At 47.9% G+C, this 235,756-nt stretch overlaps 12 protein-coding genes across 23 annotated transcripts; 6 read left to right on the forward strand and 6 right to left on the reverse strand.

Moving 5' to 3' along the window:
* Positions 1 to 3,469: 3,469 nt before the first annotated feature.
* anapc2 (anaphase promoting complex subunit 2) lies at positions 3,470 to 29,819 on the reverse strand. Of its 3 annotated transcripts, none has more exons than XM_055660429.1 (14): positions 29,608 to 29,819; positions 25,966 to 26,561; positions 24,545 to 24,677; positions 23,965 to 24,142; positions 23,388 to 23,507; positions 22,193 to 22,310; positions 19,860 to 20,041; positions 19,105 to 19,246; positions 17,092 to 17,167; positions 15,781 to 15,966; positions 14,170 to 14,299; positions 12,707 to 12,942; positions 11,552 to 11,790; positions 3,470 to 4,126 (listed from the first exon to the last, which is right to left on the reverse strand). In XM_055660429.1, the coding sequence occupies exons 1-13, from the start codon at positions 29,701 to 29,703 to the stop codon at positions 11,578 to 11,580; spliced, it is 2,406 nt and encodes an 801-aa protein (XP_055516404.1). In that variant the 5' UTR covers positions 29,704 to 29,819; the 3' UTR covers positions 3,470 to 4,126; positions 11,552 to 11,577. The 3 variants fall into 3 exon arrangements, with proteins under 3 accessions (XP_055516404.1, XP_055516403.1, XP_055516402.1); XM_055660428.1 differs by lacking the exon at positions 3,470 to 4,126 and adding an exon at positions 9,508 to 10,078; XM_055660427.1 differs by lacking the exon at positions 3,470 to 4,126 and adding an exon at positions 9,508 to 10,081.
* A 449-nt stretch (positions 29,820 to 30,268) lies between these two features.
* On the forward strand, positions 30,269 to 34,572 carry ssna1 (Sjogren syndrome nuclear autoantigen 1). Its single transcript, XM_055660430.1, has 3 exons — positions 30,269 to 30,411; positions 32,395 to 32,594; positions 34,319 to 34,572. Exons 1-3 carry the CDS (start codon positions 30,360 to 30,362, stop codon positions 34,397 to 34,399), a joined length of 333 nt encoding a protein of 110 aa, XP_055516405.1. The 5' UTR covers positions 30,269 to 30,359; the 3' UTR covers positions 34,400 to 34,572.
* A 2,914-nt stretch (positions 34,573 to 37,486) lies between these two features.
* tprn (taperin) lies at positions 37,487 to 87,368 on the reverse strand. Its single transcript, XM_055660431.1, has 4 exons — positions 81,884 to 87,368; positions 43,405 to 43,606; positions 41,106 to 41,233; positions 37,487 to 40,400 (listed from the first exon to the last, which is right to left on the reverse strand). The coding sequence occupies exons 1-4, from the start codon at positions 84,272 to 84,274 to the stop codon at positions 40,338 to 40,340; spliced, it is 2,784 nt and encodes a 927-aa protein (XP_055516406.1). The 5' UTR covers positions 84,275 to 87,368; the 3' UTR covers positions 37,487 to 40,337.
* A 7,475-nt stretch (positions 87,369 to 94,843) lies between these two features.
* Positions 94,844 to 99,076, reverse strand: tmem203 (transmembrane protein 203). Of its 2 annotated transcripts, XM_055660433.1 has the most exons (3): positions 98,950 to 99,070; positions 97,920 to 98,021; positions 94,844 to 96,096 (listed from the first exon to the last, which is right to left on the reverse strand). In XM_055660433.1, the coding sequence occupies exon 3, from the start codon at positions 95,972 to 95,974 to the stop codon at positions 95,564 to 95,566; it is 411 nt and encodes a 136-aa protein (XP_055516408.1). In that variant the 5' UTR covers positions 95,975 to 96,096; positions 97,920 to 98,021; positions 98,950 to 99,070; the 3' UTR covers positions 94,844 to 95,563. The 2 variants fall into 2 exon arrangements, with proteins under 2 accessions (XP_055516408.1, XP_055516407.1); XM_055660432.1 differs by lacking the exon at positions 97,920 to 98,021 and having other exon boundaries at positions 98,950 to 99,076.
* Positions 99,077 to 99,207: 131 nt separating this feature from the next.
* On the forward strand, positions 99,208 to 120,932 carry ndor1 (NADPH dependent diflavin oxidoreductase 1). Of its 8 annotated transcripts, none has more exons than XM_055660437.1 (15): positions 99,208 to 99,330; positions 99,675 to 99,809; positions 101,571 to 101,648; positions 102,559 to 102,656; positions 104,817 to 104,915; positions 106,482 to 106,583; positions 107,840 to 108,049; positions 108,193 to 108,314; positions 111,084 to 111,304; positions 111,931 to 112,038; positions 112,837 to 112,951; positions 117,002 to 117,148; positions 118,621 to 118,739; positions 119,151 to 119,245; positions 120,458 to 120,932. In XM_055660437.1, the coding sequence occupies exons 1-15, from the start codon at positions 99,304 to 99,306 to the stop codon at positions 120,600 to 120,602; spliced, it is 1,821 nt and encodes a 606-aa protein (XP_055516412.1). In that variant the 5' UTR covers positions 99,208 to 99,303; the 3' UTR covers positions 120,603 to 120,932. The 8 variants fall into 8 exon arrangements, 4 of the variants coding, with proteins under 4 accessions (XP_055516412.1, XP_055516411.1, XP_055516413.1 ...); XM_055660436.1 differs by having other exon boundaries at positions 99,219 to 99,344; positions 99,674 to 99,809; XR_008726001.1 differs by having other exon boundaries at positions 99,239 to 99,337; positions 119,131 to 119,245; positions 120,458 to 120,595.
* Positions 120,933 to 126,182: 5,250 nt separating this feature from the next.
* Positions 126,183 to 135,383, forward strand: alad (aminolevulinate dehydratase). Its single transcript, XM_055660439.1, has 12 exons — positions 126,183 to 126,333; positions 127,157 to 127,294; positions 127,685 to 127,735; positions 128,728 to 128,824; positions 129,526 to 129,661; positions 130,123 to 130,206; positions 131,391 to 131,479; positions 132,536 to 132,591; positions 132,699 to 132,786; positions 133,296 to 133,382; positions 134,377 to 134,508; positions 134,828 to 135,383. Exons 2-11 carry the CDS (start codon positions 127,182 to 127,184, stop codon positions 134,476 to 134,478), a joined length of 903 nt encoding a protein of 300 aa, XP_055516414.1. The 5' UTR covers positions 126,183 to 126,333; positions 127,157 to 127,181; the 3' UTR covers positions 134,479 to 134,508; positions 134,828 to 135,383.
* A 6,392-nt stretch (positions 135,384 to 141,775) lies between these two features.
* LOC129712181 (tubulin beta chain-like) lies at positions 141,776 to 171,105 on the forward strand. The gene is made up of 4 exons (XM_055660443.1): positions 141,776 to 142,033; positions 151,357 to 151,465; positions 160,805 to 160,915; positions 169,932 to 171,105. Exons 1-4 carry the CDS (start codon positions 141,977 to 141,979, stop codon positions 170,987 to 170,989), a joined length of 1,335 nt encoding a protein of 444 aa, XP_055516418.1. The 5' UTR covers positions 141,776 to 141,976; the 3' UTR covers positions 170,990 to 171,105.
* A 3,209-nt stretch (positions 171,106 to 174,314) lies between these two features.
* On the forward strand, positions 174,315 to 179,522 carry LOC129712180 (tubulin beta-4B chain-like). 2 transcript variants are annotated; one of them, XM_055660440.1, is made up of 4 exons: positions 174,315 to 174,440; positions 175,754 to 175,862; positions 175,935 to 176,045; positions 178,281 to 179,521. In XM_055660440.1, the coding sequence occupies exons 1-4, from the start codon at positions 174,384 to 174,386 to the stop codon at positions 179,339 to 179,341; spliced, it is 1,338 nt and encodes a 445-aa protein (XP_055516415.1). In that variant the 5' UTR covers positions 174,315 to 174,383; the 3' UTR covers positions 179,342 to 179,521. The 2 variants fall into 2 exon arrangements, with proteins under 2 accessions (XP_055516415.1, XP_055516416.1); XM_055660441.1 differs by lacking the exon at positions 175,935 to 176,045 and having other exon boundaries at positions 178,281 to 179,522.
* An 839-nt stretch (positions 179,523 to 180,361) lies between these two features.
* On the reverse strand, positions 180,362 to 192,954 carry LOC129712182 (protein FAM166A-like). The gene is made up of 7 exons (XM_055660444.1): positions 192,896 to 192,954; positions 187,487 to 187,707; positions 186,432 to 186,580; positions 184,877 to 185,012; positions 183,626 to 183,720; positions 182,523 to 182,631; positions 180,362 to 180,922 (listed from the first exon to the last, which is right to left on the reverse strand). Exons 1-7 carry the CDS (start codon positions 192,946 to 192,948, stop codon positions 180,849 to 180,851), a joined length of 837 nt encoding a protein of 278 aa, XP_055516419.1. The 5' UTR covers positions 192,949 to 192,954; the 3' UTR covers positions 180,362 to 180,848.
* Positions 192,955 to 201,493: 8,539 nt separating this feature from the next.
* edf1 (endothelial differentiation-related factor 1) lies at positions 201,494 to 210,979 on the reverse strand. Its single transcript, XM_055660445.1, has 5 exons — positions 210,839 to 210,979; positions 206,547 to 206,598; positions 203,641 to 203,801; positions 203,103 to 203,196; positions 201,494 to 201,891 (listed from the first exon to the last, which is right to left on the reverse strand). The coding sequence occupies exons 1-5, from the start codon at positions 210,914 to 210,916 to the stop codon at positions 201,830 to 201,832; spliced, it is 447 nt and encodes a 148-aa protein (XP_055516420.1). The 5' UTR covers positions 210,917 to 210,979; the 3' UTR covers positions 201,494 to 201,829.
* A 1,414-nt stretch (positions 210,980 to 212,393) lies between these two features.
* Positions 212,394 to 219,987, reverse strand: LOC129712184 (UDP-N-acetylhexosamine pyrophosphorylase-like protein 1). The gene is given in 11 exon segments (XM_055660446.1): positions 212,394 to 212,900; positions 213,181 to 213,247; positions 213,450 to 213,638; positions 213,881 to 214,021; positions 215,812 to 215,912; positions 215,915 to 215,953; positions 215,955 to 216,014; positions 216,777 to 216,949; positions 217,036 to 217,211; positions 218,835 to 219,039; positions 219,629 to 219,987. Coding segments are annotated over 11 exon segments (1,503 nt in total). The 5' UTR covers positions 219,921 to 219,987; the 3' UTR covers positions 212,394 to 212,840.
* A 1,814-nt stretch (positions 219,988 to 221,801) lies between these two features.
* LOC129712185 (suppressor APC domain-containing protein 2-like) lies at positions 221,802 to 230,453 on the forward strand. The gene is given in 9 exon segments (XM_055660447.1): positions 221,802 to 222,202; positions 222,205 to 222,589; positions 225,422 to 225,742; positions 227,499 to 227,617; positions 228,377 to 228,412; positions 228,414 to 228,500; positions 228,842 to 228,943; positions 229,611 to 229,736; positions 230,100 to 230,453. Coding segments are annotated over 9 exon segments (1,620 nt in total). The 5' UTR covers positions 221,802 to 221,887; the 3' UTR covers positions 230,229 to 230,453.
* Positions 230,454 to 235,756: the final 5,303 nt, after the last annotated feature.

The following is a 235,756-nucleotide window of genomic DNA, read 5'->3' on the forward strand; positions in this document are numbered from 1 at the left end:
AGCTGGAGGCCTCCTCGGACTGACTTTGAGCCCCACCGTGGGGCGTGGACTTAACAGCGGAGTCGATCCCTCCAACCGCGGCCTGTGGGCTTTACCAGTGCGAGCTTGCAGTCTCGGGAGATGCCCAGTCGGGATGAAAACTACGCAGAGGTTCGACCAGCCGCGACCCGGGGAGCCGATCGCCAGCGCAGAGGAGCTGACATCCCCCCCTATGCAGGAGCTGATCGCCCCGACGCGAAGGGCCCCAACGCCGCCGGCTACGGGAGTCAAGATCGTCCCGTCAACGGAGGGCTCAAGGCTCCCGACCGCCGGAGAACAAAGGGAAGAGATTGACTTTTTTTGCCTTCCATCACTGTGAGGAATGTGGAGGAGTCACTGTGGTGGATGTTTATGTTAAAATGTATTGTGTGTACTTTGTTGGCTCCTGTGCTTCAAGACATCCTGGGACTGTGAAAAATGATGCACATCTATCTTGCAGTGGCTAATGAAAATTAATGCTGCAGGACTCTGCAAGTGATGAAGGGGGGTAGTAGCTGTTGCCACCCCAGCCCTACCCACACTTGCCAGTGCTGTCATACAGATAACATGAAAGGCCGTGCTGTTACAAACTTTGGACTTTCTACACAGTTACAATGATTAAGACACTTAAACCCCTTTTTCACGGGGCGACTTGACGCAAGAGTTAACCATAGTTGAACATCGTGGGAACCTCGTGCGATAACCGTACGGCATTCGTGGACCACCGTGGCGCTAACGGCAGGTACTCGTGTAACTTGGTGACTCGGGAGAAAATTCAAACAAGCTTGAATTTTTCCAAGAGTGACTTGTACACTTGTGGTTGAACATTGCAACATTATATGCACGTAGTGGCCAGTGCAATATCCGTACTGACTCTTGCGTGTACCGTGGGAACTCCTGCGAACGGTGAACCCGGAAGCTGGACAGAGGGGACAGAAGGTGAGTAAAAATTGTTTTCTGTGGGAATGAATTTAAAAAATAAAGATTTGCATCCACATATGGACATCAACTTATTCATGAGTTATGTTAATGAGATTCAAGAAAATAACTATAATCTTTAAAAGGGACTTTACTGAAAGGTCCCGCATTTTTATGGTCCGTGAGAAATCTTTCACGTGTACTTCTTTGAGAGATACAGCTCGGAGTCCTCGCCGACCAGCGATCGATGCCTTTCCGAAGCAGGGTCCGGAACGCTACCAATCAATGTTCTCCAGAGACCCGTGTAAAGGAGTGAACTGCACATGCTGGTTTAAAACGAAGACAGACACAAAAAGCTGGAGTAACTCAGCGAGTCAAGCAGCATCTCTGGAGAAAAATAGGTGGTGTTTCGGGACGAGACACATCTTCAGACTCAATTCCGATTAGGATGTCTGAAGAAGGGTTCCGATTCGAATCGCCACCTATTCTTTTTCTCCAGAGAAGCTGCCTGACCCGCTGACTTACTCCAGCTTTTTATGTTTTTCTTCCCAGATCTGACTTACCTGCTGAGTTACACCAACATTTTGTGTCCTTTTGTGCGTATTAACCAGCATCTGCAGTTCCTTTAGACATTACCTAACTTCAGATTTTAGAGATATAGCGCGGAAACAGGCCCTTCGGCCCACCGAGTCCGCACCGACCACCTATTCTTATACACTCCAGGGACAATTTTACAATGTTACCGAAGCCGATTAACTTACAAACCTGTAATTTCTGGAGTGTGAAAGGAAACCGGTGCACTCATGATCGAACCCCGGTCTCTGGGGCTGTGAGGCAGCAACTCTACCACTGTGCCGCATGTAGTCAGATTTAATAAATTGCTAATAGAGTCAATTATTAGTCAATTAATAATAGAATCAATTATTGTTGGTGACATTTCACCTACAAATATCAGACTATTTTCGCAGAGGTAAGGGCCAATTAGGCATAGCAAAAGGTATGAACGCTTTTAAACATTTTTTTCGGACTATTTTGTCAAATGCAAATACAGGGAGAATGATCAAAGTGCTCACATGGCTCACTCTGTTAGAAGCGTTCTGAGTTTAAATGTTCCGTGTATTCCTTCTTAAAGTATAAATGTTTGTGTGGCCAGGGGTGCGATTGAGAACAGCTGGGAAAGGGCGGAGGGGGCGTCACGAATAACAGCGTTTCCCAGGCCATATTATGGCCCATTCCCCAACCGTAACATTAATCAAGCTCTGTCTAACTCCGCCTTCACACCATCCCCCTGTGACATGGGTTAGTCATCGCTGGGCGGGCTGTGGGCCGAATGACCTGCCAACGGGAGTCAGAGACTTGACACTGAGATCCATTGTGCAGGAAGGAACTGCGGATGCTGGTTTTTACCGAAGATAGACACAAACGCCACCTGTTCATTTTCTCCAGAGATGTTGCCTGACCCATTGAGTTACTCCAACATTTTGTGTGTGTGTTCACAATGAACATTGAATTATTTAATTTTAGGTAACTTACACTCTCTCTCTCTCCCCCGCCCACCCCCTCCTGCCCCCCCCCCCCCCTTCAGTAATTGTCGGTTAACCAGTCCAAGGTTTGCAACGCTGGTTCCCTCTTGGGATCACACTATCCCTAGCCAACAATTGGCCTATCAGGGAACCAAATATAGACATAAAGTGCTGGAGTGACTCAGTGGGTCAGGCAGCATCTCTGGAGGAAAGGGTTAGGCGACATTTCGGGTCGGGACCCCTCTTCAAAATACCCTGCTGAGGTCATCTGTTGTTGGCCCTGATTTGTCCCGGTCTTTTCTTGCTTCCAGTTCCCCCCTACAATCATCCCGAAGAAGGGTCCCGACCAAAAATGGAATCTATTCCTTTTCTCCAGAGATGCTGCTTGGCCCGCTGAGTTACTCCAGCATTTTGTGTCTAACTTGCTGATTCAGACAGTTTTTGATTTACTCTGAAACACACGTTGGAAATTTAAACTTGGGCGCAACTAACATCGTCTTACTACCGTGGGAACTCTTTAACTCAGCGGGCAGGCAGCAGTTAATTGTTGCTCCCTTCAGTTTCCCAGGGGGTCGGGACGGGACTGGAGTTGGGAGGGAAAGGTGGGGGAGTCGAGGGAGAGGAGGGGGAGACAGATGGGGGTGTCTTCATTTACTGGCGGCGGGTGTCTGTCACTGAAACAGGCAGGTGAGATTTCACATCCACCTTGTATGTGCCTCTCTCTCTCTCCCTCCCTCCCTCTCACACAGGCTGAGAGACTCTGCCTCTGTGAGTGTACGTCTCTTTCTCCCCCTCTCCCACACACAGTAAAGACCGAGTAACTGTGCTCACTCCATCTGTGTCTCCCACATACACAGTAAAACTCTGCTTTGTGTGTGTATATACCAATTCAACCAAGGGAGGATATTTATAGTGTGTGAAAAAAAAAGTGACATCATTTGTGCCACGTGATGATTTAATTACACTTGACAGTTTACAATGGTCATTCAAGATTTTACAGGAAAGCTCGGGAGACGGACAAGTCACTCGCACAAATAACAGAAATGCCGAGTACCGTGGGAACTCTTTGTCTACCCCCCCGTTATATCGTGTGGTATCGTGCTAGACCACGACCACTTCACTCTGGTCACATCTTGCATCAAGTCGCCCCGTGAAAAAGGCCTATTAACATGCAAAGTCTTGAATCCACATCCCAGCTTGTTCCAGCTGGCAGTTTAGTTACATTTTTGGAATGACATTAACCATTAGTTGTCACATAAATGCTGAACAACAGTGCAGTAATAATTCCAGAACAACAGAATAAGGCCCAGTATGAGAAACAACAGAACAGAGAGAATAACCACCACGTTGCAGTGGCCCATGCCCCATAGAGGAGCCTTGCAACATCCAGAGGCATACTTTGTCACTGGTTTAATTCCTGCAGATGAGATCTGGCCAAAGAGCTGTGTAATCCTAGATGGAGAGGGCATACTCCAGGGTTGGTTAAACTGACCCAAGCCACTTGTTTCTGCTTCAAAATCAGACCCAGTGCCTGTGAAATTCTGTGGAGGTTCCATACAGACAGCTAGGTGTGATGTTCCACAGCAGTTGCAGGGATAAATACAAAGGTCTTGTTTCAGGTGGGCAGACTGCCTTCAGTGGGCTGGCACTGGTCCAACCGGGAGAGTCTATCCAGGATAGAAACAAAAGGAACAGAGGTAAAGAAATAAACCAGAACAGTTTCTCTAAATTTCAAACGTTCAGTTTGACAATGCTCCTTATGAAAATGTATTGTCCATATTGGCACCCTTTTGACTGCTCACTTGGCCTGTCCATACCAATTCACTCATTGTCTCCATCTCCGCACCTATCTTTGGTCAGCCGTAAAGTTGGATAAATTACAACTTTTCAATGATCAATAACTGAGGCATCCCGCTAACATTTCATAAATTTTTATTCTGCGTATCCATCGTCTACATTTTCATCTGAACTGTGGAAGGTGGTCAGCCAACTCTGAGTTAACAGAGGATCCTAGTCCCAAGACTCACAACCAAAGATAGGGCAGAGTAATTGTGGAGAGGGCAGGAAGGAGAACCATTCTCTTTGGCAAGTATATTAAAACAAACAGAATTCATTTTGTGTAATAAACTTTTGTGGGGCATCTAATTGAATTTCAATGTAAAAACCAGAAACATTGCAACCACTGTTGTACCATAGTAACATCAAAAATCTCTTGAAGAGATTACTGGCCAGTGTGTGGCCAATGAGCCAGGCCAGTCCAGTTTCTGTCGCTCACTAAAGTTCTCCATTCCATTCAATCTTTTATGTGGGAAGGAACTGCAGATGCTGGTTTACACCGAAGGTAGACACAAAATGTTGGAGTAACTCTTGATGGAATGTTGGAATTAAGGGACAGAAGTTTAGGGGTAATATGAGGGGGAACTTCTTTACGCAGAGAGTGGTGGCGGTGTGGAATGAGCTCCCAGTGGAAGTGGTGGAGGCAGGTTCATTGGTATCATTTAAAAATAAATTGGATAGGCATATGGATGAGAAGGGAATGGAGGGTTATGGTACGAGTGCAGGCAGGTGGGACTAAGGGGAAAAAGATTTGTTCGGCATGGACTTGTAGGGCCGAGATGGCCTGTTTCCGTGCTGTAATTGTTATATGGTTATATGGTTAACTCAGCGGGTCAGGCAGAATCTTTGGAGAGAAGGAATGGGTGACGTTTCCAGTTGAAACCTTCGTCAGAGATGCTGCTTGACCTGCTGAACTCCTCCAGCATTTTGTGTCTATCCATTCAATATCTTGATGGACTTCCTCTGCACTCTCTCCAACACTACTATTCCCATAGTGCAGTCTAACCAGTATTATGTAATGCAACCTAACATCTCAAATTTTATATTTCATACCTACATTCTATACCTTTTATATGAAGGCAAGCATTTGCCGTCTTCATCACATATCTACTTGAGTTGCTGCTTTCAGGGAACCATGGACATGCATCCCAAGTCAATCTGATCAACATTCCATAGTGCCCTACCATATACTGTAAATGTCCTACTGCTATTTGACTTCCAAAATACATCCCAGACACTTGTTGGTTTTAAGTTCCTTGTGCCATCACTCTGCCCACGTTTGCATTTGATCTATATCCTGCTGCAAGAATCAACAAACTTCCTTGCTGTTCATAATGCCAGCAATTTCCATGTCAACTGCGAACTTCTGAAACATTTCTCCAACATTGGTATTCACGTCGTTAATGTGTAACACAAACAGCAAAGGTCCCAGCATCAATCCCTGATGATATCACCCTCTGCTCTCCAATATGTAAGCCAACTATTCAGTAAATTTCATTTATGTGTCCCCTCATCCTTCTAAACTCCAGCGAGTACAGGCCCAGTGCCATCAAATGCTCATCATATGTTAATCCACTCATTCCTGGGATCATTCTTGTAAACCTCCTCTGGACCCTCTCCAACGCCAGCACATTCTTCCTCAGATATGGTGCTCAAAACTGTTCACAACACGTGAGCAATCACACTCGGAAATTAATTATTCCAGTTGCTCTTGTCAAACCCTCTCCCATTCGCTGTCACATTGTGTGATACGGCATAGAAACGCCCTTCGGCCCAATTTGCCCACACCGCCCAACATGCCCCGTCAACACTAGGTCCACCTGCCTGCCCTATCCACGTTGAGTACAAATGTCTTTTCAATGTTTTTACAGTTCCTGCCTCAACTACCTCCTCTATGCATGATCTATACATCCCCCACCCTCTGTGTGGAAAAAGTTGCCCTTCGGGTTTTTTCCCCTCACTTTATGTCCCTCTAAACCCTCTAGTAGATTAAACCCTCTACTGTCACACTCGGATTATTTCGGGCTGAAACACTCGTGTCACATCTTTTTATGAAGGCGGGGCTTTACCTGGTTTTACACGTATTCCGCAGCCCTGTGGTGTGAATGTTTCCGCCGTGTCCAGATCCTTGTTGCTGCTTGTTGCAGCTGCTGCCGTCCCTGAACTCAGAGGCAGGCTCTGACCAAAGGCTCCGACTAGTTTTTCTCCTCGGCAGCTGGCACAGAGCTCTCAATACCACTGCCGTTCCCTGCCTTGGCTTCACTCCCACCGACCCACCACAGCCTCGTGTCCTCGTTGAAGTGCCAGTTTGATCCGCTTGATAAATGGAGATTGTGACATTACACCTCACACCATCCACCCACCCACCCCGCCACATATGGAAGGATTATTTAAAAAAAACTAAGCGCTGGAGGAAGACAGCGTCTGGGGAGGGAATGGACAGGTGATGGTTCCAATCGAGATTCTCCAAAGGATTTTAAAAGTTAGGTTGCTATTTTGTGAAAGGGTAAGGATTTAATAGGAAACTGAATGGTGACTTTTCCATACAGAGGGTGGGGAGTACAGGGAACCAGGGGAAGTAGTTGAGGCAAGTACTGCAACATGTAAAATACATTTTGACAGGTACATGGATAGGACAGATTGAGAGCTATAGGGCAAACACAGGCAGATGGGACTAGTGTAGATGGGGCATGTTGGTCGGTGTGGAGAAGTTTATGACTAAGCCAGCCAATGTTTTCATCACATAATAACTGCTCGAGACTGAGAGTCACACGACTCTGTGCGGTTTGTTCCTGCCACATGCACCTGATGTCCCAGTATTTTTTGTGAAGCCTATTTCCTTCGCTCCATAGATGCTGCTGCACCCGCTGGGTTTCTTCAGCATTTTTGTGTCCCAGTAATATTGTTTGTTTCATTTTAGTGTAGTGCTGGGTAGCACGGTGTTGAGTTACATAAGGAAATAGTTTGACTAGAGCTAGAGTGGAGGTGGAAGGGTGTTTTTCTGACTGGTATATGTGACCCCTGGTGGATCTCAGGATTCTTTGTAACACTGTTTAGAGAGGTTGGCTTTCCAGGCTGAGCCAGCCTTTAATCACCCATAGCTGCCTCCTTGAGGTGTATAGATCATGCATTGAGGTAGTTGAGGCAGGAACTCGCCATGCGATCAGGGAAGTAGTTGGATTTGGACCCAGTGATGGTGAAGGAACAGCGACATATTTCTGAGGATCGTCTTCCTTGAAGCACAGGAGGATGAGGGGTGATACAAGTGTATGTGACAAAATTGTGAGGAATAGATTGGGTAAACGCAGTGTCTATTGCCCAAAGTAGGGGAATTGAGAACCAGAGAATATGTTTAAATTGAGGGGGGAAAGATTTAATAGGAACCCGAGGGGTAACTTTCTCACAAAAAGGGTGGTGAGTGTTTGGCATGAGCTGCTGGAGGAGGTAGTTGAGGCAGGTACCATCGCAACATTTAAGAAACATTTGGACAGGTACATGGACAGAATGGGTTTAGAGGGTTTAGAGGGAAATGGGCCAAACATGGGCAGGTGGGACTAGCGTATATGGGACATGTTGGTCAGTGTGAGCAAGTTGGGCCAAAGGGCCTGTTTTCCATGCAGTGTGACTATGAATCAAGATGGTGTGGAGGCAACCTGTAGGTGGTGGTGCCCCCGAGCTTCTACTGCCCTTGCTCTTCTAGCTAGTGGAGGTGCTGTCTGAGGTGTCTTAGTGAGTTGCAGCAGTGAATCCTGTAGATGGTACAAACTGCTGCTGTTGTGTGTCGATGGTGGAGTTAATGAATGGGTGTGGATGGGGTCTGTATCAAGCAGGCTGCTGTGCCCTGTCGAGCCTCTTGAGTGTTGTTAAAGCTGCACCCATCCAGGCAAGTGGAGAATTGGAGACGCATTGGAGACTCGCAGACTATCTTTGATCGGACTTTATTACACTAAATGTTATTCACGTTATTCCCTTTATCATGTATCTTTACAATGTGAATGGTTCAATTGTAATCACTGGTTAGCACGCAACAAAAGCTATTCATTGTACCGTGGTTCTGACATGAGCTTGGTAGATGGTGGAGCTACGAGACAATTTATCCACCACTCTCTAGCCTCTGACACCTCTTGTTGCAGTGTTGTGTATATGGTTAGTCCTCTTCAGTTTTATTGGTACAACAACCTTGGTTGTTTGTGATATATTAAATTGGTTCAGTGGTTATGTGGGGAATCTGCTGTGGTGGAAGTTTATGATAACTATTTTGTAGTTGCGTGTCTTGTCAAAGACCCACACCATCCTGGCCACACACTCATCTCCCTGCTACCTTCAGGTAGAAGGTACAGGAGCCTGAAGACTGCAACAACCAGGTTCAGGAATAGCTACTTCCCCACAGCCATCAGGCTATTAAGCCAGGCTCGGACAAAACTGATTATTAATAACCACTTTTTGTTATTTGCACTTTACCATTTTATTTATTCATGTGTGTATATATTTATATCATGGTATATGGACACATTTATCTGTTTTGTAGTAAATGCCTACTATTTTCTGTGTGCTTAAGCAAAGCAAGAATTTCATTGTCCTATACAGGGACACATGACAATAAACTCACTTGAACTTGTTGCTTTTTTCTGTGTGGCTGTATGGTAAATCACATATCACTGTAGCTTTGGAGCGAAGGAAATAGGCAACGTTTCGGGTTGAGACCCTTCTTCACTTGACCCAAAACGTTACCTATTTCCTTCACTCCATAGATGTTGCCTCACCCGCTGAGTTTCTCCAGCATTTTTGTCTACCTTCGATATTCCAGCATCTGCAGTTCCTTCTTAAACATATCACTGTACCTTAATTGGTACACGTGACAATAAAAGACCTTTGAAACTGAATTCAAAGCCATTCTTTGTCAGGCCCAGGTAAAGTAGTTTGGTCTGTCGGGATCAGGGGTTTTCTACAGGATATTTGTGACCACCTGTATGCCCCTATCTATTTCTATGTTTGTGTACAGCCTTCAATGCTATGATAAATACTATGGTCATAAGTAAAATTAACTCATATTCTGCGAGTCATTGTATTCTGTGAAACTGTCAGATTCACGACTGCAGTGAGATACAATGGGCTTCCTGGAGCTATTTCCCCCAAATTATTGAACATTGAATTCTCCAATTTTCGGTATTTACAACCATCTTTGAGGTAACAAATGTAACACTTAAAGAACTTTTAAAGAATATGAAAAGCCAACTTTTATAGACATGTTTTGATCACTCCAGTCTGCTTCTCTCAGAATACAAGTATCTTGTGTATGAATCTCATTCTCATTCACCAAAGACATCTTTGGGCAGACTTCTATCAGGTTGTGGTTACAACAGAACAGGGGTGAATCCAGGATTCTGGTCTTGATTCTGCAGGCAGATACAGGATTCTACTTCCAAACAAAGCTTCTCACCAGCATCGGTCACAAAGACATTGAATCAGAAGTTGATGAACTGATTCTGGAAATACCCAAAAAGTCGCCAATTCCTTCTCTCCATAGATGCTGCCTCACACGCTGAGTTTCTCCAGCATTTTGTATCTACCTTAGAGTTCATAGAGTTCTCTTTCAAATAAGAAGTCGAGCAGAGCATGCATTTTTCTTTGAAGAGTTGTTTGTGGTTGTGGATTGTGTGCTGAAATAGAAGCAGGCCACGCGTCGATCTCTCTCAACAGTCGACCACAGAAGACCCGAGAATCAAAGAACCCGAGCAGATTCTCTGCCAGCAGTAATGTGTTTAAATATTCCTCCGTCATCACTGCTGCCATGAAGGACACAAAACATTCAACACATTGTGAATTTCAACCCAAATATTGATTTTGAAGTCTAAAGATTCTATTTTACACTTTGTTAAGAGATATATCATCTCTAGTTCACATAAGCAGATTTTGAACAGAAATTCGAATATTTGGGCAGCACAGTAAAGCTGCTGCCTCACAGCACCAGAGACCTGGGCTCAATCCTGACCTTGGCTGCTATCTGCGTGGAGTTTGCACGTTCTCCCGTGACATCTGGGTCCTCCAGAATGCTTCCTTATTCCAAACATATGCAAGTTTGTATGTAAATTGGCCCTAGAGTGTAGGGAGTGGATGAGAGCTAGTGTAAACGGGTGACAATGGTCGGCATGGACTCAGTGGGCCGAAGGGCCTGTTTCCATGATGTATCACTCTGAGTATTTGCCAGTAACTTGTACTTGGACTCAATCTGTTCATATTCATGTTATTGATCTATTACAAACATTTTAGTTACCAATGTCAGAGTCGACAGCTTTTTATACTTCATGTTCTTCTTTCATTGCAGTGATTCTACTTGATCTTCCTCTATATCTTTGTCATCGTTCACTAGTTCAGCGTTGGCTAAATTGTTTTGTCTTATGGGAACAATCCTACACCCTGCCTACACCACCTTTAAAGGGCAACCATTGATCAATTACAGCTCTTGGGCAGAAACCAACCCTAACTTGCAGAAACTGATCATCCCTTTTTTACACAACCGATCCAAATGTCGTTATTTTCACCAGAACCCAAGACTTCTCAACTTGACCCAAGCTTTTGTTTAACAGGAATGCTGGAAAAACTCTCGGGTCAAGGCAATGAACTGAAATATGAAATAGACTTTACCAAAGCTACTGAATGTTCCCAGCATTTCCGGTTTGTCTTTCAGTGGATTTCTGCTTCCCTGGAGGTGAAGGACAACATCTTCCCCACCCCTTGTGCTTCAGTGGAGTGAACCGCTCCAAGTCACACTCTCTCCTGCCAATGCTCAGTCTGCACCCAGACACAAGTCAATGGTTTGGTTAAGAGATACAGCGTGGAAACAGGCTCTTCACCCCGACTGATGATCACCGTACACCAGCTCTGTGTTATCCCAGTTTAATACCCTACGCTGCAGGGACAATTTACAGAAGACAATTAAACCGCCCGTCTCTGGGATGTGGGAGGAAACCAGAGCACCTGAGAGAACTTGCAAACTCCACAGAGACAGCACCCTAGGTCGGGATCAAACCTGATGCTGTGAGCAGCAATTCTACCGCAGCACCACCTTGCCGCCCTGTCTTAGACTCTTGACCCCAAATGTCATTCCATGTTCTCCAGAGATGCTGCCCGACCCACTGAGTTACTCCAGCACTTTGACTATTTTTTTGCAGGGTCAACATACTTACTGATCACTTTAAAACTGGAACAAAAACCTTGCATAATCTTCCCCACAGGGAGGGAAAGAACAAAGTTACCTCTTTGTGTGCACGCTCGCTCTGTCTCAGCAGTTGGATTTGGGGAGCCGGTAAACGCCGGCAGAATAGACCAGCTGGTGGTCCATCACCTTCTTCTGCAGGAAAGCTTGGAGCTCCTGCATGTCGATCTCCGTCAATACGGGCCCTGTCATCACAAACATCTTCAGCATGGTGTGAATGCGCTCCAGGGGCAAGCTCTCAAGGTTGGTCAGCATACCCTGTATGTATGTCCAGAAAAGCTGAAAAACACACATCACGCTACTGCTTAAAGACACGGAGACATCACATGATGGTCTCTGCTCCAACTCCTCCAGCCACCAATTCATGCTGGAACCCAGGACCACAACACTCTCATTATCTGTACATTCATACCTTTCATTCTGTGGGTGTCTAGAGAGGGGGCGACAGGTGGTCTCGGGTACATGCACCGCGTGTTTTCCATGCGTGATTCATGTATGTTTGAAATAACGCGCTTGTTCATTTAATATCAAAGTGAGATTTACGTGGTTTATATTTTAGGAATAACGCGCTGACATTCACTTTGTGGTTTTGAATTAGCCACTGCTTTTGAAGCATGTAAAGCCCGTGTAACACAATGCCCGTCTCAGCTCCATCTTCAAACAGTGGCTCCTCCTGGAGACCACGCCACAGTTTGTCTTTCACCCTAGTTGGACATTGATGATTTGTGATGCCCAATTTAAAACTCAGGTGGAGAGGCTAACTCTACTGAACGTTTTTCCTTCCATTATTTATTAAGTAAAAGAATATGCGTGTTAGGATTGTGTTTATAGTTTGTTTGGTTGTTTGTCTTTTGCACAAAAGTCCGTGAGCATTGCCACTTTCATTTCACTGCACATCTCGTATGTGTATGTGACAAATAAACTTGACTTGACTTGACTTGATGGTGACCTGTTCCATATAAATGCAAATCTTTACCACATAACCAAATACAGTATCAGAAACATTGTCATTGGATAATCAGATGCCAATGCAAATGTAGACAACAAGTCCAAAGGCTTCACTATGGGTAAGATACTGCGGGCAATATTCTGAGTAACAGAATATCATTGCACTGCAAAGGGAATTATAGTACAGATCAATGTTTATGGGAACAAGCTCCAGATTATTAATGTACGAGGCAAGTAACCGATCTACCTGCAGCTCCTCCTCCTTCTGGTCAGCTTGGGAGGCCATGGCAGAGTCACCCTCCTCATCACTATCGATCAACACCATTTTCTCCTGTTGGTCCTTCTGTTCTTCCTCAATTACTGTGAACGTGTCAGCAGGATCTTCCTTCAGGACTCCATGTTGCTGCCAAAGAGCTATCTTCCTCCTCAGGGCAATGACTGGCACTTTCAGCACATCACTCAGTTCCTCCAGAGTCCACGTACCTGTGGGAACACACACACCTGACCAACACTACACACTGCACATGTACCTGTGGGAACACACACACACCTGACCAACACTACACACGTACACACACACACCTGACCAACACTACACACGTACCTGCAGGTACACACACACCTGACCAACACTGCACACGTACCTGCAGGTACACACACACCTGACCAACACTGCACACAAGGACACTCAGTGCAGGACCCATCTCAGGTACACAATCTCTTTGCATATGTTTAACTCATAAACTTCGGTATGCCCTCATTCAAAATTTAAAAATGCCCTGATACTGCTCAAATGAATACCCAGTGGCACAGAGTTGCTGGCTCACAGCACCACAGGCCCAGGTTCAATCCTGACTACAGGTGCTGTCTGTGCGGAGTTTGCATGTTCTCCCTGTGACTGTGTTGGTTTCATAGCAACATAGACAATAGGTGCAGTAGTAGTGAGTAGGAGTAGGAGTGCATTCGGCCCTTCAAGCCTGCACCACCATTCAATATGATCATGGCTGATCATCCAACTCAGTATCCTGTACCTGCCTTCTCTCCATACCCCCTGATCCCCTTAGCCACATCCAACTCCCTCTTAAATATAGCCGTTTCCTCCCACATCACAAAGACACATGGGGATATAGCTTCACTGGCCTCTGTAAATTGCCCCATAGAGTATACTGGGATAACGTGTGTGTACGGGTGATCGATGGTCAGCGTGGGATGGATGGGCCAAAGGGCCTGTTTCCATGCTGTATCGATAAACTAACCAGTAAGGTAGTTGACCATAGGTTTGCACCGGCTGATGCTGCCTAACCCGCTGAGTTCCTCCAGCAGTGTTTGTCTCTTCAGATTCCAGTAGCTGCTGTCTCGTGTCAACCTTCCTATCCAGCCTCTAAAGACCAATGATTACAATTCCTTGCTTTAATCGGGATGTAATACTGAAGTTTTATTTTTGGTTTGTTCTTCACTACTGGTACAGGTACATACTTTGTTCAAGAAGGAACTGCAGATGCTGGAGAATCGAAGGTAGACAAAAGTGCTGGAGGAACTCAGCGGGTGCGGCAGCATCTGTGGAGCGAAGGAAATAGGCAACGTTTTGGATCTAAACCCTTTCTAAACCCAAGGGTTTCGGCCCGAAACGTTGCCTATTTCCTTCGCTCCATAGATGCTGCCGCACCCGCTGAGTTCCTCCAGCATTTTTGTCTACCTTCAGGTACTTACTTTTCTGTTGGAAGTGCATAATAATGGCAGCGTGCACAGGAGTCACGGATACGGACAGAGTCCGGTCAGCCAGCTCAATCTCCAGGTCTGCATTCCCCAAATGAGGCTTCCAGTTCAAAGACCTCATGGCCTAAACATGATGAGACCATAAGTGGCATTAATGACACCTCAACTGGTACCTCTAGGCAGCTCCACCTCGCAACCCAAAAGGCCATTCTTCAATGGTGAATCAAAGTCAAGACACAATGTACCCCCCCCCCCCCCCCCCCCCCCCCCCCCCCCCCCCCCCCCCCCACAGAGTATTACACTGACCATATGTAATGAAACAATTGGGCAGCATCCCCGGTTAAACACGACACAATCTAATAGACAATAGATGCAGGGGTAGGCCATTCGGCCCTTCGAGCCTGCGCCGTCATTCAATGTGATCTTGGCAGGATCCATGCACAATCAAAATGCTTGCAGCTTAAATCAAATTATTCTCCTGCCGCCAACTTTTCATCACAAGACGTGGGAAATAAGGAAACGTCTATAAAATAACCAGAACCGCTTACGGTTCTGCAAGTCTTAAAAATATCTCAAAAGGAACATGTGCTGGAGTAACTCAGCGGGTCAAGCAGCATCTCTCTGAAGAAGGATCCCTAACCTTCATCTATCCATGTTCTCCAGACATGTTGCCTGAGCCGCTGAGTTACTCCAGCACTTTGTGTCCTTCAGTGTTACCCACCATCTGCAGATCTTTGTTTCCACCTAAAATGATCTCCCATTTAAAACCACAAACTATGGGGCGTGACATAGAGCACGTGAGCAGATGCAATTCATGAGGAAACATGAAGTGTGATCACAAAAACCTGGACTGAAAATGTAAATTGAGAAGTGTGTGTGAAGGAACTGCAGATGTTGGTAAACCTGCTACCTTGTGCAGATGCTACAGTCAACATCCAACATCACTTGGTCTCCGTCATGTGGTCTGAGAAAGAAGCATTACAGCAGCAAAGTGCTCCTCCTGCACCACCCTCTACAAGTATCACTGGACAAGCTGTATTACCCCAGCTGATCAACTCTGGCTGGGGGAAGTTGTTACTTCAAAGACTGTTACAATCTTTGTAAACAAAGGAAGCTGAAGATAAGCTGCCGAGTCCATGCCTATAATCAGTGGACCTTAAACCATCCTCGCCAAGCTTGCCCAGTCATTAAAGACAGAAAGACATATGGTAATGAGGAAACACTTTTACACCAGAGAGAGGTGAATCTGTGGAATTCTCTGCCTCAGAAGGCAGTGGAGGCCAATTCTCTGGATGCTTTCAAGAGAGAGTTAGATAGAGCTCTTAAAAATAGCGTAGTCGGGGGATATGGGGAGAAGGCAGGAACGGGGTCCTCTTTGAATTGTGTATTGTTGATGTCCCAACTACTTTTTTGTTTCATTTTGTTTATATGTTTGTAATTTGCTTGTTTTAATCTGTAAGGTGTCCTTGAGAGTCCTGAAAGTTGCCCATAAATAAAATGTATTATTATTATTGCTGATTGTGGATGATCAGCCATGATCACATGGTAGTACTGGCTGGAAGAGCCAAATGGCCTCCACCTGCACCTATTGTCTATGATACTTACTTTCAACTTCTCATACTTCTTGGTGTAAGCATCCATTGCTTCTTTCACTTCAGGAGGGAGCTCCAACTTTTCCTCTTTCAGTGGAGGCCAAAACTCCCCGGAGAGTATCATTGCATTCAGGTGTAGGGGCCCTTCATGTTCCTCTTCATGGATATGGCTGTTTATGCGTCGAGAGTCGGCCACATCCTGGAGAACAAAACACAAAGTCTGTAAAGTCAATTACCGATCAGCCAGATATACGCTGAACCCTCATTATAACAGACCATGGCGGGAGGGGACTGTCTTGTTGCTGATTGGTCACTGCAACCCAATAATAGATTCGCTACAAATACCTCGTGTCACTCCGTGAAACTACGAGTTGTTTTCAAATATAAAGTTCTATTTAACAGCTAAAATATATATTTTTGCTAAAAAACAAAGACCGTTTATTAAACTAATAGAATAACATTGCACAAGTGGCGTTGAAGCAATTGCTTGTCAATGTTAATGGCCTCTCACAGTGTAATTAGCAGCCTGTGTTGCCAAGACACAGTGGTGCCTCATTCCCTCTGTCCACTATAACCAAATGTTGTAATAACCAGTATAGACTGGACTACTCCTTGCCTTTTAAACCAGGTGAAGGCATTAATTTGGAGAATTTAGATTTAAATTACATAATGGTTGTTTAAAACAAACAGTTTAAAATTAAAACTAGAAATGGTGGCTGTGCTGGGAGAACCTGACCTTGCTGACGCCACACACAGGTTGCCGGCAAACCGACTCAGGGCTCGGCACTGTGGCAGCATTGAAATGGTTAAAGTGGTCTCACCGCATGACTGCGTGTGGAGTGGGCCACTGACACACTGAGCAATGGCTGCCTCGGAGGGCATTGGCTAAGCTGGGAGGGTGGTCAGAGTGAGCAGCCACCCTGGGCTGGGATGGGGCTCAGCATGGTGGGAGGATGGGCTGGGGCTGGGGACTGGAAGCCCTTGCTCCATTCGGCCCACATCCCAGTGTGTCTCTCATTACCTGATACTGAGCATGAGGGGGGCAATGGCTCATTCCCCCCTGTGGTTGGGCTGTATAGTTATGCACAATACAGAGTGTCTCTCTGGTAACAAGCCCAACCCTGCTCCATGGAGCAACTATACAGACAGGTTAGGAATACACCAGGGTAGATGACCACCTACAACACTACCCAGTCAAGTACCTCTTGTACTCCAGCCTCCAGCTCCTGGTGGCATCTGCAACTGCATCACAATCCACAGAAATCAAGCAGCAATCAGTCATCCTCAATGCCGAGGAACAGAGGAGGAGGTTTCAAGCACCCACCTTTAACATGACTTCACAAAAGTGCATCTGTGCCTCTCCAAAGCGCAGCTTCAGTAACTCCAGGTTCCGTATCTCCCTGCAACAAAGCAGTCTCACATCAACAATCAGCATTCCTGCTGCAATAAATGCTTTGTTGCCTCTAGTGTGCAGGGAGTGGAAAGTGGGATAACATAGAAGCAGAGTGCACGGTGGATTGATGGCCAGCATGTGCTGGATGGGCCGAAGGGCCTGTTTCCCTGCTGCATCTCTGAGTCAGTCAGTAATCCCAGCAAGGGAAAGCAGATTACGTTGGATCAAGAAGACCCATGAAGGCAGAGCTGTAGATGTTGTGTGCCTGGACTTTAGTAAGGTGTTCGACAAGGTGCCGCATGGTAGACTGCTCTGGAAGGTTAGATCGCATGGGATCCAAGGAGAGATAGCTGAATGAATAGCAAATTGGCTCCATGGAAGATTCAAGATTCTAGATTCAAGAGAGTTTATTGTCATGTGTCCCAGATAGGACAATGAAATTCTTGTCTAATATAGTAGGCATAAATAAATACAGAACAGATCAGTGTGACCATATACCATTGAATATATATAAGGAAACAGAGGGTGATGATGGAACGTTGCTTCTCAGAATGGATGCCTGTGACTAGTGGTGTGCCTCGGGGTTCGCTGCTGGGCCCGTTACTGTTTATCATCTACATCAATGATTTGGATGAGAACAGACAGGACAAGATTAGCAAGTTTGCTGATGATATAAAAGTTAGTGGTTTTGCAGATAGTGAAGATGGTTGTGAACAATTGCAGCAGGATCTGGATCGATTGGCCAGGTGGGCGGAGGAACAGTTGATGGAATTTAATACAGAGAAGTGTGAGATGTTGCATTTTGGGACGTCGAACAAGGGCAGGACCTACATAGTAAATGGTAGGCCTCTGGGTCGTGTTGTAGAGCAGAGGGATCTAGGAGAACAGGTGCATGGTTCCTTGAAGGTGGAGTCGCAGGTAGATAAGGTGATCAAAAAGGCTTATGGCACTTTGGCCTTCATCAGTCAGAGTATTGAGTATAGAAGTTGGGAGGCCATGTTGCAGTTGTATAAGACGTTGGTGAGACCGCATTTAGAACATTGTGTTCAGTTCTGGGCACCATGTTATAGAAAATATATTGTCAAGCTTGAAAGGGTTCAGAAAAGATTTATGAGGATGTTGCCAGGACAAGAGGGTGTGAGCTATAGGGAGAGGTTGAGTAGACTGGGTCTCTATTCCATGGAGTGCACGAGGATGAGGGGAGATCTTATAGAGGTATACAAAACATGAGAGGAATAGATCGGGTAGATGCACAGTCTTTTGCCTAGAGAAGGGGAATCGAGGACCAAAGGACATAGGTTCATGGTGAAGGGGAAATTATTTAATTGGAATCCGAGAGGTAACTTTTTCACACAAAGGGTGGTGGGTTAATGGAACGAGCTGCCAGAGGAGGTAGTTGAGGCTGGGACTATCCCATTGTTTAAGAAACAGTTGGACAGGTACATGGATAGGACAGGTTTGGAGGGATATGGACCAAGCGCAAGCAAGTTGGGACTAAGGTAGGTGGGACATTGTTGGCCGGTGTGGGTGAGTTGAGCCGAAGGGCCTGTTTCCACACTGTATCATTCTGTGACTCTGTGAGGCTCACACTGCTCATCGGGGCATTCGCATTGTCAAAGTAAACATGATTTGAAGAAACTAAGCATACTGTTGATAAATGTGCTTGACAACACAGAGAGAAGTGGGATAGCAAGCTGTGAGAATGGCACAAGAAGCCTGCCAAGGGATATGGAAAGATTAAGTGAGGAGAAGTTGGCAGATGGTGCACAATGTGAGGAAAGGATGAATTAAAAAAAACAAATTATGATTTAATGGAATGAACTATGGAATGTTGTTATGAGAACCTAATCGGGGCTAAAAACCCACTGTCTATTGTATATCAGTAAGAGGTACAATCATTGAATCCGTAGTGACATAGACCCAAGAACACAAACATCTTGGTACCTGCAGGTGATGTAGCTGAAGTGATGGAGTATGCGGTCAGCCAACAGTGTACGATATTCATTGATAAAAAGCTCTTTACTGCCATAAATGCTGACCAGCAAGGTGATGATGTCAGAAGACCTCCGCTTTGAACCAGATTTACCTGAAATCAAGTGAAGGCGTACTATCATCATTTTTGGTAGTGCAAGAAAATGGAACTAAGTAAAAATGCAAAAGCCTCCGCGTGATGTTTGGTTTAAATTTAAAAGACTGCTTTAAGAAGTTGCATGACATGTCAGAATGATTGAGGCAAGGAAGAATTACTGAGGAATCTTTGTGAGATTCAGGTTCATTAGAACAACTCCCAATCTGAGATAATATACATTTTGATGTAGAAATTGGAAAACTGTGAGGTAGTTACTTTGAAAGTAATGTCTTATACTATTTTGTACATCTTGGCATCTGGGGTTAATATGCTCCATATTGCTGCTTAGTGTGATGGGACATTTGAAGTTACTACAAAGATCTCTGAAGATTGAATTTTTATAGTCCCACAAATATCCATCAAACATTCACCTGCTATTTCTCTTGTGCCTCCTTATTCCAGATGCAACCCTTCACTGACATTTTTTGCAGTAAGAAAATCTTATGAATGTTAACTTGATGAGTAACTGGTTTAAACTTCACTTTAATGTAAATAGATCTGGCAATTAGGTTTTAGTTATCTATCTGATATTGTTTACATCTTGCACACATTTCCCACTTGGAGGGATTACCTGGATCTGCATCGACAGGATCGGGAAGCCAGTCCTCTGGATCAGACATATCATCATCACTGTCCTGCCCATGCTCCAGAGTGATGGGGTCTGCCTTGGATAACTCATGGGCCAGATCACTGGAGCCCTCGGAGTCATCAGTCAGACCGGCCACTATCTGCCGCACTGTGTCCTCACGTGTCCTGCACGACAAACAGAAACAAACTCGTTATAGAGACCAGAGATGCTGCCTGACCCACTGAGTTACTCCAGCACTCTGTGAAACGTCACCTATCCATGTTCTCCACAGATGCTGCCTGACCTGCTGAGTTACTCCAGCACTCTGTGAAACGTCACCTATCCATGTTCTCCACAGGTGCTGCCTGACCCGCTGAGTTACTCCAGCACTCTGTGAAACGTCACCTATCCATGTTTTCAACAGATGCTGCTTGACCTGCTGAGTTTCCAGCACTCTGTGAAACGTCACCTATCCATGTTTTCAACAGATGCTGCCTGACCTGCTGAGTTACTCCAGCACTCTGTGAAACGTCACCTATCCATGTTCTCCAGAGATGCTGCCTGACCTGCTGAGTTACTCCAGCACTCTGTGAAACGTCACCTATCCATGTTCTCCACAGATGCTGCCTGACCCGCTGAGTTACTCCAGCACTCTGTGAAACATCACCTATCCATGTTCTCCATTGATGCTGCCTGACCCGATGAGTTACGCCAGCACTCTGTGAAACGTCACCTATCCATGTTCTCCATAGGTGCTGCCTGACCCGCTGAGTTACTCCAGCACTCTGTGTCTATCCTAGTATCTCACATCTACAGGCCAACTAGGCTATGGGTCTGAATTCTACGTCATAAAAAGCTCATATGGAGAATGGTGACCAGGAAACCTGATGTCCACGTCCCAGAGTTCTGAAAGGCCTGGATATTAATATAGTTGTTATTAACTTTCAAAATTACAGATTCTAACAAAGAGCCTTCAACCTAAAACAATAGCTCAGATTTTCTTTCCGCAGCTCGGGCTGTGGGCGATACTGCCACTTGTCGCCGTAGCGGCCCATCGGAAGCGGATTCCTCTGGAGTTGGAGGGGGAGTGGGGTATTGTGCTGTTTTGATGGCCCCCTGCTATCCCAGGGACAGTGAGACAGAACGTTCACCGAGGGCGGCCCACAGAGGGGACAGCGGAACCTCCGGTCGGTCCTCGAAAAAAGGGAACTAAATCCCCTTCCAAAAAGAGAAGTGGAGGGTATCTTGCCCGGGAGGTATATCGCCTACCTTGAAGAAACCGGACATTTTTTCCAGGATGTCTCTCTGCACACCAAAGCTCACCAGTTTATGTTTAAAGTTTTACTTAACGTTTATCTCGTCTTTTATTTTATTCGGGGGATTCAAGAATAGTAAACTGTGACGGAGATGTCAGTCCCCGAGCTGCGCCTGCTCATTGGTTGCAAGTGTTCCAGCCCATCCCCGCTCCAACTCCATAAGAACACGCTCCTATGGACAGTGCTGATTGTGAGGGCCGTTCGTGTTTATACAACCTGCTGATTGTTTACAGTATTGTCTGTATTTATGATGCTGTTTGTGGAGTGGTTCCTGCTGACAGGAGTGTAGCAGATCTGATTCTTCAAGAAGGGAGGGAAAGAGAAAACATGAACTTTCCACTTGTTGGCCTGACATCAGGGAAAATGCTGGAATCTATTTTTAAGAAAGTCACAACAGAGCACTTTGAAATTAGTAGTAGTATTGGGAAGATGCAATATGGATTTATGAAAATGTCATAGTGATTGAATCATTTATTGCCGTTCTTTGAGAATGTATCACATCAAATAGACGAGGGGAGAAAAACAATAAGTGGATGCGGTGTGTTTGGGTTTCATAATATTTCACACAGGATGCTGGTCAACAAATAAAAGGCACCTGAAATTAGGGGATATTTTCCAGTGTGGATTAAGAGCCAGTTTAAAAACAAAAAACAAAGTAGGAATAAAATGGTCTTCCCAGGTTCACAGTTGATGACTTGTGTGGTAACATAGGAATTGGAGTTGGGATTCAGGTATTCACTATCTGTATCAATTATTTGGCCAAGGAAAACAAATGTCATAATTCAAAAATGTGTAGGAAGGAACTGCAGATGCTAGTTTACACCGAATATAGACCATTCCCTCGACCTGAAACATCACCTGTTCCTTTTCTCCAATGATGCTGCCTGATCTGCTGAGTTACTCCAGCTTTTTGTGTCATATTTCCGTTTGCTGATGAGACTAAACTAAGCAAGAATATAAGGGGTGATGAGGATGCAAAGATGCTTGAATGGTGAAGATGGCAACACAGGTGCAACCTACCTCAGGTACTTGCGGACTGGCTCACACACCACTTGCAGAATCACCATGGATGGGTCCAACTCACGCAGGGCCTTGATTGCAGAAATGTACAGCGTGATCACATCAGCAGTGTTCACTCCTAAATAAAGATAATTCATTATTCATTAATGGCTGAAAATTAAACTGCATGGATTTCCTTTATCAAGGAGCAATATGAAAATGGAAAATTCAGCTGGCAATTACATGTGGAAATTACATCACATGACTGTTTCTCATGATTTTCTCACATCTGAAACATGTTTATTTTCATTATTTTAAGGCTCTTGCCAATTAGACAGATTAGAAACCAAACCACCAGCTCTCTTCCTCGAGTAATGGAACCAATGCTGGCTTCTTCCACTAATACACACATATAATCTGTTCAACAATCACAAGGGTCAGGAAACAAAATCAAAACTTTCACCTTGAAGGTTGTTTGTTGAAAGTCTCTCATCAGCTCCTCCTTCCACTTTCCATCTACATATATTACTTTCAAAAGGATGTTACTGGGAAAAGGGCGTGAGTTATAAGGAGCGAGTGGATAGGCTGGGACTGGGCAATCCACAGGTTCCAAAGGTAGGGGAGACTTAAACTAAAGGACATGGGTTTAATTCGAAGGTAGACACAAAATGCTGGAGTAACTCAGCAAGTCAGGCAGCATCTGTGGAGAGAAGGAATGGGTGACGTTTCGGGTCGAGACCCTTCTTCAGACACAGACATAGGTTTAAGATGAGAGGGAAAGATTTAAAAGGGATGCAAGTGGCAACATTTTTAACACCGAGGGTGGTGCATATATGATACGAGCTGCCAGAGGGTGATACCAGTGGCCAGAGGGCGTGGTAGAGAAAGTTACAATAGGCTCTTGGACAAGTACATGGATGGAAAGATTCAGAGTATGGGCCAGGTTCTGGGAAAATTACCTATACTGCTGTATAACATCTAAAATAAAGTGAAATGAATATGCATTTAGGATATTAATGGGAGTAATGTCCAATAGTTCAGAAGATAAACTTGTCCACCAACACCAAAGTTCAAATGGTGGCAGATTAGAGTTGAGTTTAGTTTAGTTTAGAGTAATGGACCCGGAGAACAAGCTGTGCTTGGTTTCAATATTTACTACAACACACATTTATTTCCAGACGCTGCTCATGTTATTTTGTACACAACAAACAGAGACCTGGGTGCAGAAGCCTGGTCTCTAGTGCCATCTTCAGCGATGACAGCAGCTGCTGTCTCTGGTTTGTCCTCTCAAGACATACTTTCAGGTCCTGCAATGCAGCCTTGGATTCAGGGAAGTCTGCGGTTCAAAGAAAAACCGAGATTAGCAACTTCTAAACAAAACTGTTATTCTCCAAGTCTAATTAATTCTTATACTTTTGAAACAAAGACACCTCACCCAAAATGGGTAGAATGAAGCAAACAATGTTGTCAGGCCCACACAAAAGTGTCGACCAGAGACACTGATTTAATTTTAATGAAATGGACGTACTTTGAGGAAACACATAATATTAAAATATGATGGCTGAATCCTGGCTATGGTCTGGAGGAGAGGATAAAGCAAATACGATGTGATCTAGTGATCACCACATACACACTAGTGGCAATGGGTACTTCCACGTTGTTGCATTTCATGCCTGTAACAGGCCAGGCTTAAATCCTGTCCCAAACCACAAACATTGCAATTACTGATAGTTTTTCACATGGGTTAAAACAGCAGTCCCTCTTAAACTAGGAACGACATTGTCTGCTCTTGCCTCGTATGATGCTGAACAGCTCCTCAATCCTCATATTTGCATAAACTTGATATAGGAAAAACTGCAGGTGTATTCTCCAGCGCTGCAGGGTGCTGCTTGTTTGAGGGGATGCTGATTTAATGCTGGACTTCTGCAGGAACACCATGCTCAGCCAACAGATGACCTTCGATTCCAACCACTGAACAGAAAGAATGAACACCCAATGTCAGTTAAAGATCTTTACTACATAAGACCATAATACAGAGAAGAATTAGGCCATTCAGCCCATTGAGTCTACTCCATCATTCAACCCTGGTTGATCACAGATTCACTCCCCTCTGACCAAAGAAAATCCTCATTCTCATTTTGAAGGTACGTCCTTTTATTCTTAGACTATGCAGTAAACTCTCCCATTACTGGAAAATCCTTTTCATGTCATTTTGGCCAAAACAAAACATCTACATGTAGATAAATATGCTGACAAAATTATTGATCTTGATATATTAACTTTCTCCATTACATTTTCCAACTGCAAAACAACACCTGAAATTCATTTATAACACTTTCATCAAAAGTATTCATGACAATTGGCCTCAATTACCTCCTCAAGCTGAGCCAGAAAGGAATTTTCATACTCGCCCCGACACAGCCTGGCCACGTGCTCCTCAATCATCTTGTGCAAGATGGTGGTGATCGCATCCGCACTGATACGCTCCAAAAGGTTCAGCAAATGCCTAACAAACGCAAATAGACCACATCAAACTGAGCAAACTTAGTGCTAATGAGAATATTTAGACAGTGTGACAGTACCGTATAGAAATTAGGTCATGTTGCAGTTATATAAGATGTTGGTGAGGCCGCAGTTAAAGTATTGTCTTCAGATCTTGGCACCGTGTTATAGGAAAGATTGTCAAACTGGAACAGGTGCAGAGATGATTTACAAGGATGTTGCCAGGATTTAAGCGCATGAGCTATAGGGAGTGGATGCACAAGCTAGGTCTCTATGCCTCAGAGCGCAGGAGGATCAGAGGTGGTCTTATAGAGGTGTCCAAAATCATGAGAGGAATAGATTGGGTAGACGCTCAGTCTCTTACCCAGAGTGGAGGAATCAAGAACAAGAAAACATAGGTGTAAGGTGAGGGGGGGAAAGATTTAATAGGAACCTGAAGGGTAACCTTTTCACACAAAGGGTGGTGAGTGTATGGAACGAGTATGGAGTTAGTTGAGACAGGGACTATCGCAATGTTTAAGAAACATTTAGACAGGCACCTGGGTAGGACAGGTTTAGAGAGATATGGGCCCAGCATAGTGTAGATGGGGCATGTTGGTCTGTGTGGGCACGTTGGGCTGAAGGGCCTGTTTCCAAGCTGTGTCACTCTATGACAGCACTGCAGCTTCACCAAACACCCAGGCTCAATCCAGACACAGATGCCGACTCTTTCCACATCTTTCTGGTGACTATGTGAGTTTTCTCAAGGTGATCAGGTTTCTTTCCGTGTTCCAACATAGTGATTGATGGAGTTATGTACCAGATACAGGCCCTTCCACCCAACATGTCGATGCTGATGAGGAAGCCTGTCTGAGCTAATCCCGTTTGCCTACCTACCTACCTACGTAACAGTCTAAATGTTTTCTTAGAAACATTCCAAGTGTACCTCTGGCAACTTATTGTATTTCTTGTTGAAAACCTGTCCAGTAGACCACGTTTAAACTTTCCCATTGCACCCTCTAGTTTTGGATTCTCATTTCCTTGGGGGGGGAAAATGAATATTTACCCGATCTGTGGCCCTCCTAATGTTGTAAATCTCTATGTCAGCCGTCAGCCTCTGCCACAGAGAAAGCAGTCCCAGTCTATCCAGTCTCTTCTTAACAAGCCCAACCTCAACTACCTCCTCTGGCAGTTCTTTCACACATATAACTTGTTCAGATTACCCACATCCTCTACATTAGAACAACAATGATTAACATCCACCTATTGTGTAGGTTTGTGTTTAAGTGTTGGATGGAAGCTACGTTACTGACAGTGTGCGGTTGACTTGTGTAAACTGGTCCATGGCGGTGCCACACCAACACTTCTCCTTCTCTGAACAGCAGCCGGCGCAGGTCATCATGTCCATATCATCCACACCTCCTTCATCTTCTTCACTCAAACTGTCTCTAGTCCGCAGGCTCTTGTCACGGTGCACATAGATACTGAACGCACGAGTGTAAAACTCGTGAATAATCTCCTGGAAAGGTTGAACACTTGAGAAGAATAACACAGCTTTAACCATGTTGTAGACTTTGTCCCTCAGCGTCCCAGGTCCCACAGTGTTAATCAGTCCTTCTTCCAGCCATGTCTCCAAATACTTGAGGCTGTGCATATAGGGAGCTAGCCTCTGGTTTAACATGCAAAAGGCATCGTGCAGGAGCTTTGACCGCTGCTGTTCTGTCACCATGTTCTCCCTTTGTGTAATAAAGTCCCAGAACTCTGCTGCAATCTTCCCTTGAAGGTCGACCTGAAACACTTCCATGAACCATTCCACAATCATCGAGTGCAAACTATAGCGCCGCAAAACCTCCAGTGCAGCTCGTAGCTCATCCTCCAGAAACTCGTCACTTTCCAATCCAGGAACCTCCTGAAAAACAAGTTGAAAAAGAATGATTTCACAGAGGAACACAATGATTTCACAGAGGGACACAAATGACACAATGATTTCACGGTTTCAAGGTCAGTTTATTGTCACGTGCACCAATAAGGTACAGTGAAATTCAGATTACCATACAGCCATACTAAAAAAAAGCAACAAGACACATAACTACATAACATTAACATAAACATTTCAGTTATAGAATCATAAAATAATGTGTTGTACAGTAGGGAAACAGGTCCTTCAGCTCAACATTCATGCTGACTAAGATGTCCACCTAAACTAGTCCCATTTGCCTGCATGTGGTCCATGCCCCTCAAAAACCTTTCCTACACTACAGGGGAAATAAAAGTCCCAGTCTATCTAGTCTCATTTTATAACTCAGGCCCTCCAATTCCAGTAACATCATCATTCCAGTTTAACAACATCCTTCCTGTAGCTAGGCTATCAGAACTGTACACAATACTCCAGTGTGGTCTCACAAACTACTAGTTGCAACATGACTTCCCAACTCCTGCACGCAATGCCCTAACCGATGAAAGCAACCGTGCCAAATAGGTACTTCACCTTCCGTCTACTGTGTCACTACTTTCAGGCAATGATGTACCTCTACCCCTCTGCCACCTTTTCAAAATAATTCAATCTAATTTGTGAAACTTGATTTCCTGTGATTGGTTCCCCAAATCCAACAATCATAACCACAGCAGATGACAGATCATCTTGTTTCTCTAGACATTGGACATGGTGATCAAAATGGAGACACAACCGACAGCAAATGTAGGAATCGGGAGCTATAAAGCAAATTGTTTTGGTTACAAGGACAGACATGTCCTCATTATTTAGTGAACGCGTTTTTTCCGGTGGGCGGCGCGACTCTCGTCAGCAGCGGCCTCTGCAGTCTGTCCGCGTTTTATTATTTTTTTTGTCTATGTTTTTATGTAGTTTTTGTTATTTTTTGTTGGGGGGTGTGTGTGGGGGTGGGGTGCGAGGGGGGGAAAACTTTTTAAATCTCTCCCTGCACGGGAGACCCGACCTTTTCTCGTCGGGTTTCCGTTATCGTTGGGGCTGCAACGAGGAGCGGCCTCCAACAGGAAGAGACCGGGGACTCTGGTGCCGACGACTCACCGTCGCCGTCGCGGGGCTGGCCGAGTCCGGAGCGGGTGGAGCGGTGGAGGAGCGCTGCTGCTGCTGCTGCTGCGGCCCGACCGGAGAGTCGGAGGCTTCAACGGCAGGTCTGTGGACGGCGGCATCGCGGGTCCCTGGAGGGAGACCGCTTTTCAAGGCTCTCGCAACGGCGACTTCCCCCGCCCGAGTTGCGGGGTTGAAGAGCTCCTGAAGCGGGGCCTGACATCACTGCCCCGCGCGGCTTGGAATGGCCGCGGGACTCTGCGAGCGCACGCCGGGGGCTCTAACAGCAAGACCCGGTGTGCGACCTCGCACCACCCGGCGTGGCTTTAATGGCCGCGGGACAATCGCCATCGCCAACCGGGGGCTTTGACTTTGACTCTGACATCGGGGGGGGGGAGAGTGCAGTGGAGAGATAAGTTTATTTGGCCTTCCATCACAGCAATGTGATGGATGTTTATGTTAATTATGTTGTGTCTTGGGTCTATTTGTTTGTAATGTATGGCTGCAGAAACGGCATTTCGTTTGGACCTCAAGGGGTCCAAATGACAATTAAATGTATCTTGTATCTTGTATCTTGTTCTCCCTTTAGTCATTATTGGGTCCTTCACACATGTCACTCAGTGTCCTGTAGTTCTGCTCTCTCACTCTCCCCAGATACAACAAGGACAGAGTTCCCCTACTCCTCACCTTTCGTCTCCACATCCAACATATCATCCTCCAACAATTCCATCACCTCCAGTGATCCCACCACTAATCATAGAAACATAGAAAATAGGTGCAGGAGTAGGCCATTCGGCCCTTCGAGCCTGCACCGCCATTCGATATGATCTTGGCTGATCAACTCAGTATTCCATCCCTGCCTTCTCTCCATACCCCCTGATCCCTTTAGCCACAAGGGCCACATCTAACTCCCTCTTAAATATAGCCAATGAACTGGCCTCAACTACCTTCTGTGGCAGAGAATTCCACAGATTCACAGAATCGCATCTTCCAACCTCCACCTTCCAGAGACCACTCCCTCTGCAACTCTTTGGATCACATCCCTCCCCACTAAACCACCCCCCTCCCCAGACACCTTCTGTTGTAACCGCAATATGTTGCCAGGACTAGTGGGTCTCAGTGGGAGATGTTGAGTAGGCTGAGACTGTATTCCTTGGAGGATGGGGGTGGTGGTCTTATAGAGGTGTATACAATGATGAGATGAATAGATCGGGTAGATGCACAGAGTCTCTTGCCCAGAGTAGGGGAATTGAGTACCAGAGGACTTATGTTTTCGGATCTGAGGGGTAACTCTTTCCACACAAAGGGTGGTGGAGGGATGGAACAAGCTGCCAGAGGAGTAGTTGAGGCTGGGGCTATCCCAATGTTTAAGAAACAGTTAGGTACATGGATAGGACAGGTTTGGAGGGATGCGGGCCAAACTCTGTCGGGTGGGACTGATGTTGCTGGGACTTGTTGGCCGGTGTGGGCAAGTTGGGCTGAAGGGGCTGTTTCCACCCTTTATGGCTCCACGTTTTGTGTTTATCTTTGGTACAAACCAGCATGTGCAGTTCATTTTTAAATACAAACTTCTGGAGGAACTCAGGTCAAGAACAACAACTGTGAAGGGAGAGAATTGTCAACATTTTGGGTCAGGATCCTGCATTAAGACTGGTCCTGATATTTGTAAGAAGGAACTGCAGACATTCCAGTCTGAAGGGTCTCCTTCTCTCCACACTTGCTGCCTGACTCGCACTTGCTGAGTTACTCCAGCTTTTTGTGTCTATCTTCTGGTCCTGATATTCTTCGCCTTCCCCCGTTTCTCCCTCCTCCACCCCGTATCGCATCCGCCTTTCCCCCATCATCCTTTCCCCCTCCCCGGGCAGCGGAGCTCCTCTGTCAGTCAGTCGGTCAGTCGGCATCTCACCGGTCCCGGTGGGGCGAGGCCGAGGCCCAGGCCCAGGCCCAGGCCGGCGCTCAGGCGGTTCCAGGCGGCCGCCAGCCCGGGCTCCTCCACAGCCATCGCCGCTCACACGTTGGCGACCACTCGTCCTCCCGCAACAAAGGAGCGAAGATTCTAGAACAAGGCCGGTCCTCAATCTGTCCTCGCACCGTGACGCGGTCGGGGGCGACATTCTGTCGCAGGCTGATGACGCAAGGGATTGGCTGTTGCCGATGGTCGCAGACTGATGATGACAGGGAGGACGGGCTGGTGATTGGTTGTTACTGAGAGACGGCGGGCGCGTACGGATGACGAATATACGGGCGTACTGGCAGTAGTACTGGCGCGGGATGATGACGGTGTGCCGGGTGGGCGCGGGATGATGACGATAGGCCGGGCGGGCGCGGATTGATGACGGTGGGCCGGCGGGATGATGACGATAGGCCGGGCGGGCGCGGGTGGGTGACGATAGGCCGGGCGGGCGCGGGATGATGACGATAGGCCGGGCGGGCGCGGATTGATGACGGTATGCCGGGTGGGCGCGGGATGATGACGATAGGCCGGGCGGGCGCGGATTGATGACGGTATGCCGGCATGGGCGCGGGATGATGACGATGGGCCGGGCGGGCGCGGGTTGGTGACGGTGGGCCGGCATGGCGGGCGCGGGATGATGACGATGGGCCGGCCGGGCAGGCGGTTGCTAGGTGACGGTAGGCGGGAGGGAGGAGGAGGCCGCCATGACACAACAGGGCGCCGCGCTCCAGAGCTACAACAACGAGCTGGTGAAATGTGAGTGGGGAGATGGGGAATAGGAAGCGAGGCCGGTTGTTCGGCCCCTCTACCTACTGCGCGGTTTTACATCTGTGCTGCTTTCCTCCACTGGTTCCGGTCACTAGTTTAGACCAAAGCCTGATATATGATCTTTGGTTTAGACACCGCGACCTTAGTTATGGAGATACAAGGAATTACAGATGCTGGAATGTTGAGCAAAACACAAAGTGCAGGAGTCACTCAGCATTCGGGCAGCGTCTGTGGGGAATGGACAAGGTCGGGTCGGGTGGAGAAAGTTCGAATAAGATGTGCCCTCGTGGACGTTTTCAAGAGAGAATTAGATTTAGCTCTTGGCTAATGGAATCAAGGAATATGGGGGGGGGGGGGGGGGTCAGGAACGGGGTACTGATTGTGGGTGATCTGCCATGATCATATTGAATGGCGGTGCTGGCTCGAAGGGCCGAATGGCCTACTCTTGCACCTATGTTTCTAACGTGATGCCTCTGTTTAAGAAGGACAGCAAGGAAATGCCTCGTAACTGTAGACCAGTGAGCCCAATGTCTGTGGTAGGCAAGTCACTGAAGGGCATTCAGAGGGATAAGATACATATGCATCTGGATAGGGCACAGATTTTTATGTGGGAGATTGGGTCTCACGGACCTGATTGAGTTTTTTTGAGGAAGTAACTAAAAAGGTTAATGAGGGCAAAGCCAGACTATCCATACGGACTTCAGCAAGGCATTTGATAAGGGTCCGCATGGTAGACTGCTCTGGAGAGTTAGATCGCACGGGGTCCAGGGAGAGGTAGCAGACTGGATAGACAATTGGTTTCATGGAAGGAAGCAGAGGGTGATGGTGGAAGAATGTTTTTCATGCTGAAGGCCTGTGACTAGTGGTGTGTCTCAGCGACTCAGTGCAGTGCCCTTTGCTGTTTGTGGTTTATATCAATGATTTGGATGAGAATGCAAGGCATGATTAGAGAATTTACAAAGGGCACAAAAGTGGGTGGCATCTTTGATAGCAAAGATGATTACTATACATTGCAGCAGAATCTTGATCAGTTGAGCAGGTCGGCTGAGGAATGGTTAATGGAGTTTAATACAGATAAGTGGGAAGTAAAACCAGGGCTGGACATTGACAGTGAATGGTCGGGCTCTGGGGAGTGGGATCTTGGGGTGCAGGTACATAGTTCCTTGAAAGTGGAGTCACGGGCAGATAGTGTGGTCAAGAATACTTTTGGCAAATTGACCTCCATCAGAGTATAGGAGTTGGGAGGTCATGTTATATCTGTGCAAGACATTGGGGGGGGCACATTTGGAGTATTGGTCACCCTGTTATAGGAAAGATGTTAAGTTGAAAAGGGCACAGAGAAGATTTTACGAGGATGTTGCCAGGATTTGAGGGCCTGAGCTATAGGGAATGGTTGGGCAGACCAGGACTATATTCCTTAGAGCACAGGATGATGATGGGAGATCCTATAGAGGTGTATAAAATCATGAGAGGAATAGATCGGCTAAATGCACAATCTTTTACCCAGAGTAGGGTAACTAATAACAAGAGGACATAGGTTTACATTTTTTGCACAAAGGGTAGTGGGTGAATGGAACGAGGTGCCAGATGGAGGTAGTTGAGGCAGGTACAATCACAATGTTTAAAAGTCATTTGGGCAGGTACATAGATAGGACATGTTTAGAGGGATATGGGCCAAAAGCAGGCAGGTGGGACTTGTGTAGATGGTGGCATGTTGGTCAGCATGGGCAAGTTGGGCTGAAGGGCCTGATTCCACACTGTATGACTATGTCACTATAAATGGAAGAGGGGAAATGGAGAACAATATAGCTTGTTTCCAGGAAACTCCACACATAGTCCAATTATTCACCCAATTATTTCATGAATGAGTTATTCTATATTGATTCCATGTCTCTCAATCTCCTGCACCGATTGTCTAACACTCCTATTGGATGTTTAAATTCCTGTGCTAACTAGAGATTGTTCTACCAGGTATTGAGGAATTGTGTACGAAGAGAGAAGAGCTGAACCAGCAAATTCTCCAGGAAGAGGAGGAGAAGAACAGGCTGCAGAACGACATCCGGCTTTTGACAGAGAAACTTGCAAAGGTGAACGAGAGCCTGGCACGCAAGATGGCCACTCGAAACGAATTTGACAGAACGATCGCAGAGACAGAAGCTGCCTATATGAAGGTGAGTACAATCCCCTTCAGATTCTGTTAATTACAATCATATAAAACACTGTAAATCGTCACATTCTAAGCATTGAACCCGTACAGGAAAACCAAGTCTTTTGTTAAATGTAGAAACAAAGAACTGCAGATGCTGGTTTATACCAAAGGTAGAGACAAAGTGCTGGAGAAACTTAGCAGATTAGGCAGCATCTCTGGAGAAAAGAGATAGGTGACACTTCAGGTTGGGATCCTTCATCAGATGAGAAAAGACCTGGACAAATCAGGGCCAGCAACAAATGACCTCAGGCAGGGTAGTGCCCTGGTAGGCCAATTGTTGGTTGGAGAAGGAGTGATCTCAAGAGGGATACAATCTTGCAGCTGTGTTGTTCTATCTTTGTGGGGATGCCTAAACATTTGTGCTTAGGGCAGAATGCTGAAATGGTTATTGGCATTTCCAAGGATATCTCTGGGTATTTCTGATGGTGTCCACTGTTCTTTTAATGTCACCCGTGCAAAATTCCTGTTGTCTGTTCAGGAGCGAAGACACATGTGTGAATCAAAAATCTGTGCTTTGTCCTTGGTTAAAATGCCCAACTTTGCCTTGGATTTGATCAGATAACCTGAGGGTAAACTGTTTCCTACATGTTGTTGTCATCTTCAGACCATCTTCTTTTATGCCTGGATTATATTAAAATCCTTTGGTGGAATGTTCTCCGTCTTATGCCTAAACCCACTCTATAACTACAGTAAACTTGCTGTAATGGACCCCTTATAACAGATATTAGTTATAGTGGACGTACCCTCTACTGGTACCGTCTCCTCAGCCACCTACTGGCCTGGCTTCCGACACCATCCCTGACTCGCAAGGTGCACCAGTGATCCCTTCTTCACCCAACAGCTCACGTTACGGCCTGTTAGGACAGCACTCTGTTCAGGCTGATACCACCAACAGATGTATACAGCAATTCGTTCTTCCCCCGCACAATTAAAGCATGGAATAATCTCCACCCAACTATAGTTACCCAACCAGATGCAACTAAATTTAAAGTAGCTCTTTCTTCCCAATAACCCTTTCTGGCTTACGCCCTCCGTTCACCACCTCCAATTTAAATTCCATTTGGAATATTTTGGAGGACCAAGAAACCAAGAACCAAGAACAGGACGCGCTTGGTCACTGTGGGACTCTCTCCCCCTCACCAGCTGTCACTTTGTCTGCTCCACTGTTTCCTTCTCCACTGGAGTCGCTGACAGACTCCACCTTGGAAGATGTCGGTGATGGTGAGGGTGGAGGAGGTGGTGGCAGCGGGGAGTGAACAAATGTGATTGCCAGCCGAAGAAGCGGCGGCTGGTGAGGGAAGGGAACCCACAGTGACTGAGTACGTCCTGTCGATGGCACGGCCTGTAGAAAACGCTGTCCCCATGGGCTACAACATGAGCCACAACAACACGCTGTGTCAACCGGATCGTGCAGCGGGTGTTGGTCTCGCTGGTGCAGGCCGGGGGCATACGGTGAAATGACAAAGTACTGCAGTAACTCAATCAGTCTGAAGAAAGGTCTCTATGTCACCTATCCATGTTCTCCAGAGATGCTGCCTGACCCACTGAGTTACTCCAGCATTTTGTGTATTAACCATCATCAGTTCCCATTTCAAGGCAGAAGAATCAATGTCTAACTCTCCCCTCCATGATCCTCGGCAGCCGTTAACTGCATTGTTGGTGCGCTGTTCCCTTCTGTTTGCACAGATCCTGGAGAGCTCACAGACTTTGCTGACCGTCCTGAAGCGGGAAGCTGGAACCCTGAATCAGGTCAACGACAGCAGCTGAGTAGCAGTCCTGGTCTTCTGCAGTCGGCCTCAATCACAACAGTGAGAAATGTGTCATTGGATGCCTCATAAAAGATAACTCTTGTATAGTTTCAAATTACGCCTTTATCAGGGATTCATGATTACTTAAACACTTGAATTTGTAGTTCTGCTTTATAATAAAGTATACAGATATGAGAAGTTTGGATTATTTAAATATAGTGATTATAATGGATGACTTGAAATCCAATGTTTCCTGTCGTTAATGATAGGAGTGGAGGGATAGTGATTCCTAACCTATAACCATTGTATCATTTGAACTCCTCCGGACAACTCAATGTTGCAAGATAATGCTACATTTTGAAGAAAATTAATTGCTGGAGAGGTAAAGCTGATGTTCTGGTCGACACTGGCTAGAAAACTCTTATGCATTGTACTTTGTAACAAACCCCTTGCTGTTCATACGGAAGATGTTGTCAGTGTTCTGGTAGATGCGAAGACCTGGTAACTTCCAGCACCGTGGGTTTATGACTTCTGCAGTCATGTTATTTTGAACAGCAGACAGAACAACTGAGTCCATCCACTTAGTTGTAATACAAGATTCACACCCTAAGATTGTTGGAAGTATATGAAAAAGGAACAGACAAAAAGAGGACAAAACATGCAAATTAATGGTTTAAAAACATTAACAAGGTGTCTGTTCATTTCTGTGGGACGGACAAATGGGTCCTGGGGTCCGTTCCTGTACCATTCTATGTTTAATGCTGTAAACACAAACATCAAGCTGCAAACACTCCAATACCGCAGGTTCCCAAACCCAGCATTAAACACTCCAATATCGCAGACTCCTAAACCCTGCATTAAACGCTCCAATCTTGCAGTATCCTCAAGCCCGGCATAAAAAACTCCCCTCACTCGTGTAGAGCCCTCTACATATTGCCAGATGAAACTCTCCTCAACACATTGACATCAGTGATTAACAATGGATAACGTTGGCAGTGTTGCTACGTATAGTGCAGCTGTTCCACAGCTTCAAACGCCTGTATTCATTTCTAACCTCCATTGCAGTCTGTGTGTAGTAAATTTGCCCTTTTGTGAATTACTTCTGGTGTTAGTGAGGTGACAGGAGAATTAATAGAGGTATTAATGAATAAATATGACAGAATGGGTTACTGAGAAATACTGGGAAGGAGATAGCTCTGAGCTGCTATAAATTGGATGGCTTGACTGTCCTCCTTTGATGTTATATGGAAATATGAACTTAAATGATGTATTCAGTCATATTGATATCGTCACTGAGGATGCGGGCAATTAGATTTATCTCCAAATAAAAATGTTGGACAAATGGTCAGGCAGCAATCTGTGGAAAGAGTTGGTGTCAGCATTTTGGGATAATTTCCATAATTGGAAAAGTTAATAAAGTGCTAGAGTGGGAAAGGGGGGCACAAACTAGAAAGGATTGTGCTGGTTTGAAAAGCTTAAAGGACTATGGTCCGATATAATGAAGGTTAACAGGAGCAAGTCCTTCACAACTTTGTAGAATGGTTCTACTACCTTGTGGAACCTCAGTAGTAAAGAAACGCACTGCTAGCATTTATTTTGAGAGGGTTTGTATACATAAACAGGGATGCAATGCTGAGGCTCTATAAGGTGCTGGTCAGGCTGCATTTGGAATATTGTGAGCAATTTTGGGCATCATATCTGAGGAAGGATGTGCTGACTCTGGAGAGGGTCCAGAAGAGGTTTACAAGAATGATCCCAGGAATGAGTAGGTTAACATATGATGAGTGTTTGACGGCACTGGACCTGTAGTCGCTGAAGTTTAGAAGAATGAGGGGGGGGCCTCATTGAAACGTACAGAATAATGAAAGGCTTGGATAGAGTGGATGTGGAGAGGATGTTTCCACTAGTGGGAGAGTCTAGGACTAGAGAATCATAGAATCAGAATTAAAGGACGTTCTTTTAGGAAGGAGATGAGGAGAATTTCTTTAGTCAGAGGGTGGTGAATTTGGAATTCTTTGCCACAGAAGGCTGTGGAGGCTACAAGTCAGTGGATATATTGAAGGCAGAGATAGATAGATTCTTGATTTAGTACGGGTGTCAGAAGTTATGGGGAGAAGGTAGGAGAATAGAGTTAAGAGGGAGAGATAGATCACCCATGATTGAACAGCGGGATAGACTTGATGGGCCGAATGGGGACGGCTGTAATGGGCCTTTGTAGCCAGCTGCAACTGGGACTGTAAAATGGCACCTCTTGCATAGAGTCTTGGCTGTTCTGCACCTTCGGTACAATCTGAGGGATTATGCCCATGTACGGTGATAGTCTTGCTGAGCCGTATGCAAAAACATATTTCACTGTACCTTGGTATACGTGATAATATAGAAACCATTGAAGTCCGAGGCAGGAAAATAACAGTACTAAGTACAGGAATAAAACAAGTTAAATGACAGATCAGCCAGAGTTCAATTCAACACAGTACAGGCAGTAAGTTATGTCCTGTTTGTTTCTTCAGTACTTGAAGGTAAATCAATTTTAGACACATTTCCACACAAAAACTATTGACAGTGTATTTTTTTATTTTAAATCAATCACATCTCTGAAAATCATAAATCATAATGAATATTATTACATCTACAACCAAAAAGTACAAATTTTCTATCAAAATAAGCCTTACGAATCACTGTAAAGAAAGAAACCTGCAGAGGACGTGTCCTTAATTGAGTTTTTTTCTTTAAATAATGTGTTTTCTAAGCATTATCATTCCAGGTGAATGTTGGTACAAACAATGCATTTGGCCTTATGACTGGACGGTGGCAACTTTCAATTCTTCCTATCAGTTCAATCTCTAAGTGCAAAATTCTACAGTGCATATGGAATTTCATGGAATAAAATGTCTTTCACCTGGCTCCCAGACCTTAGCCTAGGTCGAAGTCACAGAACGGTCTATATGGTTGCTACTCTTGTCTTAGAACCCCTTTTTAACAATGAAGAACAACAAAGGTCAGATGATGCTCATAGCCCCGGCTATTTCTACACTAACTTCCCTTAATGTCCTAGGGAATATCCTGTCAGGACCTGGAGACTTATCCACTTTTATATTTCTCAGCCAATTTCAGAATCTTTTTGTGTTCATCCCTCTTCTGTTAAGTTTTTATCAAACGTGGTCATTTATGTCAACGGTCACAGAAGACTGTTTTCAAATGTTCTAGCTTCTAATAATATGCTTACGACATTCCGATTATAAAATCCTCCTATAATAATGCTGTTAGTTGGTTTGAATGTTTTTGGAGTGTGTCATATGTGGTGAAGATTCTTGGGAGTGGTCAGATGGTGTGAGCACCGTGTGCCTATGGAACTGCACCCAGTTCTCATATAAACCTTACTATAGCTAAACCCCAAACACCTCCATTCATAAATAATTAGAATATATTCAAAATAAGTGGTCAGCATCAAAAACATTAAAACAGACACTAGTTTACGTAGAAATCTTTTGCGAAACAAATCTATGATTACAACATAGTCTAACTTAGTTACCTCTCCAGATTTGTTCTAATTTTCCAGTGTGTTTCGTATCACATAACAAAACCATGGGACTAGAGTAAAGCTCAGAGGGAAGGGTGTCGAGAGCAGAGGTGGATGAGGTGTTGGCGACAATTGCCTGATCTCGTACATGTCTGGCTCGTGAACGCTGACTCAGTAACTTGCAGTTAGCTCACACACTCGCTTATCCCCAGGCAGACGTAACACATCCAGTGACTGCGACCTCAGTTTACGTGGATGGTTTGGTAGTAAAGTGCAAGTCGGCAGAGAATAATTCCACACATCTCTCGGTGGTTTTCATACAACTATGACACTGGTTCAACACTGGAACAATGTCCATCCCTGACCACTGCAGATTATCTCTGTGTTCAACAACTACCTTTATCACCCTGACGGAGATGAATCCATCATTATGAATAATAATGCAAGTGCTTTTGGACTCCAAGAACCAAGGCAAAAACTACATGACAATAGCTTCAAATGATCGCTAATAACAGGTTTCTTCGTACACCTCAGCCCAAGCATGACTTAAACCCAGAAAATAAGTTGCATTCTGTCCCAGTGTTTTCCATTTCAGCGTGAATAAAGAGATAGATATTTCATGGGTCATTAAATTCCCATACAACATCAGGGCCAACTATACTCCAAAGACCACTCAGTGTTCTATTGCCAAGTCCTGATCTAACATTTTAATCTAGTTTTAATCAGAAAATTATAAAAATCTAGTCCCTCGACTAAACATTTCACTTCCACTTGTAACAGCAGATAATTTCCCTTGAGTCACAAGGAATTTCCTGCAGTTTCCCACTCTCAGTTCATCGCCCTGAATTGCATTGAATTAACAATGTTTTCTAACTAATCAAAGTGGAAAGTGAGACAGACGTAATGCAGCCTACAAACCTAATTTTGCACCTTTCCCACTCCACTCAGAGACAATGCCAAATCCAAACTAAATGTCTTTCTACACACATTTAAGCTGCCATCTGGTTCCTTGGGCTGAGATTAAACCGAATCCTTAGTTTTTCTTTCTAATTTCCTTTTAGGAAATCCAGTAGGCACTGCTGCATCAGAATTATTGGCATTGGGTGCTCTCAGCGCTGCAACATTTCAGAAGACAGTGTAGTTGCCAAGACAATAACGATAGCAGCATGTCCCCTGCCCTCTCCCCATCACACAAGTACAATCCTCTCCACCGTCAGGAAGCACAATTTCAGATCCATATTTTGCTTAATTGAAGATTTTCTTTGTAGGATCTGAGAGTGCAATGTCATTCCTAGACTACCCAAGAGGAACTAAATCAACAACAGGAAATATGCAGGTGATGGCATTGAGCTACAGAAAGTCTTTCAATTATTTCTGCCTCAAATAAAACACTCCCGCTGTTATTTATTGCATTTTACATCGGTCCATTTGCACGGACCATTCTACACCTTTTTCAGGTGTATTAGGGCTAAATGGATCCAAAATGAGAAGAGCTTTGTCCCCGAAGACTGATCATTTGAAACCACACAAATATTTGATGCTTCACTTCGAGGCATCAACAAATGTTCATTCTGGTAGAACACCAGCAGCACGCATCCATTCTTGCCCTTGTACATGGAGCAACTCTCTCACTATCCTAACTACCCAGTGGATACATGGCACTAAAGACTTTCCATAGAAATCCCATCTTCAATGCAAGGAGTGGTTTGGTGTTCTCAGCCTCCACGCCTCACCAGGAGGTGGTCAGATGCCAAGGTGCCGGGATGGTTCATTACATCATTTAAGACACAGGAAATGAGCATTGAAAATGGAAAGAGTTATACCCATCAGTGGCACAATGCAAATTACAAAGTAGAGAAATACATTATATACATAATGTTGCAATGTGAAATGCAACTGCAATCGTCAATGCTAGAAACAGGAACCAGGGTCCCAATACTCAAAGACAAATGTGGTCAAAGCCACAAAACACAGGGTGAAAGTAAAGTCTCCGGTGAGGGAGGAAGTAGTCAGCATCTTCCAGAAAGAGCTTCACCTTGGTGGTCCCGCCTATCCAGGAATGATTTAGAATCAGGTCAGAGCCCTTAGAGAGCAAGTGCAAAAGTAGCAAATTGGGTGCAGGGGGCAAGAGGTCTCTGTGCTTCAAGGCTGCCACATAAATACAGCAGTGTGCCACCTGTAATCTGGAGACGACTCCTGGAGGCGCAGCAGAAACTCAAAGGAATGTCAAGAAACAAACTGAAGTTCTTTCAAGATTACCCTTGGTCCTGGGACATGCAGTGTGACCTGCATAGCTACAAGGAGACAGGTGAGTTTCTGGAAGGAGTCCTGGCCACAGCTCAGATGGCACGTAGCCTGCATGTACCATCCGAACAACTCCTGGCACATTAGTCCCTAAAGAAGCACTGTTACCATCCCGAGATACACCTGCTTCAGATCAGAAGTACAGCGCTGGTTCACTGCTGTAGTCTGAATGGCAGCTGTTGTCTGTTGGTGTGAGCTGTGGACAAAAGGGAACAAGAGTGAGTGTTGGGGACTAATCAACAACAAGGGTACAGAGAAGAGTTAGTCAAAAGCCATGACATTACTCTGGTTTGATTTCCTTTTACCCTTTTCATCCAGTCCAGATGAAGGGTCCTGACCCAAAACGTCTGTACGTTTACTTCCACAGATGCTGCCTGACCCACTATTTCCTTCACTTGTGTGTCGACCCTAACCCTGTTCCTGCATTCATGACATTAAACCCTATTGCCACGTGCTCACCTAATCCTGTCATTGGTCCATTATACTTTATTGCAGTGTCTGTGCCTCTGCAATAAAGTCATTCATACAAACAGTTTGAAGATGGGTCCCGCACAAAAACGTCACCCATCCTTTTTCTCCAGAGATGCTGCCTGATCCACTGAGTTACTCCAACACTTCCAGTCTTGGTTCTTTAATTCTCTGGACTATTCATCCTTTAAAGCAATTAGACTGCAGTGCGGAACGATCTTGAATTATCTCTCCAAATCTAGACAAGTTGAGGGAGGAGGTCCTTGTGTGTCACCCACCTGATTATAGTTTACAACAGTGCTTTATGTGACACAATAAACACATACTTCTGGTTTCCTGCTCTCACCCAGGCCGCTCATGTGCTTACACACCTCTGATAACATAACCATCTTACACCAGTCAGCAGCCGTACTTTGCCACAGAATAAACTCACCATGTTGTCCTCTGTCGTGGATTCTCCACCCTGCATCGAGCTGTGTCGACTGGAAAAGGGTTCATTCAGTTTCTGTTCCTGCCACGTGTCGAAGGGCACCGTGTGTTTAGGCGTGTAACTCGACAGGGCTGCCGAAGGAAACATTATATCAGTAATGGCACCCAGTGCTAGATTGCTAAGTTTATCGTAAATGATCCCGTGGAGTGAGAGAGATCAGACCACACCTCCACCGACTGGAAATACGTGAATGTTTACAGAGCTCAAATGTGGAATAGCACAGAACTGAAACTGTATAAAAGATTCCTGAAGTCATCAAGAGGGATGGCAGAGAACAGCTAGCCCAAGCAGAATATGAGCAGCTCACACCTCAGCAGTATGAACATTGACTTCTCTAACTGCAAGTAACCCTTGCCTTCCCTCTCTCTCCATCCCTCCCCTTCCTGGTTCTCTGACTTGATCTCCATCCCGTGTCTCATTTTCACACCTTACATTTCCTTATCTCTGTATCTCCCTCTCCCCTGATTCAGTCCAAAGAAGGGTCTCGACCTGAAACGACACCCATTCCTTCTCTCCAGAGATGCTGCCTGTCCCGCTGAGTTCCTCCAGCATTTTGTGTTCATCTTCGGTTCACCTGCAGTTCCTTCCTACACCAAGATTGCCTAGCTAAGGTCTCGACTTCAACCCTTTGATTCATCTTCACTTCTTGCTTCACTGTTTACTTTTGCTATTGTTTCACTTTCAGGATAATTCCATCTGTGTCTACAAACTATCTTGCAGTACCTTGTTACAGCCACGAGGTAGAGCTGTAGCACCAGTTCTGCCCAAAACTAATGGAACACATAGGGCCGAATGCACCTATTTTCTATGTTTCTAACACCAACCCTGGCCTTAAGGACATTCCCCATGAAAATAAATACTTAAAGCTCGCAATTCACAAGAAAAATACATTCGTACCGATACACTTAACAAATAATGCACTGTAGTTTTCTAGTAATCTTTCCATGGGATGTAGATTCTGCTGACAAGGCCTGGACATAGTAGTTTGTGAGAGTCAAGGCACATTGTTGGGTGCCCAGAACAGACATGGATGGTATCCAATCATCTCTCCTGGAGGACATCACTGAACCAGCAGGAATTTTACAACAGTCTGATAATATCACAATCACTACTCTTCCTACCAGCTTTATATCACAGATTGATTAACAGAATGTCTTTAGCTGCTGCGACTGGATGTGAGCCCATCCCTCTGGCTCATATATGCAGCTCTCTGGATTAACACCCAATACAATCACTGCGTTACCATTGCCCAGAATGTTGCAAAATGAAGAGCAAGAGTAATCAATGTAACTTGGTGAAATGGTTTCTGTTGCAATTGAAGAGTAAATTTCCTCCTACACACCCACTTTCATCCACAAAACCCCAATTACTTCTCCTCTCCCACGTCTACTTCTAATGAAATAGTATTGCATGAAGCTGTCTAATGTTGTAAGATATTGACAAAGACCTGCATCATCAGATTACATTCCGCCTTGATGAGGTTACGGCGAGTTCCTGATTTATTCTGTTTGGCCGCTTCATCATTCAGCCTCCCTCCCATGGTTGTGACAGCAGCTACATCAGACTCCCAGCTTCCTAATCTAGAATGTTGCTTTTGTAAATGTGTACAACAGTTGTGTTTGATTCACCCTACCAAGGCCAGAAGGATTGCTGTGTAGCTGTGTAAATGTCCCTCAATGAAAGGCAGGATTAGCGGCAGGATTATCAAATCAGTCCGCTCGACTCTTCCTTAATAACTGTGATCCAGGAGCGGCACGGTGGCGCAGCGGTAGAGTTGCTGCCTAACAGCGCCATATACCCAGGTTCCATCCTGACTACAGGTGCTGTCTGTACAGGATTTGTACGTTCTCCCCACTGTGTGGGTTTTCTCCGGGATCTCCGATTTCCTCACACACTCCAAAGACGTGCAGGTTTGTAGATTAATTGTCCGTAGTGTGTACAGGGTAGAGTTTTGGTAATGCTGGTCGGCGCGGACATGAAGGGCCAAAGAGCCTGTTTCCGCGCAATGTCCCTGAACTGAACTAAACCGAAGATGAGATGGTGTGAAAAGATATAGAAAAGGAAAAAACACCCATAGTCAAGATGGAACCTGGGAACTCTGGCGCTGTGAGGCTGCAACTCTACGCTGTGCCTCCATTGAAGTGCCTGTAATGAGAGAGAGCCTTCCACAGTAATTTGGGTAGAGAGATTTCACCAATGATGAGTGGCCCCACGCCTCATGTGGCGCTGTTTGGACAAGTACCTGAGGTGACGGTGTTGGAGTGCATGGGGCTGCTGGTGGACGTAGGGGAGCTGGTGTAGCTGGGACGCGGGAAGAAGGTGGTCAAGGGTCGCTCCTCCTCATCGTCCTCACTCCCGTCAGAATCATCCTCTTGAATTAGCGAGCTCTCAGACGGGTACTCGAATGTCGTGTGCAGACTAGAATCATTGAACGAAATCTTCATCTGGCAAAAACATTGCAAAAAAGAACATGAATAAACCAGGCACAAACTTCAAACAATGTTCTTCCAAGACAGTTTTAATCAGTTTAAAAACAGTTTTGACCATCACGGCAGCCTCTGAGAGGAAGTGGGAGGCATGGCTGGTGAAAGATGAGGGGGAGAAGAGTTGTAGCTAGAAACAAGAGAAGTAGCAGGGTGGAAAACAGCTGAGGTGGCAGAGCGGAGAGTTAGTGGTGGGGATACAAGGTCACCCCAGAGCAGGCATTCAGCAAATAGGAACAGCTGATGGAACAGCGAGAGCTGAACGCGAGAGGCAAGAGTGAGCCAGGAGCATGAAGAGCAGGGAGCCAGCACAGTGGCCAAATGGTCCAGAGTCGACTAACACAACAAGGTGGATGGCTGGCTACTGAAAGTAGTTTTCTAAACTTAAGTTAGGATAATGGATTAAACAAACAGGAAGGGAGATAGAACTTGATTTATCAAGCAGTTTAAACTGGGCAATAATAGCCGTCATGTGATACGGGTGTGAAAGCATCACACAAGAGAAACAAAACAGCTACATGATGTGAGCTGAAGGAAGTCGCCATTGGTGAGTAGATTACAATTGCGTTTCTTCCTTCTTGTTCAGATGAACAACATGTCTTAACATAATTTATGGCAAGATTATTTTAGTCATAGAGTCCCTAGCATACAGTGTGGAAACAGGCCATTCAGCCCAACATGCCCACACCGACCAGCATGCCCCATCTACACTAGTCCCAGAGTCACGGAAACAGGCCATTCAGACCAATTTTCCCACAGCGACCAACATACCCCAGTGGAAATGTACATGAATTTGAAAGACTCCGACACAAAGCTGATGCCGCAAAGTCCTGTGATAATTCAGAGTGGCCAAAGAGGAAATGAGGCGTTTCCTCACTCAAGGGCAACCATTTCCAGTTCTCGTGAGAGGAAGCTGTGATAACTTTAATGCAAATTTTTTTTTAAAAGAGAGAAAGAGAGAGAGAGAGAGAGAGAGAGAGAGAGAGTGTGTGAGAGAGTGAGAGAAAGAGACGGACAATAGTTTGGTAGTAACCAAATGGGATTCTTCTGCGTGTGTTATTTTTTAGTGACTACCTGAGATGTGGTGTCAGATATTACGTTTCTCATTTGCTGAGTTATTAGTGATTCTTTCAAGAAAATACAGATAACTATTAGGTTATAGGAAACATATACAGTACATGGTAGGGATTGCAGCTCAGTGGTTATGATCTAAAACTCAAAACAGAGGTTATGAATTGAATGTTTATGAACTGGATTCAATAACATGCTATTTTTGTTAGTTGATACGTTATTGCGAAGGCCATCATTTGGTTCACTGACATTACTTCCCCGCCCACCCAGTAAAGCTGGCTTGTGACTCATGTAATGTGGTTGACCTTTAGTGACTTCTGAAGTGACCCAGAAAGTCACTCAATTGTCATTGGAACTGGGGAGGGATGGGCACCAAACCAAAGGCCTGCCACATCATTCACACAGAACAAAACAACAGGCGTGCAATCAGTTACTGTACTTTTCCATGAAAATCCACAATAAATCTTGCAGAACAGTTCAGTTTCCATGCACACTGACCTTCCTCAACCCGCTTAGAATGGCTCTGTAACAATGGCTCCAGCACAAAATCAAGTCTTTGATCAGGTTAAATGAAGCTTCCTCACAGTGTTCCTGCTCTATGTCACTGAATAAGGAACCATAGAATCACAAAATCTATGACAGAGGTGGCAAACACCCTTAATGTACACGGCAGCCACGAATGCAACCTCCAATGTACTTCCACTCTGTGCACTCCATCAGTGGCTGTCCTGGTACTACTGCACTGTTAGGAAACAATACTCTCTGAGGAATTCACATTCACAGAAACTCAGCCTCATAAAATAAACAAAACCTGCATCTTCAATCATTTGCACGATGTATTGTCACGTGCACTGCTCTGCCAGAGAGTTAATCTGTGGTAACACTACCATGTAAATCTGGCTCAATGCTGCACACACACACAGAGCATTTATGCAGTTAAATCTGTTGTGTCATTTGTTTCTCAAGAATCATATTTTCAGAGCAAAATCATGCTCTAAATTCACCAGAGAGCAATTATGATTCAACTCCATTTGCAGAGGAGTGTAATACTGTGTGTATTAGACATGCATACTCTGCATAAATCACGTTACATAATGAGTGAAGACTGTGGAGATTTATCCTCTCTGCATTAACAAGCTCTCTCCAGTATACCCAACACACACGGGGCTGAGCAGATTAACAGAGCACAGTTCCTGCAACAAGCAGACAGACAATATCAAACTACAACTGCCATTGCTCCTTTCTCTCCAAGCACAGCATCAGTTCCAGCTCGATTAGTCACATTACCGACATCAGCGTGGCAAAAATAATTGCCGTTCTCATGTCGAAATAAGTCCAGTTTTATAAAAATGTTATACTTTTCCCTGGATGTTTAACCCATCCCCTTCCCCGGACTGATTGCAGTCCTGTAGATGGCAGAATGAAATGTGAAGCACTCAGTGTACATCAGTTCCCAACTATCAACCCGTCCCTTAGAGAGCTGGAGTCAATGCTGCAAAATCAAGTCAATCTAGTAGTGCCGGCCATGCTACTGGGGTGATCTGTAAATGTAAACCAGGCATCAAAGTTAAGTCACGCTGGCTTCAGCTTTATTGAACAGTTGCAGAGAAACTCCCTGCTTCATACTCAATGCCTCAAGTTACTCCAGCATTTTGTGTCTGTCGTCGGTGTAAAACAGCATCTGCAGTTCCTTCCTACAAACAAACTATCTATTTCACTCGCATCAGGAAACTTGCAAAACAGTGTTCAGCACTAAAGTGTTCAATGTTAGTGTACCATCCCAGAGTTTTATTTGTTCACACAAAACAAAATATTGAAGATGATCACGTTCACGTAAGTTCTAGTAACATATGACTAAAAATTTTCCCAACTACAATTTTCATCTGCGAAGACCAAATGCAATGCAATCATTTGCACCACACAGGTGTGATTATCAACCACTATTATACTATTAGCTGACTTATAGAAGTGTGGATATTATTTTGAACAACACTTATATAGAATGAGAGAGACCGTAAACTATTTCCAATTCAATCTGTTACCTTCTTCCACAGCCCCAATGACAACAAAAAACCTCCGACAAGCGCAAATATCTGTCTTGCAATGAGATGTCGACATCAAGGAAAATTATCTTTGTGCAAAGTGCTGGATTGTGTGCAAACAAGACATACAAATTTTTGGTGGTGCTAAATGAGCCGGGAAAACCAATGTGTGTCAACATTTGCAGATCAAGTTGAAGGTTGTTGTCATTTGTACCAGTGTGGTGCGGGACAGGTACAATAAAAAGCCTCGCTTGCAGAAGCATCGCAGGTACATAGACTCAGACAAACACACAAACAAATAAATTAAACATAAACTACACATATAATTCTCAAAGAAAATAGACGATGCAAACAAAATAACATTTGTTGTAGTGCCTCATGTGGGGGGAGAGCTGTTCCCGTGATGGACTAGGCCGAGTCCACCACCCTCTCTCTCATGCTTCTACGTGTTGGAATTGTTGCACCAAGCACGATGCAACCAGTCGGGATACCTACATTAGATCTGTGCAATCAGAGTATTCGTAGACATTCTGAATCTCTTTAAACTTCTAAGAAAGTCACTGGCAAACCACCCTTGTGATTGTATCTCAGTGCTGGGCCCAGGACTAGTCATCCAAGATTTTAACTCCCTCCAATAAACACTGGCATGTGGTTTCCCCACTTCCCCTTTCTGAAGTCCTGAACCAGTTCCTTGGTCTTGTTGACATTAAGTGAGGCACCACTTAGCCAGGGGTTTGATCTCTCTCCTGTAGGCTGACAAAGTACATGGTATTATTTGTGCATACTGTTCACAAGCATCTACAGTCAACAGCAGTCTGTATTCTACTTGACAATGTGCTTCATTGTGAAACCTTCATATTGATACCGTTCATGGAGCAGAAATTAAAGATTTCTGGTGATTTGAGGGTAATCTCAGATTCAGATTCAATTTTAATTGTCATTGTCAGTGTACAGTACAGAGACAACGAAATGCATTAATCTAAATGTATGGAACATAACAAGACCAACCCTGGGTAGAATTTTAGTTTTGAGGCACGGAAGGCATATTTTCCAATGCTCGATAATGTTGAGAAATATCTTCCCAACCACCTTTCAGGATGCAGTCAAAGTGACCGAGAAATATGAATCGTTGGTGATTCATGTTGCACTGCCTTAAGGAACGGTCCTTCAGCCCGACACTGATGTCCTACATTGCAGTGGAGCTCCAGCAATCCAGTGTCATTGGTGACCTGCATACTGTGTGGAGTTTGCACGTTCCTGGTTCCTTCCACGTGCTAAATACGTGCTGATTGGTAAGGTAATTGACCAGAGCAAGTTGCCTCTTATGTGGGTGGCTGGTGGGAGAATTAGAGGATAGAGGAGGTGAGAGGGAGAGTTCATGGATGTTTGAGAGAAAAGGTTACAGGAAAAAATAGAAAATATTACATTCAAGGGATAAACAATGGGCCAATAGCCTTTAACCTTGAACCCTTAATAAGCAGGACTCATCAATAACCTGTTCAATGATGCCCAGTTGGGTTTTGTCACTACTACTAAGAGAACTATATTGCAGTAGCAGGGTAAGAATGGCCGGCTTAGACATCACAGCAACACTTGACCAAGGGTAGCATTGAGAATGTCTGACGACCTGGAAATGTATCTGTTGCTTCCTCATTACTGCAATGCTGGAACTCCCTCCCCATCGGCATTGTTCCACAAGTTGAAGGGAATGTTTCACCACCAACTTCTCAAAGGCAATTAAGGCTGACTTTGCTGGCAACACCCACAGCCCATAAATAAGGATATTAACAAAACGGTAATCAGTTTGCCAAATAACAGGAAGCTCACACCCGGCTTAAGTCCAGCAAGGAGCTCTGAGATCACATGCAAACAGCCCGATGAGTAACACAGATCACGTAGCTGCTAAACAACTCACAGCAGCATGGAAAATCTAAATGTGAGTAGAAAGGCCATAGGTCCACACTGGCTCTAAATACAAATCAAAATCAAAGGCTCTAACTCACCAACTGTGCTATTAAACAATGCGGGGAATAAACCCACTGCTCTGGGCCACATTCTCCACTCAATCATCACCCTGTAACTTGCTTCCCATTTACAAAAGACTGACAACAGAAAGATCACCTTCCCACTTCCCTGCATTACTACCAACATGCACGTTATCTTCAACATGCAGGTCTAATCATCGACACCAACTCCAAGGCTCCGTTCATGCCAATGTTTACAAACTAACTCCGATTGTCAATCAAATCTTGATTTGATGACATCATTTAAATAATCACGTTATCTAATTATACAATAACAGAATTAGAACTTTATCTTAGGCTCAAAGATTTTTTTGCCAATTCAAATAATAAAATTTAAATGCTTTGCCTTTTCATAAACTTATTACCATAATTTAACATTTTCACATTCAAATCCCCCTTTTGGTTTGCTTTTATCTCATAACCTCAGTCCCACATTACTCAATCCATCCCAATTCAACCCCCTACTTTCCTACTTTATTTTACCCCAGCATTGACGATGATATGCTGTCACAACCAAAGATCTTATAGCTTCGCTCTAAGATCTTTGGTCACAACATAGCTAGCTCTCATTCACCAGTGTGAAACTCACACCTCCACATCCAGGGACAGTTTCTTCCCTGTTGTTATCAGGCAAATGAATCATCCTACCACAACCAGAGAGCAGTACTGATCTACTATCTACCTCATTAGTGACCCTCAGGGTGTTGTTGATACTGGCTCATATCTTTGATCTTTACTGGCTTTCCCTGGCACTAAACCTAATTCCCTAATCATGTTTTCACTCATAGAGAGTTGTGAATCTGTGGAATTATCTGCCAAAGATCACTGGATGTATTCAAACGAGAGTTAGATATTGTTCTTGGGGCTAACGGAATCAAGGGATATGGAGAGAAAGCAGGAACGGGGTACTGATTTTGGATGATCAGTCATGATCATATTGAATGGCGGTGCTGGGTCGAAGGGCCGAATGGCCTACTCCTGCACCTATTTTCTATGTTTCTATGTTTCTAAATGGCTCGATTGTAATCATGTATTGTCTTTCTGCTGACTGGTTAGCATGCAACAAAAGCGTTTCACTGCACCTCGGTACACCTGACAATAATCTAAACTGAATCTTGTACATGAAGGATTGTTTGATTTTTGAAGAACCATTGCAAGGACAGAGCAGCCCAGACGGTTGGATCCAGGACCAGGTAACACCACAGTAATAGTGTTGGAGGAGGAGGAGGAGGAGGAGGGGTGGGATCTGGGGACAGAATTGGTGAGACCACACCTGATGGGTTACATGGGCAACATGGTTTCAAAGTAAAACAGATTCTCTTGTTTGAGTTTGGGAGCAGGGAGGTTCTACTGCAGTTGTACAGGGTATTGGTGAGACCACACCTGGAGTATTGCGTACAGTTTTGGTCTCCAAATCTGAGGAAATACATTCTTGCCTTAGAGGGAGTACAGAGAAGGTTCACCAGACTGATTCCTGGGATGTCAGGACTTTCATATGAAGAAAGACTGGATAGACTCGGCTTGTACTCGCTAGAATTTAGAAGATTGAGGGGGATCTTATAGAAACTTACAATTCTTAGGGGGGTTGGACAGGGTAGATGCAGGAAGATTGTTCCCGATGTTTGGGAAGTCCAGGACAAGGGGTCACAGTTTAAGGATAAAGGGGAAATCCTTTAGGACCGAGATGAGAAAAACATTTTTCACACAGAGAGTGGTGAGTCTCTGTAACTCTCTGCCACAGAGGGTAGTTGAGGCCAGTTCATTGGCTATATTTAAGAGGGAGTTAGATGTGGCCCTTGTGGCTAAAGGGATCAGGGGGTATGGAGGGAAGGCAGGTACAGGATACTGAGTTGGATGATCAGCCATGATCATATTGAATGGCGGTGCAGGCTCGAAGGGCCGAATGGCCTACTGCTGCACCTATTTTCTATGTTTCTAAACATTGCTGTTGGTCTGAGATATTGTGGCAGGCTGGACCAAACGTGACCTGCGTCAGCTATTAATTTTCTCCACTAAATCAATAGAATTAACTCAGATTAGCAATCTCATTATCACAATCAATTACTAACTGTATTGTTAACTAAAAGAAAATTATTCATACACAATAATTTGCTGCAAAGATTAGTAAAACTGTAGAGAAAGCAGCTGTGTTCACAGGCTCTTGAGGCAAATCGTATTTTTTAGACTTGGCTGTTTTCCATGTCGTTAACTTCTGTTCCCATGAGCTAGTTCTTGTATGCCATGAATCAGTGTAGAGTTTTTTACCACATATATCTGAAATACAACATGCCTGGCTGAATATTGTACTGCTGATAAAAATCACTGGAAGAAATACAAGTGACCTCATTTTCTGTGTCCAAATGACAGACAAAGTAACACGGACAGATTATAACTCTGTAAATTATGAATCGGATTTATTATAGAGGATTAAATAAATGGACATAAATATCAGAATTTTTGAGTACCCCATTCCAAAATACACGTAGGAAATCATGAACTCCGACTGAATTCTTACGTTGCAGATGTATTTGGGAAATTCATCACATTTTGCATCTTACACACACAGCCCGACAAGAACTGCATGCAATGTTAACATAGATGTGCTGCAATTAGATTTTGAGCTAATTGCTGTTGCTTTTAAACGGTTTGCTGGATTTGAACTAAAAATGCCTGCAATAAACTAAACCCGAGGTGGAAATTAACTGTGATATCACCGTAGGAAAGCAGGAAGTGCTCTGTTGGGATATTAACAACTGTATTATTTTGTTAGCATTAACGTCAGAATAATCTTTCCTAATTCCCTTGTTTTCTCAGTTCTGTGCAAATAATCAGCTCTGCCGACACACCAAATCCCCCTCCTTGCTGCTGCACATGCCTCTTCAATTATTCCTGGGCCAAGGCCTATACTAAAATATCGGGGGGGGGAACTACCAACAGCAATCCAATAATTTATTTGTACCACATAAACATTTAATTTCCACACTTTAACCACAAATTATTTCTAAATATTCTGATTTACCTTTCAGTTTATTCAGTTTACCATCTTAAGAGTGCAAGTTGACTGAAAATGTCATATTTTCCCATCCATCCCTCAACATTTAGGACTAAAAGAATTTCATTAATATTTTTGACAGATAAAATGAGTTTTAGGCTTTCATTTGCTTTTTATCAATAATCACTTTCAGGACTGTACAAAACTAAGGGTGTGAGGATAGAGAATGCACAATTAAAGGTTTGATGTCATTATGCAGTAAAATATAATAGGTAAGCAAATGATTCATATCTGCTTGAATGCAGTATGTTTACTGGATGTAGCTTCACATGGGAAATACGTTAAAATACAACAAAAACCCTCTCTTTCATTAGCTACTGAGTGCATACATGACTTCCAACCCAATGTTTGTCAATCTTTGAAGGGTGTTTATGGACAAAAATAAACCTTGCCAGGTCTACTCATAACTCAGTCCTCTGACCAGTGGCTAATCCATTCCTTCCACATTTATCGTTGTTATTAATTCATTCAACCTCAGTTCCCCGAACCTTCACGATAATCGCTTAGCCTCCCCATTCCGCTCTTGACTCGCTTCTGACTGCGTTTACGTCTTTGAGTCCTGTTGACTCATGCCGTTCCACGATGTTTTATGATTAATGGTCTCCACGCACGCAACGCATTATACGTAGATGTGTGTTCGGTTCCCTGCTGCGATATTGATGTAGTCTGCTTGCATCCTTGGAATGCTCTTCCCTGGACCCTCGCGATCGTGGGCCGGTGCCCCAGTGCTGGTGGTCCTGTGCTGTTGTGTTTGTGTGTGCCGCACAGGCCCGCGGGAGCCGGGGTCGTGGTATACTCTGATGGATATCTTGGACGCCCAGCCGATATGTCAGCCGCCCTTTTTGCCCGAAGCCCTAGTGCGGCAACCACTCTGAATACACACCAATAACACAGCGCTCGGTGGGGATTGTGTTAGACGGAGCTTCCTCGGTGGGGATTTCTGCGCCTGCTCTATGGGAATCAGATCCTACCTGGAGTGAGCACTGCTGTGGAACGCATCGTTCCAATGTCCTCCCTTGGCACGACACCAGCCATGCGCTGCTTGCTAAAGGTCCCAGAGAGCGGACACTTGACTCTGAGCGGGGTCAGGAAGGACCAGATACACCTATCGCTAGCTACTAGTCCGGACGCATGCCATGGTCCCCTTTTCTCGGTGTGCTCTCTTTGAAGCAGACTATACCTTAAACCTTTCCGTGTGGACTTGCTGTCTCGCCGTTGTGGCCTACACAGCTCGCACAGACGCGCTCCGAGGAAAGTGGTCTGCGGGCCATTGCACAGCACGCCAGAGGGTTTATTGTGTTGCCTTCTCACCTACTTGGAGGACTCCGCCTACACGTCAGTTCGTCGTCCGCGCACTTGCACCCCCCAAACTACCCCGACCGGCATATCATTGCGAATTTTTCCCCCGGACACTGCCGCTCGCGCGTTTGAATGTCTTGTCCTTCGTTCCGGCAGACGGTAGATCTCACAATGGCCCAGCTTCGGTACGACCACCGCTCAAAACACCGTTTTTTTACCCCCCTCTCGCTATAATACGCACTGCCTCAATGTAGACGCCATTTGCCGGAACGGCGCACGTCGACGCCGTTCTCGGCGTGCTAATCTCCGGGCGTGTCGGTCCCATGTGCCCTGCCCGCCGGATGGGGGTTGGGTGTTTTATTGCAGCTGCTATTTTGGTTGCTAGCCTAATTAGTGTCGTTTATCATCTTCCTTGTATGTAGCGTCGCTTCGCCTGTTGCTGGTTTACGGCTGGTGCTCATTTTCACTTGGTGGCAGACCTCAGGGTCTATGTTCCATGACCCTCCGAAACTTCTAACTTCTCACGGCCGGGTGCTCGGCCCTAATGTGCGCCGTAGGCGGCACCTTGTTCTTGTCTGCCTGGTATCCTCACCCGCTCGTCTCCCCCTTCCCCGTTGCCCCCCTCCAAGCGCGCGCATGGATGCGGACGCTCCACGCGAGGTCATGAACCTTCTCATCCATGCTGGCTTGCAGAGAACTCTGCGCGGTCTACTTGCTGCGGCTTTGCGCTGCCGACGAGTCCCGAGATCCGGCTCCACTCTGCTCGGTCCCTTGCGTCGCGTTTGGTCTCGATCCCGCTGTGCTGGGCGGTTGGGGGGATTCTGTGCCGGCCGTCATGGATGGCAGAGTTACGTTTCCTGCGCCGCTCCCTGGCTTGGTTCTCCATGTCGTATCAACGGCCGGCGCTTCTTCGCCGGTTTTGTTGGCAAAGGGGGAACTTGACGCCACCTGGGCTTGGGTGTTCGTTGTGGAGCGGTATCCGTCTCGGGACCGCAGCATGAGCGCGCCTTATCTCTAGCTGGTGTATCGTGAAGCAAGGCCTACTGCGTATTGGCCTTGACACTACACTCCCGGCGCGACTGCTCTCTCAGCTGCGCACATAGGCTCGTTTCGCTTTTCTCCGTAGGCCTGTAGCGCGCGAGCCCACGCTCTATGGAGCTTGTGGCGTTGCCGATTTTGCGGGTCTCTTCCGGTGTTTGTGAGGCTGTCGAGACTTCGGTATGATTGTGGGGGGTGGGCGGCGCCCAGGTCGGGTCTTGGCCGTTTTAAACGGCTTAGCACGGGTCTTGGTGGGAGCAGGTGGTGTATGCGAGTTTTGTGTGCTTTGGAGCGCCGCGGGTGGGCAGGCCTCCTCTGGAGTTTAGCCAGGCCTGCCTTTTCCGCGGGTCTCCATGACCCTCTCAACTGGTACGGTGGTTTGGGGCCACCGTAGAGGCAGCCAGTGTGCCAGACGCAGGGGCCGTTTTAAGCTCAGGGGCACGCCATAGCTTTGTGAGCGCGAGGCACATCTCTTTCACACGAGTGTGGTTTGAGTTCTGCGGACATTCTCTGGCCTCCGGTGCCTGTGAACAGAGGCGTGCCGCGTGGCGGGTGGGTGCGGTTGGGTTGTGCCTTCGACCCAGCCAGAGCTGGAGAGGGGATTATCACAGGTAGCGGTATTGGTCAGGCTGGGGCGTTCAGCGGCGAAGGCCCGTTGAGTAGATTGAGGCGCCGGCCGACGGGTTTGTGTTCGCATTTGTCTCCCTCTCTTCGCGTAGGAATGGCGGGTCACGACAGCCCTTGAGTAATGTCATCCTGACCCAACTTGGCGTTGCTTATTGGACGATAGGGTCTTCCGCATCCAGCGCCGAGCTTCTTTTGGAGCTCCTGGGTGACAACAGGTAGTCCTATACCATGCCATCCTGTAATCTGCCCATCGACGACTGAGTGGCGGTGCCACTGAACGTGAAATCGTCCCTGTGACAGCCGCCTTCGGGGTCTGCCCCTCGCCGCAGTCATCGGCTGTCGCGGACCCTAGACGTTGTTGGTTGTCCTCGGGCAACGGTCCCTGGCACCGCATGAGCCTCGTCCTTACGTCCCACATGCCCTCGGCATTTTGTTGCTTGACCCACGTAGGTCTCAGCTTCCTCTGCTGTAACTTGTCGTCCGTTGAGTCGCCTGTCTGTGCATAGCTTTGATGCAGTGTGACTAGACGTGATTCTGTCGCTGGGACCAAGAGTAAGTCGCCGTCTTGCTTTCCTGGTTTTTGAGCTCACACCGTTCTCTTTGTGGGGCTGACCGAGCTCGATCGGCCGTGCACCTGCAGGGGCCGTTGCCACTGTTATCTAGCAGCGCTGTTCTTACGCCTGCTTACCGCCTCTACCCGACCGCCACCCTCTCCCCCCGATCGCCGCATATACACGAGTCATCCGCGCAGCCATCCTGGCCTCGACATAGGAGTCTCGTGGTGATGTCATCATGATCGCTGGATCCTGGCCATCGTCTATGCCCCTTTTCTGAATCGTTCCTCTAGCTCCTTTCTCTATTGCAGCCCCTCTGTTACCTCATCAGAAGCATTCCATCGCGTTAGGTCCCCGCCGCCCGAGCCACACCTCCTCCTCACAAGGGTGTGCCGTGCAGCTTTCCGCACACCCCGCCATAACACTCGATGCTGCTTCTTCTCACGCTCCCGCCCCCTGCCCACCGCCCTCCGCCCCCCCTCGGCGATCGCAGACTAAGCGATGCATGCGCCCGTGACGTCCTGCCTTTCTACCTTACCGTGCTGCTTATGAATACACTCCCTTCTGCGCGGTCACCTCTTCAGTCCCCCCACAATATGCTGGTCAAGTTCCCTCTGACCGCGCCTGCGGTGGCTGCAGCGGGGCAGTATGTTTTCAGTGAGGTCTTCCTCGCTTTCTTCTTTTCTCCGTTTCATAGCGCGTCATACGACCCGGGTGTCACTTGGGCCGCATTCGCGCTTGGCTTGTGTGCCGTGTGCGCTTCCGCCCCCGTTTGGCCTACAGCTACCTATCCCCCCAAACGTGAGCAAGGCGGGTGTGTTTTCCTGAGTTTTGATTTATTTTCTCTCTGCGACTATGCTCGTGCTGCTCCGTGACGCCTTCGTATCATGATGGCATCCTCCTCTTGACGGCCGGACTTGGGCCAGCGCTTCCCCGACGTTCCCCCAGCCGGTTCGCCCCTCTAACCCATACTCATCTCTATGTGTAGTTCACACTCGCACGCTGGAGTTACAGTGTCAGGGTTTTATATACTTGGGACCACTACAGCCCGGACTACCGCCCCAAGTGTTCACCCATCCCCATTTGCTTCGATCTGGACATTCCCTTTCCTTTCTCTTCGCTTCTAGTCGTCTACCAGAGGATGCTTGCCCACCCCGACTGCACTGCTGCTGACCTTTCCTGCCATTGCCATGAGATGCATGAAGGTCCCCCTTACTCTAACCTCGCCTCTTGTTCTCTCCACCATGTACTTGCCTACTTTACCCCCCTTCCTCCTCTCCTGTCTACACTCCTGTGTGCCTCCACTTTCCCTGCGCTTCCCGTCCCCCCGCATTCTCTTACCCGGTCTCCCGAGCAAGCTAAAAACTAATCCCTCCTTTGTCCTCTTGGCAATCCGCTTTGTTAGAAACTTGGCGTTCGGGCACCTCTGCGCCCGTTGTGCTCCGCTTCCCTGTACCATTCCCTGCAGCTCCTTTGTTAAGGCGTAGCCGGCCCTGTTCAGTCTAAACCCCATTTCGGGAGCCCAGTAACGCCCGCCCATCTTAGCCCCCGCGCTGCAGGCCAGACACATTACCCTGGCCTTTCCCCCTGGTTCTCGATAAGCTTTGGCCAACTGGCCCCCCTCTTCCCAACGGCTGTCTCTCCCGGCGCTCGTCCCTCGGGGTTAGCGTCGCACCATCAGTACAAGGAACAGTGCCCTGGACTATTATCCCCTCTAGACATTGATTCCTTGCTTTCCTTTAACACATTCCCGAAGGATTGTTTCACCGTAGCTAATATGGATTGGTCCGATCTGGTTTAATTCTCCTGGTCCAGCTCTAGTGAACGTTGTTTGCCTGCTATCAGTCAACAGCTAATGTCCTCAAAGCTGCCCTAGGTCAGTGCCACAGAGCCCTAGACCCGAGTGCAGAATATAGTGGTCTTTTCCAGATTCGTGAAGTGTTATATTCCCAGACACTAGCGCCCCAAAGTGGCTTACGCGTGGTTGCACTTCCAGGCATATACGTACCCGAGAGATTGTTAGTAGTTGATCGGTGTTTGAGCGTTCTGCCTGCGTCTCTTCTGCTATCCCGGATATCTACTATGTTGGATCCGAGTCATGCAAAACCAAGCTATACGCGTCGGCGATAATATACCAGACCCGCTAGGGAAGCTCATATTTCTTGTGGGATATGCTCTGTCACAGAGTTTGTACCTGCGCCCTTGACACGGAGAGGCTACGAGAAGACGGGCGGTTGGTTGCGTGTAAAACGGTCTTGCTCATCGTTGATGCTCCAAGGCAGACGTGAAGAGTAGCTGAGCGTGGTGGGGACCCTGGCGCTGTGTGTTGGATGGGTTTATTTCTTCACATTACCTTCTGGTGGCAGCGTGTGGCCAACCAGTACTGTGACATCCCCATACCGGTTGCTTCAATTGCCATCTATAGAAGAACTTCTCTATCCTGGAAATGTAAACCGCCCTGGTTGTGAGACAAGCAGACCGTTGGTGTGCTTCTTGGTCATATAAACCCTAACGGTTGGTCTACGGACAACGCGACTGGTGTGATTATTTCCGCCTACAAATTTACACTCATGACCCACTCTTCCAGACTTCCCTTGGCTAGTATGTGATGTGGCACCTGCGGCATGGATCCTGAAGGCACAATAGGCTCCATCATCTGCGTCACCACTTATGAAGCGGGAACGTGTGTCATGGCACCCCTCATGTTACGAATTCCTATCTCCCCGCCCGCAAGTCCGCTGTTTGAGCTCCTGCCCGCATCCTTGTGTGGTGTCGCCTGGCCCACACGCTCTGATGGAGGTTGCGCCCTGCCAGTTGAACCGGCCGCCGAGGCGTTCTGCGCGCTGGTGAGTACCCCGTCCAGGGTGGGCCCCCTCGCGCCTGCGGGACCGGTGGCGGCCTGGTGGAGGCCAATGCTCTTCCTTATCAAGGCAGCTGGCGGTTCTCCAGTTTTCCGTCGGAAATACAGGTTCCAGCTGTCCGTGGCCCTTCCTGGTCGGCTTTTCGCCCTTCGGAAGGATTTAGATGAAGAGGGAGAGATCAGCCGCCCGAGACCCTCCCACACTTGTACGTTCCTCTCTTCGTCGCTAGCTATGTCGCTTGACCAGCCTGCGCATTTTTAGATCCAACGGTAGCGAGTCAAGGAGGCCCTGGGTTACCGACGGCAAACCCCCCCTCCGGAGCGCTTGCCCCGCCCCCCGGTGGGTAAGCCGGGGGTTGCGTGCGGTGGAGCGTGCCGCCGGCCTAATTGAGAGCCTCCCACGATGCCCCCAGTTCTCCTAATGTCGCCGCTGCGAACCTCCCCCCCCTGAGACATGTAGCTTGCCTTTTAGATACTTTTCTGTGATCTGTCCCTTTCCTCCCCCCCGCTGCCTCTACTCGCTCTCATCCATGGCTAGGATACAATCCTAGATGCGATCGATCGGTGTGCTGGGGTTTGTTTTCCCCAGTCAATCTCTGGCCCTTGCAGTTCCCAGTTTTCCTAATTGGCAATGTACCAAAAGATAGTGCTCACGCATGTAGAATCATTCACAACTGCACCCAGCATCAATTCCTCCCCCCCAAGGCTAATGAGGCTGGCTCCCCCTCTCCCCCCACCCTCGTCCCTATAGTCACGTCCACTGGGACGCCCCATCATCTAGTCGTTTCGCAGTCCTATCCTTGACCCACCGGTCTCGGGACCCTCGGAACTCCTGGTCCCCGCTCCCCTGCTCTCGTGTTGCTGCGAGCCGCGGTTGTCCACCGTCCCCGTGTTTCGCTTGATCCCAGCCTTATAACCCCCTTGCCTTTTGTCTCCTGCCTGATCCCTTACGTTCTCCTCGCAATGTCTGGAGATCTGCAGATAGACCTTGTAGGTTTAATCCCCGTGCCGGTGTCTCTTCTTCTGTTGCTGAGCCCCCCTTGTCTTGTCCTCGTTGTGCGCCTAGAGTGCCCTGCCTTGCGTGGCTGCTGTCTGGTTGCCCCCTGCTCCCCTGTTCGTGAACCTCTTTGAAGGCTTCCATTCTTACGTTTTGTTGGACCATCTAGGGGAAGTCTGCCTTTTTGTTTCCTGCGTGCCTTCTCCGAATTATCAAGTGCTCTCCCGGCATCCCTCTTCGTCCCGTTACTCCCACTGCTCCCGTCACTCTTCCTCAGTTATCTTCTTCCCCCCAAGATCCCTGCTCCCTCCCCCCTGATCCCGGTCCGCTCCTTTCCCCCCGTACTCTGTCTTAAGTCCCCCTGCTTTCCATGCGGGCCCCCTTCCTCCATCTTGCGGTGGGGCTTCTCGTGCCTTTCTACCCCCGGGAGGTACTATCTGCGTCCTCGGTATCATCCCCTGTCCCAGGCTCGGGCGTCACGGGGCACATCAGTCGCTGCTGTGTTATCCTGGTGCGGGCTGTCCCCTGTTCTGATGGTACCTGCTACCCTCCTCGGTTGGTATTTCTAGCGGACTTGCGCTCGCCCTCCGCGCCCTCTCGGAGTTGGGCTCTGTCGTCTGCGCCGAAGCAGGGGTGGGGGGCTGGAGGGGGCGCGGGCAGGTGACCCTTGCGAAGTAGACCCCTCGGTGCAGGAGTCGAGGGGGGTGGGTGGCGCGTGCGAGGTAGCGCGCCCCTGAGAATCGTGGCGATCATCTCGCTTGGCAACCCCTCCCGGCGCGTTCCGGCCTTTCTGTATCCTTTCCGGACTTTTTTGCTCTCTTAAGCCATTTTTCTACCTCCTTTCTTGTCTTTGGCTGTTGATGTCGATCCCACAGTACACTCTCGCCTCCGGCTCGCCCCCGGCCTTCCGTTCTCCTACTCTCGTGTGTGTCCCCGTCCCGGGTTTTCCTGCCCTTTGCGCTCCCCTTCCTCCTGAAATCAGTGGCTGACGGGATCATTAGAGATATTTTCTTTTATGAGACTGCCCCCGGAGTAAGTGGTTTCAAATGTTCTAGTATGCCTTCCACCTGCCATTACAAGTGTTCTTGAACATGCATAGAATTGGAGCTTAGGCGCTAGCTCACGGCGTGATAATGCTATGCGTTCTTGTGCGCTGTCGCAGCTTGCGTTTGGCTGCTTTGGTGTTCACCTGGCGCTTCTACCGCCTTTGCCTTCCCTGGGTTTGTCTCGCCCTTCTGCCCCGGCGGGAGGCTCGTGTGTCCCGTCACTCGGTCCTGTTCCTTCGACCTCCCGCCTCTGCCTCCTGCTCTTCCCTTAGTGGCGTGGGCGAGTGCCCTGGCTGGCTTGCTTTGTTTCTTTGTATTTTTTCGGCTTTTCCCGTTGCTCCCCCTGCTTCTGCTGGTTCCTATGAGGCCTTCCCTTCGTTTTCCGCCTTAATTTGTTCCTCGCCCTCCGCTCTGTCCGCGGGCCCGTGGCCTTCGCTGCCTCGCTCTTCCTTCCCGGCTTGCCTCTCGCCCTCCCTCTTTTGCCCAGCTTGTCCTGCCCTCTTTTGCTGCGTTTCGACGTCTCTGCCTTGCTGCTCGCTCTTCCACTGGTCCCCCATGTTTGCAGTGATCCCCCTCTGGCTGCTGCCGCGCTGTGGTGCTCTACTCTCGCGCTCCTCCCGGCCTCTGTCTTCCCTTCCCCTCGTCACTCTTGCCTGGCTTGTGTTTGCCCCTTGTGGGTTTGCCTCCTTCTTTTCGTTTTCTCTTTCTCCTTCTCTTCCTGTTCCCTCCGTTCCTTTTCTTTTCCTCTCTCTTTCCCCTTCTGTCCCTTCTCCTTTTTCTTCGTGATACGCTCCGCCTATTCTCTCCCTCTTCTGGGCCCTCCCTCCTCGTTCTTCTCCTTTCCCCTTTTGCTCTTCTCCTCTCCTTCCGTCTTTTTTCGGTGTCCCGTCGGTTTCTTCTCGCTCCTTTCCCTTTTCTTTACCGCCTTGCCTCTCTTCATGCCCGTTCCCCCCTTTCGTTGCCTGTCCCCTCCCCCCTTTTCCTCATTGGGGCCTGTTTTCCGTCCCCCGTTATGTTCCCTTGTGGGCTGCCCTCGCCCTCTGCCCCGCCCTTGCTTTGCTCGCCCCCTCCCTGCCCCTCCCCCTGTCTTTCCTTCGTCTCTTCCCTACCCGTCCCTCGATCGCCCTTCCCCCCCCCCTTCTTTCGTTTTTTCGCTGGCTTCTGTTCGCTGCATCCCCCCCCCCTCCTTACTTCTTCCCCCCCCTTCTTTTCTTTCCCCTTGGTTTGGCCCCTCGGTGGTTGTCGGTGCCTCCTTTCCAACTGTGGTCTCTGCGGCCCCGCCCTAAGGCCCCCCTCTTCCCCCCCCTCCCCCCCCCCTCCTTTCGGCTTTTTCTTTTGCTTGTTCTCCATTTGTCATTCTCTATTTGCCTTCGTTTTGTTCTCCTGTTGTCCCTTGCTGTCTCCCTTTCTCCCTTCTTTCTCCCCCCCCTTCCTTCCTGTCCATCTGAGCCTCTGGTCTCCAGTGCTCTGCCCTCCTGTTCCCTCTCTATTCTTGGGGGTCCTCTGTCCCTCCCAAGCATACTTTTGCGTTAGCGGGCCCCTCCCACTTTTTTTTTTTTTTCTCCCCTTTATCTCTTCCCCCCCTCAATTTAGTGCTTCTGCGCTCATGCTTCTTCCGCTTTCCTTCTTTGACTGCCCTCTGCCCGTCCCTTCGTGCGTTCGGCTTTCGTTCGCCTCCCTCCTCCGTCGCGCTCCTTTCCGTTTCTTTTTCCTTGCCTTTCTCTCTTGCACGCTTGAGGTGTCCCTTCGCTTCTCTAGCGCCCAATCTTGCTCTTCCTCCCCCTTCTGGTCCAGTTTATTTGGCTCAGCTCGTCTGTCCACGGACACACAGTGCACCCCTGTGCTCCGCTTTGGTCTCGTTGCCCTCCTTTTCGTTTCCCCTCCCTTTGTTTCAGAACCTCGGTCCTTTCCCTCCTTCCCCCCGTTTAACACCGTCCGCTGTTACTTCGAGCCCCTCACGGCTCCGCCCATTGTTCCCGCAACTTCCGTCTTTCCTCCCTTCCGTCTTCTTGACCCTTGGCCCTTTCCTTCCTCCCCGTATGGCCCCCCCATTGCCTACCCCCCCCCCGGTCCCGGGGCTCAGCCTGCTGCTCCCCTGTGCAGTGTCTATCCTCTTCCCCCCCGGGACTCACTGCCCTCCCACTTCCCCACACCCGTTCCTTCCTGATTTTGCTGCCTCGCTCTCCTGCTTCCGGTTCTTCCTGCCCTTCAGTCATGCGGCCGCTCTCCCCCTTTTTTTCCCTAGCTCTGTCCGCTTTGCCGGTTCGTGCTCAAAGTCCCGTCTGGCGTGCCCCTTGCCAGATGTCCCTGTTCGACACACCATCCCCCGCCGGTGTGCCCCGACCTGCGCCCCGGCCCCCCCCATCCCACCTGCCCCGGCTCTCCCCTGCTTGTCGTCCTACTCTTGGGCCGCCGATGCGCGTGTTGTGAGCTGGGGTTTGGTGCGCAATCCTCTCTTTTCCCCGCCGGTGCGCTCTTGCGGACTCCCCCCACGATGGTCGGTGGTCCTACTCTCCCCGTTCTTCCCGGTCCCGATCTGCCGCCCCCCCCCCTCTTCTGTCCCTGGTTCCTCCGCTGTTTTTGGGTTTCCCTTCCTTATCTTCACTCCCTTCGCCTCCCCCCTTTTCTGTTTCTGCTGTGTCTTTTCCCTCCTTTGTCTTTTTTCCCCTTCTCCTCCTGGGTCCTTGTTCCTCTCTGCCCTTCTCGTCCGTCTCCCTTCTTCCCCCCTTCACTTTTTTTCTTTTTCCTTGTGTCCTTGCCGGGTTGGTTCCTGGCCCGTTTCCCTTCCTGCCCCGCCCTTTTCTTTTTTTTGCCCCCTGCCTCTCCCCCTTGGGCTGCCCTGTTTGGGTAGGTCGGGGGCCGCCCCGCCCTTGCTTCCTTGTCTGGCCTCTTCTCCAGCCCGTCCCGTTGTTGGCCCGTTTCCTTCCCCCTCGGCCCTGGCCGCTTTGCTCGCCTGTTCCTGTTCTCCGGCGGTTTGCGCGCTTCCCCTGGCCCCTGGTGTTCTGGGCCGTCGGTGCGGGCTTCCTACGGGGCCCCCCTGTTCCGTCGGCGGGTGGTTTCGTCTCCTCCCCTTTTTTCCCCCCGTTGGCTTTGGTTCTCTGCTGCTATTCGTTTGCCGGTGCGCCCGTTCTGGATTCCGCCCTGGTGGGGGTCCCCTTGTAGCGGAGGTGCGTCTCCCTGGTGGACCTTTTTCTCTCTCACGTCGTGCTCCCCCTACCTCGGCCGCGGCGCCCTGCCCGCCGCGGCGCTTTCTCTGCTTTCTCCTCCTTCCGTCTTCCGCTGCGGCCGGTCTCTTTTGTCCCCGGCCTCGGCTCCCCCCCTCGCCTCCTTTGGGCTTTCCCTGATGCTTCCTTTGTCAACGCCGTGGTCCCTCCCCCCTTTCATTTTCTAATGGCCCTTCCCCCTTTTCTCTGCCCCCGGCCCTTGACGCCCCCTTTTCCCGCCTTTTTTTCCTGTTTCGTTTTTTCTTTCTGCCGCGGCCCCATTAGCCTTCTGGCCCCCCGGTTCTGCCCAACCCGCTGTGTCCCTGCCCCCGTTCGCGTCCCCCTCTCGTTTCTGCTTCTCCTCCTCCTCTGCTCCTATCGCCCCCTTGCCGTTCCCTCCCCGGTTCCCTGGGTTTTCCCTGCTTGTCCCCGTTTTCTTTCCCTTTGTGTCGTCGTTCCTTGCTTCGCCTGTTGCTCTTCCCCCTTCTGGCTGCCTGCTTCCTTCCTCTCGTCTCTCCCCTTTCGGCCCCCCACTTCTTCTCTTCACTCTCTCTCTTGCGTCTGCCACTCCTGCCTCCCGCCGTCTCCCTCTTTCGCCCTGCCCTCAACCCGTCCGTTGTCCCCGCTTCTGCATCTATCTTCCTCTCTCTCTTGTACTTTCCTCCTTCGTTCATGCTCTGTCGCCTTTTCTCAGTTTTCCTGATGTCCTCTCCTGTTCCTCTTTCTTCCTCCTTCCTCGTCTACATCGCCCTCTCCTCCGCCGTTCCCCTCTCTTCCTCTTCCTGTCTTGTCCTCTCCTCCTCTCCCCGTTTCTCTCTTCTCCATACTTTCTTCATAAACATTCCCCTTTCCTTCCAGTAGGAATCCTCTTGCCCCACCTTGTTTCCCCCTTCCTCCACCCCCACTCTTCCCTTTCCCCTTTTTTCTCCCTCCTTCCTTTCCCCCCGTTTTTTTTCCCCCACCTCTTTTTTTTACTCCTCACAGACATCCCACCTTTCCTCCCACTCCCTCTTTCACACACGCTAGTTGTCCTCATTTTGGGGATTTCTTTATTGGTGTGGTCCCTTCCCCACAGTCTCCTTTCCTCTACTCCCCCCCCCCACACCCCTTTACCTTTTTTCTCCTTTCACTTCCTTCTTCTCTTTTGCCACTGCACAGAACAATCAGAGCTCCCTTTCTCTGCTTTTCCTTCCTTCCAGTTTTCCTTAAACCACTCTTCCGTTCTCTTTGACCCGCCTACTGCCCGTTTCCATTGCAACACCTTTTGTTTTTTTTCCTTCCCCACACCTTCCCACTTCACCCCCCTTCCCCCGTTCGCGACCATTTCTCCCCCCCTCCTTACTCCGTTGTCCCGTTTTTCCGCCCCCTACCCGTCACCGACAACCAGACCCCTGCAAATCCCATCTCACCCTATTTTGACCCCACTTTTCAACCCGCCCCCAAACACCCATTAACACCCCTTCCCTCGTAGATCCTAACAGATGCCCACCCACCCCACCCAACCCAAACCACCCCGCCCCGCCCCCCACGGCGACGTCCGCCCGAGCCGTCACCCTTCACCAGTCGGGACCCCGGACCCATGTGTCCATAACTCAGAATATTACTGGCAAGATCTTCTTTCCCTACACTCGAGACACACAACAAGTGACCCACTCTCCCATTGTTGCATAGACTTACCTTGTGACCCCTTGAAATAGTGACACTACGAGCCTTGTACCGCACCACACCCAAAACCCCCCCACCCAAATGTCAAGCCAGACCCGCTAACCGGCCCTCCCAGCCCAATTTCACCCCGGCTCCTAAACCATCAGTCTACACTCTCCCAAAACTAACAATTACACTACTAAATGTCTCACCCGCTTTAACCTACTTTCCACCCTTAGACAAGCCGTTCCCTTTGACATCCCTGTTCCCATCACGGATTATGAGTACCCCCCCCCAAACATGACAAACCAACTAGCCACCCACAGCAAGAAAAAACAATATCGCACAACCAAGATGCCACACCCATATCAACCATTATAGAAACGAGACCCCTACACAAATACCCATCTATCGCCCCCCAGGAGTCTCAGCAAAAAGTGCTGTAAAAGTGAACCAATGCACAGGAACGCAAGAGGCTGCAGTGGTGGACTCAGCTCTGTCTATCCCCTCCAACTAAAGATTCTGCAGGTGCTAAGTGCTTAACCTCACTTACCCCCAGGGCAGTGGGATACTAACTGCAGTGAGAATCCATGCTAGCTTCTCACAAGGCCACTGGAACTCTGTATGCTTATGGTTGTGAAAAGTGGTTGATGGTGTTATTCCAGTTCAAATGCTTGTTGTTCCCTGAATGTATAGTTCAGTAATGGGCCCTATCCTGTCTTGAATGGTTTTGTATTAAAGCACGATTGACAAAACATTGTCTGAGTCATTGGATTAGCCATGTCACAGAATTGTTCAAGGAAGTACAAACAATTGATAAAGGACAGGGAGTAATTCCCCAGAATAAATTATTTAATATCTTAACTGATCATAAAGTAATTGGTTTACTGATTGTGCTGACTGCCATTTGCTTCTCATGTGGAGGGTTACATCTGCAGTTATGATAACTGGGTGGAAAACTACAGGAGATGAAGAACATGTGGGAGGAAGGTATGGCTGAATCAGGTATTCAAAAACGTAGAGTCAATGTTTAGGAATTCAGATCTGAAGTCTGAAGAAGAGTCTCGACCCCAAACGTCACCTTTCCCTTTCTCTAGAGATGCTACCTCATCTGCTGAGTTACTCCAGTTTTCTGTGTCTATCTTTGGTTTAAACCAGCATCTGGAGTTTCCATCCTACTCAAATCATTTTCAGATAGGTTTAAGTCGCATGGTAAAAAGACAAAGTGCTAAACTCAGCAGGTCAGTTTGCAGTTTCTCACTGAAGAGATTCCAAATCCCTTTATTAGATAACCTCACATTTCCTTATAGCTAGCTCCATCTGCAAAAACTCCACCCTTTATTTGTCAATTGAGCCTATATAACCATAACTCCTATATTGCTATAACTCCTAACTTACTGTCTTTCATCTATTTGAATGTGTGGCCCAGTCTTTTTATTTTTGTGGAGGGGAAAAACAAAGGCTGTAGTTTAGAACATAAAGGAGCATCATATTATATTGAAATGCTGCGACATTGAGAGTACCCTCCGCATCATGGCAAATATCCCTAAAGGCCTTATAATAGCCTTATTTACCAATCTGTGACAAACTGTGGAGATGTACTCTTGGATCCCTTGCAGTTATCTGAGATTTAGACAAATACTTCCTGCAGTGGAGAGTTATGTCAGTAATCTTGGAGTAAACTAAGTCCTCACTCTGTCAGATGTGGAATGAACCTGGCTGCACAGAAAGACACTTTCACAAAGGGCAGGTGATAAAATGTAGGTTATGCATATTTCTGAACCATAGGCAGATGAGGAAAATGATAACTCAAGTGGTTCTAGAGTATTGGTGTTGTCAAGCCCTGGTAAATATTGAGGAGTTGATCAGAGGAGGGAATGGAGCTGCTAGCTGTACTCCTTTGACGATGAACTGCATCTGCTCCAAGAGCAAGCTGGGTGCAAGAAGGAAAAATGGGTGGTGACATTATTCGGATTAGTGTTACGAGATGTTCTACAAATTAAACAATGGAATCAATGCACTTATTCACCAACAACATTCAAATGTCTTTGATGCCATGTTGGTTCTTTGGATACAGTCAAGATGGGAAAGGCTGGTACTCATTACTATTACTAACACCCTGTGTGTTCTTGTGGTCCAGTGATGGGTCAATGGGACATTGACGTTTGTGTTTGGTCTCAGGATACAGTAAAAGTTTATCCAATATAGTATTTATATCTTACTGTCGTTGATTCTACTTCATGCTGTTTTTATTTCATTTGTGTATGACTAATATCCGTTGCATATCTTAAATTGTCAACTACACCACCCATCCATCTCTGAACTGTAATCCAAGGTCTACTGCACAATAGTCCTCACAGCTGTTAATACTGTGACTATTCTACGAAAATTCAAATATGGCGATAACATTTATTTATTCAATTAGCATCAATCTATAATTTTCAGAATGTACTTTTATTCTCCAAAAAATGTTATGTTCTCAGATATCTGGTGAACAAACTTAGAGAAGACTCAAGCTGGTGATTATTATTAGTTTATTAGTGCCACGTGTACCCATTTTTGTTTAGTGCTATCAGGCAAATGATACCGTACATGAGAAAATGGACTTTTACATTATAGATGCTTTCTACAGATTTCAAGCTGGCAATTGTGTACTGCGCATAGCCTCCATCTCTCATAAACCCTGGGTGTTTTTACAAGTTGAAGTGCACATCCACGTGAAGGTTTTGAATTCTGCTGACCAAACCATGGATTGACTTGGAAGAGGTAGGTGCTTTATTGGAAGAGTCCCATCCAGATCGCTGATATGCTATTGTTACTTGCACCAGGATATGTTTTACACCAGAGGACTTTAATCAGGTAAAAGATATGTACATTAATCAATGTGCAGAGACCATTTTTTAAATTATCTAGTCCAGGTTATATCTAATTGGGTATCAATTTGATAAGGAAATGCTACTGAATTGTGATTGTAAACTGGTGCCCCTGGTCTTAATCAAAATGATTTTTCCACAGTTTGCCATCATAGTTTTTAAAAACAAAATCTAAAAATTTAAGGCGGAAGTAGATGACTTGATAATCAAATGGGTTGAAAGATGATGAGAGAAACTTACACAGATCAGCAGTGATTTTATTGACCGTGGATAAGCATCAAGGGGCTCACTGGTTTACTACTCCTCAAAGTATATTTCCCATCTTTTGTGATGGAAACTTTCCAAACTGAGGAAGCTCTCGATCTTCATTCTAACTTCATAAAGATGCTTCTCTGTTTGCTTTCAAACACACGTTGAAGCTTTAGCTGGGTCCTTTTCCCAAGAGAAAATGATTTGAACTTCTGATTGAAAACTTTTAATATTTAAATACAGGTACACAGTAAGAAGTGCTCCAAATGATTTAACTACAAGGAAAAAGTAGGTAATAGGCAGTTGCTAACCTTGTGGAACAATAACCATAGGCAAAGTTCACAGGTTAATTTGATAACCTGGGTGGGGTTGCTATGGAACCCAACTTCCTGTCGGAATGAGAGCTGTTTGGGGAAGTAACATTTCAAAAAGCTCAGGATGGATTATTGATTGCACAAAATGGATGTTATCCCTGTGGTGTATTTAAACTGACAGAATATCTTCAACAAGATATTCATTGGCACACAAGATGATTAAAGCACATTAAAGTGTTTGGTATCGGGGGTAATATGTGTGTGAGTGTTGAGGATGGGTTAGCAGCTCCTGGTTTGGATGCTATACCTACAGCAGTGCCTTGCCCAGCTGTTCACAAACAATATCAATGAAATCAAAGATAATATATGTAAGATTTCAGGTAATACAAAGGTGGGTGTTGTGGTCTGGACTGAGGAGGATACAGAGAGAGTTTGGGGGAATATGAATAGGTTAAGTGAGTGAACAAGGATATGGGAACTGGAGTACAAAATGTTCCAAATAAATACTTGACGCTGTCTTCCTGGTAGACACAAATGAAATAGACATATGGCAACACAGTGGTGCAGCGGTGAAGTTTCTGGCTTACAGTGCCGGGAAGCGGGTTCGATCCTGACTACGGGTGTTGTCTTTATGGAGGGTGTACATTATCCCATTTAGGATAGTGTTAATGTACGGGTGATCGCTGGTCGGCGTGGACTCGGTGGGCCGACTGGCCTATTTCCACGCTGTACTTCTAAACTATTTCCAAACTAAAGTAAACATTGTCGTTTCAGAGGAAGGATATAAAGTATTAACAAACATGCAAACAGAGAGTGACAGCATGATGAGTCTAGCATCATAAACAATGGATACCTTGCCAGACCAACTTCAAGTGTGTGGACATTTGAAACTGCAGTTGCTAAAGTAGGGTTGCCCGTCCATTCTCTCCACAGATGCTGCCTGACCGTTGTGGTCCACCAGCACAGTGTTTTGCGCAGATTAAACTATGTCCCAGCCTCCTGCAGGGACCAAGAGGGGAGACTGTTCAGGCTCCATCTTTTTGTAGTTCCCATAGGCTACATGCAAATGCTGGTGGACTGGAAGTCTACTAATGTGGGGAAAGTAAAAGCCCAAGTAATTGCAGTCTGCCTAACATTGGCAGCAGTAAATCATTCTAAAGAGAGAGCATAAAACAACATTTAAAGGGAGAAAGGTTAATTAAGTAGTCAGCAGGAATTTATTGTCAAGTCAAATCTTGGCTGCAGTACAAACATTGAGGAGATAATTGCTATGCTTCATAGACATTTAGACAGGTTCATGGAGAGCAATAGACGGAGGGATATGGACTAAACATAGACAAATGGGACTAACTCAGGCCAAGATCTTGGTCAGCCTATGCGAGTTGGGCCGAAGGGCCTGTTTCCATGCTGTGAGACTCTATAAAGAGGGTCGAGACAGATAATGTGCAGGGTAGGGTGTAGATTTTAGCAGAGTAACTGACAGTGCTAAATGACAGATTGACCAGGGAAGTAAATGTCCTCAGGATATAAGTGTAGCAAGATACGTCAGCAGGGGAAGTCAAAGGAGAATGGCAAGTGGGAACTTTCTGACTGGAAAGCTCTGTCCAGTGGCAGTCTGCAAGATTTTGGACTGGCTGCTTTATCTTTTCATGTATATATTGATGACCTGGTCTTAAATGCAAGGATTAAGACATTTGCTGATGAAACTGAAACTGGCAGTGTGATCGATAGAGGAAGAAGATTCTAGGCTGTGGAAGATTAGAAGAGCACAGAAGTGGAAAATGGAGTTCAACCTGATGTATTTGGGGAGAGAAAACAAGTGCATACAGTAGCGACACAAGAAACTGCAGATGCTAGAATCTTGAGCAAAAAACAAAGTGCCGGAGGAACTCAGCGGGTCAGGCAGCATCTGTGGATGGAATGGACAGACAACCCTTTGGGTCTGAACCCTCCTTCAGATTCGATATTAGATGGTAGGATATTGATTTGTGTAAAGTAACAGAGGAGGTTTGGAGCACATGTCCACAGATCTCTGATGGTAGCAGGACTGGTTAATAAGGCAGCTCTGAGGCTGGTTCAGTATTTGCTATTATTGCAGGAGCACTCACTCTCAATGGGATACGTGATATGCCTTAAGGTTCTGGACTAACAAGTTTCTGGTTTTCAAGATGGAAAGAAAGATGGCTCGGTATATTTAAATTGGTGAATTACCACAAATTAGGTGGTGTAGTTAGTCCTACAGTGGGGAGCAGCAAGTTAAAGTCCCAGGTGGTACATTACATGGTTAGAATTCCTGCAGATACAATTTGATGTAAGAAAGTGTGAGATTATCCAAGTAAGACATTTTCTTTATGGTGAAATGTCATGAGCTGTACACGAGAAAAGGATGCAGATGTCTGTTAAAACAAATGCACAGGATGCTGACCTTTACACTAAGGCTGAAACAAAAAGGAAGTGCCTTGGGCCGACACTCTCTGGAGAACGATAGGCAGCTTCTGAAGACAAGTTTTTGGAGTGTGGATCACAAATTCACCAGAATGATACTGAAGCCTGGTTGAACATATTTGGTTTGTATATTCAAGGATCTAAAAGATCCCTTTAAATTAAGGGGTGAAAAGAGAAAAATACATTGATAGGGTAGATTCTCTGTTGGAGGAAAGCAAAGAGTGTAGGGTCAGAACAGGTGCAAGCAGCCCACAGGCTGGATGCCAAACATCTATCTACACACGGGTAGTTTGCAACCCAACGGTATGAACATTGAATTCACTAATTTTAGGTAACGCCCTTCAACCCCTCCCCTTTACCCTCCCCACCTCCCCAGCATGCCCCACCCCCTCCCACTTTCCTTCCGTTTTGATCTCTGGTCTTTGTTCCAACCATCTGCCTATCAACCCCCCCTCCCCCCTCCAAAACCTGTGTCTACTTTTCACCTGCCACACTTTGTCCCGCTTCTCCTCCTCTCATTTCTTTCTACCCCCGCCACCCCCCCCAATGAAAAAGCGTCCCGAACCAAAACCTATCAATGTTCTCCAGAGATGCTGTTTGTTCATTACTAATTCATTACTAAATACGTATATAAAGTCAAAATAAAGCAAAGTGGAGTAAACAAAGAATTCACTTTTGCCCACGTTTCTCTGTCATTCTCACATCAGCCATTTCTGGTATAAAAGTAGTGGGCTTCCAGACTCATTCCCAAATGTGGGTGTTTGTCAGCTGTGCCCAATGGCAGAGAGAGATGTGATTTACCAGCATTAAGGTAATAAAAACAACCGGAAAAAATATTCTGGCAGCACAGTGCTGCAGTGGTACAGTTGCTGCTTTACAGCGCCAGAGACGCGGGTTCAATCCTGACTACGGGTGCTGTCTGTACGGAGTTTGTACATTCTCCCAATGACCTGTGTGGGTTTTCTCCAGAGCTCCGGTTTCCTCCCACACTCCAAAGACCTACAGATTTGTAAGATAATTGGTTTGGTAAAATTGTAAACTGTCCTCAGTGTGTAGGATAGTATTAGTGTACAGGGATCGCTTGTCGACATGGACTCAGTGGGCCGAAGGACATGTTTCTGCGCTGTATCTCTGCATCTCTAAACACCTTAGGCCAGGAGCCGGCAGAAATTCTCGATGCACTGAAGCCTCATGATAACAGCCAACAAATCCCCAAATAAATTAGTTATAAGGTACCTCAAATCTATCTAATGTATTTAAGTCAGAGCAAGCTGCTTAAGTAAGTTTATTGGCCAAGTATTCACATACAAGGAATTTGCCTTGGTGCTCCGCCCACAAGTAACAACATGACATACAGTGACATAGAAACATAGAAATTAGGTGCAGGAGTAGGCCATTCGGCCCTTCGAGCCTGCACCGCCATTCAATATGATCATGGCTGATCATCCAACTCAGTATCCCGTACCTGCCTTCTCTCCATACCCACTGATCCCCTTAGCCACAAGGGCCACATCTAACTCCCTCTTAAATATAGCCAATGAACTGGCCTCAACTACCCTCTGTGGCAGAGAGTTCCAGAGATTCACCACTCTCTGCGTGAAAAAAGTTCTTCTCATCTCGGTTTTAAAGGATTTCCCCTTTATCCTTAAGCTGTGACCCCTTGTCCTGGACTTCCCCAACATCGGGAACAATCTTCCTGCATCTAGCCTGTCCAACCCCTTAAGAATTTTGTAAGTTTCTATAAGATCCCCTCTCAATCTTCTAAATTCTAGAGAGTATAAACCAAGTCTATCCAGTCTTTCTTCATAAGACAGTCCTGACATCCCCAGGAATCAGTCTGGTGAACCGTCTCTGCACTCCCTCTATGGCAATAATGTCCTTCCTCAGATTTGGAGACCAAAACTGTACGCAATACTCCAGGTGTGGTCTCACCACCAGACCCTGTACAACTGCAGTAGAACCTCTCTGCTCCTATACTCAAATCCTTTTGCAATGAAAGCTAACATACCATTCGCTTTCTTTACTGCCTGCTGCACCTGCATGCCTACCTTCAATGACTGGTGTACCATGACACCCAGGTCTCGCTGCATCTCCCCCTTTCCCAATCGGCCACCATTTAGATAATATGTTGACAGTTACGAATTACTCAGAAAACATTAAACATTAATAATAATAATAATAAAACATTGTTAAAACACAATGGATCAAGAATGTGAAGCAACAAAATACCAGATCAAAGGGAGGCTACAGATTTTTGGCTGTTGAGTAGGTGAAATCAGGAAATATTTTCTATTGCAAAAGGTAGGAGAACTTGGGGACAGGCCCTATAACACAAACTGCACAAAAGGTGCAGCTGCAAAGCTCGCATTACATCAGGATGTGGCCAACACAGTGCAAAGTTCTTGGGTCATAACTTAGCCATAAAATATGGACTTGCATGGCAGGCACTTCTGCTTTGCAGAAACTGTCAATAAATCCCTTAATGCATCATGTTGGTCTGTCAGCAGAGTTCAATTCAGGGAACAAAGCAACAAAAAGGGGAGAAGTAATTGACAGAAGGCTGGGAACTACAACTCACCAGGTTCTGCCAGAAGTATTCATTAGTTCCACATTATTCTGCTCAGCACAAGTGCTAAAAAAAATCTTGCCCTGACAAAGCAAGTTGCAAGTTGTTCTCTTAAAATGCCAGAAGGGAACGTGAAATTTGAGCTCTGATTCCTGATAACTCATTAGTAGAAATAGATCCTTAATACTCTGCATCTCATCATGGATTATTTAAAAGCAAAGCCTAGAAGAAGCCTGACAGAACAGCAGCAGTCACATTAATATTTCCAATCCCAATCCCAAAAGAGTTGTCATATGCATCCCCCAGGCAAGATTAATGGATTGAAATTGTGAACAAACCATGTGTTTTACTGATGAACTAAACATGTCTAAACACCTCAACTTCAATCTTAGTGCTAACTCAGTCAGCAACCTTGTTGCAGTCAGATCGAGATTCAAACACCACGTCAGAGACTTGTGAACACAAGTTGTTCTTGCTCAAGAGAGTTAGATCTAGCTCTTAGGGCTAAAGGAATCAAGAGATATGAGGGGGGAAAAGCAGGAATGGGGTACTGATTTGGATGATCAGCCATGATCATATTGAATGGCAGTGCTGGCTCAAAGGATCTATGTTTCTATATATGCTGAGCCACCTGCATTCTAATAACACAAGTTTTACATTAGCTAGATCTCAGCTAACAGCATTCAGTCAGGGCAACGATTATTCAAGTGACACTTCAGACAACAGAGCACATACACTACTGATGACTGCCATTTATGTAAAGGTCAGCATCGCATATGGCATCTTTGTCAAGGTGAGGGCAACATGGCAAACAGGACCCAAGATTGGCTTGGCAATAGTACGGAGGGCTGTTTTGTGATCGGATGCCTGTGACTAGCAGTGTCCTACACGATCAGTGCTCGGATCGTTGCTGCTTGTAATATACGTGAATGCCTAGTCTGTCAAGTGGGATGCATGATCAGTAAATCTGCAAATTATATTAAGATATCAAGGTCCTGTCGTAAAAGTTCATATCTTATATTAAGATTGAGGAAGTTGTTTAGAGTATGGTAGTTAATCTTAGTATGCAGAGAAATATTGATGTGTTGGCAAACTGGGCTGAAAAATAGCAGATGGAATTTAATGCAGACATCTGAGCTGATCCATTTTAGGAATATTAATGAGTACACTAGGAATGACCGGATGTCAGGGAGTATTGAAGAACCGAGGGACCTTGACTGGTGACAAGCAGATAATGTGATTAGAAAGGCATATAGAATACAGGGGGGGTGATAGGGGTTTTGTAAGAAGCTTAATTGAAAAAAGATGCAAGGCAATGAGGGATGTTAGAATAAAAAGATGGTAGAAGATATGTAAATGGAGCAAGGAGCATTTTCTGATCGTTGAACTCAGTATTAATTGCTTGGCCATACCATACCAGGTAGAGAAACAAGTCGATGATCCTTGTTTTGAGCTTCATTGGAACAGCAGATAAATCAGTCTCTCGGCAGTTTACTGTGGTTGAATTCTGCAAATGTCCATCCCAGATTGCCACCAAGATCAAGGTTTGCTTACACCAAATGTATGGTACAAAACAGACCTTTCATTCCAATTCATCTATGCCAGTTTATACCCTGCCTGTTTTCTCACACCCTTCAACTTATTACACCAAATTTCATACCATTTCCTGCCACCTCTTTTCAAAGAAGTCCCCCTTAAATGTACCTAACCCTGGACATAACATTCCAAATTCTAATTGCGTGAGTAAAAAGATTTATCTTAAATTCAATATAGGACAATACTCTGAAAAACTTTGATTATATGATTTTACTCCTAATACTTAAAACACGGGGCCAATATGCAGTGACCCTTATTTTTAATTGCGAGCCTTTGTTACAACTGATATATTTAGCACATTGTTCACTATGTATGTGCAGTGCAGGTAAAGCAGGAAACTGCAAGATAAATAGTATGCCTTAAATAGTAACTCTATAGCAGCATAGGGAGTGGTGGAGATTTGAATCCCTTTGTTTGTTTGTTAGTAAGTGTTTGTTCACACTCTGCATGTTCTCAATATATATGCAAAATGCAATAAACATTAAAATTTTAATTGGTTGTAAAAAAGTCAGAATATCACAAAAAGACACAAGAGATGATACAGCATCTGTGAAGACAGAAAATAAAAGTTATCTAACCTCATCTACTGCATGTGGTGTTTCATACTCCATGTGGCCTCCTGTACATCGCCAAGACTAAGTGGAGGCTCGGTGACCTTTTCTCAGAATACTTGTGCTCGGTCTGCCAAATCTTTTTACTCAAAGCAGTTAGAATTTGGAAGGTTATGTCAAGGATTAGGTTAACTTCACTTCCCGGTGCAATATTGATCTTTCTGACCTGGGCCTTCATTGCCAAAGTGAAGGGATGCACAAACTGGTGGAACAGCACCTCATATTCTGCTTGGATAAACAATCTAATGGTATGAACACTGAGTTCGCCAATCTCAGTTAACTAAGCTACTAACAGCGCTGCCCATTTCATCCCCTCCCCTCCCCCCCCCCCCACACCGCAGTCTGAAGTAGCATCCAGACCCAAAACGTCACTCATCCATGTTCTCCAGAGATGCTGCCTGAGCCACTGAGTTACTCCAACACTTTGTGCCCTTTATTTTAACTACACCACAATTCTTCTAGATTTAACAATATATGGCTTTGACCCCAAAAATGGGAAAGCCCTTCTTGCAGGAGCAAACAAATGGACCATCTTGGTATACACTCGATGGTAAGATCACATTTTGGAAAACATGAGCCATACTGAAAGCATCGCTGTTGTGTAAAGCAGGAAATGACCAAGTTCCAATTTGTACATGAAATCACCCACTTCCTTCTGCTGATGATTCACAGAGGCCAACCACAGTGAAATTCATGCAATGAAAAGCTCTGCTAAGCTGATAAAAACCTGCCAACACAGTTGGAGTTTTGATCCCATGTAATGAGCAGGAGATTCTTAACCTTCGGGTGACTCATTTTATCACTTTGTTATCCTAATAAATGACTATTTGCATAGGGTGATGTCAGAGCACAAACAGTAAGGAAATTCACAGTTATAATACATGAGTGATGCAGTGGTGGGATAAATGCAGAGAAGGTAAACAGTTTATACTTCACTCCAACTCACTAAGTTCATTATTTTCACGATGGGGAAATCATAATTCATGACAGGTAATTAATTCATTTCACAAGTTCTCCTAACGTTTACAGGGATGTGGGCCAAACACGGGCAGGTGGGATGTGCAGATGGGGCATTTGGTTGTCATGGTCAAGTTGGGCCAAAGGGCCCATTTCCAATTTATGACTCTATAATCTTGTACTTTATTCCCAGATAATCAGACTCTTGCATAATCCCTACAGCTACTCACATGTAGAAATGTGTTTCCCTTGCACGCATAACAAGTGGGAGTAGCAAATCTCCCAGCACATGGCCCTCACATTAAATTCAGCATCTCTGCCCAGATGAAGGAGTACTGGCCCTTGCCAGTGGGCTCGGTAGCCACCCCGAGTTGGTGTAACTCAGTGGCTCAGGCAGCATCTCTGTGTTGCTTATGTCAAGGCAAGCAATAAGAACAATTGTGTATTCCATCTCCTTTGTATCACAATTTTCTTTAACATGTTTTTTGAAATCCTCAAATAGCAATACAAAGAGACTGCCTACAGTGAAGGGAACAGGGTGCCAAACAGCCCATACCCACATTCTCTGCATGCAAAATAAAAGAAAACATATTTAGCAACAGAAAACCAAGTCTTCAAATTCTCTCAAAGATTAGAGTATTGTAGTGGCCTAGTCGTCATGTACAATATTCATGTAAATAGGATACTGAGTTGGATGATCAGCCATGATCATATTGAATGGCGGTGCAGACTCGAAGGGCCGAATGACCTACTCCTGCACCTATGTTTCCATGTTTCTAATCCAGTATATAGTCATTTATTGAAGTAACTATCAAGATTTACTATCACCATAACTAAGTATCATACAATTTTTGTAAACACTTCAGTTTATTACAACCAAGATGAAATCTGTGCTCATACTATTGGCAGTCAAGTACCGTGCATTTATCTGAACCTTGCATCCTGCTGATGAGCCCAAAAACCTCCGGAATCTGGCAGTAGATGAACTAATTACAGCTTGTTAAAATTAGCTCAGAATGAAGGCGTAGCTATATAATCAAGAAATGGTTTTCATTGAAACATATGGCAGGCACAACGATTACTTTCATAACCTGCTATTGCACAGTGTCACGTTCATTTAAACAGAAATAGGAGCTGTCAGAGGCCCAGAACAATAATCTACTCAAATGTTTCTCAGTAATCAATAATGAAAATAGAAAAAAGCTTTTATGAAAGCTACTAAACTATCCCCAATTCACATAAGATTGCAGTTTCTGAAATGAACAAAGCTGACAAACAATTGGAGACATTTAAAACAGCGTTCACAAGAGCATACATACCACAAAATGAAAAGAACGTACAAAAACACATGAGAATTCATGGGCCAGTAAAGATACAAGAGAACAATTGAGGGTCAGAAGTGGGGGATAGGCAAAGTCAGTGGAGAGCTGCATGGGAAAAAGAGAAGACCAAGAACACAAGGAAACAGAAACACAAGTAGGCCACTCAACCTCTCAAGTCTACCCCACCATTCATTATGATCGTGGCAGATCCATGCTTGCCTCAACATCTCTTCACAGCCAGTTCCCTGGAATCCTCAATTCCTTCACCAGTCAAATATTTAAAAGAACTAAGAGATAGTAAAGATATTACTACACATATTTAATAATTTGTTGTGAAGGGCGGCACAGTGGCAGAGTTGCTGCCTTACAGCGCTTGCAGAACCAGAGACCCGGGTTCGATCCCAACTACGGGTGCTGTCTGTATGGAGTTAATACGTTCTCCCCGTGACCGCATGGGTTTTCTCTGAGATCTCCTGTTTCCACCCACACTCCAAAGACGTACAGGTTTGTAGGTTAATTGGCTGGTACATGTGTAAATTGTCCCTAGTGTGTGCAGGATAGTGTTAATGTGCAGGGATCGATGGTCGGGGAGGAAAAATAGTCAAGGAAAGAGAGACCAGTCAGCTCAACATCAATGATAACAGATATAATGGAAGCAGCTTCCAAGGAGAGGCTAGAAGAACATATGGGAGTGAACAAGACAACTATGCGTCATGGAAAATGGTACAACCTTGACCAAACCTGTGAATGTAGACAAAAATGCTGGAGAAACTCAGCGAGTGCAGCAGCATCTATGGAGCGAAGGGAATAGGCAACGTTTCATGTTAAAACTCTTCTTCAGACTGGGTTTCGACCCGAAACATTGCCTATTTCCTTCGCTCCATAGATGCTGCCTCACCCACTGAGTTTCTCCAGCATTTTTGTCTACCTTCGATTTTCCAGCATCTGCAGTTCCTTCCCAAACCTGTGAATGTTGTGGCAGTAGAGCATGCAGACAATGGTTTTGCAGTAAGGACATTTTATTTTAGATTTTCAGGAGTTCTCCAAAAATATTCTGTATAATAGTGTAATGAGACCTGGGAATGTGGAGTCAGGGAACAGGTAGCAGAATGGATTACTAGCTCAACTCAGGACACAGAGCAGTGTGTGGAAGCAATGGGTAGCTATTCAGAGGGATTTCAGGAGGACTCTCACTGGGACCACCATTATTTACATTCACCACTAGACTCTGGAATCAAAAGCACAACTACTACATTTGCAGTTGAACCACATTTGGGATGGGGGCAAGGGGAATAGGGAGGTTGCACGTAAAGGTCACTGGGTCATAGGGCTTGATGCACGGATCCGCTCAATCCATCTGGAGAACATCCGTAACTTCCGGTATATTTTAGTAATGCAAGAAACGCGTACTTTCCTACCTGTTAAAAACTGCCAAAATGTTGAATTTTTGCGCTATAAAAAATTGTGGAAGTCGGGTAAGTGTGAGAGACATGTACCCAACTTTAGAATTCCTAAAGTGAAGCAAAATGAAGGTAAAGAGAAGCGAGAGCTGGAGGGACAACAGCAGCTAAAGTGCTTGGTAAACATTGGCTGTGCAGATATCGGAATTGAGAATATTTGGGAATTATCGCGTTTGCTCACTGCATTTCATCAAGTAATGCATTATTTGTGGTTTTTCTTGATTCCTTTGGTATTTAAAAAGTCTCAGAAGTGATAAATCTGGACGTAAATTTTGCTTCAGAGGCATTTTCTTTTTGTATGTAAAAACCCACTTGAGAACCATGGGCGATTTTAAAATTTTACAGTCAGATTTATCACCTGAAATTTTTTAGATGCCAAAGGAATCAAGAAAAACACAAATAATGCATTAGTTGATGAAATGCAGTGAGCAAAGGGCCAATGTTCGCCAAGCACTCTGGCTGTTGTTGTCCCTTCAGCTCTCGCTTCTATCTACAGTCATTTCTCCTCACTTTTGGAATTCTGAAGTATGCTAAATGTCTCACACGTTTATCCCGATTTCTATCATTATTTACAGCGCACAAAATTGACCATTTTGGCGGGTTTTAACGGGCCCGCTACGCTGAAAACAATGGTAAGTGCTTACCTGCAGTTCACAGCATGTACTCCATTTGGAGTAGTGTAGAAACAGTACGGGTCATGGGTCGTGACCCGACTGCCATGAAACCTCCCTATAGTCAATACTGCAGAATAAAATTATACTTGCAGAATAGACAAACAAATGTTAAATGAAGTTCAATACAAATAAATGCAAGGTTGTTGGAAATGGGTGGGGTGAAGGATTATTTAGTACCAGGCAGGTAATAGTTCTACATGGGATAGGGGAACTGAAAGATCCCGAGACAAATATCCAACAAGCGCAAGAAGATGCACTAGAATAGATAGAGAAAACATTTGCACTTGTGCAGAAGAGCTGATCTAGGGCAGTCAATAACAGATGGTCACAGAAATCCACCAAAGCATTCAGAATTCACTTTTGACCAACAATGAGAGTGAGAATATGGAATTTAGCCCCACAGGAATGAGTTGAAGTAAATGGTAAACATGAATTTAGGGGAGGTTGAACAGACCATGATGAGGGTGAAGCTACTAGATGTAGTTGAGTACGAGGAGATCTGAATACTGCACAAGCACTAGCATGGGCTGGCTGAGCCACATAGCCGGTTTCCCCTCCTATATTTCCTCCATAATCCAGTGAAGCTGCTAAGCAACACCACATTGTCAGTCGTTTCTGGGTAAAATTAGTCATCGTCCCACTTAAACTCTAAAGAATCTCCTGCTTGGGAATCTCCTGCCTGGATAATAAATGGAGGTATATGTTTGGGATGAGTGGATTGCAATCATGGATTGTCTTTCTACCGACTGGTTAGCACGCAACAAAAAAAGCCTCAGTACACGTGACAATCAACTAAACTGAACTGGATTACTGCCCATAAATGTTTCAAACAGCCTGTAGCATTTAGACAGTCATACTGCTACTACACACCCCATTAGCCACTTAATATAAAGGCTTATGTTCCCCATCAGTTATGGGGGAGTCGGTGGTGAAATGGTAAATCCGGCTACATTTAAAACACATTTGGACAGCTTTATGGATAGGAAAGGTTTGGTGAGACATGGGATGGTGCAGACAAGTATAACTAGCTCAGTTAGGCAACATAGTTTGAATGGACATGTGGCGCGGTTTGGAGGGATATGGACAAAAAGCGGGCAGGTGGGACTAGTGTAGCTGGGACATGTTGGCCAGTGTGGGCAAGTTGGGCCGAAGGACCCCTTTCCACATTATATCACTCTCTGGATGAAGAGCCCGTTTCCATGCTGCAAAGGCTCTAGAACCATTACCTTGTTGAATGCCATAGGACCTTGTCAAGAGCACAGAACTATGTGACCCTGGACCAAATTGGCATTCTTACAGAAGCCAAAAGGTCATCTGTGAATGTTTAAGAAGGAACTGCAGATGCTGGAAAATCGAAGGTAGACAAAAATGCTGGAGAAACTCAGCGGGTGAGGCAGTATCTATGGAACGAAGGAAATAAGCAACGTTTCGGGTCGAAACCCTTCTTCAGACCTAGGTCATTTGTGAAGTTGGGAAAGTGGACTGGGGAAGGGAGGTTTAAAATGATAACGTACTGCTGGGTTGCAACTTGACCTGAATGTTTTTGCAAAATTATGGTCAAAATTAGGCAATTGTAAAAATGAAATCACATAATTCATCCAGCTAATCTTCTTTGGCACAAACAGACAAGGAAATATGGCAAATGACACCACCTGTCCATAAGAATTTGGCTCGCCTATAGGCAGCAGGTTATCACTTGAAATAAAATGCCTACCTTCTTCCTGGTGGAGCCACTCTTGGACAGACAAGATCTCTCCAATGACAGATACCCTCCTATCACCTGGATATCTTCGGCAGCTGGATAGCGCTTCTTTAATAACACCTCCAGTTTAACAAATGCCGGATCAAGATCTTCAACTAGCTGCTCAGCAGTTCCATTTGTATCAACAGGAGCCTCTTGGCCAGTGTTTGCTGGTTTTCTTTGAGGAACAACAGTAAATGTATTCCCACTCTTCCGTTGCATAAAGAGGTGTTGTGGGTCACCAAAAGATTTGTCGGAAGGTTTGTCTTTTTTTACTGTTGGTTTTGCTATGGCTGGCTGTTTAAGAATTTCTTCAGTGTCCAAAATATCATCTATATTAGTAACAGGGAGATCACCTTTTCTAATTAATGTCACACTAGTTTCGTCATTCTGCTCTGCCTCTGGCAACTCTGTAGGCAATATGCTCGAAGTTTCTTCCCCAGGTGAAAATGATGTGTGCCTGGAAGCAATGCTATAACTACCCATGAATGTAGGCTTATTAAAGTTATCCATATCAAAATCTTCGTGTGAGGGAGAAGATTCTGCATCCGATAGCATTTCTTCTTTTCCCTGATCACAGTCAGATGGGCTACTTATTTCCTGTGAAATAGCTGAAATTATGTCTGTTTGAATCTCAGTGGGAATGGATGCACTAATGTCAGGTTTTGGCTCTTCATCAGATTTATTGCTCGTTTCCCAAGAATCACAAACATCAAGGTATGCCACAGAGGTTTCTGCTCTTTTCTTTGGAATCACAACAAATGAGTTCTTGGATTGCTTTTTAAGATTTGCTAATGCTCTTGACTGGATATCATCTTCTGGAATGGATTCAAAATCTGGTGGAGTGGCAGGAATGATCTCAAAGGAGTTATTGAGACTAGTGGAAGCAGACACGCCATTACATTGGTTTGGAGTGACTTTGGCTGAACCTTCCACCTTATGATTCTGCTTCACTTTCCCCAAGGGAATGGCACTGGGATTCACAGATGAAGGGACATAGTAACCATCAGATACAGTGGGTGGGGGTGCGTCAGGGCATGATTTGAGAGATTTTCTTGCATCCACTTCATATTTTGGCCTCCATTTATCAGCTCCTTTAGAAACCTCCATGCTGGGTGTTTGAAGAGGAGACACCTCACCATTCGCAACGTGACTTGCATTAGCCCGATGTTCGCCCCCCTTCACTAAGTGTACATCATTTCCCACAAAATCAACCTCAGGGTGACCATTCTCCATGACCTTATTCTCCTTATCGGCGCAATCTTTCAACGTGTTCTGGTTACTCTTGTGTGACGGAACTTTCCTAACCAGCGACTGCTTCTGCCACCCATCGGCATGCATACCTTCAAACTGCTTACGATAGGAAGACACCGAGTACGAACGATCTTCAGAAATGCTGGTATCCTGATCCTTTAAGGCAACATGGGAAAGAGAAGGCATCCGCCCAGGGGACAGTGGTGCGGAATACCTGGTGGGGGAGAAGAGCGGAGATGATTTGGGATGAGAGGGAGCCGTGCTGTCCGGGTCAGGTGATCGTGCAAACTCCGAGTGCGAGGAGCCCCAGGCTGTGGAGTGGGGGTCGGGCCGTACTGGCCCTGGGTTGTGCTTTGTAAGGACCAGAGGTTTTGGCAACAAGAGTGGCTTGCTCTGTCGTTCCTTGGCGGAGATGCCGTCCAGCAGATTCTCCGTGCTCCGCGACCGGGCAGGCTTCACATAGTTTTGGTCGAACTTCTCTAGCAGGCGGCTGACCTTGCCGTGCAGGTGTCCAGAGCCCTCCGTGCCCAGCGTGCTCAGGTTCTCCTCGCTGCGGCTCAGCGGCGCCTCGTACACGAACACCTCTGCGGCTCGGATCTCGGCCACGCCGGCCTCGCTCAGCCGGGACGAGTCGTCGTGCCTCAGGCCGACCTCAGTGAAGTAGTCGGGGTCGGACTCGATGATGATGATGTTGTCGGCGCGGATGGTGCGCACCCCCGGGATTTGGCTGTAGAGCTCCAGGAGCTGCGGCATAGAGCGGCCGGAGCCGGGGCCGGACCCCAGACCCAGACCCGCCGGCTCCCGCTGCCGCTGCCACCGCTCCCGCTTAATGAACGGGTTCTCCTGAACGGGAGCGATGTTCTCCAGCAGCACGGCGCCGCCATCCACCTCGTCCTCACCCAGCCCCCGGCTCGGGCCTTGTGTCCAGCCGCCACCGTGAGGGGCGTGAGGGGCGCTCCCGGCCCGAGCTCGCTCCCAGCCCGGGCTCGCCTGCTTGGCCTTGCGCCGCTCCAGGATCTCCCGCTTCCAGGCCGGCATCCTCGCCACCGCCTGCGCCTCTGGGCCCGGCTCCAGGGCGCGGGGCAGCGGCCTCTGTTCACTCAGCGACATGCCCGCCCGACCTCCCTCACTCAGCGTTGCCGACTCGACTGTCCTCTCCCGCCCGGCCCCGGTCCTCCAGCTCCTCTCCTCCAACGTCCCGCCGGCCAACGCACCCCGCCCTCGTCTCCATGGCGACCGCCATAGTCACCGGTGGGCGGGCCGGGGAGCGCTCGGCATCGCCATCTAGCGGCAGGCGGGCGGAGGCGGCAGGAGCTGCAGACACAGGTGTGTGAGAGAGAACCCACCTGGGGCACTCACTTATCCCCACAGGTAGACACAGAGTGTTGGAGTAACTCAGGGGGACTGGACAGGCAGCATCTCTGCACAGAAGGAATGGGTGGCGTTTCGGGTCGAGACCCTCCTTCAGGCTGAGAGTCAGGGGAGAGAGAGACTAGAGATATGGAAGGGCAAGGTGTGAAAACAACAGAGCAGAGCAGAGGGTTACACAAAAAAGCTGGAGAAACTCAGCGGGTGCAGCAGCATCTATGGAGCGAAGGAAATAGGCAACGTTTCGGGCCGAAACCCTTCTTCAGACTGAGCAGAGCAGACGCTGCTCAAGGAAATGTAGAATGGTTCATGGTTAGCTGAGGGGAAGGTGACAAGGTAACATCCACTAAATTTCAACTCTTCCTCTGCACATCCTTTTGAAGCTGTTGTTTTTAAAAATATGTTTAAGGAACATTGATCAACTCAGGAAAGCGCTGGAGGTAATAAATTACCAGTGGTTTTATTTGAATGAAGAAGCAGACAAGGGGCCGAATGGTCCACTCTGGTATTTCTTTCCTTTCCCACGACTCTCCTCATTTACCACATGCGTCCATGTTTATCTGTTACCCAACAGGCTAACAATGTATAGATGGTACTCACTGGCAAAGTAGTTTAATTTTTATCAATGGTACTTTATTGTCATGTGTACCTAAGTACAGTGAAACTCTTATTTTTTAATGCAATTCAGTGACAAATCTACTACACGTTTGTCACTTTCATACTAAGCACTAGACTAGAGTGTAAGATATTAGACTATAGTGAGGCAGGACACAAGCGTCGCCACATTTTAGGTGCCATTTTGTAACCTTCACCGTTTTTTCTAAATGTTTGAATCTTAACCTGGCCATACCGAGTCCACACTGACTATCGATCATCCGTTCACACTAGTTCTATGTTATCCCACTTTATCACCCACTCCCTACATACTAGAGACCATAGACAGCAGCCAAATAACCTACAAGGGAGCAACATTAGAGCTGCTGCCACACAGCGCCAGAAACCTGGGTTCAGTTTGTACCTTCTCCCTGTGACCACGTGGATTTTCCCTGGGTGCTCCAGTTTCATCCCACACTCCAAAGACATACAGGTTTGTTGGTTAATTGGCTTCGATAAAATTATAAATTGGCCCTAGTGTGTAGGATAGTGCGTGTACGGGATGATCGCTGGTCGGCATGGACTTGGTGGGCCAAAGGGCCTGTTTCAGCAGAGTATTTAAGTCTAAAAGTCTAAAAACCTGCACGTCTTTAGTGTGCCCTGCGAGATGCACAATAAAGATAATGTCACTGTGCTGTGGTTTTGGGGCTTTGGTATATAGATCTAACAGTGAAGAAATAATCTGTCAGGATACTGGGTAAATAAGGCAAAGCACAGTCGATGCTACAGATCTGAAATAAAACATTATCAGTTCAGGAGAAAGAGTTTCAATTCAGTAAGATAATTGACTAGTGTGACAAAGTGCAAATCCTTGTAATCATTCAAAAAATATGTATGAGGACAGACATACATATTTGTCTAATCACACTGTAGAAGTTAATACTCCTCCAAAGGTCAGCGGATAAGACGTCACCCTGCCATTGAACTGAGGCACTAACTGCTCCCTGAATTCTCTCTGACTTGCATCATGAAACCATTCTATGACCTCTGGCTTGATGGATATGTTCAGTTGTGAGATTACTTGAAAATCTGGAAAAGGTTGCAGAAGATATTGGTATCCATTACTGTCACATGTACCAAGATAGAGTGAAGAACATTAGTGTGCTATTCAGGCAAACCATACCATAGATGAATACATCAAATAAGGCAAAAGAGAAAATAAAAGTTCAGAATGTAGTGTTACAGCTATGGAGAAAATGCAGATTTTTTTTAAAGTGCAAGGGCTGCAATGAGGTACATTGGAAGATCGGGATTTCATTCTCAGCATGTGAGATATGTTCAAGAGCCTGTGACCAAGGGAAGAATGTGTTCTTGACTCTGGTGGTACATGCTTTCAGCATTTGTATCTTCCTGCAGTCCGTCCTTTCACAGGCCGTCTTTTCACAACAGAGTTGACAGAGTGTCTTTGACCTGTTGAGTATTTCCAATATAGTAGAAGCTGCCAGAGTTGGTATCTAGAATCAAGGGGCATCATTTACGATGGAGATGAGGAGGAATGGCTACCAGATTTATCTACCCCACAGCCCTAAAAGCAGAATCACCTCCATTGATGTCTTTATTTAATTTATTTAAGGCTGGCAGACATATTTCTGGAGAAGAGCCAGGTTGAGGCGCAGGGAAATGGGCAGAAATGTGGGCAAGACCAGAGCATCCATGATCTCATTGACTGACACCATAGGCTCAAGGCCACATCACCGACTGCTGCTCTTATATCTGATGTCACTGTTGAGTCTGCAATGTCTCCCAACATCAGTGGGGTGATTCCACTCCATGGTATTTATCCACCCTCTTTTCCGCTCTTTAAATATTTCTGCCTAGTTGTTATAGTAACAGGTCACACACTGGAATACAGAAACTCTCTCAGTAATGTTGCGTGTTCCACCCACTATGGCATTCACACAGTCAACACCCTGCGTGATGATTTCTGCAGCTCGTTTCCATAACACAGAGAGACTAAAAAACAATAAAAGTCTAGTTTGATAAATTAATCTGTATGTGAACAACTACTAAACTAAAAGGAACAATTGTGGAGACTATACAGACATGTTAGTATATAAATTGTTTCTATGATCCGGTGATGCCTGTGACTGGTTGCTTGGGTTTGTGCATGCTAGTGAAATAAGTGTGGTGAAAAACAGACCCACGCACACACACCCACACACACACACACCCACGCGCACACACACACCCACGCACACACACACCACACACACACACACGCACACACACACGAACGCACACACACACGCACACGCACCCACACACACACACGCACACACCCACGCACGCACACACACACACACGCACACACACACACGCACACACCCACACACACACGCACACACGCACACACACACACACACACACACACACACACACACACACACACACACACACACACACACACACACACGCACACACGCATGCACGAACGCACACCCACGCACACACACACCACGCACACACACACACACACACACCCCCAAACACGCACCCACACACACACTCCATACACGCACCCACACAAGGTTCTGTAGGCACAACATGGGTACTGATTCTGGGTGATCAGCCATGATCATATTGAATGGTGGTGATGGCTCGAAGGGCTGAACGTCCTACTCCTGCACCAATTGTCTATGTTTCTATGTTAACATACCACACAAGGGATGATACTGAATGCAGGGAGTTGAATAAAGCCTTACAGAAAGTTGCTGTTCTTCTCGGGGGAGTTTGCCTCGCACTCTGTGAGCTTTGCATGCTGAGCTCCCAGAATGAGAGGAACATGTGCATCTTTAGGCTTGCAATAGCACGAGTGTGAAGAAGTAATAGACGTGATTCATTCCTTGACTTGGTATCAGTATCAGTTTATTATTGTCGCTTGTGCCGAGATACAGTGAAAAGCTTTGCCTGCTGCCCTGTCAAATCATACTTATAACACTGGCAATAGCATCATATGCAGAAACCTTGGCATGTAATTATCTTATGTCTGTTGGGGAAGGAAAACTGCTGAATCTAACAGCAGTTTTCCTTCCCCAACAGACATAAGATAATTATTTGTATTTTAAAATCTATCCAAAGTTTCCATGTGACATAGTTGATATCATTTTTCTGAAATATTTTGGTGGAATTTGAAGATCTCCCCCTGTCCCAGGAACAGAACCACACAGGGACTGTAGCCCTGAAAGCAACTGATGATCAGTTAGTGACAACCTTCCTCTGCTGGGTGTGGCAAAGGGTTAAAGCACCACTCCACGTGATCTAACTACACGGTGAAAGGGCGATTCATTGCGCCCTGGGCTGGTCCTTGTTACAGCTTGTTCTGCCGCACACTCCTTCAACCTGCGTCGTTGTCACTGTCCAAGAGACAGAGAATGTGCAGTGATTCTTCAGCACTCCATTTTAGTTTAGTAATGTGCAACACACGTTTCACATAATGGCCTGCTGTTGCTCTTCCATGCCAGGTAATGTCACTCTTCCACAAGTTCATAAATTCCAGGAGCATTCCGGCCCATCACGTCTACTCCACCATTCAATCATGGCTGATCTATCTTTCCCTCTCAACCCCATTCTCCTGCCTTCTCCCCATAATCCCTGACACTTGTACTAATCAAGAATCTTCCAATCTCCACCTTAAATTGAATTGGCCTCCACAGCCTTTTGTGACAATGAATTCCACAGATTCACCGCCCTCTGACTAAAGAAATTCCTCCTCATCTCCTTTCTAAAGGTATGTCCTTTATTCTGCGGCTGTGCCCTCTGGTCCTGGACTCTCCCTACCTACGTTTCCATCATTTTCTCGTGTTGCTGCCACCTCCTGCTTGATGGATTCTGCATTTTTCCGATGACAGGTGGCTCATCTAGTTTCTTGCTTTCTCTCTCCTTTCTTGAATTACATTTGCTGTTTTTCAATCATAAGTTCATGTCATAAGAGCAGGGTTGGGCCATTAGATCCATCGAGTCTACTCCGCCATTCAATCACACTAATCTATCTTTCCCCCTCATCCCACTGTTCCTTCTTCTCCCTGTGATGTTTGATGCCGAACTAATCAAGAATCTGTCAATCTCCACCTTAAAATGACCTAATGATAACTACTCAGCTATCTGTGGCAATTAATTCCAGATTCACCACCCTCTGACTAAAGAAATTCCTCCTCATCCCCTTCCTAAAGGTACATTCACTGATAACTATATTGGAACATCACTTCCAGCCTGTCCACTATTTCTTATCTTTATATAGATCAGATATAAGCCATCAAGTCTAAGTAAACCTTTGGTTCCAATGGTTTATGTAGTACTAGAGCAAAATGCAACAGAGACTACAATTAATACCAGCTACTAAATACACAGCCGTTCCAACCTTGAGATGCACTGATACATCACCAGCTAAATTCATAACCTCGACCACCATGTCACTAGGACTCAATCATAGAATGTAAAACAGTACTCACAAGAACAGGCCCTTTGGCCCACCATGCTTGTGCTGGACATGATGCCAAGGCCAACTCTTATCTGCCTGCACATAATCCATATCCCTCCATTTCCTACTGGTCCAAATGCCTTTACAAGTCGCTTAAATGCCATTCGACACCAATCACCAGCTCCTGCAATGCGCTCCAGAAACCCACCCTCTGTGTAAAGTAACTCTCCCCACCCCCCACCCCCCCCTGCACATCTTTAAACGTTGCCTCCACTTTAAAGCTTTGCCACCCAGCGTTTGATTTCTCCACCCTGGGGGACAGGTTGTGACTGTCCACTCTATCTGTGCCTCTCATACTTTATATACTTCCATCAGGTCTCCCTGCAACCACTTCTTCCCTCCTTTATTATATTCCTCAAAGGCCCTGTGGAATCATTTTAACCCTTGCATTGGTTACCTTTTTCTTTTGGACCAAATTTACAACTGTTTGGCCATCCAAGGTTCCCTTATCCTCATCATTATCCTTCCTAGAACATGCTGGTTCTAAACTTTGATCAACTGGCCCTTAAACAACTCCCACGTCAGATGTGGACTTACCCATTAATAACTGCTCCCAGTGTACCCTCCGGAGCTGCCTAATAACGTTATTGATTACCTTACAACAATATTTAAACCCTTTCCGTATGGTCCAACCTCCCTATTCAAAACAACCTTAAAACATACATTGTGATCACTATCCCCATAATGCTCCCCCACTGAAACACCAGTCACATGGCTGTTTTCCAACACGGACGGAGCTTCGACTGCCCCGACCGTGGGAGAATAAAGATGAAGAAGACTAGACTTTATGGCCTTCCATCACATGAGGAATCCACTGTGGTAGATGTTTATGTAGTTGTGTGTCTTGTTGCTTTTTTTTTAGTATGGCTGTATGGTAATTGGAGTTTCACTGCACCTTGATTGGTATATGTGACAATAAACTGACCTTTGAACATGTTCCCTTCTCAGGTTGGAGTATCCACATACTGTTTCAAGAAACCTTCTGCCCAATGTAAGCCTTTGTCACTGAGCAAGTCCCATTCAATATTGGGGAAGTTAAAGTCACAACTACCATAACACTGTTGCTATGGAGAGCAGGAGCAGCATGTTCATGGGAACACCGCCACCTACAGGTTCCCTTCCCAGTTACACACCAGCCCTTTCTCGTTTCCATTTTGACTAAATATTTCTGTAACTTTATGAGTGCTCTATAATAGCCAATTATGGCATTAGCCGCAGCTAATCTTCCCCTTTTATTAGTATCTACAGGTTTTTATGTTGCTCACCAGATTCCTTTTTCCAATGTCCCTTATCTTAGGATTTGCTGCTTTTTTGGTAACATCAGCAGTCTTCTGCTTTGACCTATTTTTAAACTTAGTTTGATGGCCATAGCTGAACCATTTATTCTATTGAGTTTTTATTTTGCCTTAAATGGATATTTTCTACATTTAGATTATATTTACATTCTTTAAACGTTAGCCATTGCTTGTTTATTCCCATATCTTTTAATGCAGTTCTGCCAACTCAGCCGACTGACATAGGATCAGATAAGATTAGAGCTAATTTAGTTTAGAGTTTAGTTTTCAGGCCCTTCGGTCCACTGAGTCTGCGCCGACTAGCGATCCCCGCACTAACACTATCCTACACACACACACCACACACACGAGGAACAATTTACAATTATACCAAGCCAACTAATTTACATGTCTTTGGAGTGTGGGAGGAAACCGGAGAAACCCACACAGTCACAGGGAGAACATGCAAACTCCATACAGACAGAACTCGTAGTCAGGATGGAACCCGGGTCTCTGGCGCTGTGAGGCAGCAACTCTATCCTTGCACCACAGTGCAGCCCTTCTCTAACATCTAGTAACTATTACAGAGATGCGGTTACAGGGTCGCCAACTAAAGGTTCAGGTCTCCCGGTTGCTTTTTCAGATGTAATGCTCCGATTCCTGATGGAATTATTTCACTGTCAATCTTTATATTACACTCTCATATTATTGTCACTTTTCTTCAAAGACCAGATCACCTGCTTATTAGAAAATACTAGATACACAACACTAAAATACCAGCTTCCTTCCATGGTCTCCATCTACACTTCATACTGTCAGGGCAATGCCACCTGCATAATGAAGGACCAGTCTAACCCTTGTGAATCCATCTTCTCCCCTCTCCCATCAGGCCCGAGGTACAGAAGTTTGAAAAAGCATACCGCCAGATTCAGGGATAGTTTCTTCCCAGCTGTTATCAGGCAAATAAACTGTCCTCTCATCTACATCTTTGATTAGACTTCATCTTGCACCAAATATTGTACCATTTGATATCCTTTATTTGTGCACTGTAGATGTGTAGCCTTTTCTTTGAATGGAAAGCACATAAACAAAAGCTTTTAATTGTGTCTTGTTTTTTTTTGCAAAAATCGATCTCGCATCTTTTCGAGTTTAATGATGTCCACTTCCTTGTCCCGTCTGTATCAGAGTGCCTACAGATCCTTTCCCTACCACTCCATGTTTCTCTCCAGCCCAGAGATGTCCTTAACCCAGGCAGTCCAGAAATCTTCCAGTGGAACAATATCATCCTCCTAATGATATTGCCCCCTCCTACCACCTCATCCCTTCTCACTCCCCACTTTTAATGCCCCTCTCTGTAAGGTAATGGGATCAGTATGCTCATTCATCTCACAGCCTCTGTTCTAAACTACACAGACTGGAAGAACCTCTACTAGATCCCCACTCTTGCCTCACTAATATTCACACCTTCCAGCCCTTCTACACTGACCAAGTCTAAAATATCTAACCCTCGGGATATGACTATCTCCTGGAACAAAGTGTCCAGGTAACCTTCCCCTCCTTGATACATCAGGCTCCAAAGATGAGGCATAATCTTATTGAGAGAAGGCATCGTGGATCACCTACTCCCCTTTCCTACATTGTTACATTTGTTTAATCTTAAACCATAGATAGATAGTTGATGGACAGCTGCAAGATGATGAGAAACAGATCTTTATTACTTCAGGTTAGAAGAATGAATCGACTGGAATACAACTGCACGAGATCATCATGACTAAATGTCTATAAAAGCATCCATTTAAGCAAAAGTATCAGTTCAATTAAAATTCTTGTTTGAATGCAGATTACATTTTCTCTATAAGTCTCTGAAATGCAGAACTTAAAACAAGAGTGAAAGACAATGTGAAGCTTGTAGGCACCACTGCCAGGGAGCTGTGGGAGTAGCGTTACAGCTGGATACCTGTGAATGGAGTGGGAGAATGTACCAAGTCCTGCGTCCACAATAACTGCACATGGTGCAATATTCTTGCTGCCGTCTACAGGTCAAGGATTCCTATCAGGTCGAGCTCAGTATGGCACAGGGATTTATTTGTGTAAGAAGGAACTGCACAAGCTGGTTTAAACCGAAGATAGACACAAAAAGCTAGAGTAACTCAGCCGGACAAGCAGCATCTCTGGAGAAAAGGAATAGGTGACGTTTTGCGTCGAGACCCTTCAGACACTCTTCAGGGATTTATTTGTTAGTAGGACCAGGCCCACTATCTCACAGAACTGACACAACACAAACTGTGTGAATTATTTGTAGTGTGTGATGTTGAAATAGGGACTGTAATTACAACTGTAAAATAATTGATCAGCCTCTCAGTATTACCTGAAGCACATCACAACAAATCACTGCAATGATGTTACTGTTCCTTCAGTAACTGGTCAACCATTATGTACACAGCAAAACCCATAATAAACAATGAAATGAATGACTGCCAAATGTTTCAGCCATTGTTGACTAAAGAAGGAATGTTGGGTGTGAAAAGCAAACTTACAACTCCTCAAAATTCACCTGCAACACCAACAAACTTTGGTTTTAACACTGAATCTATAACACCACCTTTAACCATGCAGCATTCCTCTGATATAGTGGAAGGCCTGGATAGAGTGGATGTGGAGAGGATGTTTCCATTTGTGCGAGAGTCTAGGACAAGAGGGCACAACTTCAGAATTAAAAGATGGTCCTTTAGGAAGGAGATGAGGAGGAATTTCTTTAGTCAGAGGGTGGTGAACCTGTGGAATAATTTGCCACAGACGGCTGTGGAGGCCAAGTCAGTGGATAGTTTTAAGACAGAGATAGATTCTTGATTAGTACGCGTGTCAGGGGTTATGGGGAGAAGGCAGGAGAATGGGGTTAAGAGGGAGATGGATCAGCCATGTGAATGGGCCGAATGACCTAATTCTGCTCCAATCACTTATGACCTAATGATATATGAAGGGCAGATCATTCTTAACCTTGATGCAGTAGATTCTGATTGACGTCACTCAGTATAGTGACCCTGCTGTTACCCAATGTTAAGTGCAGGCCTTGCTCGATGTTCTGCTGAGCAATACTGTACCTCTTCTCACTAGGTCATTGTAGTCAAGCTCCTTAAGCTAGACCAATGTATCTTAGAAGACAAGGGAAATAAATACAATTTCACTGGCAGGATGCCTCGGTGTAGAGTAAAGATTGCACAGGATGGCCATCTTTCACACAACACGGAAATAAACAAAGAATGCTGGAGTAACTCAGCGGGACAGGCAGCATCTCTGGAAAGCGGAATGGGTGACGTTTCGGGTCAACACCCTTCTTCAAACTGAGGGTCAGGGGAGAGGGAGACTAGAGATATGGGTGGGTAAGGTGCGAAACATGACAGATCAAAGGCAATGTTGATCAAGAAAAATGTAGAATGGTTCATTGTTAGCTGAGTGGAAGGTAACAATGAGGCATACAATTTAATCAGCTGAAGAGTGAAACTAGTCGGAGAACTACGAAGTTGGAGGGACGGAGAGAGAGGGAAAGCATGGGTTACATGAAGTTGGTGAAATCAATATTCATTTGTAATCACGTACAGATGTTTGAACAAATGGGCTTAAAACATTCCGTTCACTAGAGTACAGGAGGCAGTGTGTTGGTGGCAGTGAATAGGCTGCCTGGATTTAAACTACAAACGACTGCAAGAGTCTCTTGACACTGGCAAACGTGAATTATTAATGCAATGGACACAGTAACTAAAACACCTCCCCCCTATAGATATATAATTGTCAGTTCTGTTAAGAATGGAAACAAATTATTGGTCAATCACTCATGACATCATTTTCAGAGACGTGAAATCAACAGTCGTTTTCAGATGAAAAATGTGAAACTCAATCCATACCAGGTAGTTTGCTTACAAAATATTTATTCCACTCTCCTGGAGTCCAGCCAGGCAACTTGGTAATACAACATAGCAGAGGGAGCGGATCGACAGATGTTGCTGAACAATGAGGAAAAGGAGAAACAGGAAGAAAGGAGGATCAGGGACAATTTCTAAACTTAATTTAACATCAGGCTGGATTCATTCTCTCACTTCTTGTCCAACAAATATATCAGCCACGTTTCTGCAAGAATCGCAGGACATAAACTCCACTGTATTTCCAACCTCTGAGAATCTTGAATAATGACCATCCAAACACAATATTCCAAATACCAGCCAAAGGGAATCTGTGGAGACATCCACTGATTGAAGTTTCACCAAAACATTAACACATTCGGGGAAGGGCGCGAGGAATCACGAAACCCTTTTCGACTGTGGACTCTAATTACAGAACAATGGAACAACTCGAGGGCGGTCCAGGCCACTGGAGCTGAGGAACATAAATATGCTTGCTTTCAGCTTGTTTCCTTGCCGAGTTCTCTGTGCTTCTCCTCACCAGGGGCCAGCACCAAGTTCTTCATCTGCTCGTTCTGTGCTTGAATAGAGCAACACATCCCCTCACCCAGACAAGAGCTTCCGTTTAACCCAAGCCTCCATCCTTGCAACCGTCCCAATATCCCTGTGACTTGTCTATCTAGGAGTCCATCGACTTGAATGTGAAAGCCAGAGCAGGTAGTTTCAGGGTTCAGTTCACCCGGCAGGCCCGTATCATCAACAATTGGAGGAGAATGAAGACTGGAGACATGATGAGGCCGTACCACAGGTGGGTGCTCTGCTCGACCAGCTTTTGGCACAGCAGCATCTCAAAGACAAACTTGAGGCTGAGAACAGTCAGGATCCAGAAGAGGCGTAGGATAGCCTGCCGTTTCTCACCGTACTGGAAGAGACGGATAGACACAATCATGGTGAAGTAGGTACTCAGCCCATCTGCAGTGAAAAGCGGGATGAAGACGTACCACCAGTCCAGTTGTCCCACAAAGTTGTCCACTTTCACGGCCAGTAGCATGGAAAATACCAGGAAGGCTGCCAGATGCAGCAGCATTTCAAACGTGGCAAAGCCCAACCACTGCACCAACTCACGCAGTGAGAACAGCATTGTGGTGGCGGTGTTGCCTGGGCCCAGAGTGCCCCGAGTCAGTCAACAGTAACCAGGGCTCACATCAGTGCAGCACCAGCTCCTGGTGTCCACTTTCCATAAACAAGCTCTTCATTCATCTTCTGGAACACAACACAAACATGACATTTTAACAGCTGGCAGTCCTCCTAATAATTATATCAGATAATAACATATTCAAAACATGTTTGTGTAGGTAGTTCTGCTAGAATCCTTGTTTCTATAACCCCAATTTGATAGAACGTGCATGATAAATTAGGGAACACCATTTGTATTATGTCGGCCAAATTGGTAACATCATCATTGCAATCGGGAACTACAGAACTACTTAGAAGTTACTATGGAAACTGTCAAGCTGCAAAAAAAACCTTTTAGGGGAATAACCTCCTTGGAATAATTAGACATGACTGACTCTTAACAACGTAGTTGTTACATTAACTGTGGGGTTCCATTAAAATTGACACCAATCACTTCTCTTGGCACTCGTCCAATGATACTCCATTAAACTATCAATCCAGCCATCAGTATTTATAGCTTACACTAAATAAAACAAATGTATTCCTATTAAAAAGATGTGCAATCCTTCCTCTAGCTTCACGATTCGTATCTCTTCAACCTTTTTGTTTCATATCTCTGCTCTAATCCCTGGCCTTTGTTTCAATCACCTGCCTGTAAAAAAAACCCTTGCCTGTACTCACCTATTACTTGCCTGCCCCCCCCCCCCTTTTACAACTTTCTTCTCCCCTCCCCACCATAATCAGTCTGAAGACAGGTCCCAACCCAAAATGTCACCTTTCCCTATTCTCCAGAGATGCTGCCGAACTTGCTGAGCTACTCCAGCACTGTCTCCATTAGTACGAATCCTGGGAGGCAGATTTGCACAACAGGAACAATTGATTGGGAGGAACCGTTACTCACGGGGATTTGGAAAATTAGAGATTATATTAATGAAACATAACAACTTCAAAGAGAGATTGGCAGGGGTTCTTCTGGCTGAGGAGACCAGAAGATGGATCCACCCTCACAAACTAAGAAATCTGCTTCAGTCCCAACAACACAGTGAATGGGCAATAGAGGTAATAGAGGTAAAGTGAATGCAATATGGGAACATTGACATAGAAACATAGACAATAGGTGAGTCAGCCATTCGGCCCTTCAAGCCAGCACCCCCCATTCAATATGATCATAGCAGATCATCCAGAATCAGTACCCCATTCCTGCTTTCTCCCCATATCCCTTGATTCCGTTAGCCCCAAGAACAATATCTAACTCTCGCTTGAATACATCCAGTGAATTGGCCTCCACTGCCTTCTTTGGCAGAGAATTCCACAGATACACAACTCTCTATGAGTGAAAAAGTTTTGCCTCATCTCAGTCCTAAATAGCCTACCCCTTATTCTTAAACTGTGACCCCGGTTCTGGACTCCCCCAACATGGAAAACATTTTTCCTGCATCTAGCCTGTCCAATCCCCTAATAATTTTATATGTTTCTATAAGACCCCCTCTCATCCTTCTAAATTCCAGTGAATCCAAGCCCAGTTGACCAATTCTTTCATCATATGTCAGTGAACCTCAATTTCCCTCAATAGCAAGAATATCCTTCCTCTAAACTAGGAGACCAAAATTGCACACAATACTCCAGGTGTGGTCTCACCAGGGCCCTGTACTGCTGCAGTAGGACCTCCTTGCTCCGAAACTCAAATCCTCTCGCTATGATGGCCAACATGTCATTAGCTTTCTTCTGCTGTACCTGCATGCTTACTTTCAGTGACTGATGTACATGGACATTATAAACTTTAGTAGAAAAGTCAAATACTGTTTGTTTAAATGCTGAGAGACAAGTGTTAACATGTCAGGACAGAAAGGACACTGGGCCTGTACTCACTGGAGTTTGGGAGGATGAGGGGGCACTTCATTGAAACTTACCAAAATAGTGAAAGGCCTGGACAGAGTGGATGTGGAGAGGATGTTTCCACTAGTGGGCGAGTCTAGAAGCAGATGTCACATCCTCAGAATAAAAGGAAGTACCTTTAGAGAGATGAGGAGGATTTTCTTTAGTCAGAATGAGGTAAATCTGTGAAATTCATTGCCACGGAAAGCTGTGGAAGCCAAGTCAGTGGGTATTTTTAAGGCAGAGATTGACAGATTCTTAATTAGTTTGGGTCATGGGGTTATTGGGAGGAGGCAGGAGAATGGGGTTAAGAGGGAAAGATAGATCAGCCATGCGTGATTGAATGGTGGTGTAGACTTGATGAACCGAATGGCCTAATTCTACTCATATAACAAATGAACTTATGAAGTGCTGGAGTAATTCAGCGGATCAGGCAGCATCCCTGGAGAACATGGATAGCCTCACATGTTACTGAGCAAACGATTATGGTGGCAGTGATTTGTTGGCCTTTATTGAAGAGGTTCTGAGTATAAGGGTAAAAATGTTTAATTGTAATTACATCGGGAGTCAGTGAGGTGGCATAAATATTCTGTACATTTTTTGTCTGTTTACCTAAAATATGATGTATTCACTGTAGAGTTAGTACATCAAAGATTGACCAGGCTGATTCCCAGGATGGGATGAGGAATGACTGAGAAGGCAGCACTTGTATTCTCTAGAATGTAGAAGAATGTGAGGAGATCTTATTGAAATGTAAAATACAATCAGAGAATGCTCGCCAGATACGAGATGTTCCCCCTGAGTGGGTAGTCCTGAGCCTGGACTTCAAGCATCCAATATGAGACTAAAGGGCCATGGTTTATGTGCAGGTGGATGTGGTGGTCCTGACATTATGCTGAGCACACACATTGTGGGCCGAAGGGCCTGTTCCCGTTCTGTGGATGTATGCCCCCCCCGCGGGCGACACATTGGAGGCCGGGACCCGGCGTGGGGGTTAATGCAGCCCGGGGCGGCTCAGGCCCAGGCCCAGGCCCAGCTCCACCCCGCCCTCGAGTCCGTGCTTACCCGGGGCCAGTCCAGTCCGATCCGATCCGTCGCTCGGGGCCCAGCGCTCCGCCCGGAGCCCACACGCCGCGCCGGGGAGCGGACAGCACGGTGTCGGTGTCGGTGTTGGGGAGGGGGCGGGGGGCGGGGCGGGCGGGGCGGGGGGGGGGCGGGGCCGGTGTCGGGGGGGTGCCGGGGCCGGTGCCGGGGGGGCGGGGCCGGTGCCGGGGGGGGGGCCGGTGCCGGGGGGCGGGGCCGGGCCGCTGCGGTGACCGGACACTCGACGCTGCCGGACCGACAGGAGGGGGCGCGCCGTCAGTGCGCAGGCGCGCGGGGAGCTCGCCTCTCGCGACACCGAATGCCGGGCTGCTGCGCATGCGCACTGGGAGCCGTCAGGTCACGGTCGGTGGTGAGAGGGGTGTGTGTGAAGGGGTGTGTGGAGAGAGGTGTGTGGGGATGGGGTGTGTAGGGGTGGGGTGTGTAGGGGTGGGGGTGATGGGTAGGGGTGGGGGTGATGGGTAGGGGTGGGGGTGTAGGGGTGTAGGTGTGATGGGTGGGGTGTGTAGGGGTGGGGGGTGTAGGGTGTGTAGGGGGGTGTAGGGGTGGGGGGTGTAGGTGTGATGGGGGTGATGGGTGCCAAGTGCGATATATATTTAATTATTGACAATAGATGGCATCAGCTAGCAGCATGAAGCCGTGTGTGTAGTTCTGTCTGGATCTGTCACTGTCTTGCTGCTGTTTTGCAGATGGTAATACGGAGGCTGCTGGTGTTGTTTGGCAGTCAGACTGGCACAGCGCAGGATGTGGCTGAGCGGATCGGCAGAGAAGGAGTGCGGCGCCACTTTGTGTGCAGAGTGTTGCCGCTGGATAGCTACACAATAGTGAGTAGCGGTGACTGGTAAATGAGCTGGACAAGGCTGACCTTCACTTAAAGTGCTACCAAATATTGTTTCTCTGCTGTGATCACTGCTTGAGGTGCTGTGGTTTATTAGGGGCATGCTTACTCAAAAAAATAGATCTGCCAGTATTATAGCACTTCAATAGGTGTGTGTGTGCGTGCGCCTGTGTGTGTGCCTGCATGTGTGTGTGTGCGCCTGCATGTATGTGTGTCTGTCTGCATGTGTGTGTGCCTGCTTGTGTGTGTGCCTGCTTGTGTGTGTGCGTGCCTGCGTGTGTGTGTGTCTGCGTGTGTGTGTGTGTGTGCCTGCTTGTGTGTGTCTGCGTGTGAAGTGCTTTGTGATCCTGGGGATGCAGACAGCATTTTGCCGCTGTGGGTTGCCCCAGTAGTATAACAGTAGATTTATACAATTGGAGTGTTGTGCTTCTTGTAACACAGGAAATCCACGGCATGATCCCACCAGCAGCAATGAGCTAATAACTCTCCAAGGTAGCCACCAAAAAACAAACTACAGACGCTGGAAATTATCAGCTCAGATAGCATCTGTGAAGAGAGAAATATACCAATGAGCTTTCATCAGCAGTGTCTGATTTGTCCCGCTCCTTGTATTGAATTTCCCCTGGTTAAACAATGGAAATATAGAAACCACTGACTTTATTTTCTACCAGAAGTTCCGTTTCCAATGCCTTCATTCTTGATGGAGCTGAACCAACATGTTTGTGATCTTGGCATCTTGTTTGCCCATCAGTGGAGCCTCTGACCACATACCCACACCATCATCGACGCTTCAGACTTCACCCCCGTGAACATTTGGAAACCTCATCCACGCTTTTGTTATCTCCAGATTCTCCACAACAACAGAAACCGCTGGAGATAACCTGACATTCCAGTCGGCAGCTGTGGAGGTCGTTGACCAGATGCTCAGTTTCTCTCTCTCTCGAACGCTGCCTGACCTGACGAGTATCTCCAGCTGTTTATTTTGGTATTTCAGACATCCAGCTCCTGCACTAATTTGCATCCTGTTCACTATTCCAAAGCATCCCCGACTATCTGCCATTCTCCAGCAACTCTACCTCACCAAATCTCTGCTGATCTTTCCTAACTCCCATTCATCAGCTCAGCCCTTGCTGACCAATCTTACCACAATATCCATCAATGATTATAATTCAAAATTCTCAGTCTCACTCCCTCTCTCTTTGCCACCTCATTCTGCCTCAGCCTCCCATTTACGGCCTATTGCATCTCACTATCATAAAGTCTCACAGGGAAACATAGAGTGGAAACAGCCCCTTCAGCCCAACGTGCCTACACCGACCAACATGCTCCATCTACACTAGCCCCACCTGCCTGCGTTTGCCCCATATCCCTCATAACCTGTCCTATCCATGTACCTGTCTAATTGTTTCTTAAACATCTGTTTCTATCGAGGCCTTTCCTTCAGCTCCTGAGGCTCTAGAATGCTCTTCCCATCTCCTTCACAATCCCTTACACAATGACCTTTTGTATTCTTGCCTTATATTAATAGCTTTCCAATATCAAATTATATCTGCTCCTGCTTCTGGGAATGCCTTGGATTTTGTTAAAGCAATGTATAACAAATACAACAGACCCGACCTTGATAGGACTGGGTACAGATTCACAGAGGAGTTTGGTGGTTGTTTTGTGATTGTACAGTGGCTGTAAATGTATTGACCTTGTGTGCTCACGTTTTAGTCTGATGTTCTAACAATCTCCTTGCCCTCAGGCTGACCTGATCCAGGAGCCTCTGGTGGTGTTTGTGTGTTCCACAACAGGCCAGGGTGAACCTCCAGACAACATGAAGGTAGAGTGACATCAGCCCAAACCTCCTCGTGCCACTTTGCTGCACCTGTATTCGTTAGTGGCAGGGAAACACATCCCTGCAGTGCAGGCTTTATGAAAATGTTGCTGATGAAGCAGCTCCAACATGGGACATTCATTTGGATTAAATAAACCGTGAATAATCCTCGCACAGTGCAGAAGGAAGAGTTATATTTATTGCATGTTCCCCTGCTGTGATCTGTTACACGTTCTGGGTCCAGTGGGTTACAAGGCCTATCCATGTCGCTCGGTGAGATGGGGAATAAATTATTCAGAGCTGTGCCGGTGCAGTTCGGAGCACGGGAGTTGGTCAGATTCCCCAGGCCTCCAGACACAAGTGAAAGTTGCTCAGTGACTTTGTATCGCTGCCCGTTTGGCCAAGAGGGGTGTGGGTTCTCCTCTCGACCTACAGTCTTTCCTCTTCAGCTGATCTTGGCCTGTTGCCCACTATTGCTCAGCCTCTTCCAACCTGTCCTCCTGTTGATTGCCAGTCTCCCCTCCCCTCATCTCCTTCATATCCTCCTTCCTGGCCACAGAACCCTGCCTCCTCTCCTCCTTCCTCTTCACCCAACCTAACCTTGTTCCAGACCCTTGACCCCTCCTGACCTGTCGCCCATCCCCCACGACTGACCTACCTCGCACCCCCCCCCCCCCCCCCCCCCCCTGGACTCCACCTTGCTCGCCCTATCACCTCCTAACCTGTGTCCACTCTGCGCTCCTTCATCACCACCTCAGACAGGATGAGCAGCACCCCTCTCTCTGCCTCCTCACTCGCTCCTTCCATTGAATCCCGTGCGTATTGAGTGGGTATAGTTCTAGTTACGTCACCCTGTGCTGCCCACTGCCTCCTACATACCTTCCCTCATTCACGTTGACTCTCTTTTCACCTTCAGAAGTTCTGGCGGTTTATCTTCCGACGCAATCTTCCTGCTGCCTCTCTCTCGCTGGTGAACAGCGCTGTCCTTGGTCTCGGAGATTCCTCCTACCCCAAGTGAGTGGAACAATGAATCTGGAGTGATCGGCGTTCAATGTCGTCATGTTCGTAGACAATGATGAGTGACAGTTGTTTAACATGTCTCTCAATAGCTTCATTGAATGTTATCCACGAATTGTTGCGAGGTGTTACCCGGTGTTGCACAGTGTTACTCAGTGTTACTCTGTGTTGCCCGGTGTTACACGGTGTTGCCCGGTGTTACCCGGTGTTGCACGGTGTTGCCCGGTGTTGCCCGGTGTTGCACGGTGTTGCACGGTGTTACCCGGTGTTGCACGGTGTTGCCCGGTGTTGCCCGGTGTTGCACGGTGTTACCCGGTGTTGGACGGTGTTGGACGGTGTTACCCGGTGTTGCCCAGTGTTACCCGGTGTTGCACAGTGTTGCACGGTGTTACCCCGTGTTGCCCGGTGTTACCCCGTGTTGCCCGGTGTTGCCCAGGTGTTGCCCGGTGTTGCACGGTGTTGTCCCGGTGTTGCCCGGTGTTGCACAGTGTTGCCCGGTGTTGCCCGGTGTTGCTCGGTGTTGCTCGGTGTTGCCCGGTGTTGCCCCGTGTTACCCCGTGTTGCCCCGTGTGGCCCGGTGTTGCACCCGGTGTTGCACGGTGTTGCCCGGTGTTACCCAGTGTTGCCCGGTGTTGCACGGTGTTGCCCGGTGTTGCCCGGTGTTGCCCGGTGTTGCCCGGTGTTGCCCGGTGTTGCCCGGTGTTGCACGGTGTTGCCCGGTGTTGCCCGGTGTTGCCCGGTGTTGCCCGGTGTTGCCCGGTGTTACCCGGTGTTGCACGGTGTTGCACAGTGTTGCAGGTGTTGCCCGGTGTTGCCCAGTGTTGCCCGGTGTTGCCCGGTGTTGCACGGTGTTGCCCGGTGTTGCCCGGTGTTACCCAGTGTTGCCCACGGTGTTGCCCGGTGTTGCCCGGTGTTGCCCGGTGTTGCACGGTGTTGCCCGGTGTTACCCGGTGTTGCCCGGTGTGTTGCCCGGTGTTGCCCGGTGTTGCCCGGTGTTACACTGTGTTGCCCGGTGTTACTCGGTGTTGCTCGGTGTTGCCCGGTGTTACCCAGTGTTACTCGGTGTTGCCCGGTGTTACCCGGTGTTGCACGGTGTTGCACTCGGTGTTGCACGGTGTTGCCCGGTGTTACCCGGTGTTACCCGGTGTTGCACGGTGTTACGCGGTGTTGCACGGTGTTGCCCGGTGTTGCCCGGTGTTACCCGGTGTTACCCCGTGTTGCACGGTGTTACCCGGTGTTGCCCTGTGTTGCCCGGTGTTGCCCCGTGTTACCCGGTGTTACTCGGTGTTACTCGGTGTTACCCGGTGTTGCACGGTGTTACCCGGTGTTACTCGGTGTTACTTGGTGTTGCCCGGTGTTACCCGGTGTTACCCGGTGTTGTACGGTGTTACTCGGTGTTGCCCGGTGTTACCCGGTGTTGCCCGGTGTTACCCGGTGTTGCACGGTGTTACCCGGTGTTGCCCGGTGTTGCCCGGTGTTGCTCGGTGTTACCCGGTGTTACCCGGTGTTGCACAGTGTTGCCCGGTGTTGCCCGGTGTTGCCCGGTGTTGCCCGGTGTTACCCGGTGTTGCACGGTGTTGCACAGTGTTGCCCGGTGTTGCCCGGTGTTGCACGGTGTTGCCCGGTGTTACCCGGTGTTGCCCGGTGTTGCACAGTATTGCGAGGTGTTGCACGGTGTTGCACAGTGTTGCACAGTATCGCGAGGTGTTGCACGGTGTTGCACAGTGTTGCACAGTATCGCAGTGTTGCCCAGTGTTGAGGTGTTGCCCGGTGTTGCACAGTGTTGCACAGTATCGCGAGGTGTGTGGTTCACCAGTAGCACGTTGCCCAGATCTGTTCCAATAATCTGGCATGTATTAGTGACACATGCAGTGAGGTATGCCCCACACAGTATTTAACCTTGGAGGATTGTTATTGGAAGATACCTGAAACATCATTAGATCATTCATGATTAAGGCACAATGATTGAACATTATGTGACTTTGGTGTGAATCAGTAAAAATGAGGAGCAGCAAATTCTGGAAATATTCAGCAGGTCAAGCTGCATCTGTGGAGAAGAAACAGCTGATGTGTTGTGTGTGGACTTTTCTGTGTTTGGATAATTTATTTACGTGAATGATGGAGTTTCCAAATTGAGTGACTTTTTCTGAATTAAAGGTTTAACTTCATTGCCAAGAAGCTGAATAAGCGTTTGATGCAGCTGGGATCTAAGAATCTTCTACCCCTGGGTTTGGGAGACGACCAGCATGATCTGGGGTAAGAGCCCTCTCCACACTCCTCTTCAAAACCTCTCTTAAATGCTTTACTTGATTACTAGCACAGTGAGACCGACACACACCCGTGAAAATGGAGCCGCTAAATTCAAGCCCATGTTGTTTCTCGAGGTATTGAATCTGTGGAATGAATTGTCACAGGTGGCTGTGGAGGACATTGGGTATTATTAAAGTGGCGATTGACAGCTTCTCGATTAGCGAGGGAATCAAAAGTTACAGGGAGAAGGTGGGAGAATGGAGTTGAGAAAGTAAAATAGATCAGCCTTGATCCAATGTCAGAGTAGACTCAATGGGCCGAATGGCCTGTTTCTGCTCCTATCTTATGGTCTTATATCAGACATCTATACAGTAGCATTTGGTGTGCTGTGTACAGTGCTGGTCACCCTACTGTAGGAAGGATGCCATTAAACTGGAAAGGGTGCAATAACAATTTACGAAGGTGGTTTTTGGTCTAACGGGTTTGAGGTTAAGGAGAGGATGGATAAGTTGGAGGTGGCTGACCTTATCATTATCAAAGGCTGAACATATTGACAATGTCTAGGGCTTTGCCCCCATCAACCTTTTTGGTTCAGATCCATAAAAGACAATCTCCCAAGTACAAAACCATTCTAATCCTCCCCTCTCTATGCAAATGTGTGTGTGTGTATATATATATATTACCCCTCGCAATCCTCTCCAGTAACCTGCCTCCCACAGATGTGAGGCTCACTGGTCTATAGTTCCCAGGCTTCTCCTTACATCCCTTCTTAAATAAAGGCACGTTAGCCAGCCTCCAGTTATCCGGCACCTCCCTCCCCTGTGTCTAATGATCATTCAGATATCTCATGGAGCAGGATTGTGTGTATTAGTTGTAGTGATGGAGCATTGGAACAGGCCCTTCAGTCCACTGTGTCCGTGCCAACCAATGATCACCTGTACACTAGTTCTATTCTACACATTCGGGCTAAATAACCTACAAACCTGCATGTCTTTGGAATGTGGGAGGAAACTGGAGCACCCAGTGAAAACCCATGCGGTCACAGGGAGAACATGCAAACTCCATACAGACAGCACCCGTGGTCAGGATCGAACCTGGGTTTCTGGCTCTGTGAGGTAGCAAGTGTATAGTGTGTAAACAAAGCTGCCCTCATACACTAAGGAAACTGAAGTTCTTTGAAATCTAATATAGCTACAAAAACCTTTAACTTTACATCCTTGATTGATTAGACATGTACATGGATAGGACAGGTTTGGAGGGATATGGGCCAAATGCAGGCAGGTGGGACTAGTGTAGCTGGGACATGTTGGCCGGTGTGGGCAGGTTGGGTCGAAGGACCTGTTTCCATGCTGTATCACTCTATGATTCCTGCTAACTGATTAATTTCAAGGACCATTATAGTGCGTGCATTATCTGTTATACCCAGCAACCCATCAGTGTTTGACTCCTTGCTGACTGCAGCTTGCCCCCCACTAATGTCCATGTGTTCTGCTGGAATGTTGACATCATCTGGCACGGTGACAGTAACAGAGCGATGAAGCAAAGTTAATGTGAATGTCCCTGCCCATCCAGACCCGACGCTGTCATCGACCCCTGGCTGAAAGACTTCTGGGCCCTTGCTTTACGAATCTACCCGCTGCCGCCTGGGTTAGCCGTGCTTGGAGATCATGTCATGTGAGTACAGGGAGGGGGCAGAGGGGGCAGCGGGGGGGGGGAGAGCGGGGGGGGAGGGGGCAGTGGGGGGAGGGGGCAGAGCAAGGGGGGGAGGGGGCGGGGGGAGAGTGGGGGGGAGGGGGCAGAGGGGGGGGGTGGGGACAGAGAGCGGGGGAGGGGGACAGGGGGGGGGAGGGGACAGAGCGGGGGGGAGGGGACAGAGCGGGGGGGGAGGGGGGGGGAGCAGAGCGGGGGGGGGGGGGGGACAGGGGGGGGGAGGGGGCAGAGCGGGGGGGAGGGGGCAGAGTGGGGGGGGAGGGGGCAGAGCGGGGGGGGAGGGGACAGGGAGGGGGGGGGGGACGGGGCGGAGGGGGAGGGGGCAGAGCTGGGGGGGGGGGAGGGGCAGCGGGGGGGGGAGGGGACAGAGCGGGGGGGAGGGGGCAGAGTGGGGGGAGGGGAGGAGTGGGGGGGAGGGGGCAGAGTGGGGGGGGGAGGGGGACAGAGCGGGGGGGAGGGGACAGGGGGAGAGGGGGGGGGGGAGGGGCAGAGTGGGGGGGAGGGGGGGGAGCAAGGGGGGGGGGGGGGAGAGCAAGGGGGGGGGGGGGGCAGGGGGAGAGCTGGGGGAGGGAGCATCCAGGTTGTGGGGGGGGGAGGGGGCAGGCGGGGGGGGGGGGGGGAGGCTTGCTATACCATGAGACACAGGAGGGCTGTACATGAGTCCAAGTGTGGGTCCCAAAACACAGGCTCAATGACAACATGGAGGTAAATCCGTTAGAGGAGAGGAGGAGGAGAGCTGGAAATAGTGGCGTGTTGGGCAATCAGTGGGTGAGCAGGTCTCCCTTGGTGTTCGAGATCCATCTCTCAGGACTGTGACTGAAAAGGAAGCTCAGCCCTCACATGGGAGGAACAACTTCCCACCTCTGTGGCACTGCAGCAGCTGGCTGTTACTCTGTGGGACACGCCTGCGGAGGATCACAGCTGTTGATCAGACTTGTACGGTCTTGGCCAAGATGGTGGGCATGTGGAGACTGTCACATTGACGTTGAAACAGATGCAGGAGGTGATGCATTCAGAAAGAAGAAAGTCTGAGATCTTTGGCCAGCAATGGTATGAACAAGTTCCTGCTTCTTGGCCTCTAGATTTGATCAGTCCAGCTTCAGTGTTGTTTATTTGGTCACAAAGACTAAAACCGTTCTGAGTGTTACATTAGTTTGTGTGTTTCAGGTCTGAAGCCTTTGAATGAAGGTACTTTATGTAACATCTAACTTCATGTGCAGATTGCCATCAAAGTACAGCTTGCAGTTTGAGAGGGATGCCAGCAATGGTTCAGCGGTGGGACCATACGTGACCAACAAACACTCTACATGCCCTCCCTCCTCGCTCCAGCCATTCCCAGCAAGGATGGTCACCATTGAAAGGGTGACCGACGAAAGCCACTTCCAGGATGTGCGGCTCATCACCTTCGATGTCACTGACTCTGGCATCCAGTAAGACATGTCTGCATCCGTCTCCAAACCAAGCACATTCACTTTGAAATAGTCTGTTGTGACGAAACTGGGCAGTGACTGGATTATCTGGCCTGTCAGTTTTGTACCTTCTCTGTGATCTAACCTTTCCTTCTGACCTGCAGATATTCAGCAGGGGACGTTGTAATGATTGAACCTCGAAACCCAGCGGACAGCGTGGACCAGTTCTGTCAACTCTTCCATCTCGATCCACACAAAACCTTTACCCTGAAGCCCAATGATCCAGGTTGGATATTTTAGCCACCGATTGTTGCTTTTGTACATTTATTCACAGAATGACAGACAATGTACGATGCAGAAGGTGGTGATTGTGCCCATCATTCTCTGCTGGCTGAGCTAAGCCCTGAGTTCCAGATACTCTGGGTGAATATTCTCTTCTTCACTTCCTAGTCCTCAATCAATTAATTTAAATCCCACCAATGGTTGCGTCCAATGTGGGACGTAGAGTCTGATGCCCGGTTGCAGAAGGTACTTGCTGGAATTGTGTGGGTGGCGGTGCACTCTTCATGCCATGTATCATGGACCTCGGTGTCCTGTCCACTGGAAACAAGTCAGTGTAGTTAGGCGTCCATGTGTGAACATTGGGTTGAGGGGAGACAGTAATGTAGTGCTGCCTTGTGCTGCCACTGGAGGGGTGATGCTGGTGGGACTTGTCCAGTGATGTGAGGTGCCTACTGGAGGTAATCACCATGTCACAATGTGCAGTGAAGGGATTACTCAGTGGATCAGGAGTTTTGCCAAGTTGGAGGCCTCTATGTAAAGGCACACAGAATAGTGGTAACATTTTATATTTGTGTACGTTACTAGTTATTGCCTTGGGCTATTTTCTTGAGAGGATGATGAGGATCCAAATATTGAGTATGATACTTACTTGCAATATTTGTGTTCACATAGTTTCCACTCAGCCTCTCCCCGTTGATGCCAATAGACAACAGGTGCAGGAGGAGGCCATTCGGCACTTCGAGCCAGCACTGTCATTTAATGTGATCATGACTGATCGTCCCCCAATCAGTACTCCGTTCCTGCCTTCTCCCCATATCCCCTGACTCTGCTATCTTTAAGAGCCCTATCTAGCTCTCTCTTGAAAGTATCCAGAGAACCGGCCTCCACTGCCCTCTGAGGCAGAGAATTCCACACTCACAACTCTCTGTGAGAAAAAAGTGTTTTCTCATCTCCATTCTAAATGGCTTACCCCTTATTCTTAAACTGTGGCCCCTGGTTCTGGTGATTGACGATCTTTTCCTGCCCATTCTGCTGGATGCTTGCACTGATCTTGTAGCGACAGGTGAACTCTGCACGTACTCTGTTGTCTTACGTATGAAGACATACGATGTGCTTCCCCTGCTGGCGTCTGCATGCCCAGAGCGGTTGGGTATGGGACGGGTTGAGTAAACCCACCTCCATCTTCCCTCCCACCCCTCGGCATGCCACACGCGTCTCAACATCAACTTCCCAAACTCTCCACTGCAATTAAGTGGTAGCCGTGATTTCCTTGTGCCACACTTACTGTTCTATTCAAAAACTGCTGTTCGTTCAGGTAAAATCGCCCACTGGCTTCTGATTGTTTAAGGGTATTAATCAAAACATAAAGAGGTACTTGGTGGGTCAGAAGGCATCTGTGGAGGGAATGAAAGAAGCCATTGTGTGTCGGGACTCTCAAAATACCTTCTCCCCTCTTGTCCCCTCTCTCCAGTGCCTTCCAACCTACATCCAAGACACCTCCTCACTGCCTCCACCACCACAGCAACTTTCAATGCCTCGGCCCCCATCCATCACCTCATCTTTACAACCACACCCAGTACCTGAGTCTGAGGATGGCTCCCCACCTGAAATGTTGTCTGTCCATTCCCTACACACATGCTGCCTGACCCACTGAGTTCCTCCACAACCTTGATTTTTCCAGCATGTATTGTTCTTCCGCTGACAGGTTAGCGCGCAACAAAAGCTTTTCACTATACCTCGGTACATGTGACAATGAACTAAACTCAAACTGAATATTTGCAGTTTCTTGTATTTCTGTTTCATGGCATTAGATTGTCAAATAAATGGGATGCGTTTGACACATAAATTTAAATGTAGGCCAGTATGGGGTCATAAGGAATGGAACAAATTACTTTTTAAAAGACAAAGGCTGTGACATGGTTTTGTGGAGCTGTGCCAGAGAACAATCATGATAACTCATTGAATGACCAACTCCTCATCCTACCCCTACTTCTATTCCCACCCCTACTCCCACTTTGTGTAGGAAGGAACTGCAGATAGACAAAAAAAAGCTGGAGTAACTCAGCGGGTCAGGCAGCATCTGTGGAGAACATGGATAGGTGATGTTTCACAGAGTGCTGGAGTAACTCAGCAGGTCAGGCAGCATCTGTGGAGAACATGGATAGGTGACGTTTCATAGAGTGCTGGAGTAACTCAGCGGGTCAGGCAGCATCTGTGGAGAACATGGATAGGTGACGTTTCACAAAGTGCTGGAGTAACTCAGCAGGTCAGGCAGCATCTGTGGAGAACATGGATAGGTGACGTTTCACAGACTGCTGGAGTAACTCAGCAGGTCAGGCAGCATCTGTGGAGAACATGGATAGGTGACGTTTCATAGAGTGCTGGAGTAACTCAGCGGGTCAGGCAGCATCTGTGGAGAACATGGATAGGTGACGTTTCACAGACTGCTGGAGTAACTCAGCAGGTCAGGCAGCATCTGTGGAGAACATGGATAGGTGACGTTTCACAGAGTGCTGGAGTAACTCAGTGGGTCAGGCAGCATCTGTGGAGAACATGGATAGGTGACGTTTCATAGAGTGCTGGAGTAACTCAGCGGGTCAGGCAGCATCTGTGGAGAACATGGATAGGTGACGTTTCACAGAGTGCTGGAGTAACTCAGCAGGTCAGGCAGCATCTCTGGAGAGAAGGAATAGGTGATATTTTAGGTTGAGACCCTACTTCAGATTTTCTTGGTGCTTTTGTCCCATGGTGACTAATATCTCCGTCTCTTTAGCAACACCAGCTCCCGCTCGACTGCCACAACCCTGCACAGTTCAGTACCTGGTGGAGCGGTACCTGGACATCAACGCCGTCCCCCGACGCTCCTTCTTCCAGCTTCTGTCGTGCTTCTCCACTGACGAGATGGAGCAGGAGAAGTTGCAGGAATTCAGCTCAGCAGAGGGACAGGAAGAGTTGTACAGTTACTGCAACAGGTTGAGACGGACCACGTTGGAGGTAGGTCTGGTACTGACCGGCACTCGATGAGACGGTGTCCCGCTCTACCTGTAGCCACTGTGTTATGACAGGATGGAAAGATCAGTCAAAGGACAGGTTCCTAGCAGCTGCTTCAGGAAGGAGTGGAGGGGCAGTGAAGGGGGGGGTGGAGGGGGCGGGTGGAGGGGGGGTGGAGGGACAGCTGCTAATTAAACTTCAATTACAATACAGGGGTTGTGAAGGGTGAGCGGGTGGGGGGTGGGTGGGGCAGCGTAGATGAGGACGTGGAGAAGAGGTGGGTGGGTGGGTGGGCGGAGAGAGAGGATGGGGACGGGGGTGGGGAGGCAGGGATGGGGTGGGGGGGGCAGGGTGGGGGGGGCAGGGTGGAGGGTGGGGGGGGCAGGGTGGAGGGGTGGGGGGGGCAGGGTGGAGGGTGGGGGGGGCAGGGTGGGGGGGCAGGGTGGGAGGAGGGTGGGGGGGGCAGGGTGGAGGGTGGGGGGGGCAGGGTGGGGGGGGGCAGGGTGGGGGGGGGGCAAGGACGGGGAGGGGAGGGGGGGCAGGGGCGGGTGAGGGGAGGCAGGGATGGGGTGGGGGGGGTTACTTGGAGAGGATGTTGTCAGATTTTTAATTTCTCTGGGATTGTCTAGGTGCTGTTTGACTTCTCACGGACCACGGCTGCAGTCCCAGTCGACTACCTCTTTGACCTCATCCCTGAAATCCGACCTCGGGCATTTTCTATTGCCTCCTCCCAGTTGGTAAGGTAGAAACATAAACATACTGGTTAACACACACATGGACACACAGTGCTGGCCGTAACTCAGCAGGTCAGGCAGCATCTCTGGAACCTTCTTCTGAAGAAGAGTCTCAACCCAAATCATCATCTGTTCTCCAGAGATGCTGCCTGGCCTGCTGAGTTACTCCAGTATTGATCAGTACGGGTGACAGAGGTTATGGCGAGAAGGCAGGAGAATGCGGTTATGAGGGAGAGGTAGATCAGCCTTGATTGATTAGCGGAGTTGACGTGATGGGCCAAATGGCCTAATTCTACTCCAATTCCTTATGGCCGTATGAGTTCCTCCGGCTCCTCGTGCCCAGTAGGTGAGGGTGAGGGTACCCGACTTCCACACGGGGTTTAATTGGGGAACCGCTTGGTGTGGACAAGACCGGCTCCATTTTCCACATGCTGATGCAGCATCAAAGTTGCCGATGAGTCAGACAGACCCGATGGGTGAAAAAGGGTTTCCTCGTCGCAGTCCTAAATGGCCTACCTCTTATTCTGAAACTGTGAAGAGCTGGAGTAACCGAGCGGGTCAGGCAGCGTCTCATGGATGGGTGACATTCTGACTCGGGCTGAGTGTAGTAGGGGAGTGAAAGAGTGGTGGGGTGGACGAGTGATAGGTGGATACAGGTGGGGGAGGGTTTCATTGGCAGATGAGTGGACAAGAGTAGAGATGAGAAGGAGCCACTCCCTGCCCTGTTCTCCCTCGTGTTGTGATCACATTTCAGTAGAGGGTAGGGTGAAGATCATGCCTGGTGTTTCTCCTGGTCTGCAGGCTCAGCCCAAACACATCCAGATTCTCATGGCCGTGGTTCAGTACAAGACCAAGTTGAAGAAGCCTCGTTGTGGCCTGTGTTCCTGTTGGTTGGCTGCTCAGAGCCCAGAGAAAGGTAAGTCCTCCTCACCTGGACCAGAGGTCCGCACTTCCAAGAGGCTTCCCGTCTTCATGTGTCACCACATCCCACCCACAGCCGGTGCTCATCCCTGCAGTCCTTGTCCTTGTCCTTCCACCCATCAGTGACTGGCGTCTACCGCTTCTTCCAGTTCCCTATTGCTACCGCAGAGATTGCTTTACCCTGAACTCTTCCACGGGCTTGCCCTCTGGCACAAGGCTCTCGGTTGCTTTGGCTCAACTATCTCAAACTCGCTCTGTAAATTTCTTCATACAGTCTCGGTGGGCCGAAGGGCCTGTTTCTACGCTGTATCTCCAAACTCTGTTAAAGTCTCAGCGTGCAAAATCTAAGCAGAAATGATTGTGGGTAATGGACTAATGTGGGTTTAAACAAAGAGTAGGAATAAATGGGATTTTCCCAAGGTGGTTGTCAAGTCCAACGGCGACCATGGAGAGAAGGAACGGGTCTCGACTCGAAACGTCACCCATTCCTTCTCTCCAGAGATGCTGCCTGTTCCGCTGAGTTACTCCAGCTTTTTGCTTCTATCTTCGGTTTAAACCGTAGACACAAAAAGCTGGAGTAACTCAGCGGGACAGGCAGCATCTCTGGAGAGAAGGAATGGGTGACGTTTTGAGTCGAGACCCGTTCCTTCTCTCCAGAGATGCTGCCTGACCCGCTGAGTTGCTCCAGCATTTTTCTGTGCATCTTAAGTGAAACATGTTGCTAGGTGTGCAAGTACATGGCAGATACAGTATGATATGAATAATTGTAAGGTTAATCACATTGGTAGGAAAAATAGAGTAAGATTGAAATAATGGTAGTTTATGAAATGTTCGTAGTACAAAAGGGTGTTTAAGAAGGAACTGCAGATGCTGGAAAAATCGCAGGTAGACAAAAATTCTGGAGAAACACAGCGGGTGAGGCAGCATCTATGGAGCAATGGAATAGGTGACGTTTAGGGTCGAGACCCTTCTTTAGACTGATGTGGTGGGGGGGGCGGGAAGAAGAAAGGAAGACGAGGAGACAGTGGGCTGTGGGAGAGCTGGGAAGGGGAGGGGAAGGAGGGAGAAAGCAAGGACTACCTGAAATTGGAGAAGTCAATATGCATACCGCTGGGGTGTAAACTACACAAGCGAAATATGAGGTGCTGCTCCTCCAATTTGCAGTGGGACTCACTGGCCATGGAGGAGGCCCAGAACAGAAAGGTTGGATTCAGAATGGAAGGGAGAGTTGAAGTGCTGAGCCACTGGGAGATCAGGTTAGTTATTGCGAACTGAGCGGAGGTGTTGGGCGAAGCGATCATCGAGCCTGCGCTTGGTCTCACTGATGTAGATCAGCTGACATCTAGAGCAGCGGATGCAATAGATGAGGTTGGAGGAGGTGCAGGTGAACCTTTGCCGCACCTGGAAAGACTGCTTAGGTCCTTGGATAGAGTCAAGGGGGGAGGTAAAGCGACAAGTGTAGCATTTCCTGCGGTTGCAAGGGAAAGTACCAGGAGAGAGGGTGGTTTGGGTGGGAAGGGACGAATTGACCAGGGGGTTACGGAGGGAGCGGTTTCTGCGGAAAGCCGAAAGGGGATGAGATATGAAGATGTGGCCAGTGGTGGGTCCCGTCCGAGGGGGCGAAAATGTCAGAGGATTATTTGTTGTATGTGATGACTGGTAGAGTGGAAGGTGAGGACTAGGGGGACTCTGCCCTTGTTACGAGTGGGGGAATGGGGAGTGAGAGCAGAGTTACGGGGTATAGAAGAGACCCTGGTGAGAGCCTCATCTATAGTCGAAGAGGGGAACCCCCGTTCCCTAAAGAATGATGATATCTCCGATGCCCTGGTTTGGAACACCTCATCCTGGGTGCAGATGCGGCGTGCGTGCGTGTGTGTGCGTGCGTGCGTGTGTGTGCGTGCGTGCGTGCGTGTGCGCGCGCGCGGACCATTGCAAAGGGTTTTGAAAACAGGAGCGTGAATATCTTGCTACAATGTGCAGGAGCTTGGTGGGACCACACCAGAACTGTACAGATATGGTCTGCTGTTCTCAGAAAGGAGGTCCTTGTCAGAGAGATTAAACAAACCCATCCTCACTGTGGGACAGTCATGTGAGGAAAGATTAGGTGGAATTTGCCAGAATTTGCTGGAGTTTACAAGAATGAGAGAAGATCTTGTTGAAACATTGTAGATTGCAACAGGGCCAGGCAGCCGAGATGGGCGTGGATGTTTGCTCTGGCTGTGGTTTCTACAGTCACGTCCAGAATTAGGGGTGAGGTTAGAAACTCGGGCGTGGGGGGGGGGGGGGGGGGGGGGGGGGGAGGGGGAGGGGAGGGGAGGGGAAAGGGAACTGTGGAATTCTCTACCATAGAAGGAAATGGACAGATTTTGAGAATGTTTAAAGAAGGATCTCGATCTAAACATCACCTGTATCTTCTCTCCGGAGATGCTGCCTGACTCGCTGAGTTATTCCAGCACTTTGTGTCTATCTTTGATATAAACCAGCATCTGCAGTTCCTTCCTACACAGATTCCCAGCCCCAACTGGTTTCAGGAGATCTGTGAGAGAGCAGGGGAATGGAGTGAGGATTGCAGTGCGTGGTGAAACAGTTCAACCACAGCTATCTGATGTGCCTCTGTAGAAAATCAATGCACCTCTCCTCTCTGAGTTAATGATGGTGGAGAAAGAAGCTGTGGGTGGGGGGGGGGGGGTCAGAATTGTGGGTGTGGGGAGGGGGGCGTCAGAGCTGTGGGGGGAGGGGGGTGGGGGGATCAGAGCTGTGGGTGGTGGGAGGGGGTTCCGGTCGAAGTCTCCCCCCGGTTGATTTGCTCATTCACATTCTCGTGCATGACCACCCAGTTGACAGGCCGATCAAAGACAAGTTTTGTTCTGTCTGAATGTGAATCCTGTGTCAATAACTGTGGCAGAAGGCAGAACCAATGGAGGAGGATTCACTTGTGCTGCCGTCTTCATCCAAAGGACTAGTGAGGAGATGTCACGTACTAATTAACTCGCATTGAACCACCGTGTTTTATTCGTCAACCCCCATGTGAACTACGAGACGTGACACGAACAGTTAATTACAGTTAGTTAATGATGAATGTTCGTTCACGTGGGTGGATTTACAATGTGACCCAGTGACAGGTAGCGGGAACTGTTCATCTAGTGCACAATTATTTCAGTAATTGGGTATTATCATGTTGAAGCTTCAGTTAGGTTCATCTGAGCTGTAGTTTGGGATCCTTGGCACTGAACTGTGGTGTAACAGCGGCACTTCATGGCACAGATTGGTAAACTCAAACTTTAGGCTTTTAGATTTTAGAGATACAGCACGGAAACAAGCCCTTCGGCCCACCTAGTCCGTGCCAACCAGCGACTACCCCATACACTAGCACTATGCTACACACTGGGGACAATTTACAATATTTACACAAGAGTCGTCCTTCCTGAGGTTAAGCAGCTGATACAGGAAATGTGAAACACAAAGTAAATGCCAGAGTTACCCAGCAGGTCAGAGCCCCCCCCCCCCCCCTCTCTCTCTCTCCCCCCCCCCCAAATCCCCAAGCTAATCATTGAGCTAAGTTACATTTTTTCCTCTCCTGGCTGCCCGTGTTTCCAGAATTCTCTGCTTTTGATCAACATCAAAATCTTTGTCTAAGATGAATATCCTTGTTGATAGTTCTCAATGTGACCACACACAATCCTACCGTGGGTGCTAATGTGGTAAAGCACAGCTTTGTGTACATGTTGTTCTGAATCGTGGGACTATGAGGAGCTTCTGCAGATACTCACTCTCAACCTCCTCTCACATATCTTGCCCAAATACTTAGCAGTAATCCTTTTGTCTTTATGTCAATAAGGTGCTGTGGATTGGAGCATGTATCTCCGATGTGTCCCAAGGCGTGTGAGAGGCGGGAGGGAGACAGTCCATAACATGTATCTGCTGCTTAACCTTAGGTGTAAATGATGGTGTTGCCGGGTGCAATGTGGCTTCATCTCCTCACTCAGTGCTTGCCTTTGGGAAAGCCATCAGCTGTGACTAAACCTCTTTGTCCTCCTTCCTGTAGGTGATGTGTACGTGCCACTGTGGGTGAAGAAGGGGCTGCTACAGTTTCCAGCAGACATTGACACGCCCGTTATCATGGTTGGACCAGGCACAGGGGTGGCACCGTTCCGAGCGGCAATACAAGAACGGGTCGCAAGTGGGAGAAAAGGTCAGAGTTGTGGCTTCAGTTAAAGTTTATTGTGTAGACTTCATGTTGCCTCTACTGGGATGTAGCATTCCGTGTGTTGGGAAGCTTCCCTTATTTTGGGAGAGAATAAAGGAATAATTTTGTCCCCAACCCAGGTGACTGTTTGTGTGTTTGCATCAGAAGCAGATCTACAAGCGCTCCACACTTTGAAATCTGTATTACACACTGGAATGGATCGATTGTAATCATGTTTTGTCTTTCTGCTGACTGGTTAGCACCCAACAAAAAGCCTTTCACTGTACCTCGGTACACGACAATAAACTAAACTGAACTGAACTGAATTTCCATCTGCATAGGACAGTTGGGATGTCGCAGGCCTGCAGTCACCACCGATGGTGCAGCATGCATCAGCAGTTGCATTGGTGCTGCAGTACCAAAGTCCGGGACAAGGTCTGCACAGCACCTGCGCTGTGAGTGTACAATGCACGGGCCCTGCTCCACAGCAGTCTAATGATATTTGAATAAGTATCTATAACAAAAATACAGTATTTAAATAATTAATGACATCACGACAATATTTATTTAACGCTAACCATTTCTGATGCCTCCTATTCTGCAGACCCAGAGTCTGCATTCACTGTACCTCAGCCAAGTCTAGCCCAGTGCGGGATCCAAGAGGTGCTTGTACTGCTCTCTCCTCTACATTAGGGAAGGTGTACAGACAGATATGTCCTTGCTGACCTGTGAGTAAGTGCTCTCCATGTGTGTGGGCAGAGGCCTGGGATCTCCAGCTGTGATGCTGAACCTCAGCTGTAGCTCCAGACTCCACCCGCCACGACTTCAGTCATTGACCAGACCACCTGATATCTTCTCAAGTGGAGTTGCCTGAAGAATGCATATTAACTCACAGCACGTCACAGGCCCTTCAGCCCAAAACATCCATGCTGACCAAGGTGCCTTCCTGAACCAGTCCCACTTGCTTGCATTTGACCAATATCCCAATGAGTTTTTCCTGACTTGATAACAAGATCAACCTCTGTTCATCTTGTTAATTCCTGAGCTTAAAGATGTTGCCTCTGCGCTTATTTTCCTGAAGCTTTCTGAAATGCCCGGGGTTTTCTGTTGATTCTTAAAAAGACTTCCCACAGAGTCTTGCAGAAATTAATTGACTGTAAGATGTGCAGTGCCTGTGGTCTGTGCAGCATTGTCCCGGCCCCATGTTTGAACCCCCACTCATCTCATGATGAACACACTCGGTAATGAAGGCTGTGTGGGGAAAGGTATTCAGAATGTACTGGGATCACGATACCTGAGCGTGCCCTGACAATGTGTTTGTTTGTTTGATGTTATATCCATTGAGTATCTGGTTTACAGACCTGTTATGCTGCTTCAAGTAGGAATTTCACTGTTCCGTGTCGGTCCATTTGACAATTAAAGGCAGTGGGAACTTTATCCACAATATCCTGCATTGTAACTGTGCTTTCCACCATCAGGCAACTACCTGTTCTTTGGCTGTCGTGGGAAAACGAAGGATTTCTTCTGCGGGGCCGAGTGGGAGGATCTGCAGCAGCGGGGTTGCCTGACTCTCTACACAGCGTTCTCTCGCGACCAGGTGAGCGGGGTTGCCTGACTCTCTACACAGCGTTCTCTCGCGACCAGGTGAGCGGGGTTGCCTGACTCTCTACACAGCGTTCTCTCGTGACCAGGTGAGCTGGACCGCCACAACATTCACACACTCGGCTTCACTTCAGTTTATTGTCACGTGTACCGAGGTACAGTGAAAAGCTTTTGTTGCATGCTAGCCAGGCAGCGGAAAGAACCAATTGATGATAGAGATGAGTAGTTTAGTTTATTACGGTCATGTGTACTGAGGTACAGGGAAAGGCTGTGTGGTTGTGCATCCAGTCAGCGACTATCAGCAGAACACCAGGCTCTGGAACCTTCAGCACCTTGAAATCTTCTTTGTTTGCCATCAATTTGCATTTCTTTTAACATAATGGCAGCTTTTTGTGTTCCAATGCAGGAGCATAAAATATACGTCCAACATCTGATAAAGGAGCATGGAGATGTCGTTTGGGACTTGATTCGGAACAAAAAGGCAAACTTCTATATAGCAGGGTGAGTGAGGGTGAGTAGCAGGGGGCTGGGGGCGACAAGCTCCCCGATCCTGGGACAGCATGAGGCATACGTCTATACAGCAGGGTGAGTGGGCTGGGGGCGACAAGCTCCCCGATCCTGGGACAGCACGAAGCATCCGTCTATACAGCAGGGTGAGTGGGCTGCGGTGTGGCATCTGTGACAATCTCGATGAGCAGGTGAGGGAGCTGTAACAGTGACATACTCCGTCCCTTATCCACCGTGTGATGCTCAACTACGAGTAGTGAAGATACCGAAAGTACACGTGGCTGTGTAACCGTGCAAGGGAACAATCATTGCCGCAGACAGCTGTGGAGGCCAAGTCATTGGGTATTTTTAAGGCAGAGATTGATAGATTCTTGATTAATACAGGTGTCAGAGGTCATGGGGGAAAGGTAGGAGAATGGGGCTAGGAGGGAGAGATAGACCAGCCATGATTGAACAGCAGAGTAGACTCGATGGGCCGAATGGCCTAATTCTGCTCCTATCACTTATGAACTTAGGAACTATTTCACACAGAGAGTGATGTGTTTATGGAACGAGCTGAAAGAGGAGACAGTTGAGGCATTTACTACAACAGTTAAAATACATTTAGACACGTGCATGGATAGAACAGGTTTAGTGGGATCTGAACCAAACCCAGGCAGGTGGGACTAATGTAGATGGGGCATGTTGGTCAGTATGGGCAAGTTGGGCTGAAGGGCCTGCTTCCATGCTGTATCACTCTCTGACTATAACAACACTCTCCAGGGTCCTGCCACTCACTTTGAAGGTCCTGCCCTGGTTTGACTTCACTCTTACCAGAAATAAACTCCTTTGTTTATTTTTCAGCCCACTTGCCCAGTTGATCAAGATCCTGCTGTAATTATTAATAATCATCTTCACTGTACCATAAACATCTTGCTCTTATATTCATTGCCACAGTTAATGGAGGCAAGTGACCCGTATGCTTTCTTCACCCCCGTATTTACCAGTATTGCTGCCTTCATAGATCCCTCTGTCCTGCAATACTCTCTCTGGTCACTTGCCTCTTTAGCTCTCCTGAAGCTCGGCTTTATACTCCAACTGCTCGAGTTCTGCCCTTCATTCCAACCCTCCTCCCTTCTTGCTAATCCGTCAATGCAGCCCTCACCATCAGCAACATTGCTGCACCAAGCCCACTCTTTCATCCCACCCTGCCTTCTCTCTCCGCAGCAATGCCAAGATGATGCCAATGCAGGTCACTGATGCCCTGACGTCCGTGTTCCAGTCAGAGGGAGGCCTGTCTAACACCGACTCTGAGAACCTGCTGGTGGAACTGGAACGTTGCAAGCGGTTCCAGACCGAGACCTGGTCTTGAGGGTCTCCGGCACTCATGGGTGGGAGGCCAGATCCCTGGACAGCTGTGAGTGCCCCTGCAGGGTGCCCGGTCTCAGGCTGGGATCAGTCTGCTGCTCACTGCTGAGGGGAAGGAGATTGCACGCTGTAACATCACTGGTCATTCAATGATTCACAAGTACAGTGAAATACTTGATAGCTCGATACAATCATGACTCCGACCTCACCTCAGCACAAGTGTCGCCACGTTCTGGCATTGACCAACTTACAATCTGTGATTACATTGACCAGACTGAATGTGACAATGTAATGAAATAAAATTGAGAGCAGCAGCTATGGGCTGCAGGATGGATCCCCTTGGTCTTGCTTGTGATGTTCTGAGCGTGATCACAGATCTGAGGCTACACGTGCGTTAGGTATCCTGTTCTTCCTGAAAGGCCTGGATAGAGTGGATATGGAGAGGCTGTTTCCACTAGTGGGAGAGTCTAGGACCAAGGGGTACAACCTCTGAATTAAAGGATGTACCTTCAGAATGGAGATGAGGAGGGATTTCTTTATCCAGGGGGTGGTGAATCCGGAATTCATTGCCGGAGACAGCTGTGGAGGCCAAGTCATTGGGTATTAAAGCAGAGATGGTTAGATTCTTCATTAGTAAGGGTGTCAAGAATTATAGGGAGAAGGCAGGAGAATGGGGTTGAGAGAGAAATATAGATCAGACATGATGGCTTGGCAGAGTTTACCTGATGGGCTGAATGGCCTAATTTTGCTCCTATTATGGTCTATATTTAATAATTGATTATGAATTATTCACAATATCTAAATAAAGGTTTTTTTCCTCATCAGTGATAAATGGTTTTGAGGAAATGTAACTGATAAATATATATATATATATCTCATATGTTCATAGGATCATATAGGAGCATTTAACTCATCAAGTCTGCTTTTCATTTAATCTTAGCTGATCTATCTTTCCCTCTCAACCCTATTCTCTTGCCTTCTCCCCATAACCTTTGGCACCAGTACAAATCAAGAACTTGTAAATCTCTGCTTTAATAATGCCCATTGACTTGGCGTCCACAGCATCTGTGGCAAGAGTTACACAGGTCTCAGGCACACTTGGCAACAGTGCATTGTGAAATGGTTCATGTAATTCCAAAGCTGATTTTTGTATCACAAGGCAATGATTGACTGTATTGAGCAACTGCCACATATGATTATGGATTGAAGCAGATGAAATTGAGACAGCATAGACTTTGGATGGACGGAAGAAAGGTATAATTATAGTAGGAATGATCCACAGAGGGCAGTTACATACAGGTGTGTGTGATACAGAGGGTGGTGTGTGGTACAGGAGGCTCTTTGCTGCCTGTATCCAGGGACAGACACATAACTGAAGCTTTAGATGTTAATCTTCAATGAGGCTGACTGAAATAACAAGGGCAACTATCCAAGATCTTTCTATTATCCAGTGTTTCATTTTGTTTAAACTTTTTGATGACTATTTTGAAGATAATCCCGTACTGTTTTCATAAGTTACTGTGGAATGCAAGAGCTTGCATCAACTGAACTTTGTTTTGAACATCACCGAGGGGAAGTTTAAATTAAAACAACAATATGCAGCCTGTGAGTCACCCTGTGAGGCAGAGGTGGAGATTTGGCATCAGAGTGAGAAATGTAAAAGTCATCGGGAAGAAGGTTTTTTTAGAAAAGAGACGGTGTTGGAACATGTGAAGAGTTGACGTGGTTGTGTGAGGTGGAGACACAAGGAACTGCAGATGCTGGAATCTAGAGTATGTGATGTTAGTGAACCTTGATAGGACAGGTACTGAGAATTAGCAGCTCTCTTCAATTCACATGATAGTCATCAGTCAGGGTAACAAGTATAGTTTATATACCTCCCTCTCCCGACATCAGTCTGAAGAAGTTCTCGACCTGAAACGTCACCCATTCCTTCTCTCCAGAGATGCTGCCTGTCCCACTGAGTTACTCCAGCATTTTGTGTCTATGATGAGCATGGAAGCTGGGTCATCTTGGCTGGCATGGGCATGTTGGGCTGAAGGGCCTGATTCCGTGCTGTGTGCCTCTATCTATGCTGGCTGTACTTAAAACCGAAAAGAGTCTGTGTGGATTATGGTAGGCAGGAGGAGCCCTGAAAGAGATAGATAGGAATGCATTCTTATCTTGAAGCAGCAGCAGCACACTGGCTAGTGCATTCACTGTCAGGCTAATAAATGTCCAGAGTATTCAATGGGGGAAGGATCAATGGAGCAATGCTGGAACCACGAGGTTCATGCTGTCCTAATCAGTGAACATTGCTGTTAGAACTTCAGCCTGTTGTCAGCTACAGGAAGAATGGCTTTATTTGGTCCTGAGGAAAGATATACAAGGTTTAGTTTATTGTCACATGCACCAAAGTACAGTGAAAAGTTGTTTTGTTGCGTGCTATCCAGTCAGCGGAAAGACTATACATTATTACAATCGAGCAGTCCACAGTGTGCAGATACAGGATAAAGGGAATGACGTTTAGTGCAAGGTCTGATTAAAGATAGCCTGAGGGTCTCCAATGAGGTGTAGATTGTAGTTCAGACTGCTCTCGAGTTGTGGTAGGATGGTTCAGTTGCCTGATAACAGCTGGGATGAAACTGTCATTCTGTCACAACAAGAATTTCCAGGAAGATGGAAAAAAAAGTAATGCCATCACAAATTCATAGGAATCCCTGGCACTCAAAATGGAGAAGTGATGGCCAGGAAGGTGCTGATTGCACGGTTGTTCAGTTGTCTCATTCTCGCTGATCAATGCATGCGAGTGGTGAAGACTTGGCTGTCTTGTTGTCTAAAATCCACACGAAACAAGAATAAAAATGCTTGCAACACCTTATGTTAACCCTCAGATCAACAATCGGACTATTATCAGGAGTAATATTAAGAGATGCAGCACACTCCTACCTCACGAGGTACAATCACCTGAGAATCTTCACAATGATGTGCGCAAATTGTCCACTGTTTCCTACATTGTAACAGAGTCTGCATTTTAGAACATAGAACAGGCCATTCGGCCCACAATATCTCTGCCGATCATCGTGCCAAGACCATTTCTTATCTACCTGCACATAATCATATTCCTCCAAATCTATGTGCCTATCCAAAAGCCTCTTCTATGCCACGATCGTATCTGCCACCACCACCACGTTCCAGGCACTCACCACCCTCTGTGTGAAAAAAAAAGTTGCACACACATCTCCACAAAAGTACTCGATTGGCTGCAAAGCTCTTACATGGAGAGGAATATCATCTGATTCTAGTTCCATTGACATATATGTTGCAACTCACTTCACAGTGTGTTACAGAAAGGGAGGTTCAGGAGTTTATGTGTTAGGTAGTTGAAAACAATGAACAAGTGAAGGCTGAGAGACTAGTTGGAGGAAAGCAGAGTTTAAAGTTTTGCAGTACTGAGGGAACTTTCAGAAACAGGAAAGGGCAAGGATGGAAATAGAAATAAACTCCTGGAATACAGTCAGGCTGCCGTGAGAAATCTTTCTCTTAGACTGTCCCACAGTTGAGGATAACTTGCTTCCACTCGTTGTGAGGAGAGTGAAGAGTCCTGTGTGGAGTTAGTACAGAGAGTTATGTAGAGTAGTGGATGCAGCCCAGACCATCACACAAACCAACTTCCCATCCATGGACTCCACCTACACTTTGCGCTGCCTCGGCAAGACCAGCAGTATAATCAAGGACCAGTCTCATCCCAGTCACTATCTCTTCTCCCCTCTCCCATTGGGCAAGAGGTACAGTAGTGTGAAAACACACACCTCCAGATTCAGGGACAGTTTCTTCCCAACTGACATCAGGCAACTGAACCGTCTTCTTATCAGCCGGAGTGCAATCCTGAACCTCCCATCGACCTCATTGGAGACATTCAAACTATCTGTGATTGGACTTTTATCAGACTTTAACTTGCACTGAATGTTGCGCCCTTTATCTGTGGACACCTTGCTTGTCATTGTGTTCTTTGTCTGGGTGGCACGCAAACTGAAGCTTTTCACTGCACCTCAGTACATGTGACAGTAATAACCTAAACTAGACAGGGGATATTGACAATGGTTTGCTTACCTTGCCAATTAATTTAGAAGATATTGTTTGAATTTCTCTAATGGAAGTTGAGATAATTTATAAATAGTACAATTATAAAAAGATATTCATGACTGATGCAGGTGCATAAGACTCAGTTTGAAAAGCAAGTTGAGAAAATGTGGTATTAAAAGCTACTGCTTAAAATGCAAGATTGTTGTGCTAATAATTTATAAAAGTTTGGTTAGGTTCAGGAAATATGTTTGACCTTAGAGAATACAGAAGGGATTTACTAGTCCCAGGAATCTTGGACTTTAGTAACTTGAAAAGGTGAGAGTATCTAGTGTGCGTTTGAGGCAGTGGGAAAACATTAATGGATGGAAAAGTGATGTCCAGCATCAGGAGGGTTTTTCACAGACTAAAAGTTCCATTCATTCATTTACGATTTAGTCGTTAACCGAAGGTCATTCATGAAAGTTAATTGACAAAAGAGCCACTGGTGTTATTTTATAGTTGGCGAGGTTGTGGAACCAGTTTCGTGTTTACATTCCCGCTCCCTTTGGCCGTTTGTGTGTATTGAGGAATGTCCAGCAGCGCCCGGACGGGCTGAAGGGCCGCAGCTTGTCCCGCCTCCACACCTCGCCCATTGGCTGCTGCTCGCCGCAGCGCCCGCCCAGTGACACCAATCCACCAATCAGAGGGCGAAGCCACGGAGACGTCATGTGTGTGTCCGTGTCCGCCCCGCAGTGGCGATCGCTTCCGGGTGAGAGGGGCAGCGGGGCGGCCTGGGCCCGGGGGATGAAGCCTGGGGAGGGGGATGAAGCCTGGGGCCTGGGCCCGGGGGGTGAAGCCTGGGGCCTGGGCCGGGGGGTGAAGCCTGGGGCCTGGGCCCGGGGGATGAAGCCTGGGGCCTGGGCCCGGGGGATGAAGCCTGGGGCCTGGGCCCGGGGGTGGGCGATGAAGCCTGGGGCCTGGGCCCGGGGGATGAAGCCTGGGGCCTGGGCCCGGGGGTGGGGCGATGGATGGAGCCGGGGAGGGGGGTGGAGAATGGGGCCTGGGCCCGGGGGATGAAGCCTGGGGCCTGGGCCCGGGGGGGGTGATGAAGCCGGGGGCCTGGGCCCGGGGGAGGGGGGGGATGGATGGGGCCTGGGGATGGATGGGGCCTGGGCCCGGGGGATGAAGCCTGGGGCCTGGGCCCGGGGGTGGGCGATGGATGGAGCCGGGGAGGGGGATGAAGCCTGGGGCCTGGGCCCGGGGGTGGGGCGATGGATGGAGCCGGGGAGGGGGGTGGAGATGGGGCCTGGGCCCGGGGGGGGGGGTGGAGCCTGGAGAGGGGGGTGGATGGGGCCCGGGGGAAGGGGCCCGGGGGACGGAGTCGTGTTGACCGCAGGAGCAGGCCCTGGTGTGCATTGGGCAGCGACGGGGGGTTTTTTTAAACACTGGACTGGTGGGGGCCGGAGTTGCCGCCAGGCCCAAGCAGGGAGGGAGGGACAGACAGACAGACTGACCACAGACTCGCTGCTTTGCAGGTCAGCGGGGAATTGGGCGGTTCGGTTCCCTCCGCCTGACTTCCCGTCTCCGTGCTGCGGGCCCACACACGGTCAGGGTCACTCTGGCGGGCTGCTGTGGTGGGGTTGGCCGCAGTCTCTGGTCCACCATCGTGTCCGAGTCCCGGCCTCTGGAAAAACAGGTCCGCAGCCACGGGGTAACTACCCACTCCCCTCTCTCCCCACCCCCCCCTCCTCTCCCACACCCCCCCCTCTCCCCACACTCCCCCCTCTCCCCCACTCCCCCCCTCTCTCCCCCCCTCTCTCCAACCAAACCCCCCCCTCCCCCCCTCTCTCCCCCACCTCCCCCCTCTCTCCCCACCCCCCCCCCTCTCTCCCCCACCCCCCTCTCTCCCCCTCCCCACTCTCCCAAAACCCCCCCCTCCCCCCCTCCCCCCACTCTCCCCCCTCTCTCCCCTCTCTCCCCCTCCCACCTCCCCTCTCTCCCCACACACCCCTCTCTCTCCCCCCTCTCTCCCCTCTCCCCCCTCCCCCCTCTCTCCCCCCTCCCCCCCTCTCCCCCCCCTCTCCCCACCACTCCCCCCTCTCCCCCACTCCCACTCTCCCCTCTCTCCCCACTCCCCCCACCCCCCCTCTCTCTCCCCCACTCTCCCCCCTCTCTCCCCACTCTCTCCCCACACCCCCCCCCTCTCTCCCCACACCCCCTTCCCCACCACAGTTAGCTCCATGCCAGGCAACTTGGTGTTTGCGTTCTGCCCCACTGCAGTGAGAGGGTGGGGATGACGAGGGGGGGGAGGGGGGGGGGGGGGGGGGGGGGGGGGGGTAAACGAGGGGGGTGGGGCTTCACTGGGGAGCTGAGAGACAAGAACCCCTCCCTGTGGATCCAGACTCTTGGGCTGAAGGTCCCGGTGACACAGTTGTCCTGTGAGCTGGGTCGTGGTGGTGTTGTCTCCCTGCCTCTCTGGGTCGTGGGTCTCATCGCCCCTTGCCCCGTGTGTTCCAGGCGCTGAGTGCCGGCCGGGACGATGCAGTCCGGATCGCTGCTCCACGCTGGCTACTCGCACCCCTCACTCCGCGCCTGGCAGACATGCGCCACCACCTTCACCGCCAACAACCTCATCTACCCCATCTTTGTAACGTAAGTACTGGCAGCCCGGGCCACGGAGAGCCTGTGTTTAATTACACGAGGGAGGGGTTGGGGAAGGGCCCGAGGAGAAGCGTGGGGAGGGTTGGGGGTCGGGGAATCATGGGGGGCAGGGGTCAGGGAGGGTTGGAGGTCAGGAGGCAGGGGTCGGGGAGGGGCAGGAGGCAGGGGGTTGGGGGTCAGGAGGCAGGGTCGGGGAGGGTTGGGGGTCGTGGAGGGTTGGGGTCAGGGAGAGTTGGGGAGGGGTCAGGGAGGGTTGGAGGTCAGGAGGCAGGGGTCGGGGAGGGTTGGGGTCGGGGAGGGTTGAGGTTGGGCAGGCGGGTTGTGGAAGCTTTAGTGGTGACCTTGTTGCCGTGGTGCTGATGCTTTTCCCGTCTCTTGCAGTGATGATGCGAATGCTGTGGAACCCATTGCCAGCCTCCCAGGACAAGCCAGGTCAGTCCACCTGTGACGATCCCTGCTGGAGGTGAATCTCTCACCGGCCCCCTCCTGAGGGAGGGAAGCCGCGTGTTTGAGGAGCCCCCATTCCCCCGGCAGTATAGTCTGGGGAAGCTGATTGGGGGAGGGTCGGCAGCTTCTGTCTACCCCCTCTGGGGGGTGAGGTGGTTGATAGCTAGTCAGGATTGTGTTTTATTGTCATTTGTCCCAGATAGAACAATGAGATTCTTACTTAGGGTTACTTAGTTAGTTTGTCATGTGTACTGAGGTACAGTGAAAAGCTTTTGTTGCGTGCTAACCAGTCAGCAGAAAGACAATACATGATTACAATCACAGTGTAGATATGCTAGATAGATATGCCATTTATTGTCACTATACATGTACAATGAAATTAAAAGCTGCTCGTACTCAGTGCATACATATAATTTAGTACAAAAAAAACAAGAAACATGAAAAAAAAAACAGAAGGGAGAAGGGGGGGGGGGGGGGGGGGGGGGATAGGTGCACAATTCTGCGGCGCTATATACATATATACAGATGGAAGTCCTGGTGTTGGGCTGTGAAGTCAGTGCATGTGTGAATTTGAATTAAGAGTAGTTATAATTTTCGGAAAGCAACTATTTCTAAGTCTATTTGTCCTGGATTTGATGCACCTATAGCGCCTTCCGGAGGGCAGAAGGTCGAACAGTCCAAACGCAGGATGGGAGCTGTCTTTGATGGTATTCTTTGCCCTGCTAAGGCAGCGGGAGGTGTAGATATCCATCAGGGAGGGGAGAGATACATGATACATGATAATGGCAATAACATGAATAACATTTAGTGCAAGATAAAGCCAGTAGCGTCTGATCAAAGATAGTCCGAGTGTCTCCAATGAGATAGATAGTAGCTCAGGACTGCTCTCTGGTTGTGGTAGGATGGTTTAGTAGCCTGATAACAGCTGGACAGTGGAAGTGTGATGTAACGGGCTGTTGTCCTCTCTGCCTCTCCAGGTATGGAGTCAATAAGCTGGAGGCGATGCTGCGGCCTCTTGTCGACCAGGGGCTGGCTTGTGTGTTGATCTTTGGAGTTCCAACCAAAGTCACCAAGGTAAGAGTCCAGCACCAAGCCTGCCCCAGGAGTGTGTAGCGGGAGCTTCATTCTGTGTCTACCCCGCCCTGTCCCTGCCCCGCGAGTGTGTGACGGGACAGTGTAGAGGGAGTTTCACTCTTTTTTAAAATTATACAAATACTTTTATTCAAAAGAATAAAAATTAATATACAAATTAGCACAATCAAAGACTGCCTATGTTGACAGTTTTACAAACAAACTATCATCAAATTAATATAACGGCAACTTTGTCAACAAAACATTCAACATCCCGCAGCGACCAGCGTTCACGGAAAGCCTCCACAGTCCCCGTAGACACCGCGTGCGTGTTCCCTCTCCAGGGACACGCGGGCACGGACGTAGGCCTGGACAAGGGGCAGGCAGTCAACCCTAGTGCGGCCGTCGACTACCCGCTGCCTGGACCCACGAATGGCCATCTTGGCCAGGCCCAGGAGCAGACGGACAAGGAGATCCCTCCCTCCCAACTGTCCCCCCTCTGTACTCTGGGAGTGTGCGACGGGGCAGTGCAGAGGGAGCTTCACTCTGTCTACCCCGCCCTGTCCCCGGGAGTGTGTCATAGGAGATTCCCTGATTGTGGCCACGAGTATTTTTCAGACTGTTTGGGGTTCTCCACTGAGCGATGATGAGGGTCTCTGTTGATGCCACTAATGGGTTGTACTGAGACTGAGTTTTGTTGGCAGGATGAGAGAGGGTCAGGAGCAGATGTTCAGGACACACCGGCCATCCTGGCCATTCAGAAACTCCGCAGCACATTCCCAGAGCTGCTGATCGCCTGTGATGTCTGTCTCTGCCCATACACTGACCACGGCCACTGTGGTGAGTAACGGGATGGGGTTGTGTCCGCAGCCGCCCCACCCAGCAGCAAATCCCTCGCCTCTGGCTTTCTGTTACACACTTTCACACCTGCCGCTCATGTCGAGTGTTTTATCGTCCTGTGTCCCTGGTAGAACAATGACATTCTTACTGTCCTTCCTCTGGCTTCACAATTCACAACTTTACAATCCTCATCTCGCACATTCTGTCTTTTCATCTCTGGCCCTTATCCAAACATCTGCCGATCAAACATTCCCTACCTGTATCCACGTTCCCCTTCCAGCTTTCATCCCCCCCCACTCTCACAATCAGACTGAAGAAGGGTCCCCACCTGAAACGTCACCTATCCATGTTCTCCAGCGATGCTGCCTGACCCGCTGAGTTACTCCAGCACTTTGTCTTTTTTCGTAGCCTAGTATCTGCAGTTCCTTGTTTCTACGTGACTGTTGGTTTGTTTGTTGCAGGAATACTACGTGAGGATGGGACTTTGAACAATGAAGCAAGCTGCCACCGGCTTGCAGAGGTGGCACTATCCTACGCCAAGGCAGGTGAGAGCAGGAGGCAGCAGCTTATGACAATGTTTATGTGACAGAGTGAGGGAGAACTGGCAACCGATGTGTTACTGTACACGTGTAACCCAGTGACCATCCCCACAGGCAACCCAACAGCAAGCCTTGAGCCTGGGCTCTACCCAGCAGTGACCGGTCACCTTGTGGGTTCATGGGGCGGGGTGACCCGTGGTGTAGGCTGGTTTGGAGGGAGCTCCACTGACACGATTACTGTGATTGGTTTAGGCAGTTGCCCCTCCCCCCCCCCCCCCCCCTGCGTAAATCACTAACTCTGACACGTCTCGTCACGTTAATGTGACTGAACAAACTTGGAGCTAACTTTAATCCATCATTTGTTCGTACATTCCTTCCAAAGTGCCCAAGGCAGCCTTGATCACGCGGTGTTGTTTCACGATGATCCCAAGAATGGATCGCATTGTCCAAGGATGATCCTCCTCAATGAAGAATGCTGTGGTGGATGTTTGTGTTAAATTCTATTGTGGATTGTGGTTATTTTTAAGTGTATCGCTGCTGGCAAATTCATTTCACTGCACCTTCGACGAATAAATTTGACTTTGACTTTCATAAGCTCATAAATTCTAAGAGCAGAAATAGCCCATTTCGCCCATCAAATCTACTTTGCCATTCAATCATGGCTGATCTATCTTTCCCTCTCAACCCAATTCTCCTGCCTTCTTCCCATAACCCCTGACACATGTACTAATCAAGAATCTGTCAATCTCCACCTTAAAAATACCCATTGACTTCCTCCACAGCCATCTGTGACAATTAACTCCACAGATTCTCTACCCTCTGACTAAAAAAATTCCTCCTCATCTTTCTAAAGGTTCGATGTTTTTATTCTGAGGCAATGGCCTCTGGTCCTAGACTCTCCCACTAGTGGAAACATCCTCTCCACATCCACTCTATCCAGGCCATTCACTATTCAGTAAGTTTACCCCCTCATCCTTCTAAACTCCAGTGAGTACAAGCCCAGTGCCAACAAACACATATATGTTAACCCACTCATTCCTGGGATCATTTTTGCCTCCAAGAATGGATTGTCTGGTGTGTTGGAACAGTGCTGGGAGGGGAGTGGTGGTTGCTGTAGGATTATTAACGTGGGTGAGACCCTGTGGACTAGATGTCCAGCTGGACACTGACTCCGGCCACTTTTGTTTCAGGTTGTCACATCGTGGCCCCCTCTGATATGATGGACGGCAGAGTGGGCTCCATAAAGCAGGCCCTCGTCTCCAATGACTTGGGAAACAAGGTAACGCTGAACAAGGGCATCCAGAGAGGTAAAAGACAACCGCCAGGGGAACTCAGCGGGTCAGGCAGCAGAAACCAGCGGGTCAGGCAGCAGAAACCAGCGGGTCAGGCAGCAGGGGAACTGCGGGTCAGGCAGCAGGGGAACCAGCGGGTCAGGCAGCAGAAACCAGCGGGTCAGGCAGCAGGGGAACTGCGGGTCAGGCAGCAGAAACCAGCGGGTCAGGCAGCAGGGGAACTCAGCGGGTCAGGCAGCAGGGGAACTCAGCGGGTCAGGCAGCAGGGGAACTCTGCGGGTCAGGCAGCAGAAACCAGCGGGTCAGGCAGCAGAACTCAGCGGGTCAGGCAGCAGAACTCAGCGGCTCGGGCAGCAGAAACCAGCGGGTCAGGCAGCAGCAGCAGAAACCAGCGGGTCAGGCAGCAGAAACTCAGCGGGTCAGGCAGCAGGGGAACTCAGCGGGTCAGGCAGCCGGAGGAAGCCAGGGCCTCTGGCGCTGTGAGGCAGTGGCTCTAACCGCTGCAACAACCTGCCTGCTGGTGAAGGGCTTGTGTGCAGTGTCCGCTGCTCCTGAACATATTGATGTGGGACAAGCACTGGGTGATTCAGCCAGGTGGCTCACTGGATCCCAGCCAGTGGCTTTCACTGGCCCTCTGCCAGTGACTGGACACTGGTTACCCCCCCCCCCCCCCCCCCCCCCCCCAGGCTGCCGAGTGAGCTCGCCTCCACGCCAGCGACAGCCCCAGCCCGCACACACCCAGCGCCGGCCCGTGGCCTTGCACTCATCACGGAACAGGGAAGGGGTGGGAGGATTAGATGGGGAATGGGTTGGGGGCATTAGGTCTGATGGCGGAGGGGGGGGGGGGGGGGGGGAGGGGACAAGAGATGCGGGGGAGGGATGGGGTGAGGGGTTTGGGGACATTCAGATGTGGGGGAGAGGGGGGACAAGTGATGATGGGGGAGAAGGGTAGATGGGGTGAGGGAGTGTGTTGGGGACATTCGGTATGGGGGAGGGGGGGGGGGGATTGACAGGTGATAATGTGGATGTGATATTTCCGTCAGGTTTCCCTGATGAGCTACAGTGCCAAGTTTGCTTCGTGTTTCTATGGGCCGTTCCGGTGAGTTGTGTTGAACAGGGTGGTGGGGGTCGGGCTGTTTGTACGTTTGGACCTGTGTTGAACTTGGGGCCACAGCCACTAATTGACATTGACCGCTCTGCTTTCAGAGACGCTGCCCTGTCCAAGCCGGCCTTTGGAGATCGCAAATGCTACCAGCTGCCCCCGGGTGCCCGAGGTCTCGCCATGCGGGCCGTGGTGAGAGTCTGCCCACGTCAGGGGCCCCTGTACACTGGGGGGCAGGGGTTGCTGGGGGGGGAGGGGGGGGGGGGAGTTGGGCAGGGTTGCCCCTGTACAGGGGGTGGGGGGGGGGGGGGGGGAGCAGGGGCTGGGGAGGGGGGGTAGGGGTTGCCCGGGGGGGGGAGCAGGGGTTGGTGGGGGGAGGGGGGGGGGGGGGGGGTTGGGCAGGTGTTGCACGGGGGGGAGCAGGGGTGCGTTGGGGGGGGGGGGGCAGGGGTTGGTAGGGGGGGGGGGTGGTGGGGGTTGGTAGGGGGGGGCGGGGGTTGGTAGGGGGGGGGGGGGCAGGGGTTGCCCGGGGGGGGTATCCGGCTGCAGTGGTGCAGTGATGGGTTCCTCCTTCACTGCAGAGCTGCGTTGGGAGGGGCGTGCATTCAGCTGCAGTGGTGTGGTGATAGGCTGTGCCCTCGTGGGTCGGGGGCTACACGGGGAGGGGCGTGCTGCAGTGACGGGCTGCTCCATCGCTGCAGGGCCGTGACGTGGAGGAGGGGGCCGATGTGCTGATGGTGAAGCCGGGAATGCCGTACCTGGACATGATCCGTGAGGTGAAGAACAAGGTAGGTGCTGACCAGCACTCTGGTCGCTCTGCCGCGGGGCGAGGAAATAACCGTGCAAACTGTAAACATGGCTCTGATTTGTGACCACATTGCAGAGTGTGTTTTGTCTCAGATCTTAGCTGTGGTTTGTGTCTGTAGAACAGGGGACCAGCGGGCTCCTCTGTACGGCCACTGTGTACATGGCCCTGTACGCCAGGGGCAGCGGGCAGTGGGTACCTGGTTCAGGCTGACTGGGGAAGGGGGGGGGGGGGGGGGGGGGGGGGGGAAGGGAAGGGGGGGAAGCTGGTTTTCCACTTCTACCCCGGGGGATCTGTGGGACCCTCCCTCCCTGCTCACCCTCAGTCGTTCCTGCCCTCCATTCCACATCTCTGCCTCCTATTCCCATCGGTCAGTAGCAGGGTCCCGACTCGAAATGTCATCTGTCCATTCCTTGCACGGTTGCTGCTTGACTGCTGAGTTTCCCCGGCACTGTGTGTGCTGCAGAGTTCTGTGTCCTGGGTGTGAGACGGGTTGAGGTTATTTTCTTTATTGAGGGGTGAGCTGTAATGCCGGCTGGTTAACGATGGGGACTCCACACCTGGAGCGACGTGACTCTGCTTCATGTCCCATCGTCAGTGATTCTTCCCACCGGCCACGTAGACTGTGGTGCCTCAAGCCCTGAGCTCCCCTATACCTCCTGTACACCTCATGTAGACCACAGCTCATGTACAGCTCCTGAACACCTCCACAGCTCGTGTACAACCCTGCACAAGCCCGACCTGACGGGGAACACCGACAATGTTCAAGGGAACAGGGCAGCTAATGTTTCTTTTTGGAAATCTATTTGTTCCAAATAAAGATAAATTAAAAAATATAAATGTTATGTTCACTGGGTTCATTGGCTTGTTGCACTGCTAATCTTTCCTTTTCTCCCCCTCCCTCTCTTTCTCCCCCTCCTTGTCCTCCCCTCCCCCCTCTCCTTGCCCTCTCTTTCCCCCCCCCCCCCCCCCCCCAGTATCCCAGCCACCCGCTGGCAGTGTACCACGTGTCGGGGGAGTTTGCGATGCTGTGGCACGGGGCCCAGGCGGGGGGGCGTTTGACCTGCAAACGGCCGTAATGGAGGCACTGACCGGCTTCAGGAGGGCAGGTACTGAAGTCCCCGCACGGGAGGCGGGGGGGGGGGGGGGGGGGGGGGGGGGGATGGTGGTGAGGGATGTGGGAGGTGAGGGGGGGGGAGGGTTGGGTGAGGGATGTGGGAGGTGAGGGGCGGGGGCTGATGTGGGAGGTGAAGGGGGAGGGTGGTGAGGGGCGGTGGGGGGGGGTGGTGTAGGAGGTGAGGGGCGGTGGGTGGTGAGGGGTGGAGAGCAGGGAGGTGCGGGGGGGTTGAGGGGTGGGGGCGGTGACTGTGCTGGGGGCTGCTGATTCCTCTGGCACTGCTGGTGATTTCTTGTATCTTGACTCTGCAGGAGCTGATATCATCATCACCTACTATGTGCCGCAGATCCTGAGCTGGCTGAACAAGGCTTGATGTTGCTCTGCCTGGACACTGGACACATACATGGCTCGCTCCCCCCTCCTGCACCCATCTTCAGCCCCCCCAGCCTGCTCCAACCAACCTCCACTCTCCCCTGCCAGGTAGTTTGTCAGACACCAGCCTTTATACCTGAACTCTAGTGTTGAACAGAGAGTGAGATTCACAGATGTTTAGCGCCTCTCGTGTGTGGTCACATTATGTTTTTGAATGAATCAGACCAAGAGGAAATATAAAAGATTCAAGGGACTGAGTGGATGATGTTTAAAAGATTCTGTGTGTGACTGATTTTACAAAGGATGTGAGTTTATTGCAATAGACAGAATCAGGGATTGTAAAATGAGCGAATGCAAAGGTGTTGTTAATGAATCATGTATCTAGGGCATTACTGCTCTGTATAAAACTGCAGTTGCCGCCAGTACCATCTGTGTGAAACCATGTGGACAAATGAAATGGAATCCTCTTTTAATAAACCCAACAATGAGAAATGACATTGTCTAGGAGACATGGGAATTGTTCAGTGTTTGCAATCATTAGTCAAACTGCAGGTGTAGATTGAATATTCCTTTGGCTCGGTGGTGTCGCTTGTCCACTGTGCCAAGTGGAACACCTTTATCCTGTTTTATCAGCTGTCGTGTCATGTACCTCCAGACCAGCTGATCATGGCTCGCACAACCCTTCATATCTGTCACTCCCTCACGGTCAAAAATGCCTTACTTCCACTGTCTCTGGGTCCACAGGTGGCTGATGAGGAACCTACAGACGCAGAGGCAGTGGGACCGGGGGGGGGGGGGGGGGGGGACAGTAATCTTAGACCCCTGTGTGCAAATTGTAAGTGATTAGACTGCAAGAGATTTGTGCGTGAGTGGCCATTACCAGTCCTTCATAACTTTTGATGTTGGAGCCACTGGGCAGCAGTCATTGACTGGTCATTATGCTTCTTGGGGACAGGGATAATGGAGATATCTTGAAGCCGACAGGGACAATAGACTGAAGGAAGACATTGAAGATGTCAGTGAAGACTGGTCATAAGTCCAGAGTCCATCTGGGCCAGCTGCTTTCTGAGTGTTTCCCCTTGTTGAGAGCAGATCTAGCGTTTGCCACACGATGCTTGGGACAGAGCCTGCGGGAGGGGGGGGGGAGGGGGGAGGGCACCATTGGGGGACCTCTTCCTGTTCATCTTTACGTGGCCTTTATCCGCACCCAGTAGAGATGTATCGGCTTGAGCATCAACTAACCAATGAGTGGCCTTTTTAAAGAGCTTTTGGTTTTGAACACGTACTACCCTTCGAACATTGAAAGAAAACGAGTACAAAAAAACAGGCAAAATACACAAATTTAATCCGAGAGCAGTTAGCCTGGTCAGGGTTGGGAACAAAATGGCAATTGACCTTCTCATCAGAAACGCCATAATTGCCATTCTCATCAATTGTCCTGATTGTCATCACACTGATTACCCACCAGGTCTGAGTCATTGTCTTTCTGGATAGGGTTATGCATAATCTCTTTCAAGAGGTCCATCTGTTTCAAAATGTTCTTCCTGCGTATGGCGTGCACAGCCTAAAGTTGTCGGACAACTTGTTCTATTTGATTGTGCACGCCGGGTTGATTGCATTCATCGAAACAGGGCGGACCACGTGAAGGTTGCAATCTCCCACCACTTTCAAAATGTTCAACTTCTCTTTCTCTAGACCCTTGGTCATACAATGGAGCTCAAAATGCTTCAAGATTGTTGATCAAATGTGGTTTGTATTTCCAAAGTTGTGACCAAAGGCTTTGCACTTTGTCCTGATCTGTAAAGATGTTCTTTCCTCTGTATTGATCAGCTTTACATGATGCTGCAGGTAGCGATCAACCAGAAACACCTTGTTACCTTCTGGGTGGGGGCAAGGTCTTTCACGCACCTCTTCATGCTGCTCTTTTATATGTTTCTTAAGTCCGTCATCTCCTTTGTAAACAGCACAGCAACCCTTATACTGACATCGATACACGGTGGGGAAATCTTCCCTTTCCAAGTTTGACTTTGGTTTCCGGCCACGTTTTTGTCCAGATTGTTTCTTCACATCCTTAATGTTGCACTTCTTAACTGGTAACTTACTCTTCTTCTTCCAATATGGTTGAAAAGACTCATCTGAAGAGCCATTCTTAACTTTTATTTCTCTGTCATCTTCACTTGATAAATAAATACCTTTCAGAAAGATCACTGGACTCCAATTCATCCACAACATAATTTCCTATAGAACAAGTTGTTTCATTGTAGTTAACTTTTTTTTTTCTCTCACATTTAATGGTTGAGTTCCATCTTGTACTTGAACTTTTTCCCAAGAGCAGTCTGTATATTCAGGATCTGAGCAGAAGAACATATCCTTCTTCAATGGGGATTCTGAGTTGTCCACATCCACCGACCGCAGTGGCTCCACTGTGTGTACAAGGCTGCAAGTCTGCTAACACTGGGACGGGTTGATGCTTCGCAACATTATCACCCTCACCATTTTCAGTCACTGTTCCATTCCGAGGTAAAGGGTTATTGAACCATCCAGAACTTCCTCCATTGAGTCCTTATTTCTACTGGATGGGCACTGTCCCTCATTCAAAACAACACTGCGACTTGAATGCATGTCCAGGATGTAACTGTGTCCCTCTGTTATCAGAGTTTTGAACAGACCTTCTAATTGCTAGGATTCTGCCTGATTCACCTCTACCCCATTGCAGAAATTGGACTTTGTCTCTGGAACTGGTGTGCTATAATGCTCAGAACTATGTTCTCCACAATACCCTTTCCTTTACTACCTATTTTAGGTGAGCCTGCTTGATTACATTCTTCATGTTAATCCTTTGTGTCTTGCTGGCACTGAAAAATGGAGCAAGATTCTTTAGACTTGTCATTTAGCTGTTGAATAACTATTAACTGGGTTCCTGCTTAATTAATGTTTCTATACTTAGCTGACGATTCAATTTCAATAGGTTTGTTTTTATCTGTATTCTGGGTCAAGGGATGAACCATCGACATATGAACATTCAAATTGTGAGCCTTCACGAACCGCTTCTCACATTGGTCACAAGCAAATTCAAGTTCAGCTTCTGCCTTCTGCTTGGTCATATGGTATTTCAAGGATCTCTTTGCCTGCACTAGAAACCACAAACTTCACACAGCAAAGGTTTTATTCCAGTATTGCTCATTTGGTGAACTGACAGTTGTTTCCGCTGTTTGAAAGTCTGTCCACATTCATCACAAATGTAGTTTATTTTCACAAATCGAATCCTTCTTTCTCCCAAGTTGTCCCTCAGCGTGTGAAACCAGCATTCTTCTTCCTTCTCCATCAATGCCAACTGGCTGTCTGATCCATCCCAACTCAGCTCCTCACTTTGATCTCAGCTGGGATTTATCTCAATCCAGTTCTGTAACTGAGTTGCACTCAAAACTCAAGGCTTTAAAAACTCCACAACCTGATTACTCTCCTTCAGCTGCTGTGTGATGGAAGTGAGATGGTCATTTTCAGACTGGGCATTGGTGAGCACATTTCTCATCTGTTTCAGCACTGTCTGTAGCTCCGGAATAAGCTGCCACCTTTTTCTGGCTACTTCAAGAACCTGTGGTAATGGATCCATCTTGGTCAGTGTTATAAACGTAAGGACAGTTGTCAGCCTTATTCAGGACGTCTTGGTGCAGGGGTGTTTCCCCAAGTCCAGCTCATCTTGGCCAACCTCAGGATAAAAAGTAGGGTCAATAGCCCCATTGTCCTTTCTTGGTTCTCCATTTACAGTCAATCGTATCAGATGTCTTCAACGGGAGTAAGCTTCAATCTTCAATCGTGGTTGGTGTCGTAGTAGCACCTGGTACTATCTAAATGGCGTCAAGTTGGGAAAAGGAGAAGTACAATGGGATCTGGGGGTCCTTGTACATCAGTCTATGAAAGTAAGCTTGCAGGTACAGCAGGCAGTGAAGAAAGCGAATGGCATGTTGGCATTTATAACAAGAGGAATCGAATATAGGAGCAAAGAGGTCCTTCTGCAGTTGTACAGAGCCCTAGTGAGACCACATCTGGAGTATTGTGTGCAGTTTTGGTCCCCTAATTTGAGGAAGGACATTCTTGCTATTGAGGGAGTGCAGCGTAGGTTTACAAGGTTAATTCCCAGGATGGCGGGACTGTCATATGCTGAGAGAATGGAGCAGCTGGGCTTGTACACTCTAGAGTTTAGAAGGATGAGAGGGGATCTCATTGAAACATATAAGATTGTTAAGGGCTTGGACACACTAGAGGCAGGAAACATGTTCCCGATGGTGGGGAGTCCAGAACCAGGGGCCACAGTTTAAGAATAAGGGGTAAGCCATTTAGAACGGAGATGAGGAAACACTTTTTCTCACAGAGAGTTGTGAGTCTGTGGAATTCTCTGCCGCAGAGGGCAGTGGAGGCAGGTTCTCTGGATGCTTTCAAGAGAGAGCTAGATAGGGCTCTTAAAAATAGCGGAGTCAGGGGACATGGGGAGAAGGCAGGAACAGGGTACTGATTGGGGATGAATAGGAAAAAAAATTAAAGTTAAGAGAAAACAAAGAATAAACAATTAATTTTCAAGCTCATTCAATGGCATCCTATTTCATCTGACAAGAGGCATATATATATAAATATAGCCTGGGACTGCATCCCATATCTGTCAAGTATCCCGATAGGCTTTGGGAGAAATTAAACAGACAGCAAAATCCTGAACACAGGAAAATCAAGCTGCTAGTATCTTGGTAGCATAGCCGTGAAAAGAACACGGAGCACTCTAGTTAGATAAGAAACAGAACACTTGGATGAGTGACAACTTGAAAGAACCTTTTAAAATACCTTTTTGGAGAGCTTTTGGTTTTGAACACATACTACCCTTCGAACATTGAAGGAAAACAAGTACAAAAAAACAGGCAAAATACACAAATTTAATCCGAGAGCAGTTAGCCAAAGTCGCGTAGCCCCCCTCGTTTCCAAACAAAAATCGTGCAAAACATTAGAGATGTCTCTCTATTAATCTTACATTCCCCTCCCTTCTCTGACAAAAGCCGTTCTGTTTAAAAGAATCTTTGTTTCTATGGGAACCAACTTGCAGAATTACCACGCTAGGAAATTCCCCTGGCAGATTTTGTGAACTAGCACTTGGAGGTTTGCAAAAGTCATCGCCTTTGTTGGAGTGAGAATTTAAAATGAACAAAGGGAGTAGTTTAATGTAATGGTGGGCGGGTTAATGTTCAAACTGGGAGTGGTCTGAGTTGTGATTGGAAGTCTACGCCAAATGTAAAAGGCGGATATCAACAAAAACTGTTAAAGGTAAAACCATGGCAATCTTTAATTGATCAGACGGGAGTGGCAATAGATCTACAATGACCACAAATGTTGTTTAGTGCTTCTCGGGCTCCCACTCTCAGAACAAAGGCGAGTTAGCACAGTTATACATTTTTCTTATCAGTAAAACATTCCTACCAAGTCTGAATATGGCATGACTGAAAGATTCTGTAGCCTTTCACAATATAGGAAAGCTGGGTCCAAATCAAGCTTATCCAATAATAAGTTATTACTTATCTCTGGAGTGTCAGCTATTTTTTTCAATCTTAGCTTCTTTATGGCCTTGAATGAAGCACATGTTATTACTGTAGACTGCCATCTTAATGTCTTTATTGAAAAGACAACCTGTCCTCCATATTGTGTTCCATATAATTTACAATGTTATTCAGACTTGGCACCGAGCCTTTCTTTTCTACTAGTCCATACTTTTGTAGAACAACTCCATTTCAGATTTGACTATTAGATCTTTCATTAGTACCCATTAATAAATGCCTTTAACTAGATAGATGAATACAGGAGGGAGAAATGAAAACAATATATTGGTGGCAGCAGGCACAGCTGGAATGTATTGCTATATCAGTCGTATCGAAGCCTGTACATTCCATTTGATTATGATGTACAATTGGAATGTACGGTAGCAACTACCGTAGCAACTTTGTGTTGGTGGACATTTCCCCAAGGTATCGGAATAGTTCCCCAATCCTGAAAGGATGTTCTGAATCACTTGAATGAACGTTTTAATTAATCCCAGACAGGCAATGTGAAAAAATGCACCACTTCATCAAGAGGTGCTAAGTTTGCCAGCTGTACTGTCATACAATTCAATTCAATTCAATTCAACTTTAATGTCACAATGGGGACGGAGGGGCCGGAGAAATCTATCGGCGGGACTCCGAGTTCAGCAATGTAATTGTATTATTGTAGAAGCTGTTCCTCATCCTACTAGTACGTGACCTGAGGCTCCTGTACCGCCTCCCTGATAGGAGGAGGGCAAACAGTCCATGGTTGGGGTGTGAGGGGTCTTTGATGATCTTCCCAGCCCGTCTCAGACACCGATGGAGACCAGATGGTTGATGGTTGATATAATGCTGTTTTGCTAAAAAAATACCTAAATTGATGTCAATCCATGAGCAAAAAGATGGCTCGTTATTTCACTCTGATCGCGATGCACATTACATTTCAGTTCTATGTTTCATAGAGAAACAAAGAACTGCAGGTGTGTGTTCATACACAAAAAGACAAAGTGCTGGAGTAACTCAGCGGGACAGGCAGCATCTCTGGAGAGAAGGAATGGGTGACGTTATGGTCGAGACCCTTCTTCAGACGGAGAGGGCAGGAGAGAGATAGACGGTGATGGAGGTGGTGTTTGTGGTGGACAGAGCCATGCTGTGCCTGTGAGAGGAGCCAGTGCCCAGGGCGCGCTCCCGCGGGGGCGGACCCTGGCCCAGGGCGCGCTCCCGCCGCTGCCGCGCGCATTGTTTGAAGGCGCGGCGGTTGCCGGGCGCTGTGTGACGCCGTCCGGCGCTGTGTGACGTCACAGGGCGCAGTGTGACGCGACTGCGCATGCCCGTCGCCAGGCAACGCCCACTCAAACGCAAGCAACGCCCAGTGCCGGCGCACCGACCAATGGCGAGGCGCTGTGGATGAGTGGCAGCGCGGCGGGCCAATAGCGATGTGTCGGCGGTGACGCGGGATGATATAACCGGCACGGCGGGCGTTGGGCGCTCATTGCGCGACCGCTCGCTGCCCGCTCTACTTGCCTCGCCATGCGGGAGATCGTGCACCTGCAGGCCGGCCAATGCGGCAACCAGATCGGGGCCAAGGTGTGTAGCCCAGGCCGCCTCAGCCTTAGCAGCACTACAGCACATGGTGGAGGGGGGAGGGAGGAGATAATGGGCGCGACACCCCGCTGTGAGGCGGGCCCGCGCCGGCCCCCAGACCGTTAGGCGCGGGGCCCCAGCCTGTTCTCGCCGCCGACGCCGCCAGGCATTTGAAAAGGCGGCGAGTGCTTAGGCACGGCCCCAATCCCGGGATGGGCTTGTCTTGGCGGCGGTCGGGGGGTTAAGGCGGCGTCCCCGCCCCCGTCCCCGTCCCCGCCGGCTGAGGGTCTCCTCTGGGGCCAGCAACAGGCGGCTGACAACTCGCGGCATTCACTGGGACCGAAGATAAACACAATAAGCTGGAGGAACTCAGCAGGACAGGCAGCATATCGCATATAACATCGTTTCGGGTCGAGACCCTTCAGACTGAAAGTCACGGGAAAGGGATACGAGAGATATAGACGATGATGTAGAGAGATAGCGAACAATGAATGAAAGATGCATTAGTGACTGGGACCATTGTCCCACTCCTTACAGTGGGGCATCGTTTACACTTCAAATAGTATTTAACTACCGTGGGAAAAACCTACCGGTTATCGTGCTTAGGCACCTCTATCATCAGCAACCTATCCCGGTCCCATCACGCTAAGTAGTAGGTTGCATTTATAAAGAAGCCCAAGATTTTGAAAGCGTTTAACAGGTGTATGAGCATATCAAACGTTGTCACTAAACCTCTGCGAAAGGTAGCCGTCGGACATAATCAGAGCATTGTAGGTCTTGATGTGCACTTGTGTTGACTCGGTGCTATCTCATCACGTTTCCCTGCCCCAGTCCAGCCAATCCAACCTCAGGCACAGACACATACCCCACATTTCGATGAGGGGATTGAAGCCTTTGTGGTCAAGTTTGCGGATGATATGAAGATAGGTGGAGGGGCAGGTAATGTAGAGAAAGCAGGGACTCTGCAGAAAGACTTGCGCAGATTGGGAGAGTGGGCAGAGAAGTGGCAGATGGAATATGGCATAGCAAAATGTGGAGCCATGCATTTTGGCAGGAATAAAGGCGTAGACTATTTTCTAAATGGGGTGAGAATCTAGAAATTGGAGGTGCAAAGGGACTTGGGAGTGCTGGTGCAGAATTCGCCAAAAGTTAATTTGCAAGTTGAATCGGTAGTAAGGAAGGCAAACACAATGCTAGCATTTAATTATAGAGGGCTAGAATACAAAAACAGTGATGTAATGCTGAAGCTCTATGAGGCACTGGCCAGGCTGCATTTTTAATATTGTGAGCAATTTTGAGCACTATACCTGAGGAAAGATGTGCTGGCTCTGGGGAGGATACAGAGGAGGTTTACAAGAATGATCCCAGGTATGAGTTGGCTAACATATGATGGGCGTTTGTCGGCACTGGTACTGCACTTGTTGGAGTTTAGAAGGTTGAGGGGGACCTCAATAAAACTAACGAATAGTGAATGGCCTGGATAGAGTGTATGTGGAGAGGATGCTTCCACCAGTGGGAGAATCTAGGACTAGAGGCCACAGCCTCAGAATTAAAGGGCGTTCCCTTAGGAAGGAGATGAGGGATTTCTTTAGCCAAAGGATGGCGAATCTGTGGAATTCTATGCCACAGAAGGCGGTGGAGTTCAAGTCAATGGATATATTTAAGGCAGAGATAAATAGATTATTGATTAGTACAGGTGTGGGGTTATGGGGAGAAGGCAGGAGAATGGGGTTAGGAGGGAGAGATAGATCACCCATGATTGAATGGTGGAGTAGACAATGGGCCGAATGGTGTAATACTGCTCCTATCACTTATGTCCTTATGACATTCACGTTCCCAGAACCGCATCACCGTCTCCCCTTCATCTGGTGAATGCACTGGAGGTTTTTGTATGAAATCTAGAATGATGCCCACCCCGTTGGGGTTTAAGGAGCACCACGATGAAAAAAAGTACGTACGTCGGCCAGTAAAATGCATAAGATCATAAGTGATAGGAGTAGAATTAGGCCATTCCACCTGATAAGCAGGAGAATTTTGGATGAGTGCATAATTTTGTCGTGAGGAACAAAGGAAAGTGATCGCAAGTTTTGGGATTATAAACATGGATGAGGGATTCAGTAATAAAAAAGCATTTTCTTCCATTGAATATTTGTGAAGGTTATAATTTTTAATTTCTGAATGCCATTTTGTACAAATATTCCATGAGTGCAATTAGCCAAGTCATGAGTGTTTTATTGTCATATGTCCCAGATACCCAATAACATGATTGAAGAAATGTTGGGAATGTGAATCAAACGGAGAGGTGATTGGTTTGGAATTTTGTTTATTCATTTAAATAGTGGAGATGTAACAATGACCCTCAATATGCCACAATGATGCATGGAGATTCAATCACATTTCATTGTATCGATGACATGGTTCAGGCGGTACGTTGAGTTTACACAGGCTTTTTCCCAGGCTGGGATTATCACGTCCCACGTGATGGGAAATGATACGTGTGGAGAAGATTGTGACTATAACTGCTTCCAGATTACATGCAGCACTACAACGTCACCTCCATCTAATCCAGCCTGTCCTGCCTGCCAATGGACTGTTTCTGTTGATTATTTTGTGTCACCCACGACACTACATTCACAGCAACCTTCTAATTAATGACTTGTCATATTCCTCTGACCTTTGGATACTAGTGCTCTGAGGATTGCCCCTCCAGCGAGTCACTGGTCCAAAATGGCTGCTGCCCCCTGCCAGACGATGTAGGTGGTTCCTGTGTGCCATTCTCCTTTCTAACTGGCACTTTCCCTGTGCTGCCAAGATCTGAGCTGGCGCCTCATGAGGTCAAGTGTGCGATACAATATTCTGCTGTTCATTGTCATTCTGCCATTGTCACCTTGCTTCTTCTGCTCCTCTGTTCAGGTGGGATTGGGGGTGGGGAAACCTATCAATAATTGCAAAGAAAAAAATTGTAGATGCTGGAAATCCCAATGTTCAGTCCATTTCTGACACTTCCCTACCATTCCTTGACCTCACCATCTCCATCGCAGGGGACAGACTTCTGACCGACATACACAACAACCAACTGACTCGCATGGCTATCTGGACTACACGTCTTCCCACCCTGCCCCCTGTAAAGACTCCATCCCCTACTCCCAATTCCTCCGCCTACGCCGCATCTGCTCCCAGGATGAGACGTTCCACACCAGGGCATCGGAAATGTCCTTGTCCTTCAGGGAACGGGATTCCCCTCCGCCACGATAGATGAGGCTTGCACCAGGGTCTCATCCATACCCCACAACACTGCTCTCTCTCCCCATCCCCGCACTCGCAACAAGGGCAGAGTCCCCCTAGTCCTCACCTTTCACCCCACCAGCCGGCAAATACAACAAATAATCCTCCGCTATTTCCGCCACCTCCAACGTGACCCCACCACTCGCCACATCTTCCCATCTCCCCCTATGTCTACCTTCCGCAAAGACCGCTCCCTCCGCAACTCCCTTGTCAATTCTTCCCTTCCCTCCTGTACCACCCCCTCCCCAGGCACTTTCCGTTGCAACCGCAAGAAATGCAACACCTGTCCCTTCACCTCCCCCCTCGACTCCATTCAAGGACCCAAGCAGTCGTTCCAGGTGCGACAAAGGTTCACCTGTATCTCCTCCAACCTCATCTATCTGCTGCTCTAGATGTCAGCTGATTTACATCGGGGAGACTAAGCGGAGGTTGGGCGATCGTTTCGCCGAACACCTCCGCTCAGTCCGCAATAACCTACCTGAACACCCGGTGGCTCAGCACTTCAACTCCCCCTCCCATTCCCAATCCGACTTCTCTGTCCTGGGTCTCCTCCATTGCCAGAGTGAGCAACACCGGAAATTGGAGGAACAGCACCTCATATTCTGCCTGGGTTGCTTGCGTCCGGATGGCTAGCCCTTGCTGTCTCCTCCCCTTCCTTAACCCTCGAGCTGTCTCCTCCCATCCCCCTGCACTCGGGCTCCTCCTCCTCCCTTTTTCCTTCCTTCTCCCCCCCCACCCCCCATCAGTCTGAAGAAGGGTTTCGGCCCGAAACGTCGCCTATTTCCTTCGCTCCATAAATGCTGCTGCACCCGCTTAGTTTCTCCAGCATTTTTGTGTACCTTCGATCTGCCAGCATCTGCAGTTCCTTCTTGAATACCCTGTTCTTGTCCCTCTTAATTTTCCACACCAGCCTCCATTGCATTTTTTGTCCATCTTACCATTTGAGCAGTATCTTTTTGTCGCCTAAGACTATGGTCATCATCAACAACACCACTATTTGTTTAGCTGAACACAATGTACTGGAGTAACTCAGAAGGTCAGGCAGCAGGGAATAGATTGATGATGTTTCGGATTGGGGTCTGAGAGAGTGAGAATCGGGGCCATGAGCAGGAGGGTAAAAGAGCGTGAAAACTGAGACCCAGTGAGTTAACACGCAGCCTGAGATGCTTCACCAAGTGAGTGAACGCCAAAACCGTCAGGATTTGTGAATAATCAAATAGCAGATGATAGGAATGTTACTGTATTGCCTTTATAATAGTGAAAACACTTTAAAAGGGACAGGAACGCTGCAATTAATACAATAGGAAAAAGATATAGCCAAAGGTGGCTGCAACCTGATCACACATTTAAGAAATTTGTGGATGGAGTGTTAGTAGATGAGAAGTTTGAGGAGACAAGTTGCTTTAGTGAACAGAAACTATTCTGTTTCCTCTCCCTTTTTGCACTACCCTTTGTATTTGTGTATGGTATGGTACGATTACACTTTTGGATGGAATGATATACAAAGCCCTCAATGGGCTTGCCCCCTCCTTACATTAAAAGTCTTCTCACCCACCACTCCACCTCCATGTCCCTCAGATCGTCCGACTTGGGGCTGCTGAATATCCCGCGGTCTAGGCATAAGCTTAGGGGCGACCGCGCCTTTGCGGTTGCAGCTCCTAGACTGTGGAACAGCATCCCCTTTCCCATCAGAACTGCCCCCACCATCGACTCCTTTAAGTCAAGACTAAAATCTTATCTATACTCCCAAGCCTTTCCTGACGTCCACTGAGCGAGGGCTATATGTATATATGTATGTAGTTTGTTTGTTTATACTATTGTTATAACAAATGTAAAGCGCTTTGGCCAACAAGAGTTGTTTTATTAAATGTGCTATATAAATAAATGTGACTTGACTTGACTGGATAGCACACAAAACAAAGATTTTCACCATCTGGGTAAATGTGACAATGTACCAACAGCGATTGAGTGTTTAAATTAGACCCCAAGAAGACCAACTGTAAAGGAATTGATGGGTTTGGGGGAGCTGGAGATTATAGCCATCGCTATCTGTTTTGCCTCTCTCCAATTGGACATGATGGAAGGAGGCCAGTTTTTGCAGAATAATCTGAGTAAGAGAGTGATAGAATATGTAGGTGGTACTGATGGGGGGGGTTACGTGTAGACTGACAATGGGTTGAATGTTTAAGAAGTTAAATGTGGCTTGGTGCTATGTGTGACCTGAGCAAACACACATTTATATTTAGCATTACTCCGAGGGAAGCATTTCTCATTGACTGATATGAAACTCAGGGTTCACTGTGTAGTTGCATGAAGAAATAGCAGCAATAACATTTTTGTGGATGCTTAGTTTAATATGGGAATGCCAGAGTTACTGTCAGCAGTGCAGTGCTCCTCTGCTGGCAGTAAGGTTATCTAGTCTGCTGCAACTAAAGAACACATTCAAATTGACTAAAGCATTTATGAACTTGTATTATTGCAAAATATGCTGCAGGTGCTGTGCTTTCTGATGTGGTCTAATTGATCTTTTAATAAGGTCACAATTTAATAACGACACAATTATCTGACGTAATTCTGAAGTTACAAGTTTGGTTTGCCTTACATGTTTCAAGCTTCATTGGCTTTTTAAATGTTTTGATTTGTGTGCTTTAATATACTATCTTTTATTTTAATTTTGTATGTATTCAAATCTTTTGGTTTATCTGTTAACTATGAGATTAAAATTGTGGTTTCTCTTTGTGATTTGATGTGAGACTTGTGATTTTCTGCTCAACCATCGGGGAGGCATCACACTTGCACAAGTGACTGAGCTGACACAAGCTGCTGTTGGAACAGGCAAAGCTAATGTCATGGAAAGTACAGTATCTTTGTGAATGGCTCACCTCCGGGAAGATGGGATCCACTGATTATATCACATACCCTGGAGAGCGTCAAGTTAGAACAAAGATGACAAGTTCTTGTGCATTGCAATTCTGTTTAATCTCTGTTTCATTCGCTCTCTGACCGATCAGTCTGGCCTCTGCACGATTCCAGAGAGGCCCAATGCAAGTTTGGGGAAAATCTGAATGGGTTGCAGCTTTTTGGGCTTAATATCTAATTCAACAATTTCAGATAACGTGCTTTTGCTACCAGGACTGATCAATTCTACTGTAAGGTTATCATGTAATATGAACTTTATTTTTCCTGCCTATACACACTGCCTGGTCTGCTGGTGATTTGTGGAACCCTCCTGTAGCTGCCAGCTCTCACAATTACAAATTTCACAGGCCCCCTTGTTCTCATGCCCTCTCACGGACTTCATGAATCTATTAATACAACGGCGCATTAATAGTGGCCTATCCTCTGTCTTGAACATCCCTCTCGATATCCATTCTGCAACTTTAAACCAATTGATTTTCTTACTTCCTTGGTTCTAACAAAGTGTCTTTGACCTGAAACTTTTTCTTTTGCAGATGCTACCTGACCTACAAAGCATTTCTGACACTTTCCATTCAAGTAGAATGTGTATTAAAATGATGGTTAAATTGTACCAAACTTTGTTTTGTAACTTTTTATATTTTTGTCTAACAAAAATTCAGTCTTCTTAATTTTTAAAGATTAAATATTGTGAGGTGAAAGGTGTGAGAGCCCCGCACTAATAAACAGCTCCACATGACAGAGAATGTGATCAGATGGAACTCTCCACCTCACTGAGTGCGTGTTTGGCTGCCTCTGCCACGTGCTGCGTAGATACAGCACGACGAGCTGGCAATGAATGTATCTGATAATATTACTCACCATGCTGCAAACTTGAATTGCTTATTTTCAGTAAGGAATGATCTTTGCAGCATCTTCAACAGCAGTCCATGTGTGTGAAGCTGACGGTGGTGCAGAAGTCTGCTTGGTGAAATAGCTGTGTTTGCAGTGGAGAATGAGCCACTGATGGAATCCATCACGTTGCATGTCTTCAATCTTACCTCATTGTGTATCATACAGCTGGAGCTGTGGTTTGATGTAATAATTCAGGTCGCATTATATTCTTCATCAGTATGTAGTCCAGTACCTGGATTTGGCTTCCTGGCTGAGTGGGAAATTCAGGGCTCCGACAGAGACTTGGTGCATTCCTTTATGTCAGAAGGAATCAATTACTTCAATCTGTTTTAGAACAAATTTCAAGGCTGGAGTTTGAAGTGGCCAGTGAATATTTTTGCACAGAGTAACCAGTTTGTTCACAGCCAGTGGCCTACCCCTACGCAATGGCAATTCTGCTCGGCTTCTGAAATGAGAGTGATTTTTATCCCGAGCTCAGGTGATGCATTGGGCTTCTGGACTTACACTGCAAACACACACGCGACAATGCCACAAGGTGGGGGGCGTATGATGATCCGTGAGTGGCCAACTATGGAGGCTGGAGAATTACATTTTCTATAAGGGGACGGTGTGTTCCAATCTTTTGTTTCAGTTTTAATTCAGTGGAAAATGGAGAACCTATTTGATCTAGCAAATGGTTGTAAGAATAGCTGGGATTACCAAGTCAGTAAATGCTGGCCTTGCTAGCGAAGACAGTGTAATGAGTGTTGTAATGTATTTGGGTCTGGACTGGGAGTCCTGCTCTCTTAGTTATTCACTAACTAGAATTATAGTTCAAAAGTTGAAGATAATGTTATGGAGTTAATGTGTACGATAATATTCAACGGTTTTGAACCCTATGTGAACATAGAAACCTAGGATCTCTTGACTTGGAAGGAAGTAAAATCAAAACAGAAAATGCTGAAAGCACTCTAGCTGAAGGCAGCACCTGTGGGAACAGAAACAATTTTCTGTTTCAGGCCAAAGAACTTTCTTCAGAACTGGGAAAGAGAGAAGCAAGTTAGTGGGAAGTTGCCGAGAGGGTCAGCAGTTTAAATCTTTCATTACTTGACTCGTCATGATTGGTGTCTTAATCTTTTCCATTTACCATGTTTTGTTGCATCGGGCAAACATAGTTGTAGTGCAACGTTTTGAACTGGACATTTACAATTTACCTCAGAACATAACCTTTGCTGAATAGCTGAAACAACCCAGTGGTGTCCAGTAATTAGAGTTCAACTCTGCATTGCAATATTTGTGTATGTATTCTCACTGGACATCTTTTGAAATAAATTAACCTCTTCATAAATAACAATTCCTGCAGAGTGTCATCAGCCAATCATCATTTTGACTGAAGGCTGAAAGGCGATTGCTAAAGCAACTTAAGATAACTGTATACAGGATGTTGCCCTCAGAGCTCCTACAACCATATCCATGTGTTGTGATGAATGGTCATGTCCATGTGTTGTAATGACTGGTCAACAGCTCATGACCTTCCCCAGTTCCATTACATTTGGTTCTTTGGCCCTCAGTTGTACTGAGGTGGGAAACAGATGGCCCATAAGGTGGGCAGACTGCTGGAGAGTAAATGAGAAGAGATGTGTCATAGAATCACGCAGCATGGAAACGGGCCGTTCGGCCCACTGAATCCATGCTTCATCACGGACCGATCCACATAGAGTGTACTCTGACCCGCTCATTCAAATGGAATTTTATCATTTACCCTTTGAGAGAAAGTGACTTTTTAGTTGCTCTTGTCTGTTATTGCAAAGGTGAGAACATTGTTGTACATTGTTACTTGCTGAGTGTTTAATGAAGAAAGCTTTTTGATCTTTATCTTTCCCAATTCCATGTTTATTTTTTTAAAGCTATTTACTTAACGAGTCCAGCATCTGGTCTCAATCCCCCGATCAGATATTCTGGCTGGAATGGGCAATACTTAGTGGTATACTGACCAAACTGTATCTCCACCATATTTAGCATATGCTGCATTAGTTGGTCTTAGAAAGTTGAAGAATACTCAGATTGTTTCATTCGTTCAAGTGGGCTCTGTTAAGAATGTACCAAAAAAGAGTAAATTTGCTCAAGGGTCTGAAATGAAAGTACAATGTCTCCAATTAATTAATGATGGTGCCCATGCATACTAGATCTAGTCCTCTTAAACATGTATTAGTTATTTATATTTGTTAATGTTGACTTTATACTTTTTTTAGTTCTGGGAAGTTATCAGTGACGAGCACGGCATCGACCCTACTGGAACCTACCACGGAGATAGTGATCTCCAGCTGGAGAGAATTAATGTCTATTATAATGAGGCGACAGGTATTCATTGGCATCTTTTTACACCTTTTAGGCTGTATAATATGAATAAGAATGATGATTACTCCCAATATCACATCCAACAATCAATCCACAGTTTTTAAATTCTATGTAAGAAGTAGTTTTTTTCATTTTCTTTTGCAAATTTGATCAATTGTGTCCCATCACAAAGGTGCAAACCTTGTACTTTGGGACAATGAGGGGGAATTTCCTGAGGAATCCCTGGCTTGTGGAGTGCATCAAACTGCCACAAACTTCACAAAGATTATTGTTAGCACTTGCTTTGAAAAGATATGCCAGGTATTAAAATGTCTTCTCTTGCCAAAACAGTTCCATATCACAGGAACGTTTTTGTAATTAATGCACATTGGGAAATTATAAACATTGATAACTTGCTTAATTGTCTGTTGTTTATATGGAAACACAAACCAACGCAGAACCCGTCCAAGGTCAGACAGGTGTGGTGAATATGTGAATCCACCAAGCTGACAAGAGGAATAATCTGGGAACATTTTGCTGTTTTCTAACTGCTGATTGGCCTTCACCTGCACAACCTCACCCCCATCTGGTTTGCAGGGAAATAAAATACTGAGTGCTGTCTACTTCACTATCCCTCTGGTCTATGTGAAGCTTTCATTACGGGATAGGTTTGCTATGAAACAACCTGTACCCACTGCATGCAATACAATCAGACGTGACCACCTAGCACTGAGGAATGTGTGTTTTCGGCATTCACTTACCTGTGAAGCTCATCGCAGCTCCATATTTAGAGGCTTGGGCTTCCACTCCCTGCTCCATGGTCCCAGATTAATAGAACTCTAGCTGTGAATTTGTCCAATCTTCAGTAACTCTTTGCCTCCTCGCTGTTGTGGGCATGAACTCCAACACCCAAGATCATTGCCACCTTGACGCTTGGGCCGTGAGTGTAGGGAATTCATCTCAAGCTTCTGCATATCCTAAAAGTATAGAAACATGATTATCTATGTACAAAGCTTCCACTTCAGGCATGAGGCTCTGAGAATAGGTTTCAGATTAAAACCTCTTTGTGTTCATAAATGCTGAGAATCTGTTACCCTAACGGGGGGGGGGGGGGGGGGGGGGGGGGGGGGGGGGTTGTAAGAATATAGGAACACCTATGATGGCATGTGGAGGTGAAGAGAAAGACACTAGATTTAGATTAGTGTATTATGAGTTTATTGTACAATGAAATTCCATGTTCACTTAAAACTCACAAACTAAACAGTATACATTCAGTAATGATAAATACAACAATGAATGCTAGATAGCAAAATTGAAAATAGTGGCAAACATATTAACGTAAAATAATGGAATAACCGAATAGGGTAGAGTTAACATTTTTTACCTCTGGGACTGGGCTGTGAGAGAATGGATTGGTTAAGGAGGCTGATAGCAGTAGGAAAGAAGCTGTTCTTAAGTATGGTTGTCGGCGCTGGAAAACTGCCCGTATATTCTCGCAGTAAGCTGAGGAGAGCAAAGAGAATGGCCAGGGTGGGTCAGGCATCCCTGACGATCGATATCTCCAGCCTTCCTGATGCAACGCTCTGTGAAGAGGGACAGGATGGAAGGAAGGTCTGAGACTGATGGACTGGGCTATGTTCACCACTCTGCAGGTCGAAGGCAGACCGTGCCAGACCAGGCTGGGATGCATCTCATCAGAATACCTTGTATAACACATCTGGAGATTCGAGATCATTTTTTGTGGACACGCTAAACCGCAATACACCTGAGAGGAAATACACTGGTGTGATTTGTTGTGAGGTTGCTGCTCTCATGGATGCCAAGGCTCACTGCATTGGTATGATGGGTAAAGCTGAGTTTGCTGCTCATGGATGCCGAGGAACCTGAAGCTGTCGGCCATCTCTACAGCAGCAATGTTGATGAGGATATGGTTGTGTTCACCCCTTTTTCTTCTCTAATTCAACAACTTATTCTTTCATCTTGCTGTCATTAATGTCTGGGAAGCTCCAAGCCACAGGAGGTTTGATCAGCCTCGACTCCGGAGTCCGATCGTCCGGCGCGGGGAGCTGAGATCCCCCCCGATGCAGGAGCTTGATCGACCGCCGGTTGTGGGAGCCAAGATCGCCCCGACAACAGAAGGTTCGAGTGCCCCGACCGCGGGAGAACAAAGAAGGGAAGAAGGTTGAACTTTTGTTTTGCCTTCCATCACTGAGGAATGTGAGGGATGTTCATGTTAAACAATTATTTGGGTGTCTTGTTGCTCTTTATTAGTATGGCTATGGCAATCTGAATTTCACTAATTGGTACATGTGACAATAAACTCACCTTGAAACCCTTGATTAAGGGTTGTTCTTTTCCTAACACCAGGCCAGAAGATTCCCAATCCCCTTCATAGAACATAGAACGGTACGGCATTAGAACAGGCCCTTCGGTCCACAGTGCCTATGCAGAACATGATGCCAAATTAAGCTAATCTCTGCCTGCACATGATCCTTATCCCTCCATTCTCTACATGCCAGCCTTTCTTGTGCTTTGTTTCATCATTGTTAACCCGGCCAACCACAGTGCTATTGTCGGTGAAATTAAAAATCAAGGTTGTAATAGGCCACACAGTTATGGTATTTAGATCCTTCATCATTTTGAATTCCTCTCAACCTGTCAAATTTCATGACCTTTAAGAAGAATTCCAGCTTCTACAGTCTATCTGCAACTGAAATCTGCCTTCCTGGCTCCATTCGACTACAACTTATCATGCACCATAGCTGGGGCCTTCACTCCCTTTTCATGCATGGACCAGAATTGGCAAAAACTCTCCATGAGATTGAAGGTTATCTCTTTACTTTTTATACATTACCTCCTTGCTCTTCATTCTTACATTATCACACTGGAGCTGGAGAACTTTGTGGAGTTCAAGTTCTGACCTTAAGCCGCTCAGAAAGACAATCAGAAGAGTCTTCTCAGAAAAAATGACATCTCCATGGAAGCAGACATTTTATTGTTTGGCTTTGGTCCTTTGGTTTCAGTGGAACATTCATTATATGAATAGGATGATCATTTGGCATGTGCACTATCACCCTTGGCTGAGCTGCATGTGTCTGACAGACATTGAAACTACTGCTTGGCAGACTGAAATAAAAGCCTTGATATTCTGGCTGGGGCAAAGGTGACCATAATGGGACAATCACGATTGTGGGGATGGAAACTGCTTGAATTTCAATTCATCGCCAGTTTTAATATAGAAACATAGAAAATAGGTGCAGGAGTAGGCCATTTGACCCTTCGAGCCTGCTCCAGCACCTATTTTCTATGTTTCTATATTAAAACTGGTGATAAATTGAAATTCAAGCAGCTTCCATCCCCACAATCGTGATTGTCCCATTATATAATCCTTATGGTCACCTTTGCCCCAGCCAGAATATCAAGGCTTTTATTTCAGTCTGCCAAGCAGTAGGTTTCAATGTCTGTCGATCACCAATTCACACTAGTTCCATGTTATCCCACTTTCACATCTACTCCCTACACATTACAGGGGCCAATTCACCTACAATCCTGCACTTCTTTGGGATGTAGGAGAAACTGGAGGAAACTCACGCAGACACAGGGATAATTTACAAACATCATACACACAGAGTACCCGGGATCAAGATCGAGCCTGGATCTCTGGCGTACTGATATAATAATAATATGATTGTTAAATACTTAGAAGATCTTTTGCAAGAAAGCAAGGAATCTCCAAACATACAAAAGTAGTAGCAGGGTCTCCTTTTTGAAAAGAAACTGAAGCAGAGATTTTGTTAACACGAATCACGACATGAAGAGATCCCAAAAGGAGCTAGGAGCTTAGATGGTCAATTTCAAGGCAACCATTTTGCGTAAAATCAAGCAGTGCCACAAAGTTCAATTACCCTTTTTGGTCAAACAAGATCAATCACACCATTTACAAATTCTAATTTCATTTTCTGCCTATGGGTTTTGGTGATTTGATGTTGCTCCTGAGAAGGCAGTAATGGCCCAGAGTCTACAATGTGAAGGTAGCCAGCCACTCAGTCAGTATGAGGTTGCCAGCTCCTGGATTTTGACCTGGCTGTTTTGAAGGAACAGTGAGAATCATGCAAACTGATGGTTTAGGAGTTGGTGAACATCCCACAATATTGTTTTTATTGTTCATATCACGAGTGGTGTGCAGGAGAGTGAAGTATTGTGCTACGAATATTGTTGCATCACAGTGTTGTAAACTGTGGAACTGTCAGGATCGAGAGAAAGTAATGTGTTGTCTTGTTGCAAACCTGCCATGCACGCAACGGAGGTTCCAGGTGTGGATGATGCTTTTTAATTAAAAAAACCCTTGATGAGTTTCTGGAAATGTTCTCTGCCTGACATTTGGGAAGTGTGATTGTCACTGATATACTACATATCTATCCATGCTGAAATGTTGTCATGAAATTTTGCATGTAGCCATGAATTGTTTAGTTACTTAAAGAATTGCCAATTGCACTGAATTGTGTTTAAGAAGGAACTGCAGATGCTGGAAAATCGAAGGTAGATAAAAGTGTTGGAGAAACTCAGCGGGTGCAGCAGCATCTATGGAGCGAAGGAAATATGCAACTTTTCGGGCCAAAACCCTTCTTCAGACTCAATTGTGTGTAGTCCTGAGTAGTTGGCCATATGACAGTCATTGATGAAGCAGCCACACATGGTTCAACCCTGAATACTGCTGTGAAGAACATTCAACCATCATTTGGACCCAGACCATTGATCTTCAGTGAGAACCATCTTTGTCAGACAAGTTACGCCACCGCCTTGTATTGTGATGCTTTGTGACTTAAGATTTTCTATAAACTTTTAGTCACACTTCTGCACATTCTTAATGACAAAGGCAGCCATTCTTGCATTATATTTAGAATGCACCTCCTATTACATCACAGTGCAACTTTTTACAGGTAATCCATACTTAAGGATGAGAGGTGTATTGCTTGCACGCCTTGCCTATCTAAATTCCAATCCACCTTTAATGATCACGTTACTGGTGAATGGGTGCCACTTGATTGTTGATTCCTTCCATCACTTTCCTAATGTAAAGTCTGGTTAGATTTGTCCTTGTAGTGCACAGGGTATATCTGCCAATAGGAATCACAGTGTGACTGGAGCCACAAGAATGCGTTGATTGTAACTGCTGTTTGTTCAGGAGCCCAGGGCTTCAGTATCCTGACCTGTGATCATTGCTACACCTGATCCATTCCCTGATTGTTGATCAGACGGAATGGACGGAAGGTTGACATTGGTCACGGCAGCAATCTCACGATGTTCACTTCAGGTTGCATGTCGTAACAAATAAAGTTGACTTTTTATATTGCCACCATTGCGGTAATATCTCTGCCCTTCTGTAACTCTGTACCACAAACTAAATGAAGTTCACCTATTAGAACCCAGCCAGGATTCTGTACAACTCAAGTAGAACTTCTTCCCCTTTCTATTTGAACTGTGTGTATATATCTTTCATCACAAAAAGTTTATTTTGAAACTTAAAAAGACTAGAGAAATCATGTATATTGAATGTATAGAATGTGTTGAGAATTTTTCATGGTTCTCTTATATTGTATACATGTTTTATTACAAATAAACTTTATTTTTGTAATTAAAAAATGACCAACTACTCCATAGCACCTTTTCTGCAATGTGTTTAGATCATGACCAACCCAGTACTACATCCTCCTAGATTGCTTTTGTAATCGTTAATATCTTTGCCAGGCACATTTCTAGCAAACTGGAGAGAATGCAACAAGTTATTTGCACTTTGAGAGCTGGCAGGAATATTTCTGTCATTAATCTATGGTGTGATTTAAACCCCTCCCAATGTTTCCAGAAACCTAACAATGGGAATGGCCCATTCACATCCTCTAAATTAGATCATGTATGATTTATGAATCAACTTCTGCCTTGATTCTATATCGCTTACTGTCCCAACCCAACAAAAATCTCTGTTCCAATTGGACTCTGCCGTATTTCCATGACCGATGCCAGGCTAACAGCTCCATAATTTCCTGTTTTCTCTGGTCTATTAACTACCCTAAAATTGGTTGGAACTGATCCAAAGCTTACAGATTGACCACCAAGGGGCCACTTCCCTAGATACTTTGGGATGCAAACTATCAGGCCCTGGGGATTTATCCAGTCAGTTTGTCTCCCACCATTCCCCTCCTGAAACTGATTTCCTTTTGTCATTTCCCTCACTAAGCACTTCTCCATCACTCCCCGCCCACTATTCATGGGAGTCATATGCAGCTTCCATTTTGAAGACAGGACCAAAGAATGAATCTAATTGGCCAGCCATTTCCTTCTTCCCCATTATAAATCTCCCTGTTCCTGACTAGAAGAGATTTACTTTTGTCTTCATTCATCTTTTTGTCTTCACATATCTATACAAACTTTTGGCCTCTGCTGAATTTCAAACTGCTCCCAATCCTCAGGTGTGCTACCTTTTCTGACAGTTTTATATTTCTCTTTAGGATTAACTAATGTTAATTTATTTTGAAATCCATGGTTTTTCCTGATTTATTTATTGTACTGAACAGGAATGAAAAACTGTTGAAATTCATCCTTGCACTCTTTAAATGCTTGTTATTGCCTATCCATTGTCCAATTTTTAAAGTAGTGTTTACAAATCTATGACAGCCAATTCGACATCATATCTTCACTGTTTATATAGATTCTGGTCAACTCTGAACCAACATCTTGAAGCAGAATTCCATCATGATAAGCCCCGCTTCCTCAACGGATCCCGCACAGTCTGCTCCCTGGGTGATCTCTTGACAACTGAGTTTCAATGTACACCATAAATTCCTCCATTATGGGCCGGTGATGTAGCTGATCATTCTGGATTCTCATTTGCAGCCACAGAATCACCTGTGGTTCCCCTTGTGATGGAATCCCCTATCATTAGAGCTCTACCAATTTATTTCCTCCCTTCCTGTATACCAGAGGCACCTGGTGCCATAAACGTGGCTGATGTAATTTAATGTAGAGATACAGCATGGAAACAGGTAGTTCAGCCCACCGAGACCGTGCCAAACAGCAATCCCCACACACTAACATCCTACACACACTGGGGACAATGTATAATTATACCAAGCCAGTTAGCCTCCAAACCTGTACGTCTGTGGAGTGTGGGAGGAAACCGGAACACCCGGAGACAACCCACGCAGGTCACGGGGTGAACGTACAAACTTGGGAGTCCTTGCCCCATCCATCCCCACCTATAGTTAGTGGTTGATGTGTGTAATGGAAAGAGCTGGTTATCCGTACAATGCCAAGAGGTGAATGTTCCTGGGGCTCCAAGTCTGCTCCATTGTTGCTCCAGAGTAACATTACATGCCGAATGTGACTCTAATGCACCTTGACCCACGGTTAGGGAATCGGGGTCACCCATGCCCAGGTGTGCATCAAGGGCACCTGTGTCCAGGTGTGCTGGGTTGTACCTCCAGAGGGATGCAATGGAATCACATTTCACTCCAGAAAATTCAACTTTCAACAATGTATTGGTGAAAACCATAATGAAGCTGTTAAATGTGTAAGCATCTTGGTTGGCAGGTAAGTTGGACCAGAGGACATGTTTCCATGCTCCCTGTCTCATATCCCTCTAAGTTCTCAACGCTTCCATCAGAGGAAATAGTGTCCTTATATTTCTGTAAGAAATCTGTTCATCTAATAACTAAATCGATCAGTCTGAAACTTCTCAAGCTGAGAATGTGAGCCTCTGCAATCTCTCTGAGGAACAGCCTGGCACGTATAACCCTGCGGCAGGAGCACACACAACTGAATGTTTGCATGGATGAAAATTAATGTATTTCACCGGCTGTCTCTAGAGCTGGATAACCATCAGGTAAATGCAGGCCCTACTAGCTTCCCAAAGTGAAGGCTCTGTTTATTTACATAATGGTTGTGGAAATCATTTCATTCTGATCCACTGAAAATAGATCAAATTTACCCACATTCCCCGATCTTTAAAACTTAGTTCATTGGTTATCATGCATCTCCAAACTGTGTGTTGGTGCACTGATTAATGCAGCCAGCACTGTTCAGCTGATGTCATTGCTATCATCACAGATGGTCCAAGTTTAATCCAGACATGGAAGTTTTGAGAGATTAGAAACATAGAAAATAGGTGCAGGAGTAGGCCATTCGGCCCTTCGAGCCTGCACCGCCATTCAATATGATCATGGCTGATCATCCAACTCAGTATCCCGTACCTGCCCTTTCTCCATACCCCCAGATCCCTTTAGCCACAAGGGCCACATCTAATTCCCTCTTAAATATAGCCAATGAACTGGCCTCAACTACCTTCTGTGGCAGGGAGTTCCAGAGATTCACCACTCTCTGTGTGAAAAATGTTTTTCTCATCTCGGTCCTAAAGGATTTCCCCTTTATCCTTAAAATCTGACCCCTTGTCCTGGACTTCCCCAACATCGGGAACAATCTGTCCAACCCCTTAAGAATTTTGTAAGTTTCTATAAGATCCCCCCTCAATCTTCTAAATTCTAAGGAGTACAAGCCGAGTCTATCCAGTCTTTCTTCATATGAAAGTCCTCACATCCCAGGAATCAGTCTGGTGAACCTTCTCTGTACTCCCTCTATGGCAAGAATGTCTTTTCTCAGATTAGGAGACCAAAACTGTATGCAATACTCCAGGATTTGGTCTCACCAAGACCCTGTACAACTGCAGTAGAATCTCCCTGCTCCTATACTCAAATCCTTTTGCTATGAATGCTAACATACCATTCGCTTTCTTCACTGCCTGCTGCACCTGCATGCCTACTTTCAATGACTGGTTTACCATGACACCCAGGTCTCGTTGCATCTCCCCTTTTCCTAATTGGCCACCATTTAGGTAATAGTCTACTTTCCTGGTTTTGCCACCAAAGTGGATAACCTCACATTTATCCACATTATTGTAATGCGGTTGTGAGATAGTGGTGGGAGAGATGGCTTAGATCACTATAGCCTTTCTAGAGCAGTCTCTTGGACTCTTTTCACAAACCTCAGTTGTGTAACTATCTTTAAAGCATCAACTATCAATGTAAACTATCAATTTAAAGTATCAATGTTCTTTTGATATAGAACCTCAAACTTCCACCTTGCACTTTGAGTGCCCCACTCTAGGACTAGCTGATAGAGTCACTGCACGGGCATCGCACTCACACAGCAATCCTCCGGAGGCACTCCGCAGGAATGCTCTGTACGGAAATTAATCTGTTTTTTAGGATGGAATTGCAAAAAGTGATGAATTTTGGTTGAATTTCCTGTAACAAGTTTCTCGACTTTGCTATGGGCTTTGAGGGGTAATTGACATGTGTTCTGTTGGTGCAGGTGGTAAATATGTGCCTCGCGCTGTCCTCATGGATTTGGAACCTGGTACTATGGACTCTGTTCGCTCTGGACCCTTTGGACAGATTTTCCGACCTGATAATTTTGTGTTTGGTAAGTAGTTTGTGAGGCAAAAAGGGACTCACATTTGCTTTACCTCTTTGACATCTTTGACCTCACAGCGAGCATCATAATAAACATTTACTGGGATACTGGGGCTGTTTCCATACAGGTGGTTGGGCATTTGGTTTAATTTTGGGAGCAGTTTAAGAGATGGAGGCACTGTGCTCCAACCTCACTGCCCTCGGGACAGGCTTCAATTCTGACCTTGGCTGCCTTCCATGTGTGGTTTCCTCACACATCCCAAACACGTGCTGGTTGGTAGGTTTATTGGCCATTGTAAATTGTTTATAGTTTATGGTTTATAGACTACAGGTCAGCGTTCAATACCATCATCCTCTCCAAGCTGGTTGCCAGGCTCACGGAACTGGGTCTCTGCGCATCCCTCTGCAATTGGATCCTCGACTTCCTCATCCACAGACCACAATCAGTTTGAATTGGTAGAAGCACTTCATCCTCAGTAACAATTAGTACGGGAGCACCTCAAGGCTGTGTGCTCAGCCCCCTGCGTTACTCACTCTATACACATGAATGTGTAGCCAGCCAGTGCGAACTCCATCATCAAGTTCTCCGACGACACCACTGTTGTTGGACAAATCACAGATGGTGATGAGTATAGAAGTGAGATCGACCGATTGACCAAATGATGCAGCACAACAACCTGGCTCTCAACATCAGTAAAACCATGGAACTGATTGTGGACTTTGGTATGGGAAGGATGAGCACCCACAATCCTGTTTACATCAAGGAGAGGTGTCAAAAACTTCAAATTCCTGGGTGTGCATATTTCTGAAGATCTCTCCTGGACCTAGCACACTGATGCAATTATAAAGAAGGCACATCAGTGACTCTAATTCCTGAGAAGATTACCAAGATTCGGCATGTCGAAGAGGATTTTCCTGAACTTCTACAGGTGCACAGTAGAGAGCATGCTGACTGGTTGCGTCGTGGCCTGGTTCGACAACTTGAACGTCCAGGAGCGGAAATGACTGCAAAACATTGTGACCACTGCCCAGCCAATCACCGGCTTTGACCTCACCACCATCGAAGGGATCTATCGAAGTCGCAGCCTGAAAAAGGCAGCCAACATCATCAAAGACTCACACCATCCTGGGCACACACTCATTTCACCATTGCCATCGGGAATAAGGTACAGGAGCTTAAAAACTAACATCCAGGTTCAGGAACAGCTTCTTCCCTAAGCCTATCAGGCTATTGAACACTACAACAAATAAGTTCTGAACTGCAACAGACTATTATTATTATTGCACTATATTTGTTATTTATTGAGTATGTGTGCATGTGTATACACACACTGAACTTATTTTTTTCCCATTATGTACTATGTTCACATATTCTGTTGTGCTGCAGCAAGTAAGAATGTCATTATCTGGGACACATGACAATAAAACATTCTTGACTCTTGTCTAGATAGACGGTGGTAACATCAGGAGTGGGTTGGTAATGGGCATGCATGAAAATCTAGTTTACAGAACAGGTGGGGAAATGAAATTATGGGATCGCTTGGAGAGCTGGCATCGATTCGATGGGCTGAAAAGCCTCCTGGTGCAATCAAGAAACACAAATTAACAGCTCGGTTAAAAGTCCAATATACAGTAAGAATTCTCAGCTAATGTTATTTTAATACCATTGAATTGAAGACTGAGCAGGAAATTTAGGACTTAACTAGGCTAAGTGGGACCCGTTGGGTCCCAGCATCACACGGGAGGGCTGGTCCCCCAACACAATATTCCACCTCTCCACCAATTCCAATATTGGTGGCTAGTGGGGGGGGTGGATTTCTGGAGCACTAGTATGGGTGATGTCGACTGAAGGGACTGGTTTCCAGAGGGCTAGTATGGATATTGTGGGCCAAATGGATTCTTGGGCTGGTGGCTCAGTCACTCAAGCCCGTTGTGCTAGCAGGTCACTCACAGCTGGTGGGTTGACAGTTGACTCACAGCTATTCCTTGAAATTCCATTTCAAGCTGGGTGCAAGGTCACCAAATATTAGTGCAGTTTCTTACCACTTTAAGCAGGGTGCAAGGCTACCAAATTCAAGTGCTGTTTCATACCATTTCAAGCAGGGTGCAAGGCCACTAAAGAAAGCAAGCCATGACCTCTCCCTCTTCCATCTTGCAGAGATTGAACCACGCCCACACTTCTGGGTTTTATAGCCCCTCCCCCTCCCACCAGAAGGGGCGTGGCTTTCATGGCATGATTGACAGGAGAGAGGATCTCAACATTTTTAAAACATTAATAACTCTTATTTTTCATCGATGGGAAACATCCTCGGCACCTGATGAGCGGAGGGAGACTCTCTGAGTAAGATGGCCAAAAATCACAGCTATACGTGGTAGCGTTGTTTCTAAAATCAATATAAAGTACAAACAGGAAGTGGTCAAGATTAGACTTTTAATTATCTAGAACGCAAGGCAACATTAATTAGGCAAGGCAACTTTAATTAGGCAACACAGTTTTAGCATTTCTAAACCAAAGGCAACACAGCTTTAGCATTTCCAAACTATAATTTCAAACCACATGAAGGGCACTGACAGGTCAGTAAAGTCACTCACAGTTTAGTAGACATGTGTTCAGTGTTATTCACAGCTCAGACTGAGAGACGTGACCCTCTCACTCTCCCATTTTGCAGAGATTGAGACACTCAACACTTCCGGGTTTTATAGTCCCTCCGGAAGGGGTGTGGCCTTCAGGAGAGTGAATCTCAACATTTTTTAAACACTAATAACTCTTTTATTTTTCATCGATGGGACAAATCCTCTTGTCCTGCACAGCGGAGGGGGACTCTGAGTAAGATAGCCAAAAATCACAGCTGTAAGTAGCAGTGTTTTTTTCTAAAATCAATATACAGAACAACAGGAAGTGGTCAAGATCAGACTTTTAGTAATATAGATATCAATCTTCTGCTGATCTGAATTATTCTGAAATATTTCCTGTCCTTTGGTCATTGTATTAAAAAGTGCACTAAATCACAGACTGCAACAAATCTCAACCAACCAAGTACAAACCTTCTCAATCTTGGTTCCTTGTTCCGTTTACTGGCCATTCTTTAGTTTGTTCTGTCAAAGGAAGGATAGAAATGCATTCAGATATGTGATTTGTTGTGCTAATGGGATACTTCTTCAATGTCCTTCAATGAAAGCTGCTATAGAAACATAGAAAATAGGTGCAGGAGGGGGCTATTCGGCCCTTCGAGCCGGCACCGCCATTCATTGTGATCATGGCTGATTGGCCCCAATCAATAACTCGTGCCTGCCTTCTCCCCATATCCCTTGATTCCACTAGCCCCTAGAGCTCTATCTAACTCTCTCTTAAATCCATCCAGTGATTTGGCCTCCACTGCCCTCTGTGGCGGGGAATTCCACAAATTCACAGCTCTCTGGATGAAAAAGTTTTTTCTCACCTCAGTCTTAAATGGCCTCCCCTTTATTCTAAGACTGTGGCCCCTGGTTCTGGACTAGCCCAATATTGGGAACATTTTTCTTCCATCTCGCTTGTTCAGTCCTTTTATAATTTTATATGTTTCTATAAGAACCCCCCCTCATCCTTCTAAACTCCAGTGAATACAAGCCTAGTCTTTTCAATCTTTCCGCATATGACAGTCCCGCCATCCCAGGGATCAATCTGGTGAACCTACGCTGCACTGCCTCAATCACAAGGATGTCCTTCCTCAAATTAGGAGACCAAAACTGTACACAATACTCCAGATGTGGTCTTACCAGAGCCCTATACAACTGCAAATGAACCTCTCTACTTCTATAGTGAAATCCTCTTGTTATGAAGGCCAACATTCCATTAACTTTCTTCACTGCCTGATGTACCTGCACGCCAACTTTCAGTGACTGGTGTACAAGGACACCCAGGTCTCTCTGTACCTGCCCTTTATCTAACCTAACCCCATTGAGATAATAATCTGCCCCCTTGTTTTTGCCACCAAAGTGGATAACCTCACATTTATCAATATTATACTGCATCTGCCACACATCTGCCCACTCACTCAACCTGCCCAGGTCACCCTGCAGCCTTTTAACATCATCTTCACAGTTCACACTGCCACCCAGCTTTGAGTCAAGTGCAAACTTGCTAGTGTTGCACCTAATTCCCTCTTCCAAATCATTAATATATGGTAAACAGTTGCGGCCCCAACACCAAGCCTTGCGGCACTCCACTCGCCACTGCCTGCCATTTTGAAAAGGACCCGTTCACTCCTACTCTTTGCTTCCTGCCTGCCAACCAATTTTCTATCCACGTCAACACCCTACCCCCAATACCATGTGCTCTAATTTTAGTCACCAGTCTCCTGTGCGGGACCTTATCAAAGGCTTTCTGAAAGTCTAGATACACTACATCCACTGACACCCCTTCATCCATTTTACTTGTCACATCCTCAAAAAATTCCAGAATACTAGTCATGATTAGTCAAGCATGATTTCCCTTTCATAAATCCATGTTGACTTGGACTAATCCTTTTACTGCTATCCAAATGCCCCATTATTACCTCTTTAATAATTGAGTCCAGCATCTTTCCCACCACCGAAGTCAGGCTAACTGGTCTGTAATTCCCCGTTTTCTCTCTCGCACCTTTCTTGAAAAGTGGGATAACATTAGCAATCCTCCAATCCACAGAAACTGATTCTGAATCTATTGAACATTGGAAAATGATCACCAATGCATCCACTATTTCTAGAGCCATCTCCCTGAGGACCCTGGGATGCAGACCATCAGGCCCAGGGGGATTTATCATCCTTCAGTCCCATTAGCCTACCCAATACTATTTCTCGCCTAATGAACATTTCTTTCAGTTCCTCTACCCCCTTAGATCCTTTGTCCTCCAGTACTTCTGGGAGATTGTTTGTGTCATCCTTAGTGAAGACAGATCCGAAGTACCTGTTCAATTCTTCTGCCATTTCCTTGTTCCCCATAATAATTTCACCCGTGTCTGCCTTCAAGGGACCCACATTTGACTTTGCTACTCTTTTTCCCTTAACATATCTAAAGAAGCTTTTACTGTTCTTCTTTATATTCCTGGCCAGCTTCCCCTCGTACTTCATCTTTTCAGCCCGTCTTGCCCGTTTTGTTTCCTTCTGTTGTCCTATGAAATGTTCCCAATCCTCTGGCTTCCGGCTACTCTTTGCTGTGTTATACATCTTTTCTTTTAGTTTTATTCTATCCCTAACTTCTATTGTCAGCCACAGTTGCCTCCTACTCCCCTTAGAATCTTTCTTCCTTTTTGGAATGAAATGATCCTGCGTCTTCTGGATTATGCCCAGAAATTCCTGCCATTGCTGGTCCACCGTCATTCCTGCTAGGATCCCTTTCCAGCCTACCTTGGCCAGCTCCTCCCTCATGCCTTCATAGTCCCCTTTGTTCAACTGCATCACTGACACTTCCGATTTAACCTTCTCCTTCCCAAATTGCAGATTAAAACAAATCATATTATGATCACTACCTCCAAGCGGTTCCCTTACCTCTAGTTCTCTTATCTCTTATCTCACGGCCTGAGAAAAAGAAGATTGCTTTAGCCTCTGGCATTATTTTTTGTTGAGTTTAGACAGACAACAAGGAAACAAGCCCTTTGGCCCACCGAGTCTGCACCAACCAGATCGCAGCCGAAGAACTGGCTCCAGTTTTGCAGTTCATTTTCCAACAATCGCTTGACTCAGGTGATTTTCCGCTGGATTGGAGGAAGGCTAACATCACTCCTCTCTTTAAGAAGGGTTCAACCACCAACCCAGCGAATTATCGTCCTGTTTCATTAACAAGTACTTGCTGCAAATTGCTGGAACATTTAATTGATAGTAATCTGATGCGACACGTGAGCAAACATAACATTCTTGCTGACAACCAACATACATTTAGGAGGCATAGATCATGTGAGTCTCAGCTTATCCTGACGACAAATGACCTGGCCAAGCACCTTGATAGTAACGTCATCATGGATTTAGTAGTGCTGGACTTTTTTCTAAAGCATTTGATGGCATCCTACACCAGAGACTGCTTCGCAAACTTGACTTCTATGGTATTCGTTCCAACACGAAACAATGGATTTCCAGTTTCCTGACAAAACGTCTTCAGCGTGTGTGTGTGAACGGAAAGAGCTCCAATTGGCATCCAGTGTTGAGTGGTACACCACAGGACACAGTACTTGGCCCACATCTGTTTTTGCTTTACATAAATGACATCCATGAAAAAGTCGCAAGTACGACCAGACTATTCGCTGATGATTGTTTGCTGTACCGTCCAATTAAGTCAGCTGATGATGAAGATGCTCTCCAAAAGGATCTCGATACTATGGTTGAGTGGTCACAACAATGGGGCATGCAGTTCAACCCTTCCAAATGTGAAACTATGCGTGTCACCAGAAAGAGGAATCCAGGCGAAACATCTTACAATATACTTGGTGTCACCCTTGAAGAATCCAAACAAACCAAGTATCTTGGCATCAAATTACAGAATGATCTGCGTTGGAATGGTCAGACTCATCATGCAACGGTGAAAGCAACAGGTGTCCTAAACTTTCTGAGGCGCAACTTTCATCATTGTTCAACATCTGTCAAGGAGAAGCTTTACTTCACCCTCGTTAGACCTCATTTGGACTACGCAGTTACAGCATGGGACCCATACACAAATAAAAAAAATTCTTCCATCGAAAGTGTCCAAAGACAGGCAGCTCGATTTGTTACTAACACCTATGAGAGAGAAGCGAGTGTCACCAAACTTCTGAATTCACTGGGGTGGAACCCTCTCCAAGATAGACGTGAAGCTCACTACAAGACCTACACCAAACCCAAACCAATTAGGAGCAGACGAGGGCATTCGATCCAATTTGTGATCCCAGCTACCAAGACAGATGTGTACAGCAATTCATTCTTCCCCTGCACAATTAAGGCATGGAATAATCTCCACCCAACTATAGTTACCCAACCAGATGCAACTAAATTTAAAGTAGCTCTTTCTTCCCAATAACCCTTTCTGGCTTAAGCCCTCCATTCACCACCTCCAGTTTAAATTCCATTTGGAATATTTTGGAGGACCAAGAAACCAAGAACCAAGAACCAGCAATCCCCGCACACTAACACTATCCTGCAAACACTCGGGACAATTAACACTTATACCAAGCCAATTCATCTACAAACCTGCATGGTCACGGGGAGATCATACAAACTCTGTACAGACAGCACCCGTAGTCAGGATCGAACCCGGGTCTCTCAGCAACTCTACCACTGTGCTACTGTACCGCCCATTGTATTCTAGAAATTATTTCAAGGTAGATGCCTCATTTAACCAGATACGAGTCTATTGCCATTTTACAATTATTTTGGTGCCAGAATCCGAGCTGCCCTAAAGTTGATACTGTTTATGTTTCTTCAAGATAATTATCCTTACAAAAAGGTTGAAATATTGAAAAACAGCGTCAGAATAATACCAGAGGTTGCACTCCTGTTCATAAAATCCTAAGATAAAATGACTCATTTTATATCTTAGGTGATTATTTTCCAATGTTCAATAGATTCAGGATCATTGAAGGAACAGTGGATTGGAGGATTGCTAATGTTATCCCACTTTTCAAGAAAGAAACGAGAGAGAAAACGGGGAATTACAGACCAGTTAGCCTGACTTCGGTGGTGGGAAAGATGCTGGAGTCAATTATTAAAGAGGTAATAATGGGGCATTTGGATAGCAGGATTAGTCCAAGTCAACATGGATTTATGAAAGGGAAATCATGCTTGACTAATCTTCTGGAATATTTTCAGGATGTGACAAGTAAAATGGATGAAGGGGTGCCAGTGGATGTAGTGTATCTAGACTTTCAGAAAGCCTTTGATAAGATCCTTGTCCTTGTACACCGGTCACTGAAAGTTGGCTTACAGGTACAGCAGGCAGTGAAGAAAGCTAATGGAATGTTGGCCTTCATAACAAGATGATTTCAGTATAGGAGTAAAGAGGTTCTTCTGCAGTTGTATGGGGCTCTGGTGAGACCACATCTGGAGTATTGTGTACAGTTTTGGTCTCCTAATTTGAGGAAGGACATCCTTGTGATTGAGGCAGTGCAGCATAGGTTCACGAGATTGATCCCTGGGATGGCGGGACTGTCATATGAGGAAAGATTGAAAAGACTAGGCTTGTATTCACTGGAGTTTAGAAGGATGAGGGGGAATCTTATAGAAACATATAAAATTATAAAAGGACTGGACAAGCTAGATGCAGGAAAAATGTTCCCAATGTTGGGCGAATCCAGAACCAGGGGTCACAGTCTTAGAATAAAGGGGAGGTCATTTAAGACTGAGGTGAGAAAAAACTTTTTCACCCAGAGAGTTGTGAATTTATGGAATTCCCTGCCACAGAGGGCAGTGGAGGCCAAATCACTGGATGGATTTAAGAGAGAGCTAGATAGAGCTCTAGGGGCTAGTGGAGTCAAGGGATATGGGGAGAAGGCAGGCATGGGTTATTGATAGGGTCGATCAGCCATGATCACGATGAATGGCGGTGCTGGCTCGAAGGGCTGAATGGCCTCCTGCACCTAGTTTCTATGTTTCTATGACTCCATTTGGCTCATAATGTCACAGCCAGCAGCTGTTCGAAGAATATGACTGGTTTAAAAGTCACATGCTAGTTATTTTACCTGTGTTCTGAAAGTCACTCCACTTTCTGGTTGATTTTAATTTGTAAATTTCCATTAAACGAACCCTGCAGTTTTGCTTATTTTAAAACACGTAAACCTGGACGGCAGGTTTATGGACATCTGTAAGATTGCTGAGAGTCCCTTTGGGTCATTGATGAAGCAAAACTCGTGCAGTCATTCATCCTCCATTTGATTCCTGCCAGTCATCAATGATATCAATGACACCAGTAAGATCATACAGAGAGGCACCAGCTTTAAACGTGGTATCCTGGTAATGTTACACTACATTACCAAAGAACACAACCCAGCTTTAATGTTCTACTACATAGGACTTGTAGGAATTTAACGTGTTCTCATTTCTTGCAGGTCAGAGTGGTGCCGGTAATAACTGGGCTAAAGGTCACTACACTGAAGGTGCTGAATTGGTTGACTCTGTTCTGGATGTGGTGAGGAAGGAGGCTGAGAGTTGTGATTGTCTTCAAGGCTTTCAACTCACCCACTCACTAGGTGGTGGTACTGGTGCTGGCATGGGTACACTCCTCATCAGTAAGATTCGAGAAGAATATCCTGATAGAATCATGAACACTTTTAGTATTGTGCCCTCACCTAAAGTATCAGACACTGTAGTAGAGCCTTATAATGCAACTCTATCTGTCCATCAGCTCGTGGAGAACACTGATGAAACTTACTGCATTGATAATGAGGCTCTTTATGACATCTGTTTCCGTACCCTTAAACTGACAACTCCTACTTATGGTGATTTAAACCACCTTGTGTCTGCTACCATGAGTGGCGTCACAACCTGTTTGAGATTCCCTGGGCAGCTCAATGCTGACTTACGAAAACTAGCTGTAAACATGGTTCCCTTTCCCCGTCTGCACTTCTTTGTGCCAGGTTTCACTCCTTTGACCAGCCGTGGTAGCCAGCAGTACCGTGCTCTCACAGTACCTGAGCTTACCCAACAGATGTTTGATGCCAAGAACATGATGGCTGCCTGTGACCCTCGACATGGCCGTTACCTGACAGTTGCTGCTGTTTTCCGTGGCCGTATGTCCATGAAGGAGGTTGATGAACAGATGCTGAATGTACAGAATAAGAATAGTACCTATTTTGTGGAGTGGATTCCCAATAATGTTAAGACTGCTGTTTGTGACATCCCACCTCGAGGGCTCAAGATGTCTGCCACATTCATTGGCAATACAACAGCCATCCAAGAGCTGTTTAAACGTATCTCTGAGCAGTTTACTGCTATGTTCAGAAGGAAAGCTTTCTTGCATTGGTACACTGGCGAGGGCATGGAAGAGACTGAATTTACTGAAGCTGAGAGCAACATGAACGACCTGGTGTCTGAGTATCAGCAATACCAGGATGCCACATCTGGAGAAGAGGCTGAAGAGGAAGAATTAGGCGGAGAAGAAAATTAAGATATATATTGTGCATTTTGTCTATTGCCATTCTGCACTTTTTTGTTTTCATATCAAATGCTACTTTTAAAAGGAATAAATTTAAATAATTGCAGTACAGTTTTGTTTGAAGTGTTGTTTACAAAGTTAATACCTGCGTTGTGCTATTTAATGGGAAACTCTTAATCCCCAGATGATAATCAGTGGCCAAATTGGACATTTCAATAAAATGTAAGAAAGCTTCATAAAGTATTTAATTATATATAAAATTTGGTGCTCATCTAACATAGAAACATAGAAACATAGAAAATAGGTGCAGGAGTAGGCCATTCGGCCCTTCGAGTCTGCTCCGCCATTCAATATGATCATGGCAGATCATCCAACTCAGTATCCTGTACCTGCCTTCTCTCCATATCCCCTGATCCCTTCAGCCACAAGGGCCACATCTAACTCCCTCTTAAATATACCCAATGAACTGGCCTCAACTACCTTCTGTAGCAGAGAATTACAGAGATTCACCACCCTCTGTGTGAAAAATGTTTTTCTCATCTCGGTCCTAAAAGATTTCCCCCTTATCCTTTAAACTGTGACCCCTTGTTCTGGACTTCCCCAACATCAGGAACAATCTTCCTGCATCTAGCCTGTCCAACCCCTTAAGAATTTTGTAAGTTTCTATAAGATCCCCCCTCAATCTTCTAAATTCTAGCGAGTACAAGCCGAGTCTATCCAGTCTTTCTTCATATGAAAGTCCTGACATCCCAGGAATCAGTCTGGTGAACCTTCTCTGTACTCCCTCTATGGCAAGAATGTATTTCCTCAGATTAGGAGACCAAAACTGTACGCAATACTCCTGGTGTGGTCTCACCAAGACCCTGTACAACTGCAGTAGAATCTCCCTGCTCCTATACTCAAACAAGAGAATCTGTTTTACTTTGAAACCATGTTGCCCATGTAACCCATCAGTGGGCTTTTATGTTGTCTAGCCACTGAATGACCTTCCCACAAATCTTTCCAAACATTTTCTAGGTATTTTTGTACCAGCTCTACTTAAAATCAAAGGTCAATAAAATGTGAACTGGAGCTGAGGTTTTGTTGAATGGATTTGGGGAGCCATTGCATGCAGCCAGCATTAACAATGGCAGCTTCTCAAACAGGTGAAGTAGCTTCCTCATGGCGTAGTCAACTACATTACTCCAATAATGATATTATGTCAGTGGGTCATGTATGATTATGGTCTTGAGTATTTCTCTGTTGGGTCAGGGTTTATTCCAAATTGTCTTCCAAGTGGTGGTGAGCCATTGCTTGCCGTTTTGCACTCTGTTGCATTGTCGGGTAGGGAGTTTTTTCAGCCAGTTGTTACTAGTGGCACTGCTGAGCCATTTTTAGTTTTCCACCCAGAGTACATTTTGTGCCCGTGCTACTCTGTTTATTCTGGCTTGATCAATATGAGGAGCACTGATTCATCAGCTAGGGAAGGATGGGAAATGGTAAACAGGAGGATGTATCCTGGTTCATGTTTGATCTGTGGAGGAACTCATGGTCAGGAGTTAGAATGTAGAACAGTGCAGCACAGGAACGGGCCCTTCGACCCACAATGTTTATGCCGCCTAACATGATGGCTATTTAAACTGATCTCATCTGCCTGTACATGATCCATATCCCTCTATTCCCTGCACTTCTATGTACCTGTCTAAAAGCCCCTTAAACGGCACTAGCATATTTTCATCCACCACCACCACCAATGGCACTTGCCCCACACATCTCCGTTAAACTTCCCCCCTCTCACTTTGTAGCTAATGGACATTTTCACCCTGAGAAAAAGGCTGATTGTCTGCCCTATCTATGCATCTCATAATTGGATATACTATTGTTGATGTTAAGGAATGGCAGAGCAACTCCCTTTGGTCTTGACTGTCACCTCTGAACCAAAATACACCCAGGGGCTGTGATTTTTTTAAAACTAAACAGATTTTATTAAAATTAATTAATTTGAACAGTATAAGTGTCATGGTCACAATGATGGCTTGTTTGTTAGTCCACTAGATTACTGGTTTGGTAATTGGTAATTGATGGACTTGCACCAACAGTCCTTCTGGGTAACATGTTGCCAGTTCAATCTGAATGCCATTGCTTCACAAATCTTCCGACTTTAGACTCTTAACCAGATTCAAATCTTCTAACTTTGGATTATTCTACAACCCTATCAGAGCCTGATATAGTGTCTGCATATGGCAGATATCTGATGGATTGTTTTCCAGGCCCGTGAAGACAGCAGAGTGGTGGTTTGGATGTGTAAGAAGAACCCGCAGATGCTGGTTTACACCAAAGATACACAAAATGCTGGAGTAACTCAGTGGGTCAGGCAGCATCTCTGGAGAGAAGGAATAGGTGACATTCCGGGTCAAGACCCTTCTTCAGTCAGGGAGAGTGAAACTAAAGGAAACCTCTAGTCTGAAGAAATGTCTCGACCCAAAACGTCACATTCCTTTTCTCCAGAGAATGAGGGGATGCTTGATACGGTTGTTGGATTGCCGTTGTACAAATGCCAATTAAGACATCCATAGATTACACAGATTATTTGTTAACAATCTGGGGTTGCATTCATAAATGAGCCATTGCCCCGCAAACATATCCCATATAGGTGTGTGTATATGCCACGGTGCTATATTTCTGTCAGTTCGCACTCATTGACACCTTTGCAGCCTGAAGCAGATTTGAGGAAGCCTCGAGATAAGTACTGTGCGTTTTACCATAGAAATCTGGTGGGATTTCATTTCATCGCACAATAGGAACAAGTGCAGAATAAGTTTATAATAATCAGGTAATGGTTTGTGAATTAAAAGCAGGAAAGTCTGGAAATGTCAACAGGATAAGCAATATTTAAGGGGAGGGAGGCAGATTTAGCAGTGTACACTAGTTCTCTCTTGATGCTGCCTGTATTTTTGGAGTTTAATTGCAGCAATTATACGTGCCAATTCGCATTGTACAGAGGCCTGACACCATCGGCATCGGACAGAAGACAGCGGCATCGTTTGGTACTGAGGCTGCCGGCATCGTGCAGAGGCCATCGGCATCGGACAGAAGACAGCGGCATCGTGCAGCGGCTGTTGTCCGGGGCCGTCGGGCGGGCGACACCAAACACCGCCACCGCGTTCCCGCCAAACTCCCGCCCAGCACATGGTGCGGCTGGAACACACGCGCCAGGCCGGGTTCAACCAATGAGGGCACAGCTTCCCCGCAGTGGGCGGGCGTTTCCTTTGATTGACACGGGTATACACCAATAGTAGTCTGGCAAGTAGGCCCGCCCACCACCCGGGTGACGGTGACGCGCGGGTATATAAATGGTGGCGCGGACAGCGGCGCTCAGTCTGGCCGTGCTTTTGCAGGTGATTGTGGTTAATAAAGTGATAGCAGCATGAGGGAGATTGTCCATCTGCAAGCAGGCCAGTGCGGCAACCAGATTGGAGCGAAGGTTTGTACAGGTGTCAGGGAGTGAGGAAGTTAACCCACTGGGTGTGATGGGGTGGCGCATCAGTGAGGTGGGAGCTGCCGTCGTGATGTTGGCGTCGAGCAGCGGGCGGGGGAAGGCAGAGCGAGCTCCCCGCGGGTCGTCGCTGCGAGGGGTCGGAACCGGCGCTATGGAGGAACGGAAACCGCTGTGAGGGAGCCGGGCTGTGCGGGCGCGGTGAGGGGTCGGGGCCGGGCGCGGTGAGGGAGCCGGGCTGTGCGGGCGCCGGTATGGGGACGGGACCGGGCGCGGTGAGGGGTCGGGGCCGGGCGCGGGGTGAGGGGGCGGGACCGGGACGGGGGGACCGCGGTGAGGATGGAGCCGGGCTGTGCGGGGCGGGCGCGTGAGGGGTCGGGACCGAGAGGGGTCGGGGTCGGGGCCCGCTTTGATGGAGCCGGGCTGTGAGGGGTCGGTGAGGGACCGGGGCCGGTGAGGGGTCGGGGCCGGGGCCCGCTTTGATGGAGCCGGGCTGTGCGGGCGCGGTGGGGGGTCGGGACCGGGACCGGGGCCCGCTGTGATGGAGCCGGGCTGTGAGGGGTCGGTGAGGGACCGGGCGCGGTGAGGGGGCGGGGCCGGGCGCGGGGAGGGGTCGGGACCGGGCGCGGCGAGGGGGCGGGACCGGGACCGGGGCCCGCTGTGATGGACCGGGGCCGGTGAGGGGTCGGGGCCGGGGCCCGCTGTGATGGGGCCGGGCTGTGAGGTGTCGGTGACCGTTGGAGGACGGTTGGAAAGCGCGCGCTTTCAAGCGCATGCGTTCGCCTCGAGCGGGGCCTGGGCGCATGCGCTTCGCCACGTGCTCTGGCCCGCGGAGAAGGCGCGAAGTATCTTCAATTCTAATGGCATTTGAGCCTTAGTATATCGAGCCTGTATTGATAATTTCAATTGTGCACAAAAATGCTGGAGAAAGTCAGCGGGTGCAGCAGTTGAACAACTGGCATTTCAAATAGATTATAGAATTTTCAATCATGAAGTATTTTATCCAAAAATGGGTCTAAAAATTGCAACATTATAATCTCGAGGAAAGCTAACACCTGTTGCCAAACATAACGTTATGCTCTTGAAGCCATTTTTATGGCTGACATCTTGTTTTTGAAGCGTGAACTACATTTTTGTTTTGAACATCATTAAAAATTTGGTGTGACATTTTTAATGCCACCCAATTTTATCTGATGCTACTCAATAGAATGACTGCTTCATGATGCTATTTTACAATAAAACTGACTGAAAAGACAAAATGCCTTCTAATTCCTCTAACCATATTCCTGTTTGTCTTTTAGTTTTGGGAAGTCATTAGTGATGAGCATGGCATTGATCCTACTGGAGCCTATCATGGAGATAGCGATCTTCAACTGGAAAGGATTAATGTCTACTACAACGAGGCTACAGGTATAAATAAAATATATCACTTATGTTTTGCTTATATTGTGAATGCAGAAACATATGTTTATTTTTGAACAGGTGGAAAATATGTACCACGAGCCATTCTCATGGATTTAGAACCTGGTACTATGGACTCTGTTCGTTCTGGACCCTTTGGACAGATTTTCAGGCCAGATAACTTTGTGTTTGGTAGGTAAATATTTTCAGAGTAATTACAAACTTTCTGGAATAGAAAAATTAACTGAGGAATTAATCGGCCAATCAACTTGTTCCACTGTTTAATGGTTTGCATTATTGCCGACAGATACTCATGTTTAGTAAGTTTGCATAACAATGAAGTGGGTGGTATTGTAGATAACAAAGATGGTTATCGAAGGATAAATTAAAGATATAGGTTATGTTTTGCTTATATTGTGAACGCACAAACATTTGATTATTTATTTATGTGCCACGAGACATTCTCATGGATTTAGAACTTGGTAGTATGGACTGTTTGTTCTGGACCCTTTGAATAGATTGCAGGATCTTGATCAGTGGGCAGGGAGAATGGTCGTATTAATAATAATAATAATACATTTTATTTGTTGGCGCCTTTCAGACATCTCAAGGACACCTTACATAGATTAACAGGAATATAAACATATAATCAGAGTAAAATAAATAATAAAGACATCACAGAGACACAAAGTAAAAACAGAATTCAGTCCAAAAACAGAAAATCAAAAACATAATGTGAATTAGTATACCTCCTGACAGATACGGCGAGTATGTTTAAATTCGCAAGTCTTATATATGTTTAACTATATTCGCTCTTTACGGGGAAGGATATAGATTGGTTATTGCATGTGAACCAATCATAGTAGAGTAGCATCACTAACCCCACCTTACTGTATGCTTTATATTAACACCCACTTCCTACATTAAGTAGTCCTGGAAGCAGCGATGATGAATTAGGAACTAACAACCTGCTGCACCACTATACTGTTACAATTAAAGATGACTTTAAACTCCAGTTGTGTAACATTCATTTACAGTTACAATCAAAGATCCTATAGCTTGCTATACATTCTTTAGTTACAATGAATTACGGAGTGCAAGTTTAACACAAACATCAACTCAAACACAGCACATGAGCCATTTTTAAAGGTTTTTTTTATAAACTTAAAAAAATAAAGTTTTTATTTTACAGAATTATAATTTATTGACATTAATTAACAAAAATAGCAGTTATGACTGAACAGAATCATGAATAATGGGTCTAACCCTATATCTCATGCACACAAACTGTTCCCCCGCAACGCTGATTACACTGCAGGAGGGATTTACAACGTCGGATCAGGTTTACTGAAAAGGCTGACGTTCCGTAGCGTACTACACGTCAGCCCTTTGGTTTTAGTAGGAGTGCACTATCTAGTTTGCTATAGGACCTTTGCTGCAAACTGGTCAAGACTGGGATTAGACTCAAGACTACTAAATTGAGGAGCCATGAATGCACAAGTCTGAGGAGGAGACTACGAAACCAGAATCGAGATGCTGAACTCGTCATGACAGATCAGAAACTGGTCATGACAGATGGAACAGGACTTTAACAGATCAGAATCCAGTACCGGTGCAAACTGAGGCGGTGGTCAGACCAAAACATCAGAAGACCACCCAAGAGATATGGGGACAATGAGATATTAACATGTGAAAATTATGTGTTATCAATGTAACGAATGCCATATCCAAAATGGTGGTGGAATGTTCAGTTTACAATGTCATAATGCAAATATCCTTTTTGTTTGATAAGGACGGGATATCACGGTAACTGATGTCCAATTTAAATGTATCATGTGTTGCTAAGAGTCAGAAAGGCCATAGGAGTTGTTACCTTTATGTAAAGGAATGGAATAAAACAAAGCGTTTATGTTCAGTGTCCTTGAAGTGTGCTTATATTGGGATCAAGGCGATGATCTGACAGGCGTAGGAACAGTCTGGCTGTACAGTCATGGGTATAGAGTGAGTAGAGCAGTGGACTGGGCACACAGCCTTGAGGTGCTCCTTTGCTGTTTGAGGAGAAGTTCTGTTGACAATTCATACTGATTGTGATATGTCGATGAAGAAGTTGAAGATTCAGTTACATAGGGATGAGCAGAGACTCAGTTTTTGTTGTTTATCTTCATAACAATTGCTTGATTATTCAGGTTTTTGGTTTTAAATAATGTAAGGAAGCTGATGTAAAATTATTGGAACTTCCTTTGAAAATAATTCTTATTTATTATTGCAGGAAACTGGGGATGGTTGGAAACTAACATTTTGTTTCACTATATCTGGAGATTGATCAGTTTGCAGGCATATGGTTATTTTTGGATTATTTTTTAAAAACTCGGTATGTGCATATTACCTGAAAACAGTAAGAATTGATTGTCCTTTCATTTCTTGTAGGTCAGAGTGGTGCTGGTAACAATTGGGCCAAAGGTCATTACACTGATGGTGCCGAATTGATTGACTCTGTTCTGGATGTGGTGAGGAAGGAGGCTGAGGGTTGTGATTGTCTTCAAGGCTTTCAACTCACCCACTCGCTAGGTGGTGGTACTGGATCGGGCATGGGTACACTCCTTATCAGTAAGATTCGAGAAGAATATCCTGATAGAATCATGAATACATTTAGTGTTGTGCCCTCACCTAAAGTATCAGACACTGTAGTAGAGCCTTATAATGCAACTCTATCTGTCCATCAGCTCGTGGAGAACACTGATGAGACATTTTGCATTGATAATGAGGCTCTTTATGACATCTGCTTCCATACCCTTAAACTGACTACTCCTACTTATGGTGATTTAAATCATTTAATGTCCGCAACCATGAGTGGTGTAACAACTTGTTTGAGATTCCCTGGGCAGTTGAATGCTGACTTACGAAAACTAGCAGTAAACATGGTTCCATTTCCCCGCCTGCATTTTTTCATGACAGGCTTTGCTCCTTTGACCAGCCGTGGTAGCCAGCAGTACCGTGCTCTCACAGTACCTGAGCTTACCCAACAGATGTTTGATGCCAAGAACATGATGGCTGCCTGTGACCCTCGACATGGCCGTTACCTGACAGTTGCTGCCATTTTCAGAGGCCGTATGTCTATGAAGGAGGTTGATGAACAGATGCTGAATGTACAGAATAAGAATAGTACCTATTTCGTGGAATGGATTCCCAATAATGTTAAGACTGCTGTTTGTGACATCCCACCTCGAGGGCTCAAAATGTCTGCCACTTTCATTGGCAACAGTACAGCTATTCAGGAGCTGTTCAAGCGCATTTCTGAGCAGTTTACTGCTATGTTTCGAAGGAAAGCTTTCTTGCATTGGTACACTGGTGAGGGTATGGATGAAATGGAGTTTACTGAGGCTGAGAGCAACATGAATGACCTGGTATCTGAGTATCAACAATATCAGGATGCTACAATTGGAGATGAAGGTGAATTTGAGGAGGAGGGGGAGGAAGAGGCTGCATAAACAGCATTGTATATTATGAACTTCTAAACCTGTTTTCTTTGTTACATTAAGACCTGTTTCTGAAGTTTGTCTTTTTTCTTGTAGTTTCATATATTTTCTGTTTTATATTGACTCGTGGTTTGAAAATTTTAAATAAAAATGGTTGCTAATTTAATTGTAGATGTTTCTATCTTGACAAGCCTTCATTTCTGCATCGGGAAACTCTGAAACTAATTTGGAACTGGACTTGTCCAATATAAAAGACTTGGACAAGTCCAGTTAAGAGTTGACAGCAGCATCCCACTCATTCAGGAATGGGAAGCTGAGGCCTTAGGAGTTCACATTTTATCAAATGCTTTTGGACGTGGAGATAAGTGTAGGAAGATCTAACGCTAAGCGGCCATGTTAAGTGTGAGGAGAATGCAGAAAAGCTTTAAGGATTTAACACCGCCTAAAAATAAAGGAGTCCCCATTCAGGACTAACGAGAATGTCTTACCCCAGATGCTATGAATCTTTGGAATTTTGGAGTGGAGGGCCCATAACAGTATATTCATGACTGAGTTGATAAATTTATAAATATTAAAGAAATTGAATACTATGGGATAAATGGTGGAAAATGGTATAATGTTGAAGACCATGAATTTACTAAACAGCAGAGCAGGTATGGGGTGCCAAATGACCTTATTTCTGTTCTTACTACACTCTTGCACGGAGAGTTTGGTGTGGCTTCCCCACCATGGAACAGAAAGATAACGCAGGGCCAGAAAAGATCTGGAAGGTTGTCTGTGTATTTAATAAAGTTCTGCTCCCTTTATCAGCCTTTAATACATTTGGGCCACCTCACTGCTGAGGCACCCCAATCTGCAGCATATAACTCTCAAACAGTTTCAAATCAAACACTCTACTGTCTGAAGAAGGGTTTCGGCCCGAAACGTTGCCTATTTCCTTCGCTCCATAGATGCTGCTGCACCCGCTGAGTTTCTCCAGCTTTTCTGTATAACCTTCGATTCTCCAGCATCTGCAGTTCCCTCTTAAACACTCTACTTACTCAGTGTTCTCCGTATCTTCAACTGTCCAACATTTTCTATTACTTATAGGTAATGAGTCTGAAGAAGGGTCTCGACCTGAAATGTCACCCATTCCTTCTCTCCAGAGATGCTACCTGTCCCGCTGAGTTACTCCAGCATTTTGTGTACCATTCTCTATTACCTTCCCAGCCAGCTAAGATTATCCTTGGGCTTGGTCCATTATAAATGTATTGGTATCAATGTGAGCTTTGATACTGTCAGAATTATCTTTGGCAGTCATTAGTTTTTGTGTTTGTGTATTTAATAAAATATACTGACAACACTAGAGTCAAGAAGTAATATGTATAGATTGTTCAGAACCATCCTTTATTTATCAAATTCAAGCCTATTTTAACAATGCCTTTCTTTGCTACTTTTCTGTTTTTTTTTCTGCTCAAGTTACAACTGCTTGACATATATCAATAATATAAACCATTACAGATTGTACACTGAGCTTAAATCAGAGACAATGGATTTGTTTAGAAGCAATCCTGGAATTCTTTCCGAATGTTGATTCAATATCAAACTTCGCTCCTGTAAAACACAAGACGATGAAGCATTGAGAAATAGTCAAGCAAAGTTTTTGAGCATAAGAAACGGGAGCAGGAATAAATTAGTTGGCCCCGTGAACCCATGCTGCTATTCAATTATATCATGACTGTTTGCAGTCTTGAACTCTGCATTACTCGCTTTTTCCGTATGCTTTGATTCCCTTGTAGTTCAAAAAACTTTAAATCCCTGCCTTCAATATAATTCTATGACCCTGTGTCCACAACACTCTGAGGTAGAGAATTCTCATTGTCATCTTAAATGGCAACCTCGTTCTGAGATTATGCTCCTAGTTCTAAATAACCTTCCCTAGGAGAAACATACTCTTAGCATCCACCATGCCAACCCACTGGCCTTCCCACACCCACTCCCAGCAGTACAGCACAGGAACAGTCCTTTTGGACCACCATGTTTAAGTTTAAAGTCGTCCTTCATTCTAACTTGAGTGAACATAGGCTCAATCATCATGTCAAATCACCCATTCTCCAGAAGTAAATGAAGAAAGCTATTTGTCCCAATGTGTATGATAAATGATTAAGAGCACCCCAGCTAATTCTATTTCCCAGCTCTTTGTCGTGGCATTGTAGATATAACATCAAGTGTGCACTCTGCGAACGTTTTGAGCTATATGTTCCAGATACCCAATATTTTCAGATGAATATACTATTGTAGCACCCCTTTAATACTCCTACAAATTATCTGAAAATATAGGATTTTGGTTGTTAACATCCCTGCCAAGGAAAATAGCTCTTTACATGTCAAGCATGTTGCTAAAATTCATGTAGACATTAAGAGTTAATCTCATTATACTTTTATCATCTTAAAAAAATATATGTATATATTCAGTCAGACATGCCCTCTTAAGAAATCCATGTTGCTTCCCTTATTAATCCATGCCTATTTAAATGAAAATTAACATGCATTAGAGCATGGAAAAATAATCTAATTTGAGATTTTTGGATGATCATCAGATAGGTTGAGATAATGGGTTAGGAAGTGAGAACTCTCCCTTGTTGGTGAAGACCAGAACATGTGTAATATTAGATCTGGGACTTTCAGGGTTTTACAAAAATGACTAAGGAGATCTAGAGCTCCCTCAAAAAGCTTTTGAGGTTGGATCAATCAAAATGTTTGCAATTGTAATTGAAAAATATTAGGGAAATTGTCTCAAAATGGCTAAAGTTAAGAGGCAGATCAGGTATGATTGAATGATTTAGCTGACAGATGGATCAGAAGTCAAATGGCCTGCTGCAGTTCCAATTTTCTTTAGTTTCTTCAAGCTGTTGGGCAAGATGATCTCATCAAATGGTGCCAAACAACATTAAATTTAGTTTTATAGGAGCATGGCTGAAGACCCGTGTTCAGCTTCAAGATGTCAGCACAATAGATCTATCAATGGCACACCCACTCTGATCTTTGACCATTCCTTCATTTACTTGGAAAACGTCCATCAATCGGATAAAATTCAGCAAATATACATGCATCTTCAGTAAATGTTCCATGAGAAGTCAAGAAGCCATGAATAATACATCTGCATAATATTTGGGCTGCTTGCAGAGCACGCGTACAGTCATAAACAAAATACCTGGCAGGTGACCTCCGTAGTTGGGAACCATCGGTTTGTTAATGTAAATTTTACTATTAGGTTGAGGATCATCTTCACGGTAACCTCTTAGCTTATTCCTCACAAAGTACTGAAAAGAAAACAAAAATCATAATTGGGGCAAACTTTTCATGACTTGAGTCACAATTCAGGCCATGGTGGCACACAAAAGCTTTTCACGTGACAATAACCTACACTATTTCTATTTTTGGCATGTTCCTGTACCCATCAAGGGGTATAGTAGAGGCTGCCCATGAAGGGTGTTTAGTTACTTATTGGGAGACCACTGGTGTCAATAGAGCTGCAGAGAAGCTAGGATGTAATTGAACCCGAGAGGAGCTGAAATTCAGCCTCTTCAGCTCCATTACCATCGGACATTCTGGTTACTCAAGTGTCGCTGGAGACCAGTGGAGGAGCGCTGGAACCAGCAGGCTTCTCAAACGAGGGAGGAGTAGTGGGTCTCCTCATTTTTAGCCTGTGCTTTTCTGACCATGTCTAGATGTAGGAAAATATCAGGGTGTGTTTCATCAGATTATGTATGTTATTGTCTTCCAAGCCTGTGCTTCTAACAGTTCAGGTGTCATCTGGCACAGGTTGAGTTTCTCATGGACATGCAACCATTATACCCAGGCACTGCATAACAAAATTATGGCAACCTGGCACCCCTGTGGACTGCAGGATCTAGATGCTGGTACCTTTACCCCTATTGAGACAAATTAATCATTGGGAACTCAAATTAAAATATGGAAAACACCAACCCCTCCCCAACTTCCTGTCCCTGTCTCCAAGCTCACACCTGTGCTTTGGAGATGAGACTTGCAAAAAGTCTTCTAGAAAACTGAAAACAAACCTATTTTTAAAGCCAGTCTAGGGTCAGAATTTCAAAGACAATGTGCCCAATCATCTTGCGATTAGACAAGTTTAAGATGGTGAAAGGTTACTGCAGGTTGACTGCAATGCAAAGTTGAGGTTACAGAGGACCAGCCATGATGTGAAGAAATAGCAGAGCAGATTTGACGGTCTGAGTGTACTACACCAGCTCCCAATTAATATTTTGTAAAGACGTTGACAGAAATTGCAGAGACCTGTTTGCGCTGAAACTTGTCCATGGCACTCTTCGCCCGTTCTTGGTAAGGATGTGCAAATTCGTTGGCAATACGTGGAATAAATCCAGTGTAACCTACACCAAACAAAAATAGGAAAGGCTATAACTGAACTTTATGTCATGAGCTGCCACTTATACTGTCCATTACAGAGGAGTCGATACTACCAAGCACTTGGGCTGTTGTGGTTATGTTGGTACCTTGCTGGCCCTCCATATGGATGACATTCTGTACCCTCCTCATATGTATTAGATATCTTGTCTGTTCCCTGTGGATTACATTTCCTGCACTTCCCTTCCTGCAAATTACCTTTCCTGGTTGATCTATGGACGATAGTCCACGGTCACTCTCCAGTAGATGAGTCTCACTGGTGATAACATTTTGCATTAAGGCTATAATTTCTTTCTTGGGACATTGTAAAACAACCTAAGATTCATCTTATATATGGAACTCAGCTATTCATGCTAAAAATAAGCAATTAACTTTTATTAGACCTTCAAATTCAACAAAATCCCATTCTCCAAGCCACAGCCCTCCTACCTACCTCAGTCCAAAGCCCCTCATACCCACTTCCCATCCACAGCCCTTTGTAACCTCCATCCATCCCACTGTCACTTCTACCATCTTAACCAATCTACAATCCCTCCAATCTTCCCTCCTCACCATGTCCCTCAAACCTACTTTATTTTGTAATACCCTCAACATCACGCAACAACTACATGCCAAAACTTCAAAGACAGCACCCATGTCTAACACTCCTTTAAACCTGGTTATCACTGTTGAATTTCTTCTGTCATTAGAAACAGCCAATTACCCTATACTTTTTTCCTTTTCTCCATTCTGCTTTCCTTCCTAAGAAATAATTCTACTGGTCCACTTTGGGTGAAAATGTTCCTCAGACTTCTTTCAACTTAGCTGAATTAAATCACAATGTACTGGGCTGAAATCATGCAATGTGATTTGGTAATGTTTAATAGACAGATGATTGGACAAAAGGCAGAAATGAAAAAAAAAGGATTGAAGAGTTGCAAATTGTGACACCAGAAGAAGAAACGAAAGTGTAGCGTTTGTGTTTGGCCTCACTGGCAATGGAGGAGGCCCAAGACAGAAACGGCAGTATGGGAAGGGGAGTTAAAATGTTTAGCCACCAGGAGATTCAGGAATATGTTTTGGTTAATTTGGACTTTGTCGCCTCTCTGTCTCGCCGTTTTTTCAAGATTGCTTGTCACCTACCTGCGATACCTCTTCTCTGCAGTTCAGGAGGTTGGGTGGTAAAAAGGTGCTTGTCCTTGTACAGATGAGTCCAAGTTATTGGATCCACATTTGCAGCTACAGGTTTCAGTGGCCTGTTCTCATTGACAGATACCAGCTAAAGATGGGCATATGAGGCAGAGTTAATTTCACATTTATATTGCTGATGAGAGTATCAGCACACTCCCCCTGTACACTAAATGGATCGATTGTAATTGTATTGTCTTTCTGCTGTCTGGTTAGCACGCAACATAAGCTTTTCACTGTACCTCGATACACGTGACAATAAACTAAACTAATTCCTGAGGTTGCCTGTAGATGGAATTGATCACTTATTTTCTGTGGCACCTCTCTCTGTTCTACTATCCAATGTCTGAGCGTTTCATGGCATCGGGTGTGAATGTTAACCATACAAAATTTTCAAGGGTTTATTGAGGTGGATATATGGAGGATATCTTCCCTGGCTCAGGAATTTAGAATTAGGGATCACAGTTTCAGAATAAGCAGTAGATCATTAGGTTCTTACATGTTCCCTTGTATGGAATATTGCATAGCCAATGTTTTCATATCAGAATAATTATCCATTACTGTAATACATTATCCAACGAGCTTTAATGCTAATCTCTAATCTTTAATGCTACTGCATGAATAGGACAGGTTTGGGTGGGACATGTTGGCAAGTGGGTCAAAGTGCGTGTTTCCACACTCTTGACTCTAATCTGGGTGAGACATTGGGGGAATGCACCATCTTCTGATTTTAGCCACCCTGTTTCATCCTCAATTGTATCTAGGTTAGGTAAAGATTGCATAACTACAGCCTAAAGCTTAGTTACCCCAACAGTGGCCCATTGCCCCAATCTTTGAAGAACTGCTTCTTTCTCCTTAGAGTTTGGCAATGAATCCTGCATTGTTGGCCCTGTCCAGCTACAAGTAAACTGTGGTTGCCTAAACTCGCTTCATCTTTAACTCCTCCAGATAATAGGTGTTGATCCCATTATTCACGGGTCTCTTCCTACTCCCCATAATATAAATATTTCCTCCAATTTGCCCATCAAGTCAACACCATTCAATCATGGCTGATCTATCTTTCCCTCTCAAACCCCATTCTCCTGCTTTCTCCGTGTGTATGGACACACGTACTAACACTAAACACACTAATCAAGAATCTCAATCTCCGCGTTCAAAATATCCAATGACTTGGCCTCCACAGCCGCCTGTGGCAACGAATTCCACAGATTCACCACCCTCTGACTAAAGAAATTCCACCTCATCACATTTCTAAAGGTACTATGTTTTATTCTGAGGCCATAGCCTCTGGTCCTAGACTCTCCCACTAGTGGAAAATTCCTCTCCACATCCATTCTATCCAGGCCTTTCACTATTTGTTAAGTAGTTTAAGTTGAATGTAAATGTTCTCCACAGTATATTGTAAAAGGTCAAGGACAAAGCATTTATTTCCCAGTCATTTTTCAGGTGCTTCTGACAAAGTGAGTTAAGGTTTAGTTTTTCAACTTCCCTCAACATCCCACAGTGATACCTTTCTTCTCCCATCCACATAAGTGATGAGCTCAGGCTCTTTCATTTTCTGTACGTATTCCATCTGGCGTTGTCGCAAGTCCAGACCTGACTCCAGGGTCTCCTTGTAGTAGCTCCCACCATATTTGAATAACTTTTGAGGGATGTAGCCTGTAAAGAAAAGACATTGAGGGATGAGAAAACTGAGTGGTCATCTCTGCTCTATCCTTTGCATGGGGAAGTCTTCCTTCAACTTAAGGAGAGTGACGTACAAAGGGCTATAAATTATGTTACTGCTGTGTAGAGATCTGATTGGACCCTGTTCAAGACAGTTTTCAGTGTTGGGCACTGTTCCTCAGGAAGGCTTTAAAGGGGCACTGCATGAATCCACCAACATGTATCCCTTATGTATCTATGCACTGTAAATTAATCGATTGTAATCGTGTATTATCTTTCTGCTGATTGGTTAGCACTCAACAAAAGCTTTTCACTGTACCTTGGGACACGTGACACTCAACTAAACATGCTGCTGGTGGGACAGGAAACAAGAGTGTTTAATTGTCATGCACCGGATATGAACTAGAACAATTACATTCTAATAGATAGATGGGGTAGTAGGTAGGTAGATATGCAATGGAGCATTAATTATTCTAACTAAACTAGATATTCTTGAGCCATGATAGTTAAAAAAGCTATAGTCGTGCAAAGTTCGCAGTGGATCGGTGCTGAGGTAGAGTTGTGCTTAGGGTTGTACAGTGTGGTTCAAGAACCTGATGGTAATACAGAAATACTTCTGGCTTTAGAGCCAGGATGGATCACATATCAGCTTGTTGAACTATCGGCCCTTTACATTCCTCTGCCTGCCACACCAGGCTTAATATTTTTGCTCCAGTCTATCAAGCATGGTTTTTTTTGTATAGTTTGCCACCTATTATGTAATTGCGTGCATTTAGGGAAGGTGGGCATGGAGGCAATTGTTTATCTTTGCTTAACAGAGAGGAGGCGATTGGGCTATTGATGAAGAAAGCATGTGGAACATTGTAAACATTGCCCCTCTGTCCTGTCAATTCTGCTTACCAGTATAACCAGGAACAAGTTTCTGTGGGTGGATCTGGTCAGACACATCAGGCATACAATATTCCTCATCTTCTGGAAAACACTGTTCTGGAGGTTGTGTCGTTGGCCACAGGATCGATTGGCCGGCTCTTGACTTTTTGGGATCCTTCAGGATATCATGAGTAGTCCTTCCATAGGTCTTGCCAAACCGAAATGGGAATGTCTGGGAGTATCCTCCATATCTGCATGGGAGCAAAAGTAAATGTGATTGCACAAGCAGCCTACAGACAGTAACGCTGAACTACAGAATTAAACGGCAAATAAACAGGCAATTCGGCCCACCGTGTTCATGCCGGCCATCTATTCTAATTTCATTTACCAGCACCTTGTCTGTGGCCTTCTGTGCCGTGACAATTCAAGTGCTAGTCAGGATACTGTGAATGTTGTTGGGATACCAGTCAATCGCACAAAAAACGTCCAATTTCTAAACCACCTACCCCTTACCCTGAAGCTATGCCTTCATATTTCCGATACTTCTGCTTTGGGGAAATGTTTGCCATTAATGATCAATCTTATCTTTGCACTTAATGATTTTGTATACTTTAATCAAGTCCCCCACGCAGCCTCCTGCACTTGAATAAATAAAAACCCAGCGCATCCAATCACCCAAAGCAACTAATTCCAACGTAGGTTAGGCTGCACTTGCAGTATTGTAGTTAGACTGCACCTGACAAATGGGGAAGATGCTGGAGTCAATTATAAAAGAAGAAATAGCCACACATTTGGATAGCAGTAACAGGATCGGTCCAAGTCAGCATGGATTTACGAAGGGGAAATCATGCTTGACTAATCTTCTGGAATTTTTTGAGGATGTAACTAGGAAAATGGACAAGGGAGAGCCAGTGGATGTAGTGTACCTGGGCCTTCAGAAATCATTTGATAAGGTCCCACATAGGAGATTAGTGGGCAAAATTAGGGTTCATGGTATTGGGGGTAGAGTACTGACATGGATAGAAAACTGGTTGGCAGACAGGAAACAAAGAGTAGGGATTAACGGGTCCCTTTCAGAATGGCAGGTAGTGATTAGTGGGGTACCGCAAGGCTCGGTGCTGGGACCGCTGCTATTTACAATATACATCAATGATTTGGATGAAAGGATTCAAGGTAACATTAGGAAATTTGCAGATGACACAAAGCTGGGTGGCAGTGTGAACTGTGAGGAAAATGCAGGGTGACTTGGACAGGTAGGGGGAGTGGGCAGACGCATGGCAGATGAAGTTTAATGTAGATAAATGTGAGGTTATCCACTTTGGTATCAAAAACAGGAAGGCAGATTACTATCTAAATGGCGTCAAGTTGGGAAAAGGAAGTACAAAGGGATCTGTGTGTCCTTGTTCATCAGTTTATGAAAGTAAGCATGCAGGTGCAGCAGGCAGTGAAGAAAGCGAATGGCATGTTGGCTTTTATAACACGAGGAGTATAGGATAGTATAGGAGCAAATAGGTCCTTCTGCAGTTGTACAGGGCCCTAGTGAGACAACACCTGGAGTATTATGTGAGGTTTTGGTCCCCTGATTTGAGGAAGGACATTCTGGCTATTGAGGGAGTGCAGCGTTACAAGGTTAATTCCCGGGATGGCCGGACTGTCATATGCTGAGAGAATGGAGCGGCTGGGCTTGTACGCTCTGGAGTTTAAAAGGATGAGAGGGGATCTTATTGAAACATAAGATTGTTAAGGGTTTGGAAACGCTAGAGGCAGGAAATATGTTCCCGATGTTGGAGGAGACCAGAACCAGGGGCCACAGTTTAAGAATAAGGGGTAAGCCATTTAGAACAGAGACGAGGAAACAGTTTATCTCACAGAGAGTGGTGAGTCTGGAATTCTCTGCCTCAGAGGGCGGTGGAGGCCAATTCTCTGGATACTTTCAAGAGAGAGCTAGATAGGGCTCTTAAAGATAGCGGAGTCAGGGGATATGGGGAGAAGGCAGGAACGGAGTACTGATTGGGGATGATCCGCCATGATCACATTGAATGGCGGTGCTGGCTCGAAGGGCCGAATGGCCTACTACTACACCTATTGTCACTTGCAGTATTGCAATGAGGTTGCACTTACAGTATTGTAGTTAGGCTGCACTTGCAGTATTGTGTGCAGTTCTGATCATATGATTAAGCTAGAGATGGTGCAAGAAAGATTCACAGGGATGTTGTCTGAATTGGAGGCTTGAGTATAAGAAGAGGTTATAATAGCTGGGTCTGTTTTCCCTGGAGCAAAGAGCCTGAGTGGCAATGTGGTAGAAGAATACACAATTATGAGAGGCATAGATAGGATGGACACAAATGCTGGAGTAACTCAAGGGGTCAGGAAGCATCTCTAGATGGCAGATTGCGTGTAATGTGGGGTTTATCCACATTGGTAGGAAGAAGAAGGATGCGGAATCTTGTTTGAATGGTAAGAGGTTACAAGATGCTGCTGTACAGAGGGAGTGGTGGGTGTCTTTATTGTGAAATGATGTGTGACTACTGAAGGCTCTAATGGCCTGAAAAAGGTTTTCTTCAAGGTCATGGTGACATTTTCCAGCATCATTCACATTTCAGAAAAAGATACAAAGTGCTGGAGTAATTCAGCAGGTCAGGCAGCATCTCTCGACAACATGGATTGGTGACATTTTGTGTTGAGACCCTTCTTGAGAGGAAGCTGGGAGAGGGGAGGCATAGGACAAAGTCTAGCGAGTGATGGGTAGATACAGGTGAGGGATGTTTTTGAGAGACATGGTTGAACAAAGGCCAGAAATGACATGGTTGAGATAGGACAAAATTGGATTTCTCTGCAACTATCTCTGTTGGATAAAGTGAATAGTGCACATGAGCAATGATAGCTACATACAGGGTTAAATGTAGTTTTGTACAGATACTGCTGAACCTGACGGCTGTAGTTTGTATCAAGGCCGGTTTTGTGCAACCCGGGCTAAAATATGTTAATCTCACCATTAACAAAATTGGTGTCATAAACACCAGCACCATCACAATGACCCTGAGCCCCTTCACTTTCGTCTCAAAAAGTCAAGTTCATCTTCCTCAGAGATCTGGATATCAATCTCCTCCCCTGGTGCCGATTCGGCACTTAGCTTGCCTGGCCGCCTGCAGCGGCGACTGCGGTGGTTTATGTTCCCGACCACGGGGAAAATGGAGGAGGATTGACTGAACTTTGTGCCTTCCACCAAAGTGATGAATGCTGTGGTGGATGTTTTGTGTTCATTTTGTATTGTGCATTGGGTGTTCTTTTTTATTGTACCGCTGCTGGCAAATTCATTTCACTGCACTTCGTTGTGTATGTGACGAGTAAATCTGACTATTGGAACAATGCCAAATGCTGTGATCCCTCCTCAGCATTGGTGTTCACACCACCCTGCCTGGTTTCCCTCCACTCCAGGGCAGCTGGATGGACCATACAGGCATCATTCATAGCAGTCAGAGCCCAAGAGGCTCACCCCAAAGCATCACCCCAGTGCCCGTGCCCCCATCCCCTTTACCTCATCACTGAAACATCAGTGGAGGTGGCACACTGTTCCACATCACAGAGCTCCCAGCTATCTCCAACTTGCCTGCCACACACAGGCTAGTAAATCTACTCATGCAATGTTGTACACTCTTTATCAAGTCAGTAATTATACTGATCAGTGCACATAAATACAAACAGAACTCACTCAATGATACACGCACACTCGGTAAATGCACAGAATGCATAATAGTTATTTATATTCAATAGCACAAACTATTTAAAACCTGTTCATGTTGAAGAGAAGAATGGGCAAATTCTGGTCCTAATGCTTCCCGAATGAGATGGAAGGAAGTGAGCAATCTGCCACAAAGTCTCGGCACTGAGGTGTCGGTAACTTGAAATGCAGAGAGTAACATTCCAGCAATTTCTCACGGAATCAGAATGGAAGAAAAAATGGACAGCCATCCAGAGAAAACATTGGGAGTGGGGATGGGTGACCATAATCTGAACCAAAGATTTTTTCACACAGAGAGTGGTGAATCTCTGGAACTCTCTGCCACAGAGGGTAGTTCAGGCCAGTTCATTGGCTATATTTAAAAGGGAGTTAGATGTGGCCCTTGTGGCTAAAGGGATCGGGGGGTATGGAGAGAAGGCAGGTACGGGATACTGAGTTGTATGATCAGCCATGATCATATTGAATGGCGGTGCAGGCTCGAAGGGCCGAATGGCCTACTCCTGCACCTAATTTCTATGTTTCTAAGATGTGTGTGCTGAGGAGGAGGCAAAGAAAGTAAGGGAATTGAGCTCAACACCTAAACCCTGACAAAGGCATGGTGTGAGCAAGTGAAAAGACTGGGTGAGAGGTGAACATAGGACTGAGGTGGGGTAGAAGGAGCCCATGAAGAGATACAAGCTGTGGTGTCAGGTGAGGGAGTCGTGTCAATTGGGTGGGTGCAGAATAGAACACGGGCTGCAGACTGCAGGCGGGATGTAACAGGAGGCTGCCTGAAGATATCAATCATCTGCAGGAGGCAACCGGAGGGTGCCCCAGCAATAAAATAACCCGAAACAGGAGCAGAGACAGGCAATGTAACTGAGCTGGTGAGTTTGAGTTTAATTTATTGTCACGCGTACTGAGGTACAGTGAAAAGCTTTTGTTGCATGCTAAGCAGTCAGCGGAAAGACGATACATAATTACAATCGAGCCATTCACAGTTACATGATAACATGAATAACATTTAGTGCAAGGTAAAGACAGTAATGTCTGATCAAAGATAGTACGATGGTTTCCAATGAGATAGATAGTAGCTCAGAACTGATCTCTGGTTGTGGTAACTTGGTTCAGTTGCCTGATAACAGTTGGGAAAGAATTGTCCCTGAATCTGAAGGTATGTATTTTCACACTTTTATACCTTTTGCCCGATCGGAGAAGGGGGAAAGAGGGAGTTGCCAGGGTGTGACTCATCCTTGATTATGCTGCTGGCCTTGCTGAGGCAGCGTGAGGTATAAATGGAGTCAATGGAAGGGAGGTTGGATTGTGTGATGGTTTGGCTGCATCCATAATTCTCTGCAATTTCTTGCAGTCTTGGATGGAGCTGGTCCCAAACCATGCTATGTTGCATCCTGATATAATTATTTGTATGGCGCATCTAGAAATTGGTGAGTGTTGTTGGGGACATGCCGAACTTCATAAACCTTCCTAAGAGGGGGTGAATGTGGCAGTGATGGGCAATGTTATTGAGCTGGTGAGAGGGTGAATGGGCAATACCTCAAAGAATGTTTGCTGCTGGTCCTCAACAACTACTGAATGCAATGATGGCAAAACACGGCAGTTGCTGGGCTGACTCGGTGTAAAGGAGTAATGAACGCTATAGTCCATTGTTTTATTCAACAAGGAAATGCTTCTATTCATAACCTGAGAGAGCTACTTACCCAGGTATATGATGTGGTTCTGGAGTGAAAAGATGGTGTTTCTTTGCAGCCATGCTCCTAATCCAGGTATGTTATTAACTCTTGACATTTAGGAGACTTGGGGCACAACCCCTTTCCTACTGTCAATGTCAAGCAGTTACTAAGCAACCAGCTGACAGTGCCCATGACAACAGCATTGGCAGCATCGCCAGTGAGTAGGTCCTCAACTTGCTGCTTGCCATCGAAGAACATTGGGCAGGAAAAATGATGGGCTCTTCGATCCCCTTCCGCTCCCACTGGCCAAAGATAGGTGTGGACAGCCATGGGCGATTCCTCAAACCAACAGCGGTAAACATCGGCCAGTGTGATGGCACGCGAAGCAACAGGGGTCCCTGCGGCAAAAAAACTCGCACCCATCCAACCCACCGCCGCTTCATGAAGGAGAAGTACATCCCGCACGGCAGCCAGGCTTTCCTAACCCTTCTCGCTCACTACGAGGCACGGGCGATGGCACAAGCTGGCTTGGAATGCGTGGGAACGCACATCCCAACCCCAGAGGAGCAGCTTGCTCTGAAGGAAGTCCTCCAAGAAATCGAACAGGGGCCGTCAACAGCAGCTGACCAGGCCCAGGCCCAGGCCGGCCAGAGTGGTCAGGAGGAGACTCGGCAGGACAGCCAAGGAACAGCCAGTGCCCAGGCCCCTGTAGAGCAGCAGATAGCACCCGCCCAGGCCCCAGACTACTGCATGACACGCGATCTAAGGCATTGCATGCGAGCAACCACAGGAGGGTTGGGCTCATCAGTTTGCCCCGACACTACCAGGTCTCCAATACCTGGGTTTCAGCCGCAGTGTCCATGTGAGATGATCACTTTGACTTATTGCCCTTGTAAGCTCATGCAGGAAGGTGAAATGGCTGGAGCTCCACAACAGATGCCACAAGATCAGCAGGAAACAGAGCCCACAGAACCAGAAGAACAAACTGCTGCAGAACCAGCAGAGGACACCGATACCGGTCCCACACAACCAGCAGAGCCAGAAGATACAACTCCCACAGAAGCAGCAGAAGAGGGGGAGGGTGTGGCTACATCGGAGCCAGCAGAAGCTGCTGATGTGGTTTCAACTGAGGAGGCAGATATGGTTTCCCCAACCACAGCAGAAGAGGCTGATGAAGCCCCTGCACCTGCAGAAGAGGCTGATGAGGCCCCTGCAGATGTGGTCTCCCCAGAACCAGCAGAAGAGACAGATGTGGTCTCCCCTGAACTAGCAGAAGTGGTCTCCCCTGAACCAGCAGAAGAGACAGATGTGATCTCCCCTGAACCAGCAGAAGAGGCAGATGTGTCCACAGAACCACCAGATGAGACAGATATGTCCGCTGAACCAACAGAGGATGATACAGCTCCCGCAGAGACGATGGAAACACCTATCAACGAACAAGCAGAGAAGTGAACCGTGATCACCAGGTAAACATTGACACCTTGGCAGAAAAATTATTCCTTTAAAAAGAAGTGCAAGTCTTAGAAGTTATTGTCTATAAGTTTCAATAATTGTGATATTGAGTGCATAGAATCTGAATTTTGCATAGAATTAGAATTGTGTAGCCTCTGACCTGATACACAACGGTCCTCCATTGCTTCAGGCTGAAGTTCACCGGTGCTATAACACATCTCCCAGGCATTGCACTTCCACAACTACCTAATATTAGGGCACGCAATCAGTAGAAGGGGCCCTCTGCCTCAGTGCCAGGTTTCACACGATTCTGGTAATGAGTAGCTGTACTGTGTGTACAGTGAGGGTCGGGCATGGTTCCCAGTCACTTGGCCCAGTTAGACCACTGAGGGCCCTCTCACACCAGGGTGGTGGATGCTTTATGACATCACATGGAAGCAACTTTGACATCATAAAGTGAATGTGATGTATCAGAGAGGTCATCACGTCGGCTCAAAGAGTGAAATGTAGAAACAAGGACCTGCAGATGCTGGTTTACAAACGAAGACACAATCTAATGCCCCTTGCCCATGTTTGGCTGCAGGAGGCCAGGGTGTGGCTGCCCTCTCTGCTATACTGGGACCCTGTCTGCTATACTGGGGCCCTGTCTGCTGCACTGGGGCCCTCTCTGCTGCACTGGGGCCCTGTCCTTGTTGCACGGGTGGGGTCGCCACACTGCTGTCATCCTGGAATGGGCTACAATGCAAACTGCCTGTGAGCATTGCTTAGCCCAGCAGTGCAGCCTGCAGTTTCTGATTCCTCTTGAGGCCAATAATACAAAAATAAAAACCCAAGAGAGCAGGGGTGGGCCATTTGGTCCCTCAAGGCTACCCCATCATTTAACATATCACCACTGTTCTCCCCAGGGCCCTGTCAATCTTCCACTACACTAATTGATCCAGGCTGCAGGCCAGCTCGTACCCTATCTTGCCTCATCAGCACTGGACCGGTGAGAGAGCTGCCCGAATCAGTAGAGAGGGAAGCTTCTTGCTGATTGTATCTGGATTGATGGTGTACAGGAACGCGAGGGCTGTGGGGAGTGGAAGGAAGATGCAGCTGAGGCCAAATCAGCTGTCATGTCCTTGCTGAATGGTGCAGAAGCTGATTGGGCCAGTGCAGCTTCTTGTGGATTACGTTCCATTGGCAGTCCAGTGACCAGCCCCGTAGAGCTGCAGATCTCTTGACCTCAGGGCCTGACTGAATTATTGACCCACCCATCCTCCACATACTTTTCTCAAATGAACCACTGATGGGTCCTTTAGCTGAGTCCAAACCCCTGACACAACAAGATCTGACCTCCACACCCCACAGAAGGGACTGTGCCTGAACTCTGACCCACCTGAGACCATAGACTGCTCACCCCTGACCAGTGCTCCTGCTATGGAGGCAAGGTTTGGTTTGCAAACTCACACATGCCGGCCAGGACAGTATCTGTCCCACTGAAGCACTTGATAGCACCCCATCTCCCACTGTGACCCACTGCTCCACAGACCCAGTGTTTAGTTTGGAGATACAGCGTGGAAACAAATCCTTCGGCCCACCAAGTCCACACCGACCAGCAATCCCTGCACATTAACACTATCCTACTCTAGGGACAATTTTTTACATTTACACCGCTAATTAACCTGGAGTGTAGGAGGAAACCGAAGTTCTCGGAGAAAACCCACGCAGGTCACGGGGAGAACTCCGTACAGAAAAGCATCCGTAGACAGGATCGAACTGTAAATGCTGTAAAGCAGCAACTCTACCGCTGCGCCACCGTGCCGTTCAGTGCTGGGGCACTGCCTGAACTACCGACCCAGTGTTGGGGCACTGACCCACCGACCCTGTATAGGGACACTGACCCACAGACCCTGTATAGGGGACACTGACCCACCGACCCTGTATAGGGACACTGACCCACAGACCCTGTATAGGGACACTGACCCACAGACCCTGTATAGGGACACTGACCCACAGACCCTGTATAGGGACACTGACCCACAGACCCTGTATAGGGACACTGACCCACAGACCCTGTATAGGGACACTGACCCACAGACCCTGTATAGGGACACTGACCCACAGACCCTGTATAGGGGCACTGACCCACAGACCCTGTATAGGGACACTGACCCACAGACCCTGTATAGGGACACTGACCCACAGACCCTGTATAGGGACACTGACCCACCGACCCTGTATAGGGACACTGACCCACCGACCCTGTATAGGGACACTGACCCACAGACCCTGTATAGTGGACACTGACCCACCGACCCAGTGTTGGGACACTGACCCACAGACCCTGTATAGGGACACTGACCCACAGACCCTGTATAGGGACACTGACCCACCGACCCTGTATAGGGACACTGACCCACAGACCCTGTATAGGGGGCACTGACCCACAGACCCTGTATAGGGACACTGACCCACAGACCCTGTATAGGGACACTGACCCACCGACCCAGTGTTGGGGACACTGACCCACCGACCCTGTATAGGGGACACTGACCCACAGACCCTGTATAGGGACACTGACCCACAGACCCTGTATAGGGACACTGACCCACAGACCCTGTTGGGGCACTGACCCACCGACCCAGTATAGGGGACACTGACCCACCGACCCTGTATAGGGGACACTGACCCACAGACCCTGTATAGGGGCACTGACCCACAGACCCTGTATAGGGACACTGACCCACCGACCCTGTATAGGGGACACTGACCCACCGACCCTGTATAGGGACACTGACCCACAGACCCTGTATAGGGGACACTGACCCACAGACCCTGTATAGGGGACACTGACCCACAGACCCTGTATAGGGGACACTGACCCACCGACCCAGTATAGGGACACTGACCCACAGACCCTGTATAGGCTGCCTAACCCACTGGGAAAGTATCCAGTGGTGAGAGTATCTGACCCAGTACTGTAATATGTGCATCATTTTATCTTTGACTTACTGACAAGCCTAATAATGATCTGTTTGTTTCTTGGCAAGCCACCCCGAGTCATCATGCCCCTCTCGGGTATTTGTGTCAAACACTTTTTCCTGCTTGCAACAACAACAACAACAACAACAACAAGGGAATCTGGGATACAGGTAAGTCTTGATGCTCTCATTAACTGTGTTGTCACCGTAACATGTCTAAAATGAGAATGGAGATATGGCATTAAAAAAAACATAGGACATGTTCTAGCCCCCTATATGGTTGTGGCTTGCTGTGGTCATAGGAATCCAGCTGTGGCCATTGGAATCCAGCTGTGGCCACGGGAATCCAGTTGTGGTCATATGAATCCAGCTGTGGTCATAGGAATCCAGCTGTGGCCATGGTAATCCAGCTGTGGCCATGGTAATCCAGCTGTGGCCATGGTAATCCAGCTGTGACCATGGTAATCCAGCTGTGGCCATCGGCTACAGAGTGTTACTGGAACTTAGAGTCAGCGAGATGAGAGCCTGCAGGAGTATGAACTCGTGTCCCTGGGACTTGAGAGCCCCCGTTCCACTCTCATGGTCAGTCATGCTGTATAGACTGCAGTTAACTGACTTACTTCAGGTGGCAACAGGTAACCTTTGTGCATTCTCTTTCAGGGAGTCAACATGGACACTGCCACTAACTGCTGGCGGTTGAGGTGTGGTGCGGACACTCCTTGCCGACAGTCACTCTCCCCGACCATCACAGGAGAGGCAATAAAGAGCAGCAGCAGCCAGAATTAGTTCTCCCTGGTATTTTTCCCTTTGGTTAGTTACATAGACATAGAAACATAGAAATTAGGTGCAGGAGTAGGCCATTCGGCCCTTCGAGCCTGCACCGCCATTCAATATGATCATGGCTGATCATCCAACTCAGTATCCCGTACCTGCCTTCTCTCCATACCCCCTGATCCCCTTAGCCACAAGGGCCACATCTAACTCCCTCTTAAATATAGCCAATGAACTGGCCTCAACTGCCCTCTGTGGCAGAGAATTCCAGAGATTCACCACTCTCTGTGTGAAAAAAAGTTCTTCTCATCTCGGTTTTAAAGGATTTCCCCCTTATCCTTAAGCTGTGACCCCTTGTCCTGGACTTCCCCAACATCGGGAACAATCTTCCTGCATCTAGCCTGTCCAACCCCTTAAGAATTTTGTAAGTTTCTATAAGATCCCCTCTCAATCTTCTAAATTCTAGAGAGTATAAACCAAGTCTATCCAGTCTTTCTTCATAAGACAGTCCTGACATCCCAGGAATCAGTCTGGTGAACCGTCTCTGCACTCCCTCTATGGCAATAATGTCCTTCCTCAGATTTGGAGACCAAAACTGTACGCAATACTCCAGGTGTGGTCTCACCAAGACCCTGTACAACTGCAGTAGAACCTCCCTGCTCCTATACTCAAATCCTTTTGCAATGAAAGCTAACATACCATTCGCTTTCTTTACTGCCTGCTGCACCTGCATGCCTACCTTCAATGACTGGTGTACCATGACACCCAGGTCTCGCTGCATCTCCCCCTTTCCCAATCGGCCACCATTTAGATAATAGTCTGCTTTCCCGTTTTTGCCACCAAAATGGATAACCTCACATTTATCCACATTATACTGCATCTGCCAAACATTTGCCCACTCACCCAGCCTATCCAAGTCACCTTGCAGTCTCCTAGCATCCTTACGAGATAGTGTGGTTAGTGCCTGTGTTATTTATCCACACAGAACGGCGACAAAGGTTAATTCCAGTGCCATTGATATCATGTTGGTGAGTGGAATTTATTAGAAAATATGTTTTGCGGTGACATCTATGCAATTGGTTAAACTTCCAATTCCTACACAGACCTTTCTGTCCTCGGTCTCCTGCAGCGTCAGAATGAGGCAAATTGGAGGAAGAATATCTCATAGATCGCTTGGGCAGCTTACAGCCCAGTGGTATGAATATTGATTTCTCACACGTCTGGTAACCCCAGCATTCCCTCTCTCTCTATCCCTCCCCTACCCAAGTCACACTAGCTTCTCATTTTCACCCAACAAACAGCAGATGATGGCCGGTTTCCTTTATCATCGTTACTTTTTTGCATATCTCTTATTCATTGTTCCTAATCATCGTCTATATCTCTCGTTTCCCTTATTCCTAACCAGTCTGAAGAAGGGTCTTGACCCGAAGCATCACCCATGCCTCTCCAGAGATGCTGCCTGTCCTGCTGAGTTACTATTTTCACGATTATTATTGGTTTATTTTGGTTTAAATGACATTGCCAGCATATCCCAGATTACAAAACACAATTGGGTGAGTTAGTGCAGTCGCTGTTCTCCCGAGCCGACTGTAATGGAGTTAGAGACAACCTTACACATGGAGGTAGATGAGGTCCACAGTATCTCACGGATGCCCAGTTCTGAGTCTGACTTACTTAACACAACCATAGTGTCAGACAACACGGTGGAGGGCGTCATCCAGTTCTCCACAAGGTATGTGCAGTTATCCCTTGCACAATCTGTCACAGGTAGCTGAGTGAGGATGAGGAAGTTATTCCTGGTTCTGGTTCACACACCACCTGTTGCAAAAACAATCCTTCAGTACCTGGCCAGCCCAGCCCAGACATTGGTAATGCTAACAGGCCACTTTGGGTGATGCACATGCAAATATACCAGACAGAATTTATTCAGTGCCCTGGTTACTCCCAGTGCTACTTCCAAATGTTAATCCGCATGGACATTAATTCATCAGCTGAAGGAGTCGAGGTGGAAATCACTTTCCTTGCCTATGTGTGATCCAATACCATGAGACATCATGTGGAGCTCTGTCCTGGTGGAGGACAGCACTGAACCAGGGCATGTGAGTGGGAAGACTGGCACCTTCTCCATAAGATCTGATCCTGTAGGACTCAGGCCTATGCTTCACTGCTCTGTGGATCAGGTCTCCTAATTTGCACCAGTCCCCAGATGTTTGTTGGCAACACTTCGCAAGATCAACTGGCAAAGGGCAACTTCTCCATGTCCAATTTTGGTGGCAGTTTGATGCCGGGCATTTTTCCAGTGTAATTCTTCATTGGTACATAAGTGAGTAGATATCTCAGCCTCTTCAGAGGACAGTTAATGATCAACGACATTGCTGCAGGTATCAAGTCACATAAAGACCAGGGTATGATTGGAACATTCATCCTCCCAAAACTGATCCATGTGCTGCGATTACACTTGAGTGTTCTACACTCTCCTGGACTGCAGAATGGACCCACTCTGAGTAATATAGACTGGGTGGTTATAATGAGGAAACTATATACATGAACAGTTGAGGAGATGTTTGGCCAAAAGCCAGAGATGATAGTTTACAAAAAAGCGTGTAAAGCCCAGTAATGCTATCAGATACCTGAAAAGGTGTCGGGGAGGGTCAAACATCAGTTCCAGGGCAGCCCAGCATGATGAGTGGGACCTCGGAAAGAGAACTGACCACAGAATAGGGAAATGCACCCGGGAGAATCAGTCATGAACATTTCACACAATTAACAGGGATTTCACCAGATGTGAGCCAGTGGAAATAGCATTAATGAAAGCTGAGGTGGTCCATCATGAAGGCAACTATCCCAGTCAGAAAGAAGGAATAGTATAGAGAACTGCCACTTATTCACGTGTTAAATGAGACACAAATAATATGATTTAGGATGCGTCTGCAAGGGGATTGGACAGGCACTTTGCACAGACCCAGCCAGGTCTCAACCATGAAGTATCTGTGTAGTTAGAGAGTGACCATGCACAAGGAGATATGGAACAGACAGCTCACTGCAGGGCAAGAGCTGAAACTACACCAACAGTTCAGTTACAGTTCTCCAAACAATGCATGCTAGTTTGTAGGATAACGCTATCTTTAATATGCTCGAGCTATTTTAGTTCATATTCTATTGTATTCACTTTATTTGCAACATTTACCTATCTTTAATAAACATTTCATGTTCTGGGCTGTGGTTCCATAAGTAAAACTCATATGACCTAACCTGCACACTTCCCACTGACTCTGTCTGAAGAAGTGTCTCGACCTGAAACGTCACCTATTCCTTTTCTCCAGAAATGCTGCCTGACCCCGCTGACTTACTCCAAGATTTTGTGTCTAACTGAGGTTATGGAGTTTATCACCAAGGGCTTTGACTCGCAATCCTCACACAACACACTCAGACTCAGACACAAAGTCCAAAGGTTTAAACTTTATTTCTACAGAAATTTAGAGGAAAAGTGAGAGGAAATCATAAGCACCTCCCTAGAGGTGGCAGTTGGGGAAATGAAAATTTAGCACAAATAAAGTTTTCACACTTCTGTCCTGGTTAGAGATTAATTGCATTCAAAACCATGCCTGGGAATCCGAGAGCAAGCTTTTCTTTGGGTGAAGTACAATGCCAGCAGATGGATTGGTTTACTCAGGCACGGCAGCCCAGAATCAGCTTGGCAACAATGTCATTCTGACTTGTGGAAAAGCCAGGGGAGACCAGTTCAAAAGAAAGAACTGATTTCGAGGCTTTGTTCTCATTTTTTCTTGGGGCCCTTCTCCAGCGGTTGTCCAATATCCCTTCCACGCAACCGGAGGCCTTTTAAATGAAACAGAAAGTTTACTTAACACCAAGCAAGTTCACACGGGACAAACGCAGTGCAATGGAGGATGATTAATGTATGCCACAGCTCGGCCACCATTCACTGCACCCTCCTCGACCTTCAGCCTTGTGAAACAAAAGCCCTCTCCCTCAGCATCCCCCAGTTATGGACATCCAACATTTTGACCAAACAGCAACAAATGTGAAGCAGATTTCTAAATCTGGATGCCATGGCATCTGTAAGCAAACTTGAGAGTGTTGACGGTCCCATGTGGCATGTTTGTGGGGCGATGGTATGGAGCACAGGAGTGTCCATGATGATGGATGGAGTATTGGACGAACAGCGGCTTTGTACAGATGGATGTAAGCTGCAAATGGCAATCAGCTCTCCCAGGCAAATGGAGAGTATTCTACTGACAGGGAGATATCCATCTGTTGCCTGGTCCAGTTCTGCTATGGCTAGAATCTTCCAGTTGGAGTATCCTATGATGAGAATACCTTGGAAAGTCTAGGTGACAAGATTAGATTGTCTTGGAGGAAAACCCTACTTCCATCTAAAACTAAGCAGATCTTACTGTACATGGAACTGCGATCTGAAGTCTATTCATTGACAAATGTGTTTCCCTGCTGAAACTATGTTGGGGGTGACATGGCTGAACTGGAAAACCTTGGGTCCCGGACACTATCCTGACAAACTACTGCAGTGATCTGTAGGATAAGAAGTTGAATCTTTAACCCTGGAACTCAACCACACTCACCCCCAGCTGATGCTCATGGTGCAGGGGGCCAGGGGCATGCTGGTGAGTTAAGTGGAGCTCCATCCATCATTTTGCTGATGATTAAAAGTAGACAATGGGCTACACTGGGTCAGTCTCTCAGGAATGCTCCTTGTTCAGCCTACTGTAACTGGTATTCTGTATGACACCACTGTTGTGTACACAAGGTGATGCCTTACATGGGGTTAGTCTATGTCATCGTTCAAGATACTGCAGTTGGATAGCAGTCGACACCCTCCACCTGTGCAGTAACAGGAGTTTTCAAACACTTGTATTCACATGGAGTGAATCAATGTGCATCAGAGTAAAGTAATGGTGTGGGTGGTTCCCTCACAAGGAAACACAGATGGATTGTGAACCTTTCAGCCTTGCTTTCACGTTGAGCTCTGGTCTGGATGCTCCTTGCCACCCTGGTAGGACTTGTGGACTCACCGAGCACTCTTTCAACCTTGCCAAGAACCTGGTTGTTGGGAATGGCTTTCCCACACTCGTAGTCGGCAATGACTTGGGGCTTCTCACTGATCTTCTGTGAAGAAAGCACATGCCAAGGCATGGATCACCGCTGTGATCAATCTCTAACAGCCTGCATATCACCCTCCCCTCACCTCCACATGATGCAGAAGGGTTGCTCACTCCACCAGCCCACCCCACACGGTGCTGCCAGTTACCCGTCCTAGCCCTCTCCACCGCTAGCTATCCGTTATCAATGCCACCCACCCTGCACAGTGTCACCATTTTGCCCCCCACCCTGCAGTGTCACCATTCACCCACCATCCCACCCTACACAGTGTCACCATTTTACCCCCCCGCCACCCACCATCCCACCCTGCAGTGCCACCATTTTGCCCCCCACCCTGCACAGTGCCACCATTTTACCCCCTGCCCCCCCACCAGCCCCACCCTGCCCAGTGCCTTCCTCCACACGACACAGAAGAGACAACTTCAGATGTTGGTCGGCCTGTTTACTTACGGTGGCCAAGTCCTTTTGATTCATCCCCATGTTTTGTCGGCCCTGCTGGATTAGTTTGCCGACAGTGAGCGACACTCGCTCATGGTGCAGCTCCTCCGTTTCCCGGTCTAGCTTTGCAGTGTTCTTGGTTATTGTGTGTTGCTTATTTTGTCCCGCAGACCCTGACAAAACACAAAGCAGAGATCTCCTTCAGCCAGTCACAGCATCAAGCGAACAGGGACATCCATCTACTAAAGACCAATTCCTCAAAGTGGACAAGGCCCAATTAAGGTTGAGGCTCCGCTCCATCTGCAGCGACCCAACTGTGCTCCAGGGCAAATATAGTGAGGATCTGACACAGCAAAGTTCCTTTTGCGTTCTCCATTGAAATTGTTGCAGGAATGGATAGCCAGAGGTTAGTGGCATGCTGCTGAGATGACAAGCTCTTCCTCAAGGTCAGCAAGGTGCTAGCCATCAACCTCACGTTGGGGTGGAGCACATACTCCAGTCTACATCAATGGTGCTAAAGAGATGATCAAAGCTTCAAGTTCCAAGGTCAATAAAGTACACCAACACCTCTCCTTCAGGAGTGCAAGGAAATTCAGCATGTATCCAATGACTTAGCAATTTCTGTAGTTGAACCATGCTGCCCTGGTCCTTTTGATTAATTCCCCTGCATCCTATCAGGAATACATCACAGCATGGTACATTAACTACACTGCCTCAACCACAGAGAATTGCAGTCCTGTTCATTACACAAACCAGCCTCCACCCCTTCTTCTCCACCTGCACTTCACGTTCCCTTGAGAAAGCCGCCAAGAACCATTCACACGCTGGTTATTCTCTCCCCTCTCCCCTCAGGCAGAGGGGAAAAAATGAAAGCATATACCACTAGGTTCAAGAACAGATTCTTCCCTGCTGTAGACTCTGAATGGACCTCAAATGCTAAGGATGAATTGCTGACCTACCAATCTACCTCTTTGCAGCCCTTGCACTTGTTTGAATCTACACTTTCTCTAACTGCAACACTATTTTACTCATGTGCAGTATGATTGCACTCAAATATGGGGGTGATCTGCCTTGATCGCAAGCAATGCAAAGCTGTAGCCTGATAATAACAAACCAATACCACATGAAGTGCAAAAGCCTACAAATGCTGGAAGCCAGAAATAAAACATTAATTTTACATATTATGCCCATGTCCCTGTGCAGTAGATGTCTTGAAACAACACAAGTGTAGGGAGTATTTAAGGCTTAAACACTGCTGAGATTCTTGTAGCTTCCCTACACTTTCCTGCTGTGCCTTATTTCCTTGCACAAGAACATTACTCAGTCTGATGGTCAACCCATGGAACATGCTGGAAGGCCCAGCAGTGCCTGCAATCTTTTTCCACAACTGCTGCCTGACCTGCTTAGTTTTCCATTTCAGAGATCCAGCATTTCCAGGTTTTTTTTTTTAATTTTTATTCCCTCTACAAGTTTCCCACAATTTGGTTAACAGAGGGGTGAACACTCAAAGCCTCCAGTTCCTGAATTGCTTTCTCCACATCTTTAGAGCAAAGGGAAGAGACTTGAACTTTATTTCGCCTTCCATCACAGTAAGGAACATGTAGGAATTACTGTGGTGGATGTTTATGTTAAAATGTGTTTTGGGTGATCTGTTGCTTTTTATTTGTATGACTGACTTGGTAAATGAAATACCTCATATGTTGCAAAGCATACATGGTTAATAAAGTACTATTCTGATTAGTGGAAATCTATAATTATTACACGGTCATTTACTTTGTGATCAATCAGATTTGCCTATTCTTACATATAATTGTGCGAGAGGGGAGTTTACACAGAGAGAGGACAGAGGAAGTACAGATCAATTTGATGTTTGTCTATTGCTGAGGATTCCAAGATAACGCTGACTAACATAATAAAGGTTTGTAGATTGACAAGATGTTATCTTAAATTATTAGCAGATACATTCTGCCAAATAAACTACACCCATACAAACAACAACTGGGGAAGGTAATATTACCTTAAGGTAAGGTCACCGTAAGCAACTACGGTAATGGACAGGAAATGTAAAGGAATGCTACCAATATTGGGAGGCATTTGTTCAGACTGCTCTACAGAAACCTGTTACATGGTGAAGCTCATGATCTGATACACCATTGATCTGATGGGCAGGTGATCACAGTGATAAGTCTGGAATTCCTACTGGAATGGGTGACTGCAGCCTTTGGTGTAGTAAAGGAAACAAAGCTCCCCATTCTGGCTCAAAAGATGACTCGCACAGCCCTAGGATTATTGTTGGGTAAATGATGTTTCACAAAGATGTACAAATACTACAATGATTCATCCTACGTATAAATGCCTTAAATAATATGAGAGGAAACCACCTATCCAAGATTGCAAATGATGAATGCAGGTGAAAGAAATTAATTGAACGGGAATATTAAAGATATTCTGTGAATCGGGAACTGAGGAAGATGGATTTCAACATCGGAAAATATTGTCATTTTTGGGCCCAAAAAGGTTAAAAAGCGGAAAACTCTATAAACAGTGAAGCAGAATACTAATCTATAATATCATACTGACATTACATTCTAATTTATCATCCCTTGCTCATCTTTAAGCCACTAATCGCTGTTTTTATATTTTGCTCAGTTATCTGACCTGTCTCTCATCTTCATACATTTATTTTCTAAGTTTGATAATACCCTCTTGGTTAATGAGAATACTGGTATATCTAAATGATCATGGATGTGTACAAAATAATCTTAAGCACTAATGGAATAGTTGTACTGGAATATAAAAGCCAGTGTAGTAAAAGAAACTGAGTGTCTAGAAAAGCTCTCCATTCTTGTTTGCGGGTCTAAGAATGCTGCCCGCTCCCACCGTCCAAGGAGTGGGGTGCAATTATAAACCATGCTCACATTTCTTTGTAGTCTCCACATCGTCTCCTCTGCGTTGAGCAGACGTGATCGCCTAGGGAGGAGGAAGAAGGAGGTGAAATTAGATTAGATTCAATCCTCATCAGTAAGGTACAGCAGACATCAAGGTGATTTTAACTTCTGTCTGGAAAAAACAGATTAGAAATTCATTGTCAAGGATGTTTTATTATAACAGCGCAGGCTTGGGCAGGTCTCGTGTTGTCATAAACGTAGGAATAATTAATAACCGTAGTGTGGAGGCACTTCAAGGGAACAGAAATCATAATATAACTGGAGGAGAAAAGAATGCGTCCAAGACAAGTTGTGTAACGGTAAAGAAGAGCAGTGGTGAGGGAATGAATGTAAGAGACAGTTAGAGTTCCCAGCAAGTTAAAGCAAAGGGTCGGGCTACTGAGAGGCAGTGAATTGAATTGAATACATTTTATTAGCCAAGTATGTATACCTTGGTGCTTTGCTCGCAAGGATAACAACACGATATACAGTATATAATTAAAAATAAAACATTATAATTTAAACATGTGAAGAATGAAAGAAAATACCAGAGCAAAAGGAGGCTACAGACTTTTGGCTGTTGAGCAGAGCTACTGCTCGTGGAAAAAAGCTGTTTTTATGTCTTGCTGTGGCAGCTTTGACAGTCTGGAGTCGCCTTCCAGAGGGAAGTGATTCAAAGAGTTTGTGGCCAGGGTGAGAGGGGTCAGAGATGATCTTACCCCCTCGCTGATGGGGGTGAGGCATAGCAGGCATTTGATGGAGATAACCAGATTTGAGCAATAATTAAAAATTCCAAGAGGCAGATTAGTTATTCACAGTTAACTAAGAGGATGGTATCAAAGTCAAACAACTCATTTCATGAAGCTGGGAAACGAGTGATGATTGAGTAGAATATTAAAAACTGCAATAAGTAACTTAAAGATTAGCATGGAAGGAAAAATTATAATATCAAAGAAACCAGAAATGTAACAACAGATAATCGGGTCAGATATTTAGAAAGATAAAAAATAACAAAGTGAGCATTGTTTATTGTGAGAGCTTAGGGAATTAAGGATGGAAAACAAGATGACAGATACCTTGGATACACGTAACCTCCCAGCTGTAAATCAGAAACTTGGATGCATTGGTTTTCATTTGCCCAACACACAATGCTAAATCTGGACCTTTGCAGAATTTTGCTCGTGACTTTTATCAAGCTAACTAATCTGTGGCAGCGGTTCCTCCCCATTTTAAACAATGGGCTCACACATGTTGCTGGCAGGTTAAAGACCTGAACCATGACAAAGGGCAACTGGGGGCTGTGCTGGACAAAAGGGAAATGCAAAGGTTACAAACGAAAAACTGAGAGGACTTGCCAACGAGAGCAAGTGGTGGGAACAGGGGTTACTCTAGTACAATTCACAAATAAGAAAACCTTTTCATAAAGTTTGCACAACTGCTGAAAGTGTGTTTATCGTGCTAATGAAAGATTGTTGACAAAAGTGATCAGTGCTGAGAGAGCTGGGGAAAACACTTCACCTCAAAAGAAAGTGAAAATAGGTTATTAACTTGCCACGTAACCATGTGAGAGTGAGACTACTGTCAAACCACAGCTTGTAGGGAGTTGGTGCCTGAGAGAGGGATTAACACCATTGTCATGTGGTCCGAGGGCAGGTTCTGAGACCTCCAGTTGATACCAGAACTGGCGGCCATATGATCTGCCCACCACTGGCATTTGTTTAACTATTGATTACCAATTTAACGTGTAAGAAGGAACTGCAGATGCTGGTGTAAACCGAAGATAGACACAACAAGCTGGAGTAACTCAATGGGACAGGCAGTATCCCTGGAGATAAGGAACAGGTGATGTTACCAATTTAACCCTGGTAACTGCTCAAAATGAGACCAACGACTCATATTACATCAGTGTCAGGTTGAACCATTCACCCACAAAGACCTTTCAACTCCCCAACCTTTGCAAATGTTATATTCCCAGACTCTATTCCAGAATCTAGAGAATGCTGGAAGATCAATGCCAGTTCATCATGTGTCTCTGGTGTCAATTTGTTTAAGTTGCTTATACGTAGGATATTGGCCAAGCAATAATTTACTGAGTCTTTTTCAAACTACAAAGATATAAAACACTGCTTTACCATTCTAATTTCTCTTGATTCAGAAGCCACACTTTGCTCTTTCTCATGTATGCAAAGAGTTTTTTTCTTATATTTCTTGATAGTTTATTCTACATTTTGACACCACCTGTACTCTGGCCACTGGTTGCTAAAATGTTGCTATTCTTCCAAATGACTGCCCATCTCGTCAGTAGAAATGTGAATTGGAATCTCTCCCTGCGATATTGAAACAATGAGCAAGGGTCTATTATTGTGACACAATGTCCTCCTTCACTGCACGCCCCGCACTGATATTGGTCACTAAATATTAGGCTGCCTCTGACAGCACAGTTACCAAGTAACATGAACAAAAGCCCAGTTATATCTATTACTGGGATATAATACTAGTGGGTGTTCTGGTAAATAGCTGGGCACTGTAGTACTCTAGGGTGCTCCACTGACATTGTGCCAATCAAATACCAGACTTGTCATCTAAGACTGAAATAAAGTACCACTAGGCCAAGTACAAACTGGAGTACAAGTCTCTAATCAACAAATTTATGGGTATAGATCTCTCAATGTATAATGCTGGATCGTATTACATATAATTTGATTCCTCCTTATATCACATTGGATGCCCTATTGGTGGGAAAAGGTCAGAAATTATAATCCCGATATTCAAGCAAAAATAAAAGTGCTGGAGGAGCTGAGTGGGTCCTTCACGCCTTACCCTAATGCAGCATCTGTGGAGGGAAAGGACAGTTCCCTTCAGGTCGTTTTCTTCTTTAGGCTGATGATATTTCTCTCCACAGATGCTGTCTCAACAGCTGAGTTCTTCCAGCCCTTTAATTTTTTGCTCAATATTCCAGCATTTTGTAGTCTCGTGTCTCCTTCCACTTACTCCGCGGGGCAAGACGTGATGACCCACACACACAGAAATATATCACAAAAGGTATGTCCTAGGCACTGGAATACAAAGTTAACACTCCCTAACTAACAGATATTTACACTTGTATCTAACCTGAGCTTTGTGCCAGGGAACGTTTCACAGGGTAAAGTTACTCTGCTATGCCCACCCTTCTTGGCATGTCTGAGGGACTTTGATATCGCCCTTGCACTCGTGATATGTGATAAACATCTGAATGTCATCATTCACAGCAGAAAGACCCCAATTTCATACATGTTCCTGGTGCGCCAAATGTGGAAATCTAACACAGATAGTTGTGCCCATAGCACATAAAGTGCTCAATGAGAATGTCAACGAGACCTTGGCACACGATATAAGCTACATATTGTCCTGTATTTCTGGCGTTATACACCTGTAACTACTGCCAACCTTAACCCTCAATCAACAACCACATGCAGGTCTCAGGAATGTGAGAAGCCTGCAGTAAGGCAGCACCAAAGGGCTGGGGTGATGCTGGGCAAGGAGAGGCGGTGGGGGAACGAGTCTGTCCGGCTCTGGGCAAAGGGAGCAGCCGAGGCTTCTCTGCCGGAAGGTGGGGAGGCGCCCCCAGTGACATCAGGCCCATCGGCGGGGAGAGGCCGACGGCGCAGCTCACGGTCTGGGCCCTGGGGATCAGTGCGGGTGTCGGGAACGGGGAGAATGGGGTTAGGAGGGAGGGAGGGAGAGAGAGAGAACCACTGATGTGTTTGCGCAGTAAATCTGCCAGAACCAGAGAGATCAGCCATGATTGAATGGCCGAGTGGACGATGGGCCGAATGGTCTGATTGTACTGGTATCCCCCGGCGGAGCTCCCTCCCTCCCTCTGCCTCTCCCCGTGGCCCCCCCCGTCTCCCCCATGGGTCACTCTCTGCCCCGTGGGGCCGCATCATCCACCACCGTGACCCACCTGCTTGCTCTGGGCCTCCGTCTCTACCCCATGGGGCCCTGTCTCTCTACCCCCACTCTCTCTCTACCCTCTACCCCATGACCCGTGACCCATGACCCCCACCTGCTTGCTCTTGCTCTGGGTCTGGGCCTCCTTCTCTCTACCCCATGGGGCCCTGTCTCTACCCCCACGCTCCCCTCTGCCCCCCATGGGGCCCCCATGACCCGTCTGACCCCCTGCTTGCCCCTCTCTCTCTCTCTACCCCATGGGGCCCTGTCTCTACCCCCCTCTCCCCCCTCTACCCCCCGGGTCACCCCATGCCCCGTGACCCGTGACCCGTGACCCGTGACCCATGACCCACCTGCTTGCTCTTGCTCTGGGCCGCACTCGGCCCTTTCTTGCGCAGAACCGTCACCGTGTCCCAGTCACTCTCCGCCATCGCATCCACTACGCATGCGCGTGACCCGCCGTTAACTTTATTCAAACGCGCGCGAACAAACTTTATTGAAACAAAGGCGGGAAACAAAGCGGGGGCGGCCAATCAGCGGCGGCCCGGCGGCGCAACAGCCCCCGCCCCCCCCGGCCCTTCCCCTCTAGCCCCCGCCCTTCCCCCGCTGCTAGCCCCCGGCCCTTCCCCCCCCGGCCCTTCCCCCGCTGCTAGCCCCCGGCCCTTCCCCCCCGGCCCTTCCCCCCCGCTGCTAGCCCCCGGCCCTTCCCCCCCCGGCCCTTCCCCGCTGCTAGCCCCCGGCCCTTCCCCCCCCCCGGCCCTTAGCCCGCCGCTGCTGCTAGCCCCCGGCCCTTCCCCCCCCCCACGGACCCCCGCCTGTCTCTCTCTCTACAGGGAGGAACTGCAGGTGCTGGTTTACACTAAACACAAAGTGCTGGAGTAACAGCGGGTCCGGGTTGAGGCCACAGTTGCTCTTTGCCACTGAGTCAGTTCCTCCAGCACTTTGTATCTATCGTTGGTGTAAACCAGCACCTGCAGTTCCTTCATTCCTGCCTGGACATCATTCTGGTTTACAGATAGAGCAGAGAAACAGGCCCTTCTGCCCATCAGGTTCACACCGACCAACAAGATGGGCCGCTCCTGCTAAACGTGGTAGCTACAGAGGGGATCCTACCCGACCCGACTCGACTCGCAGTGCAATCAATGAACAGTTTGTGTGTGTGATATAGGGTTAGATTCATCATTCTGTTAGTTCTTGTTAAAGAATAAAATGTTTATAAACACACATACATGAATGTGATATAAATGTATATAATCATATAACACACACAATTATATTTCTTCTGATCCAATGATGAACTTTATTTCAGACTAGACAAGGGACATTAAATAAGAAACATTGTAAACCTCCCCGCAACTTCACACACACACTAGGCCTTATCCCCGGGCCCCAAACTCCCTCTCCCTCTCCCCGGGCCCCACACTCCCTCTCCCGCTGCCCCGCGCCGCGTACTCCCTCTCTCCCCGGGCCCCACACTCCCTCTCCCCGGGCCCCACACTCCCCTCTCCCCGGGCCCCACACTCCCTCTCCCCGGGCCCCACACTCCCTCTCCCCGCTGCGGAAACAAAGATCCGATCTTTGACCGGAACAAGATGGCGGGGACTGGTTGCTAAAATGGCCGCTATAATCACCCATGAGCGGACTACACGTTTGCGTGAGAGTAACGCATCTTGCTCCGCTATAAGATCTTTGCTTCTGCCCATCAAGTTCACACCGACCAACAATCCCCTGAACACTACACATCAGGGCCATTTAACTTTGGAATGTGGGAGGAAACCGGAGCACCCGGCCAAAACCCACGTGGTCAAGGGGAGACCATGCAAACTCCATACAGACAGCACCCTCTACCACTCCAGCACTTTGTATCAGATTGTGAGATGAGGAGTCAGATAAATGATAGACTGCGAGTGCTGACAGGCAAGAAAAGCACTTTATTGTGATTAATGTATAAAATTCATCAGTCCCTATGTTGAGGTTAAAGACAGCTTAATCACCCCCCCCCCTTAACTGATCTCACACGCTAGCAGCAGCATAGGAAGGTGAGCATCAGAGTAACCAGAGGGGCAGCAGGGTCACACCAGACCAAAGAGGGACAAGAGCAGGACAGGGCCAGGCCAGGGTGGGACAGTGCCAGGGTGGGGCAGTGTTGAGACCCCCCCCACCCTGGTCCATCTCTGGCCGCTGAAGGTGGTCACTGCTGTCCAAGGGCCCGACACCAGTGGAATCGCAGCCTGAAGCCCAGCAGCGGCGCTCTCACAGTCAGTAAAAAATCAAACAAATCTGTCTATAAATTGGCAGCATCAATGATCGGCACAGCTGGCAGTGGCTCGTTCATCATCGTCATCATCATTATTATCATTCCGTCAGGAGGAGAGGGGGGTGGAACTCACGGCCCTTCACTCGCTCCTCCAGGCCCTGGGGACAAAGACACAGGTCACTTGTGTTCCCCACCCCAGGGATACACACTGTGCATCACCCCCCACCCCCCCCCCACACACCCCCCACCCCCCCCCCACACCCCCCCCCCCCACACACACACCCCCCCCCCCACACACACACCCCCCCCCCACACACACACACACACACCATCCCCCCCCCCCCACACACATCCCCCCCCCCCACACACCCCCCCCCCCCACACACACCGCCCACCGGTACTGTACACACACTGATAACTGGATCTGAGATCACCTACCTCGCCTGCACTAGAGATGAGCGGTGAGATCTCACAAACCACAGGGGGGTCGTCTGTTTCCCGGAGCCTGCAAACAACCCCGAGCACATCAGTGTGTTCCACCCCGTCCCATCCCTCCATCCCCCCCCCCCCATCCCGCTCCCACCCCCCATCCCCCCTTCCCCACAGACTGGCCGCACCGTTCCCTCCCCTCCCCCACTGCGGCCGTACCTCCAACCCCCTTCACCGCGGCCACTGTGGGCGACAGACAGACAGGCAGACTAACTCACTGTGTACAGGCGGGCATGCGGTTGTTGCTGTGGTCCAGAAAGTGGGCACCGGCCTGAAGTGCCCAGCGGTAGTGTTGCCACAACAGGGCGCGGCGGGCAGTGGAGGCCGTGTCTTTGGCACCAACACTCTCTGCGTTCTTCAGTGGAGAGAACTCATCCTCCCTCAGCACCTCCCACACGGCAAAGTTCCTGTGGTCACGGGGATACATCAGACACGGGGAGACACGGGGAGACGGCAGACACGGGGAGACACCAGACACGGGGAGACGGCAGACACGGGGAGACAGACACGGGGAGACGGCAGACACGGGGAGACGGCAGACACGGGGAGACGGCAGACACGGGCAGACACGGGCAGACACGGGGCTGTGCTGGTAAATTGAGGCAGAGCCGGCGGGCCACTTTGACCCGAACCTCCCACAACAACTTACTTGGAAAACTGGAAAACATCGAAGACAAACTTCTCCATCTTGATGCCGTTGGGCTTCTCTGGTTTCACACAGTTCCCGTCCTCATCAACATAGGGAACCTTCTTCAGTGCCACGTGTGGCTTCAACTGAGCCTCAAACTCCCTGTGGGGGCAACGAGAGGTCAGGGGGCGACGAGAGGTCAGGGGGTAACTAGAGGTCAGGGGGAAATGAGAGGTCAGGGGGCAAAGAGGGTTCAGGGGGCAGGGGTCATGGGGGGGGGGGAAGAAAGCAACGTCAACCAAAGACAAGGTCCAAGTTTGTGGATGACACAAAGCTGGGTGGCAGTGTGAGCTGCGAGGAGGATGCTATGAGGATGCAGGGTGACTTGGACAGGTTGGGTGAGTGGGCAGAAGCATGGCAGATGCAGTTTAATGTGGATAAATGTGAGGTTATCCACTTTGGTGGCAAGAACAGGAAGGCAGATTATTATCTGAATGGTGTCAGATTAGGAAAAGGGGAGGTGCAACGAGATCTGGGTGTCCTTGTACATCAGTCACTGAAAGTAAGCATGCAGGTACAGCAGGCAGTGAAGAAAGCGATTGGCATGTTGACACAAAATGCGGGAGTAAGTCAGCGGGACAGGCACCATCTCTGGAGAGAAGGAATGGGTGACATTTCAGGTCGACACCCTTCTGCAGTTCTTTCCTACAATGGCCTTCATTGTGAGAGGATTTGAGTTTAGGAGCAAGGAGGTCCTACTGCAGTTGTACAGGGCCCTGGTGAGACTGCACCTGGAGTATTGTGTGTAATTTTGGTCTCCTAATTTGAGGAAGTTGGGTGGGGGGGGGGAAGATGGGGGGGTAGGGGGGGGGGGGAGTGGGAGGGGGGGGGAGAGGGAGTGGGAGGGAGGGAGGAGACAACACACTCACCCATGCGAGTGTTCACTGAGGAACTGCAGAGGAGAATGAAAAGATACAGAAGAGAAAGTCAAAAACAAGGTTTAAAACCGGTCAGAAGACATGGATAAGTTGTGTAAACACACAAATCTCTATATCTCTATATCATCCACATATTTAAGCAGGTAACAGCCTCACTGTTGAGGTATTTATAGAGGGGTTGAATAATGTGGCCAATTAATGCAGCAGCTTTGAACTTTATAGGAGACTTTATAACACTTGTTGATTACATTGTTTAGGGCAGGGTGCAAATGGAAGAGCAGAAAGTCTGGATAGTAAATGTGGGTTATTGATTAACGAGCACAAAGGTGTGATTCACAGGCGCTGATCACACCTGGAGTCCACTGGTGGGAGAGTCTAAGACTAGAGGCTTTAGGCTCAGAATTAAAGGACGTTCCTTTAAGAAGGAGATGAGGAGGAATTTCTTTAGTCAGAGGGTGGTGAACTGTGGAACTCATTGCCACAGACGGCTGTGGGATGCCAGAATTGTAGCACAATAAGAGACCCTTCAGCACAGGAGGAATTGCTTTAGTCAGAGGGTGGTGAAGGTGGAACTCATTGCCACAGACGGCTGTGGAGGAAAAGGAAAATGTTAAGGTGAAGATTGATAGATTCTTGATTAGTGCAGGTGGCAGGGGTTATAGGAAGAAGGCAGGGGAATGGGGTTAGGCAGGAGAGATGGATCAGCCACTGGTCCAGGGAGGGGGGGGGGGAGAGAGAGGAGAGGAGAGGAGGGAGAGAGAGGAGGGGGAGAGGAGAGGAGAGGAGAGGGGAGGGGAGGGGAGGGGAGGGGAGGGGGAGGAGGGAGAGGAGAGGAGAGAGAGGAGGAGAGGAGAGGGAGAGGAGAAGGAGAGGAGAGGAGAGGAGGAGAGGAGAGGAGAGGAAAGGGGGGAGGGGGAGAGGGGAGGAGAGGAGGGGAGGGGAGGGAGGGGAAGGAGGGGAGGGGGAGGGAGGGGGAGCTTTGATCGAGGGGAGGGGAGCCTTCGAGGGCCTTACCCAGCCACGGCCTTGAGGAAAGCAACGGTGAGGAAGTGGTTGCAGATGTTGCCAGCGTTGAAGGTGAGCTGCCCGTCAGGATTCCTGCGCTGCATAGTTGCCGGCCCACCTCCACCTCGCTGTACTCCACCACCTGGTAAATGGCCGTCCCCCCGGCAAACAACCAGCCCCACCGGTTCTGTGGGGTAGGCTTTGCCCACCACCTAGAACAACAGCTGTGGGTGGCAACACAGAAACCCCCGAACCCCACCCGAACCCCCCCACCCCAGGGCCCCCCCACCCCAGGACCCCCCCCCCCCCCACCCCCCAGGGACCCCACCCCATCGCCCCACCCCACCCCATGGCCCCCCACCCCATCGACCCCCCCCCCAGGCCCCCCCACCCAGGCCCCCCCACCCCCCCCCCCCACCCCAGGGCCACCCCCCCAGGGCCCCCACCCCAGGTCCCCCACCCCCCCCAGGGGCCCCCACCCAGGGCCCCACCCCAGGGAACCCCCCCCTGTGCCCCACCCCAGGGCCCCCCCCCCCCACCCCAGGGCCCCCCCACCCCACCCCAGGGCCCCCCCCCCAGGGTGCCCCCCCCCCCCCCCCCCCACCCCAGGACCCCCCACCCCAGGGCCCCCCCACCCCAGGGGCCCACCCACCCCAGGGCCCCCACCCCAGGCCCCCCACCCCCCGCCCAGGGGCCCCCCACCCCAGGCCCCCCCACCCCCCAGGGCCCCCCCACCCCCACCCCCCCCCCCCCAGGGCCCCCACCCCAGGGGCCCCCACCCCAGGGCCCCCACCCCCAGTGTCCCCCACCCCAGGGTTCCCCACCCCCAGGGCCCCCCCACCCCAGGGGCCCCCACCCCAGGTCCCCACCCCAGGCCCCCCCCCCCCCCAGAACCCCACCCCAGGGGGCCCAGGGGGGAGGGCCCCACCGGGTCACAGGGGGGAGGGGGAGAGGGGGAGGGGGTTTGTACACACCTTGGCTCCACAGTCGGCCCCCCTCTCCACACAGAAGCCGATGAAGACAGGGTCAGCCATCTTGACCAGGATGTTGTCCACACAATAGACGTGAACCTCACACACTCCCCGCCGCTCCATGTCGTCCAGAATGCCGTGGTCAGTCAGCGCCCGGTACAGCCCCCCGTTCCCATCTGTGTGTGGGGGGGGGGTGTAAGCACAGGGTCAATGTGTGGCCGTGGGCACCGGGGGGCTCGGGCATTAGGGTGGGTGTACTGACCTGGCGCCATGGCGATACGTCCCATCCCTTCCATGATGACCTTCCCGTCAAAGCCGACCGCGGGCAGCATCCTCTGCTCGAACATGACCACGTCGGCCTGGGGCAGCCCGAAGTAGCCGTGCTGACTGAAGAACGACTGTGTGGGTCCCAGCGTGAACTCACTCGTCATGATGTACCTTCACAACAGAGTCACCATCACCCCTCTGTACAGTGTCCAGAACACACACTCTGGCTAGTACCACACACCACACACACACCTGGGGCTAGTACAACACACACACCGTGCACACTGAAGACACACACTGTTGTGGGTCCCACACACACAACTCACTCGTCACACACACACACCTTCACAACACAGTCACCACCCACACCCACTGTACAGTACACCAGACACACACACCCTGGGCTAGTACACACACACACTGGGCTAGTACACACACACACACACACACACACACACACACACACAGGCCAGTACAACAAACATCAGGCTCTGCTGCTACTCCCCATTCCGTAGTACAGTCATTAACCGCGCTGTGACCGGTATCTGGTGTGTACAGTATCACTGTGTGTAACTGGTGTGTGTACACAGGCTAACCATACGGTACAGAGGGTGGTGGGTGTATGGAACAAGCTGCCGGAGGAGGTAGTTGAGGATGGAACTATCCCATCGTTTAAGAAACAGTTAGACAGGTTCATGGATAGGACCGGTTTGGAGGGATATGGACCAAACGCAGGCAGGTGGGCCTAGTAGCTGGGACATGTTGGCTGGTGTGGGCAAATTGGGCCAAAGGGCATGTTTCCGTGGTGGGTGACTGTACCTGGTACCTGTAGACATTATCTGTGTTAGTGTGTACACTCAGTCTGTGTGTAACCAGTATCTGTACAGGCTGGTACACAAAAATGCTGGAGAAACTCAGCGGGTGCAGCAGCATCTATGGAGCGAATGAAATAGGCAACGTTTTGGGCCAAAACCCTTCTTCAGACTGGCTGTGTCATCTGTACAGGCTGGTGTGTTGTGCTAGCCTAGTGTGTGTGTTCTGGACACTGTACAGAGGGGTGATGGTGACTCTGTGAGAGACATCTGTACAGGCTGTGTCAGTCTACACAGTCTAATTGTCGGTGTGTACTTTCTAATTGTCTGTGTACACAGTCCAGTTGTCAGTGTACACAGTCCAGTTGTCAGTGTACACAGTGTAGGTGTCGGTGTGTACACAATCTAGGTGGGTGTGTACACAGTGTAGGTGTGTGTACACAGTGTAGGTGTCAGTGTGTACACAATCTAGGTGTGTGTACAGTGTAGGTGTCAGTGTACACAGTGGTGTTGGTGTACACAGTGTAGGTGTCGGTGTGTACACAGTGTAGGTGTCGGTGTGTACAGTCTAGGTGTTGGTGTGTACAGTCTAGGTGTTGGTGTGTACACAGTGTAGTGTCAGTGTGTACACAATCTAGGTGGGTGTGTACACAGTGTAGGTGTCAGTGTGTACACAGTGTAGTGTCAGTGTGTACACAATCTAGGTGGGTGTGTACACAGTGTAGGTGTCGGTGTGTACACAGTGTAGGTGTGTGTACACAGTGTAGGTGTCACAGTGTAGGTGTCGTGTGTGTACACAGTGTAGGTGTCGGTGTGTACACAGTGTAGGTGTCAGTGTGTACAGTGTACTGGTGCTGTCATGATCTCCAGACACAGAGTCGGTGTTACATGCTATTACCGGTGAGCGGTATGTGTCGTGGGGCAATATCGGGGCGTTCAGGGGCGGGCAGCCGCCTGTGTCCGGCAGGGTACAGGGTCTCACCAGGGCAGTGGGCACGGCCTGCCCGTCCTCTCCGCGGCCAGTGTTCGGACTCTGTGGATCCTCTCCGCCTGGATCTGGTAGAGCGTCTTGCCGCTCGGCAGCCCCACGTCGTACATGCCCTTGGGGTACGGCACCCCTAGACGGGTACCTTGACCCCCCGCCAACAACAACACGGCCACTCGGCCCTCACCAATCTCCTGTAGACCTGGAATACACAGCACTGGGTCAGACACTGACCACCCCCCCCCCCCCCCCCCCTCACCTCCCTCACCTCCCGCCCCCAAACTCCGCCCGGCCCTGACCGATCCTGGGCCACACGGCACTGGGTCACACGGCACTGGGTCAGGGTGAGGGTGCCTGAAGGTGCTGATGGTGCCGTGTTGCGGGCGCTGTGGCCGGGCAGGGAGGGGGAGGAGGAGACGCTGCAGCGGCGTCGCTTCCTGTTGACTCCCGGTCACGAGAGAATCACGGGTTGGAAACAGACCCGACAACGACGTCTCGTCTCCCTCCTGCACCCCCCCCATGCCCCCCCCCCATGCTCCCCCCCCCCCCCACCCCCCCCCCCTCACAACCCCACACCCCCCCCTCTCCACCCCCCCCCTCTACAGCCCCCCCCCCCCCCCTCCCTCTCCACCCCCCCCCCCGCTCACCTCTCCCAACCCACACCCCACCCCCACCCCCCCCCCTGCACCCACCCACCCCCCTGTCATCCCGTCTCTCCTGAGTTTCTCTCCCCATCCATCACCCCCCGCGTTCCCGCCACGTCCTCACTCCCCCCCCCGGTCTCCACTCACCGCGCTCCCGCCACCTGTTGAGCTCCGCGGGCTGGGCCCGGGCAGCGCTGCCCACGACGCCGGGGGGCAGTGGCTGGAGGGTCTGGGGGCCGGAGTGGGGACCGGGTTCGTGCCCGGGGGGGAGCGCTGCTGCCCGGGCCGCTGCCCGACAATGATCCCGCAGCTCCGCCGGGTCCAGTTGCTCTACGGCCGCCGCCAGTGACCGCCGCTCCCCCTCGGACAACCGCGGCCAGAAGCGCAGAACCTCCGGTTGTCCGGCCTCGGCCAAGATCGCCGCCGCCGCCGCCAGCATCGTCCTCCCGCCGGCCGGACAAGGGACAGACAGAGGGAGGGAGAGTCCGGTCCGGCCCGTCGGTCAGTCAGCGGGTCGGGGGCGGGGCCTTTGGACATGTGGGAGGAGTCTATGGACATGTGGGAGGAGTCTATGGAAGGGGCGGGGCCTTTGGGCATGTGGGAGGAGCCTATGGAAGGGGCGGGGCCTTTGGACATGGAAGGGGCGGGGGCCTTTGGGCATGTGGGAGGAGCCTATGGAAGGGGCGGGGCCTTTGGACATGTGGGCGGGGTCTGTGGAGGGGGCGGGGTCAGGAGTCATTGAGTGACACAGCGTGGACCCAGGCCCTTCGGCCCAACTTGCCCACACTGGCCAACAATGTCCCAGCTACACTTGTCCCACCTGCCCGCGCTTGGTCCATATCCCCCCAAACCTGTCCTGTCCATGTACCTGTCTAACTGTTTCTGAAACGTTGGGATAGACCCAGCCTCAACTACCTCCTCTGGCAGCTTGTTCCATACACCTGTGTGAAAAAGTTACTCGGATTCCTACTAAATATTTTCCCTTCACCTTGAACTTCTGGTCCTCGATTCCCCTACTCTGGGCAAAAGACTCTGTGCATCTACCCGATCTATTCCTCTCATGATAGACACAAAATGCTGTAGTAACTCAGCGGGACAGGCAGCATCTCTGGAGAGAAGGAATGGGTGGTGTTTCGGGTCGAGACCTTTCTTCAGACTGGTTATTCCCCGTATGATTCTATACACCTCTACAAGATCACCCCTCATCTTCCTGCGCTCCAAGGAATAGAGTCCCAGCCTCCCTATAGCTCACGCCCTCGAGTCCTGGCAACATCCTCCTAAATCTTATCTACGTCTTTCCAGCTCCAGGGATGAGAAGCAGGAGGGGATTTGAGGGTGAAATAGTCCACTCTTATTCCTGTAGGATCACAGAGCGTAGCCACAGGCCTTTCAGCCCATCACATCCACCTGTCCCATTGTTCCTGACCACACCAATGTAATTCCCCTGCATTTAGCACGTGTGTGCTGGCCAGATCATTCTGAAATGTTGTGAGTCTACATCAGCGCATCCCACAATCTCCCACCCTCTGGTCTCCCGTTATAACTGTGACACTCAATCTGAGCAGCATTCTAATCAATCTCTTCACTGTAGTAACTCAGCGGGACAGACATCATCTCTGGACAACATGGACCTGAAGAAGGGCCTCGACCCGAAACGTCACCCATTCCTTGTCTCCAGAAATGCTGCCTGTCCCGCTGAGTTACTCCAACATTTTGTGTCTATCTTAGGTGACATTTCACAGAGTGCTGGAGTAACAGCGGGTCAGAGGTGACGTTTCACAGAGTGCTGGAGTAACAGCGGGTCAGAGGCTGCTGACTCTGAGATGAGGAGATGGAGAGATTTCGTAATAAAAAATATAAATAAAACAAACCTGGTGCAAACCTCCTCGTCCGTCTTTGCTGGCGACGCCTTGTTGGGTGATCGAGGCTCGAGCGGGTGGGTGGACGGGGCAGTGGCGCTGGGTCCGTCGCCGTGTATGTGTGTGTGGCTGTGTGTGTATGTGTGTGTGTGTACGTGTATATGTGTGTGTGTATGTGTGTATGTGTGTCTGTGTGTGTGGCTGTGTGTGTATGTGTGTGTGTACGTGTATATGTGTGTGTGTGTGCGTGTATGTGTGTCTGTGGCTGTGTGTGTATGTGTGTGTCTGTGTGTACGTGTATGTGTGTGTCTGTGTGTACGTGTATGTGTGTGTCTGTGTGTACGTGTGTGTCTGTGTGTGTGGCTGTGTGTGTGTGTGTGTGTGTGTGTGTATGTGCGTGGGTGTGTGTTTGTGTACTCTGTGTGTGTGTGGGGTGGCCCGGCACCTCGTCACTCTCTCTCTCTCTCTCTCTCTCTCTCTCTCTCACATTCTCTCTCTTTCTCTCACTCACACACTCTCTCCCTCCCCGGGTTAGTTCCCGCAGCCAATGGGAGCGGCAGCGGCCGAGGCGGGAAAAGGTTTTTGTTACGAAGTGAATATCGCCGGAAGTGGAAATAACAATCGGGACCAAAGCTCCTCTCCCTCTCTCCTTCTCTCCTTCTCTCTCGTCTCTCTCTCTCTCTCTCCCTCTCTCCCTCTCACTCTCTCTCTCTCTCTCTCTCTCTCTCTCTCTCTCTCTCTCTCTCTCTCTCTCTCTCTCGCTCTCTCTCTCTCGCTCACAAACGCCGCTCTATCATCTTTGATCGGGACGAGGGACAAAGTCTGCGGCGCCGGGAGAGACAAACCTGGGCCCGGGAGGGAGAGAGATTCCCGCACCGGGCGGCGACCAATCGGGACCGGGGCCGGTTACCAACTGACCCGCGCGGGTCGCTGATGGAGTGGCCGGTGCCGGAGCTGCCGGACGGGCCGGAGTGTCCGGAGCTGCCCAGCGGGTTCCTGCAGAGTTTGCGGCCGCTCTTCGACATCATGGACGCGGAGCAGCGCGGGTCGGTGCATGTCCTGGAGATCGAGTCCCGGTGGCGGAGCGGCGGCGGCTGCGGGGGGGCCCCGGCTCTCCCTCCCGGAGTCGTGCAGTGTCTGCGGGGCGCGGCGCCCGCCTCTGGGTACCTAACCTTCGACAGGCTGGTGGCCGGTCTCCGCTCGGCGCTCACCAGCCCCGGAGCCGGTCCGGATCGCGGCCACGCCGGCGGTGAGACTGGGGAGAGGTCGGGTGGATACTGGGGAGGGGCGGGGGTGGGGAGGGGGGGGGGGGGGGGGAAACCCTGCGTCACCCCAACTTGTAACCCCCTGTGGCCGACCCCCGGGGTAAACATGCCCGTCACATCTGTGGCTGTTGTGGGGTTGGGCTGAGGCCCAGTAACTGGCGGCCAAAGTTGTACAACTGGTTAGTCTGGTTTTGTAGACAGACACAAAATGCTGGAGTAACTCGGCGGGACAGGCAGCATCTCTGGAGAGAAGGAATGGGTGACATTTCGGGTCTGCTCAGCTTAGAGATACAGCGCAGAAACAGGCCTTTCGGCCCACCGAGTCCGTGCCGACTAGCGATCCCCGTCCACCAGCGCCACGCTACGCACATTAGGAACAATTTACAATTTTACCGTAGCCAAATAACCCGCAAACCTGCAAGTCTTTGGAGCGTGGGAATAAACCGGAGCATCCAGAGAAAACCCACGAGGTCACAGGGAAAATGTACAAACGCCGTGCAGACAGCACCCGTAGTCAGGGTCGAACCTGGGTTTCTGGCGCTGTGAGGCAGCAGCTCTATCGCTGCGCAGTGTACACAGGAACAGTGTGAGCTGCGAGGAGGATGCTATAAGGATGCAGGGTGACTTGGACCAGGTTGGACGAGTGGGCAGATGCAGTTTAATGTGGATAAATGTGAGGTTATCCACTTTGGTGGCAAGGATAGGAAGGCAGATTGTTATCTGAATTGTGTTAGATTAGGAAAAGGGGAGGTGCAACGAGACCTGGGTGTGCATGTACATCAGTCACTGAAAGTAAGCAGAAGGTACACAAAAATGCTGGAGAAACTCAGCGGGTGCAGCAGCATCCATGGAGCGAAGGAAATAGGTAACGTTTCGGGCCGAAACCCTTCGTCAGATTTTCCAGCATCTGCAGTTCCTTCCTGAACTGAAAGTACGCATGCAGGTACAGCAGGCAGTGAACAATCCTTTATTGTGAGAGGATTTGAGTTTAGGAGCAAGGAGATCCTACTGCAGTTGTGCAGGGCCCTGGTGAGACCACACCTGGAGTATTGTGTGCAATTTTGGTCTCCTAATTTGAGGAAGGACATTCTTGCTATTGAGGGAGTGCAACGTAGGTTCACCAGGTTAATTCCCGGGATGACGGGACTGACGTATGATGAAAGAATGGGTCGACTGGGCTTGTATTCACTGGAATTTAGAAGGGTGAGGGGGGATCGAGAACCAGAGGTCATAGTTTAAGAATAAAGGGAAGGCTATTTCGGACTGAGATGAAGTAAAACATTTTCACCCAGAGAGTTGTGAATCTGTGGAATTCTCTACCAGAGACGGCAGTGGAGGCCAATTCACTGGATGTTTTCAAGAGAGAGTTAGATTTAGTTCTTTGGGCTAAAGGAATCAAGGGATATGGGGAAAAAGCAGGAACGGTGTGCTGATTTCGGATGATCACATTGAATGACGGTGCTGGCTCGAGGGGCCGATGGGCCCACAATGTCTGTGCCATACATGATGCCCATATCCCTCCATCTCTGGGTGTTCATGTGTCCGTCTGGCTCCAGCTGTTGTGCAACATCTGGGGGCTTTCCCTGCCCCTCACCAGGAAACATCGAGTTTAAAATGAAGAAAGGTCTCGCATGTCGGAGCATTTGTGAAGAAATAAAGGTTAGCTTTTCAGGTTGAGCTTGACCTCTATGTTCCTATGTAGAGTGACCCTGTGCAGAGTGACCCTGTGTAGAGTGACCCTGTGTAATGACCCTGTGTAGAGTGACCCTGTGTAGAGTGACCCTGTGTAGAGTGACCCTGTGTAGAGTGACCCTGTGTAGAGTGACCCTGTGTAGAGTGACCCTGTGTAGAGTGACCCTGTGTGTAGAGTGACCCTGTAGTGTGAGCCTGTGTAGAGTGACCCTGTGTAGAGTGACCCTGTGTAGAGTGACCCTGTGTAGAGTGACCCTGTGTAGAGTGACCCTGTGTAGAGTGACCCTGTGTAGAGTGACCCTGTGTAGAGTGACCCTGTGTAGAGTGACCCTGTGTAGAGTGACCCTGTGTAGAGTGACCCTGTGTAGAGTGACCATGTGTAGAGTGACCACGTGTAGAGTGACCCTGGTTTCTCTCACATGATGTGAGAAAAATCATGACAATTTTAACATAAGTGATAGGAGAAGAATTAGGCCATTCGGGCCATCAAGTCTACTCTGCCATTCAATCATGGCTGATCTATCTCTCCCTCCTAACCCCATTCTCCTGCCTTCTCCCCGTAACCCCTGGGAATCTGTCACTTTACACTTGGTGGGGGAGACAGGAGGGGTGAACCAGAGGGGTGGGGGAGGAGGAGGGGCAGTCGGGGGGGGGGGGGGGTGTTGGGATGTTTAGGACAGAGGGCGGGTCTGTGTGTGGGGTTGAGTTGTCACTGTTCACCACGTCAGGGCATTTACCCAGGAGGTCAGTAGACTCCGCGGGGCTGGGGCAGTACAGAGGCGTTGATGGGCACAAGGTATGAAGGGATTTGCCGGCATTTTAACCTGCCATCGTTCAGCACCGACATTGTGGGCCGAAGGGCCTGTTGCTGTGCTGTTCTATGGTGTTGCGAGAGAGTTGGTGGGCGGTGGTGAGGAGGGGAGTGGTCCCACGGTTGAGGTGGTCCCAGGGCGGAGGAAGTCCCAGGGCAGAGTTGGTTCCAGGGCGGAGGTGTGGTCCCAAGGTGGAGGAAGTCCCAGGGCGGAGTTGGTTCCAGGGCGGAGGTGTGGTCCCAAGGTGGAGAAAGTCCCAGGGGGGAGGGAATCCCGGGTTTGCCCCGCTGTGAGCGTGCTGATGTTTTTCAGGGTGCAGACAAAGTGTCGGCGCGGGGGAGCGGTCTGGCCTGAGGGGGGGCAGCTCGGGGTCAGTGCTGGACGTGGACACCAGGAGCTGCTCCGCCGCGGGGCCGCACAGCGGCCGGGAAGAGAGGACGAGACCCCCCCTGGGGGTGAGGAACAACAATCTCCCCGAGTGCGGTGGGGGGCGGGGGAGACCAAGGGACCCCCCAGGCAAGGAGCACCCATGGGTCCGGCCAGGGGAGGAGCGGTGCATCGAGCGCAGGGTGCCCCCCCGTCTGGAGGTCAACGGGCACCCGGGGCTGGAGGGACAGAGGCTCCTGAAGGCAGGTGAGCGGGGGGGGGGGGGGGGGGGTGGCAGTGGTCCAGGGGGTGGGGAGTGGTCCCGGGGGGGGGGGGAGTCCCGGTGGGGTGGGGGGGGGGGTGGTCCGGGGGGGATCCAGGGGGGGGGGGGGTGTGGGGGGGGGGTTGGGGGGGTGGGGGGGGGGGGGGGGGGGGGGGGGGGGGGAGGGTCCTCTTGTGAGTGGGCATTTGCGGCGGTGCTGGGGCTTTGATATAGTTTGAGCAACTCACCTGAACTTCCCCCCACAAACCCCCATCACCCCCGTCCCCCACCACCACCGCCCCTCTCCCCCCCCCCACCCTCTCTCCCCCCCCCACCACCACCCCCGCCCTCTCTCCCCCCCCCATCCTCTCGCCCCTCCCCCCCCACCCCCCCCCCCGCCCTCTCCCCCCCCCCCCCCCTCTCCCCCCCCCCCGCCCTCTCCCCCCCCCCCCCACCCTCTCCCCCCCCCCCCCTTTTTCTCTCTCTCCCCCCCCCCCCCCACCCTCTCCCCCCCCTCCCCCCCCCCCCCCCCCCCCCCCCCTCTCCCCCCCCTCCCTCCCCCCCCCCCCCCCCCCCCCCCCTCCCCCCCCCCCCCTCTCCCCCCCCCCCCCCCCCCCCCCCCCCCCCCCCACCCCTCTCCCTCCCCCCCCCCCCCCCCCCCCCCCCCCCCCCCCCCCCCCCCCCCCCCCCCCCCCCCCCCCCCCTCCCCCCCCCCCCCCACCCCCCCCCCCCCCCCCCCCCCCCACCCCTCCCCCCCCCCCCCCCCCCCCCCCCCCCCCCCCCCCCCCCCCCCCCCCCCCCCCCCCCCCCCCCCCCCCCCCCCCCCCCCCCCCCCCCCCCCCCCCCCCACCCTCCTCCCCCCCCCCCCCTCCCCCTCCCCCCCCCCCCCCCCTCCCCCCCTCCCCCCCCCCCCCCCTCTCCCCCCCACCACCCCCCCCCCCCCTCTCCCCACCACCACCACCCTCTCCCCCCCCCCACCCCTCTCCCCCCCCCGCCCTCTCCCCCTCCCTCTCCCCCCCCCCTTCCCTTCCTCCCCCTCCCCCCATCCCCCCCCCGCCCTCTCCCCCCCACCCCCCCCCTCCCTCTCCCCACCACCCCTCTCCCCACCACCACCACCCTCTCCCCCCCCCACCCCCCTCCCCCCCCCCGCCCTCTCCCCCCCCCCGCCCTCTCCCCCCGCCCTCTTCCCCCCCCCCACCACACCCTCTCCCCCCCCACCCCACCCCTCTCCCCCACCACCACCCTCTCCCCCCCCACCCACCACCCTCTCCCCCACCACCACCACCCCCCCACCACCACCCACCACCCCCCCCCCACCCCCCCCCCCCCCCCACCCTCACCACCACCCTCTCCCCACCACCACCACCCCCCCCCACCACCCACCCCCCACCACCACCACCCCCCCCCCACCACCACCCCCCCCCCCACCACCACCACCACCACCCCCCCCACCACCACCACCACCCCCCCACCACCACCCCCCCCCCCCCCCCCCACCACCCCCCCCACCCCCCCCCCCCCCCACCCCCCCCCCCCCCCCCCCCCCCCCCCCCCCCCCCCCCCCCCCCCCCACCACCACCACCACCCTCTCCCCCACCACCACCACTCCACCACCACCACCACCCCCCCCCCCCCCCACCCTCCCCCCCGCCCCCCCCCAACCCCCCCCCCCCCCTCCCCCCCCACCCCACCACCCCCCCCCCCACCACCACCCCCTCCCCCCCCCCCACCACCACCACACCTCTCTCCTCGCCCCCACAGACCGGAGGCAGATGATCCGCTGCGTCAGTGAGGCATCGTGCGATGGGACAGCTGAGAGCCGGCGCCGCGGCCGCACTGATCGCCGCCACACCTTGACCAGTGGAGCCGAATCCGGCACGGTGGGTCACCGCGGGGTCAGAGTCCGGCACAGTGGGTCACCGCGGGGTCAGAGTTCGGCACAGTGGGTCACCGCGGGGTCAGAGTTCGGCAGAGTTCGGCACGGCGGGTCACCGCGGGGTCAGAGTTCGGCACGGGGGCACAGGTCGGGGGGCTGGGTCGTGCGGGGCGGAGGGCCGGTCTGGATGCTGCTGTGCCCCTCTCCGTGTGTGTGTTACCCATGCTGTGTTTACATGTGTGTGTGTGTTACCCGTGCTGTGTTTACGTGTGTGTGTGTTACCCGTGCTGTGTTTACATGTGTGTGTGTGTTACCCGTGCTGTGTTTACATGTGTGTGTGTGTTACCCGTGCTGTGTTTACATGTGTGTGTGTGTGTGTTACCCGTGCCGTGTTTTACATGTGTGTGTGTGTTACCCATGCTGTGTTTACATGTGTGTGTGCGTGTGTTACCCATGCTGTTTACATGTGTGTGTGTGTGTGTGTGTGTGTGTGTTACCCATGCTGTTTACATGTGTGTGTGTGTGTGTGTGTGTGTGTTACCCATGTGTGTGTGTGTGTGTGTGTGTGTTACCCATGCTGTGTTTACATGTGTGTGTGTGTGTGTGTGTGTGTGTGTGTGTGTGTGTGTGTGTGTGTGTGTGTGTGTGTGTGTGCGGGTGTGTGTGTGGGTGGGAGTGGAGTGTGTGTGTGTGTGTTACCCATGCTGTTTACATGTGTGTGTGTGTTACCCGTACCGTGTGTGTTACACCGTGTGTGTTACAGGCGCCATGGTCCAGGCGGCGGCAGGAGGAGGAGGCCCGCGCTGCTCAAGGGTCTGGAGACGATGGACCGCGCCCGGGACTGGCTCCTGCGGCACATCTACGCCGCCCGGCGGCGCCACATGACGGTGAGTGCCGGTGACTGGGCTCTCCCTCACCGCTCTGTGCCCCCGGTCCCCTGCTGCAGACCGGGGCCCGGCCCTGCCCCGTACCCTGGGCTTGGTGACCACTGGTGTGAGCTGAGCCCGAGATGGGGTCACGGCCAAAGTCACCTCCATTCAGCTCACTGTGGGTGAGGGGTTCATCCCCTGCGGGGCGCGACCACTCCCAACCCGGGTGCTCAGCCCCCTGGGGGGGGGGGGGGGCAGGGGGTGATAGATGGGGGGGGGGGAGCAGAGGCCGGTGGGGGGGGGGGGGGTGATAGATGGGGGGGGGGGACGGACTCTGACCTCTGCCTCTCTCCGCACAGGGCGACGCTACGACCTGGGGCCCCGGGACACAGGAGCAACTGCTGCCCAAACTCCAGCTGGTCAGCCGTGTCCTGACCGACCTCACCAGCTCCTCACCACAGGTCTGTCCGCCCCCCGTCACTCACCTCCCCCCCCCCCCCCCCCCCCCCCAGCATCAGTCCCATGTGTGAAACGTGTTGGGCACCAGGTGGCGCCACCTTCCCCCCTGAGATACAGCGCGGATTCAGGCCATTCGGCCCAACGAGTTGTGGCTTCCACAGCCTTCTATGGCAAATAATTCCACAGACTCACTACCCTCTGACTAAAGAGATTCCTCCTGTGATCTCTAGTCCTATAGGGAGGTTGCACATAAGGTCACTGGGTCAGAGGGCTCGATGCACGGAGCCGCTCAATCCAACTGGAAGACATCCGTAACTTCCGGTATATGTTATTAATGCAAGAAACGCTACTTTCCTACCTGTTACAAACTGCCAAAATGTTGAATTTTTGCGCTGAAAAAAATTGTGGAAGTCGGGTAAGTGTGAGAGACATGTACCCAACTTCAGAATTCCTAAAGTGAAGCGAAATGAAGTTAAACTGAGAGCACCCGTGGTCAGGATTGAACCCGGGTCTCTGGCGCTGTGAGGCAGCAACTCTACCGCTGCGCCACCGTTGGACCTGTTTTGCACAGCACAGACACAGGCCCTTCGGCCCCCACAGGCCATGCTGACCATTCATCTTAATCGCTGCCGTGTGTGCTGGGGTTTGTAACCGCTCCCTTCCCCACAGCCAAACTCAGGAACGACTGCGGCGGCGATGGGCTCTGGACTGACCACTAGACCCAATGTGTCCGACATCAGCAACACCACGCAGATGGTCAGCATGCTGAAGGAACAGAACCGGCAGCTGACCAAGGTTAGAGAGGTCATTGTCACCCGCTCCTCTGGTGTCAGGCTGGGGGAGGGGCTGGGAGGGGGGACTGACTCCGGGCACTGGCCGGTGTCTCCCGCAGGAGGTGATCACCAAGAGTGAGCGGGTCAAGGGGCTAGAGTGAGGGTGGGGTGGGAGGGGGGGGGGGGGCTGCGCGGGGAGTGGGGTCTAGGACTGACCACACTGTCCGGCAGGAGACCATCACGTGAGGGGGGGGGGGGGTCGGGGGGGGGGGGGGTGCGGGGGGGGTGGGGGGGGGGATGGGGGGGGCGGGGGGGGGGGGGCCGGGGGGGGTGTGTCGGGTCGGGGGTGGGGTTTGGACTGACCACTGACTACACTGTCCGGCAGGAGGTGACCATGAAGAGTGAGCGGATCACACGGCTGGAGCAGCAGAAGTCGGCGCTGATCAAACAGCTGTTCACTGCCCGCTCGCAGGCGGTGCCCGAGGCTGGACAGCTGGACGGTACCTTCGCCTGAGGCCGGAAACAAAGATCCCCCGGCATCCGTGGCCGGAGACCACCGGGGAGGGGCGGTCTTTGTCCGGGTCGGATCTGGACCCCGCGTTTGGGACATCCCGACAAATGCAACAACACTCCCCCCACTGGACACCGAGTCTCGGAGCGGGAGGGGGGGGGGGGGGGGGTGTTACTTCACCGAGTCACTGCTCCCCCCCCCCCCCCAATTACCCATTGTTTACACTCCACCACTGTCAGCACTCACTTTCTAATAATAAAAAACCTGTGGCCTGAGATGTTTGTGTGGACCATCACGGGGCGGGGGGGGGGGGGGGGGGGGGGGGGGGGGGGGAAGGGGAGGGGGGGGAGTGAAGGGGAGAGGGGGCACAGCCCCACCCTGTGGACTCCCGGGGGCGCGGAGACTCTCCTTCGATACCTAAAATTGGAGAGTTTACGTAGATATTTTCCCAGTGTGGAAATATAAACTACTAGAGGGCGTGGCGCAATGTTTACACACTGGGCTGTGAGTCTCTACAAACTTCAACCTCGCCCTGGAGCTGGACCCTCTAATCCGGGCGGCATTCTGGTAAAACTCCTGGACTCCCCCGTGAAAGATTCACATCCTTCGTGTAACGGGGTGACCACAAATGCACGCGATCATCCAAAGGGGCCTGACTGGTCCATTTCCTGTTACATTGTGGCTCTGACCGCAAGCACGCCATTCCTTTCCTTGCCACAGATTAGAGTCGAGATACCTTCACTTCCTTGTCCACTCCCTGCACACGAGGGGCAATTTACAGAAGCCGATTAAACCTACAAACCCGCACATCTTTGTAGTGTGGACAGAAACCGGAGCTCCCGGAGATAAACCCACGCGGTCACAGGGAGAGCGGACAAACTCCGTACAGACAGCACCCGCCGTCAGGATCCAACCCGGGTCTAGCGCTGCGCCATCGTATCTGCAGCTTCAAGGAGCTGTGGACCGGACCCCGGCATCCGTCGTTCCATCGGATGAGTTACCGGTCATCGAAGTCCGGCCGCTGGTCAGACAGGCACCGAGTCAGCGCCTGCACATGACGGCCGCTGCCAGTGGGGGGCAGCAGCTGGCCGGGAGAGAGAGAGAGAGAGACGGGGGGGGGGGGGGGGTCCACCCTGCCCCGTCTCGTCACCGCCTCTTGTCCCCGGGGACAGTTCTCCCCCCGCAGCCGCTGCGCGTTCCATGCTGGCGCCGGGATGTTTACACACGGGGACAGGTCTCCACACGCCCGCCGCAGCCCAACTCACACTCACACACACAGCTGCTGCCTGACCGCATCTGCACTGGCGGCATTACCCCGCACACCCACACCACTCACACACACCACACACACACACACACACACACACACCACCCACACACACACACACACACACACACCCACACACACACACACTCACACACACACACACACACACACACACACACACACACACCCACACACACACACACACACACACACACACACACACACACACACACACACACATACCCACACACACACACACACACACACACACACACACCCACACACACACACACACACACACACACACACACACACACACACACACACACACACTCCCACACACACACACACACACACACACACACACACACACACACACACCCAACACACACACACACACACACACACACACACACACACACACACACACACACACACACACACACACACACACACACAGACACACACACACACACACACACACACACACACACACACACACACACACACACACACACACACACACACACACACACACACACACACACACACACACACACACACACACACACACACACACACACACACACACACACACACACACACACCCACACACACACACACACACACACACACACACACACACACACACACCCACACACACACACACACACACACACACACACACACACACACACACACACACACACACACACACACACACACACACACACACACACACACACACACACACACACACACACACACACACACACACACACACACACACACACACACACACACACACACACACACACACACACACACACACACACCCACACACACACACACCACACACACACACACACACACACACACACACACACACACCACACACACACACACACCCACACACACCCACCCACACACACATACCCCACACACACACCCACATACCCACACACACATACACACAGGGTACTGGAGTAACTCAGCTCACTCATCCCTCTGACTCACTGATCAACAACACGGGCGCGGTGGCCACACGCAGATACAGTGTGTGTGGTGGGGGGGGGGGGGGGGATCCAGCGCCACCTTGGGGCAAGTGACGGAAATAACGCCCCCCCCCCCCCCCCCCCCCCGGTGCCGGTTCCCCGCCACTCGGGGAGGGGCCGCGGCTCCCCTTGTTTTACCCGGTGACCCCCCCCCCCCCTCGCCCTCAGTACCCGGTCACCTACACCCCCGCCCCCAGTAATCTGCTCGCTGTTCCACACCCCAGCGTGAGCAGAGACACAGTTCTGATTCTGATTCTGATTCTGAGTCACCGAGTTGCTAGGAGACACTTCACCAGCAAATTATTTCGGACTATGTTGGCCTCGCTCTCTCCCCGGCGACTGCATTGTTGCTCCTGGGATAACATTAGCAATCCTCCAATCCACAGGAACTGATCCTGAATCTGTTGAACATTGGAAAATGATCACCAATGCATCCACTATTTCTAGAGCCACCTCCCTGAGGACCCTGGGATGCAGACCATCAGGCCCAGGGGGATTTATCATCCTTCAGTCCCATTAGCCTACCCAATACTATTTCTCGCCTAATGAACATTTATCTCAGTTCCTCTACCCCCTTAGATCCTTTGTCCTCCAGTATTTCTGGGAGATTGTTTGTGTCATCCTTAGTGAAGACAGATCCAAAGTACCTGTTCAATTCTTCTGCCATTTCCTTGTTCCCCATAATAATTTCACCCGTGTCTGCCTTCAAGGGACCCACATTTGACTTTGCTACTCTTTTTCCCTTAACATATCTAAAGAAGCTTTTACTGTTCTTCTTTATATTCCTGGCCAGCTTCCCCTCGTACTTCATCTTTTCAGCCCGTCTTGCCCGTTTTGTTTCCTTCTGTTGTCCTATGAAATGTTCCCAATCCTCTGGCTTCCGGCTACTCTTTGCTGTGATATACATCTTTTCTTTTAGTTTTATTCTATCCCTAACGTCTATTGTCAGCCACAGTTGCCAACTTGTTGTAATGCTGGAAAGGGAACAGAGCGGATTTACGAGGATGTTGCCAGGACCTAAGGGTCTGAGCTATGGGGAGAGGTTGAGCAGGCTGGGACTCCATTCCTTGGAGCGCAGGAGGATGAGGGGTGACCTTATAGAGGTGTATAAAATCATGAGGGGAATAGATCAGGTAGACGGATAGAGTCTTTTGCCCAGTGTAGGGGAATCGGGGACCAGAGGACACGGGTTCAAGGTGAAGGGGAAAAAATTTAATAGGAATCTGAGGGCTAACTTTTTTACACAATGGGTGAGGGGTGTATGGAACAAGCTGCCAGAGGCTGGGACTATCCCATTGTTTAAGAAATAGTTAGACAGGTACATGGATAGGATAGGTTCACAGGGATATGGACCAAATGCAGGCAGGTGGGACTAGTGTAGATGGGACATGGGCCAGTGTGGGCCAGTGTGGGTCAGTGTGGGCCAGTGTGGGTCAGTGTGGGTCAGTTGGGCAGAAGCGGCAGTTTCCATGCTGTTGGACCTTATGACCAACGATGAGAAGGCCTACCGGGAGGAGGTGGCTGATCTAGCACTCTGGTGCCAGGATAACAGCCCCCTCTTGAACATCAAAAAAAACGAAGGAGCTGATCATGGACTTTAGGAGGGCACATCATCCGAGGACGTACACTCCATTGAGGATAAATGGGGATCCTGTGGATAGGGTGAACTGTTTTAAATATCTGGGAGTCCACATCTCTGAGGATATGACATGGGCATCACACACCTCAGCACTGGTGAGTAAGGCAAGGCAGCGCCTTTACCACTTCAGGCAATTGAGGAACTTCAGAGTGTCTCCGAGGATCCTCCAGTGCTTCTACGCAGCGGCGGTGGAAAGCATCTTGTCCGGGAACATTACCATCTGGTTTGGGAATTGCTCTGCCAAGGACAAGAAGGCTCTGCAGAGAGTAGTGCGTTTGGCCGAACGCATTATGGGAACTTCACTCGCCCCCCTGCAGGAACTATACAACAGGAGGTGCAACTCCAGAGCAAATAAAATCATGGGAGACCCCTTCCACCCCTGCAACGGACTGTTCCAGCTGCTACGGTCAGGCAAATGCCTCCGTTGCCATGCGGTGAGAACGGAGAGGTTGAGAAGGAGTTTCTTCCCAGAGGCAATTCGGACTGTAAACGCCTATCTCACCAGGGACTAACTCTACTGAACGTTTTTCCTTCCATTATTTATTATGTAAAAGAATATGTGTGTTATGATTGTGTTTATAATTTGTTTGGTTGTTTTGTTGTTTGTCTTTTGCACAAACGTCCGCGAGCATTGCCACTTTCATTTCACTGCACATCTCGTATGTGTATGTGACGAATAAACTTGACTTGACTTGACTTGACTATCGCCACAAATAAAAGTAATTTGCATATTAAATGGGCTGATCAAAGTGAATTAGGCAAGAGGATGTGAATGTTTGCAGTGAGTCAGGGTGTGTTTAGCAGAAAAGAATAGATACAAACGGGATGTTTGATCAGTAATGATATGGGATTGATACAGAATGTTGTCGTTCACAAGCTGCTGGTTACTCCAGCACTCTGTGAAACGTCACCTATCCATGTTCTCCACAGATGCTGCTGCACCGGCTGAGTTACTCCAGCACTCTGTGAAACGTCACCTATCCATGTTCTCCACAGATGCTGCTGCCTGACCCACTGAATTATGCCAGCACTTTGACTTTCTTTGCATTAGTGATGAGCTGCAGGACTGGGATGTTTCAGGAACCAGCAGAAAATCTAAAATGCTGAAAAGGAAGGAAAAATAATTCATTTTGATAATACTGGAAACATGAGAAGAAACAGCCTCCTATGGAGGAGGGTGAGAGACTGAACTGAACCCTGGCGACTGAAACTGTGCAATTAATGACAGGAAACCAAGAACTGATGAATAATTCCAAGCAACTCTTTGCACATTCTCTTGTAGAAGCAAAGATCATAGAGCGGAGCTTTGGTAAAAGAAGCTGCCACATTTCCACAAATTCACAGATGGAAAACTTGCTATGGTCCATGTTTGACAGCACTGGGCCTGTACTCGTGGAGTTTAGAAGGATGAGGGAAGACCTTAGTGAATCTTACTGACACGACCTGTGGGCCAGTGATAGGTTCGTGCTCTGGGCCTCTGTGCTTGGCTATGACGTATCTCACTGTGATCCTAATGAACTGCTAATGGAAGCCTATTGATCGCAGAACTCTGGCTAATTCACTCTGCATC

Source organism: Leucoraja erinacea, chromosome 31, assembly GCF_028641065.1.
Source record: "Leucoraja erinacea ecotype New England chromosome 31, Leri_hhj_1, whole genome shotgun sequence".
Lineage (NCBI taxonomy): Eukaryota > Metazoa > Chordata > Chondrichthyes > Rajiformes > Rajidae > Leucoraja > Leucoraja erinaceus.

Bases quoted from the DNA above. Each gene is read 5' to 3' on its own strand.
- anapc2 (XM_055660429.1), bottom strand. From the start codon at position 29,703: ATGGCTGTGGAGGAGCCCGGGCTGGCGGCCGCCTGGAACCGCCTGAGC. The intron at 22,311-23,387 runs GTCTCTGTTTGT...ATCTTTATTTAG, and splicing joins GACCAGGCTTCTGCACCCAG to GAGTGAACACTGCTGATGTG. The intron at 17,168-19,104 runs GTACCAAGATGT...GCTTTGTTGCAG, and splicing joins TTCAGCTACATCACCTGCAG to GGAGATACGGAACCTGGAGT.
- alad (XM_055660439.1), top strand. From the start codon at position 127,182: ATGCAGTCCGGATCGCTGCTCCACGCTGGCTACTCGCACCCCTCACTC. The intron at 128,825-129,525 runs GTAAGAGTCCAG...TTTTGTTGGCAG, and splicing joins TTCCAACCAAAGTCACCAAG to GATGAGAGAGGGTCAGGAGC. The intron at 129,662-130,122 runs GTGAGTAACGGG...TGTTTGTTGCAG, and splicing joins CACTGACCACGGCCACTGTG to GAATACTACGTGAGGATGGG.
- LOC129712182 (XM_055660444.1), bottom strand. From the start codon at position 192,948: ATGGCTGCAAAGAAACACCATCTTTTCACTCCAGAACCACATCATATA. The intron at 185,013-186,431 runs GTATCACTGTGG...GCCCATCTTTAG, and splicing joins ATGTGGATGGGAGAAGAAAG to CTGGTATCTGTCAATGAGAA. The intron at 182,632-183,625 runs GTCTCTGCAATT...TTTTCTTTTCAG, and splicing joins ACAAGTTTCAGCGCAAACAG to TACTTTGTGAGGAATAAGCT.
- tmem203 (XM_055660432.1), bottom strand. From the start codon at position 95,974: ATGCTGTTCTCACTGCGTGAGTTGGTGCAGTGGTTGGGCTTTGCCACG.
- LOC129712181 (XM_055660443.1), top strand. From the start codon at position 141,977: ATGCGGGAGATCGTGCACCTGCAGGCCGGCCAATGCGGCAACCAGATC. The intron at 142,034-151,356 runs GTGTGTAGCCCA...TACTTTTTTTAG, and splicing joins GCAACCAGATCGGGGCCAAG to TTCTGGGAAGTTATCAGTGA. The intron at 160,916-169,931 runs GTAAGTAGTTTG...CATTTCTTGCAG, and splicing joins ACCTGATAATTTTGTGTTTG to GTCAGAGTGGTGCCGGTAAT.
- ssna1 (XM_055660430.1), top strand. From the start codon at position 30,360: ATGACACAACAGGGCGCCGCGCTCCAGAGCTACAACAACGAGCTGGTG. The intron at 30,412-32,394 runs GTGAGTGGGGAG...TTGTTCTACCAG, and splicing joins CAACAACGAGCTGGTGAAAT to GTATTGAGGAATTGTGTACG. The intron at 32,595-34,318 runs GTGAGTACAATC...CTGTTTGCACAG, and splicing joins CAGAAGCTGCCTATATGAAG to ATCCTGGAGAGCTCACAGAC.
- LOC129712180 (XM_055660440.1), top strand. From the start codon at position 174,384: ATGAGGGAGATTGTCCATCTGCAAGCAGGCCAGTGCGGCAACCAGATT. The intron at 174,441-175,753 runs GTTTGTACAGGT...TTTGTCTTTTAG, and splicing joins GCAACCAGATTGGAGCGAAG to TTTTGGGAAGTCATTAGTGA. The intron at 175,863-175,934 runs GTATAAATAAAA...ATTTTTGAACAG, and splicing joins CTACTACAACGAGGCTACAG to GTGGAAAATATGTACCACGA.
- edf1 (XM_055660445.1), bottom strand. From the start codon at position 210,916: ATGGCGGAGAGTGACTGGGACACGGTGACGGTTCTGCGCAAGAAAGGG. The intron at 206,599-210,838 runs GTGGGTCATGGG...CCTCCTCCCTAG, and splicing joins CCCAGAGCAAGAGCAAGCAG to GCGATCACGTCTGCTCAACG. The intron at 203,802-206,546 runs GTGAGCATGGTT...GTGTTTTGTCAG, and splicing joins TGTGGAGACTACAAAGAAAT to GGTCTGCGGGACAAAATAAG.
- ndor1 (XM_055660435.1), top strand. From the start codon at position 99,287: ATGCCGGGCTGCTGCGCATGCGCACTGGGAGCCGTCAGGTCACGGTCG. The intron at 106,584-107,839 runs GTGAGTACAGGG...CTTCATGTGCAG, and splicing joins GTGCTTGGAGATCATGTCAT to ATTGCCATCAAAGTACAGCT. The intron at 111,305-111,930 runs GTAGGTCTGGTA...GGGATTGTCTAG, and splicing joins TGAGACGGACCACGTTGGAG to GTGCTGTTTGACTTCTCACG.
- tprn (XM_055660431.1), bottom strand. From the start codon at position 84,274: ATGTCGCTGAGTGAACAGAGGCCGCTGCCCCGCGCCCTGGAGCCGGGC. The intron at 43,607-81,883 runs GTAGGCATTTTA...TGTTTTTGCCAG, and splicing joins GTGGCTCCACCAGGAAGAAG to ATGAAGATTTCGTTCAATGA. The intron at 40,401-41,105 runs GTGAGTTTATTC...TTTTGTCCACAG, and splicing joins CCACGACAGAGGACAACATG to CTCACACCAACAGACAACAG.